Source organism: Ammospiza caudacuta, chromosome 14 (assembly GCF_027887145.1).
Source record: "Ammospiza caudacuta isolate bAmmCau1 chromosome 14, bAmmCau1.pri, whole genome shotgun sequence".
Taxonomy (NCBI): Eukaryota; Metazoa; Chordata; class Aves; order Passeriformes; family Passerellidae; genus Ammospiza; species Ammospiza caudacuta.
The window spans coordinates 13,048,725-13,337,082 of NC_080606.1; the positions used below are offsets into that span (position 1 = coordinate 13,048,725).

Sequence of the window (288,358 nt, forward strand, 5' to 3'; positions counted from 1 at the left end):
CTGTGAAGCCATTTCAGGACAGGCACTGAGCTGTTAAAACAGCTCCTATTAAGAGCTGGATCTTTTCATTCCAGTGCTTTGGGAGATGGCACCTCCCACGCTGCTAAGGACACCACCTTTCTGCTTCATTTTGCATTTGAAGTGCACTTCCCGGCTCCATTAACTTTAATAATTAATTCTATACATGGAAATTTTTCTTTAAATCATGCTCATAATGGCACTGATTATATATGGAAAAAAAAAAAAATCTGCAAGAGGGGAGCACATGCCTTCCCTGAAGTGAGCAGCATGTCTCATCCCTACCCGTATGGTTTAGTTTACAGGCTCATGTCAGAGAGCCAACTTCACACACAAACACAAAATAAAAGCAGGAACACAACTTTTGATCATCCTACATTGATGTTTACTCGTTTCCTGCAGCCCCAGGTGACAAATCTGTCCTTTATATACTGGAAGTCTCTTGTGCTATTAACAAAATCAACTGGACACTTAAAACTGATAGGAGGTCTCTGCATTGGTGGCTTGTACCAAACTAAGGAATAATAATTAGTGAGCAATTAGTTGTAAAATGATAAATATACATTCAGAAGTGTTTTTGTTTTCTGAGCAGAAATGCTCAAAACCAGGAGAATTTACAAGCAACTTTCTTACATATGAACACTTAGGCCAAGAAGGGAGATGCTGGAGCAGGCAGCAGCTCCGAACATAAGGGCTTTTGTTCCACCAATCTCAGAGCTCTGGAGAAGTTTTATTTTTATTTTTTTTTTCTTCATTTAACTCTGCTGGCCTGCCAGCTGGGTATGAGCCAGAAGGGTTATCCAGTCAGACCCTACTGCGATATATTTACAATGGTAGTGCATCTAAGGTTTGTTTATTTCAGGATTAAAATTCAAATGGCTAGAACCATTTAAATAATTAAAGGGCAATCAGAAAATGCCATGAAACCAAACAAATCAGGAAAAGTCATGGAAACCATCAGCAATATTTAATTCAGAAATTCTCTTTGTTAGGGAACTTTGCTGAAAGAAAACAGCTGGATGTAGTTCAACCCTCTAAATTAAAAACAATCTAACAAGGTCTATAGGGATAACTCTTTCAGCTACATATTGGAGACCAGATTCACTTCTACCAAGTAAAAGCAATAGCACTCAAAGCTAGAAAGGAAATTCCTCAGAACTGAGGTAGTTTCTAAGTATCAGCACATTTTCCAATTCCTCGCAAGGCAACTTAGCTATTTACAATCCATTTTTTCCCACACATAAATTTATAATTTTTTCAATTTTATGGTTCCATGATTTATTTTCTAAAGAAAAATAATCTAACCAGCATATCCCTAACTCTACTAACATCATGTTTTAATAAATAACTGGCTACTTCTAGTAAAATTAAGCCTCCAGGATTATTTATACCAGCCAAGAATACTTTGTCTTTATAGCTTTGCAGAAATTTGGTGTGAAAATAAAGTTGAGTATAATGCTGACCCTGAGCTAACAAGTAATTAATGCTTCAATATAAAAATAGAAAATTATCCTTTATGACACAAAGGTGGAATAGAGCAAACCTTTTCTCTCAGAATTGCTTTCCTGCCCAGATCCAGGCATCCAGCCAGACCTAAAGGCTATCCAAAGCAGGAAGAGACGTGCAGAATAACTTTTGAGTCTATCCAAAGACGTTGCTTTTGCTAAACTCTTTTAAAAATTATTTCATCTCTTTTCTTAAAAATATACATTTCTTTTATTCGTGAGTTGCTGTTCACCACAACATTGTTCCAACTCCAACAGCACAAGGAGAGAGAGGAAGGTGTCTCAGGTAGTGCTGAAAAGCCAGAGGTGCTGCGCATCAGATCCCAGGAGACCAAACACACCCAAAATGAGGCATCTTCAGCCCTGCCAGCTCCTGCCTCCATGTACCTGCAACAGTGCCTGCTCCTTCTCTTTTGCCCCCATGAGAGAGGAAACAAAACTCTTGCAAAAACAAACCCAACGCCTCCCCACCTGCCCTCCCACACAGGATTCCTTGGAACCAGAACTGAGAGCGTTAAACAATCAATCCAGCATTCAGCTAACAAACGTGCAGACAAGACACATGTTGGCATTTGGAGCTGTGAGACCACAAGCTGTTTCCAACTGAACAAGTTTAATGCCTCATTCCCTTGGGGATGCACGTTGGGAACTGACCCACAGGAGTTACAGCTGATTGCAAGGATCCCGGGGAGCAAAGGACAGCTCTTCTCAGCGTCTGCAGAATGGGAATTCTCTGTAGTCCCTTCCAATTGAACCAAACCTCCTGCAAAGCAAGCACAACCTGCTCCTGGCATGGATGCCCTAAGCAAACGGGGCCCTTGGCACGATGACCAGTTCTGCCTTCACCTTCCGTTTTACCGCATAATAAAGACAAATGACTTCCACTTCTCTCCAGATAAGGCAACTAACATAATGTGGATAAATGGGAAGTTAACTACATGAAACATTTTCTGCTTGTTGGGCAATTATTTTTTCCTCATAAGATAACATGATAAATAAAACTTGCTTCTGTACAGATATTTCTCATTTCAGAAACACATACTTGTTACAGGCCAAGAGAAGACCCTGGGGTTTTTGTTTTCGTAAGAAATACAGTAAAAGAAAAAAAAAAAAGTGATAAAGACACAAATGCAGAGCTAACTACAGGCTTGTATATACATTTTTGTTATCCACCTCTAACATGGATTCTTGGTGAACAGGATAGACTGGTACTTCCCATTCCTGTTATTCCCAGGATAGCAAGGGAAAAAAAAATAAATCAGTATCTTAAAACCAGTGGCAACATAGTAAAAACTGTACACTGTTGTCCATTAACTTAAAAAGCAAAGTCTCTAGATGGTATAAAAGTGAAAGCAGGTGCCTTCTACCTTTGATAATAAAAGTCTTTTCCCCTCCCCCTGTGCTGCACAATTATCTCCATTGTCTTTGCATGGCCAAGAACAAAAGGCTAAGGAGCAAGGCTGCTTGTGATAGACCACTTCTGGTGGCAGCAGCAGAAGTGTTCACGGTCTTGTCGCTCTTGTTGGAGCTGCCGGTGACCTCGGTGGCGTTGAACTCGAACTCGGGGGAGCACTGCTGGAGCTCGCAGCCGCTGCCGCTCTCCTCGCCGCTGCTCTCCTCACCTGGGGAAACAAACACACCTGCTGAGCTCTTCTGCTGTGCTGCTATGCTGCCTGCACAAGGCAGCAGGGGCAAAAGGAAAGTGTGGCAGTTCTGGTGTTCATGAGAGGTAAGTGTGGGTCGCCTGGTTAATGTGATTTTTGTGTGCAGTCATCTAGGCTGGGCAATGGGTGCAGCCTAGAAAGTCAATCACATCCTGGGCTGCACCCAAAGCACTGTGAGCAGCAGGTCAAGGAGGGGATTCACCCCCTTTACTCCACTCATGAGATCCCACATGGAGTTCTGCATCCAGCTCTGGGAACTCCAGCATAGAAAGGGTCTTCCAGAGGAAGACACAGAAATACTTAGAGGCTGGAACACCTTTTCTATGAGGACAGACTTAGAGGGTTGGGATTGTTGCATTAAGACAAGGGGTAATGGTTTTAAACTAAAATAAAGTAGATTTAGATTTGATATAAGGAAGAAATGCTTTTGTGATGAGGGTGGTGAAATGCTGTGGCACAGGCTGCTCAGAGAGGTGGTAGGTTCCCCATCTCTGGAAAGACTCAAGGTCAGGCTGTGGTTGGATGGGGCTCTGAGCAGCCTGATGTAGTAGATGATGTCCCAGCTCATTGCAGGGTGATGCAGTGATGACCTTTAAAGGCCCTTTCTAACCCAAACCACTCCATGGCATTGTGGGAGTACCCCTCCTCACACAGCCTGTCAGTGAGTCCAGTTTCCACCCTCCTCACTAACACGCTTACCCACAGCTGAAGCTTAACCAGCTACCCGTGCTAGCATGAAATCCAATTAAAAGGGAAGGAAGAAAGCAAAAGGCAAACGAGAGCAAACATACTTATGTCAATGAAGTCGACGTCGTTGCCGCTGTAGGCATTCTTCAGCTTGTTGGTCATCACCCGCAGGGCCATGATCTGCCGGCGAATCACCATGTCTGGCTTGGTAATGTCCACCTCAACCTCTGGGTTATTCACCTGACTTGCTAAACCATTTCCAGTCACTGCAAAGTCGTACCTGAAAAGAAAAGAAACCATTCCTGTTGATACCAGAGGTGCAGCATGGCAAGGTCCCGATGACACCATGGGAACTCTGCAGTGCCACCCCCGCTTTCAGTTGGGGTGACATTCTGAGCCCAACAGCATCCTTGCACATGCTACACCTCACACAGCCCTTCTTGCCCCATCTCCCCTCCCTGCAATCTCGGCAGCATGTGGAATGAAGCACTGTTTTCATTTACACTGTGCCACATGGGCAGGGGAATGACAATTTTCTCCCCAACTTGAAAAGGAAAGGAAGATCTGGGATTTATATTAATAATGGCTTTCAACAGCATAAATCAGCTCCCTGCAGGCTTCAGAGCAATACAAGGTGCTGAGATGCCTTGATGCCAGTGAGATGACACTTTTGGGAACACAACCTTAAAGACCATAGTTATCCCACGGAAACCTAGAGTAACTGTTGGAGGTAAGAGTGTCATTCTGACTTTAAGTAATGGACCTTAACCATCAAGCTCGGATATTAAATGTGTACTTTTCACCATGCAGACATGAGATGCAATTTCCCTAATAACCCCAGCAGGAGAAACATCTGTGATGCTGAAGATTAGATCCTGCAGCCCCATTCATCAGAGAAGGGGAGAGCCAAGATGCTCAGGTCCAGAAGGTGTACATGCTCAGGTCTGAACACTTGTACAAACTCCTGGTTTAAAAGAGAGACTGAGAAACAAAACCCAACAGAATGCATTTCCTGACACAGGTATTTGGAGTCTCATCTTATACAGCAGGGATAGGACATTGCCCTTTCCTCCAATTCCCTGACTTGCTAGAAAGATCAGTTCAACAGAAGAAAACATTACTTAGTTGTGATGTTTTCTCTCTCACAAGAGAGAGAAAAGCCTTTAGCACAGTCTACTGATCCTGGACACCAGGATGTTATCATACTCTGAAAAGCATGCTCAAACCCTGTCCTACGTATGGGAGTGACAATGACAATGATAAGTGGTGGTGACAGTTTTGTTATTATTTGTCATCAATATTATATGTTTCAAAGAAGTCTGAGATCAAAGTGTGGAAGACTACCAAACTTCTGCCTTATTGGAGTCAAGGAGAAAATAGTAAAGCAAATTATCTTGCTCAACCCACATAGGATATCCAGCCTGCCCCGTCTCCTTGCCAAGTCCTGCCAAATCTCCATCTCCCCTCAATACTGGTGCCCCTGCACACACTGGGGATATCTGCTATGAAAAGCCCATAGAGGCTGCTGATAAACAAGATTTCAGGAGGCAGAACCACTTCTTGTCACATACACCCAAAACATTGCCCTAGCAAAGTATGGCAGAGTTTTAGGCACACACAAAACAGTGCAAAAGTTATGAGGCCTGGCTTAGTGCTGTGTCCCAAAACTATCAAGGGCAGAACCTGCTTTTACTTAGAAAAACTGCTGGAAAACCCCAGACAACTGCTTTTTTGCCTTTTTTTTAATGGAACATCTTGGATTGTGCTTATTTCCTCAGTAAGCAAACAGAAAAAAAAGAAGAAACTTTTATTTCCAAAATAAAAATTAAACAGTTACATAAACCATATGACAAAAAAACGCTGGCTTACTCATGTGTTGGCAATTTCTTCCTTACAAGCAAAAAAAAAAAAAAAGAGCTTTGTAACTCTTTTTTCCATAGAAAGTGTGAATGAAACCACTGGCCCCCTTGTGCCACTGACCTCAGCAGTGGAGAAGGTCTCCACCCTCCATCACCCCTGCCCTTGCTCAACAAAGAAACCAGTTCCTGGTGCAAACACCAACTGGGGGCACTGGGGCAACAGCACAGTCAGACAACACAGCACCTCTGCTCTGTGGCTGGGATACAGATTTTGTACAGATCTCCCCAGTTCCATGAACAACTAGTAAGGGGCTTCAGTCCAAGGAGAGATGATCTATTTGGGTATCCACACTCTCCTCTAAAAGAAACCCCCATGTAGAGCTTGTAACTTTGGTGCTACATTCCAACTTTCCCATCTACAAAAACAAAAGGGATAATGGCAGCAGCCTGTCTTGGGCAAGCTGGGATCCCTCCTGTAGGAGAAAAGGGCTCAGGGAGAGGGATCAGGACACAGGGAAAGTCTGGGGTGAGAGGGAAAGGGTTAACCAGGGGCGGCAGCATCACCAAACCTGCTCTTGGCGCTTCCATTCCAGCATTCATTCTCATTGACAGTGCCTACAGACATCTCTTCATCATTGCAAATGTTGCCAGGGAGAGATGACCAAAATTTTTTGGCTTGTTTCAGCTTCTCTTTCACATCAGTAACCTATTAAATAAAATAAAAAAAGGAACACAAGACATAATCCAGAATACCAAACGCTCAGTAAAAGTGAAGTTGAGAAGGTTTTTTTCATCACAACAGACATGTACAGGCCAGATCTTCAGGCTGTGAGTTTTGATGGTTGATTTACTTTTTTAATACAAAATTAAACACTGCTCCTCAAACACATATTATTCATAAGCCAAGCTTTTAACACAGGCACTTCTCTGACATAGAAGCGCTGAGGTAATTAATGTCTAGAGCTATGGGCAGATTACACTCCTCAGAGAGTTTTAAGACAGCCAAGGAATATTAAGAAAGCCTATCAATTAAAAATGGTGAATTACACACTGCGGTACCCGAGAATGGAGCCCCTGTGTGGCACCAGCAGGAGCAGGCACTCACCAGTCGGTCCAGGCTCGTGCCAGCAGCGGTTGTGGGTCGCTCCTCGGGGTTGTAGGGTCGGAAACGAGCAGTGAAACCACCTTCAGAGACAGAGCGAGCAGTCCGGCCTTGGGCAAGTGTCTTTGGCTGGCCACATCCCTGGAAAACCTGTGTGAGAGAAGGAAAGGATTTTATGAACTAAGAGGTCACAAGAGCCTCCCTTTCCCAGGCTCTAAAGCAGCCCCCGCCCAAAATAACACATTAGCTTTATATATACTTGAAAAGGCATCCAAGAAAAAACATATTGACAAGAATAGGGAAATAAAACACATTAAATAAAAAAAATTCCAAGTGTCCTCTTGGCCCATTTACCTTCTGAGACACCTGCATGCTGTTCTCCTGCATGTTCATGATCGCATCTGAAATTTTCACATCAATGGGGTCCATGACAGACTCAATGTTGAAAGGGCCCTCCAGCCTCTCTGCTACCAGCAGCATCGAATCTAACACAGAGAGAGAAAACCAAAGGTTTGTAATGGAGGAGGATCTACCACACAGACAGAAAAACAAAGGTTTTTAATGGAGGAGCTTCAAGAATAAGAGTTAAGAAGGGTAACAGTTGGAGCACATGAACACTGACCACTGCAGTGTCACCTCTGACCAGCGCACATATCCAGGAAACATTCTGCTCAGTTCCCAGAGCCTACACCTTCACCAGGCTCTGAGAGGCTGCCAGCACCAAACCACAGGCTCATGAACATCAAAAGCCATCACAGCCTGCCAACAGCAGCCTATAATCAGCTCCTCCCATCAGAACAAGCATTACTAACACTCTCCTCTCCATGCTGGTTTATTAAAGGTTGCCTTGTGTCATTTGTTTTTCAAGACTTCTTTCAAAGCCATCAGCTTCCTCATGCTGGTCTTGAGCACAAGGCACCAACATGCAAGGGTCCAAGATAATCCTTGATACCATCTTTCCCTTTTGGAGAGCTACAGGCTTTTTCCTGCCTGGGGAAGTCAAGGGATTGCAACTCCTAGCACTACATGGACAATTTGCACAAGGGAGGGAGTCTGTGTGAGCAGGGTGAATGCTGTGCACTCATGATGTATTTGGCACATCTCTAAGCAAGGGGAGATAGAAAGTCTCTGAGCCAACACCAGGTCACTCCTCCTGTGCCGACCTGCACGTCCTCATCAAATGCATCATTAAACACAGCAGTTACTGGACCCTCCACTACTTCCTCTGGGAAATTATTACAGCCATTAAGGCTTTCCCCCTGCACTGCATTTAAGCCCTCTCTCTGGTTCTCCCCTTCAAGGTGTCTCCAGGAGTACACCTGGCACTGAGCTCTTGTCTCTTTTCACCCATCACAACCTTAATTTACTGTTAGCTTTCACTGCAGTCCCTCAAACCCAAAACATTTTCTGGTCTCTTCTCCTGCATCACTTCACGATGCTCTGCCACAAACTCATCTTTTTCCAGTTGCATTAATTCCTCAATTTTTCCTAGCCTGAGTGACAAGGACAGAACAGCCCCTCTGGCCCCAAGGAGCTCCTCCCTGCTCCTAAGATATGCCTGGTTCCTTCCATTAATGAGAAATGGGCGTTCCACACTCAGTCTATTCATCTTGCTCATGACATTCATCCTCCTCCTCAGTGCAGAAGGTACTTTGCACTAACAGAAAACTTCTGTGGGCTCTGGCTATCTGTTAAATCCCTATAAAGAAACTCTACATACTAAACAATTTATTAATAGCTCTGCCTGACTGCCCAAGTCATGTTAAATAAATTACCTTAAAAAAAGATGAAAAATATAAAACAAAGCTATTTGAGTATGTAAAGTTATTATCATTATTATTACAAACTACAACAAAACACAACAATTATAATAATAATAATCCAACACCAGAACACGCAATATGAATTGCAGATGACTTCCTAGCCTGTAAATCCACTTTTTAAAGAAAACACAATATTCCAAAGATTTACTGGGTGTTAGTTAAAGGACTATCATTCAATTAAGCCCCTCTCACTCACACAGCTCCACCAAGGTGTGGGTGTTTAGGGAGTGAGCTCTAGAGGAGCTGGTGGCCCCAGGAAAGGCCCTCACTCTGCAGGCACACACCACCAGCATCAGTGACAGAGCTCTTGCAGGGCATGGCTGGAATTTCACCATCAGGGACTACAAACAGGTCTGAACAAAATGCATTAAAAAAAAAGAAAGAAAAAAAAAAGAAAATAAAAAGGAAAAAAAAAAGGAAAAAAGAAGGAGACGGTAATAACAAATGAAACAAAGAGTCTTAGACTGTATTGTGGTGGGCTCCAATAAAGTGATGCTTCAAATCTCTGAGTAATGACTGCTAGCATGAATATACCATTGTGCCGGAGGAGAGAAAAATGCTTTTGATGTGCTACCAAATGGAGACTTTTGTAAACAAGTGGAGCACAACTTAAATGTGTTCATCATTGTCAAAGCTTTTGGGGTTTTTCACGCGCCTAAAGAACATCCCAGTGCAGTGTGCAGGAAGCCGCTCATTTCAAATAAAAATATTATGAGTAGACAGATAATAAAACCCACAAAATGCATAGTTTAAAAAAAAAAAAAAAAAAAGAAGAAAAAGAAAAATCATTCCATTTTGTAACTACTTAATTCTCTGAGTGGCCAGGAAAGGCCACAGATCAATAAAGTGTTTGTGAAAGACTGAAAGGAAACATAAACCCCAATTCTTCTGGCTGTTTGGCATCTTTGTAAACTTTGAGCCGGGCAGGCCATCCACAAGACCATGGGAATGTAGAGCGAATTGGGCCCTTTGTTAGCAGGGGTGCCATGGCGTTCCATGTATCACAGCCCAGGAATGCAGCCTCTGCTTTGACTGCCCAGAGAGAAAATGCATTCGGCCTCCAGCAGAGCTGCCAAAGCTGGCGAGAAAAGATAAGGAAAGGAGTAATTGGAGTTGGGATTGATACTGGCAAGGAACACTAAACGAAATAAACTTTCATTAGAAAGGGGTGGGGAGGAGCAAGGGCTGAGAGTGGGGGGGCTCTGCCTCATCCACAGTTTTGATTTTGGAGGCATCCTGCAAACTTTTACCTCCCAGCAGGAGCGGGCTGGTGTCCCCAGAGCAGTGGTGGCCAGCAGTGGTTCCCTGTGCAGCCCCCAGTGACGTTGCCAAGGCTGGCTGCGGTTCAGGGCACCGCCAGCACCGCTGCCCGCAGGAGGGGAGCTCCTGCCCCAGCCCCAGGAGCCAACCTTCCGAGCAACCCAGCTCGCAGAAAAAGATTCTCCATTATGGGGAGCAGACAGGGGTTGATTACAAATAACAATTATTTGCCCCAGCTCTCGTGCAAAGTAAATGATATTTATAAGCCATGGTGAGATGGCTCAGCTTTGCTTCACCAAAATCCCCAACTCTGGCAGAGAGAAAAATGTATCCCAGTCGTGTATTACAAAGACACAGCACGAAAAAGATTGTCTCTCCTCCCTGTGATGGGGAGATAGAAGTGGATTTAGGTGAAAAAAAAAACCAACCAAGACACACCATCTAGCACCATCCCTTAAAGACCCTTTTCCTCTTGCATACATTTGTCCTTGCTACTGGCATTGAGACAATCCCTGGCAACAAAGCACCTCGCTCTCATGAAGGAAAGCAATTCTTTCTCATTGTGCCACCAATAATCAGAAACCCACATCTTCAGCCTCACTGTCTGACTTGAAGAACAAAAGGCAGTTTTCAGTCTTAACCCCAAGATCTGATTTAAAAGGGGAAGGAAGGAGGGGGAAGACCTTGACCATTCATTAACAACAATCTTTTTTTTTTAGCAGGGTGGGGGAAAAATTCTTTGCACACAAAGTAGTACTCCAGATATGTATATGGAGCCTGAATTCGACATCTTTGAGCAGAGTAAACCTTTGTGGAGAAAAAAAAAATCATGAAAAGGCACTGGAGATTAACACTGTTCATTCAGGAAGGCTCCAACCCCCCAACAGCCTGTTTGAAACAAAGTATACCCCTGTCTAATTGGTGTACAATTGTGTCAGGAATAGAGGGAGAAATAATTTAGATAGTTAAAGGGGAGAAAAGAGTACAATTCGGTCATTATTTCATACTCCTCAGCTTTAAATGGTACTTTGGAGAAATAAGGAATTACAAAGTCTTCTTGTCTCAAAAAACCTACAAACTTTACATCCCAGCTTTACATAATTGACTTACTTATAGACCCACTTGCACACACAAATGAGCATTTCACATTCATATAGACTTGCAGCACTTGCTACAAGTTCTCTGATTTAACTATTTTTAAATTGATAGGTTCAAAATCTGCTTTTGACTCGTAATAAATCATTACCATAACCTGACACTTAAACCCACAAGGCAAAATCTCATTGAGACCATGGAGGTGGGATTTGGGGATTTTGTGACATGGTTTGGGGGAAATTTTTTTGGGTGTTATTTCTTTAATTACTTAAACCTTTAACCACACACAGAAGATATTTGTGGCATATGCCCTGCCCTAAACATCAGATATATTTAATTTAATTGTCTCAAGTGGCAAACTGAGAGAGAAACCAAAGTCTGGAACATAACCAACACCTGCTCATTTATTAACTTGTCTAAAGAAAGTACAGCTTAAGTTTTCTGTATCTGTACTCCACTGCAACCATCAACGAAGAATGCAGGAATCAAGCAAATGCTGCCAATAAATGTAACAAAGCTTAACACCACACTTAAGTAATGAGTGGGCAAGAAGCCCTTTGGGGAGGAAGCACTGCAAGAAGCAAGCTTTGCTTCCAACCTGGAATCACATGTATTTATTTTGTCTTGTTTAATAATCTTAATTATTGTATGCAGTCCCTGATCAGTCTCGTGTGACAGGGCTCGCCGGCTTCCCCCGAGGCTCGTTTTTAGCTGCATACCACCTACAGCAATTAGCTGCTTGTGCTTTTGTCTGTTTTCTGGCATTATGCCCTTCCCTTTCATGGGATTCTTCTTTTCTACTTGGACTAGATGTTTGCAAGTCTCCTGGCTTTGAGCTATTTCAGCAACAATTGTAGTTGAAATACTTAATATTCTCATGAGAAAGACGGCTGAGAGGACTGGGGGGCTGGGGTGTCAGCCTCCCAGAGAATGACTTGGAAACCCAACTTAGTGTCACATTTAGCTCCCTATATGGAATACACACACACAAAAATGCCCTCTGAAAATAACCCTGCACACATTCAGTTGACATGGGCAGCAAAGTGAAAATCCAGTGCACAAAACAGAGGAAAACAAGTTCTAAGACATAAATAAGACATAAATGGAGTCTGAAATGTCAGCTAGCAGCAATTTCCTTTTTTTTTTTTTTTTTTTAATCTTGCAACTTAGTGAAATATTTTCTTTCTAACTTTCTTTTTTTTCCATGAGTGGAATGGAAGAGCACCATAGCCCTTTCAGTAGCAGCAGATACTTTACATGTGCACTTCATCACACATTAACTAGAGGGAAGCGACTGCTCCCAAAGGATGCTCAATCACAGATAAATCAAACCTCCTAGAAAAGCAGCACAAATGAAAACATTTAACATTATCTATTGCCTGTGCCCCAAAATGTGATGCACTGCCAATTCTGACAAGCCTTGACCCAAGGTAGAATTTAACATTTCAGTCTAAATTTTATGTATTGAATGATAGATACTGTGTGTAAGCACAGAAGAGAAATAACAAACAGGATGAAGAGGATGGCAAAAGCACTAGCACAGTTTCATACAAGACCTGCTGACATTGCAAAAGGATGGTGGCCAAGCACCAAATGAGCTGTTTAAAAACAGATTCAGACATGTCCCATTCAATTTTTTAGTGTAAAATCCCGGCCTACAGCTTTTCCCAAAGCTCTTCATGGCTGGCAAGGAGACTCCCAGGCTGCTGAAGGAGAAAACTGACTTCAGGAAGGCCAGCTGTATGGTGACAACAAGGTGTAAGTAGCATAGAAAAACCAGCTTGCACACACATGCTTGATCCAGCAAGAAAAAACATTCTGAGCCTACAAGCCCACGCCACTTCCATCCTCCTAAAGCTTGCTGCAACAAAAGTCACTGGCACGACATTCTCATTTATTTGGAGGTTAATGTGAATGGCAAAAGTTGTGCTGTGCTCAGAAGTCTGGAAGGAAAAGATACTCATCACAGATATCTGAAAAACCTACAGCTCAGCACAGCCACTCACAATGCTATTCAGGTGAGAGACACACTACCAGTGCAGTTTTAACCCATACTGCCTTACCCATAAAGATATTCCACTCGGCATCCAAGTCCCCTTGGTTGGCCAAGCAGCCTCTCATGACATTGAAGCAGTAGTTGTAGCAGGGCTTCACTGACACCAGGCCCCGGCAGTGTGGGCAGTACATCATTTTCAGCAGCGCCCGCGTTCCCTGTGGTGTGGGGTTCACCTTTACCAGAGAAAAAAGATAAAAGAACAAGAAAATTAGGCCTCAGTCACTAAAGCAAAAAAACCCCACACATTTACCCCAAGGTGCATGGGACAGAGCTGCGCAGAAGAGATGCAGTGGGGTCAGGCATCATTGTCTGGTCCCTGCGTATGTGCTCCAGATGAAGGGGTCCGGGTCACCTCCTCGGGTGTATCTGTCACTCCAGGGGACACAGACAGCCCCCATCTCTGCAAAACATTATTTGCACCATGTAGGACACCCTGTAGGATGTGGGACCCCTCCCAGGGCTGCAAGAACAGGCACTCCAAGGGGATAGGCAGCACTCTGGCTCAGGGAAGGCAGCAAAATGCACCCAAGTCAAAAGATGTCACACAAAGCTGCACTCTCTGAGCCCTGCTGCAAATACATGCTGAAGATGATGATGCTGGGATTTTTCAGGAAAAAGTGGGATGTCAAGATGGGATGTCTGACATGATCCCTGCACCAAACCCACCAGGAGCATGCCCTCCTCCTCAGCGGGGCTGTGGCTCTTCCTGGACAATCGCCCAGCAGGGCTCTGCAGCACAGAGACCAGCTCCTTTATATCACATTCAAGTCCCTCAACACAGCATTTACATGACAGATACCGGGTTCATTTACACTCAGCACTCATCACGCTCACTAACACCATTCCCCACACCCCAAGGAGGTGGCAGCTACAACCCTGCAGCTGAGGACAAGCTGGAAGGACCCTCAAAGCCTCGGTGCAGCTGCTGGGCGTGCGAGTGGAGCTGTCTGCAGCAGGCACGTCACCCCTGAGCCCTCAGCAGGGCTGTTTTCCAAAGTGACTCATGATCATTCATGTTTGATTCACCCTCTGGCCCAGCTTCAAAACATTCATTGAAACCATCTCCATCCAGCCAGTCCAAGGAGCATTAGCTCCATCCCAACCACATGGTGGGTCCATCTAAAGTGTTGAACAGAGAAGCTCCCTCAAGAGCAAGTTTAAGTGTTAACTAGCCACAGATGAAAATAGAAAATTAAGATGGAATCAGAGATTCCCTGACAAAGCAGAAGTGGTGTCTGATGTTTTAAACAATGTACCTGAGACTCCTTGTAAGGCATTTAGGGAAGTGCTCTAAAGAGGCTGTGATCCAAGACTGTGCTGGAGGAGACACAACACCCCTGAGAAAAAGCACAGTCCCTCAACACAAACAGCTGGAGATGTGGATGGCCTTCAGGTGCTGGAGGTCTGGAAACTAACTTCACAGCAGAGGACAATAGGACAAAGTGGAGATGAATGCACATGAGGAAGATCTGGTACCACACATATGCTGAGGACCTTACTATTGCCCACCTCAGTGCGAGGACTATGGAGAAACTAAACCTAATCTTCTGGTGCAAAACCTTGTTGACAGCCCATGAAACTAGGAGGCAACAGATTTTAACAAAAACAAACCAGAAAAAAAAAAAAGCATTACATAATGAAGCTAGCTTTGTTAGTAACATCAGCAAAATTTTAAACCCTCTTTTCTTAGGGAAAGAGATTACAGATAAAGATCTGCTGTGCTTCTGACAACTCAAACCCATGGTTTCTCTTCAGCAGGCAAGTGAACTGGTTAGAGACAGAAGGACAGTTTTCTGCAGTTGGTGTAGCTCAGCACTGGATTTTGGCTGGCCAGCAATGTTCATCAGACAGCACTGCACCCTTCTTTTGTCCACAAAGAGCCTGGATGGCTGAGGAAAAGGAGAACCCATATAGAAAGCTGTTTGTGGTGGCTGTGGAATCTGATTCAGATGCTCCAGAGCATATACACATTCTTTATTTTATACATATATATATCTATATATATATTTGGAAGGCACAGTGGGAGCAGGAGCCCCAGCAGAAGGCTCCCTATTGGGACAGCATGGCTTTAAAGGAGAGCTGGATCAAATACTAAGAGCTTAAGCAACAGAAACCAGCTAAATCAGATGATTTATAGTTGGAAAACTGGAAACAGACAAATGTAAAGGTATCATCTGCTATCCAGATGGTGCAGTCCTTGCACAACAAAAAAGTGGCAGGGGGAACTAAATAACATCTCGCACCCAGAGACAAGAGCTCTGAAGGACGCTCAAGTTTAGTAGTTTAGTTGTTTCTCTGATAAAAATCCCTTCCTGTGTTACTTAGCAGGGAGTGACAGGACCTCCATGATAAGTCCAGAGGCTTATCAGTTGATCCTGGCCATTCTAGCATTGCTATCCCTCAAAGGAGTGCTCTGCATCCTCCTTGGGAAGAAAAATTAGGAAAATGTTGACAGCACGAGCCAGGTGCTAGAGCAGTTTGAACTGGAATGAGGAGCAGGAGGATGCTCCAACCCTATTGTGGAAAGCTGCAGCTTTATGGAAGGGATTGCATGGCAGCATGCTGCACAAAGCCCCCCACAGAGTCATGACCCAGGAGGCCCCTTCCCAACTTAGGTTCCCACCTCATCCCACATGCTGTGCAGCCCCACAGCATCCCCCCTTTGATATTCCATAGGGGTTGATCTTTATGAATCCCAGCAGATGCAGGGGAAACTGAAGCTGCTTTCCTGCATTCCACAGCAGGCAATATGCATTGGTCACTTGGATCAGGTCCTTTGAGCAAAGATACAGGAAGATTTTAAAGCAAGCGAGGTTTCGCTTCCTTCCCCGCATAGGTTTGAGTCCTGCACGGAGCTGAGCAGAGCGTGATCACAAAGGGGTGATGGAAAAGACAAACCCCAGCCTGCACAGACTGCCAAACTGAGCCCTGCCAGTAATGGATGTAACCCACAGGGAAGCTGTTAGTGTGCAATACAGTTGCAGGCAAAGAGGAAGACAATGGGCAAATTCATCAGTCTAGAATTGGTGTTTTATCATGTCAAAAAGCAACAGGAAGGCACAATCAGAGATCACTCACAGAGAGAGTTGTGGGGAAGCCTATGAGCAATTGCATCTCCTTACAACAGTGATAAATGCTTAACTGCTTGAGTATCACTGCAAGAGAACCTTAACCCCTGGCACGGGGCCTGTACCCAGTGCAGACCAGCTCTGGCTCTGTCAGGGGGGTGTGCCATATGTTGCACTGGCAATTCTTCACAAGCTTTTAATGTTGGCCCTGCCACGCCAGGTGCAAGCTCTTAAAACGCCATTGTATGTAACAGTAAACCCAGATATGCTTTGTTCTGTGCTTGTGTTTATCTTGGAAAGCAACTCAAGTTCATTCAAACTGTACTCTAGAATGACCCTCAAAACCAAGTAATCTCCTTTCTAATAAAGCAGAGTACCAAAGAAAGCTTTATTTGCTGGAGGGGATTTACTCTGGTAGATTTGAGCCCAGGTAGTAGTAGCTGCAGTGCACATACCCTGTAAAAGCTTCTGATAGAAGTAAATGCACTCCGGTCCCTTCCCTTTTATCTTGTAAAATTTATTTCCTTTCCATGGCGTTGCACACCAGTGCAGCAATCCATCACCCTGCGGTTTCATCATGTAAATTACAATTTGTCCATATCTATACGCTTTGTCAAATGTGAAGATTAAAAGCTGCTAACAGATGTGTTTTGGCACTAATCTTCCTATCAAACTTGCTCCTTAAAAATACAGATATGCACACAATTCACAAAAATTAAGTGAAAAGCAAACAACTCAGAGCTTAATGCAAACATTTCATATCACATTTGTTGGGGTAACATCCCAACTTACATTGACTGGTAAAGGTAAAATCATGTTCCTGTAAAAATGACATGCTCTTGGCATAATAAAATCTGTTTTTTCTTGGTACCTTGTCATACCCGTCCCAGTTCAGAGTTTCACATGAGGGAAACTGTTACACCCTTAGCCTTTTCCAACTTGCTGGCAATTGCAGCTGCATGCATTCCTCTGGTAGAAACATCACCACTAAAGTACACACCTAAGGAGTGCAATGCCTTATTCACAGGCTACCACAAAACCACCAAAACTCAAGATAAACTGATCTGTGCAAGCAGATAAAGTTCAGAGAAGCAACCAGATTCTTTTTCAACTCCTTCCCAAGGCAAAGAATAGCTGAAGAAGGATGACAGAACTCCAACCATGGACAGTCCTGCAGGGAGCTCCCACAGCTGTCAGACAGCCAGGGCTACATTAATTCTCTCATTCTACCCTCAAGTTAACATTAAGAATGTTAATAATAACATTTAAAATCCTGTCAGCTTTAATAACTATTTATAATAACATTGATAACTCAGGCTTTCTTATTTTCCACATTTGCACAACAACAGTTGCCATGCCAGCAGCACAGCTGCCAGAAAACAAAAATCCAAAAATTTGAAAATAAATGTGATAAAATTACTTTTGTTTCATACCGTGTTTATTTGCCAAAAGAAAAAAAAAAAAAAAAAAAAGAAAAAATGACAGCAATACTGGCTAAAAGACTGAAATAGTAACTTCCCAGTGACATGGAAAGATGATTTCAAAAGCATACTCTGAAGCTGCCTGCGAGATGCTCTAAGGTGAGCAGTCATCAAGTGAGTTGTCATCAATTTTGAGACCAACACAAGCCTACTTGCATCATTTTTTCCTTCTCTCAGTGTTGTGCAAGAACCCACAAGAACATCATCTTGGCACACACTGGTCCTGACGTTCAGCTCACTGTGAAGCAGAACATCACTTGGGAGGCTGCTTTGCTTCCCCACCCCAAATATTCCAATGAAAGTGTTTTGGAATTAACTACACATTTAACCAATTTTGCTGGCCTGGTGTTAGAACATTAATAATTTAGACAGCATCTGGTTCAACCACAGATTAAGGCCCCTGAGGTCTTGCATAAGGGAATACATTTAGGAGTAATCTTGGGAACTGCATGACTCTGTGTCTCAACACTTGCTACCCATGGCAGCGTCTGCTGCGGCGTTATCTCGTGTGAGGAGAAGTTCAAGAGTACATTTCTGCTCAGTTCCCTGCTCACAGTGTGCTCCCCCCACTCCACAAATGACAGTGCCAAGAGGAAAAGCAGAGCTCCTGAGAGCCACAGCACCAGGCACTCGAGCCGCTGTTTAACATCCACATGCTTGTCCTCCCCAGCAGCAGCCCCAGCCCATGAGGGGCATGGGGGACCTCAGGGTGCCAGCCAGGTGGATGCCTCTCCCTCTGAACACTTACAGAGGCTCTGCATCTCCTGTTAATGGTGCCCTTGGGACCAAAGGGCCTTTACATCAAGCTTGTTCTCTGCAGGAACAAGCCTCTCCCTGCCTGGATCATGAGGAGTGTTCCGCTTGCTTTAATAACTACAGCAGCAGGGATATTTATCCCAGCATCTACAACCAAAACCATCCTTAATTATCCTTCACATTGTTTTCAAAAATAGCAGCAGAACCACAGTGCAGGGCAAAGAAAGAAAAAGCGAAAACCATGCCAGTGGACTGGAGTACTCCTGCATGACACCATCTACTCCAAATCCAGAGTCCTACCCAGGCACTCCCAGCCCTAAATCTGAGCTGACTGCTGCTCCAGCATGCTTTGAAGGCCTAGCACAGGCCCTCAGATGGCTGGAACTGAGGCAGATGCAGTCACATTCTTGGCAGGTCTTCTCAGGGTCATCTTTGATGTGGAGAAGTGCTTGGTATTGTTTTTTGCATTGATGCTTGCCCCTGGTATGTGGAAGGAAATGTCCTTGTGCAGGGCAGCCCCTTGGTGTGGCCTCAGAGCTTGCAACCTGCTGCCAGGAGAGCACTGCCCCTCTGGAGGTCCCTCTGCTACACAATAAAGGGCTCCTTAGCTCCTCTGGCTGTTTCTTAGTTACCCACACAGCAGAAGTGCTGCCCTCCTGTCCCTTCCCCATGCATGCAAGCAGCATATTCCATTTCTGTCACTTCCCTGGCAAGGCTGGCTCTTGCCTAAGCAAGATATTGCAGCCCTCGGATATAGGAACATGAAATTCCTTCTGAAAGAGGATTACAGCCACATTCCCCTAAAGTCAAACCAAGGGCAAAAACTGCACAGAGGGAAGTCGGATCTCTGACTAAACTTTTAGATCCTCCAATGGTATTTACTAGGGGTACAACTTTTACCAAAACCAGATCTTGGTGCCCTGCTATTTGTGATGACACAGGCCTTAATTCTTATCTATTCATTGTTTGATTATTTTCATCACTGCTTCTCCTAAGCCAATGGCTGGTCCACATTCACCACCCATGCCAAAAATGACACAAGCCATAGTTCAATTTGCTCATGCAGACCAGCAGGTCAACCAACAGCCCAACTCGTGTTCCACAGGGGCCTCATTCAAGATAAGGGTAAAAAGCCACTGGACTCCCACTCCAGCTTTGGAGTACCTGTGGGAAGGCAATCACCTGTCCCCCTCGGCAATTCTCTTCATTATCAGTTTGAAGAAAATTCCCTCCTTGGCTGCTACCATTACCCTTCATTAGGGCAGAAATGCCAATACAAAGAAAGCTAACCTCCTCCACCCACTGGGACATCTCCAGCAGCCTCCTCCTGGTTGCTAATGTCACCAGAGGAGGAAGTAGGTGCAATCCTCATATGAAACTGCATTATTTCATATGGCTCATAACTGTGCTTCGAAGCTAAACACGATATCTTGCATAGAACATTCAAGGTGCTGCCTTTCCCAGGGCTCACAAGGATAGGCTGGAAGACCCTGCCCAGCAGCCCAGATGCTTTGGTGGCAGTTTTATCTCACGTGGCTTTCAGCACACAAATGCTTGGTTGAGGAGGTGATTTGAGAGCCTCCTGAGCTCCCAGAAGTTCTGCCTCCAATTACAGGACACAGGAGGGAAAAGTAGTAAAAGAATGCCAAAACAACAGTTTATCAGAATAAATTTCCTGGGGAGCTCCAGAAAACTCTCACCACCACTGCAAGCGCAGAATGTCACATCCACACATTCTGCAGAGAAATGGTGACACAGAGGGGTTCAATGCTGGGTGTCTGCATGCTTCAGCCTTTGTGTGCCTCTGCTGCTGACCTCCAGCCAGACCTGCCCTCCCAGCTCCTCCTGACCCTACAAAATGCTCTCAGGGAGCCTAGCCCTTGATTCCACGTCTTCCCTCCAAACAAGGACCCTCACCCCACACCTGTAGCTGACCTGTACCCTACAAGCCCCAGAGCACTTCACCCTCAAAGGTGTCATGACCCTCGACCAGGCTGTGGGTTTAATGACACGAAATTATGGGAACATCTCAGCAGCCTGAGAAGTGCCCAGTTGCAGGTTCTCATCCTTTTTCAGTCACTCATGGCTCGGCCTTGTATTTGCTCCTTTTCTCCAGCCCTGGCCAGGGCAGGAAATGTCACTGCTGGCAGCAATTTAACCTGGCTGACTTCAGTGCTTGCCCAGGGTGAGTAGCAGGAGGGTGATCAGGGGACAGGCAGATTTCCATCTCCCAAAGGCAGGGGCAGGGAGGTCAGGGAGAAAGCACCCAGCACCAGCACAGGACAGAGGGAAGCACTGGAGGCCCCCAGCCCCTTGCAGCCAACCTCAGAGGCAGGGCACATCTCTAACAGGCAGAAACAGCACCCTGTACAGATCTGCTGTTCACAACAGATCTAGAAAATATTGTACTTTTTGGGTCCAAAGAAGGGAATTTGAGCGGTGAACACTTGAGCAGCAAAACTGTGGGGTTTAAACAGTTTGAAAAAAGTCTGTGCTTTCTCTCTCTTGTGTATTTCAGTGCACTGGTACAGGTTTTGATCCATTCAAGGCTGAATTTAAAGTTCTTTTCTAGCATTCTGGCTCAGAAATCAAGCATACTTGCAGCTTTTCAATATTCTTTCTTCTTTTACCCCTTTATTCCCAAACTCACACAAGAACAATATCCTTCTAAATGCAACTCCCTAGTGAAGATGTAAAAATATCTGTGATCATTAAAAAGCCATCAAGTCCAATGCACTGCAGAGTGCTCTTTGCTGTCCTGATAGAATCCCAGGAAAGTACACAGCTGGGCCTTGCAGTAGTTTGTATTTCTCCTGAAGATTTTCAATTAAACATTTTTAACCTACTTGTCACAAAGCACATTAGAAGTAAAAGTAATTTGCATTCCTTTTTTCATGAAGACGAATGAAGATTTATCCCCCAAGTTAATCCGTGGTATAAGCAGTCATTCCACTACAACTCCTGAGTAAAAATAATAAGGAAGAAAAGTCAATGGAGTCATTACATAAAGCTGAGCAAAGCCAGGCTAATCTATATGTAATGTGGAAAGCCCCAAAACACAACCACAGAGCAGCAGGCATAAAAACATCAGCTTTTAAACTCACATCTAGGATTTCCCATTGTGTCTTGCAGAAACACCATGTTAGATTCCCACTGAACGAGATTAAAACACTACAGGAAATATTATTATTCCTTCTACTGCTAAAGATAGGTATTCAAGAGCAGGGACTTTTGTTACTGCTTGGAAAAGTCAATCTGTGGCAGGATTTCCAGTGCAACTTGTGAAATTGAAATGGAAAGTAGAGCAACTGTGATTGTCCACAGCACATGAGCTATGCTTGCAGCTGCGTGGGACTCTGGGTAGCTTTGCACACTCAAGCAATTAATTCTAGGGTTGAAGGCAACTCTACACTCAAGGATCTTCAAAAGGGAAAGAGAAATCACAATGCCACCTCGGGTTCACAACTGATTCGTAACAGATGCAGGGACCGCAGCCCTTGTGGTTCCGTGTCAAGTCTGGAGACGTTTTGATGAATTCTGAGCAGATGGAGCATAAACACAATCCCTCACCCATGCACGTTTACTGCCCATCAGTAATTGCACTGTACAGGGGCTTAATGGCCAGACCTCCCACCCAAATATTTCATCCACAGTCTACAGCAGTGAAAACCCCATGCCCCGACCACAAGAGCTGCCACACAGCCACAAAACAAGGGCCAACAAATCTGAAACCCCAACCAAGAGTCAGTAGCCTTGGCCAGTGGACTGGCACAGAGACTTCATCTGCCACCACCCCTCCCTCCCACCAGGACAGCATCCCTGAGCCTGAAAGGTTTTGTGATCTCCTAAGAGTGACCCCATGTGTCACACACAGAGCTCCACACATCCAGCCTCAACCAGCAGCACATCAGTCTACCTTAAGAGCAATCTCTGCTAGGTGGGTATCAAGGTGTCCAAGAACCTATACCAGTCACTGCTAACTTGCAACTCACTCCTGGAGTCTGGGTATTTTATTTTAGTTAAGCAATTTCTTCCTTGCTAATATTCTCTGCCCTTTCATACATGTTTTGGCCTATTGCCAGCTGTTTGCCTCATTTCTCTTCAAGGAAAATTAACATGGAAGCCAACTTCTTTTTTCCCCTATCCTCACAGACAGTATTTTAATATTATCCCCATAAGTCAAAGAAATTTGAATGATTATCTCATTTAAGGATGCTGTTTGTGCTGCCTACAGAACTGCATTCTGCTTCTAATAGTATCTGAACAGCTATTCTTTTTTGTTTTTTCTGGCACTTGGGGTGATTCAAACTCCTACCCGCTCTTTCAGCCTCACATTTTATTACTCCATAACCAGGTAGAGAGAAAGTAAATGTCTCTCTGCCCAATTAAATGATTACAATAAATCTTCCACAGCCCACAGGAAATGAGCTGAGTTTGTTAAAAGGAAATCACTAATATTTGTTATCTTACATAATCACTTCAAGGGGATTATTGACTGTTCCCTATACGATACAATCCAGACGAAAATTAAAGACAAATCTCATGTCAAAAAAGCAGTCACCCCACTTAAACAACTCCAAAGTGATTTATATGAAGAGGGAGGTAAACATTTAAGTAACCAATACATCACAGCTCTTTTATTCCCCCAAAAAGTGACTTTACAGAAAAAGTCTGAAGTCTAACTTGTGCTGCATGTGTGGCACCAAGTACAAGTGGCTTCTGCCCTGTGCAGATGACTCAAGCTTACTGTTGTTACAAAAGTGCTGTTTGCTCATGTGAACTGCCTCTCCCCATGTCCTGGAGCGAGGAGAAAATCATCAGCTGCTCCATAATAGATGCCTGTAGCATCTCTGACTCACTGTAATTTAAAGGCAATATTAAGAACAACATATGACCATTACACAAGCAAACATGGTTATTTCCACTGCAGAAGGCATTTAATTTCCTGCTGTTGGTGTTCCCTAGACAGGACGAAAGCATCCACCTGGGGAACAGGGCCGTGGTGCCCTCAGAACGTGACTCTACCACTCAACAGAGATGGAGCTGGGTCCATCCCATGCTCAGCTACCACCACCACCTTTAAGTAGAGGACAACAGGGAGAGATGCTGCCCATCATGGCTCCAAGGGACATGGGTGTAGTTTGTTTAGGGGGGGGTCTCTGGGGGGCCTCCTAAGCTGTATGTTCCCTGGTAGCAGCAGGCAGGCAAGGAGACTCCACATGGCTTCTGAGGGTGCTGATTAGATGAGGGTTTATTGGGGGTCCCACCCCCGGGGGCAGCATGGTTTCTGAGGGAGAAAGGGGAAGGGAAAGGGAGGGGGAGAGAGGGAGCCTAGGGAGAAAAAGGGCCAAGAGAAAACTCTGTGGTCTCCCCCCACAGCTTAACAGGGAGATTCAAAGTGGGTGCAGAATAAGACTTGGGCCTATGGGACTACAGATCCATGATACTTCAGGGGAGGATCACAGGCTTGGAATAAACTCGAGGGATAAGACAAAGCATACCATTTAACTAAAATGCAACACCACACACGGGGACAAACACTCAGGGCACAGAGCTCACCACGGACACTTTGCTGACGACGTCCCTGGCGACGGCCAGGCCCTGGGCGAAGGTGCGGGCGGCCACGAAGGCACGCGTCACCTGCAGCTTCAGCTTCCTGGGCACGTCCCCGAAGGGCTTCAGCTGCTCCGTGTACTTGCTGACGCACTCCAGGTACTCGTCCGTGAAGTGGTACTGGGGGTTCACCAGGCGGAACATGCGCTCCAGCAGGCGCGCCCAGAACTCGTTGAGCATCTCCTCCAGGTTGACGTTGCCGCCCACGTAGTAGCGCTTGAGCTCCACGAAGAGGTCCTTGAAGAGCTCCGAGTTCTGCATGTACAGCCGGCCGTACGTCCGCACAAACATGTCGTTCAGGGACTTCTCTGCGTTCTCCAGCAGCTCTTTGAAGAACTCTAGGAAAGAGGGAGAGGGGATATGGTAAACATGGGCAGAGAAAACCCCATGCGCTGACCACAAGAGCTGCCACACAGCCACAAAACAAGGGCCACCAAATCTGAAACCTCACCAAGAGTCAGCAGGCTTGGCCAGTTGCCTGGCACAGAGGCATCACACTCCATCTGCCACCACCCCTCCCTCCCATCAGCATCCCTGAGCCTGAAAGGTTTTGTGATCTCCTAAGAGTGACCCCATGTGTCACACACAGAGCTCCACACACCCAGCCTCAACTAGCAGCACATCAGTCTACCTTAAGAGTCATCTCTGTTATCTCTATCATCAAGGTGTCCAAGGACCTGCACCTGTTGTGTGTTCACACACTCCTACAACTGCTGCTTAACTGGACGATTAGCACAACGAGACCATCATCAAACTGAAATGGAAAATTAAAGGACTCTCCCAGAAATTTGTCATGTCTACACCTCAAAACCATGTCTATATCTCAAAATTTTTGATTACTCTTCATAAGCCAATCCCCAAAAGTCTCAATAGACTGAAAGACTTTTATGAGTGAAATATCTCCTACTAATATCTCCTACAAGAAGTGAAATATCTCCTGATACAGATATGAATATCATGATTAAGAGTCAGCAAAAAAGACAAAAATATTGCAAAAGTTTCTGATGTTTCCATTTAGGCATCTTAAAAGATGTAATTTCAAAGAACAACATATTGGAAAGAATAAGGTGGTTTTGTGAAACAGATGTTTTGCACAAATGAGTCCTTCTTTCTAGTTCTTGACAATTCATTTTCCAAGATAATTATAAACCAGATTAAAAAAATTTAAAAAAAATTAAAAACAAATTTTAAAAATCTACCTGCAGGTTCTTTCTTCTATCCTGCAAGTTCATCATCTCTCAGGGCAAGGCCTGACCACTTACCCAGTTGGCCCTGATCACAGAAGGGGCTTCAGATATTTGTGGCAGTGAGAAAACCCCCATAAATATACCAGAATTTGCTTAAAATCTGAGGGCTAAATACTTAGCACAATACCAAGAGATTTTTCCAATGACGAAGGACAGATAGGGTCTGTGATCTTTATCATTTTCTAAAAGCAAATCTCCACTTTGGTTCACTCTCTGGGATCCCTGGACAGCCCAGAGTGGCTGCTGCCATGTCCTGGCAGTGCCACATGTGTCCCCAACACTGATAACAGGTTGACCCGATGCTGATACCACTGCAGAAGCAGTTTAAAGAACACATCCTCCAAGAATTCATCACCACAACCTTGACACGTGGGCCTAAGGACAAACTACCCTGTCTCAAAGCCTTTGCCCTGGAGATTTGGCATACATGAGATAATAAAATACAATAAAATACAATAAAATATTTTTTTTAAATTTACATAAAATAAAAATTAAAATATAAAAATAAAAAATAAAATAAAATAAAATAAAATAAAATAAAATAAAATAAAATAAAATAAAATAAAATAAAATAAAATAAAATAAAATAAAGGGGAGGGGTCCAGCAGGCCAAAAGCATTTGGGCCATTTTGGAAGAAAACTCCCTGCTCTATGGCTTTGGGGGCAGCTGAGAGCAAGGTGGGTGCCACAGGACCAAGCCTCCCATGCCTGTTTGCTCCAGCCCCACAGGGAGCACCAGCACCCTGGGGAGCAGGAGCAGCAGGGTGAGGAAGCAGATTGTTTTATGCATGCCACCAGCAATTGAGGATTCTGACCTCTGCTCTTCTGTGACTCATATTCAATAAACAAACCATGCCTCTGTGGTTTTCTAAATCCTCAAAGGAGCAATGCTTAGAGCTAGAAGTTGTTATAAGGGGGAAGGGGGGAATATTTTGGCCCAGTGTGAATTTAAACCTTGTTAAAAGACATTATAAGTATGCTGAAGTTCAGATTTTCGTCTTCAAAGTGCTCCAGTACAAACAAAGCCTAACACAGAAAACATTTTCTGGAAAAACTGAAACATTCCATGAGTTCCTGATGAACAAAGTCATGGGGTTCAATGCCTGACATGGCTGTATATAATGCAGCCTCTTAGGAGCACAAGAGAAATGATCCAGGGAAGAGGAGATTGATTTCAAACACCCAACACGTCCTCTGTCCAATATCAGCAGGAACCTCCACTTTCGTTCCCATGACTGGCATTTCCTCTCCAGGAAGATTTTTTTCTGTTGAGTTTATACTATAGAGATTAGCTTGGTGTATATTAATTTCTAATTCACTTAATCATTTTGAAGGCTCACTTCCTTCCTTGGCTCAGACCTTTTAGTAACACCAAATAAGTTGTTTATTTAAATACTTCTGTACCAGGCACAAAACCTGATAGATGCATCAGCAAACTCTTCAAAAATAATTAGATTTTTAAAATTATATTGATGGCAAATCTACCAGATAGCTCCAATCATCAGTCTAAAGAACCCAAAGCAATGTTTTAAGCCAAGAAAGTTATCTTAAGTAATACATCCATATTACCATAACCAATTTATTCTCCTGACCAAACTAATTTTATTGGTTACACTCCAAAGTGGAAGTTGAATAAACTGTAGCCAGGCTTTAGAGCTCTTCATCTCTTAGCAATTTTTCATGTGGGCTAGAACCAGGTATGTTCATTTAATATCACAAAGAAAACTCTGCAATCTAATTAGCAGCAAATACCTGCACACCTGCAGCCTTCCAGCCAGCAGCTTTTCCCTGCCCAAAAGGAAGGTAAATAAAGGAAACAAAAACTTCTCACCACAACCAGGCACTTCCAAAATCCCAACACAGCACTGCTGAAGGAGGCAGCATGCATGCACAGCGCTGCTGTCTCTGGCTCAAGCTTCAACCACCATTTTCATGGACAGAAAACTCCCCTTCTCAAGTGCCACTTCCCAGAGAAGAAGGGAAGGAGGGCAGAGGAGTTGTGTCTGCAGCCTGGAGCCAGCACATGCCTGTATCCCTGAACGTGCCAGACAGGATGCCCCGGTGACCAGTGCCTGTGGCATGGCCACTGGGTGCCACTGCTGGCACCTCCAGGCTCCTGGGTGGAGGTGGGGTTGGATGGAGGGCAGGGGTGATGTCAAGCATGGCACTGGGGATGAAGGGACACTCAACACAGCAAGCAGGGATGTGCATGGCATCTTCCTCCATGCAATGCACATCTCTCGCAACCTGGTCAGCAGGTTACAAGTTTTTTTATTATTATTATTATTATTATTATTATTATTATTATTATTATTATTATTATATAAATAGATAATTATATCTATAGATATAATTAAACTATATCTATAGATGTATTTTAGTGTAGCTATTGGCACATTGTAAGTCTGCATCCCCAGTTTCTATCTCTACATCAAGAAATCAGCTTGGGCGCCACAAGGAACATTCATCTTTTCTCTGTGCAAACTATGGGCATAGATGCCTGCAAGGAAAAGAAAAAAGGCTGAAAGTCCTTTTTATGAGTTAAATGCTAATCTGACTAGTAACTCGCTATATCTAATTAGATACTAATTCTCCCCTTCACAGAAATGAGCTGATTAGCAAACACCAACATAACCCAGCATTAACCTTGCCAGCACAAGAAGAAAAATGGCAGGTTCCTCTCTTACGTCTCAGCTGTTTGCTGGGTAAAATAAATGACCACCTTTCATTTGTATTAGAAGTTGACTTGTTCTCAAACAAAGCAAACACACAAAGGCCTCGGTTGCTTATTTTACAGCACTGTAAAAGCACGTTTTACAGCTGTGTTGCAAGCAATCTGTACTCATTAAATTATCACTCTGACAGGCTTCCTGTGAAAAGCTGTCAAATGCAAACATTTTTCACAGACGACAAATCATACTTTGCCAGTGCTCCCTCAGCCCCTGCTATCTGGAGGGATGGCAGGCTCTCTCTTCCCTCCAGTTATCTTGTTTAAACTCCCTGGACAAGGGCTGGCCCCTCTTGTCGACAAACAGGCACACACAGGGTTGGGAAGGGTTTCACAAACTGACCTGCCAGAGCAGCACGTGGCTCCAAGGTCCCCTGGCTGTCCTGACTGAGAGCAGAGCCTGCAGAGAGGGCTGGCTGGCACAGAGAGGATGAACAAAGGCAAGGATGTGGGATAAGATGGCACAGCCAGCTCTGGTCCAGCCTGACCAGGGAGCAAGGCAAGGCTTCAACACACCTCAGCCAAGTCCTGCTGATGCAAAGTCACCTTCTCACTCAAGGGGATGCTCAGGAGGACGAGCTCCAGGCTGAGGGAACCAGCACTGTGGGACCAGAGCCACAAAACCTTTCTTAATGTCAAGAAACAATTTTAAAATTTGTCTGTATTGCAAAATGAATCCTGTGCATGCTACAGGCTTTGATGCTCAAAGGAAGATCATATTTCCAATGCAATTAACTTTAAGAGGCAGAAGAGGCAGTAATCTGCACTCAGGCAATCTACAACTCCGGGTTCTGTTTATTCTTTTAACATTTTTTCAATTTCAGAGTAGAATTTCAATGCCCACTACTTGGGGAAAGCCTAGAGATGTCAGGAAATTGTAAGAAAGTCAGGATGTGATATATGTGCCACCTCTCCAATAAAAATCCTGGGGGAAAAAGTGTCTGCTTTGGAACAAATCCTTCTTTAAAAGAGCACATTGAGAAACATAACCATAGTTACTTGGCAATTTCCTTTTTTTCAGAAAATAAGATGTATTACCTCTCTGCAGCTTGAGGGCAGACCAGCCCTGCCAGTAACCCAGTGCAGGAGAGCACTGCATCTCCCCAAGGTGCTTCCACATGACATCAGATTCCACTGCCAGAGTAATTCAAAACAATCTTTCTTCCAAATTGCAGATACATGAGCTAATAGAAGAAACACACTCCACCCACTGTGAGACAGAATAAATCCCACCTCCAGACAACACATCTACTTCTTTTGACTTTCAGACCCAATATATTTTTGATCTTGGATTCATAGGTGTCACCTGAAAATATTTCTTGTTTGTTTTGGTTTTTTTAAAAGTAAGAAGGGATGCAGTGTTTTCCTATTCCTTGTGCTAACATTTTCAGATATTTCAAGAGTGGGATTTTCATACAAGAGGGCTTTTGCTGAGGAGAGTCCAGTGCTGCAGGGCACAGTCCTACCTAAATCAAAGGCAGCTCCTGGAAATGAGATGAACACATCAAAGGGGCACATTCCCCTTCACCCACAGACAGGTTTGGCACTTCCGTACATGCACTGGCAACAAAGGAAACAGCAGAAAAACTGCCTGGTCTGAGCTGCCCCCTGCCACCACCTGCCCTGTGTCAGGACCCCAGCCCTGGTGTCCCCAGGGCTGAATCCAGAGCTGACCACAGCCAGAGTGCAAAGCTGTGCTTTCAATTTCTTTATCTTCAGGAGCAAAACACATTTATTTCAGGGAATTCTTTGACTCAGAGAGGCACAGTGCTCCTCAGCACCACACTTACTGCTCTTGTAGCCACTGCAAAGAGTCAAATCATCAGTGACCCAGGGCTCAGCACCTAAAACCCCCACGTTTTACAGAACAAAGGAAACCTTAACTCCAGTGCAAAAAAAGGTCAAGTCTTATCCAAGAGTTCAGCAAGGCTGCTGAGCACACGTGCTTGCTACATACATCCTTCTGTTTGCCATGTTCAGGTGTGCTGGGGCCCTTCCAAAGGACACCAGGGCTGCCTTTCTGCTCCCAAAAGCCACCAGACCATTTCCCAAGCACCAGTTTCCCTTAGTTAAGAGCTGAGTTTTCAATTGGCCTTGTTCTGTTTGAGGTTTGCAAATCAACTACACAAACAGATCCCAGGTAGATGTGCAATTACTCAACCGCCTTAAAAAACAAATAAAACCAGGTTCAAGCACGCATGTGGAACATGCTGAATTTTTATGGGCACAATTAATTAGTTTCAGATAATTTGCCACCCAGCATTTTGAGCATACTCTTAATATATTGTCCAGATTATGATTAATTAAGGACCGTCTGTCTTACCAAAACCTTTAATTTGCTTGTCTGTATAGACAATTAAGCTTTCTAGTGTGTACAAGAGAACACTGCCACAAAGAGATTAATTATATTTTCTCCTTAAAAGGTTTACTCATAAAATGTCCACAACAGCAAGATGGATTCCCAGACAAATGCTCCTGCCCAAGCCACAGCCCCACGGGCTATGCTGTGAACAGGCTGGCTCTGTCCCTGGGTTTTCCAGAGGTGCAGATGCAAACTCCACCCTGCAGCTGCTCCTACTGTCCAAAGCAAAAGTGAATCCAGACATATAAAAGGAATTTGGGAGAAAAGAGACAAATGTTTCTCAGCTCTCTTCACCTGGAGGCTGAAGCCGTCCACAGCCATGCCACCTAGTCCAAAGGGAGAAAAGCAATTCATTTTTTTCTGAATGTGCTTCATTATTTTTAATATGCCTTCACTTCCTTTATTGCATATACAGCATTTGTAATTTCCACCAGGGAAAAACAAATCCTGGCTTAACAACCTTTTTCCGGAAGTGTTGAGAAACCGATGAACACATAGTGTTAACACATTTATTGAATATGAACTCAGAAGGGCAGGGCAGATCCACAAGCTGTTTATCTGTCCTGTTTTCAAACATGTGTTAGCACTTATTGACATGGGAAGAACTCTTTCATAGGGGTTGAAGAAGTACAGGCTTAAATCTTGCCAGTGTCACAGCAACAGCCACAATATGTGAGTGCTGCAGAGCTGGGAGGAACAACATCTCTTTGCTTGATTAGTGAAAGTCAAGACAACATAAACAACTAGGTCACAGTCTCATAGGTTAAAAAAACCCAAAACCACCGAAAAACAAGATATCTAGAAGCTCTGGTTTCTAGAGCACTGTGGGGCTAGTGGAGCCCAGAAAAGCAGAGCAGAAGACAACACTGAGCACTGGGTAGCACCATCACACTGACACTGAGCTTACTGGAGATTAAGGAGCAATGAAGGAGGAGGACAATGTGGAGATGGCTGTCTGTGATCCAAGAAACAAACAGCAGCACATTGCATCCTGCTGTACATACCAGTCATCCCATGAACTAGGAAAACGGTGAGAAATGCCCTTGGGTCCCTTCTTAGCCCATCCTGCTCTGTCACATCCATGCAGGATGAGCCCAGCCTTTGTAGCCTCCTCGTTCCTGGTTTCAGGGACTGTCACTGCTCACACATCCCATTTTTGCTCAGCTATGCTGAGTTTTCTCCCCGTGCTTGCACGTTGCCTCCTCCCCAAGCAGCAGGTCCATCATTCCCAGCACTTACATTCCCCTCCTTTCAACAACTCTTCCTCAAGGCACCTCCCTGCAGCTGTTTCTTCTTTCTCTATTATTTGCTCTTCCCTCTACTCCCCCCACGCCTAATTTTCACTGCACCCATTCCTCAATCTCTTCAGCCACACCTGTGATGTCTCAGGTGCTTCAGCCTTCGCCCCACATCCATTTGGTACCAATACACCAAGTTCCCAGCCCAAACTCCACCTGCAGGTGAGCTCCTTCAGGCTGCCTCCCACACACTCCCAACGCAAAGGAACTTTCTGGGACACTCACTAAGGTATTTCACAGGTACAGGCTTTCCCAAGCCTCCCTTCTTACTGCTGTCAGAGCGTGAGGAGGGCCTGCACTACTGAACACTGGGGATGTCTTTCTTGTTCCCATTACCTCAGTTACCCTCATCTCATTACACTTGCACAGAGAGCTCTTCCAGCTGGGGCTGCCTCTTATTTGTTCAGGCAGCATCTGAGTGGCTGGACACTAAGACATTACAGTACATTAAACACTAATAAAACAGCCCTGCACCAGTGGGATATGATAACCAAGCCAAACCACCACCACCAAAATGGGTATCCAGGCCAGCAGCTACCAGGGCTATGCACATAGGCTTGGTGGCTCCTTTGTGCAGGAAGGAGGAAAAGAGAGTTAATTTTAAACAGACAAACAATAGCTCATTGACTGGTTGACAGCAATTAGTAACCAGAGAGCACCAGGCACATTTCCTGTAGCCATGTACAAAGCCTGCTGCCTGCATCTTTGCTTTTGGGAAAAAAAGCCAAAAGGATAAGAGCAGTTTACTTGTGACCTCAAGATCAGAACTGATTTGACTTGAGATCATATAAGAGTGTTTCATTGCCCCCAAGCTCGTATACTATATCCTTTTGCCTCTTGCTGAAATTTTTGCTTAGTTGCAAGATCTAGGATTTTTTTTTTCCTCTCCTAACCAAGAGGGCAGGAACCCCCTTCACTTCACCCCATGAGATTTCCTACTTCTGTGGCAACTTGAACTTGACCTTAAGATCTCTCCAATCCTCCCAAAAGAGAGGTCTGGTTCTCAGCACTGTCAGACAAGCACCACCCTTCTCAATGAACAAGACTAAAAATCACAGTGATGTATGTACCTCCTTAAAAACCTCCAGATGGAGAGGAGCCAGTTGAACAAAAACAAAATAAACAAACTTCCATCCAAGGCACAGACAGCAGACAATTTGTTTCATTGCTATTGCACTGAGTGGGAAAGCGCAAACAAAAAGCCCACAAGTGGGATTTTCTAAAGGAAGTGTGTTGGTGGTTGCTCCCTCCAGCTTCTCCTCAGTGACTCCCTCTCTATCCTTGGGAAGCAGCAATCTGAAACCAAGTCCAAAGGATTGCCTCTCCACAACAGCTTCTTTGAGGTAAATCTTCCCAGCATTTTCTGCCCTGGTTGGTGTGAGGTTTGGTGGGAAGGGCAGAACAAGGCTGCACCTTCACCTCACTGTGAATGAGTGCAAAAACCAAACCACAATATCATCTGTGCCTTAATGATGCCGTGGCCATCAGTGCACTCACCCGAAGGTGGGCGGCACTGGGAGGGCTCTTCCCCCCACACAGGTTTGTTCGGAAGCTCAAACTCCATGCAGCTGTGGCACAGCAGAGGGCCAGCACCCAGTGCTCCAGCTGTGCCAACACACCTGGAGTTGCCTCCTGCAGATATGAACGTGCTGCAGCCAGCAGTGACCCCATGGGCCTGGCAACCACAGACATGGGGGGACCCTGCCAAAGGAGCAGGACAAAGGCCTAGGTCTCTGCTCTCACAGGCAGTTTCCAGTAAAAGAGTTAATGCGAGATGAAGGTCCCCAAAGGGCAGTTATTTTGGTAAGGCAGAGCACCCCGATGGTCTGCCAAATTCTAACTATAGGAGCAGCAGGCTGGGCACCTGTGGGGCTCATCTTTCACTGTTTGCCTCCACACTGCCTGAAGCAGCAGAAAGGAGACCACCAAAAGCTTTCTCTTGTCCCCTCTGTGTCCTTCCAAGTTATTAATACATCCCAGTCATGCATCCCACTGCACCAGCACACCTCCCTGATAACTCCTGGAGATAACAAACTGGAAGCAAAGGGTTATCTGAACAACAAAAACTAAATTCTGAAATTAATTACAGGCTTTTCCCTCCAGTTTCAGCAGAGCTTGGAAGCTATTTGGCCAATGTTCTTCCGACCAGACTCTTGGATTCAGCCACATGCCAGTTATTGGAGGAAATTCATGTACCCAGGAGTAACACAGGGCTCACACTTTGGTCAGGGGCACTCTAGAATGTTTCAAAGATACTCATCATGATCACACTTTGTACCTGTAGCTACCCTTCCCAATACAAACAGGAGCCCACAAACAGGAATCCCTCTGCCCTCTCCCTCTACAGCAGAGGGGTCGTGTGCACCGTGGACTTGGGGACCCCTGGCCAGCTCTTTCTTCTTGGATTTGGTTTCTTTCCACTTATTGTCCCTAAAGCGTTTCCTTTTACATTTCTGTATTTGTTTTATCTTAAATGCTAATGGAAAATCCAGAGATCAGATCAGAAATTGAACTCTTGGCATTTAATCATTTCCCAGGTGCTGCCGTGGGCTGTACCATTTGACACAACTCCTTCTGTCATCTGGGCATTGGGAACTGCAAACCTACTGCCAGCCCAGCCCAGAGACAGACCCCTCACACACTTCCCCAGAAGTTTGCTGCCTTGCTTAAGTCTGGAATGCACAAAAGAAAAGGGACACACATTGGTTTAAGTGCGACACCAAAAGTGCTTGTGAAATACAGGGGCAGGAGAAACAAGGAGCTTGTGGGACTCAGCAGCCCCTCTATTTTTTGCCCCCAGAAAAGGGCTTAGCACAACAGTTACATCTTCCAAGAGATTCAGGACATGTCTTTAAAAAGTGAAAAGTAAGAACATCTTATCTAGGAAGCAGCGGAACAGCGGAAACACTGCAGAAGAGTTATGGGCTATGTCCTGTCCTGGCTCCAATTCCTCAAAACAGCTGAGCAGCTTCCCCAAAGCAATGTTGGCTAGCACAGACCCTGGCATGGAAAACTTCAGCCTCAAAGGGCAAAAGAGGTGAAAGTTCGAATTTAATACATGGAACTGAGCATTTATGCAGTCTTAATGTCACCATTAATTCCAATAATGTTATTAATCCCCAGGAGAGTGAAGGGGAGGGCAGTAAGTTGTGAAGATAAGAAGACAAGGCACAAGAGATTTTATTTAAAAAAATAAGGAGGGGGTGTTTAAATCCCTGACTGCTATAGCTGATTCTATGGCAGAGTTACAGCTTTCCCATTAATGTCATTGTCACAGAGGGAGACACTTACATGGCCAAAAAATTTTACCCACTAATTTCTTAGCGAAGCTCATAAACATATGCAAGATTAACCAGCAAATCTTCACCTCTAAAATAATTTAGCAATGGTGAATCCAACAACTCACAAAGTATTTTTTATTTTAACAAAAAAGCATTTCCCCTGCTGCTGAAAATACATCTCTTACTGCAATGCTGGCATCAGGCTGGTGGTTTAAATTACAACAGGAGAGACCTCCAGGGGCATACATACCTGTACTGTAAGCAAATATTTAGACAGGATATGTAAGATATGGGACTCCTGAGCTCACAAGTTCTCCCAGTGCCTGCAAACCAAATACACACAGGAGGATCTGATGCTGTCACTTTATGCACTGGGAGCTGAAATGACTCCTGGTCAGCCCTTTGGGGGTGGATAATCAGCAGATTGTTCCATGCTCCTGATTAAAGAGCAGATAATCCATTTCTGAACGGCTTTGGTGTCAGATCAGAGCAATTCTGGCAACAGTTCCAACAGCACACAGTGCTCCAGCAACAGCTGAAGCAAACACTCCAGAAGCCACAGGGCATCCCAGCCTCCATCCAAAGGATGTGCCGCCACTTGGACTGTCCTTCTGCAGCAGCAACTGCTGCAAAGGTCAAGCACATAACGGAGGCAGGGCAGGTTTGCCTCTCCTCCCAGACCTGAATGTCAGGGCTGGGAGATCAGCAGCCAGAGAACCCACAACAAAGATTTCCAAAGGGCTGGAGGACACGGTTTGCTGTCTGGGCTGCACCCTGGAGTGGCCAATGGCAGTCTGGGGATGTGTCACCCTCAAGAGAAGTGTCCAGTCCACTTGAAGTGAATTTGGTCTCTAATAACTCACCCTGCCTACTCAGTCACTCTTCACAGCTGTAGCACAGAGGATTTCATGTAAACTAAGGAAGGTGTACAGCTCATTTTTGCCAGTTTTATTTCCATTTGAATGGATTTCCCTACAAATGATAAAGAAGCCCTGAAGAGCTGCAAATAGTAAAATCAGAGCTTGGGTCCATGCAGAAGAGCAGCTCTGGAAGGGATGATGTCCTTTTCCAGTCTCATCCCTAAGGATCAGGACAAATATACAGGTCTTGATTGCCTCTCCTCCCTGTAGTTTGGGTACATTAGATCAAAAAGTGTGGGATAAATCATGCTGGGCAAGAGGAACTCAAATGTGCAAGACACAACCGACCACAGCTGATCTGATGACCAAGCACCAAGACCGAAGGAAGGAAAAGCCATCCAACAAGCAGCCAAACATTCAACAGCAGGCTCTTAAACAAAACACAGCAGTCTAGGGCATGGAACTCCAACATTTTTACATGAGCCTGAGGATCTCAGTGAGGAGACTCCTCAACCTGCTCCAGCAACCAGGATGAAGGTGTGCCTTCAGCCTCCAGGTGACTGGGCTGGAGGGAGAGAGGCAGTCATGATTAAAAGCCTCCCAAGAGGTAAATGATAGAGGGTGGTAATCAGTTCATCTCTACTTCCACCCCAGGTAAGATTAAAAAAAATCCCTAAATCAGCTTTGTCTGCAGCAAATGAAGATTTAGTTCTGATATTAGCACTCAAAGACAGAGTCATTAGGCTTTGGGACAGGCCGAGGAGGTTGCCAATTCTCCTTCATTAGTTTCAGATGAGGCAGAGACACACCCTTGAGGGACAGGCCAGGCACACTAAACCCAGCTTTCAGGAACAGCTGAACAACACCATCCCCTTCCAGACCTGCCAGTCAAGGACTTCCCAGGCTGAAGTGAGAGTGAGACCAGCACAGAATATGCTCTGAGGGACTGACAGGAGAACCACAGAGCAGACAAAAAAGCTTGTGCAGGCTCCCTTCCAAAGTTCAACTATTTTGAAGACTTGTGCTCTGACAATCATCCATCTCAGCTTGGCTTAATGTCCCCCTGCAGCCATCCCTCCCCCCACAGAGGGGCAGATGCACCTCTCAGGATGTCTGCTCCAGTCAGGGATGCTAATGCAGTGACCTGTGCATGCTCTTTGTTCCCAATGCAGCATTTCAAAAAGCCTCGTCGTTCATTTAAGGTGAAGCAGATGCTGCTCCTCTGGTCTCTTTGAACAGGCTTATCTATGGGCTGGATTTCATTAAGTGTCTTGTTCTGCATTTAATAAGCTTGCAAGTCTAGACACTTTGGTTCTCCCTCTATCACCCCTTTGGTGTACCAGCAGGTAGAGACAACAGAGGTTAAGAGGGAAATATTTAGCCAGCCGATTTAGATGCTATCAAGATGATTGCATAATTCTACTTTGACTCACTGCAATTTCATACCCAGGGATTTTTTTTCTCTCACCCTAGTGCCAACCCTTTTGAAAGCAAGAGGCTGCTACCTGCTGTAGTAGTGCAGAGGAGGTTGCTATGAGGTTCAAGGCACAGACTTTGGGATATTCATAGAAAACTCACATTGAAGCAATGACCAAACAAGGGAACAAATGTCTAGAGGAGCTGCATAGGGGAACTGTCCTTTACCACAGAGTGTGATGGTGATGTAGAAGCAGAACAATGTGAGCAACCCAGTCCACTTGAGTTGTCAGATACTTCCATAGGCAGCTGGCTGTCACCTCACTCCCTCAGCCAACAAGGACAACCCAAGCAGCAGCCTGACATCCTGCTCCCCCTCTCCAGATGCCCAGGCAATGGGGGCTGCACTGTAGGAGAGGGCTCCTTTGTAGGAGCACTGAGGCACCTACAAAGCCCCACAGGAACAAACCAAGAGCTCAGAAGCAAACCAAGAAATGCCCTGGGACCTCAGCCAGGTGCTGTGCCCAGTACATTGACTTTGGCTGTTTGCAGAGGTGCTCTCAAAGGAAAAGCACCTGGCTACAAGGTGGGCAGTGGTGGCTGTGCTACCTCCAAAGGGAGCTTCTTCCTGCAGCTCCCATGAGCCAGGCATGCCTATGGGGAGCCAGTCTGACAGGACACATGTGAACCCAAGGGCAATACCAAGACCAGTCATTTGCTTATCTGTCAGCAGTTAGCATCACTGCAGCGATGGGAACTCAGCCGAGACTTGTTCATTATGGTTCTGACCCCACATCACACTTGAACCCTGGGCCTCCACACAAAACCACTGTGTTTATCTGCTGCTCTGCTTAGCCCCAAAGGCTAAAAGTGACATGGATACAAATCCTGTGGGCTCACAATGTGCTGGGAAAGAGCAGCATTGTTGTGGATCGGGGCTGCAAGACATGCACATTACAATTACGCGCGCTCAGGGACGTACCAACAAAACCAACTGCAATCTTACATTAGAGCAAAATGGCTTTTCAAAAGATTAATCAGAAAGAAAGATCTCTCTCTTTGGGAAACAAGCAGCCATAATCAGCAAATACTTCTCTCTCACAGGATTGCAAAACAAGGCAAGCTCTGCCCTCTGAGCAGAGTCATGAACTTTCCCAGCAAAGGGGGAGACAGAGCATAAAAACTGCACAGAAACAACAGGATGGAGATTTTTCACATTTTTATCCCAAGGAGAGCAAGTCCAAGGTCTCTGCACTTACCATCAAACTTCTTGTACCGGGAACTAAACATGTTTTGTAGGTGATTGCTAAGCTCTACGACGGCGTTTCTGAAGTCGTGTTTACTCTGCTGACTGTACTTCTCCTCCATTTCTTGGGAGCAGCATGTGTAGCCTTGAGAGCAGACTTTCAAGTGGTCACCTGAAAAGCAGAGAAGCAAATATCCCAAGTTAAAAGGACTCTCTGTGCCAGAGAAAAGAGGTCTCATGAGGCAGGGTGTGTGAAGATTTGCAGCACCATTTACTTCATAGGAGATTCGTCTGCTGCAAGCACGGGGCCAAGCACATAAAAACCTGATTACTTAGAGAAACTTTATAGCAACACTTGTAAAAACCTTGCTTTTCTGAGAGAACATTAAAAAGTGTCCTCTTACTTATTCAGCTAATAAACAGAATAAAGAAATACTCATTCTGTACAGTATAATTTGAGGAATCAGAAAATTGACCTGTATATGGATATATTGTGTGTGGTAACTTGCATGAAGTTTTTGCTGAGTATTTTAAATACTTCCACAGTTCATTCAGTTAGTACACAACATCAGTGGCAATGGCCCTTTTTGTCCAGACAAGTGCTTTTTTCTTCACCCCTCCCCAGTCAAATTATCAGAGGAGAAGCAGTCTCTCTCAGAAGCACAGTTGTCACTGACACTAAATTATACTTGCTTTATGCAATGGCTCATGGAAATGCTTCATATTTCCTGGCTCCTAATTCTGCAGTTTTCTGTCATCATCCTGGAGGAAATAGGGGGTTTGTTTTTGGAGACTTCAAACAGATTTTTTTTCCTTAAGATAATTCTTTCCTAAGAGTCATCTGGTCATCACTCATCTGGCTGACTTGGTCAGAGGGATCCTCACCAAGTGTTTCAGTATCTGCAACAGCTCCATTTCAAAATCTCTCAGACAATCTGGACATAGGGTCTGGACCCATGTAATTTGCTTTTTGGTGCCTTGCAGCAGGGTGGGATGAAGCTGTCCCCTTCCAGCACCACCCATAAAATCTCATTATCAACTTTTGTGGGCCAAGATAAACCCTTGGCACAGCAGTCCTCAGCTCCAGCCCTCTGACAGGCCCCACAACACTGCACCAACACAAAGCAGGTGGGCTGATGCTGAAATGGTTCAAACTTGGGCAAATTGTGCAAATCTTTGTCAACACAGAAGATAGGATCAAAACAAGCAGACAGGATGAGAAACTCATGTTTCCAAGTAAGATTTTAAAAGCCACAGCCAACATGTGCTGCTGCCTTCTCTCCCATTTCACACCCTGCTGCCAGACCTTATCCTTCATTCTGAGCAAACAGATGGAGAAGGGAAAGCTCTTCCCTGCCTGCTCCCACCCTGGGAGTCACCAAGGACCTCCAACCACCGTGGAGGTTGTCAGAGCTGCAAAGGACTTGTCAGCCCCCATGCAGAAAATAACATCTTCCTGACAGGCAGTGCACCACACATTTACGGAAGAGCCACCCATCCTACCTGCCAGAGCATCAAAACTGGGTTTAGAGAAACAAAAGCAGGTTTTGGACAGTTCAGAGCCTGCCCATGGTTCACACAACAGGCTGATGCTCTGCCTGCCTTTTGCAAGATTTCTCAACAATGCCTTTTGCCCAGGCAGTGAACCTTTGTGCATGACTTCCCAGCCAGAAAGGTCAGTGTCTCTCCTTACAGACACTTCAAGGCCATCTTAAAAAGCGACACAAATATTTTTATCTCTCTCTATATATATACAGTTCCTAAGAACCTCTCCTCCTAAAATCTATTTCCCTATTGCACTACAGGGTTTGTTTGTTTTTTGTGGCATTTCAGGTAGACCTTGACCAGCAGATAATTTTGACACAGCTAATTTATTGCACAAGACTATCCACTGCTCTTCAATTACGGAAAGCTCAAAATCTGCTATGGGAAGCAGTGCTGCTCAAGCACAGCTTTCGGAAAACACAGGAAAATGCCACTGACTCCTTACAGATCTATCTTTTTTCCCCAGACTATTCTGTCTCAGAGAAGTACCTCCAGCAGCTCCAAGAGAGGCATCTCCAGGTAGCTTCATAAGTCATTTAAAACAGAGGAAGGGGTGCACCCAGATTTTCAGATCCTGCCCACTAAATCCATTCTAGAACATGCCTGGGAACTCCTCTCTGAGCCCACCTTACCAGCAAGCATCAAAATAAGAAAGTGCCCAAGCACCACTGCTTTATTTCATCTTGAATCTCTGCTCCAATTCCAATACAGGACTAAGGACTCTGACACAACATAAACCATGAATAGCAGCAAAGCTAATTCAGACCTACTGATAGTGGGATTTCTTTCCCTAGTCATACTTCACGGACACTTCTGAAGCTGTCCACAGATGCCCTGTGATCCCTAACACAGTGGTTTTAACAACTTCTCCAATTTATTTATTATTAAAAAAGGCCCAGTATTTTACAAATACAGGTATTAATTTCAAATCTATTAACATTATTGAAGTACAGTTACCATCTAACCTAATGTTACAAAGCAAAATAATTTCCTCTAATCCCCTTTGTCCCAGATTTGACAGTGTCTCCCCAGGACACACGTGCAAAGCCAAGCAAGAGCACTACTGACAGTAAATCAAGCTTGCACAGATCCCATTTGGTTGATCATTAAGAAATAATGCTCCAAAATGTAACTCAGACATTCAAAAATGAATGACCAAGCAATCTAATTATGGAAGATATTTCTCAGTCATGTCAGCACTATGTGGTCTTGGCTCATGATCAAGAATTAGCTCTGTCTGGAGCTGAAGAGCTCTGGCTACTCAGTGGTAATCATAGGAGGATGCACTCTGCTACCCAGCATTTAAAACCAGAAAGTTTAGGTCTGTGGGCTGCTTTTCTTGCAGTTTTCTTATGCCACAGTGGGAGATGCCCCTGGAAAGTCACTGGGGGCCCCAGTTTTCCCACACAGAGGTTTGTCCTTAGCACAACCACATCCCTAAAGAACACATCCAAACAACACTGGCACACAGTGTGTGAGAAATCTCATGTCTGGCCTTTTAAATCTGCTAGCAGAGCTGATCCATTCAGGATCCATCCACGGGACTCATCCCATGCAGACAGACCCTGATACAAGACATCACCAAACAGCTTTCAAACACCACAGTGCTACAGCCAGGGGAATGGAAGGGATGAAGGCTGGAGAGCTCCATGTGAGCACAGACCAGTTATGAACACATAAACACCAACCTGGAGCCAAGATCAAAGCCAACACCCTTTGTCAATCTGGCAGTGAACTCCTCTAAGGAAAATGAGTGAAAAGTATGTGTATTTAGGCATGCTTAGCAGAGATCTCATGTTTATGTATATTATGTAGAGAACGCCCATGGTGTGCACTCACTGTCAAGGACACATTCAGCAATAATTATTTCCCAAGTTAAAACTCATCAAATAATGCCCATACAAGGCAACTCTTCATCTACTGTTGAGTGTAAAAACCTCGGCAGCGTTTGTAATTAATCACCATGTGAGCACAGCAAAAACATAACTCTGCCACAGGCTCCTTTCAAGTTAGGTTTTTATTGAATTGTTTGGCAGGGTGTGCAATCACCACATCAGGGGCTGCATGGCAAAAAGAGCTCAAGTAGCAGAGACTGAGTCCAAATATCTACTGCATATGCACACCATCACCACAGCTTGACATGGATTTGCAGCAGATCTTTCTCATAGCCTGTTGCAGCAAGACTTTTCCTTATTTTTCCTTATGATACATATGAGCAGAGAGAGAGAAATGAGGGACTAACAATTATGGAAGATACTTGCTCCTTGGCTGGTTAACAGCACACCTCTGGGGAATGGAGGTCGTTGTTTAAAGACAAATGTGATGGTACATGACATTACCATCTGTACATCCAAGCAAATGCACTCAGAAATGTAATCTTGCAAACTTATGATATAAGCCATTACAGAAACACTGCATTTAGCAGACTCCAGGCACACAGAGTTTCTTCCAAATCAAGTAACTATTTGCAATGTGTTGAAAAACAAGTTTTCATCAAATGAGTAAGTAAGCAGTGCAAACTCAGGGGCTACATGATATTTATAAGCAGCTCTCTTTACCAAACAATTTTCCAAGACCTTTTCAAAATGCTGTTTCTGGGTGTCTAGCATGCTTTCCCAGCCTGCTTCTCCTCACCTCAACCAAGTTCATACTTAAGCTAACTGCAAAACTAGCTAAAGTTTCAGGAGCAGTTTACTGGGAGGTGAGGAGTGGATATTTCTTTAAAAGGCTCCCCACACAGCCCAGCCCCTCACTGGAGCTCAGCAAACAAGCCAGAGGTGGTTTATGGTCTGAGACGTTACTGCTGGACTTTGCTCCCATGTGAGAAATCAGGCTGGGGTAAGGTTGGGTGGTGAAGGAGCAGGAGGCAAACACTGCTGAGGAGCTGAGAGCTGGGCCAGCATTTCAGCCTTGTGCTCTGCCCCTCCCCTCTAGCACACATGGGCCTGTGTCATCTTTAAAGGAGTTTTATGACTTCCTCTGAACCAGCTACCAAAGGAATCCCGGACTGTAATGCCAGACCCTAATCCAATTTCACACTAGACTTGCCTTCTAATTATCACAGAATATTAGGCCTCCACCCATCAGATATAATTGACATGCTACCGAGGCTTTACAAAACCCCCAACAAAGATGACAAGAAACACTAGCATCACCCCTGAGCACAGCTCCACTGCTCCAGCCACATACTAGCAAGGGGCAAGAAGAAGAAAGAAAAGCATGAGCTTGTGATTGACTCTGGTGGAGTCATTGAGACAGACACAGCTACTGAACTGTCCACTCAATCCAATCACCTTCAACTTACCCAAAATACCAAAAATGCCCAGCTTTCCTGGCTACAAAATGATCTGGGGATGCTCAGCACCTCTGGGAATGCACCATGAACTCCTGTCCATCTTCACTGGCACTGCCATAATCCCTACAGGATACCAGCACAGCCCCAGCATAATCGCTGCTCACACTGTTGTTAGATACCTGCTAATGAAGAGCACCATCAAAATACAGTCTTGGCATTTAAATATTTCCAAGTGAAATTACACTCAGCTGTGTGTTTCTCCTTGGTGCTGTGCAGCATTCACATTCTCTGGAAAAATCTCTTTGCCCAGGATTTTTCTCCTGGGAAGCTGAGAAGCCTCAGAGAAAAGGAAAACAATTATTATCTCATTTGCTTCTCCTGTTTTGCTCATGTGGAATCTGTTTAGAGATTGTTTACCCACAGGTGATTGTTTCATTGGATTCTGGTGTGAGTTGTTTTGATTCTTTAGCCAATTAGGGCCAAGCTGTGTTGAGACTCTGAAAAGAGTAACGAATTTTCATTATTATCTTTTTAGCATTGAGGAAGTATTCTGTATTCTTTAGTATAGTATAGTATAGTGTTCTTTAATATAATATAGTATCATAAAATAAAAAATTAGCCTTGTGAGAACATGAAGTCAGATGCATCATTCCTGCCTTCATTGGAACTCCAGCAAATACAATAGAGCAGAGCTCGGGCTCATTTTGCTCCCTCCCTGAGTGGGACCCCTGGGCTCAGTGGGTGCTTTGGTGTGGGTGGCTGGTGGCATGCAGGGCACCAGGAGGAAGGAGATAAGGAGTTGGTGCTCTGCTCCAAAGTCCAGGCTGCCTGTGCTGTAGGGCAGAGGTCCCTGCCATTGGCAGCTGTGTGGGACAAGGAACTCCCATGGCTTTTGCTACCAAAGCAAGGGGAGTAAAAGCAGTCCTCCTGTTCATGCCACTTTGGACTTTTGGGTGGCCCTGGCTGGTCCTGGCTCTTTGCTGAGCCCCTGCATCCAGCTTACTCTTCTCCCTGCCCAAAACTACTCAAGGCAGGGTGAAGGAGCATGTCCTTACAAGTGGAAAACATCGCTCTGCTGCTTCCCAGATACTTGTGTATTTATTCATACACTGCCCTTTAATATAGCTGTTTGCAGTTGGTCTTGTGTTTTTGTTTGGGTTTGTTTGTTTCTTTCTTGTTTTCTTTTTCCCCCTTCTCTTCTGTGTAAAGTTGGGCTCAGAATTGCAGCAGGTTCCACAGTGCCTATTTTTGGATCCTGCAATAGGGAATTAATCTCTCTGGAAGTTAATTAACATGTCTCTTGTGTTCCAATTTATAGATTATGTTATTGTTTGTATAAAGCCTGGGATATTTTTTTTAAATTTTATTTTAAGTCGAAAACAGGAAATTGTGGCTGAATTCCACGAGCTTTGTTTCTTATTTGAGGAATTAAAAACATCTTTAGGTTTTGGGGTTTTTCAAAAAAACTTTTGCTTGGGTCACAGCTGCCAGTTCACATGCCTTTAGTGCTCTTACTGCTGAGGAACTCATGGAAATGGAAGCTCTGCTTTGTGTCCTGGTTTTGCTTGTGCAAGCAGGAAAGATTCACTTCTGTTGAGCCCTGAATAGCTGATAACATTGGAAAGGGGGATGGATGGATGGATGGATGGATGGATGGATGGATGGATGGATGGATGGATGGATGGATGGATGGATGGATGGATGTTCAGCCACACAGCCACAGTCCCAGTGCCTTGGGACAGTGCTGCTTGCCTTGAAATGTGCCACCAGCAGCTCTTGGCAGAGGAGATCTGTCTCACCAAGTGCCTCCACAAAACCATGGATGTCTTACATCCCTCTGAGTTGCTTTTGTAATTTTTAGGGGTATTTTTCCACATAAAAGATGATCCTCAGAATCACCAGGGTCATCCACTGTCAGATCTGGGACTTGCCAGTGGGCTGGCACAAACAGGTGAGCCTGGGTGCATCTCACAAGAGCCTACTGTGTGGCTCTGAAATGTCGTTTTGTGCACTGACACTGGAATCAGCTGTGTTTGAAAAGGAAAAAATGACTGGAAAAGTGGTTGCCAGTGGCATATTCCTGCTTTTTTCCTGCCTGCCCACGTGTGGTGCCACCCAGCACTGGTGTGAACATCCCTGGAGGTGCTTGGTGGAGGGTCTGGGGCATGCAGAGGGAGAGGGGCCAAAAGTAGAGGGAGAAAATGTTTAGAAGGAAAACGATTCCAATTTAAATGACATTGCTTGTGATGGAATCAGTTTTGGTAAGAGGCTGGTTTTTTGGGGTTTTTTTTTGCAAATACCTGAAAGCTTCAGGGGAAAAATAAATACAAACAAGCAGGTTTTTGGCTTTGTTTTGCCTTCTTGGTGGGGGATTTGAGAAAAAAAAAAGTCTCACAAGGAAAGTGACTGTCTCCCAGCCAGATCTCTTCTATTTGCTATTCCTTGTGCCTCAGACTTCAGTAATTCTGTGTACTTGCTGTTCCAAACAGATTCTCTTCTCCTCCACCCCTCTTCCCCCCTCTAATTGCATGACATTATACTTGGTGAGGTTTTTTGGATTACCCCAGTATAATCTGCTGACCAATCTCTGTTGAATTTTGAAGTCTGCTGGCTGTATGCAACTTCTTTTTCCTGTGACTTTTACCCTTAGGAAAAGCTAAGAGTTACTGACTGCAGGTATTGGGCTTTTTACATGTTCTTTGGCAACTGCTAAAGGGGCTCAGTCATCCTCAAGGTGGGTTGATCTATTATCTGTATCCAATCTCCCCACCACAGAAGTGAGAAAGAAAGAACAATAATTTTCACCATACCTTGTCCCTCATATAACACCACTCACTTAGTGTGTGTAGGCAGATATGTTATGAGAACTATTTCATGCCTAAAGAATTTAGTGATAATAAAGAGAATTTGCATTTCCTAAGTTCTCTCTCAGAGATACCATGGAGGGTTTCTTGGTATTGTTTTTTTTAATTAAGTAACAACTCTTGGTTTCCTGTCTTAGCTAGAGCCAGGGAGAATCCTCCAGTTAGCCAGAGTTATTTCCTTTTCAGATTTGCTTAAATAATAAGTTTAATTATGTAATATTTTAATATTCTTTTTCCCCCCCTCACCTTATTTGTATATTCAGGTCTTTGTGTGGTTTCTCTCCCTTTTGATGTTTGCAGAAATGTATTATCTTCATCTGTCTGGTTAGTGTTTGGTATGCCACTAATTGACTCAATATCCTGTTTGTTGGAATGAAAGCAGGCTCTATCATGGCATATTTTTCCGGGGTGTAAAACCTTGCAGTATTGGGCCACCCTGTCAGGTAGGAAATTGTTGGCTGTGCTGTGGAAACGAAGCAGTGATGGTATTTTTCCTCAGGTGAGCTGGGTTTTAGCTTCTAATGAACTCTTTAAACCTCACTGAAGGCAAGATCCTGCATCCTCCTTGCTCAGACATCACCTGCAAAGGGCAGAGTCCCCAGCCCAGGGATGCTGTAGAGTTTTTGGGTTTGGTCCTTGGGGTCTTCCACCTGAACCTCTCCCATGGCCCCAGCCTCAATTTGAGAGCTGGGCAGGAGGGGATCTCAGTTGACCAATGATGCTTCTCTGGGCTGCTGTGGAGAGCAGAGACAGATCTTTGTCCTTTGTCTGGGGCTGAAGAGCTGGGTTAGGAGTGTGGGAACGGCTCTCCTGGTCTATCCCTGCCCAGGAGGGATGTTCCAAAATCACTCTGGTTGACCTCAGCAGACACCATTTACCCAGGCTTGGTCTTTCAGGGACTGCCTCTGTCATCAGGTCCAGGATGAGCTTTGCAGTGGTTATTTGGACTTGGGTGGGTGGATGCAAGAGCCCTCTTTGTGTCCTAAGTTGCTCTTTCCAGTAGAAAATTAAGTTTCTTAATGTGCATTTGGCTTAATGTACACACATGGATATAAATCTCTCTTGTTCTCTGCACTCCCTGACCCTCTTGGCAGTAAATTTGGGAACCCAAAGCTGTCAACAAAGCAAAATGGAAAAATAGAAGCCAGACAGACCTCGGTTGTATACGATATTTTAAGTAACTGTAGGTACGCGCTATGGAAATAATTAGGATTATTTGTTGTGTTGAAGGGAGGTATGTCACTGAGGTATTGTGTGCACTGCCATTCCTGTGCCTGCAAGATGGATTAGCAGCTGAGTTAACAGATGCAGTAAAGCTCAACTGAAAATAGTTCACTGTTGTTAAGCGTAGGTGAAAGGGCTTTGGTTTGGGTATCAAAGAGTGTATTTTGACTGCTTGACAAGTTTGTAAAAAAAAAAATCATTTCACTATTATAAGCTCTCTCTGTGAGTCTGGGGAATTTTTTTGTGCCATTAGAGTAATCAGCAAAAAACTGAAATGCACATTGATTAATAACCTAAGTGGAAGTGCAGGGGAAACAAGTGGCTTTAACATTTAAAAGGCAAATAAATCATTGATATAAAACGGTTGCTAATTGGGTGGGATGTTAAATATGGTGCATGCTGGCACATGGTGCTAAACTGTGGTACTTCCATAACCTACCAGTCAGATTTGGGAGCTGACTACATGAAGACATCTCCTTGCCTAAAAAGTCCTGTGTGGTTGGGTAAAAGGTTCAGGTGGGGATGAGAATCCATGATGGTGGAATCCGGGACCAAGATCTCCTGTGACTCTGAAAGGGATGGAGCCCCATGCCTGAATGGAGAGTGGTGCTGGCTGTTGACCTTCATGGTGAGGAGCTGAGTTAGGGAACATGGGGTGTGCTCACTCTTTTGGTGCTTTTCAGGTGTGAGATCCCAGCAGAGTTACTAATGCTCTGAGGAGGGAACAAAGGAAAGCTGACCCTGGTTACATGAGCCTTTAGAATGGGAAATAATTCACAATGGAAAATGGGGTATGTTATTTTGTATCTGGTGACAGATGTGGGGAGGCTGCTGCACAGAGTGCTCCTCCTGGAAGTGTGTAATTGAATCAAGGATTTGGGATGGTTCTAACACCATGCACTCAGGAGCACTGGGGGAAGTACAGCCCCAGATGCACCAGCCTGGTTTGCCCTGCTCTGATCAGAGGGTGCCAGCAGCTCTGCATCATTTTCAGGATGTGAGCACAGGATTCTAACTCTGCTGCCCGTGGTGGATGTGTCACCATTGTTAGCAGGATCTCAATGCTGTTTTATATCCCTTCCTTCCTGGCACGCGACCATCTCCACAGGAGTATTCTCCCCAGTAAAATAAACACAAGGCCGACAGCAGCACAGCTTTAAAGCAAGCAGAGAACACTGACCACCCAGTGAAAAAGGAGAGCTCTGATAAGAGGCATCAAATAAAAATTCAAGTTTGCTGCTTCTGCCAGGAAGAAGGCATATCTTGAAGCAGCATGTGTGTGTGACAGCCGAGGAGGAGGTGGCAGGGCTGCTTTGAGGGTAGCAGTGTACCCCAGAGACAGATATTTTTTCTCCCTTTGGAGGGAAAACCTATTTTCTCCATTTGCAAGAGTATTGCCTACTTGGGGCTTTTGGAGTCAGGACTTCGGGCTTGTAGTAACTGGAAGCATAAACAAAAAGATGACAAGGTTTAAGGGTTCAGGTGTGGCAAAGTCCAGCTGTAATCTAACAGTTGGGAAATCAGGCACCTCCCCTGTCTCTGCACACCCCCAGCGTCACCAAAGGCACCTCTGTACAGGACAGAACACTGAACTTTGGACTCCTTCAATCAGGAACAGTTAAAACCCCAGGCAGAATGAGTTTGCTTGGGCAACTTGTCCAACCACACCTGCTGAGAATCACAGGCCCCTGGTGCCCCCAGACCCCACTCTGATCCCCTCCCTTGGCACAAGGCAGATAAACAGGGGTTTGCCCAGAGGGTCCTGCAGCATTGAAGGGCATCATCTCTCCATCCTCTGGCTGGGACACATGCAAACTTCACTTTCTTCCAGGCAGGGACAGATCTTCCCTAAAGCACAGAAATACAATGTGAATAACTCCTTTTGGTCTGGCTGCCCTCTAGTACCACTTGATGATGGACGGTTGGCTCCAGACAGCATTTCACACGCTGTGGCTTGCTCAGGACCAAGCCTGAGGGCTTTTGCTTCTTAAATCCCCCCTTATTCAAGCTCGGAGATACCCGTGGCCTTTCTGCAAGACCGGATAACCAGCCTGACCTAGGAGGGGAGGCAGGGTCCTCTAAACACCTTCAACAGCATTCAAAACAAACCCATAGCACACAGAGTCCTTCAGCAGTAGTGTCCTGCCAGCCCCCGGGGGACACTTGGGGGACATCAGCTCCTTGCACAGAGCAAGAGCTGAGCAAAGCCTGCAAAAACAGCGAGGATGCTTCTCACCAACTGCAGAAATACTTTCTCCAACAGCCTTGAAATCTTTAAGGGCAAACTCAACTTTTGTATTTTGCAATTCCTCCACGCAGCAACTTAAACCAACCACAACCCTACCTGAGCCCTCGTAAATCCCAGCCTTCCCCCTCACAGAACAGAGCCGCTCCCCGCACGGCCACATCCTGCCGCCCCTCGCAGGACAATTAGCCTTAATCCTCGTTAGTTCTGTACGTTTCCTTTAAATCCTGTTACCGCATTCCTCCGTGCACTGGAGCGCGGCCCGGGCGGCCTCCCCCGGCCTCCTCCGCGGCGGTGCCGGTGACCCCGCGGTGCCTCCCGGCTCCTGACCCGCCGGGGCTCGGCGGCTCCCGAGGGCCGCTCCGCTCCGGACTAATCTATCTTCGCTGATTAGTTCTTAATCAGGAAGGCAGACGTGAACAAAGGGTGCGGATGAAAAGAGAAGCGGGCATGGAGGGGGTTCAAATAGGAGAAAAAACCAAAGATTTTCTTCAAGGAAAGGTTCCCCTTTGCTGGTTTAGGAAGCAGCTCTGAAAACCCGGTCCAAAAGCGGCGTTTGAAGTCGAGCTACTTTCATATTTATAACGTTTGAGTCACTCCAGAAAAGCTATGCCAAAGCAGACCGAGTTGGACTACTACAGTCATTTATTTTGGAAGTTTATCCAAGCCTTGGTTAAAGATAAGAAATGTGCCTGGATGTGGAAGAACATCAGAGCCAGGCTACCAGAGCAGCGGGGAGCTTCCACCCCTTTTGATAGCACCAAGGCACGAGATGGTATCAGTACAATCCAAAATGTACTTATTCCTTCCTGGAGAGGCAGGGGAAGGCCTGGCAAGTTCTTGTTTGTCCTTGGAAGGCATTCCTGCCATGCTAATGTTATGCAAAGATCCAGCTTAGAAATCTCAGGCACAATCAAGGCATTTAGACCTGACTCATTAATGGCCAACAGTTAATATGCTGGAGCTGTAATTCCTCTGTCTGTGGACTTGAGGGTGTTTAAGCCAAATCCATTATATATATATATATATATATATATATATATATATATATATATATATATATATATATTACAGCTACACTGTTGATCTGTTACTGAAGATAGGACGCACCTCTCTGTCCAAAACACTCTGAAAAACAAAAGTAAACCCAGACTTTTCCAGGTCTTTATTGCTTTCCGAAGCCACTAAGTGCATCAGTCTTCCTAAATCTGGGAAATCAGCAGCATATCTTACCACTAAGTGCCCAAGCAAAATTCTCCATGAAGCATAAGTTCAACAGAATGTAATTACCTCAAAAGCAGCACCTGAATGTCACAATTACAAATCAGTCTTTGGAGCTTGCAACCCTCCTTTCAATTCAAAGTTTAAGGCAACACCAACAGACCAAAAACCAGGGTCTTGTGAAAAACTGATCTGCAAACACATGGTCAACATATTGCCAAATTGGAGAGACACCTCAAAAGAGTGACAACGCGAACTTTTGGGACTTCAAATAAACAAATTTGAACTAATCAATCTGGAAAGTCTGTTTTCTATTTGTGGCTTTGGGTTTGCTGTTTCATGTTTCTTTCTTTGTCTTAGCTGTTTGTTTGCTTTCAATTACACAGGCCCCCCCTTATCCTAACCTCTGAATCTCCCTGTGCCGTGCCAGCCGGGAGGCAAGCAGCAAGGCACCGTGGAATATCAAATCCTGGAATATCAAATGCGAGCTAGAGGATGAGCCAGAAGAGGCTCCTTCTTCAAAGGCTGGTGGTTTTGCTCTCAAATCAGCTTTTTTTGGTGCATCCCCTCCACATAAAGGTATGGCACCAGTAGTTTGGCGACTGTTCCTCTGCAGTATTTGCTGTTTCACAGGTCATCAGGAGGTAGCGAGCAAAGCTTACCAGATGTGGCTTTTATCACCTCAAGTGGATCTATTTTCTTTATGGGAACCCTGGTTTCTAAGGTTTTATCAGATCACTGCGATTAGAAAAGCCTCACTTACACGCTCAAAAGCTCCTATAAAACCTGTAGTTCAAGGTTTATTTGGTCTAGGTGGTTTTCAACTTGGAGGAATGACTTGCAGACACAAGTAATTTGTCCTATAAGCTTTGACTGACCAGTTGCAAAGTACGCTCAAACTGCGCCTGCCTCCTGAGCAAAATTCCATCAACTCACTGACCAAAAGATGTTCTTTTAAGAATATTTTCAAAAAAGAGGGAAAAGAAGGGGGGAAAAGGGCTTGCATTAAAAAGGAAGTTTCAATTACTTTGTGAAATCAAGCAGAAAAATTAAGATCCAAGCAAACTTTATTAGCTCTGACAAGCAAATGCCGATGCCTTTGTTTCCTATGTGTGCAAAAGTTTTACTAAGGAGGGGTGTGTGTGGTTTTGGGTTTGATTTTGCTTCTTTTTAAGCCACAGAAATATGCCTTTTTTTTTTTTTTTTTTTTTTTTTACATGCTTTGCTACAACTGGGTTTCCTAAGTACATTCGAACGAGGGAACTGGCACAGAGCTATCACAAAGCAGCTGATCCTTCTCCACACATCCACCAACATTTCCATGTGTCAATAGTCCTTCATGGCCACATTTATCTATGTAAAAACCCATATTAATAAGCCCTTCTCCTGCAGGCAGAGCATGCCAAGGAGAGTAACAGTGCAGATAATATAAGAACTTAGAGCAGGTTAAGAGACTCCAGAAAGAAAATACACAAAAGGCCAGATTTTTCGAATTAATTTTGCATCCACACATTTTTCAAGGCAGTTTGGCTCCTATTAAGTATTTCATATTCAGTTTGTAGGCTGCAGTCTGGGGGCGACCAGAGGGGTCTGTGGGAGCACAGCAGGACTCTGAAGGCTGCAATATGGGGAGCTGTGGTCCCCTGAAAACCAAGTTTTGGGCTTATAAAGTTTGAGAGAGCTGCGCTGCCTACTGCCCCACTCAGGCCCTGCACTGCTCCTGCTGAACAAACCATCTCCCCTGCCAAACCCCCCCTGGCTCCCAGGCCCAGAGGCAGGGTGGGCTGCAAGTTGGTGGAGCAGTTATTTCCACCGCCTCGAGGACCAGAAAGTCTCATTTGCTTAGAAAATAAAACTCAGTCCAAGAGCAGGTCCTGGGCAGACATAAATGAGACTTCAGTTCTAAGTGGAAAGTTTTCCACAAGACTTTTTCATAGCAACACGGAGACTGTTTTGGCACCAGAGGGAAGGCAGAGCTGCTCCACAATTCCAGCTCCCTGGTTTCTCCCCAGTTTAGCTCAGCACAGGATGACCTTCTCAGCCCAGACATGGGCAATGTCCCTTCCACAATGAGCAGTTTGGGGCCAAATATTCCAGCTGAGCAGCTCCACTGCAGAGCAGCTTTCCAGGAGTCTGGAATAAGCACTGCCATCACCCCAGAAATGCCTCTCCAGAGCATCACAGACACAACTCAATTCTGAGGAACCCTGGCTACATCTCAGAACACAGCTGCACACTATGCACACCCAGAAAAGCAGCAAGCTTCTGGAATGCTGCATTTTCCAGCCTTGCCCACAAAGCCACACAAAGGCCTTTCTTGCTTCATCAGTGACCCCAGGGATTGCTGTCAACCCCTTGATCCAGCCTGCCTTCCTGGGAAGGAAGGTGATGCTGCTCTGCCCCAGGTCTTCACTCTGCTGCTCATGACTGTACGAACAGCTGGACCAGAAAGAGCCACCAACTAAAGGGGTTTCAGAAATAATTAGCTGGCATCAATCTGATGCAAAGCAGGGTTGGGAAAACAAGCTCAGATGAAGGGCTCTGGGAGGGATAGCCAGCAGAACTTGATCTTGCAGCAGCTCTTGCACTGCAGATGCAGGACCAAGGCACAGATCTGTGCCTCCCAGCTCATCCCTTCCCTCAGTCAGAGCTCCCAGGGGCCAACTGGGACATGCAGTAGGCTCTCTGTGGCTATCAGACTATCTTGGCTTGCCAGGCCATCAGAAGAAAGGCATGGGAAATTAATAAGCAATCTGTGAATCTCATATTGCGTTGGCCAAAAAAAAAAAAAATTTAAAAAAAATCATACACTGCTGCCTAGAGCAGGACACCACAATTTAATAGGACTTTCCAATTTAAAGGTTAAAAACCTCACACCACGTGTTACTGCAGAAGGCAGGAAAGAACACGTAGCTCAAAGGGGATGCCAGCACTGAAAACGAGGAGGTGGGTCAGGTTTAAATCTAAACAGGCCCACCACACATCCATCCTAGGGCCACTGTTTATAATCAGAGAAAGGCAACTTTATACACAAAGATCACACACTAGTGGTTCCTGGCTGTTCCCAGGGAAAAAAAAGCTGCTTTTCAGCTGAACTTTCCAAGAACTGTTCATGTCAATAAGACAAACCTCCAGAAATGCACATGGTCAAGGCTAAAGCAACACATGGAGAAAGGCAAATAAGCAGCACAACAGGGAGCAGGGGACATCCAGTGCCAAAAACCAAAGGTGCAACTTGCCCAGGACCTTTGGAACTCCCTAAAACTGGGCCACCAGACAGACAGAGGGTGTCAGTGAAAATCCTTCCTCCAGCTGGAGGCACAGCTCCAGATTCAATCCCCCTGAAGGAAAAAAGAAAGGGATGGTGCCTGGAGAGGCAAGAGGCACCAACCCAAGCACAGGGCAGGACATTCGCCCAGAGATCCCAATAGTGGGGTCACTGCCTCCTCCCCAGGGAGCAGCAGCACTGGGACAGGAGCACAGCCTGTGCCCCAGTGATGTCCAGAACCATCTCCTGCATCTCCCACCTCCCTATTTATCTCCCCTCGGACAAAACACCTCAGAGCTAAGACCACAGCACGGTTTGTAAATGAGATTTTCTAACCTGCAAAACGTGCTTTTAAGCCCTTGACTGCTGCTCCCACCAAGTGTTACTTTTCCAAGAGCCAGGTATCCGTTGCAGAAGCCACCCAGCTCACACAAGCACTGCACTGTGTTCTGCTGGCACAACACGACCTACGTCCAAAAACCCATCCCGCTGCTGAAACAGACTCCCAATGTATTCCCGGGCTGGAGGCAGCAGCCTGCCAGTGTTTGTGGAAAAGGCGAGGCTCAGCAGTTTAACCCACCCCGGCGAGGCGGCAAGGGGGGAGGAAGAGAGGGGAGAAAGGATTAAGATAAGGATATCACAAAATTAGGAATTCCTCCTTCTCCCCCTCTCCACAATGCCCTATCTTGCCTGCTCTCCTTGGGGCAGCTGTGAACACCAGCCTTATCTGCCACAGCTTCACACGGGCACTCCTCCTCCTCACCACAGCACACAGAAATCCCAACATCCCTGCAACAATTCCCAAGCCAATTTCTGTGCTGCCACCTTTGTTTGAGCAAATCCCTCCCAGGAGGGACAGCAGCATCTCAAATGACAACAGGAGAATGCAGGAGGCCACTTCAACCTTCGAAAATTAAAGCTTTTTGAACTCCCTACCCTCCTCCCAAACACATTTCACAGTGTAAACATGTGCCTTCTCATTGCTGCTCCACATGAGACATGGCACAGAGTCACATTTTCTTAGGTAATTTGGAAGAATCAAGTCTGGGGGACAGCTCAGCCCTGGTGTTGCACAGACTGTTCACCTGCAGACCCCAGCTTTGATCTCCTCTCTTGAACAGCAGCTTTGGTGGGATGGGAAAACACACTGAGCTGACAGCACCCAATTGCACCAGGGGACAATTGCACTGAGGTTTTGCTGGCAGGCAGTGAAGGGGTTTCTTCTGTCTCCTTAAGCACAGCCCTGAGCAAGCTGGGGGGAGCAGGGAGTGCAAACAGGACCTTTGCCATCCACCTCCCAGGTGGGACCATTGACATCCACCAGCAGGAAGGTAAACAGCCCTGGCTCTGGGAGCCCCAGGGAGGGATGGCTGATTAGAAGGATGGGATGGATTTACCAGTTGTGTTAGTTTTTACCCTTTTCTGAATCAGGAAGAGGAGCTCCCCTCCCTCCCCACAGCCACTGCTGTGCCCTGGCTCCCTCCATGAGCAGAAATACTCTGAAATAAAGTTTGCAGCTAAAAAAAGCCTGGAGGAGCCATGGGCAGCCCCTGCAATGGGGAGGCTCTGAGCAACCCGCCAGCTACACGGGGAGATCCTGGCAGGGCTGAGACAAGGCTTTGGAATGAGGATTGGCGGCAAATCTGTGGCAAATCCACGTGGGCTGGGTGTCTCCAGTGGGTGACACTGTGCTGTGACCAGAGCAGCTTCCTGGGGATGCACCCAAACCAAGCAGCACCAGCCAGGGGCCTGCAGCAAAGCTCTGCTGGCCATGCTGGTTCAAAGCCGTGTGCCTGGGGCTCAGCCAAGGAGATAAATGCAGGGAGCACAAAGGACACAGAGGGCAGAAAACCAGGAGCCAGAAACTGTCCCATGAGAGACCAAGTGCTGGCCACCACTCCGTCAGTGTTTCTGTCCAAAAGCCAAGACTTACTTTTCTTTCTAAATACTACCCCTCCTGCTTAAAATAGAAAATAAAAAACAATAAAAATAAAGTTCCCTGTCCTCACACCACCAAAGGAAGAGGCAGGAATGGGAAAAGTGTAGCCCTCCAGCCTGGACACCCTTGGACAAAAGTCCAAGCTAACACTTAAGCCTTGAAGCTTCACTTGAGCCCCCCGTAAGAAGAAGATTTCCAAGGCTGCCACAGGCTCAGGGACAGCTCCCCTCCTGCTCCTGTGCTATTTTCAAACAATGACATTTCTTCCAAAACAAAGTGTTTTGCAATCCTTGAGCAATTCTTTCCTTTTCCAATAAAAAGTGAAATTCTCTTCATTCTCAGCCAGTTGGGACTCTCAACCACAGGCACTGCCACCAGCTCCAAATCCATCCACCCTGCAGATGGCTACGTCAGAACTCCAGCCCAGGCTCCTGCACTGCACTGGCTCCAGGCAGGTCTTGCTGCACCACTGCTCACAGAATACTGGGAGAGGTTAAATTTTAACTTGGAACTCCTTCCCTGAACTGCCTGACTTGTCTTCTGAACCTCCCTCCTGTAATTGAGGGATTTCACTTAATCTATTTAACTTCCAAGTGTGCTCCTTCTGCCATAACTTGTTTCCCCAAAAAGAAATTGCTTAATGTCTTGCAATATTAATATATATATATATATAACTGAAAATCCATGGAGTTGAATATGACCTATTTCTCATAGCAATATAAGTATTTCCAGGTCCTAGCAAAGGCACAGTAAAAAGTAGCTCTACAGCAAAATGAGACTGAAGCCAATAAAGAGATTTGCTTTGAAAGAAATTAATATGAATCAAATCCAAGGCAGCAGATTTCATGGCACAATCTGCCTATGTTAACTGCCCAGTAGTCTCCCAAACTGCCTGTCCAAAGGCAACACACAGTAAAATTTACATTCTGTGGTCACTCAGACAGACATCTGGTGCAAAGGCTTGCACTTTAAAATAAAAACCCATTGAAAGCTCTTCTTAAAGAGCTTTGCAGTTTAAAAACAACACCTAGGAACTATGTGGGACTGAGCAATTTAATCCCAAAAGAAACATGGGCAGTACCAGTGCTCATCCCTGGACCCAGCTGGGAGAACACAAGGGGTTAAACATGTGGTGGGCTCTTGCAGCAGGAGCATGAAGGGCCTATTTAAAAAGAAGAACCAGAAATAAGGAATTTTGCCAGTTTTTACCCCTGATAAATCCACATTCCAGTCTGTCAGCTATCTTGTTATCCCCAGAGCTGCTGAAGTGTCTTTGGCTGTAACTATGCATGACTCCAGCTTTGAGTAATGGAAATAAAGTATGTGCATTGCGACTGCAGCGTTCCTTCCCCAACCCCAGAAAAAGAAAGGCAGAGCAGGAGGAGATCCTAGAGAAGCTCAGGAATTTTGTGCAGAGAAGTTGGAAAGCTGTTCACACCCTACATCAGCTGCCCACTGCACCAAACCCGCCTGGGGAGAGATGCCTACAGCTTGTAGAGGAGATGCCAAGTTTTAGCCTAACACAGCAGCTCTTACTGTCTGCAATAACAAACAAATACTCTTCCAGATTCACAAGTCCAGTTTAGCTGGCAATTCATAGTCAGTAAACATTTGGAAGCAGTATTGCAAAATTAAACAAAGCTATCATTTACAGGAAACCCTGCCTCGAGTACAAATTATAGAGTTGTTAAGTTTATCTGGGAATGCCTTGCCCCTGAGTGCTGTATAATTATTCCTAAATCTTTCAGGAAAGAATGCAAATATTTTGAAGCCGTAATTCATTGACAAGGAGGAAGTCTCATTTAACCTTTTGTGCATATTTTGATACCTAGAAATTAACCCTTACTTCCCACAACTATTTTCCAGGATCCTACTGAGCCAGTTGGGCAGCAAGTGGACCCACAGCCCTTGTTTTGGCCAGGCTGGACAGGAGCACCAGGCTCACCCGGCATCCTTGCCCGCTCCCAAACTGCCTCTACAGCAGCTTCAGGGCTGGTTTGGAGCAGCCCTGTGCCAGCCAGGCTGCTCCACTCACAGAGCCTTCCCCAGAAGGAAGGCTGCTGAAAAGACTGGCTGTTCTTACAGGAGTTACAGCAGGGAGAGGTATAAAGGAGCCTTTAGTAATGCAGAGGGCTGAGTTATGTGGAGTTTTCACCAGCAAGGCGCCTGCACCACGATCCCCTTGGTGGGCTGGATTCACCAGGGCTGAGCCTCATCTATTCCAGCCTCCTCTACCCACCAAGCCACAGCTCCTCAACCAGCCCCAATTAACTCATGTTGATTAGCAGAAGCCACATGGCCAAAAGCAGTCACACCTTTCCCTGTCCCCATAAAAGTGTTTTGGTTTGGAAAGAAGAAGGAGGCAAACTCATCCTCTGCTCAGGACCCTCCAGCATCCAGACCCTAATCTACCAGTGGCAACAAACTGACATATATATCTAAAGAAACAGTCACTTACAGCCAAAGAGGAGAGGACATGCATCCCCCAGGACATCTGCAGCGTCATACACACAGAGCCCACACTCCCCATGCACCCCTGGGTGAGCACCCAGTGCTCCATGGGGACCCATTCTGCTCCAGCCCAATGCTGTGCCAGGCTCAGCCACATCTTCCAGCTCTGAGACCCTCCTGCACCCACTACTGTGTTACAAAGGAAAAAAACCCACCCAACCAAACAACAGCCAGCCTTACCTTTCCAAAGGCAGCACTCACGCTATTGTGTTTTCCTCCGAGTGACATTATTAATTCAGAAGAGCTCAGCAGTGGGTGTTATCCCCTGGTACTCACAGCAGCTCCTGGGCACAACAGCTGGGCTGGAGCACCCATTTCCCAGCTGGGCGCTGCAGGAGGCAGGAACCTGCAGCTGGGGGCATCGCCACTGTTCTCAGTTACTCAGACATGGAATGCTAACAAGGTTAGGCTGCAGCAGTGACAGACCAACATCCATGATGCACATCCACTGTCACAGATCAGGGCTTCTGACATGGTGGAACTGGGAGACAAAAAGACCTGGCTTCTTCCTCTGGGTGGAAGCAGGTCACTGAATTCCCTCCCTTGCAAGCAGGTAAGCCCAAGAGTTTTCAGAACGAAGATGAGAGAACCTCACGCAAAATGGATTTAAACCCAACTCTGTTAAGATGCCGGGATGCTCCAAACCACTGTGATGATGCTCCAAACCACCTGGGTCCCAGCAGTACAAAACCTCTTCAGCTCCTCTCCTTTCCCGTGAGCAGCTGTGAGCTTTCTTCCATGCCTGGAGCCGAGGAAGGGAGGCCAGGCAGGTACAGAGCCCTTGCACTCCCTCCTCATCCCACTGCCATGCTCGGGGAGCATGTAAAACCAAACCAGCGAGCATTGCACTGGAAGAAAGCAATCTCATTATGAGAGCTAATGAAAGCGAACCACAATTATTATGTAAACAGCGCTGAATCATTAGCAGACGCTATTAAAGCCATTTTTCCCCCCACCGAGAAGAAAAGCATATTGCCCTATGGCACCCTCAGTTCTGTCTCTAAACTGAGCCAAAACTCAGGGGGAAGCCTGTTTGTTTTCCTCCAGTCCAAACTAAACCAGCAGCACCACTCTGACCCCTGATCTGCACGCCGGGTGTTTGCCAGCTGCTCCCAGTGCCTCTGCCCAGGCAAAGGGGCACTGCTGCCTCTCTGCCTTGGCTCACCAGGCATCCTGTGCTCCCCCAGGACTGCTGGCCACCACACTTTAGAAACCCCAAGGTTGGCAGGTACACAAAAAAAAAAAAAAAAATCCAGCCCACACTATTCAGAGCAAAGGCAAAGCCTGCCTGGGTGCCCATAGCTGGCAAGGGATTGATTTTCCATCAGGCTTGTAACTGTGCCCGTTCCTTTGATCACATAAATGCTCTGTCCCTCCCATGGGAATGGGCCAAGGAGAGTCAAGGATGGTGCAGGAGGTTATTTATCCCCCTTACTCCATGGCTCTCCTTATCACTAATTTCTTTCCAATAGCAGCACTCACCACAACTGGGTGAAGCTGCTTGCCCTTTAATCTTCCATGGGGCAAAGTTACCTTTAAAACAAACAAACAACCCAGCTCCCTTACACAGAGGACACTGCCAGCCAGTTGGCTATAAAGACACTCAAACAAGATCCTCATGTTTGTAGGAGAAGTAAAAAACTGCATTTCAGCCCAGTAAAAATCCTGTCTCCATCTTTATATTCCAAGAATGCTGAATCAAAACAGGCTCAAGTCTTTAAAAAGAGGAGAGTACAAAGAAGCAAAAAGTTTGTATTAAAACCCATGTAATCTTTTTTAAACACCATTATTAGAACCTGTAGTACCAGCCAAGAGTGATTTATCACCCCGTCATCACAGCCTGCAACACAGAGCTTTTTATACCAAACTGTCAATGCTACAAAGCTAAAGCCCCAGCTCATAATTTCTTAAAGCTGGTCCTGTGCTGCCAGCAAATCCCCTAAACCCTGGGATTTGGGGGTCCAGGGCACTGCTGCTCCTCCATCAGTGCCATGCAGAGCGATGTGACCCAACTCAGAGCATCCAGCACAGGTTCTGCACTGTGCTCCCGAGCAGGAGGATGTTTTAAGTCAGTGTAGGTAAACAAATTACCCAGGGCTATTTCAGCTTCTTTCAAAAGGAAAGTCAACGGGCCATAAAGGCTTTAACTGCATTTTCCGATGGACCTTGAGGTGCCTGGTTTTCACAAGGCAAGCGGTCAGAGCTCTCTGAAAACCAGACACCCTGACATTTGGGGTTTTCCTGTGAAGTTGTTACTCTAACACACCCCAAATCACCAGTAATTTCTAGAACAGCAATACAAACCACAAGAGGTTAAACTGACTGCACATTACTTAAACTAACCTAAGGGTGACCCCTGGAAAGGAACAGCTATTGGATGTTGTGGTTCTGTAGAAACTCAATTACCAAAGCAAATTTCCTATGAGCATTTTTAAAAAAGGAAAAAGAAGGGGAAAAAAAAGGCAGCAACAATGCTGACAATGTGTAAGGGCCACATATTTTCACCTCCTGAAAGCTGCAGCCTCGCCTGTATAAGAACTGCTCCTATTCCCACAAAAATGTTCAAACATATTTTAAACATTTCATCATTGTTTGCTCCCATCTGAATTTGCTTAAAATCCAGACAATTCTCAGCTTCTAAATTGGAAACATTAAGAGAAATACTCCTTTAAAATCCTTTGCTTAGGGTAGCCCCTCTCCACCATCCACATACCTTTCCAAAACCAAAGCTTGCAGAGAGAGAAGTGCCTCACAGGGAACTCCCACAAATCCAAGGCCATCAGCCACTGGCTGTGTAAGCCACAGAAAATATGAGTAGAAAGACAGGAAACTAACAGATTTTATTTCTCTGCTTAGAAGATGGACAACAAAAAAAGTATTTCTAAGAATGTTTTCTGGGAGATGGGGAATCTGGCAATGCTTTACATGGGGAAAGAGGTTACTATAGTTCTAATTTCACATTAAAATCAACACTGAGTAGCCCTTAATTGAAATTGATCCCACCAGGTGGTATCCCCACACACACTTCTTGAGCACCATCTCCATCCTTTCAAGCACTTTGCCAGTGAGGTGATGCACTGCTGCGCTTGAGGAACATCACCCCATCCCACCTCCCTCCTCTGCCAGGACCCACAGACACATGAGAGGTGACAGACAGCAAGGCACAAACTAGCAGGGAAGGTGATTGTGCCAACCATGGCCATTTTCAAACAGAAAACACCAGCCTAAGGAAACTACTACAGCTACTACATCCACACGGGGCAAGCCTGCCAACAGCCCACACGGCTGCCACCAGCTCTGCACACAAAGCCTCCAGCACTTTCTCACCAGGTTCCCTCTTCCCAACATGCTATTTTTATCTGAGCACCTTTCCCGGACCAGAAGGATGTAAACAAGAAGAAAATTCTCTGGCACAAACATGGTGCTTTGGCCACAGCCTCTGCAGACTGCACGGGCAAAGAAAAACACAAAAATCTCTCCCAGAAAAGCAAAATAGTTTCATGAAACACTTCTTCAACAAACCAGGAAGCAGGTAAGATGGGCTACAACAAAGCAGTAATCGCTTTTAATTTAAAAACTTGGCAATTAAAAAAAAGAATATACACAGCAGCTTTCTTCCTGAGATGCACCAACCCCAGTGAAGAGCACAAACTGCACCTTTCAGGGCACCAGAGGGGTTTGCCATGGGGCATCCTGGAGCACACAAGGTAATTTAGGGAACAAGAGGGAAACTTACTGGGTCCTCACATTGCTTAGCAATGGGAGAAGGAAGTTATCTTCATAATCTCAAAAGAAAGAGAAAGCAGGAGGAATGTGAGGAATGCAAGGAGGTTATTGCCCGGGAGACTGGGACTGGCAGCTCATTCTCAGCCTGGCCGCCGGCGAGGAGGCACATCCTGACCTCTGTGGCTAGCAAGAATGTCCATCCCCCACAAAAAAAAAAAAAAAAAAAAAAAAAAAAAAAAAAAAAAAAAAAAAAGGCAGAACAAAAGCAAGTAGTAAAGAATTTTGCAGAAGACTGAATAATCCTGATGCTCTATCCTGGCGCTGCCCAAACCTGTGGGAGATGTCAGGGACTGAGCCTCTGCAACTCAACACGCATGCACATCCACAGAAGTCCCTGGTGAGTCCATGGGAATGGCCATGTGTGAAGGGGACAGGAGATGAGAACCACACATCTGACATCTCTTGAGGAGACTGACAGTCTTTCCCAGCCATGCAGCTTCCAGGGTAGGCAACAAATTGCACAGAGCCAGGACAGTGGGGTCTGCACAAGCCACCATCCAACACCAAGAGCACGCTAAGGCATCGCAGACCTCACCACAGACATCACCACCTCAAGGAACTGGGACCTTTCCAGCCTGCTGACAGAGGTCCCAGCCCTACTGCACCTCCAAGACAGAAAATGCTCATCTGGAACCTTCTTCCATCAGAGCCAAACAGAAGTGATGCTCCATCCTGAACTTCCTTGGCTCCACAGGTACCAAGGAAATACTGTGGCAGAGGGGAGATGCAGAGACCCAAAACAGCGCCTTGCTGTCGTGTTGGCCGTGCTCTGCTGCTGTTTCAGTATGAATAAAAAGCCTGTTGACATACGAAAGCCACAGAAAATCTCCCTGAAACTACAAAACAGCACTGAAAACATTGTGCAGCTCAGGCCTTCTGCACAATGTACACACGCCTATTCAGCCTCTTAAAAAACAGCTACATGTCTAAGGAAACATCTGATAATTAAGGCAATTTTAACAATAGATAATAATTTGACTATGAATTGTATGGAATGTAATGACTGCTTATTCTGGCAGAAAAAACAGAACTTTCTATGAAGTGCCTGCCAAGGAAAACGATACTCCCACTCAGCCCGGACCACTGCGAGCAGTTGCTGCTAACCACATGCTTCGCGCTGCCGGCTGCTAGGACACGGAGCGCCGCTGCAGCCGAACAAAACCCCGAGCTGCACATTCGCAGGGAGAGAGAGAGAAAAAGAGAGAGATGGGAGGAAAGCGCGTCCCGGCGAGCGGCGGCCGGAGCCGGGCTCGGAGCCGTGACTCAGCCGGGAGCCGCCGCCAGGCCCGGCCAGGCCCGGCCGCGCCGCCAGCGCTCCTCGGTGGCCTGCGGGCAACTCGCACGCTGCCAGCTCCCCCCTCCCTCCCGCCGCTTCCAGTTGCTAAATGACATTAGAAGCGGCTAAAAATACTTCAAGCGGTTCTCTCGGTTAGTTTTCCGTGCCAGCCAACTTGTGAAGGCCGAGGGCATGTTCTCTCCAGTGGTCATTTTCAGGTAATCAGGAGAAAATCCTCCCCACCAAGGACCACTGCCTTCACTGGACAGGAATCACCGCAAGCAGGTACAGCTGGAGGCCAGGTCACTGCACACCTTCAAACAGAGCTCAAGGATGACCAGGTGTTATCTGGTACTTCTCACAACACAGCAAGTCCAGAGCTGCCTCTGCAAACCGACTGCAACAGTGCCAGACAGGCGAGAAACACCGGCCTGGAGGGGATCCAGAAAGCCTTTCTCAGCTGGAAGAGGCCACATGGAAGAGAAGCATGTGAAAAACTAAAGAAGCATTTGCTGAACTTGACATGTAAAACAATGGGCTGGTTTTGGCTGGAGTAGAGTTAATTTTCTTCGCAGTGGTTAGTATGGGACTGTGTTCTGGATTTGTGCTGAGCATAGGGTTGATAATACAGAAAAGTTTTTGTTATTGTTGAGCTGGGATTACACACAGCCAAAGCATTTTCTGCTGCTTGTACTGATATGCTGGCGACAAAGTTCAAGGAAGAGACACAGCTGGGACAGGTGACCCCAAGTGACCAAAGAGAGATTCCAGACCATATGACATCATGGCCGTATACAAAGTGGGGGAAGAAGGAGAAAGGGGAGGACATTTGGAGTGATGGTGTTTGTCTTCCCAAGTCACTGTTACATGTGATGGGGCCCTGCTTTCCTGGGATGGCTGAACACCTGCCTGCCCAGGGAAACACTGAATTCCTGGCTTTGCTTGCATGCTCAGCTTTTGCTTTCCCTGTTGAACTGGATTCTTCTCAACCCACAAGCTTCCTACCATTTACCCTTTTGGTCCTCTCTCTAATCCTTTTGGTAGGGTAGGGAAGTGAACGAGTGCCTGTGTGAGGCTTGGTTGCTGGCTGGGGTTAAACCCCAACAAACAGCAATGCAAACAAATTCTCACCGACCAAGGGCAGGACACAAGGACACAGTACCTACTGACAGCCATAAATACACTGGGGACAAGTGAGCAGCAGGACATCAGTGCACACCCACACACAGTTACTCTGGGCAAAGTCCAAAAATCAAGGGTCAACCGATTTCCTCTGCCATGGAGAAAGAACTGCTCTCACAAATAAATGCAGCTATTCAATTAATTTGGTTTAAATAGAGATTAATTACACTGAACACTTCACTAAGGCTGAACAGAGTGCTGCTTGCACCCAGCTCCCTGCAAAATCAGACTGCTTCAGGTTTGATCTGTGCTCTCCACCACTGCCAGGAGAGCAGGGATGACACTGCTGAAGGAATTTTGCCAGTTAACTGGCTACATTTTCCACCCAACAGGCAAGACGGTTTGGGGTTTTTTTCTCCTTTTCAATCCAGGAAAAGAAACATCTAGTTCTTCCAATTAGCAGGAAAAGGGAAGGAATTTCCGTCTGTTTAACGCCTGAGGGCAAGAAGCAGCCTTTCGAAAGAAAGGTTGGGTGGGAGTTTTTTTGTTTTTTAAATCACAGCCACCTACTGTGGGTCTCCAGATGCCACCACACCAGCTCACTTTGCATTTCATTCTGCAGCCCCTCCAGACCAACCAAGGTAAGCAGCCCCTTCAGATGGTCGTTTCGGGGTGTTTTGCCCTATCAGGACAGCTTGGAGACATCTGGAATCCATAAGGAACATTCTAGGTAGAGTTTGAACAAAGTCAGTGGCTCCAGGACCCAGAACTTCCCAAGATGTGACGTGTCCTTGGAGAACTGTCAAAGTCATCTTAAAAGCAGTCAGAGCCTGGTGCTCTGCCCACATCACCTACTACCTACAGGCTATCAAGAGTCAGGTTTCACAAACCAACCATGTAGACATCAGGTCTAGAGAGCACTGACCTCTCCAGCAAGAGCAAGATTGCATCTCAGCACTGCCAGGAGCTTTGCCACACACACACACCACAGGGCTGGAGGGGCAGCAGCCACTGAGGAACACTCAGGTACAAAGCAGCACCAAAGGGCCATGGGTTATGAAAAGCTTCCACACAGATTTACAGCAGCAGTCAGTGTTTATACCTCTAACACCAAAGAGACATAAAAGGAAACAAGTTCTCTATGTCCCACACCACAAATAACCCATTTTACACCTCTTATCAAGGAAGCAGTGAGTTGACCAGCTGTGCACTTCTTTCAGAAATGCCTAGGTACTTCAGCAAGATATACCCTGCTATTTATGCATACTCTAATTAGGTCCTAAACCTCGTCTAAATAAGTATTAAAGTGAACTCCTGGGTAATTATGGTGAAGGAGCAGCCTTTTAATGCCACTGAAATAGCAATGATACAGATAAAACGCCTGCTGGAATGGGCATTCCCTTGAAAGAAAAATTTTTGCATATGTGCTGCTCCAGAAGAAAATAATGTGGCCAAAAAATCCATGTGAGATGCTATAAAACCCCAAATGACTCCCATGGCCTTCCAGTGAGGATGAGTTTCACTTGATGTCACATAGCCCAGTGCAGGGACACATTTGCCCGCACAGCTGCTTCACTTTACAATCCAAGGCCAACATTTTGTAGGATCAGTAATCCCCAACAGCAAAGAAATCACTACACTTACAGAAACAAATCTGCCACAGCTTTTAGGACACCTTTTCACAAAGATGCTAGGAAGTTTCTGTCAGCACTGTGATCTAAACTTGCTAAGAGAATGTGAGAATAAAGCATAATCTACCAAATCAGTACAGAAATCTAACAAAGAAGTTTATGCACTTCAGACATGAACAGCCACACACCATTACATCAGTGTTCATGTGTCCACACGTGATGCCATGCAGCCCACTGAGGTCTCCCCAAGCTGTCCTCCACCAGTTTAGTGAGCAGAGAGGTGCCACCAAGCAGAAATCACCAGTTTCCACCATCACCCCGGTGGGATAGTTGGCCAAGCACATGGCTCATTCCCTCACACACATTTATCTTGTTCCCACCGATAGCCAGGCGCCCAGGTAACGGCCTGTCCAAACCACTCACTCTCCCGATGGAAAACACGCCACTTATCACCTGAAACACCATCTGGAATCAAAGCCTTGGCAAGTGCCCTGCTCTGGAGACACAATACACACCACAGACCTCTGACCCTGGTGCCAGACCTCAGCCTCCAGCTTTATCACCCGGCCTGTGGGACTGCAGAGCCCTGTGCTGATGCCACAGGTGAAGTTCCCCACTCTGAGAGCACTCAACACCAGCAGTGGGACTGGACTGGTGGTTCCATCTGCCTGCACCAGCTGAGCAGCAAGGGGGGAGATCTGCAGCCTCCAAACACAACCCACGCCAAAACCACATGAATTCACAGGGGGAACGTGAAACTGCAGCAGGTGTAGCACCCCACTCCATGTTTAATTTTAAATTCAGCCACACTTAAGGTACACCACACTTTAAAGCTGTACACAGCACGCCTCCTTTAAAGACTTCCACCACCCTCTCTGAAATACCCTGCACAGCAGGATTACATTTAAAACACAACTTTGCAGGACCTGTTGCTTTCCAAGCAAGGCCAGACACAGACTCCCTGTGCCCCTGGAACAGCAACATAACCCAGGCAATACTTTCAGCGTGTCACTGCAGAAAGCCCTTCTTTTGTCAAATAATCTTACCTTGCTCATCACTTTTCTCAAACAGACAACAGCTTTGGAGCTTCAAATGGAAGCCCTGTCAGCAGGATCTACTCCTGACATTCTCCAAAGCTCACCAAGTCATCTTAAACAATAACATATAAAATAAGGATTAGGTCAAACCTTCCCAATACTGGACTTAAGGGGAAGTCTGCTCACGTTCTGATCCTGCACTGATGAGGGCTGGACTCAAATGCAAGACTATTTATTAGAGACCATTTTACAAAGCAGGCAGAGTGAAGGGGCGAGAGTATTTTAACTGCAACCAGTCAGACGTTTCTCATTAAAATATTTCTTGGAGAAGTAAACGGGCCTGCAATTTTATTCAAACAGATGTAGGCTAAATGCATATCATTAGTCTGACAATACAAAAGCACAAGCGACTGAAATTATTTTAATTTTGTCAGTGAAAAGGATAATGTATGCATATCTGGAGGGCACACCAATGGTAAAGATTACCCCCAGCTTCTATCTGAGCCGTCTAAAGGTATTTACTTGGGGTCTGTCTGTGTTGTGACAGTGTCCCAGACCGAAATGAATGCCTCCAACACTCCACATTTTTGAGCCATTCAGTCATGCATTTTTGTTATTGTTGAAAGTAGTGCGAAATTGCAGTGCATGAGCTGGAGTCCTTGGTGGTCTCCGAGGATTCCAGCTAAAAAGGCACTTCCTTTGTTCCGCGGAGAATGCGGTCCAGTAGGTCATTCAGAAGGGGAAATAAAAGCAGCGGCCCTGGGAGGGAGATGAAGGATGAAACAAAAAGAATAAAATGTTTTGGGTGTGAGCACATTAGCTACCATTTCCTACTGCTGCCGGCTGCGAGCACTCCTGTCCCCGGGATGCGCAAGTACCTCGGGACGAAGGTTGAGGGAAGGAAGAAAGAAAGAAAAAGGAAGGGGAAAAAAAAAAAAAAAAAAAAAAAAAAAAGAAAAGAAAAAAATAGGAGCCGTGTCTCAGTCCCTCCGCTAGCAGCCGCCGGGCACCGGGGCGGAACGGACCCCCCGCTCCCCGCCGGGGCGAGCGGCGACCCAAGGGCAGGAGCGCCCGCGCCGCCGCCGCCGAGCCGGGAGCGGGGCCGGCAACAGGCGCGGTCCCGCCCGGCACGGCACGGCACGGGGGGCGCGCAGCTGGGACTGCACCGGGACCCTCCGCGCGGGATGGGCGCCGAGCTCCGCGGGGCCGAACCGAGCCGCGCCGAGCCGGGCAGCGCGCCCCGAGCCGAGCCCGGGGGGAGCCGGGCGCGCACCCCGCGCTCCGCGGGGCCGGGCCGAGCGCGCACAAAGGCGGCGGCGACGATCGCGACTCACCGCTGATCTCGTGGCTGGGCGCCTCGCTCTGGCTGAAGCCCTTGGCGGCGTAGAGCCTCCGCACTTCGGAGCAACTTTTGGCGCGGGGCTCGGCGGCCAGCAGCAGCGGCAGGCTGAGGGCGGCCAGCGCGCACAGGAGGGGCGGCAGGCAGCAGCCCCGCCGCGGCATGGTGCGGGCGGGCAGGGGCCGCCGCGGCCGGGCGAGCGCGCCCCGAGGCTGGAGCCGGCGCTCCGCCGAGCCTGCCCCGCCGCGCCCCGCGGCAGCCGCGCCCGCTGCCCTGCGCCCCGCTCCGCTGCGGCTCCGCTCCGCTGGCCCGGCGTGCGGCGGCGCTCCGCGAACTTGGCCCGGCAGGAAGCACATGGGGTGGTGGTGGAGGAGGAGGAGGAGGTGGAGGGAGGCGGGGAGGGCGGCAGCCAAGCAGGATCGCGCAGGGCCGGGACAAGCCTCTGCAGCCCCCGGGAAAATCAGGAGCTGGGATCCGCCCGCCCAGCGAGGCGGAGCGGAGCCCGGGGCTGGCCGGCCCCGCGCGGGCGCTCCCTCCCGCGGAGAGCCCCGGCCCTGCCCCGCACGGGCACCCCCGGCACGGGCACCCCCGGCCCCAGAGATCCCACCTGGCACCCCCGCTCCCGCCCAGGCCAGCTCCGAAGTGCTCCCCGAGGAAAAGGGAGAGATTCCCTCTGCGCTGTGCTCTGCCTCCTGAACTGGAGCTGTAGATGGTGCAGCTCTGCCCCAGGTTTAATAGGTTCACTAGGCTGATGAATTTTGACATCGCTGTGACAGGTCTGAACTATGTGCATGAAAGGCTTGTCAAAACCGACATTTTTCCACCAATCTTCTGTTTCCAAGAGTTTAGCGGGGCAAAGGCCTCAGGAGCACTGGCATCAAGGTGCTCCAGTCACTCTCCTTCATAGCCCAGCCCAGCACACAGACACACGCACAGATGTAAAGAAGCCCTGCTGAACCCTTGGACCAGAGTCCAACAGTTGCTCCTTGCTTCAGTTTACTGAAAAATCACAGAAACAGTATTGCAAGAATGACAGGCATTGTCATCATTTCCCAAGGCTGCAATGTCCCTTAAAGGGTCTGCTCAACCCTTGCTCCCTGTCATGGTGAGGTCTCCATGTCCTTGTCCCCTGGGTGTGGGGGCTGCATGGGGAGCTCTGTCCTGCTGCACTGTCTGTGCTCAGTGCTGTGTCTCAGCACAGATCCGTTTGCCCCAGGACAGTGTAATGGCCTGGTGATAGCATCATTTAATAAAAATAGATGTGCAGCATTAACAATAGTGCTGCTCTGTGAGCTTCATTTCTCTCATTGCCACAGTGGGGAAGGAAAGGCTGAAACAACAACAAAGGAAGTTGCCAGCTTCACCCTCTTGCTCCCAAGCTTTTGCTACCAAAAGTCCGGGTGGATCAGGGGGAAAAGTTCCTGTCTTTATTTCCCCTGTGAGAGCAAAGCACAGCCATGCTGTCCTGCCAGGCACTTCTCCTAGGAACGAGATGCTCATCCAGCTCTGAGCTTTCCAGCGGCGTCGCTGGCAGCTCACCACAGCCTTGGGGCAGCACAGGCTGCTGCAGTCACAAATCACACCAAAAGCAGGGGAAAACCACATTACCACAGCCCAGCCTGCACCAGCCACAATGGAGAGCCTCGTGCTGCAGCAGGGCTTCCCTCTGTCTGGGTGCAGGCAGTGTCCCCTGGCTGCACAGAAAATGGGCCCCACCATCCCCAGGGCAAATTTAAAAAAGGAATTTGCTTTATCATGGTTTAAAAAGTCTCCACCAGCCATCCTGATGGAAGGGGGTGCAGGGATCTCAGTCATCCTGCCATGCACTGGGGCCACTCTCACTAAGCTAGTGAGACAAGCCAGGCCAGAAGTTCTCATGAAGTTATAAAGTGTCCTGAGAGAGAATAATCCTCTAGGATCTGGCCCTGCAATGTATGACTGAGTTCTGGTTTTCAAAGCACTACCTCACCCTCCCAGCCTTTATTTGAAGAGACAATGTGAATTTTAAAGAGAACTCAGCAGGGAGCACTGCATTTTTTATTCCAAAGTGAGAGAGAAAACGAGAGTGAGAAAGTCTGTGGGGTTAGAGACAGCTTGCCATTTGTTGTTTCTCATAATCCCATACCTCGGTGGGATTTAAGAAACCTCCTGAAAAACACGGAGGGTTTTGTCAAATACTTGCTCAAGTAGTTAAATCAAAGGCTGAAGCAAAACAATGGAACTGCCTGAAAATTTTCATGAAAAACTCTTTTTCCTTTTTAAGGAATGGAAAAGTAGCCTCTCTCAAAAGAAATTTTTTTCTCTGAGTTTTTTGCTTTCTCCAGCATTTTTGCACATCTGGCAGACCTTCCCCAGCCCCCTCACCCCAAACTGCTCGAGCAATTTCCCTTTCCCAGGAGAAAAAAGATGGAGAAAAGCAGAGGAAAAAACTTGTGGTTTAATTTTAAAAAGACTGAAAACTCCTGACTTTGTACATCCCCCAAAACTGTTTTCTCTCCATTGGGATTCCTGTCCCCAGACTCTGTGTTTCTTTTCCAGCCCTATCTCAAGGCTTAGATGAAGGATGCTCCTCCATCCTGGGTTCACGTCCCCATCTCCCCTACCTGGCAGAGTGCTGCCTGCTAAACTTCCAAAGCTGTTTCATCTCCACCTGCTCACATTCAGGTGCAAATCTCCTCTTATTTGGGGGATCCCAAAAATTGCAGCCCTGCCAGCTTTTCAGAGAGAAGGAAGGGCAGGGAAGGAAAGCCAGAGAAGTTATGTTTCTTCACAGTTTCTTTTTACCTTCCTCCCACGTGCTGCCTCTCCTGCCCAGCTCAGACCTCCAGCCACACTGCTCCTGCCCAAGCCTTCATCCACACAGCAAAGTTAGGTAGGTTTAATTAAAGGAACTCTAAAGGAATCAGCACAAACCCTCTATGGGGGTGTGGTTAAATCACAATAAATCTTATTGGTATCAGCTGAGCCCACTGGCTTACACTAAAAACTGGTACAAATAATTGCCAACTGCACAGGATTCCCAGGATCAGTTGTAACTTCAGTTTGGCAGGAGTGGAGCAGTTCTCTAGCACTGGCAAATCTTGGCAGCAGAGAGGAACACCAAGCCTGGCTACAGCACCAGTTACATTCAAAAATCCCTCTGGAGTTATATGAGGGCTTAAGCTTTTGGTCTGATTTAATTCTGGTCCTGGCCATAGGTCTGCCACAACCCTGCAGTGTTCCCAGTCATTTGTCAGGGAATTTACTGGGATAAAGATTTCAGATGTAGCTGTTTAGGAAAACCTGGCTGAATGCTATCCTTGGCCTGGCTATCATTAAGGATGATTAAATCTTACACTCTGGAAAGTCTGGGCCACAAGGAGGTCAGAAAGTGTTGAAAGGGAACTGGACAAACATGTCCTCCCAGCTCCAGCTCATCAGCAGGAGATGGCTCGGGGTAAACCCGAACCAGGCGAGCTCCTGGGGCAGAGCAGCCAGGCTGGAATGAGGGATGCTCAAGTGGAAACATTCTCCTTTGATAAAACCCCAAATACCACAAATTTAGGGGTGTTTAATCCAGGGCATCTGTCATGAGGATAGGGGATCCTGCTAGTTGCAAAATGATGGTCTGAATCTGGTTTCTGAATGTCAACAGCCTGGTATTTTAGGGCAAGCAGATCTGGTGTTTTGTCATGGGCTGATGTCTCTATTTATTTGTATCACTTATTTTTATCCAAGGGCCACTTCATCCCATAGAGAAGAGCAGAAACCTCCTGCAGTAGCTGCTCCACTCTGGGGCGAGGGCTGGCTTGGTGGGTTTGCTCCTTGCTGCCTTCTGTAGGTGGGCTGATGCCAGCTGGGTGTGAGGGGCTGTGCACACTGAATAAAGATGGGAAGATGCTGAAAGGACAGGGGGATCAGGCTGGCTGTGCATGAGGCTGCTGTTAGTGTCACTCAGCTCCCCATGCCTGAAACAGCTTGCAGGGCACCAGGCTTCCTCTGCAGAGCTCAGGACCATCTCCATTTTAGGGAATGCAAGAGTTTGTCTCTTTCCCCAGAAGGACAAGAAGTCATCCCAGCTCTGTCCCCAGGCACCACAGGGAGGAGACCTGGGGACACCCAGCTTTGAAGGGCACAGGAATGCACTCACTTTCACAGATTTTCATGCCTGCACTCCCTAGCTCTCCCGAAAGTGACTGTGTGGCAGATGGCTCTGACGTGTAGCACACTCACACCCAGAGGATAAAAATATTCCCCAACAGATTCCTGGCAAGTGAACATCAGTCACCATTGCTCCAGAGCTGGTCATGGCCTCCTCTCCTCCTCAATCCCCCCATCTGGGGGTGCAGAGAGGGTCCCCAGGCTGCATGTCCCCAGTGGCATCACACAGATTGGTGCTGGCAGCTGGGCTGGCATCCCAGATCCATGGACTCACCTGCACATCTTCCACAGCACAGCACTCCTGGGGACATGTCCCATCCTCCCTGCCCCAGGTGGCCTCAACCTGGCTGCCACTGAGGAGGGGTGAGAGGTGAGATGGGACCCTGTGCCTGCCTCACCCAGGCCCTTCTCAGTGCGATGACAGCCACGGTGTTTAATTCTCCATCCACACTCACATAATCTTCCTATGGCCATGAAGTGAGGCTGGAATGGGGATTGCTCGAGGCAGGGGGATTGAGAGGAAGCAGTGGTTGCAGGGCGAAGAAGATGGGTGGCACAATTCAAGGATGACAGAGGAAACAAGCCCCCAACTCATTCTTGCATTTCCATCCCTTCCCAGCAGCAATCCCCTGCTCAGCCCTCCCTTGGACATCCTGAGCTATATTTACAGCAGGTATTGCTGGCTGGACTGGTTTATTTTGCCTTTACTGCACTCCTAGGAGTTGGTTCAATGCTGGTGCCAGCCTGGGACAGGCACTGGCAGGGTAGGGGCAGAGTGGGGTTTGTGGGTGCTGTGAGCAGTGGCACTGCCAGCCCACACACTCCAGAACGTGCAGCCTCCTGGCCCACAGATAAGCTCATCACCCATCTGGAGGGGTCACAAAACTCTGGAGCTGCAGAGATTAGGACTGGAAAAAGCATCAGACACCTGATGCCTTCCTCCCTGGCCCAGAAAAAGCGACCTCAAGCTGTCCTCGCCCTGTCTGCTCTCAAAATCCCTCCTCAGTCAAGACTGTGCAGTCTGTCCCAGTTACTGACTTGGTATTTCATTGCACAAAAGCATTTCTTAATGGCTAACCTAAACCTCCCTGGCCACAGTTCAAGCTGGCTATCTTTTTCCTCCTATCTCCTGTACATGGAGAAAACATACCCTGCTATCAGCAGAGCCCAAAGCTCTTGGCACATGTGGCTGGAATGGCCCCTGTTGCTGTTGGTGGTCCCACCAGCTCTGGGACTTGGCCCCTGCAGACCTGGGGCACAGGAAACAACCCCAAGCACTATTCAGAGCAGCAGGAAATACTCTTCAGCATGGAAAGGGGAGACAGAGAGGGAGAGGCATGTTCAGAGCAGCAGATAACCCAGCCAGCTGGCACTACTTAAAAATGAGTAATAGCTGCATATCACCTGAACTGCCTGGTGCCAGCTAAACACTGTGGAGCAGAGCCAGGACAAGAGGGAGCCTGTTGCCCCACAGTTGTCAGCAAGGCCATCCCAGTCCCCTCTGATGCTGGGCATCACCTCTCATGGCATTTTCTACCTGTGGGCAGGCAGCTGGTTCCCACAGCAGCGCTGGTTTCCGTGCTCCAGCCCATGGAGCTGCTCTGTGATGGGCAGCACAGAGGCCAGAGCTGGTTTTTGACAACTTGGGAAAGATCAGTGTGAGCTTACCAGGGGGAGCTCCAGAGGTCTTAATTACTGCAACCAGCACTTCATCTGGGGCCTTTCATTGCCCTCAAAGCACTTCCACCTGGGCACCAGTCCAGCAGGCATTTGGTTTGTAGACATCTGCCTCGTCCCAGCAGGGATGCGCGGCACTGCCTTTGAGGATTCTGTCAGCAGAGGGGAGCACAAGCGGCCAACTCCTTTAATATCACCTGAGATGCAGAAAGCAAAACAGGTCAAAGGAGAGCAGAGGGAGCACCAGCTCTGAGCAGGAATGACCCAGTTCTGTTCTGTACCAGGCTTCGGTATCAATAAAATAATTATATATAAAAAAAATAATTATGAGACTTTTTGTTTTACCCTCAGGCACTCTTTTAATTCTGATTATAGGCTATTTCAAAAGAATTTGTAAACACAGAGTGGAAAATGTTTGTGCTGCACAGGTGGAAGTAAACAAAACCCGCTTAAAACACCCACTGCTGCAGGCAGAAGGTCCTGGCAGCACACACTGGACAGGCTGATGTGGCTCCTCTTCCCAACACTGCACTGCTGGAAATCCATGAAGGAGCAAGCTGGGAGAATGGGATGCAGGATGAGTGTTGGCTTAAGCCCTGCTGCTTGAGAGGACTCACCAGACTTTGCCTTGGACCAAAGTGATCACAGCTCCTGTCCCCTCCCAAGTTCAATGCCCATCAGAGGATATAATGTGGGTCCCAGAGGGTTCAACCCTCCTCACCATCCCAGCCCCTGAATGGATTAAGCACCATCCATTCCACAGCAGGGATGTACATCCCTTGCCTTTAGCTCCATTCCCCTTGTCCAGCAGGGCTGGGGAAGCACAGTGGCTGCTGGACACTCATGGCTATATCATTGCTGCTTGAAATCCTTTTTTTATTTTAATCTTCTTTTTTCATTCTCCTCCATTCTTGCCCCTCACCCCCCATGGTTTAAAGTTTTCAAATGAAAATATGCAAGTTGTGACTTGCGGGCAGTGAGTCGGGGCTTGCAAGGAAAGCGGGAGGGAGGAGAGAGGAAAAGAAAGAGTGATCGGCTCAGAATGCCAGCAATTGTTTTTATCCTTTCCAGATGAAGGAAAAAGATCATGTTATTTGTTCAGCATACAGTTCCAGATTTTCAGGAATGAAATCTGAGAGCAACATGTCAACGGTCTGCCCTGAGAGCTGGGGTGGATGGCGGCCTTTGTGCTCCCAAACACCAGCAGGGCCAGCACGCTCAGCTGAGGAAAAAAAAAGGCTCCATTCTCACACTCTGAAGTGGTGGCATTAGATATCAGCAAGATAATGGGCCCAAGGCCTAGCCCTATTTCTTCTCCCAACCCAAAGGCCCCAAGCTGCTGGCTTTGATGTACTCATTTATTTGCCTTTTCCTCTCACAGATGATATTTTTAACCGATATTGCGGTTTGGGCATGGACTGGGGAGAAAGGAGGGGGGAAAAAATGAAAGTCATTTTATTTCAACAGCTGATCAGGAGAGAAGAAAGGAAAAAAAAAGATAAAAAAAAACCCCAGCCATTGGTTAGCCTGCAGGTCGATGTTTCCTGCTGTAAATCAGGCAGGACACGGTGGTCTCGCAGCTGGAGGGAGATCCCGCATCAGCCCAGCACACATCAGGGCTGAGGCCGGTGCAGGACAGCCCAGGCCCAGGGCATTTGCACTTGAATCCCCAGGGAGCAGCAGGGAGATGGTGGGGTCAGCGAGGTGGCCAGTGGCGAGATTGAGCCGGGGCTGATTGATGTGCGGGGCCGGGTGGGTGGTCCTGCCCGGGATGGGGACAGCGGGAGCGCCACTGTCCCCCTGATGTGTCTGTCCAAGGGTTAGGAACTCCAGCAGGCAGGCTGGGAGCACCCATGGCCTTCAGACATATCCAGGCAGGGTGGGTGAAGAATTAATAGAGGGAGAAAGCAAAAAATAAAAGACTTTTCTTGATACCTTATGTGACTTCCCACAGCCTGTGTGGGAGCAATGCTCAGCATCCCCAGGCTGGGAACCTCCCAGGGTGACCAGTGCAGGGCTGGGCACAGCCCCACATCTCCTTCCTCTGGAAAAAGTGTTGTGGAGGAGAAGACTGCAAAACACCCTCTGCAGAGCCCATCACTGGAGGACCTGGCATCCTGTTGGCTGTTGTGTCCACAATTTCCACTCCTGGTTCCATCTTGGTCTAAAAGAGCAGCTCCAGGGATGTCCCCTCTGTGCCGTGCTCAAACCTCATTTCCAACACTGCCTCTGCGCAAAATCACCATCTCTCCTCCTTGCAGCACCCTCCCCTGCCTGCCCCAAAACACCCAGCTCTCGTGGATCCCATGGTGCAGATGCTCACCATGGATTCTTGTACAAGAGGGAAAAAAACACCCAGCACTTTTTGCTATTAATGGGCAAAAAAATGTTCCCTGGGGAGAATTTCCTTGTGACTCACATCTCTGTGTTGGTTCAGAAGGCAAAGCATCAGGTAGCTGTGTGCCTGCTCTTCTCCTGTGACACTGGCCTTTACTTTCTGCCTGAAAGTAACCATGAGCAGTGCTGAGATCCTGCAATTTAGGTTTCACAATACTTCATGTAAGTGCCCACTTGAAATTGTTGTCTCAGCTCTTTAAAGAAGTTTTTTTTTTTCCCCAAGTCCCACAGCTGCAGTGGGAAAACTGAAAACTCACACCCAAATCATGCAAAAAAACAGATAGCAGGAACAGACATCCTAATTCATTAATTTCTTAATTTAAAAATTCGTTAAAATTTAATTTTTTTTCTAAGGCTCCGCCAGCCAGCTCTGCCACTGCTGGGATAATACTGTGACATTTACAGTGACACCAGCTCCTATGGGTGTTTTTTTCCCAGAGCCTGTTAACTGGCACTCATGTCCCAGAGACACAGATTTGCTCCTAAGTCACCTAAGCCACATCTCAGCTGCAGGACCTGGTGCAGAAGGGGGTCCTCCTTTGCTGGGACATGGTGCAGCCTCAGACTGTGTCTTGCCAGAGGTGAGTTGTGCAGAAAGCTGTGCCCCTGTGACAGCAGTGCTGGGGTAGGGGATGCTCTCAGCCCCCAGCAGAGCTATGCTTCAAAAGCAGGAGCATCTGGCCCCTCTCTGAGGGACACTTTCAAGTGGAATAAATATAAAAACAAAGGGTTTCATTAACCTGGACATCACCATTGATATGTACCTGCCCAGGATCCCATGGAAGAGAGGAGGCTGAGGGGAAAACCAGCATGGGAACATGACAGGAGCTGAAGCATCAGCACCTTCCTTCCCACTTTGTGATAATCTCAGGGCTCATCACACTCAGCAACACTGAGCCAATTATGTTTTAACACTTTGTCTAACCATGACTATTTTGGGATGGAGCACCACAAACTGCAGGTACAGGGACAAGTAACATCAGTGGAGACCCCTTAAAAGAGGCAGAGCAGGTTTGGCTGGGCTGACATGCAGAGCATTCCCTCGTCCCTCCTGCACGCTCCAGACACCCTCTGGAAACCCCTCTGGCCATGGCTTGCTCTGACCTTCCCCTGCACCTCCGGCAGCAGAGATTTCACTGCCCTGCTCCTGCAGCCAGCTCCTCCCTTGGGCTTCCCAGTGATAACAGCACAAACAGGGAAATCCCTGTGCAGCAGCACAGAGCCCGTCCAGGCACTCCACAGCCCTGCAAACCATCCACACCCCATCCCATGCTGTCAGCAACCAGATCAAGAGCAGAACCTTAACCAAAATGCCATGTGAGGCTGTGTAAAAGAGGTGGTAAAAGGGGAATCCACTTATCCCACAGTCAGCAGACAGGAATATCAGGATCTTGAGTTATTCCTTTAGAGATTGGATTAGCAGGTCAAGACCACAATAACCAGGAGCTTCTGCCAGACAGTCACCAGGGATGGAGTCTGGCAGCCCATCAGGCAGTGGGATCAATCAGTCTCCTTAGAAATAATTAAATGATCTGTCTATATCATGCTTAAAATGATCACTCTTCAAAGGCCGTAAAAACAGATTTCAGGCAAGAAGCACGGAAGCTGCACAGAGGTTTGAGTGAGTGTGCAGGATGAGCCTGACCTGACCCTCTCTGCAATTAACCAGGCCAATTAGTGGTCAAGACAGCATCTCCCTGCCCCACCCTGCCAGCCTGGCCCTCTGAGTCCCAGCATGTGCTGGCAGCCCTGGCAGGGGCTCCCAGGGCCACTCAGGTGGCAGTGCCCAGCCTGGGCTGCAGAACCAGCAAGGTGGTGAGTACATCCTTTGCAGGGGCTTCCACACCACCAAGGCTGGTGACACCAATGGAAAAAATCCCCTTCCCTGCCCTCCTGCTCTGTCATCCTTGTCATGAGCAGAACAGTCATGAATCTGGAGCAAGGGCCCTGCTAGAATGATTCAAGAAAGCAAGATGTTGGTACTTTGGTGGGCTGGAAATGGTATTCCCTTCCTCTGACAGGAGGTCACAGGAGGCTGAGCACAGCAAAGCCAGCCCTGATGGCTCTGTGGCAGTGCCATGGCCAAGTGTCCATGTTGGTTACCACTTTCAGGAGATGTTTATTCAGGAAATGTTTATCCCACACACGGTGTCAGGCAATAGCAGGAGCTTACACCACGGGTCTGGGACCCTGGGCCAAATCCTGGATTGTTCCACAAGTTTCAGCTCAACATCATGAGTCACAAATGCCACCAATTCTCCCTTTACTTTTTTTTTTTTTTTTCCCATAAAACTTTGTTTTCCCATCAAATGGGAACAAATACACCCAATACCCGGAATTTTGCTAGATGGAGTCCAGATGACAAGTTCTCAGAAAATGCTGTCAGCTGCTGAGATTCATATTCAAGAGACATCATCCAATGTTAACCATAAACAACAGGGGCAACAAAATGTCTGGCAGATCTTGAAATGACACGAGATGCCTGCACTCCACAACAAACCCGTTTCACACCACAGGAAAGGTCACCACTCTAATCCACTTCTGGGTGGAATGTACACAAACGTCATTCTTCTTCACATTTGTAATTAAACAGCCTCTTGCTTTGCTATCCAGCTCATGTTTATTTTCCCATTTGCTAACATGGTGGATGGTAATATAATATGACACTGAAGGGACACAGGCTGCTACAGGCAGGCTTTCCACTTCTTTCTAGTGATTAGCCTACAGAGAGCTGGAGCTGATGCTTGTGCTGCTTGGATCCAGCAGTGATTTCCTTTCTGGACGTGCAGCATCTTTGCACATTGAAATAATAACAGCAGAGACGGCAGTGAAAGCAAACAAAAACAAATGGCAGAGATCCCTAAATGTGTTGACTCGTTGCAAGAAGTTGCTGAGGTCTCTGAAGGGCTCCTACAAGGGAGAAGACAGCGAGTAAACTGGGAGGTTGAGGCTAAATCTGTACTTCTGCTATGAAAAATCTGGTTTTCAACACGGGTAATGGGCTGGATCACTTGGGAGAAGTGTTCCATCTCCCTGGAGCATTTGAAACAATGCTGGATAATCTCTAGTGGGGCCCTTCCTTCCTCACAAAGTGCTCTTGGGTACCCACCACACCACACAGCACCCAGGAGGAAAAGCCCCACACCAGCAGGAAGGATTTTCCCTCTCCAAACCTTCTGGGCTGCAGGGCTGGCACATGGCTCATGGTTCAGGAGCTGGACACGAGGGCTTTGCAGGGAGTGGTTTTGTCTGTCAGGAGGGACTGTGGGATGCATCACTCTGCAGCCCCAAGCGTGGCCGTGCGCTTCGGACCCTGCACGCTCTCAGCAAAACAACACCAAGATGTTTATTTTCAAAAGGATACAATGTTTGACAAAATAAATGATATTTGATTAACACCCACTGCTTTTCTAGGGTTTCTTTTTGAAGGCAGTAAATTTGCTGACTGTATAAACATGCCACAGTGCTTCATCTTCCTATGCCAAAATTTCAGTTACCTCATCTCCAGGGAATGCCCTTAGTAACATTTTGACAAGACTATTTAGGGGGTTGTTTGTGGGTTTGGGTTGCTCTTTCCCCCCACTTTTACTTCTTAGGGAGGTTTCCTATGAGTAAGCCAAGCAAGGCTGGAGCTGAACAAAATCCACCTTTTCTCTTCATATAGGGACCTTCACCACATCCCTAAGAAAAAACCCAAATTCCAACACTAAGGACCAGCAAACATCCTCCAATGTCATAGTTTTTCATCCCATTCCCTTCTGGCTGCTGATTTCATTCCCCCAGTACCTGCAAACCTAACTACTTATAACATACTGGGAGAATTTGTGATTTTCCTGGTGCCCAGCTGAGTCACCCCCCAGCCGTGGAGCTCAAACTATAAAATCTCTGGGTTTCCGGGAATGGCCACCTGCTTCCAGGGGGTGTGGTGTGTGATCTGGTAAAGCTTTAGCAGCACTTGTCAATCATTAAGCTGCAGTGCTGCTGGAAAGGTCAAGGAAATTCCCACCAAGGCGCCCAAGTGTTTGGGAACCAAAGGATATTCCTGGGCTGCTTTAGCCTAGGGCAGCTGGAGAGGCTGCAGGGCAGGACAGGTCTGGTGGGCTTGGCCAGTCCCACCCCTGAGCTGTGTGCTCCAGCATGGCAAGGAGATGTCTCAGCAGCACACCTGGCTGTTTGGAGCACTCTGAGTGTTTGGGTGGTTTCATTTATTTCACTTTAGAGACTTCTGCACCATCCCCTGCTGCAGCCTGCTTGTCTCCCTGCTCCCTTGGTGCCTCTTGCCCACCATCACCACCTCCCACCCACCTCACCATGGACCAGCAGCTGCCAACAAGGCAGGACAGTCCCCTTGTCCCTCCCAGCACAGCAGTGCCCAGCCTGCCACTCCAGCAGGACCCTGAGCTGTGCCCAGCACCCTCCAGGGCTGGAAAATGCCCTTCTGGTTGGTGGCACCTCCCTTGCTGTGCCCATAGCTCAGCAGTTTGAACTGAAAAGCAAATCAAAGTACCTGAGAGCACAGGACTGCATGTGCAAATCAAATACCTGAGAGCACAGGATTGCAGGTGCAAATCAAATACCTGAGAGCACAGGATCCCATGTGTCCCCCTCCTGCAGACCCACAGGAACATGTCCAGCTGCCAGGTCTCTGATGGGGCTCTCTGCATCTTCCGTGCAAAGGGCATTTTCTTTCACTTGGAAGCTCCAGTGAATCCAGCCCTGGATCCTTGTTGGGCCCATGCTCCAGAGGGTTTGAGGGCTTTGCTCATGGAGACGAATGAGGAATTCTGAAAATCTCCCTGAAAAACGAAACTGAGACACTTTAGATTTCACTTTCCCAAACAGCATGAGCCGTGAGCACCAGCTGTTTCCAGCAGCTGTTCAGTGTGTTAGATTTTACCATTCCAGCACTAAACTATTAGTCAATTGATTAATGAACTGGAACTTCCCATCCAACAAAAATATTTTGGTTTTAAATTATAATTTGATGCGTGGTTAGCGCAGAAATACATTCCACATGCTAAGCACATGTTTGCATCTCATCACCACCCTCAGACACAGGGAAAGGTGTTGGCTTCATCACCTTTTTAAGGCTGCTTGCAAACCCCTCCAGGGATGCAGTTTTAGCTCTAGTGCAGTTTTTTATTTTGCAGAGTGCACGAGGGGTGATGCTGCTCACATGGGATGGGGCCAGCAGGCTCCTGGCACCCCACTGCTGTGAGTGGAGCTCAAAGGAGCTGCAGAAGTGGCCACAAAGCACTAAGGTTAACTGGCAGGAGTGAGGGCTCAGCGAGAGAGACTGGAAACATTCCCAAGGCTGCTGGGCCTTTATCAGGTGCCAGCACAAGGTCCCAAGCCCACGAGGCAGCACTGGGACACTGCTGGCAGCTGCACCAAGGAGCCACAGCCCTGCACAGGGAGACCTGGGGACTGCAGTCAGTGACAGATCAGCACTGGCCCTGGGTTTCATCACAAAGCTAAAAATTATCTGAAAGGAGTTGTTCCATTGTTTGTTTTTCCATCTCAGAAGCACCTTCATGCCATGAACTCCTCTATTCAGCTAAAACCCCAGGTATTTACCCTGGTGACACTTTGCAGGTCAGAAGTGGCCACCACTGGTGCTGAATTGACATCACTGTGTTATCATGGTGCTACGTGCACAGCTGAGCTCCAGCCTTGGCACCTGCCAGCAGCTCGAGCCCTCCTCCACCCTGACACAAATAAACATGATAAATATGAGGTATGTATACTCATTCATAATATATAATACTATCAATAATGATAAAAATTGAAATAACCGTGTATTAACTGTTAAACCTGCCTGCCCTGGGACAAGGTTTGGAGCTGTAGGTACACATGCAGAGGGGAGGTGACAGTGCCCATCTCCTGATGGAGGGGCCCCATCCCATGGCAAGGCAGGGCAGAGTACACAGAAATGGTGTAGGGAAACAAACAGGGAAAATCTATTCCTTATTTCTCATGATGGGAATGAAACACTGCCCAAAATTGAACACCAACCAGCTCTATTCCACCTTGGTGGCCAGGGCATTCCTTGCAAACCCCCTGTTAAAACATGTGCACAAACCAGGGCAGGGAAAACTCAACAGCTGCTTTCTCAGGCTATAATCTGTTATTATATAAACTTGGCAGGTAGTGGGCTCAAAGGCTGCTTTTGTGATCTCTGATCATAACAAAGTCTCCAGCAAGCACAGCTTTGCTAAACAGCAGAGGGAAACCAGGCTCAGCATGCCTCAGAGGGGTCTTCTGCTGAGAAGCACCAGCATCACACGGTGGTGATGCACGTGGGAGAGCCCACCAGGCTTTGTGAGACACAGCAAGGCACAGCCCACACCAGCTCCTCAGAGGGAAAACACACTGGACTCGTACTGAAAAACTGCTGCCCCCCTCCCATCCTGCTGCTCATCTAAGGAGGCAGCAGCACACAGAATATTCCTGCCTAATATTGGAGGAGATGATGTCCCTGCACTGGTAGCAGCGATACCTGGCGAGGCAGAGGCAGCACATTATCTGTGAACAAACCCAGCAGCCCACTCCCACCCCCAGCACTCCCAGGGGATGAAAGGAAAATGATCAGAAGGGAAGAAGTGATTCAAATTCAAGTGGCGCTAATAAAATATTCCCTTTGGTGGAGCAGAGGCTCAGGGGCTCAGCCAGCTGCAGCACAGAGAGCTGGGATGGTGTGAGGAGCTGAGCAGCAGGAAGGTGAAGAAAAGCCTCTGCCAGCACCACCACGGGCTCCCCCTTGCACCGCCCCATGCACCAGGACCCCTCTGAGCAGGGGTCAAAGCACAGTCCCAAGAGACAGAGAGGATCGCAGTTTGGTTTGTGAACATGGAAAACAGAAAATACAAAAACATGTAAAATACAAAACCACATCACCGTGCATGGATGCAAAAAATCAGCCCTTACAGGAATACTACATGTCACCAGCACTGCCCAAACACCCCCAGCACTCACCCTGGTGTGGATGGGACATGAGATTCTGAAACCCCGGGGACAGCTCTCCAACAATTAACCATCAGGTCATGCCATGGGTTAGCCCAGATCTGCTCCTTTGCATCAGGAGTGATGAACAGTGAGTTAACAATTTTTGCTGTTATTTTTTTACAATCATCTCTCCTTCTGCCACAGACCCAAAGCACTTCACACAATCCCAAGGCTGCAAATCAGAGTCAGACAGGTCAGCCCCACCACTCAGACTGGGTAAAGTTTCCACTCTCCATCTGACTGCATGGTTTAGAATTATCTACTCTTTCCTAAACATAAAGCTGCTGTAAAAGAGGCCTGATGCACACAAATATTCGAAGCATGCACATGTGTGTGAGGGGGTGCATGCACAGTACATGCACACGCTGCAGCTTAAGATACTACAGACAGAAACACTCTAGTAAAGGCAGATCTTAAACAGAAATATGCAACCATCTTGGCCAGAAACCAAACCAAGCCCAGCCCATTCACTGAATCGGACCAAGCCAAGTCCTGGTGTCCCTGAGCTGGGCACAGTTGGTGTCCCCAGGCTGCCCACTCTGGTACAACACAGGCTGCTGTCTCACACACTATGGGAGGCCACTGCCAGGGCACCACTTAGAGAGCAACCAATCTTTATTTTAGAGATAGCTTACGTAAAGGAACATGCAAAGAAACACATGAGTAAGAGTCTCATCTGCCTCAGGCTCCTGTAAAAGGCTGTAAATCCTTTTCTTTTCCCCTTTCACAGCAGGTTGGCCAGTCATTGTTCACCCTCAGAGCACAGAGTGTACATCCCTCCTTTGGCTGGGGCTGTGCTCACAGGTTTCCCGTGGGAAAGGAGGTGCTTCACTGCTGAAGAATGAAGCCAGGCTGTTGCATGTGCCACAAGGATGCTGGTGGGGATCAGCCAGTTGCACTGAAGGGCTTCAGGACCTGGCTGGGGGCTGAGCAGCAAAATCACCTCCAACCTGCCATGGTGCAGGTGGGCTTTGTGCCCAGAGGAGCAGATCTTCACCACAGTCCCAGGGCAGGACAGCTCGTCTTCCACAGCATCTTTCCTGCTCCCAAGTGTCTGATCTTCTCTCTCCCCTGTCTTCACATGCTCTCTGTTATGTCCTGACCAGATTCCCAGGGGTGAGACTTGAATTTGGAGTAAGTACAAAAACCAGTTGAACTACAGAAAAAATCTGTATTAAGTCAACTTAGGAATCAGGGGTATGATATGTGCTGAGAGTATTTCATGAACCACAGGTGTTCTGTACCCCATGCATGTTTGAACAACTCAAAATGAAACATGGTCTTCAGCAAGGGAGACCTCAGTTTTCAAAAACTGTGAAGAACACAATTTAATATGAACCTGCTTATATTTAACAGGATTATCTTTAAAAAGCACTGTTAGATATTTACTAGTTTGCCATGAACCAACACTTTTTTAAATCTGGGGTTTTTTTCTCTGAAGAGTCTTGAAAAACTGACTCAGGGCATTTGTCCTGTTTTTGGAAATGTGCATATATTTCAGAAGAGGTTCCAAATATCTTCCTCACTGAAAGAAGGCATGGAGAGACACGGAGTGATGCCAGCAGCAGTGCTCATGGCTGGTGGCACAGCAGCAGCAGGAGGAGCAGGCCAATGCCAGCAGCAGGACTGGGGTGGGTGGCTGCACTCCCTGGGTCGCTGCTGGGGACTGCAGCTCCATCCTTGCTTTGCTGATTCAGGAGCTGCTTATTTGCAGAGATGTCATCCATGTCCAGGTCATAGGCCAGCTCTGAAAGCAGAAGGAGAGAGGTGTCAGTAACTCATGGTGTGTGTCAGCATTCTGTCACACAGCACATCCAGCCCCCACAAAAACCGGGGCTCTGGGGCAGCCCTGCCACAGCTGAGGGCACCTGGGGCTGGGTGCAGCCAAAGGCATCACAGATGGGCCAGAAGAGCTTAGCAAACATCTTGTCATCCTGCACCCACCAGTCTCAGCACCCTACACCAGATCTTATTCTTAGGGAGACCAAAAAATCCCAACTGTGAGGTGCTCCAGTAAGAAAACAAAAGAGATAAGGGATGTGCCTCACTGGAGAGAAAACTAAAGAAATAAGGGATGTGCCTTACTGGAGAGCTACTCCCAAGGAAAACCAGCTGAGCTTGGAGGGGGTGTTTAGCAATGCAAATTGTGTCTGCTCCCCAGGCACAACAAGGATGCGTGCAGGAGTGAGGAAATCCTGGCGAGCACCAACACTTCCCAAACCCAGAGTCAGCAGCAGGCCTTGCTCACCAAAGCCTCCTGGCTCCTGCAGGACCTGGGGAGCTCTGCATTCCTGCAATCTTACATAAGAGTGTGCAAAATATGCTCCTTATAGCACTGAGAACACATCCCATCCCTGGTCCACCTCATCAAAGGAAGGAATGTGAATGGATCAGGCACTCTGGGCATGCTGGTGTTGCAACAGGGAGACTTTGAGATGAAGCACATGTGGGTTCCAATCCAAGAAAGCATCCAGTGTAAAAGTTTCGATAGCACTGGCAGAGGAGCATGACATGAACAGAGGGGAAAGCTTGTGGGAACATCACTGGCTGCAAGGGACCTGCTGGGCAGTAACTCACAGCTGCCCTTCTCTTGCTGGGTCAGGGAAGAATAAAGAATTCCAAATTGGCAATGTGCAAAGGCAAGACACCAGAAAATCTCAGGGCCAAGAAAAAAAGATGCCATTAGCCAGATCTACCTGAGTGGGTGCACTCATGCATGTTCTCAAGGCAGTGGGGCCCTTGCTTGTGCTGCTGTCATCTCCTTTGGGATCCCAAATGGGAATCAGGTAAGCCTGGTTTGTCTCATCCTCAGAGCCTGGCCTTTGGGGTTGGAGGAAACTGGTGGTTTCCATCAGAAGAGACCCTTTTTCCAAGACTTTTACAAGCCTCCTGGATCACTAGCATGTTGGAAATGTTTGGATCGTCCCACCCCACCCCTGAGAAAGAATCCAAGAGACTGAATAAGCCCTCTATCTAAAAAAATGCCACATCAATCCAATGAACACCACTGCCAAGGCAAACAGGCAGTATTTCTTAATCAAAAAATACCCAAACATTGCAAAACAAAAGCAGAAGGATGTTAGCATGACAAGTGAGTCAGCCCAGGCCATCAAAGGAGGTCAGAAAGGGCTCAAAGGGAGCAGTTATCCAAGCACAGAGAGGGCCAGGTGCAAGCAGAACCCGCCTGGTAAACAGAATTCTCTAGTAGATCCCCACAAACACTGCAATTCCTCTTTTCCACAGCTTTCCTGCTTTTCCTCTAAGCAGCACAGATATGCTGCTGTCCTCTGGCACTGCACGCCCACGGGAAGAACAGGGAGAAAGGTGCCACCTTGAAAGGGATGTGCTGGGACACTTTCCAAGCACAGAGTGAACAAATCCCTCTGGCACAAGGCATGCTCAGGCTTCAGGGCACTTTGGGAACAGCCTGCCTGCACCACCTTCTTTTCCCAAGCTCATTTCTGGAGAATAAGTGGAGGGATTTGGAGTTAATACAATCAGAGCAGATTATTTCACAGTTGGTTGTTTGACACAAGACTCCTCAGCTGGCACAGTGTTGGATCATAACCTGCCCTAGTGTGTTTTGGAAGGTATTTCCACACATTACAAAGGCTCCTGAAACCTAAAAGATGCTCCATGGGGTCACAGCACTGTCAGGCACCCACAGGCTCCCAGACCTGTGACCATAAGAGCTTTTGGGGCAGGATATTCTCTTACTGGACATCCTAGCAAACCTAAAAAACTCTCCAGGAACTGAGTAACTACTCTTGCCTTCCCTTTAGAAAAGAAATTTGAAACAAAAGAGTGTTTCAGCAAGGTCCTTAACAGCACAAAGGGTTTTGACGGCCCCATTTACAGTCTTGTTCTGGGATGTAATTTATGAGATTCGAGTTCCTGCACGGGTCTCAATGCAGCAGCTGAATCCCGTTGTAAATGTTCAGCCAGTACCAAAATGAGTGTTCCAAACATATTCTCTGCGTGGGAAATTTTCCAATTCTGGGATTTCACCTCAACTTGAGTAAGGGTGAGTTTTTAAATCACAGCATTTCACCCAAATGGGGATGGTGATTCTCTCACTATTCCCTTCTGGCCAAATTAAAGAGAAGGGAACAGAAACCCTCTTGTCATCAGAGATTAGAATGCTATTTTCCTCCCCTTAACTGCTTCAGAAGTTTAGTGCTTGGGTGTGCCATTTGTTTTCACTGTTCCTTCCATTGTATCCTATTCCTTATTTGTGCCCAACTGTATTTTTAGGCGTGATGGATTTAGCCAATCATCTTTTATTTTGTATTAATAATGGATCTGTAACCCTTGCAAATCCCTTTCACTTAACTCCTAATGACCTTTGCTACATCAGAGGAAAGGAAAATAAAAGGTATGAGCCCCTAACAAACCTCAGGCAGCCAATCCAGGCAATAACAGCATTAAAAACACACATCACAGAATCACAGAGTTGGTAAGGTTGGAAGGGATCACAGTGACTCATCTGGTCCAAGCTCCCTCTCAAGCCCAAAGCACAGGGTTGAGTCTATCTCCAGTGAGGGACACTCCACACCCCTTCTGGGCAACCTGCTCCAGTGCTCAGTCACTGCACAGTAAAAAAGTTCTTCCTCATATTCAGATGGAGCCTCCTGTGCATCAGTTTCTGCCCACTGCCTCTGATCTTACTGCTTATATTATTGATAATAAACTTATTTCAAATCCAGGAACACAAATTAGCAAATGTTCCTAACCAGGTAGTTCTTGAGAGGGCTCCATCATAATTTCCAGCCTTTTTTAGGATCCCTGGTTAGACCTGGTCACCCCCACATCCCTGCCCCCCACAGCCTCTAGGAGTGAAAGAGCCTCAGCATCAGGGATAGAGCTGCAGGATGGCTGCTGGGGTAACTGAAACGAACATTCCACATACTCCATTTTGGCCACGTCCACCAAAACTTTGCCTTTATGCTGCAAAATAACCTGAAAGAAGGTGTTTCTCTGCCTCCCCTCTACCCAGCATTAAACATCTCCACTCCCCCAGCTCTGATCACCCAATTCACTGACATCAGCTTCCCAGTACAAAGTGGCCCTTTGGCCTGCAAAGCCTTTCGGGGGGAGGGCGGGAAACCAGAAAAATCTGTTTCTGTTTATAATCAGAGTCCAGGGGGTATTACCAACAATCTGCACCAATTACAAATTCAATCTTCACTCATTCTGGTCCCTCTTGTCCTCTGGGCTGCAGATTAGATAATCCCTTTAAAATAATAGTCCATCATTAGCTGTGCTTTTCCCTGCCCCTCCTCACGCAAGCGAGCCGGGCGCTTTCCCGGCATCCTCCCACAGCTGCTGAAAGGTCTCCAGCCGCACACAAGCCGGACCCTCCGGAAACTTCCTTTGTCACCAAAGCCCCTCTAACACAAAGCTGCTGTGCTGTGCTCCCAGGACAGCCTCAGCTTCAATGGCCTCGCAGCGTGGAGGACAAAACGCGGCGCCAGCCCCGCAGCCCGCGCTCTCCACAGCCATGAAATAAAGCACAGGCGTTTTCCCATGGATTCGGGGAAATGCCTCCTGACTCTGCCACACTGACTCTGCACAAGCTTGTTGGGCAGGGATCATTAGAAAGCTGTTCTTGCTGAACCACGCCAGCTTTGGAGGTGGCTATAAAATAGGGCTGGACTGGGAGGAAGTTGGGTTGGAGTTGGGATGGAATGTCCCATGGCAGCTGGCACAGCAGGAATGAGGAGGAGGAGTACTGGCACACAGGCTTTGCTCTGCCAAATCCAACACTGCCTACCAAAACACCCCTTTTCACCCCCAAAATGGACAACACAGGCTTGAGCAAAGAGCTGCTAGCAAATGTCTGGCCAATGACCTCCAAGAGCCCTGCTGCTGCAGGCTGGCTCGGCGGCTGCCCAGAGCCAGAGCCAGGGAATGTCATCCCCAGCCAGGCATCTGGGCTGCCTGCCTGCCAAGCCTGCCCCAGCAGATGGTTCCAGCCATGGACCCAATATAGCAACAGAGCCAGAATGGATGGCCAGGCATGAAATCTGCCTCCCCTGTCACTGGACAGCTCTGCCAGTGCCTCGTGCAGCCGTGACGGGATCCCGACACAGGTGAAACCACGAAGCCTAACACAGCATGTTCAGCCAACAGGGCTGCTGTGGTGATGTCCCTGGTTTGCACATGGTGGAAACACTGCAGTGTGAAGGGAATGGATTGTGTTTCCAGTGAATGCAAAACACATCAAGTAGAAATGTCACGGACAGGAAGGGCATCTGCCAGCATCTGCCTGCATCTTTCCTTCAGGACTGTTTTTTCCCAGGAAAGCATCTGCTACCATTGCCACTGAAAATGACAAACTCCAGAGTGCGTTGCTTTGTGTAATTTTTTAAAGCAGCGAGCATCTCCAGTGTGAGGAAGAAGACGCCAATAGATGCAGCAGACTGGCTGTCTCCAAAACAGGACAGGATTTCTTAAAGGCAGAGATGCTTGAGTCAAGCCCAAACTGTTGACTCATTAAAAAGTGAAGCATAAGAGCCTGTGATTCCACACACCAGTCTGCCTCACCTTGGCTCCCAAATCTCTCCTTCTCTACAGCACCAACCATTTCACTCTCACAGGTGTTTGCACCTGAAATGTAGAAGAACAGTCCAATTTCATCCCAAACACTTCCTGGAACAGCAAAAGCTCTGCTGGCTTCAGCCTGCAGTTATCTGTTTTATTCATGCAAACAGCTCCTATTACAAACACACCCCTGCCTCCCCAAAGGCAACACCTGAAACCATCCATGGGGTTACATGGCACAAACAGCCACAACTGCACGGACACAGCCGAGATTCCCAACATGCTGCTTCTCCAAAACACCTTAAACTCTTCCAAACACCTAGCCAAGCATGGTTTCATCTCATCAGGGAGGTTTTGCCCTCTAGCTTATTACCATTAAAATCCTGGAGCACCAACAGGTTTGCCAGTTGTCTTCTTGCACAACGAGCTGCAACAGCCCAGCCGTAGGTGCGGCCGTGCCGCTGTGTAATTAAAGCATGAGCCAGGGCTGGCTGTGGTGCTTGTGTTGGCACAGATCACTGAGATGGATGTGCAGCATGTGCATGGTCTTGTGCCTCTCCTTTTCCACCTCCGCCACAGCAATTTAGGAGGTGCGGCTCTTGGCAATATGGATTTGGAAAAAAAAAAGAAGAAAAACTCCTTCTCAACATCACCCTGCTGCCATCGGCAACATGGCCCAGAGAGCCTGGCACGGCTCAGCAGCAAGGGGTAAAACCAACTTCCTGGGCACAGACCCAAAGGAATCAGGTTTGGGATTGCTGGTTTGCAAACTAAGACTTTTCCCCCGCCTGCCTGTTTGCCACCTCTGGGCTGCTGGTGTGCCACGGATAGCCTGTGGCCTGCAGCACGTGTTCACCATCAGCCCAGACACCACAGGTACCACAGATACCACCACAAACCCAGCTCCAACGGGGGAGGAAGCTCCCCAGGATCAATGCTCTCTGGAAGGCAGCAGTAAATTGATTTGGTGGGACCCTGATGTGAGGAAGGCCCATCTCAGTCCCAGCCATGGGTGTAACCAGGTGCTATTTGGGGTACACGAGGCACTGAGGCAGCCAGTATGCACACCCTGGCTCCCCAGCCTCCAGTACTACCAGAAAAGTCTCTCCACACACATCCACAAGCTTTTGAAAGGACAAAACACCCTGAAAACCCAAGACAGTGTACAGGCAGAGGGGCTGCACCATGACCCCAATTCCATCAACTGCTCCTTCCCCCCACCTTGGCCAGAGGCTGGTGGCAAGGAAGGGCCATCATTTATGACCTGGGCCTATGTTTACTTTGAGAATGTACTCGTTACATTCTTTGCTCCTTGGTTTGTTCTAGATCTACCCTGAAGAGAATCTGGCATCTGCAATTGCATTCCTCGCTTTCCCCTTGGCAGAGTGTGAAAGAGTTTCTGAACTGCACTCGCGGAGCGGAGCCACAAAAACGTGTTTAGCAAAATGCACTCATGTAATCTATTAAAAATTAACAAATCTCATTAGCATTATTAATTGGAAGGGCTGGAGTCCTTGTACTTTGCTGATGAAGCAACATTACCCTGGTCTGATATCCAGATGTAGAGTCCAGAACAAGAGCTGCTACCTAAAAGAGCTTAGAAGAAAAGCACTGAAGAAGAGGGAGCTAAACACATACAGCCAAAAACATCTGCAAAGACAGGAGTCAAGAAATAAAAAGAGGAATAGCTGTAAACAGGAGAGTATGAATAGAAGTGAAATTATTTAAGTGGCAGCAATACAAGACTGGGTCAAGCAATGATCCTGCAGATCCCTCAGTATCTCAGCCCACCCAGATGTAATTTCTTCCTGCTTGGAGACCTTCAAGATCTAAATCACAAAGAGATCCTTTCTGACCACTCTGCTTTCACCTGAGACATTTCCGTACATTCTTGATTTTGGGAAGTAAGGTTCTCAATGATAGCAGAGCAAAATTAAATGCTTCATATTCCCTCTAATGACTGAAAACAACATACTCCCAATCTAAGTGAATTTTTTTCCTTCGTGTTTTCTTCCCCAAAAGCTCCTGGATATGACCAGGAGAGGAAGCTCTTTCTTGCTATGTGCTGGCCTTCAACTCTCTAAGCTCAGGACATTCAGTGACATTCAGGTATTAGCGGGAGCTGACAAAATGCAGTCCTAAGGGGAATGCAATGGTCGCTGCCTTCCAGATGTTAGCCACTAAAAGCAGCCCTCAAGGCAGAAGGATGTTTCTCAATGCTTGATTGGAAAGCTCATGGTGGTGTTATGGCACCCAGGAACATGTGAACCTCCCTTTGTGACTCACTGTGTGAGGAAACCAGCCCTGGAAGTGCCCAGGCCACAGACACCAGGGGTTTGTGCATTCCTGCTTCAAGTAGGCAACCAGGAATGTGCCTATTCAGTCAGAGGGGACAAGGACTTTGTGCAATGTCTACACTCAGTGAAAAATCCCTGCACATCCACCAGGCTACAACTCACAATACCAAGGGAAATATCTCGAGTGAGATTTCAGGTCAAAACCCAAGAGTTTGGGTTGTGCATGGACACCCCAGCTCAGCCCACAGCAGAACTGGCAGGCAGGCTCAGGCATGGTGATGCTCCACGCTCCTCTGCTCAGCCTGCCTCTGCTCCTGGAGAAACTTCCTGAGGTTTGGTGCTCTGGCACTGCCCAGGGTCCCCAGCATGGAGGGACAGCCAGCTCCCCCTTCCATGCCAGGGGAATGTTTTGCATGGAGCAGGAGCTGAGGTGAGAGAGCTGCCAAGGCAAGGGAGCCACGTGGCAACAGTATCACCTGGCTTTTCTCATTGTGTTAACCTGCATAATTAAACCAATTTTTAAAAATCCTGGACCTGCATTAAAACAACATTAAAGTGACTGTAAAAATGGAGTAATGCAGAAGGTCCTGGGAAACATCACCACACCCAACTTTTCCACTTCATATAGAAGAAGGTTTGGGTTCATAGGCTGAATGTTTTAACAGCTTCAGGAATCTTCCCTGCACTGGAAGCAGCCCCAGGAACAGCCTCTGTAGTCTGACACCAGGACCTGGCTTTGCACTGCATGGCAGTGAAGAAAGACCCAAATTAAGCCCAGCTGCTCACTGGGTGCCTGTAACCTCTGACACAAACCCTGGCTGATTTCTGCTCCCTGCCCCTCCCAGGCCAGAGCAAACCCTGACCCCAAAGCACTGGAATGAGGGTGCTAAAAGCTGGATTGAATGGTGGTGGCAGCTCCAATGGGAATCCCAGTGTCATCCCTGCTGAGCACCAGGACAGCGTGGCTGCAGTGCTTGGGCTGTGCTGGACCTCTGCCATCACACTGGCACCTTCCTGGGGTCCAAGGGCATCCCTGTCATGCTTGGGACCATGCTGGAGCTCAAGGAGATCACCTGGACTGCTCCCAGTGCAGAGAGAGGGAGCAAGGGATGGAGGGGACTGGCCCTGAGCTCCTGCTGGCATCTCCCCAGGACAGCTGGTACTGCCACAGGAAGGTGCCAGGGATGAGGACACACCGGTCATGTGGGAGAATCCAAATTGTTCTGGGGACACCTCCACTGACCCAGCAAGGAGGTGACAACTCAATAGGGCTCCAAGGCCCAAGCCCACAGATGCCTCCTTCTCCATCCTATCTGAAGCACTCATGGCTCTCTCTCAGGGACATCACAATCACAGTGGAAAATCAAAATAAAAAGGCTATGTAATCCAGTTTGTAAATCCCTTCAAAATCACAAAATCCTCTCTAAAATGGATTACAGAGATTAGAGATAAGAGTTTCCTGGAAATCAAGAATTGCATTTCTGCCTCCCCCATCTCTTCACTGCCTCAGAAAAAGAGCCTTGCTTGTGCCCCCCATCCCACCTCACTCCTTCCCACCATCATCCCAGCCTTGGAGAGCAAAAGCAGCACCCTAAAAACAGCAGAACTGTTTCTACCTGACTTTGCCATAAGCAGTATTTGGGGGCACAATCTGCTGCATGTACCTGAGCCTGTGGACAAGGTGGGATGACTGCCAGGTTCTGCAAGCATCCATCCCTACTCCAAACAGGCTCCACGTGGTTGTGCAATGTGCTGCCATGGTTTGTGAGCTGCAGGACTTGCACCCAAATCCTGGGGGTGCCCAGCAGAAAAACATCCTCTTAAATCAGGAAAATCACCAATGTGCCAGTGGTGACAGTGCTACCAAGAAGAGAAAGGTCAAACACCCATGTGGGGATGATATAAAATTATTTAGCAGCCATGCCATTATTAGTCTGATAGATTAAAATCATCATTTTGTTTAATATTATTGACACAAGTATCCACAGTTGATGCTGGTAGGACAATTTTCTGTTGGGAAGTTTTATTTCGTGAGAGTTTTTGCCCTTTCCTTCTTATTGGGAACAACAACAACAACAACAAGAGATTGCAATATTAGCATTCCTGGCAGAGCACACATTCAAGTTCCTGACCTGTTATTGCTCAAGGACTTCTGCAGCTGCAGATGCCTGTTTGGAGCCACAGTTAGGTCACTTTGAATGATGCTCACAGAATAAGGATCAAAACACTCACAGCTTGATCAAAAGGACATTTTATGAACATTGCAGCCCGAGTTAAGTGCTGATGTGAATACTTAGGTTTGCGCTTATATTACCTCAGCTCGGCTCTAATAAAATTAACACCCTTTTAAATAATGCACTCAATTTTATTTGTTTCATGTTTTTGTGCCTTATGGCTTTGAAAACACATTCTCAAAACCCTCCCATCACACTGGGAATGTTTAGCTGTGTTGGGATCTGCAAATCAACATCTTTGTACAGAGGAATAATAAGGGTTGCACCTTTGTATCATTGTTGCACCTGCTCTAACCTGGATTTATCCACCAAAGGTTGGGGTTTTTTTTTTCTGCCCACAAAAGAGGGTAACCAGTCACACTCTTTCTTTTCCCAGGAAGAATTACCACCTGTAAATAAACAACTAAAAACTGAACTACAAGCACCAGCAGCATGAATTCTCCTTTGTAAAGAGACAACAGAAAAAACAAAGCAGGGGAAAATCCAGTCTCTCCCCTGCATTTCTCTTGCACATTAAAGGCAAAATGAACTTACCAGTCCAGGACAGGGGATGTCTTATTGGTGCAATACAGCTGCTTAACTGTTCTTTACAGATATTCATCTCAAAAGCCAGAACAGAAAGAGCATTTTCCCCCTTTTTATTTATTTATCTTTTTTTTTTGTGCCAACTCACCTTAGCTGAAAAGCACATTGAGATTGTAATTATGGGAAGGCCTCATCTAGTAGATTTGTAAACTCAGCTATCGGCTTGAATTACTGGAATTAGCAAGGCTAATTTAATGTCACTGTTCAAAATAGCTCAGATTTGGAATTTCTTAATGGCCTTAGGAAAAGGAGTCTTTATGCATACTGCAATCTAGGCTTCATTCTTAGACTAAATTCCTTCTCATAGATTTTGTGAATGCCCTGTTTTGTAGCCAACACAAACTCTGTCCAGTAAAATAATGTAAGGACTCAGAATGAAAAGAGATTAGCTGTTCCCTGCTCCTGTTATTTTAAAGCAGAAATAACTTTGGCTTCTACTGATTCATAGACAAAGCTTGAAATGCAAAGCATGCTCAACTCCAGAGTCAGCATGAAAAGGACCTTAAAATATTCCCGAGTGCAAGTAATGGACTTATTAGAGGGATGAAAAGAGGCACTTTTCACAGAATCCCAAGCTCTTTAGTCCTGTCATATCAATAATCTTGCTTAAGAATTTCATTCCATTTACATTTCTTTCCCTTCCAAATATCCTGCCTGACTCCTATGAAATACAACACTTAAGCTTTTAAAGTGTTAATTTATTTCTGTTAATGCTTGGTGGTGTAAAATGTCTGTGGATCACCCAGAGTGTGAGTGATGGTGCCACGAGGGGGTGGGACAGGGAACAATTCTGTGCACTTATACACCTGAAAATTGATAACTGAGGAGGGAATTTTAAAGACTTGGTTAAAAGCATCTTCTTTAAATAATGGCAGTTGATTGTGCTGGAACTCAACATACCTGCAATCTGTTGCATTCTCCTTTATGTTCATGTTTAACACTCACAAAAACAATACTGACAGCAAGAAAAAAAAAAAGCTTTGTAGATATCAGGAAGGAAATTTGCCTAAGTTCTCCTAAGCTTCCAAAATATATCAGTTTTTAACCCTGTTTGCCTGGACTTTGAAAGATAGTTTACTCTAATGCCAGCACAAAGCAACTTGTGACAATTTTCCCTTTTGAAGAAATTGCTGAAAAACAAAGGGAATTCAGGAACAAATCACCAAGATTTGTGTGGCATAGCAGGGAAGGAGACAGAGATGCCCCCTTTTTAAGGAATTAGGGGACTTTTTTTTTTTTTTCATTTGGCTCCAGAGGACGATTTGCACTGGTTGGGGACTGTCAGCATGGAGAGGAAAGATGTTTTGGGCTACATCTGCCCATGGCCTCCACAAGACAGCACCAGCAGAGAGCAGGAGACCCCAAACCCTGTGACAGGATGAGTGGCCACGCTGAGATGCCCATGCCTGGTGTGTGGGGCTGGCCAGAGATGATTTTCATAGACCAAAGCAGATTTCACACTGCCCAAGAGACTCCAGGATCTCAAAGTACACCCCAGGCATTAATTACACCCTTCACTTTGAAGAAATTAAGCACTGAAACCTTCTGGTCCCTGAGAGCCAAGCACAAGCCTCCATTCACTGATGGCTAAAACTGAGCTGGGCTGGGGCAAGGGTTCAGGAACACTGAAACAACCGGAGAGCTGAAAAAAGCACCTCTGAGTGCCCTGAAGCAGCAGAATCCTCCCCCCAGGATACTTCTAATTCCTCTGGACATGTCCCAGCAGGTCCCCATGGGAAGGCAGCACTCCAGGTCTGGCTGTGGATCACTCCCCATGGCAAGGCAGGGAAAGCTGACACACCAGGGGCAGTCTCATCCCACAGCCACCCTCCAGGGCATCCACCCAGCCCTGCTTCTCCTCAAGAGCCCCTGACATGAGCAGTCATTTTTCCTAATGACAAACTGGACATCCCTGATGAGACACCCACGAGAAGTAACAGGAGCTGCTCACACCATCCTGGTGGTTTCCTTGTGTGCCCCTGGCTGCTCTGTGACCATTCCTGGGTGAGACACCCTCCAGCCCATCCTCCAGCTTCTCCAGCTGCAAGAGGCACCCCCACAGTCCCATGGGAAGCAGAACAATGGGCAGGCACCCCAAGATGCTGCAGGAACCACCCTCACTGGAGCATTTGCTGAGCTGACTCTGCACTGGAACAAATCCACACAGTGACACGGCCTCGGTCACTCTCCTGCAGTGCTCTAGGAAAGAAACAAAACCCTCTCTGCTCCTGATTCTCCTGTTCTGCTCCATTCAGGCTTGCTGGATGCCTCCCCATCTTTCCATCTGCCTGCATGACTTTGTGTCCTCTCAGAAGCTGGACCAGCCATTTGCCCAGGACACTCACAATGGATTGAGAGGAGCAGCCTGCCAACCCACAAACATCTGCTGGCCCTGCTTCTTTTGCAATAAATGCCTGGATAAAATAGGTGACAAGTGCATTAAAAACATATGCTACCTGTGCTGCAGAGAGCTGGAAGGCAAAGGGGATTGCCAGCCCCTGCAGCTAACAGAGAGTGGTGGCTGTGCTGGAGCTGCAGCCTGGGAAACCCATTAGGGCCACATGGGGTGTCAGAGTGAAACAGGAGCGCTGGGCTTGCAGGGCAGGAGTGCTGGGCTTGCTGGAACAGCTGGAGCTTCTCAGGGCATGCCTGCATTACTCTCCCAAAAGCTGGAGGAGTAGTGAGCAGGCACACCTGAGCTGCAGGTGAGGCAGAGGCACAGAACCCCCTGAGCATCCCCTCCTGCTGTGGGGAGATGATGCCCAGGGAGGGGTTCCTCAGAGCAGGGCTTGCTCCAGGGGCTGTTCCTGTTAGCTCTGCTTTAGGGTTAGTGCCATCCTGCAGCCATCCAGTCCCCCAGTGCAGGTTTCAGTGGGATGGAGGGGATTTAGGAGCCCCCAGGCAATCCCATATAGTTACCCTCTATCCTACATAACAGAAGCTGGTTAAGTATTTTTACAAACAGGTTTCTGCTCCTGAGTGTGTGCAACTGGTCAGGGTGAACCTTAGTTATCAGCAAGCAAAGTCATGCTCTAACCTCTTGCTTCCCAACCCAAGCACAGCAGTAACTTTTGTTCAGTGTGAAGCAATACTGCCCTGCTATGTCCTTATTTTGGGATTTTTTTGGGTACACAGAACTGTTTTTCTTTTTTCCACATTTTCTAATGAGTTCTGGCGGTAGGAAGTTGTTTGTAAATCACACAAGTATTTGTTTTACTGGAAACATCTGCTTTAACACATTTGTCTTTTTAAAAAGGCAATTTTTTTTAAACAAAGGTATTAAGCTGCAATGTAAATTGGGCACATCTGTTTATGAGTCACTGCAATAGCAGTGCCTCTAGTGCACAGATCACATGGATCTCCAGGGGCCTGATCCAGACAATTACAAACTCAAGCTTGCTCTGCTCCCTATTCCAGCTCTCCTCTTCCCACAGCACTTCTGCCTGATTTAATAAATTAAGGCCACTAAATAAGAGAGACCTATTTAGTGTCTGCTAATAACATTTGGTGTCTGGCCCAGCAGACCAGAGAGTATCAACAAGAGCCTGAGGCTGGTGCTGCAGCCCAGAGGCACCTGAGGGCCAAGTTCAGAGGAATTATTTATAGAGGGAACCCCAGGCTGCACCAGAGCCACTCTGCCCATGGTGCTGCACCACCTCTGCTGCTCAGGGCTGCCACAAAAAACATCTGGAGAAGCCAAAGAGAGGGAAAGACATCAGCTGAACCTCCAAGATCCAAACCTGACCCACCAGCTGGTATTTATCCACTGCAAACAAGGTCAGCAGGGCTGGGGGACTGGTCTGAGGCCCAGGAAAACCATTCAGCTCTGGTACTGCAGTGCTGGGGAGCATCCCTGATGGTTCTGGGGTAAATAAAGCAATGAGGGGTGGGAAGGGAAATCCAAGCCAGCAATCCAAACCTGCCTGGAGAGGGCAGATTCAGGATCTCCATCCCCACAAGAGCTGCCAGACTCCAGGGCAAAGCTTTCTGACTGGCACCAAAGCCCAAATAAAGCTACAGGAGTCAGGAAGGGACACAGGAGGGAATGGTGCTCAGATGCTCCCTGAGAACAGGCACTGGAGCACAAGTGGAAGTTTGCTTCCACAGGGAGGGGGAGAGGGGAACGGTTTGGGTATAAATGCATTCCTTCACATTCCCTGCACATGCTTTAGCAGTGATTTATGTGGACAAGGGAAGAGATACTGCAGGCTGTGTTCTGTGATGACTTTGGGGAGCACACAACATTTTTTTTTATTTACTTTTTACTGGAATGATCTACAGAGAAGCAGAAGAGGACAAGCAAACATACCAAAGCTGCAGAGCAGCCGGCAGAGAGATATCAAGGAGACAGAGGATATTACTCAGATTCTGATAATAACCACTGGCTCCCACCTGACAACTGCAGGCTGTCTGACACAAAAAACTCCAAAAACAGGCTGGAGCAGATGTCTGCCTCCCTGTGCAGGAAGTGTCTCCAGTATCCATGAGACACAAGCAAAAGAGCTTAGAGTCCAGCAATTTTTCAGACTCGAGATACTGAATTCAAACAGGAAGGAGGGAGGAAAAAAACAGCAAAGCAAAAGGATGTGTCTCGCATTGCAGTTGTAATTTACATTTTAAAAATCCTGCTGGGACTCCTGCACTGGACTGAGGCAGTGACAGATGCCCTGGCAATCTGTCCAGCTGCCAAACCTGATGCTCAGCAGCCACTGCAAACCATCCATCCTTGCACATCACAGAACCTCCAAGGGATGCAGCAGCAGCACCGTGGGCACTCAGTGCTGCACAGGGCCCCTCTCACCCAGCAAAGAGCCAGCCCAAGGCAACAGCTCCCACCTGCCTGGAGATGGGACGCACAGAAACAGGGATTCACCTTCCAAGAAGGAAGGTGTGGGAAGGGAAGGGAAGGTGCTGCTGGGTTTGCATTCCAGCTCCGTGCTGGGCACAGCCCCAGCTCCTGCAGGAGGGGAGGGCAGAGCATCCCCCCAGGTCCCACGGGAAGCAAAGAGCAAATGAAAAGCAGGGACAGACAGCAAGATGTCACTGAGAGCCCCAAATACCATTGAAGATGCTTTCTGAAACAACAGAAGCTGGTCAACATGCCAGATTTCCATTCCCATAAAAGAGGGGGAATGTGCTACTGCTCCAAAGCAGAACAAAAGCAAAACGTGTCCAAATTTTTTGTTGTTTAAATTTACAAAATTTTAAAAAGGCCAACTGACATACCATTCCAACAAAGTCCAATCAATTCATTTGGTTTTGGGGTTTTTCCCCCCTATGGTATAATAAAAATGTAATTTCAAGCAGACTTTGAGACAAGAAGCTGCTGTGGAGTGAAAGCAGACAGCATTACCTTGTGCTTCAGGCTGCTGCTGCTTCACTTCCCTGCTGCAAGGGCACAGAAAGATGTTTCAGTTCATTCCAGAACAAGAAAATCCCATCCAAAGCTCCAGCAAGCTTCACTGCCTCCCAGTTCCAGCAGAGGCAGTTTGCAACACAAAGTCTCCCATCAGAAAGTTTCTGGCTTGCCCTAAAAGCAACATGAGGGGAGGTTAAATTGTGAAGCCAGGGCACTTCTGGCCTAAGGGAGATGCCCCAGAGAAGCTGGCACAGCCAGCAGACTCCAGCACCACTTGTTTGCCTGGAATTTGTTCCTGGGGCAGAAACCCAGGTGGGCCCTGCTGGAGCTGTGAGAGCCCCAGGGCAGGATGCAGGGGAAGGCAGAGCACAGGGGGTGGCAGGTCCTGGGAAGGGGGACACCCCTCCTGCAGCTCACAGCTCATCCATCCCAGCACCGGGGGTCAGGATCTGCTGCACGTCCACCTGGGAACCAGGGGAGCCCTGCTCAGGCAAACGCACCTGGTTCAGTTCATGTTACTGCTGGTGTCAGCCCCACAGATGTGTGTGCACAGCTCAGGATAATGCACACCAGCCCGGGAGAGCTCCTGCCTGACACATGATGGATCCCCTGCTCCTGGAGCACACGGAGCAGTGTTGACTCAGTAATTGATCCTGTCCTGCTAATGCACCCACTGATGAGTGATTTGCAGGCCAGACCCAAATTCATGCTATTTTCACTTGCAAAGCCAGGGGTGAGAAGAGAGACAGAAATGAGGACTCAAAGTCCAGTATCCTAGGAGGTTTCTCTGGAGAAGCATCCTTCTTCCCCTTCCCCATACCTTTTTGGCAAGGACTAAAAAAGAGGCTGCCTTCTGGGCAGGTCTGTGTGTGTTTCTTCTGGGGAACAACAGCAACCAGCAACAGGCTCTGTGGCCAGGTCTGTGCACAAGTCCAGCATGGGCTGTCCACTGATTTAATTTTAAAAACCTCATCTCAAGCAATGCCTCTTGCTCCATCCAGGTTCCATCCAGATGCCAACATCTTCCAGATACTGAACTCAGAGCTTCATTTAATCAGGCCTGATTATTTCACAGACACATACATTTTTATTTATGGAAAGATGTAAAAACTAATTTTCAAAGTGCAGTGCTGCTGCCTGCAGCATGCAGGGACCTGTTGGATGCAGGCAGGGAGATGCTGCCATGCAGACTCTCACCCAACCACATCTAAGCCAAGCCCAGCTCCCCAGAGCTTCTGGCTGCTGCCACAATGCTGCAACCCACACTGCCAGGTCATGGCCACAATACCACCTGCACAAAAACAAACACATTTGTTCCAATTTGAAGGGGGGAACCAAGAGGTCAGGCTTTTTAAGGCAGCCTGGACAATTTGAGCATTCCCCATCTTGTTCTACATAGGGCTCAAAAACTGCTCTGAAAGTTGTACCCAAAACGTTTCCAGTGAAGGTTTCCATGATCCACCTGACACAGCATCTGCTCTCCTGGACATCTTCAGAGCAAGAGGATGGACAGCAGAGCAGCAGCCACAGCTGAGAGACCAGGCCCTCCTCCTGTGCACTTTCAGTGAGACAGGGACACCAGGCCCAACATTCATGGACACAGCTGAATTTGCCCATGACACTTTCTGGGCAGACCTGTTTTATGGTCCTTGATGGACCTTGGTTCTATGAACTTGTTTTCTTTTGTCATTGAAAGGGACCTTAAGGATGATCTAGTTCCACCACACTTGCCATGGACAGTGATCTCCCACTGCAGCAGGCTGCTCAGACCCCATCCAGGCTGGCCTTGAGCACATTTTCTGGGAACAGGAGCTGCAGCACAGGGATGGCCCAGCCCTGGACATCCTGTGATGTGTGACAGCTGAGGGCTGGCACACTGACACGAGTGCTGGGCACACACATCAGCCAGGCCCAGAGCCTCTCCCACAGCACTCAGCAGGGCTGTGCCCAGCAGCCTCATTTATTACATCCCATAATCTCTCTTATCAGCTTACCTGCAGTGAGGCATTAGCAAAAGCCAAGCCACTCATGAAAGGGACACCCTCTTCTATGTGAAAAGTCAATCAACATGTTATATTGTTATCAGGCTCACAGACAAACCTCTCTTTGTACAACAAAATGTGCAGATCCAGTGCCCTGACTATCAGTGTAAGGTTATCTTGTTGAGCCTTTAGCAAGCAGCACCTGATCTGCTTCTGTCTGAAATATACCTTCATTGTTGTCCCTTAAAAAGAAAACCAGCTAAATTATTTTGCCTATCCACAAGGAAAAACAGCAAAAAGGAAAAAAAAAGCCCAAAACCACCAAACCAAAAAGCAAGGCTGTATCCAAGTCAGGAATTGTGTTTCTCAACTTCATCAGAATTCATATCTTTTTCAGCCACAAAAAACAGATTCATCACCCTTTAAGGATAAATATGGCCATCACTATTGCAACTGGGCACATTTTTGCATACTTGAAATTGTTTTGAGGTGTTCAGTCATGTAAGATGCTGCACTCAGTAACAATTTAAAGAAACATTAGCTCCCAAATTACACTGTTGAAAAGCATCTCCTCAGACACCCTGGCACAGTACAAGCTGTTATTCAGACTTGCAGCCTAACTAGAGGGTGAGCCCTTTGCCAGCAGACTGGCATTACAAACATCTGGGAGTGATGAGCAGTCCCAGACTCCCAGAGACCTTGGCACATTTTTGTGTTATAGCAGAGGCACCATCTCATCTGACCTTTAGTGAGTTTCCAGCCCTTCAGCCTCACCCAGCCAGCCCACACTGAGCCCACAGAGCTTCCCAAAGAAGGATTCAGACCAGCTCACACTGGGAATGTGATGCATCATGTGATTTATGAATATCCCCTCCTCTGATTCAGCTCTTTAAAACATGGTGCATCATTCTTTGCTTTGGTTCAGAATGGACCAAGGCAGAGAAGTCCTAAAAATACCAGATACAAATTGCTCAGATGGACTTGGGTCTGTAAGCACAACACTGAAAAACTTAAAAAACATTTAAAAAATGGGGTGAAATTGAAACAAACAAAAAAGATAGACCCATGGGATAATATGCCCAGGGGATTTACTTGCTGCTTCCATGGATGGCTTTTGCATATATGTAGCTTTTCTCAAAGCACAAATCCTGATAATGACTTTCTACTTCTTCAGTCATGGAATCAGTGTTTCTTTGGAGGAAATCCGGGCACAGAGGTCACAAGAACCCTTCCAAATGCACACACAGTGTACAGTGTGAGGCCTGCAAGAGTCACAGCAGCACAGCCAGCTGAAGGATGCTATGAACAAGTCCTCCTCCAAACTCCACCAATAATTTTCTCAGTCTGTCAATAAAAAAAAAAATCATTTTTTGCTGGCGTCAGAGGTAAATTAATGAACTTGCCACTCAATTAGAGGGTCAGTCAACTGCTGCATGTGACTCCCTCTCCATCTTTTAGGTTTTATTTAGACAATGATGATGAATTCTTGACTTTCAACCAGACCTTCATTAAAAGAAAAGCTCAATAAACACAAACATTTGAAATAGGACAATAATCAGACTATTGCACTGTTTCAGTCTGTACAATTCCAGCTCTTCCATCAGGATAATCTAGCTGACATTTGGCCTTGTCATTTTTTCACCCTGGGACAGGATGAATGCCTTGTAAAACAGCATGTTTCTGCTATCCTTGCTTCAGTCAAGCATTCAACAGCATTCTCTTTGGAGAGAAAAAAAAAAAAAGTAAAAAAAAAGTAATTTTCTGCTACTAAAATGGTAGTTAGAAGCCCTAAAGCTTTTAGCAGATAGAAATGCCCATGGGAAGGATGCTGTGTCAATCCACCCCATCTCAGGCAGTGCCTGAGCCAAGGCCAGGCCAGCCCTGCTGAGGCACAGTAAATATTGGTCCTGCACACAGGATATTTGTCAGCAGGGCCAGCCAAGGCTGCAGGCTGTTCATCAGCATGGGACAAGAGCCACGTGGCCCTGCACTGTCAGCAACAGCCACAGAGATGGGGATGTCTCCCACCTGTGGCAGGAGCATTTCAGAAGCCATTTGGGGGTTGGAGAATGCCTGGCTCAGCAGAGGGATGAACAGCCAATGGAGCAGAGCAGCAGCCACAGGTGCTGGGATAGAGGCACCCTGGAGGCTCTGCCAGAGCAGGGATCACTGCTCTTTATTCCCATAAAGGATGGGAATGCATCAGCTTGTAAATATTTTAACTGGTGTTCATCTGTCTCCCAGCACACACATGGCGTGAGCCTGGGCAGACTCTGATTGCTGTTCCCAGGTTGGGAGCATCCCTTTTCCAGCACAAATGCTCATTCCTAAGGAACCTTTCCCACAGAAATGAGCAGCAGAAACCAGGAGGGCAGCACCCAAAGTGACCCTGTCTGTCTGGCCTCCCCCTCTGCCATTCACAGCCTCCACCTGGACAGGGAAATCCCCTGGTACAGGTGTGACCCCAAAATGAGGGAGGGAGCCTGGATGGATGGCACCCTCCTGAAATCAAAAGGGGGAGCTTGGATTGGTGTCACCTTCCTGAAATAAACCCAGGAGAGGACAGGGGGAAGGGAGGAAGGTCACCAAAGGCTGAGCTGTAGGAGCATCTCAGCACTGAGACCTCTCAGACATGGAATGCTTTCCTGAGCATTGGGAGCTGTTTGAGAGCAGAACATGATGGAAGTTGCAGCTCACAGGGTTTCAGAGCAGCTCCAAAAACGTGGTGCAAGACAGAAACACAGGGGTCCCACCCTGTGCCACACAGGGCACACCCAGAGACCTCCTCTGCCCTGTGATGTGCATCCCAAATTCCCATTTGGAAGCAACTCCACCTTTGTAACATGGAAAAAAGGACCAACAAACAGCCTTTCCACCTGGGAACACACCCCACCTGGCCAGCTCAGAGGCAATATTCAAATCTGCAATTTGATGATGAGAGCACTCAGAAAAAAGAGCCCTGCCAAGAGGACAAATCAGTGGCAAAGCAAGCTAGGAGTCACCGAAGAGTTACAGATCTGGGTAGGTCAAGGGGGAGCCTGTGCTGATTCTTCAGAAAGCACCTTGGTATGGCATGAAGTGCTGGAAACCACAAAGGGTCTGGCAGCAAATGGGCAGGGCACAGGAAAACTGGGGGCTTCCTTGGGGGCTCAGAAATGGCCAAGGGACAGCTGAGAGCAAAACTCAATAACTGCAGGTCATTGCAGCAGGAGCAGCCAGGCAGGGGAGCTGTTTTACACACACAAACTTCCAGAGCCATCTTTATATATTTTTATTGCACACATCTATCCTTACATATCTCATGGGATGAGGCCAACTTCCCTTCCCAGGACAAACTATTTCTACTTCATTCTGCCAAATCCATCTGTTCCCAAGACAACTTTTGTTGCTGCCTAACACAGATATTTTGGAAGAGTAAATCTTCCCCTCAGACTCCCAACCCCTTCCCCAAGTTGCTGGATTGTTCAGAACGTTCTCTGGGTGCTTCAGCTACTAAAACAGATATTTTCCTCCCAGCAAAGCTTGTGAGAAGCCCAGGATACAGCTGAGCTGGACCAAACCACCTTTGCAAAGCCCCTGGAACGCCTGCACCTCCTCTTCCCCAGCATTTAATAAAGCCCACACCTGGCACAGGAGCCTGTCCAGCATCCATATTTTAATTTCAGGCTCACTGGGGACAGCCTCTTTGGTTCCAAGTGGCATCTGGAGTGAGCACAGCCCAGGTGAGCTCATTAGTGGCTGGCTGGAGCATCAGCAAAGCCCCAACCACCCTGGGCTCCTTTTCCTTTGGGTGCCTGTTGGTGCAGGATGGCTGAAACCAGCAGGCTGGGAGCACATGTCTGCATCTCACAGCCTGGAAGACATTTGCACTGACTCATAATTTGGGGGGAAATGCTATAATTCATTTGCAGACATGCCTTGCCATTGGAGTGGCATAAATATAAGTACAGAGCTCTATTTTTAGAGCTGCATGGCCAGGGTGCTGGCTCCATGGGTACTCCACTGACAAACAGGATGCACTCCTTCTCTGAGCTGGGAAGTTTTCAGCCCTCCCCCTTATTGTAAACATCATCTGCCTTCAAAACCCTTAATGTGTTGCAGATGTGACAAACAATAAAAGACCTATCATGAAAAAAAGCCTGCCATCTCCGTGTTTCCCACTGGGGCAACATAATAATGAATTTATTAGCATATAGGGCTCACCAACATATGTTTATAGTCACTCACAAACTTCTGACTTGACAGTTTACAAGTATGTTTAAATCATTAAAGTTTAGGTTGACTGTCCAGTTACTGCAGGCTCATTATAAATAGGAAACAAAGGTTACATTTTATACAACAGGCGATAAATCAAAACTAGTCTGTATTTTAGAATGACATTTTTTTTTCCCCCTCTTTTTTTATCTCTTTATTTTCAAGACCTTCTGAGGGGACATCTTGGTGAGGCCAGTGCCTAGCAGATGTTTGCAGTTCGCTGGCAGGAGCCACAGTGGGGAGCAGGAGAAAATCCCATGAGAGATGCAAAACCTCAGAGGTGGCAGAATCTGACAAAGTTTTCACCCATCCAACAGCCAAAATCGGTGCCAGGTCAGGACATTCACCTCTCCTCCTCCTCAAGGCATCACCAAGTCCATCTGCAAGGCTTGGGAAACCCTTTGAAGGGAGGAGTTCTCCACTGTTCTCCAATTTGCTCAAGCAGAACAAAGCACCTGAGGAAAGGAGGGGAAAGCCCCAAACCTGGAGGGCCAGCAGGAGGACTCAAACCTGCTCAGAGGGGTTTGGTTTGAGCACTGCAGCACAGCCTGCCATCCATGTCCCTGCCCTGACACTGCAGAGCATCCTGATGAAACCCCTGCTCAGCAACACAACCCAGCCACTCCCATCCCTCTGCCTCTATTACAGGGTAACCACCTTGGGAAGGAGAGAGATAAAGCCACATTAAATGTAAAAGTTCATTTTGTAAACGTTTCCAGATTTCAAAGCCTGGCATTGTTTCAAATGGGCATGCTACCCTAAAATTTAGAATTTGTGGAAGTTTGTAGGGGGAATGTGGAATGGTTTCTGGTCCCTTTTATTTCTTGCTATGTACATGTGATACGATGGGAAAAAAATTAATTGAAAAATACCCTTTCAAAGTAAAAAGAAATATCATTCTCAAAAATGTTGAAAATGAGTATTTCCACACCATCAGCAACTTTTCCTGGGCTGGTTTCCAACATAAAACTTGAACAGAGTCACAGTTTATATCCAATACCAAGCAAATAGGATTCTGTCACTGTCATATCAGCTTCACCTCTCTGCTCTAAAGCAAAACACAAAAAGAGAGCACATGGCAGGGGCCAGCAAGGAGAAAGCCTCCCTGACAGCACAGCTCACACTCTCCTCAAAGCCCTGCTGGACAAACCTCACACTCTCAGCACCTGAAAGATTTTACCTGCCAGGAGCCCCATGCCCCAGAGACACAACTGCTTTAGAGTTAATATTTACCCATCCCACAGCACAGGCAGCACAAACAGGACAAGTCCTCCTCTCCTGCTGCATGTTCTGTGCCACAGTGACAAGAGGGGCAAGTTACAGGGAGATCAATGCAGGGATTAAACCAGAGAGGCAGAAAGGATCACATACCCAACTTCAGAGATCACTGATGATAGTGTGGGGAAGGCTTTAAGAGGAAATTAGAAACACATTAAAAATAACATCAAGGTGTGACACAAAGATCATGGAAAATGAAACACGTATCTCTGCTCTCAGCACAGGACACTGTGAATCACCTGTGTTTCCTTAACATAAACTTTGTTATTTAGCTCTTGGATGAAATTAAGTTGTTTTAGCCCTCTCAAAATTCTGTGTTTCTTTTTCAGACTTGGAGTGGAGGACTTTAAAAGTCTTTTCTTTCCCTTACTTAATATCTGAATATATGTATTTTATGCATTTTACATAACGTGTCAATAATCTTTGATATGAGACTGGCATTTAATATTTCAGCTCTCACTTCATTAAGGATATTTTAATTATCCCAGACCAATGGGAGGGAATTTATAAACATCTGTGCTTCGTTTAGGAGCCCAAATTTGCCTTTTAAACTTCAAAGCTGCAGAGCTGATTTTATCCAGGTTCAGTTGTCTGGTCTCTCAAAGAGCACCGTGCAGCACTGGAACCAGCACCAAGTGGGCCAAGCCTCCAGCAGCACCCAGCACTGCTCATCCCTGCTGGACACAGCCTCCAGCAGCCTGGGCTTGCTCACAGGAACAAGCCAGGAGATGCTGCTGAGCCCCACAGAGTGCTCATGGGCCTGGGAGAGGGCTCACACCAGCAGCACAAGTGAGTGCCCTAACCACAACTGGTCCTTTGCTTTCTCCTCCCCATGGGTGACCAGGGGCTGCCTCATTAATAACCCCAGCAGGGCCTCAGGGCTGTTTTCAGAGGAACCAAGGACATGACTCACACTGGCGAGCAAAGCAATTTTTAGGCTTCCAAGTACCTAAATCACTTCTGCAAAATGAGCCTGAGGTATGTGCAGAAAGTTATTGGGGGTTTCTAAATGCTACATCGTAAATAACCATCATTTGCTGCAGTCAAACAAACCTTCCTGACTCTCTGGTGCCCTCCAGGAAGATGAGCAGCTCATCTCCAATCTCAGGATTGCAGAAGTGAAGAGGGTGACCCTGGGACCTGGATCAGATTTTCACCTTGCCTCAAATCCTCTCCAATGGGTTGCACTCAATGCCCCCCTACAGAACCAGCCTGGAAAAGCAGAGGCATTTCTTCTCCAGCTGCTGCCTGGACCAGCACCACGGCCAACCAGGACAATTCGGGGTGTCTGCAGCTCTGGGCTGGGGCACTGGGGGTGCCTGCAGTGAGTCCACCTGAGCAGGCCTCAGGGGCAGCTCCCCACATCATCACCAAAACCTCCGCCCCACAGAGGGACAGTGCCACATCCCCATCACTGCACCCCACAGAGCTGCAGTGCCACATCCCCATCACTGCACCCCACAGAGGGACAGTGCCACATCCCCATCACTGCACCCCACAGAGGGGCAGTGCCACATCCCCATCACCTGCTAGGAAGCGGAGCTGGTTCCTCACTCTCAGCTCTCCATCCCCAGAGCCTCTGCCACACTCATCTTCATCGTCGCAGTCCCCGCTCTCCTCCTCCTCCTCTGCGGCTTTTCCTGGAGCTTTTCGGCGGGGCAAAGTCATCCCTCTGAGCAGCTGGAAGACAAGAGGGGCACAGTCAGTCACTGCTTCTCCCACCCTCCTGCTCCCTCATCCTCACCTGCTGGGGGAGCAGGTGACACAGGGGGACAGGATTCAGTGGAGCCAGGACAGTGGGACAGGACCCCAACACTCCCTGTGCCAAAGCACTGAGGAGCTCAGGCTCATTCATGGACAAATCTGCACAAAAAACTGCAGTGCAAGAAACGAAAGGAGGAGGCAAAACCACCTTGAGTCATTCTGGGCTTCTGCCCAGCGACAATCACAAGAGCCCTGCCAGACCCCAATGTCACCAAAGCTCTGGGGTCAGCTACAAAACACATGCCCAAAGCTAGGCCAGACAGGCAATAAAACAGTAGCAAGAGGAGCCTCTGTTCAGGGAATCTCACTGCTTTCAGGAATTGTCTCTCCCATTTTAGATGTAACACATGAAAGGAAATGACAGATCTCTCAGGTCTGTGTGGACCCCACAAACATAACCTAAAAATCTCATTTCTCACTCTTGAAGCACAGAGGATGCTACTGAAAGTTTTTGGGGTAGCCAAGCGACACAATGAAAGCATGTTTTAAAGGATGTTTTAAAGCTGGGTCCTGAGTAACAGTGAGAGTTTGCAGATCCCTGAGACAGGACTTGAATGCCTCCCCTGAGCACGGGGTCAGGACCATTTTCCAAACATGGGTGGGAGCTCCCCACACTCCCATCACAGCACACACAGGGATTAGACACATTATAAACTATCAGCTTCCTCTCTTCACTGACTTCCCTGATTCTGCTGTTGCTGAAAGCAGCCAGCTACTCCATCATAAACCCAGATCCCCTTTGAAAAAGTGTGAGTCAGCTAGTTAATATATGCTGAAAATTTCTATCACTGCCACTCTGCTGTTAAAAGCTTCTTGAATTTAATCTCAGTGCTAAGGGAAAAAAAGGGAAAAGGATAAAGTAACAGAGAAGATATTGCAAAATGGGAGCTTTCCACATGCTTCAGGGGTTTGGTTAGTTCCATCTCTTGCAGCAATATGCATGCCTTGCAAGGCATTTTTTAATATCTGGAATCTAGGTTATATTTTTAAACTATTATGCTAGCCTTAGAAAACAGTTTCTAAAATATTTATCTCCTGAAGTTTATACAGCCTTGGAGGAATGCCTTTGGCATCTGGCTCGCCCTGTCCACAGCAATGTCCACATACCTCAGTGTTTATATTAGAGGAGCATAACGTAATGAAAAACAAATGGCTCCATGTGAGACCCCTCTGGGTTCCCCAGCTGAGGCAAGGCTCTCCTGCCATGTGCCTGCTGTGAGAACCATGCTGGCCACATCCATGGCAGGCAGCAAAATGCTGCTCATCTCCTCAAAACTCAGGGGATGTGCTCTCATGGCCTCCAACAGGCGTTGGCCGAGGCTGGTTAAGTTCACTTTTCAGGAATTTGACTTTGTTTAGACATTTACAAGCTTCTCCCGGAATATGGTGCAACCACAAAAAATAACAAACAAAAAAGGCAAGTGCAATGCTGGGGGTAGCACAGGGAGGATCTCACCCAGGCACCAAACATGCCAACCAGCCAAGCCTTGACACCATCACTTGCACTTTGCTCCTCCAAACAAAGCCCCCAGCAACAGCAGTCCTCAGCTGAGCTGGAATGAGGATCTGTCATGCACAGCAGCTAATTAATTAATTAATTAGCACACACACCAGTTCAAACCCAGTACACCACTGTCAAAATCCAAGTGCATTGTGCTAGAAGGGGCCACAACTGCTCAGCAGCAGGATCCTCATTCCCCTGTGGGATCTTCATTCCCCTGTGGGATCCTCACTCCCCTACATCCCAGGAACAGAACAAGCCAGACAGAACCCCACTAAGCAGCCCAACTTTCATGCCTTACCCAAAAGAGCAGAGGAACTTTCTGGCAGAGAGAATTAAGCTTTGGGATATTTTCAGATTTAATAAGCTCAGTGGGGGGCAAGGCAAAAAATCAGGATTTTTCAATTGTGTGTTTTCAAACATGAAAATAACTGAGCATTTCTCGTAGTACTACTTTTTTCCTTGGCATGCCATGAATTAGCAGCTTAATTTCTATGCCTTTGTAGCCACAATAAAACAGGAACTTTCTGAGAAACATCACGTGGGCCTCAACTTTGGATCAAGTGAACGTGACATCCCTTTGCCACACTGCTCTTTCCTTTGCCAGGAGAAAAGTTCCATCCTCAGGCACACCCTCCCCAGCTGCTGATAACTATAGAGAGGTTCAATTAAATTTTGCTGCTGCCTGTGGGAGAAATGGAGCCCATGACACAAAACCTATTGGAGGAGTTAGCAGGAGACCAGGCATGGGGTGGAAGTCCCACTCCACTCCAATGGTATATCCAGACACAGGAATGCTCTTGGATGTCTCATCTTCATCAGAGCAGCAGCCCTAGGCCCACTCATCAACCACTCCACAAGCTCCCTGATGGTTTGCATGCTTTATGTAATTATATTTGGTGTACTGAACATAGATTCCCCATCCTTAAAAAGCAAGCAGAGCAGACTGCACCCTAACATTACAGTTTATTCATGTCCTGTGGTTTAAAGCCCATGGTAAGAGGCAGGAAAATATAGAGTCTGGTGATCACTAAAGTGGTATGTAACAGTGAGATAGCTTTAACTTAAACACAACTCACCCAGCTGTAAGAGTTTACTGTCATATCTGCTCCTCTCTGTTAAACCATGATGGCAAAAATACACTGTAATGTAACTGATGGAAAGGGAGCACTCTGTGGGAGGCCAGGCACACATCCCCACACCTCCGAGGGGGCTGTGGGCCTTTCCCCGCCCATCCACACAGCCACCATGGCAACAAACTGCCCCTGCTCCTCACTACCGGTCCTAATGGATCAGGTGTCCACCAGTTTTACTTCCAACCTCATCCCTTTCACAGAACCACAGAATGACCAGGTTGGGAGAGACCTTCAAGATCAGAGAGTCCAACCCAGCCCAAACACCTCACCCAAACCCTGGCACCCAGTGCCACATCCAGGCTTTGTTAAACACACTCAGGGATGAGGACTCCACCACCTCCCCAGGCAGCCATTCCAGAACTTTATCACCCTTTGAGTGAAAAACTTTTTCCTGCTATCCAACCTGTATTTCCCTTGATGCAGCTTGAGACTGTGACCTCTGGTTGTGTCAGTGCTGCTGGAGAAAGAGCCCAGCCCCAGCTGAGCACAGGCACCCTTCAGGGAGCTGTAGAGTGATGAGGGCACCCCTGAGTCTCCTTTTCTCCAGGCTGAGCACCCCCAGCTCCCTCAGTTGTTCCTCACAGGGTTTGTGTTCCCAGCCCCTCTCCAGCCTCGCTGCCCCCTCTGGACCTGCTCCAGCCCCTCAACATCCTCCCCAAACTGAGGGCCCAGACCTGGACACAGCTCAAACCATCACCCTCTGGGTGGGTAGGATGAGCAGGAGGGACTCCAGGGACACTGGGCAGTCCCATCTGTTTCCAAGGCCATCTTGGCTCTTTGGCTTGTCTTGTGGTCTCCCTGCAGCTTAAAACACGAGACAGATGGGAACGGTGTGCTGAGCCTGCCTGCTAAGAAAGCTCCCCAGGGCATCCCACGTGATTTACACAATTATTCATAACTGCACAGTGACCAGACAAAAACAGATGCAGTGATGTGGGGTAATGACTCAGCTTGTCTTGGACAGGCCACTGTATGCTGAAATCTTTTTAACTCCTCATTCTTTACAACCACTTTACTCAGGGCTCCCCATCCCACCAGCCCACTGAGCCCACCTGGTCCTATTTTTCCAATTTTAACATAAACAGTTGGAGCTGCAACATACTTTTTTATCATTAATCTCCCATCTCTGAAAAGAGCTCAGCATCGTGTTTCTTGGACTGCAGTTTAATAGCTGTTTTCTCCTTTTGGAAATAAGCCCGCAGTATTGCAAATATCAATTTGAGCAATACCCAAAATTGTGCCCACAAATTCAGATTAAATACTGTCAGCAAGCTACAAGCACTGTGCTCCTTTAGGGCAGAAATCATCCCTTTCAACACACTTCAAAAATATGTAAAGTAAAGAGAACAGCCAAAGAGATTATTAAGGGGAATAGAAGACTTTTAGAAAAACATTTAATTCCTTCATGAGTTTATGGGAGAAGTCTGATTGATATTTGTAATCTTTTGGTGGACAGAGCTGTCATTTAATTTAGCTTGCATGACTGAAAGAATTTAACAAAAAGTGTTCCAGAGAGTTTCGCTGAAATTCTTTGCATGTTTTTAGTAAGCCTCTGGAATATGATCAAACCTAAAAAGCTGGAGAGGATGGAGACTAAACTTACAGCTAAAATAATATTCAGAATTGTAATATATGCTTAATAATCAAGTATTCACATCCAGCAGAAAAAGTGCCTCAGTGCAGAAATTACTCTGGAGCCCCAGCCATGTGTCTGTGTGCTGCTTGGCACCAGGAAGGGAACCCTGGGAACTCATCCTAGCAGGGAAAACCAGCTCTGGCTCTGTTAGAAACCTCTCAAAACTCAGTGAATTTCACCAGCTCACAACTGCTTGCAAAGCTCAGGATGCCTTCTTTCAGGAGCCTCGTAAGGAGGAGTTTTGGAGGAGCAAAAATGTTATTTTCCCTTTCATCACTCCCACTCCAGCCACACACTTTCAAGCACCTGACACAGGTACCAAGGCACTTCTCACAACTCCCGAGATTCCAAACAGATCAGCTTTTTCCATTTTAAATTCCAGCCTGCTAAAAACATTGTTTTTTGGGGATGAAAAACTAGATCTTATGTGGCCAATCCTGACCTTGAAATCTACAATACCAAGTAATTTATGTGTGGCTTTTGAATCAGGGCAGCATCATGGGAAACGTGCAGATTTTCACACGATACTGTTCCCTGTTAACAGCTCATTACAATGTACAGAAGTATATTCCCATTATAAAATACAGCTGGGCTTGTTTTGCTTACCAAGGTCATTATCTGATCACAGGCAGGAATCAGGGAAAGGAACCCATTTTATAAGGCTGAAGTTGTGGACTTTTTCAAAACTCATGTGTTTTGAATTTGGTGGCCTGATCATGCACAAGCATGCAACAGCAGAATCTATTCTCTCCACTTCCTCTGCTTATTAGCCCTGGAAATAGCATGGAAAAAATTTTCTTTTATTAGCAAATTCTTTATTATTTAACCAACCCTCATGAGATTGCTGGTGCCCTCCACACCACATTTCTATTTCCCAGCTCCCTTAGGTTTATCCACTCTGTGGAGAGGCACAGGAGCGTGCACCAACACAAACTCAGTGCAACATCAACAGCATCATTCTTTTCATTGCTTCTTTCCAAGCTCCAGAGAGCCTTTCCCCTCTTGGGCAGCAGCAAAATGCAACACATATTACAGAAAAACTCAATGCTCCCTGGTGCCAAGCACCAGACTCTATTTCAAAATAAGGATATTTAAAATTTTTAAAATATCTGCAAAAACCAAGATCCATACTTCTGTCTAGTAAGAGTGAACACATAAGTGTGTGCACACCAGCAGGCTCTTCTGATCACAGTGCTGGCCCAGAAGACAGAAGAACCCATTTTGGGAGGAGAACATCTGAATTGCGGTTTCCTTATGATCCTTCCAGTTGGCTGCACCTTGGCAGCACAGACAGGGCAGAGAAGAAACCTGTTCCTCATTCAACTCCTACTTCAGGCTCAGAAGAACAAAGAATGATCACTAATCAAAAGTTAATAAAGTGAAAGCAGAGTTTGAAGATGGAAAAGTCATTTTCAGTACTTGGAAAAATGGTGAGTTGGGCATGGCCATTTTCTCAGCGGCTCTAAAGGCCAATCCTGCACTTCCCTGTGCTGCCTCCTTTGAGAGATCACAGGGTTTGTGCTACTGGAGCTGAACTCAGCAGAACAAGCCCCAGACAGCACCTCCTGCCTGCTCTGAGCAGCATGAGCAAGGGATGGCCCTGAATTCCCTCCCCACACACTGATCTTGAGTCACTCCTGCTCTGTGGCTCTGTACCAGCCCATGGTGGTGGCTGACTAAAGTTGTGAACCATAGCTCTGAGTTTATATTGTGGCTCCTTAGCCATAAAAATGTTTTAGTCTTTAATTCTAGCACTCAAAATACCTGGAACAGGAAAAATCCCTTCCATGCATCACTCAGGGTTTACCAGCACAGCAGGACCCACTTTACTGTCTCCACAGCTCCAGAGGAGATGCTCTGGGCTGCCAGTAAATCAGCTTTCCTGGTCACTCTCCTGATAGCACAAAGAAGCTGGTGACAGCAGTGAATTATTGACCAAAGGGTGGCCCTGCTTTATGGATCATCAGCTTAATTCCAGATTAGCTATCCAAACTGCCAACATCCCTATGGGGAAAGGAAGACAGATAAAGACTCCTAAGTGCTGGCAGTAATTAACACGAGTCTGCACTGGACAGTAAATCTCTTCTGGAAGCAGAAGGGCTTCCAGGGCATTAAGGATTGCTCTGGTTTGGTGAGGGCAGGCTGATGCCCAGCACTGGATGCTCCTGTGGAGGTCAAGCCCTGGCTGGCACGGTGGCAGGCACAGGGACCAGCTCCTGTCTGCAGTCCCCAGGCAGGGGAGGTGTCATTTCCCTGGCCTGAACAACTGCTCATTCATCACCGGGCACATGTGAAAAAGAGATTACTCAGGCTTTACAATCAGCTCACCTTATATCCAGTTCCTTCCCCTTCCACCCCAGCTATTTACAGCTTGTTTTTGTGCAGCTGTAGGAAGGAACAGGACAGTGTGGGTGCCGAGCAGGGCAGAGGGGTGCAGCCAAGCCTGGTGGGGTCCTGGGCAGTCCCTGTCTGCTTGTGCCTCATCCCCTGAGCCTACATCAATGCCAGTGCTGGAGAAATGCTGCTTTCCTCTTTGGGCTACTACAGCCCCTTCTCCTGTTTTGCCTTTCCAAGCCTTAACTATTGCTGGCCCTTCAGGATCCCTTCCTACATCTGAGTCACTAGAAATGAGCAATTTCTCCACCTCTCAAGCAGCCACCCCTCAGGGCATTGGCAGCTGAGTGAAGGAGGGGTGTGGGAGCCTACATGGGCCAGGACCCATCACTGCCATTACCCATATTTTCCATATTTTGTTTAGTTTTGTTGGAGCAGAACCCTGCTCTTCTATCCAAACACCACTCAGGAAGGCCCAAAGTGCACGTCACCAGAAGATGAAACATGAGACAACAAGCAAAGCAGGAACACAAGAAACAAGACAAAATAGGCAGAGGTGGAACCATCAACCACCTCCTTCAGATTTCTGAGCAGGGATGGCCTGGGTGGAAGGTGCCCTGGATGCAAGAGCACCTGGAAGGACATGCAGGTCTCACATCACCTTTAACAGCCCCATGGCTCTGCAGAGGGGATCAGGGTCTGTACAGGTGACCCAGGCAGGGGGTGCAGCAGCCAGGGGTTCCCACAGCCTCCTCCTGCCCAGGCCAGCTGTTGGAGCAGCTGGGAGGTTCCTCTTGGCTCAGGCTCTGGCACGCTGGCGGCTCTCTGGCCATTGGCGATGTCCACAGGGCAGCCTGTGAGACAAACATCTCATCCTTGGCACCAGGTAGGAAACAGCAATTGAGAGCTGGGCAAGAAGGGTTTTTTAAATTCCTCTTCTCCTCCTGCAACACAAACCCCTGTCCCAGCCTCTTTCATTTTCCCCTAAAAGCTCCCAGTGGATAGGCACTCCTCAAATCGTGTATTTTTGTGCAGTGTTGTGCTGCACAGAGGTTTCTGCCAGAATATCAGCTTGAGTCACCCTGGCTGCATCCTGCCCACCTGGGCAGCTCTCTCCAAGTTTCACTTTTGCATTCACTTCCCTTCAAGGCTTTGGAAGCCCAAAAAGCAACTACAAGCAGTTCTGATAGATGTGCCCTGGTCCACAGAGCTTTCCAGGGAACTGAACAGCTGCCTTATAATCCAGTTATCTCCCAGCAGACAAGACAACCCTAACGTGGGGTTAATTATCAAGCTGTTGATTTCAGCAGAGACTTAAATCAGGCAGGGGGAGAAGGACTCCATGGCAAACACCCCCAAACCTGTTGGCTGGGCAGGATGAGGCAGCTGTCTCTAATTAACAGCTGATGGCTGCACTGCTCCTGGGTGAGCTCTCAGCTCTCCTCTGCGTTCAGAGCACAGATGCTGCTTGCAAAAACCAAAAAAAAAAAACTCCAGGGACTCAACTTGTCCAGTGTCAATACTGGCACCTAGGATGGATCTACCAACAGGATAGAGAAACAACCATCCCAACAGGATAAGGACACAACCATCCAGGCTCCAGCATGGGCACTGCTGACACACTGGGTGCAACTCATCACTGATGCTGAATGTTCCCAGAGCAAGGCTCAGGCCTCTGGAGCTGCAGGCAGGGGCAGCCCTGCCTGGTGTGGCTCTCCCACACACAGATGCAGACACCAAGTGAACAGCTGAAGCAACTCAGGATTTAAATTAAGGTCAAAGCTGGTGACTTTATACCCTCCCTCAGTGAGACACAACACTCCCAAAGGAAGCCCTGAAATGCACCTCTGTGATTCTCACCCTCAGCTTTTAGATTATGTGCTGCAGGAAAAGGTCAGTAAACTGCTTTCCCACCCATAGGCAGGAGGTATTCAAGGGGTCCTGCCAAAAATAAAAGGTAACTTCCTGCCCTTCAGGGTGTTTGCTGATGGCTCAAACACCCACCTGCTGCCAGCTGCTGCCACTTCCTCACTGACCCTGCTGCATCAGCAGCATCCCCTTACACATGTCCCCAGCCAGCCAAGCACATTTCCTTCTCTTAAATATCACTCCTGGCAATACAGCTGAGCAACAGGCAACAACAAACCTTGCTGCAACCCAAACTTCTCTCTTTGCCCACAGTTTGAAGGGCTGCAAGGGCAATCTCTCATTGCATGGGTCTGGCAGCACCAGCATGAAAATACAACCCAGTCTCTGCAGCCAGTCACAGGTCAAAGCCAAGCTAAGAAGTTTAATGAGGAACAGCTTGATGTTAAGTCAAATTTTGGAGAAAACCATGAGAAAACTACCTAACATCACACTAACACCGGAGATCTGTGTCCTTTGTTACTGGGCCCATCAGGGAGGACACCTCCACTGATTAAATTACAGCCTGAGTCACAGTACAGGGTGACGCTTGATACAATTAACCAGGCCCAGAATGACTGTAATTAACTGTTAATCTGCTATCAATAGCTCCACTTCGCTGTACAAGGATTCCTGCAGGTTTGTTTCCTCCACAACAGGATAAACTTCTGCTCTGGTGCAGGATATCTGGTGTTTGTTTTAAGGCACCACTGGGCATCAGCTGCATGCTCTGGACACAAAAGCAAATTCATCTCCTTTAAAGGTGTGGATCTGTTTTTTAGCACAGCTGATTTCCACAGCATTGTTGGAGGATGGTCCCTGCAGGACACACCTGAAGCACCTGTGTCCCTGCTGGAGCTGAAGTTGAAACCCTTCACACATATAAGGCACTCCAGGATACACCTCTGTTTGAAAACAGGCATCAAACACCAGGAACAAACAACCCCTGGCTGTTTAAAAAGCCTCAGTGTGGGTGACCTGTGGGTACAGCATCCCCCCAACAATCCCAATACACCTGGGGGTTTGCCAGAGGGTCCAGGCAGGTGCTGCTCCTCCTGAAGAGGGAAAGAAAGGATTTGGGTTTGAAAAGTCAGCTGACAGTCAGATACCTTCAGATTTAATTACATTCTCTTTACCAAGGGTCACACTTCCCCTGATTTAACTGCCCTGGCAAAATCCTGTCAGTACCAGCCCCATACAGAGTGGGAGAGCATTTACCCAGCATTAATGGGAGCCAAGGCACAGCTAAAAGGACAATGGAATTAGTACTTAAATACCAGGCCTAGACTCGGTGGAGCTATAGATCATTTTGTGTACTAAAGAAGAATTAACTGATCCATTCTAAAATGCATTTATTATTAAAATAAAAATCTTCTGTGATTTTATTTAATAGCCTTAGTAAGAAATAATTGCAATGTCTGGTTGCTTTTCAACAACATGTGGTTTTAATATTTTAATTGTTACAAACTGTTTAATAATGATGAACAAAAGGCATGTCCAAGTAATTATTTTATTTATTAACATTTCTTCTGAGGACTTGATAGATTATATTGCATATATACAGCACTTCAGACACTGTACTACTAACTTATTAAAGGTGGAAAATGAGTCAAAAGTGACTTGCTTTGGTGCAATTTAAATATTGTATTTTCAAGTGATTAGTGTTGTTCCTTGCATTATTTAACAATCTGGCACTCTGCACATTTTTCTAATTATTATGCAGCTTCATCTGATCAGGGAATTAAAATACAGTGGGAATAATAAACCTCAGAGAGCCTAGCAGGCACAGGGAAAACTTTCACCAAATCCATCAAAAGTAATGGATTTTTCTGAAGGGGAGATATATTCCTGCAAAGTGCCCAGCTCCCAAAGCTCTCCCATAATAAACTCTGAATTTCCCTGTGTGCCCTGAGCGGGGTCTGGGTCCCTTTGCCACCCTGAGGTCAGACCCTCCTCACTGGTCCCAGTGCTCCACACTCTGTATTTGCAGCCAGGAGGTTGCAGGGGCTCAGGCACAAGGGCATCACACCATTCCCAGGCCTATTTTGTTTACATTTGATTCAATCAAGTTGTGGCCTTTTGGCCTCCTTCCAAATTAACTTCTGGGTGACCTCCACCATGCCCTCTCCCAGCAGCCAGGCCTGGAAACAGCCCATTAAACCTACAAACAAATATGGGACATATTGGTTGATCAAACCAGCTTCAAACACGGCCCTGGAAATGCCAGGACGTGCTTTTTTTGTGAACTTCAGCTCTGCGCTTTTTTTGTGAACTTCAGCTCTATTTTGTCTCTGGTCATTCACACCTCTGGGCCCCCAGGCTTTTTTATTTTTTTTCCCCCCTTTCCAGGTATAGCTGTGTGTTTTACTGCCTCGTAAAACTTCTAAATTTTGTTCTCATCCTCCTGCAAACCCCTCCAGAGCAACGTGAGGCTCTTCCACATAGGGCTCACTGCAGGACTGGGGCTTTACACTGAGCATATGAAGAAAGGCTTGGGGGAACAGCTGTAATGCTCCAAGAAATTGTGTCTTCCCCTTATTTGCAAGGAAATAAATCAAAGGGAGTTTCTCAGGGTCTGTGAAAGCACATTGCCTGGATTCCCATCCCCAAAGGGTTTATTTTTTCAAGAGGTTATATGGTAGTTAGATTTCTGGCTAGAAAATATGCAATATGATAAAAACACAGCCCCTATATGGGGCAATAAATTACAGATTGTTTGATGTGGAAACCAAAGAACTGTCAAACTCCAGTATATCTGAAATATTCTAAATGAGCCCTTAACTCAAGTGTCTGGAAATGTACAATATGTTTCCAGGCCATTCAATTTTGTAAAGACACATCTTCCCCAGCTAAGTTTCCTTTTATGGATTTCACTATTAATTTTTGGTGTGTTTTTTCCCCTCCTTTTCTTAAAAAATTATGCTCTTCCTCCTTGAGACAGTACTATGATAAACACCAGGATTTACCTAAACATAAAAAAAGAGATTGCAACTGGGCACAACCTTAAAGAGGTAATGGCATTAAGGATGAGGTAAAGCATCTGCTGCAACACTGTCAGAGCCCCATGGGCACTGCAAAGGACATAAAAATTATTTCAGGACAGGAGGGAGGACCAGGAGTGGCACATCAGTTTGGTACCACAGGTCCCTGCTGCATCCTTTCACCAGCATCACTCAGGGCCTCTCTCCAGAGCCTTTGTGGAGGAGGATGACCAAGAGGAAATCACCAGGGCTGCCAGGACAGGGACAGGTGACACCACAGCTCCCACCTCCATGCAGGCTGTTAGAACCTGGAGCTCACCCCATGTGTCAGCCACTCAAACGTGGAGGAAAATGGAGTGCCCAGAGGAAAAGGCTCACCCTGCACACAGCTTTCTGCCTGGGGACGTCACCCAGGCACAGAAAATCTGAGCCAGACCCTGTGCTGACACTGAATAACCTTTCAGTTTCTATATAGCTTCACTCAAGGGATGAGTGAAACCCTTCCAGCTAGAAACAGACCCCGTCCACTCTGGGAAATAAAAGTTAGGAACCAATTCTAACTCATTTTCCTGAAGGTGACCCTTAGCCTCCCAGCTGAGATAACAATGCTAATATTTATGGATGGGCTGTTCATGCCTCTGGGCACACAACAAAAATAAATCAAAACTCAGCAGACATCTAACAGAACTGGGGGGGGGGGGGGGGAAATTCCAATATGGCAATAATAAAGCATCTCACCCACCAATGCACAAAAAATAGCATCGGCCACAATCACACATTTGGGTGAAACAAAAATGGTCTGAGGTGATGAATAGGCAGCACTGAGGGGGACTCATCCAGAAAGGGCTGCCTTGAGACAGCACACAGCTCAGGCACTGTGTTTAATTCATTTATTTATTTAAAAATAAATGCTCAAAGGTGCTCAAAGCACAAAAATATAGTCTGGGGCACTTCCCCTTTTCTCTGAGTTAGGTTTTCTCTGCTTCTTTCAATCCCCATGTGTTTAATGCACAAACCTCATTTTCATTTCAAACTGCAAAGGTTTCATGAGAATTTCTCATGTGAATGTGTGTACATTTACCCGAATAAGGTTTGAGAAGACATGAACTAAGGAGCAAGCACAATTTGTACACACAACACTGAAAAAACAGACACTTCCAGCAGCAGGAGCATCCTGCAATAAAGGTGAAGCCATCAGCAAATTACAGTTATTTAGCAAAAATCTCCAAGTAAAAATAAAAGCTGTGGACCTCTATGAAAGCTGAACCAAACAGCATGGTTCCTGAGTCTGCCCACAGCCACAAAATCCAGGCTGTATCTCCAACACAACACACTGGGAGGAAGCCACATCGTTGTACAAGATTTGTAATTTAAAGGTAGCCACATGGGAATCCAGTTTACAGCTCTGAGCACCACAAAGATGGTCCTTTCTCCAAAAGATCCTGCATGTCTGAAAATCCTTAAAAGCCACTGTTGCCTTGAGCTTGGTGGATGAGGAGATTTTCAACCCTCTGCAGCTCAGGAGTTCCCACTGCTTCCCAAATCTGAAGCCAACACCTGAGAGACAGAACTGTAATTCATCCAGAGCTGCTGCTCCTTCCACATTTAATACTCTTTGGCAATCAAGATGCATTCCAGATGTGAAAGAGAGCTCAAAGCTTCCTTCAGCCAAGAAAATAAGTGTGATGGTAAGCTCTGACACCCCAAATCCCAAATTTAAGTAACGTCCACAGTTGCTTTCCTAGTGTATAAGCTACTGACCATTGACTAGAGACCCTCCACAGGAACAGAATCATTTAATAGATTTACAGACTGGTTTGGGTGGGAAGGGATCTTACAGATCATGCAGTTCCAATCCCCTGCCATGGGCAGGGACACCTTCCTTAGCCCAGTTTCCTCCAGCCCCATCCAGCCTGGCCATGAGCACTTGCAGGAATGGGGCAGCTGCAGCTTATCTGAGCAAACTTTGTAATTAATTTGCACAAATCACTTCCCATTTTCTCCTGGTTTTATTCTCCTCTTTCTCAGACACAGCTTTACAAGAGAGTTTGACATTTTTCAGGCTCTTACATTTATGCTGCTCAAACCAAAACAGCTTACTTACCCCCCATAACACATTCCAACCTGAATTCCAACCTGACACTGCAAGCCAGTGGGGGAAGCACTGTAAGAGATTGTGACTGAGCTGAGCATATTCACCAAATTCACTCCTCACCACAATTCTTCTCTGGGCAGCAGCTGACAGAGATTGCTGCAAACAGCTGAGCTGAGCACAGCAGTGTTTACCCAGGGTCTCCCACCCCACAGACCTCCACTCCTCAGAAGCCCAAGCTGTTCAGCAAAGACCTAACTTGACCCAGTCTGGCAGCCAGCATTTCACAACCACTTTATGTCAGCAGTTTCAAGTACATAATAACCATGTTTTGTTCACTGCAACTTTCTCACTGTGAACGGCAAAATATCATTATCACCTGCAGGTTGAAGCCTGCCCTCTACCCCATTTAATAGGGAGCTGATTATGCTATTCCCCCCACTTTTCCCCTTCTAATAATGATGGGCTGTTGGCAGATGGCACAGGGATTGTGTGGGAAGGCAGAGCAGGCTGTAGGGCCACTGCCCATGGCAGCTCCTGCTTTGTGGGGTGCTCCCGGGACCCCAAATCCCCTGCTGCATCCTGCTCCCAGACAGCACCTAATGAGGCATGCCTGCCTTGGAGGTTAAACAGGAATGCCTGTGAAAACAGTCCCTGGCAGTCCCCTGGCAGGAAAGCAGAGCTTAGCAGAAAAGTTGCACAGCCAGCAGCTCCAAAGAGAGCCGCCCTCACAGCCCACCCGGCTGGGCAGCAAAGCTGGGCTTAACCCCAGGAACCCACTCAGAGCTTCGTGGGCAAGGTCCCCTCTGGGGAGAGCTCCCTCAGGAGAGCTGGCTCAGCTCAGCTGTGGTAACAGCATTAGCACCCGAGGATTTGCCCTGTGAGGTGCCAGTGCTGTGTCCTGGCAAAGCAGCAGGCCCAGCCTGTCCCTGTCAGCCTGTGCGAAACACCCCTGAGCTCCTGTGACATCCACACTCAGTGACACACAGACTAGAGCAGAGCCTGTGAGAAACACCCCTGAGCTCCTGTGACATCCACACTCAGTGACACACAGAGCCAGACCCCAGCCCTGCTGGCCTAAGGCACTGCCAGGGAGGCTCAGCCACAGGCTGAACACTCTGCAGAGCTGCCACCTAATCCTGCTGCCACCTATACCCCTGGCAGAGCTGCCACCTCATCCTGCTGCCACCCAATGCCCTGGCAGCAGCAGGACTGGTTCACAGGCCTAACCTGGCGTGGCATAATGGGCAGAGACAAGACACTGCTTGTCCCAGGAAGGATGCCAGGTCTGAGGCAGTGGCAAGGAAGCTTCCTCCCCAGCAGAAAGAATCTCATCCAGCTCTGCCATTTCCCCGTTACTGACTGGGAGAGAATGCCCAGGGAGACACAGCAAAGTGACCCTTCTTGCCAGCCGTGGGCAATGCCAAAAGGAACTCCTCCAACCAGAGGGGACATCAGGTATGTCCCCCATGGCCCCCAGCCAGCACATCATGCTCAAGGGCACCCTATCAGCTCCATCTTTCCTGGACCTGCACTGCCAAGGGCATGGATGATGCCCAGCAGAAGCATTCTTGTACTGAGCCATGCACCCAGACATGAGGCAGGCACAGGCTGAGTCCTGGGAGGCTGCACCATGCACAACCACAGCAGCAGCATCCAACAGGACAGGACTGGCCATGTGTGCCCTGAGGGCCTGGTGTGTGCAGGGCTGGGGTGGGACCAGCTCTGCACACAGGGCTGCTGCAGATGCAGACACCCAGGATCTCTGTTTGAGGGGGCAGGGGAGGCTGAGCTGATTTGGACACCGCCCACTGAGACAGCCCTGCTGCCTGCCACAAACCTGGTTGATGTGTTTCAGCTTGTCAATAATCTGGCTGATCACTGGCTCCAGACCTTTCACCTTCACCTCATGGTTGCCAGCCTGGGCTTTTGCTCCATTCCTTGTGATCTGGGGATTGTACCTGTGGGAATGAGAACACAGAAGATCACTGTGTGATGGGCTAATAGAGAAGAGAGCTTTAAAGTTCAGTACAAACTAAGAAATCCCAAGACAGGCACCAGCCCATTCCAAAACAGAGAGCACAAGACAGTTAATAATGACAAAGAAAGGACAGAAGATTCCCATAAACATTTTTGCTCTGACTTTGCAAGATGATGTAGTTGTATCACTTGAGGACAATGAAGTCCTTTCCGGTCCATTAGTAACCAAGGAAGATGTTAAACAGTATACAATAGAGATAAATATTTTCACATAACTTGCACCCAAGAGTCCTACAAAAGCTGGCTCAGAAATTCTGGCTTGCTCATGTTTGTTTAAAATAAATCTTGGCAGACCACAGAGACTCCAGTACAAGAGCAGTAGTGTTGTGCCCACAGCCAAAAAAATGAGTGGGATGACCCAGTTAACTGCAAGCTGATTAGCATAACATCAACCCCCTTGCAAAATAATGACTATCACTGATGTGTGATTTCAGTAATAAAGAATTAAAGCATCAGAATATAATTAATGCTGTCAACATTGCTAATGGAAAATAGGTGTTGTCAAACAATCCTGATTTCAGCCTTTGATGAGATCCAGCCTTAGGGATCAAAGTAACTGCTCAGACAGAACGTACCCTGACTTTGGTACAGAGCTGGGCTCTGCACCACAGGCTATCCTGATTTACACAGGTACCAGGAGAGCCCCCACAGACCAGATTAAACTGCCAGGGCAGCTCTGCAGAGGAGAGCAGCCAAGCTGCACTCAGCTTTTTCATCAGCACTTAGGAAAGAAATATGCATTCACTTGCTGCAAGATTTATGAAATGACAAAGTTTACCAGAGTGATTAAAGGGATGGGATGAGGTACAGAACTGCTGCACACTTGTCTTTGGAATTACACATCCCTGCACTCAGGACCTGGGTAACAGCTGATGATGCTCCAGCACAAGACAAGCACCAAACTCAAACTCAGGTTTGGGCCAGAGCCATTGGCTGCCCCCACGGCCTGCAGGCAGCCCCAGCAGGGGCACAGAGCACACCAGGGCCTCCTGGAGCTCTGCTGCCATTCATCAGAGCCCAGAGATGGGCTGTGCTGCTCTGCAGGCACTGAACAACTCCTCAACTCCCAGAGCTGCCAGCACAGGCACTACCAAAGCCAGGCACAGCCTCCAAAGTGAGATCACTGAGATAACACCAGCACCACTCTGCTTCACTGTACATCTGCTTTTCCAGTGCCATGGGTAAACAGCATCAATTTTCCTTCCTGCATTCATCATGTTTTCACCCAGCTCCCAGCACCAGCCCCAGTGGCTGCCTCCCTGTCTGTCAGCTCCCTGCTCCCTGCCCAGCTCATCTTCCATCCTCAGCTGCCAGGCAAGCTCAGGCAATCACAGCCAGCCCATTTCAGAAGGGTTTGGGGAGAAAGTGGGACTTTAGCAGGCTTTTAAAGGAGGGGAGGGAGACAGGAGGGATGGTGGGGCCAGCTCAGGGAGGATGCTTTGCTAGGGTGGAAAGCAAGAGGCATGAGGACATTTGACCACAAGAGCTATCAGGGCACACTGAGAGACTTGAGGATACCCAGGGACTTGGATTAAACTCTGCTTAAACTCTAGAGGATGAGATCTACTCAGACATGTGAGGATGCAAAGGCAACCCCAGATCTATACTGGTGCAGCAGCAATCTGCCCTGACCTGAAATACATAATTTAATTACAGAACTGAGGCAGATTTTCACTGCAAGGCCATCTCAGAGCAGGAGTTCCATGTACAGGAGCTCTCTGCACCTCCAGCTGGTCCCCAACACCAGGCACTCCCTAATGCATCCCCATTAATGGCTGGAAACCCTGCCAGATGTGGCACTGAAGAGATGGCACAGGAGCAAGGACAGGAACAGGGAGGTGTTTGTGCCTACAGCGCAGGACACATGCCTGTGTAAATTCCTCTTCCAGGCAATAGCAGCATTTCCATGTACAGGCATCACAGATTCATCAGCCTGGCTCTGCCAAGCCCCAGCTGCCTGCAGAGCCATCCCAGCCCTGCACTTCAGCACCAGCACAGCTCCAGCTCTGACCCCACTCCCTGTCCCTGGGGCTCAGGACTCAACATTTTGCAAAAAACACCTTTTTTTAATAGTTACCTTTTCCTGGGAAGCACAAAACACAGCTATACCTGAGAAACACTGGCTCCCAGGGCAGAAAAGCCCTCTCAGTGCAGCTGGAGGGTGGGTGCAGGGTGAGTGATGGGGAGAAGGGGCCAGGCTGGGGCCAGGCTGCAGCTGCCCCTGTGGCACAGCCCTGCAGGCTCCAGCACCATCTCGTGGGAAGAGGCTGCAGGCACAGACCTGCCCGGTGCTGGAACTCGGGCTGAGCTTTTTTACGTTAACCCTGCTGCTCCTTTGTCACACAGCCACTCAATGCCACCGTGCCAGCCTGGCAAATACATCTGGAGACTGGGTGGAAACATCCACAGCACGCCTGAGTGTAAAGATGACAAAGAAATTCCTGTCTTTGGTGTCACTGCAAATTTAATTCAAAACACTCAGAAGTGCATTGCTGAAAGGTCTCCTGTGGTTTCAGAGATTTAATCAGGAAACTCACACAGGTTTTAGCAAGAGCAGAACCAAGCCCCCTTGGTGCATCCCTAAATTAATACAATCTCTCTCCTAAACAGTTTTATACAAACAAACCCAATAGCTTTGGTTTGAGTGGGCGAAATCCCTTCTGAAATCCACGCAGCAGCTGCCAGAGAGGATTTCTGTAGCCTACACAAAGTAGTACAGGAGGGAGGAACACAGTACTACAGCAATACTATACTATAACTCCATGTCCAGAGACTGAACCTGCTCTGCAGAAGGTTCTGCTGGGGTTGTGAGGACCTCAGATCAGCCTTCTCAGGGGAAAAAGTCTGCTAGAGACAGAAGCAAACCTGAAAGCATTAGCAGAGGGAATTCTCCCTAAAACACTGATGTTGGAGAAATGGAATGTCAGTGTCACCTCCTGGTGCTTCCCACCCGGCCACATACAAGAGAATGTACCCAACCCAAAATAAACAATTTTCAGCATTACACACACCATTTGGAGCAGCAAGGCAATGGGCCCAGAGCTGCACATTTTTGAGCATGAACTGCAAAAAAGGAGATGCATGGGGACCTGCTACATCCCACCAGGCAGAGCCATGGTCTGTGTGACTGGGGTGCTTTGGGGGACACTTTGTCCAAGCTGAGACCTCTTGGTGTGCTCAGGCACAGGGGGGACACCAGATCCCCTCAGCTGTGCCACTCTCTGCCCAGCGCCAGCCTGGAGTGGCCACATGCAGCCAACCAAAGGGTTAAAAGCTTTGAGATGCAGCTTCAGTGAGAGACCTGCATTCCTGAAATGCCAGAGAAGCTGGAAAAGGCAGCTGGCACCCCTCCCTGCAGGCCAGGCCCAGCAGCCTGGCCTTAATATGGCAGAGAGATGCCTTTGCAGACCCCAGCAAGCTGGGGGTCCCAGGACAGCACCCTCACAGGCTCCTCTGCATCCCCCCCAAGCTGGAGGGTTGATGGGCTCAGAGACAAAAAAGCCAAGGCACCCCCTTCCTCCCATGTTCTCCAATCAGTGCAGAAAAAGAGAAATCTCTCAGCCGTCTGGAGCTGTTTGCAGCTCATGCCAATAAACCAGCCCCTTCTTAGGGACACTTGTGCCACTCCGTGAAACCCATCTGGTGCCTCTGCCACGGGGATTGATACCAGCATGGAACAGCAAATATGCACAGAGGATACAGCCCCCACCCCAGTCCCTGGGGGTCTGTGCTGAAGGGGTATCAGTGTTGCAACATGAGCATGGTCTGGCTCACACTTCATAGGCAAAGCCCAAAATACTTTTCTCTTTGACGTGTCTCAACATCAGCCAGCAGCATCTCCTTTCCTGGGCTCCCTGGGCATGGGCTGCTGCTGGGTATGTGGTATTTTCCAAACACAAATGCCACATTGTTAAATGTGCTGATAAGCAGCCCTCATTAAAAATTACTTTAAAGACAACTAGCTTATGAAAACACCAATAATCTGAAGTTTTCTGTGGGGAGAGTACAACTGCAGACCCTTCCTGCTTCTTCTCACACACCAGACATACATGCCCAAGTATGCTGTCAAATTGAGGGATTTCCCTCTCCTTTCCTCTCCACCATCCACAAAGGTCTCCTGTGAATGTTTGGCCTTTCCAGCCCAAATGCATCTCATTCCAAGCTTTCATTTCAGAGCAAAGAAGCCAAGATGACAAATGTTATTTAAATACATGGCAATGAGTGTAAGATGTGTGTTCATCCTACTGAGCCCTGCTAGGCTTTGAGGTGAGTTACTGCAATGCCTGACAAGTGATTTAAAGAAAGTAATCCTGAAAGTCAAACATAAAGAATTACACCTTTTAGAAAAAGGAAAGTATGTCATTCAAATAACAATTAATTCATGCCTGCCTTCCAGCTGCAAATTATTTATTCAAATGTATCTCCAGTTTAAATAGTACAGTATCCCTCCCAGGCTCTCCCTCTACTATCTGTGTTCACTGAATTACACGTGTCAGAGAGAGAGGGTGGGGGACAAACACAACACAGACACGACACAACACAACACAGAGGTTTCAGTGCACAAGAATTAATAACTGAGTTTGAGAGAGCAACATTCCCCCAGACCCCCAAAGCTGCTCTGCATTTCAAGGTGTGACTTACTACAGATCATGTGGACTGCTGACATCGAGTCCTTACCACAGAGGAGGCAAAAGAAAAATGGAGAAAGGGAAGAAAAGTTCTGTCGTCACTCACCCCCCCTTTTTACATGAACCCAGCCCTTACCTCTGGCTCGTTTTCATGGGTCAGTAAAGGTGGTACAAGTGGTGAAGCCACTGAACATTTTACTCTCTGACCCTGCTAATTTCTGTTTTAGTGAGACAACCTCAGTGCCACATCAGCAGTGGGGGCCAAAAGATTTGAAAATCTGTTTCCAACCCACTCATGCTGCCCTGCAGTGAGGGTGCAACTCCTGGATGTGCCCACAAGCCTCCAAGAAGAGGTGACAATTCTTTCCCTGACAGTTTTCTCTGTAATAACAGATGGTCCAGAGACATCTGGTCAGTCCCACGCCATCCCAGACACGGCTGGTGTGGGGTGCAGGTCCCCCCCAGCTCTTCTCTCCCATATGGGCTGTGTGTCCCCTCTATCCCATGGCCATATACAGGCCATATCTGTTTCATGAGAGTGCAAGAAGAGGGGAGAGGTGGGTGTATGGCTTCCAGGTGCCTTCCTGGCTTTGTTTGCTGCTTGCAAAGAGTCCAGGCAGTCCCTGCAGAGCTCGAAATGCCGCAGCCAATTTACACCAGCAGCAGCTCCAAACAAGCTGCTTCAAAAGCAGCCAGGAGGATCCAACACTCTCAGTGGGGAGTGTTCTCACCTAACTAAAAAGGAACCATTTTCTGCTGGATTTCCAAATATCAACACCTGGAAGGCTCAGAAAGCCCCCTCAGATCCTGCTGTGTCAGTTCCCTGCCCAGAGAAGGGCTGCTCCTTCCCAGCTGCCCACAAAAAGCTCTGCAGCAGTGAGGGTGCTGCAGAGGATGCCTTGGTCATAAACCTGAGGTCTCAGGTAATCACCTGGTTCTGGAGATGGGACTTCAGAAGGAGCAACAAAAACTGTAATGTTCATAACAAAACAATGGGAATTGATAGCCTGAAGTCTCCCTCTATTCTTATTTCAGTTCAAGACAAATAGATTATGGAAAAACGGGCTAAACCTGAGACCAAGCAGCAGGATAGAGAAGATTCATTATCTTCTTTTCTGAAATACTCTGGAAACTATCATGGCCACTCAATAACCCACTGAATTTGCCTACTATCCCTTCATTATAGCTTATACTTGCTACAAAGCTGTGTTTTATGGGCTTGAAAAGTTACACAACCCTCTCTTTGGGGATTCCATTGGATCAGATATTTTGCAGCACTGCCAGAAATAACCAAACCCTTCATGAACTAAAGGGTTATTGCTGGCATGGAATTTCCTTTGTTCCAATTACAGAATCTCATTTTTCTGTCTTGCTTCCAATTGTGCTTTCATTGTTTATGATTTGTATGATTAAAACAAACCACAGCACGCTGGCAACAGCAGGGAAATATGAGACTTCTAGCTTGAAGAAGAGAATCTGGCAAGGTGCTAAAAATATATTAATTTTGAATTGGTACAAAGAAAACAAGAGTTATGCTGGTGATTTAGATTAATGTACATGTTTGTCTTGAGAAATTTGGAAATGGCATATCTAACAGCAAGGCTCAATGTGCTTACAAGTTTTGCAGTGGGCAGATGTTTCTGTCAGTCTATTCAGAACAGCTTCAAAAGAATATACTCATGTAAGCAGATTACTAAACTCTGAGAATCTAGATTTAATAGGCTTTTAGTATTAAATGCTGCAAAACCCTGATACTATATATAAAGTTCGAATCACCTTTCAGATTCCAGCGCTGAGCTCCCATAGAAACTGAGGTGAGTTTGGTATCTCAACACCTACTTGACTTAAGCTGAAGGCTTTAAATGAGCTAATTACTCAGTCACGACTTGGTGATAAGAATCAACCTCTGTTTTTTTCCTGCTTGGGATGGAGATAAGGATAAGAGAGGTGGGACAACATTTCACCACTAACAGCACCAGCAGCAAGTCTGTGAGAGGATGGGGATGAAGACAGAGGAAAGGAAGAGCATCACAGGGTTAAGCTGTTGCAAACCCACCATGCCTACATGTCTGTCTCAGGAAATGCCTGGAACTGAGCCCAGGAAAGCTGCAAAGAGGTGCACAGGGATGCACAGAGAGAGATCCAGCAGGTCTGGTCTCCAGCTACCACAAACACCAAGCACTGTGACCCTCAACAAGCTCTTTGCAAGTGGTGAAATGTGCCACTTGTGGTTTTTGCTATAAACCTTTGTGGTGTCCCATAAAAGCACAGTGTGTTTTTACACACTCTGAAAAGTGTGAAAAGCAGGAATGTGTTGCCTTTTATTTTTTCTTCCCACTTTGGCTTATGTTCTTCAACCATGCAAAAGCACAGCAAAAGGCACAAGGCACTGTTCTGCATTACAGAAAAATCAACCTTTCCTGTGTGGTTACCACTGTTTGCAAGCAGTCATTTTAAGGCACCATGTTCCTAAATCCACAATAGGGATGGCAATAAAACTATCAGCCCACAGATCAAACCTTGGGAAGGAGATGAATTCTTGCCATTAGATGGTCCAATGGAGAGAAGCAAATGATCACAAAGTAAGATTCAGTTTAAAAAAACCAAGGGATTCAAAGCAGGATAAAATACTCCAGCCTGCTGCATTGCACTGGAGCCCCAAACTGACAGAGGCTTAAGGGCAAGGAGGAAACAGAGGATGGTTCAAGGCTCAGACTGGGAAGTGAGACCCAGTGGAAATACACTGAGCACATCCAATCCATGAGGAGGAGAGAAACTCTCATTGCCTGTGGGTAACAAAGCACTGGGATAAACAGGACAGAGTAAATACCAAGTCAAAAAACCACAGGAGGAGGAGGACTGCAGAGTGCAGAAGGGACTGGTTCCATCAAATAACAGGACACACATTGCTGTATTATCCTGTCCTTGGGTGCACTGGCAAGGACTGTGAAGTTGCTGTTCCAGGCTTGATTTAACATGTTATAGGAAAAGGGCTTAGAATAACTAACAGATTTTGTCATGAGAGGGAGGTCTAGAAATGGATAATTCAGTAGGGCTCTATTCTAACTTAATGAACACTCAGGTACCACATTAAAAATGCAAGAGGTAAATAGCCACAATCCCTACAAGAACACAATCAAATCCTAGACATGCTCATACAGATGCTCATACTGACCTTACAGACCCAACAATGGTCAAACAGCTTTATCCACTGCCCACACAGCACCAGACATGGAAACACATGGAAGCACAGGATCCAGCCAACCACTGCTCTGCCCTGGTCTCCATCTGAGCAGCAGTTTCAGCAGGAGCTTTCTAGTTTATCCAGGAACCCAGGGATTGCTCATGCCCTTCTGTGCTGTCCCTCCAACAGAGACCAAGGCTGAATCTCTCATGAGGGCCAGGGCTTGTGAAGGTGAGGCTGCTCCTGTCTGTCTGTAAAGGGTCTCATCCACCCAGTCTGCCAGGTGGGGTGGCCTGAAGCAGAGCTGGACTATAACATCACCTGTCTCTGCCCTCCCTTTAATCCTGACCCCAAAGCCCTCAGTCAGCTCCTCATCCACCCCCAGGTGGAACCCCAGGCACTCCAGCTGGACATGGACACCCCATCCTTGGCTCCCCTGAGCTGGTCACTGACATAAACACCCCATCCTTGGCTCCCCTGAGCTGGTCACTGACATAAACACCCCATCCTTGGCTCCCCTGAGCTGGTCACTGACATAAACACCCCATCCTTGGCTCCCCTGAGCTGGTCACTGACATAAACACCCCATCCTTGGCTCTCCTGCATGTCCTTTCACAGAGCCTGTGCCCCTCCATGCCAACACTCCAGCCACAGGAACAGGAACCATCCCTCCATGGCTCCTCCATCCTTCCTCCTGGCAGCCACCACACACGTCGGACAAGCACCAGGACAGCACCCTGGAATTAATACCAGGTATTGAAACCACACCAAACTTCTTGCAAAAAGTGACAAGATGGAGTCTGATCAGCAACAGACACACACCAGTCCAGCAGGAGAAGAGAATTCCTCCAGTACATAAAACACATTCTCAGAATAGCTCGAGTAAGAGCTGCTACACCACGAACAGATGCTTGGCTCCCTCTTGGGGAAAACACTGAAATAAAGGAACTGGCAGCTTGGGGTACTCCAGCACTGTTACCTCACATGCTCCTGATTTTCAGGAATCCTCCCAGACACTCTGAGAGAGACGCCAAGCTGGGAAATCAAAGCACACAAAGCAGCCAGCAGAGATCATTTTAACTACATTTTAACTACATCTTTCTATTTGAAACATTCTGCAAGTGGCTCCTGGGAGAAGAGCACCCTTGACCATTATCTTAGCTCAGCTTTATTTAGCTGAAGTCTCCCTGCTCACAGCAAAAATCTCTAATATCTGTAAGAGAACTGTTTCTAGTATTTCATAGGAGCTAGCAGAGGTGGTGATATCTGTGCTACAGATCAGAGGGGGCAAGCAGAGGAGTGGAAAGGCACAGTAGAGGATTTATTCCTTAACTCAGCAGCCAGGGGCTGAAATCTTGGTGCCCCCTCCATGCACACAGACTTGATCCTCTCCCTGCCTTGCCCCCTGCCTGCCATGGCTCCTACAGGATGTGCCATGCTGTACCCAGGATGGTCCCCTGGTATTCTCAGCAGAAAGCTGAAGGCCATCTGTCACCTGAAGTCAGGCTGGATCAGCAAATAGCTCTGAACTTACATTTGCAGGAGGATCTGGACTCAACACCCTTCCACTGCCACCACCTCCCCCAGCTGTGACATCAGCAGCATCCAGACCACAGGATCCACACCAAGGCTGTGACCCCAGTGAATTGTTGTTAGCCAAGGCCTCACCCCAGCTCCCCCTCTCCAGAGCTGCAGTGTTTACAGCCCTGCTTTAGAAGTTTTAATTAACAATCAGTGAGATAATACTGAAATAATCTTTCTCTTTCTAATTGAATGTCTCAGGCATGGAAACACAAGATTTTCCAGAAATAAGTACCAATAGAGGACACATTTCTCCTTAAGCAACCTAAGTACATTTTACTAAGCCTGTGATCTTAGATGTTGAGTCTTTTTTTTTTTTTTTAATAGAGTTTGATGCTATTTTGGTCTATTCAGTGTTTCAGGTCAGTATTGCAAGTACAGGCTAATTACCACCTGAAGCTACTGATCAAGAAGTCATAATTAATATCTCAACATTTCACCACTTCCTGATCTTATTTCTATTTCTTCCCTTATGCAAACTACTTAATAGCAAAGGATGCTTTGCAAAGTAGACTGATTAGAGGAGATTTATGTATAATTATAAAAAAACATTTCCAAGTCCTATTTCCACATTATTTAACATTCCCAAGGGGCGTTTTTTATGAGAAAAATCTCCATTTCTATTAACACTTCCTTCCTCTTTATGGTATGAATCCTGCATGCCTGCCCCTGTTAACCTCAATTATCATCAGTATGAAATGGTGAGTGGGGCAGGGCCAAGCAGCCACAAGCTAGACCTTGGTGGGAATGGCTCCATGCAGAGAGGGCAGCCAGGACTCGGTGGTGGGAAGATGGTCACAGGGCAGCAGTGGCACCACCAGAGCTCAGTGGTTCTCACCTCCTCCAGCTGAGAGCCACAGCAAGGAGAAATCCAACAAGGGAGCCTTCCTTAGCCCTCCCTAGGTGGGGCAGGGGATGCCAACCACACTGTCCTGCTATCAGGGCACCAAGCCTGGCTGGAGACATGCCCAGCAGTGCATGGGGACAATGCCCTTGCTGCTGCTCCAGAGCAGTGTGGGGCACTCTCCCATGGGAGCAGGGTCCAACTGCTGCTGCTGCTCTCCTGCTCCGGCTCACCCTGACCAAATCCCACCATGGATGCAGAATTTTCACTATGCAGAAATTTCAGTGGAGGGCAGCACACAACCACTTGTGTCTGTGCAGACCTCACACATCCCTGTGAGCTGCAGCACTGCTGGACTCTTGCTCTGCACAAGGACCCTGAGGGAGCAAATCATGCCCTGTTCAGACTGCTCCTGTGCCTGGTTAACACAAAATGAGCAGGATGGAGGAGAAGGAGGGCAAGGGAGATGAGATTCACCTCTCCACGACTTCTTGTCCGTTCCAGCAAAGGGTGTCATTGTGAACAGCAGAGCTGTGGCTGCAGATGTACTCTGGCAAGCTGCTGTAAAAACTGCTGTGGGACTTCAGCTTTGCAATCAGCTCCCTGGAAGAAAGGGACAGAAAAGGGTGCTCAGTTAAAAGAAGAAAAGAGTAGGTTGGTGCATTTAAACCAGTGAAGGTACCCACACAAACACAAACATTAAAGCAGCTAGGTGCAAACAAACCACAAAGCATCAGTAGCTCTTTCTGGTTTTCTTTGATGTTATTCAATCAAAGGCTGAACCCATGTTTCCCAGCCAAAACTGCTGGCGATGGGGAGGGATATGGGGGCAGCACAAGCTCAGGCCAACTTTGCACCAGGCAAAAGTCGGGCACAGTCTCTGCACTCTCACAGCACCCAAGGAAAGGTGCCACTGGCTCAGGCCACACATCCATGGGGTACCTCTGAGCAGCAAGGGCTCAGTGTCCCCTCTGCTTTGCAGAAGACAACAGAAGCCCTTCAGGGGCTTTTTCTGGCTGACATTGGCCATCCAGCACTGCTGCAAGGGCAGGTGGCATTTTTGGTGGCAGACCAGAGCTGACATTCTCAGCACAGACCTGCACACATGGCTAGGGCTGTGTTTCATGCTGCACCATCAAAGGGACACAATTTCAAGGGATGCACTGGGTTGGCCGAGGGGTCACAGTCTGCATTCAAAGGGGCAGGTTACACCATCAAAATGGCTCTGCTGCAGGAAGGCAGCAGGAGCTGCAGGAGCAGAGCTTGCACCAACAGAGGGGATGTGAATCAGGCTGCATCCCAAGCCTTCCCAGCAACAAGGATCTCCAGCTGGTCACCTGCAGTGGGCCAGAGTACCACAGACTGACCATGGGATCCCTGATGTTTCCAGAGAGGTGATAGAGGCTCTGGAGTGGGATATGACATCCCCCCGGCCCAGGTCTGATCGCTCAGGAACGCTCAGCAGCTGTCACCAGGGAATAGTAGCACATTTAATTAGATAAATAGCACCAAAAGTAAGATAACATGCATAGCAGGGACTGGAGGCAGTAAGGCTTGACCTCACAGTCATCTTGTTTGGTTTCAGACATTTCCCCCTTTGGCAAGGGGTTTTGCTCACCTCCTTGCTCGCTGGGAGGAATGATGAGGAATTAGCACCTGGAGCAGGGAGCACTCTGGGGCATCCCCTGGGTGCTGTCCAGGGGTTATCCCTGCCCTGCCAGCTGTGGGGAGCTGCCCTGCAGCCTTGGGCACTGTGGTGTGCAGGGGGTGTCCAGCTCCCTCATCCCTCCTTGCTTGGGATGCCGTGGGGTTCCCTCTCCAGGCACAGCCCGCGACAGCCAGCTGGGGGCAGGCGACACCAGCACAAGGAAGGCTCTGGGCTGTGCTCTGCGCTGCTTTTCCCTGCCTCGGAGCCCGTTGCTGCCGTGAGGGGCTGGCACAGCCCGCAGGGACAGCCGGGCAGCAAGGGGGTCCCTGCCTCTGACCACCCACCATCCCGTCTGTCACTGCCCAGGCTAATGAACAGGTCTGTCTGATGAGCCAAAGCCCCTGCACAGGGTGGCAATTCAGCCCACAAGCCCCTGCACAATCCAAGGGATGCTTCAGGCAGTCACCTCCTGTGTGAACCACCTCCTACCTCCATCTCCTGCACTAACAGCGGGGGGAGATCCAACCAACACTTGGAAAGCCAAAATGAGGTGAGACCTGGATCATCAGCTGTGGCAAACCCCAAGCAGAAGCCTCACTGCCCTTGGCACTGAGCTCTCACATCCCAGGCCCTGCCTTGTGCCACAAAGCCCAGCAGAGCTGGAGAGCAGCAGAAGGAAATGTTCCTGGGGAGCAGAGCTCCTGCAGGGCAGGGAGGAACCCTCCATATCTGCAGCTATGAACCCATGTCATTCATCTCAGCAGATTTCATGAGCCTTCAGAGCCTTCAAAGGACATCTCTGTCAGAGCCTGGGCTGTGTAACCTCGACGTGTTGAGACAAGGGAGGAATGCAAGCCCTGGTGCTGTATCTCATGGGAACAGTGTCAAGAATGTGGCCCTGTTAATCTTCAGAGAGAAATCCACCCAAATTAGTCTATTGCCAGCTTCAAAAATTGCCCAGCTTGCTTGTTTCACTTCCACAGGGATTTTTCTTTTATTCAAGACAGAAGTAAAGGCACTGTGTATCCCTGGGTGTGTTTTCAGATCCAGAGGGGAGATGCTGCTCCCTGACACATCACTGTGAGCCCACTTAATTACAGCTTTTACTTACACAGGGAAGGAAGCAAAAGGTGCAGTGCCAGCAGTGGAGGCACCTGCTTCCTTTGAAAATATTCAGTGAAAGGCTGTTAACATCTCTGAACTACCACAAAACACTACACAAAAAGCATGAAACAGATTCCCCCTACCTACACATGGTGTAACATAACAATTCAATCTGGAGTGACCATTTCTATCTGTAACTACACCTGTGAGTATTTCAGACACTATAACAGAGCCCAAGAAACCCAAACAAGGCATTTGGTGTATTAACCTGGGTGCAGTAGGTGAGAAAACCCATGTGGACACCCCATTGCACTTCAGAGCCTGTCACACAGCAGCTCTGATGCTCAGAGCCAGATTTATGGGTAGGGGAAATAAGGAGCTTTTCCATCTGCTTCCACAGGGCCATTCCATCTGGTGGCTGCTCCTGCAGCCCATGCAGCAGGCACCAGCTCAGCCTCAGCATTCTCACCTCCTCCTGCTCGACAAGGTTTCTTCTTGCTCCACGTGAGTCACTCTCAGGACTTTCCTGTCAATGAAAAGGTCCTCTGGATAAGGAGCTGATCGAGTCTGCCTCTGCTGGGCATGGCCACACATCCTGCTGATCTGGAAGCACAAACACAGCAGTGAGAGAAGTGCTGGGACTGCAGGCAAACAGCTGAGATGCACACTGGCACCAGCACATGAGCTGTTGTCCTCCTTTCATCCCCATCTTGCTCAGAGCTCAGCAAGCACCTGAAAGCAAAATTCTGTCCTAAGGTTACAACCTGGCTGTTGTATAAAAGGGGAAGGAATGCAGCAAAGTTCAGGTAAAATGTCACTGAACTGTTCCTGTGGCTACCAAAACCCCCAAGCTGCAGGTGGGACAGGCAAATCTTCCTGTGTCAAGTTAAACTTAGGCTGGCAGGGGGAGGCTTGAGATGTTCCCTGCTCCTTCCTTCCTGAGCACCACAGCATCTCAGGACTCTGCACTCTCTATTCAGACTTTTAGGAAACATCTCACCTCTGAAGGAAAATCCCTGGTTCTGCACCTTGAGGTAGCTCAGCATCTGCACAGACTGCACTGCAGGTGCCCAGGGATGAGCCCCATACACATCACTACTAAATTAAAAACCCAGGCCCTAAAATACAGCAAGCACTGGGGCCACAGCCCAGCCATGTTGTGGGAGGCCCTGATTAACAGGGCTCTGCTAATGGCACAAATTAGCTCATTAGCATACAGATTATTTGGGAACTGCCTGCAGCATCAAGGGAAGGAATCCAAAGTGCCTCATTCAAGCTCCCTTGCATGGCCACTGTCCCGAGACTCACCCAGCAGTACCCACTGCTGCAGACCCTGCTGTGGGTGGGTTTGCCACCATTTCCTTCTCTGGGACACTGCCAAGGCACATCTGTCCCCCTGTGCCACCACTGCCACTGTCAAAGTCTCCTTTTGATCCACCCTGTGCTGCTCTTGCAGGACTCACCCATGCTGGCCTGTGAAAGGAGCTTGGCTGATGGCTGGGACCATGAAAACACCACAGCCAACACCACCCTCTCTTCCTCTGAGCCTCCTCCCACCACCCACATCAGGCTTGGGACCAGCCACCCACCCATGAAATGCCCATTCCTTGCAGCACCTCATTTATCTCCACACCACATTGAATCAAGGCAATCCCAGGGAGCTGCACACCAGAGGTTAAAAGCATGCCTGGCACCCAAAGCTACAAGCATCTGATGTGTAAAGAGAGGAGATTAATTCTGTTCTATTACATCCTACATTTGGGTGGGCAAATAAATTAGTAATGTCACCTCTTTCATTATCAAGAGCAGCAGAGTTTGTTTGCTCAGGCTGCCGTACAACAAAGAGTAAAACAGAAACCTCCTGGGAGCTGGGCTCTGCAGTTTCTTTTCTCATCATGGTGGGAAGAGATGCTGCCACCAGTCCCTCTGCACCTGCAGTTTCCTCTGCCAAAGCAGTTGCTCCTGCAGCTGCCAGGGGGGCAGTTTCTGCAGCATCTTACCTGGCTTTTCCTCTTGTGCCCTCCCTTGGCTGTGCCTCCTCTCTGCCTTGCCAAAACCAAGTTTTGCATAAGAAGGTATCAGCCCTACTGCCCTTCCTAAATCACTTGGCAGGCTTCATAAACAGAAGGAGGAAGGCATTCAGAAAATGGATCACATTTTGGGCTATTTTCTTTGCCTTTTGGGCTTTCTGTTAGCACTCATAACATTTACAGGTAGTCCCCTGATGCAAGCAGACAGGAATAGGAGGAAATCACAGGACAACAGGAGAGCTGGAGAAGGGCATTTGGGATCTGAGACCCCCCACACTGTGGAATGGGGGATGTGCCTGCCCTTTCCATCCTGGCTGGTGCCAAGTCCCTGCAAAGGGCAGAGCAGCAGGAGTGTCAGGATGCTCAGGGGTCTCTGTGGGCTTTTCCTCTGCCCAAGGCAGAGATGAGACCTGCCATGAAACCTCCTCCAGGGAAACACAAGATACACAAAAGCTCCAGGACAGGGGGTACAGAGGAAGCAGTGCCACAAAGCAGCATCACTGCACCCAGGCTCTGAATGGACACATGAAGTGGAGGAGAAGGAAAAGGTTGGACACTTGAAGCTGCCATTTGTGATGACTCCCTTTGATTCTCCCCAGCTCTGTGAAAATTCCAATCCATTTCCAAAGCCCAGTTTTCAGCTGGCAAAACCTCCCAAACTCTGAGAGAAGAGCAAGTCCAGGATCAAGGCTTTTTCCCAAGGATGCAGAGAGTCACTGAATGGGAGGGGAGGGTCAGCGACAGTGTGAACAATGGCAGCACCTGAGAGCCTGCTTCAAACAGCAAGGGGACCCAGCAAGGTGGGGATGGGGGACCCAGCAAAGTGGGGATGCTTCATCTGCCACCAGCACTGCAGGGAGCTCAGCCCCTCTGCTCCCAAGTCCTGCTCAGGAGCTGCAGCTCAGCTGCATCCTCACAACCCCACACAGCACCTGGGTACCAAAGCTCCAAGATTCATTGAGTAAGGCAGGAAAAGACCTCTACAATCATCAAGTTCAATGGTTGATCATCAAGTCAAATCACTGATCACCCAGTCCAGCCATCCCTCCTATGAGATGAAACCACAAACAGGATTGTATTAGCTGTGACACGGGACAGCAGATGAAATCTTTGCAGATAGAAGGATGCACTGCTCAAACTTTCCACCAAGTTTTTACTTATTCATCTATTCAAGCACTAACTAACTTTCTCAGGAAAAAACCCCAACCCTGGAGCCCATCTTGTGAAGCCACAGTGAAATAGTTGTCACCCTTTAGTCAAACAAAAACCCGGCTGAGATTTGAACTTTAAAATAAAGTGAGTGAAAGTAGAAGTAACAGATTGCCTGCTCATTTGCAGGGGCAGCATCGTGTGTGCTTTTTGGGGGAGGGAAGGATTTCACAAACCATCTGCCAAAGTCTACTGGGCCACAAGCAGTCCGAGGACGACAGCTCAGAAATGCTGTTTCAATCTTACCCTGTTTTTGTGTCCACACTGCAGGCTCAGGAACACATGAACACAGCTCCCCCATCTCTTCCTAACCATTGCCATTTTAAAGCAGGCTCCAAAAAGAAAAGAAAAATGCAGTCAGAGAAGGGATAGATACAAGCTCAGACCTTGAGGAGAAACAAGTGTGATGATTCAGCTCTCCAAGTATTGGAGAGCAAGGACAGTCAGCTCCTCAGCACTGTGGTGTGTCTGCAAGAGGGAGAGCAAAAGGAAGGGAGCATCTCTAATCCAATTGCCACACTTGTATCAAGCAAGAGCGTTTAACAAGTGGTTTCCTTCCAACACAGAAATATAAATGTGAAATTCAAAGCAAGTTGACAGAACAGAACCGCTGGCTCTTCTCCTCCCCACGCTACCAGGGGGATGGTAAATATACACCAGCCCTTATCTAAAGTACAGTCAGTGCAAGAGCTCTGCCTTAGTGCAGAATAGGCTGAAGTTTGACACATTAAGCCACAAAAAAATGACTAAGTAAATCAAATGCCAGAGTGTTTTTTTAGACAACAGGAGTTGGATTTTATCTGCCAAGGACACCAGGCAAGAAAAACCTTCCCAAAGCCTGGAGCTTTTACAAACCCCCAAAGCCACCAACACTTTAACAGCCCAAGCAAAACTATCCTGCCCCAGCTCATTAACAAACTCACTAATTACCTGATTTAATTAGCCTCCTCCATGAGGAGTGTGACCCAGGCCACGAGGGGAACACTTTGCCTTCTGAGGAGACCACAACCCCTGCTCCAGCTCTTTACTGCAGCCCCAGGAGGTGCCAGAGCCAGGCTGGGCAGTGCCCGGGGGCAGCAGCTGCTCCCAACACCCGGGGCTGCAGCTGTGATGGCTCAGCTTTAGGGGGAACACTGATCTGAGGGGAGCACAGGGGCAAGGCTAATGGAGCAGCACCAGCAGCAGCCCACTGTAAGGCTTCCCCATTAATTTAAGATAAGAGGTGTCTGAGGACTGCAGGGATCAGATTTGCTACAGCTGAGCTGATGGATGGGTGTAAAGCACAGTGCTGATCTCTGTGGGTACCTGCCAGCCCAGGAAACTGGGATGATTTGGGTTAATTATCAAAGAAAGACTGACCACAGCAGCAGGTTCTGTGCAAAGCATCACAGCCCCCGTGCAGCTGATGGAGGGCAGCTCCAGCCTGGCTATGGCAGGATGGCATCCCTGACACCACTGAGACTCCTGATGAACCTGCTCTGCTGGTGGAACCCAGGATATTCTCCTGACTGCCCTGGAGGACTCAAGACCCTGGCAGGGGCTCAGAGACCTTGGCACAGAGTCAACGACACCTGTGCCTTCAATTTTAACCCATGGTAACAATCACCAACTTTGTGTGAAGCGTTACAAGCCACAAGGGTTTGAATAGAATGATGGTGAATTTACCACAGTGTGGAAAAGTAGAATTTTGGGGTTTTTAGAACGGGGGTTCAAGAGGCAAGATGGAGGAATCTGGGCGTGTGCTGTCTTTCTCCTTCTCCTTCCTGTCCTCCATCTTCTGCTGTGATGGTGACACTTCTGGATTGGTTTAGAGTAGAGACAGACTGTCTAACATTGGTGATAGGTATTGGAAAATTATTGTAAATAAACTACATATAGTTTTTAGTATAAAAAGGTCACACCACCCCAAGGGCAGGGACTGTGCCATAGCCCAACCTGCTGGACAGATCTCATTGGGTCAGAAAGACAATGTATTGGATAAGAGCAAATAAACAACCTTGAAAAACAGAGCCGAGGAATCTCAACTACTTCGAGTGTGGGGCTGGGAAAAAGAGACTTTTTAATACCTCAGGAGCCATTCCAACAACTCAGAACCCAAGATTCTGCTGCCAAGGCACGAGGCAGCGTGGCCACATGGGGAAAAAACATCTTATCCTGCACATCAGCAGGAAATTCAGGGGTGAAAGGATTGGAAAGCAGCACACTGGGATCCTCAGTGCCAATCTGAGCTCTGCTTTTAAAAGTAAGAACATTTTAAAGGTAATTTTTTAGATGATTTAGAAGAGGAAAAAAAACAACCAAAAAAAAGTAGCTAATCAGCTTCTCCTTGGAGAAAAAGGGATTGCATTAGACACTGCTGGATACCTGCTGCTGCCACTTCTCATTCAGCCCAGGAGCTCCACTCTGCTCTAAAGGAGAGTTTGCTGTGTTCGACCTTTGCTTAAACTTTACATGGAGTTTCCATTTGCCTTTTCTATGAATTCTTCTGCTTATAGATTCATTCTCCAGGAAGACACAGTATTTTTTCCCCTCAAGGGGATGCCCTCATTTTTGAAGATTTCCTCCCACAATCTCTTTTGCTCTCTGGAGTTCACATAAGTCATTTTATACTTACTCGTGGGTTTCCTTTGGGAGAAGCCACACATCAAACTGAACAGAGATTAACTATTATAATTGATTTGAACACAGCTTCTGAAAGGGTGATTTGCTGCAGAATGCACAGAACATCAAGAGACCACAGATTTGCTGTCTTTGGAGGAACCAAGTGATGCCGACTAAACCCTGAGCATCCTTCAGTGATGGAGCCCAGTTTGACCAGTGAGGCTGAAAGCCACAGGAAGACAGCAGCTTGAATTGGTGCCTCTTCCCCAATTCTTTTTAACAACCTGCTCCACTACACATCACAAGTCTTATTAGCATTATAAAGATCGCATCTGTGCCCCGTTTATCTTCAAAGTCACCATAAAAGTGAACCTGAAGTCTATTACTCAAGTGCTGCTACAGAATTCCGCTTAATTAAATTCTAAAGGGCTTAAACCAAAAATATACATTGCGATGATGTGGGATAGAACATAAACTTTTTAATAGTAGTAACCAAGCACATTTACCATTTCTACAGGTGTAATAAAAATGCTAATATATGTTAATGTTTAGTCTGTGGTTAATGTTTTGTCTTGTTAATTTCCCCAGGGCTTTTATTACAGATTTAAATCTGCCACACTGCCCCAGTGATTGCATCGCCTTCCACAAACGGCGCCACGCTCTCAAACCAAGGCTGATTAACAGGAGTGCAGAAACATTTGGCTAGGACAAACACTCTTATTATATGCTTCTAATCATTAGATACATTTTGTCAGGAAGATAGGAAAGAGACAATTCCCAGCTCCCCCACTCTTCTCACAGCAGAAAAATGTGATTATGGGCATAAAAATGAATTTACAAGCCTTTATCTTAGGAAGCACATCATTATTAACTAAGTAATGATTGTTCTTCTGGTTCCAGGCACTCAAGCAGAAAGAACAAACTGAGTATGGTAACACAGATGTCTTCAATGAACACTCCAACAAAATTCCTCATTAATGAAGTACTAAATGTTATTAATCAGCTCTATAGTATTACGAACGCCATTATTCAGACTGCAAGGATTACATAAGAGACAGCATCCTAACTCACTCATGCAGAGACAGGAATCAGAGGAAGTGACCTACTCTCCGTGCTGAGGAGAACGTTTAATAATGCATCACCCTTAAATAATGCAACGCTATAATGTGTAAAATGCACACAAACACTAATGCTTAAAATAACAGAGTGCCTGTCACACCAGTGCCCACGGTGACACCCAACACATGCTGCAGACATGGGCTACAAACACCCAGGGACCCTGCAGCCACCAGACCAGGTTGTGCTGAAGGCCATCACCACCTGGCTTGAAGACCAGCTCCTTCAAGCTGCTGCAGAACCACAAAATGCCTCCTTAATGCCATACAGAGGCATTAAGGAGGCATTTTTCAAAGTAAATATAACTTGATTTTTCCTAGAATGGCTTGGATTGGAAGGGACCTTAAAGATCATCTAGTTCTAAATCCCAACTGCCATCCTGCACATAGAGGATCACAAAATGCTTTGCAGAAGGTCATTGTCACAGCAGAAACACAAGGCCCTAGAGGAGTGGTGGGACTGGTTCTCAGGGCAAGGAGCAGGATGGGCACCACACACAGCCACCTGTGTCAGCGTGACAGAGGTGACACAGCAGCTGGCAGGTCTGACACACAGCATGGTCACACCATCACTCTGCCCCAGAGACTGCACAAGGGTGAGGGTGCACCAGCCCAGCACAGCAGTGGGGAGCACAAGAGACTTTTTATGGGTTCAGTCCTTGCTGCCAACTGCTGAAGCTGCAGGATTTCCACCTGCACATCCCCGTGCTGCATCTGAGTTCACATGCCTTAAATTGGAAAGAAACAACCACTGCAGCTCCAGTCGGTGCTGCTGGTGGGCCACCAGCCTGTCCCCAGGAGGATGTGATGGCCAATGCACCACACAAGGCACCTCCACAGTGTCCCACCACATCCCAACCCTTGGACTGCCCCAGCTTCCCCCAGCACAGGATGCCCTTTCTCTCAAAGGAACTGTGACCTCAGCTTGAGTCGAGCCCTTTCAAACCTACATAAAATAATGCAAACAAGATGTTTCTTCTCTCTGGTGTCCCCAGCATGGAGTGTTTAATCCACCAAAGAAAGCAGCTTTGTGTTTCAGCAAAAGCCTGTTTATTGTTATTTATAGGTGGAGAGGAAGTAGGACTAAATGATCACAGTTGTTCCTTCTGTCTTTATAATCCATGACGTATAATTAAGGCACAACTTCTCAAGTCAGTCTTTCTCTCCAGCATTTTGTTAATTCCATATTTAACACAGAATTTGGTATTTCAGTTTGGATGGCTGGACCTCAGCAGCAAACCACAGGGCAGGCAGCTGTAGCACCAGCCAGGGCTCAGACCCAACGCAGCCAACCAACTGGGAGAGTCAAGAAAAAAGCATTTGCTTAATTTTTGGCACACATTTAAGCAGTTTTCCTATGTGCAGACATTTCCTGGAACAGGGCCCTGCAGCATACTAATGCACCACTATGGTTTTAACTTAAATCTGCACAATCTGATATTTCTTAGACAACCAAACTAAGACTTTATTCTTGGAAGGAGAAGCCAGCCTTGCCTGGAGGGTTACAGCAGAGCAAAAGGGAAAACGGAGCAAAATCCAGAGAAACCCAGAACACGTTAGACTGGCTAAAGCCAGGTTCAGGACCAGAAGGTGGCAGTAGCCAGAGTCCATCTCTTGGTGGAACCCCAAGTCCCCAAGGTGCTCCATGGCTGAGGAGGCAGCACAGAAAAGGGGGGGACCCTCTGAGAGCTGCTCCTGACCCCAGGCTGCTGCTCTGCCCCTGGGACTGACTCCCCAAGGAAGCTGAAGATGCTCCAAATTCAAACAGCTGATTTCAGCATTAGCACTGACTCATCTCACCTGACAGAAAATCAGGACTAGAGGCAGCAGAGCCCACTTCGGCTAAGGATGCTAAATACAGTTTAATTATACAACTGCACTCCATGCATGCTCTAACACACAATTGCTGCTATGGGTCCCTAGAAGACCCTCCTATTGCAGGCAATTAAATCTACCCCATCACAACAGGCTGGGAAATAAGGAATGGGCTTGAGGGATCACCAGTTTTTACCAAGATCTTATAAAAAACCCTCACTAGGCAAAGCCAGGCAGCAGGACAGCTCCAGGCAATCACCACGTGCTTGTTATTTTCCTTCCATGGGTTAATCGGTTTCCTTGGCAGATTTCTGTGGGTTTTAATGTTGCACTGTGTTTGTGCCTACGGCACTACAGAAAGGAACAATCCCAGAGAAATAAATTCCTAGCAGCCTAATTTAGAGAGGAAAAACAGATACCTGCCATCAGTCTGGAACACAAGCCAGAGTCAGAGCCTGTAACAGGGTATTTAACAGCAGCCGTGTCAGCTGGGTTGCAAATGTGGTCAATACCTACCAGCCTCTCTTCCCCCCTGCAGCCATGAGCCCAGATTCAATTATTCTTTGAGAAATACTTTGTTAAATAATTAAAAAGTTACTGCATTACTTTTCCCTTTTTTTTTCCCTTAAACCAGACCAATTCAATTTTGAAAGTATAAAGCCATTATAATGTGTCAGCTAGCAATTAGCTACTGTACACTGTTTATTCTTTAATATAATCTTTGAGTAGAAGGGCAATATTCTCAGAAACGCAGCATTAACTTGTTCCTGAATGACTTTAATATGGCTCTTTTCAAATTACTGCTCATAAAATCTCAGGGAAGAAAAATTTACAGATGATATCCCATCTCCTTAATTAGTTCTCTCTCTCTCTCTCGGCAATCCAATAGGAAGTGTAATATTTATTTAAAATAGAACACACGGGGCTTACCACTAAATCTGCTGTAACTGGTGATCTCAAAACAAGCAGGTAAAAGGCAATGCTTGTTTTGCAGCCTGCACAGACCACGCTCACAGGTACACACAGCTTTTCAGATTTATATTTCAATAAATGCTCGTACTGAAACCATCCCAAAGGTTTTTTACACCTCTAAGTACTTTTTGCTATAAAATGCCCTTCTCCCTTCCTATGGTGCATGGAAATCCCTCCTACCCCAAAGGGTTAGGGACTCCCCATTCCTCCCCACTCACCATCCCTCACCATCATCCTACTTATTTTAACCTTCAGGTAGAAATAATCCTCCCAGCAGCAACTATTTTCTCCCTCCATCCACCTTTCTCTTTCCAAACACCAGTCTCTGCTAAGACAAGGTTGGAGCCACCAAAACTCTCCAAATAATTTCAACAGTGAAGTTGCTGAATCTCTTCAGCAGAAAAATTACAGGCATTTGTTTTCCAGCAAAGCTCAGAACAACCTCACACTTTATGCAGCTCCTGGCAATGGGGCATGAGGCTTTCCCCATGGCCATGCCACGGACCTCTCCAGTGAAAGTCTAAAAGAGAAACATAATAATTATCATTAAGGGAAAATAGTAAAAATAGCTCCATGCAGCAGAGATTAGCTGCTGGTAAAATTAATCCATTCAAGGCCAACAAAAGGAGAGGGCCCTGTTTTCTTTTTTCTTTCTTCTTTTCTAACTTCATCTGTAGATTTTTTTCTTAGTTTTGAAGCTACCAGATCCACAGCAATTTTTTCTCCCTGACAGTCAGGCCTAACCTAATCCAATTACAGGTCAGCACCAAGATAATATACCCAAAACATGGCAAACAAGGTAAAAAGGCTCCCATTAGATTTTTGCTCGATAAAGGAATTAGGTTTTTTCCTAAAGACAAATAAGGCTTATTGAAAATGTAAATCATTCCTTTCTATAAAGATATAAATATCTGCAGGGCCTTTTTGAGACTTTATTGGAAAACATCTTGTTTTTACATGTACTGTGGTTAGAACAATTGAATTACAAAATGACTTACAACATTAGATTAGTTTCTGCCTGATTGAGAATATCTTTATAATGGAAATCGGTGTGCACTTTTAACCTTGTTACAATGCTGTATGTCTGATTAATGTATTAAAGGGACTCATTCAACAATAGCCTTTTGCAGACAGAAATTAAATTAATCCAACTTTATCACAACACCTTTATTAACAGCATCAAACAGAGGACTAGTATTTGACTATCAGAAGTGAATTCCAATACACTGATACACAACAATTCCAAAATTAGGTAGGAGAATCATTAGATGGGGGAAAAAAATTGACTAAACACTTGTAATGCATTTTTGTTTATCGTCATTACTTTCCACTCACCTTGCAAGTTGCAAGCTGGGAATTTCCCCAACTGATGGAAAAAATAAACATTTTGCACCAAAATCTACAGGTGAAGAGTTACTACATTTCCTTCTGGCTCCAAACAAAGGGAACTGCATGAAGCAAAGCTCAGAGCTGACCTTCCTAGGTGTTTTTTTAGCCTCTGCTGGGCAAACCCTTTTGGGCCCATCTGCACTGAGCTCATGGTGACATTTTGCCCATCAGAGCCACTCCAGCATCACCTCCCACAGCCCCACTGCCCTCTGCTCCATGGCTTTTGGGCCATCCCTCAGGGAGCACACAGAGAATGGATGACTGAGGTGTCAGCACAGGCACAGGAATGCCTGCACTCTGCTCTCTGGAGAGCAGCAGCACGAGGTTTATTTTACAGTGATACAGATCAATATGTGCAATCCAGGAGTTAATAAGCTTCAGAAAGACATAACTTAGAGCACATCAGTCACCCCCAAGTTTTCCTCAGTAACCACCCAGCTCTCCAGCTGGTTCTCTCCAGGTCACTGCCTCAGAGCATCATCTCAACCTTTGCCACTAGCACGGAAGAGAATTGGGTGTGAAAATTGATTAGGTTACAAAGATACACCTGCATAAAGAAATGCAAAATTTGCCAACAGCTGCCTTGCTTTTTATTTTCTTTTTATTTTTAAACAGAAATAGCTCTGCCCAAGTAGCTGTAGGCTATCAGCACAGCTTTCTGCAGCCAGCCTGCTCTTGCTTAAACAAATCTTTGCAAGAATAATGCAGTTAGCAGCAAACTTCACCTACTGAAAGCAGGCTCGGTGCCCTCGGGGGCTCATTAGAGGGGTAAGACAACAGGTAGGGATGTAAAAGGCCACCAGTTCTTTTTGCAGTGGCCTGACAGGGCAGTGAGGATCCAGCAATGAGGGGTGCGCTGCTGCAGCAGATGGATGAAAAATCTGCGGCAATTGTTTGTTGAAATTTTTTTTCCCTAGCAAAATGTATTTAGCATCTTTCATGCTTGGTACCTCAAAGCCACTTTACAATAAGATGCAAAAATGATACAATTCACAGCACCACACACAGGCAGAGAATTCAAAATGAACCAAAACCACTCATTGCAACCCAGCCCCTCATCCTCTGCAGCGCAAAACAAAACACTGCCGCTCCGCCCGGGCAGCTCTGGGCACCACTCCTGCTTTGCAGAGGGTCCCTTTTAACTTTCTGGTTTGTTCTTGGCTCATTCATCAGCATTGCTAATGGCAGAGATAGCTCTGGTTTGAAGGCAGCAGCACTCACGGGGGTTTCTGTCACTGGAAGTAAACTCAGGCCGTTCAGATGAAGGATGCCCGGTGGATGACCCCGGGCGGAGGCCTGAGTGCAAACGGCAGCCACGGATAATGAGGCCAAAAGAGGGTTTAGCGTAAAAAGCACAGCGAGATGGATATTGGTGAGCACAACTCTGGGCTGGCAAAGCTGCGGCTCTGAGCAAGGACAGAAATCTTCAGGAAAGGAAATGGGCCAGAATATATTTTGCTAATAAAGCATCTCTGTTAATAGGGGTTGCAGGAGGCTGCAGCAAGCAGGGAGCCATGTCTGCAGGGCTGATGCTCAGGGGTTTGATCTCTCTGGTAAAAGAAAGATGTGTGGGCAGTTTGAACAGAGAATTCCACAGTAAATGCACAGGGCAAAGGCATGTCTGGAGGGACTGAGTCAAGGATAAAGGCAGGTCATGCCATGGGTATCACTCCTCTGCAGTCCCCTCAGGATCAGCCCACACTAACAGTCTCCTGCTTCTGTCATGCACCAGCTTGCAGCATCCCTCAGATAAACCAAATCTCAATCTCAGCAAGGACCCAGAGCATGAGGCTGGTTTAACTCTGAAGGAATTTCAGCTGCAAAGCTCATTTGCAAACACAGCCCCAGTGAAAGGGCTGTGCCCCAACCCTCCCCTTTCAGAGGGGCAGCTCCTCCCTGGCCAGAACCTCTCCCACAGTTTCTGATGCAGACAAAGCCTCAAATCACATGGAGGGAAGTTTCTGATGCTGTGATCTTTGGCTCAGAATGAAACTCGGTTTTTTCCTGCTTAAATCCAATCTATTTAGAGACCTCCCATTATGTTCTTAACCATTACAAATTATTTTAAAAAATCAGACAGCCTGAAATTTCAAAGCTTGAAGGCACCCCATATATCCCCTCCCTCGTGACCAGCAGCTCCCTCCTCTCCTACATCCAAAGCATCCCAGGTCCAGCTTCCAACCCAGCTGTGATGGGAGCCAGGAAAAAGAAGAGATAAGAAAAAAAAGAAGCTGTTCTGTGCAGTGCAGAAATCTGCAAAACATTGCAAAGCTGTGTACCCTCATTTCCAGCTGTTAAGACTGCATCCTGCCCCACTAACTCTGGGAGCTCTTTGTACTGATGCCAGGGCATCTCAGAACCAAATATCTTTTTAAACACTCGGGAGCCAGTTGCAAAACAACAAATTAGCTCCTCCACTCAAACAAGGAACACGCCAAGGCACAGTGCATGCAGACAGCTACACATAACCAGTAATTAAACTGCATGAGGTCTTGAGGCTTGTTCTGACTTCAGCTTGGAAAAGATGCAAGACAACCCATCACACACAAACCTGTGTGCATCTCACTTGCAATGCAGCCAACATGATCTGAAGGGAGACCAGCCAGGCTCAGTGGGTTCTCTATGATATTCCCATCCATAAAATGCAGCAGCCTTAAAAAGCTCTTTTTGAGCTGCAGAGTAGTGGGGACGAAGTTGCCACCAGCCAAGTGATCTGTCTCAAGACTGAAGTCAACAAACAGATTCCTGTGGTCGTCAGTGCAAAGTTGGGTTGGACATCAAACACTCTGTCAAAGGATGCTCCCTGTGCTGCTGTGTGAGGAAGGGGCACTGTCAGCAGGTGCCTTCTACTTTTTATTTAAAATAAAGGCCTCACTGCAAATCCCTTCAAATGGCACATCTCAGAGGCCAGAACACATCCAGTTAAAAGGACAAAAGGAGAACAAAAAAGAGTATAATATAACAATTTCCAAATAGAAGCAAAATCAAATGCTATTTTTAAATTAAACCTCTGCTGATAGGTTTGAGCATCACTGGCCACTGCTTGCACCCAGCAGCTCTGCAGAGCCCCACACACTCAGTTTGCTTCATGCAGATCCAGTTCAGTGACAAACTGACTCAAAGCCTTGCCATGCCACCAGGGCAAGCAGGAGGGCACACCAGCGTGCCACTCTCCCACACTGGAAAAGGACAACCCTGACCAAAGGCCACCTGCATCCTCACAGGCAAAATTCTTGCTACAAGTGAATTAATTAATTAATTGTGATAGCAATGTCTCCCTCCCCAGGCCAGACAAGAGGAAAAGCTTTCACTAGTTTGAGAATAACCTGAGTCTCACTCCCCTGGAGAGGCAAGTGATGGTCAAGAGCATTCATGCCAAAGTCCCTTCCAAGAATGAGATGGAGGCTCCTAATTTGCTACTGCATATTTGCATACCAAACCAGAGATTCCAGTCCTGCAGCAGTGTGCCAAAATAGCTGGATCAAAATTGTTGATACTGGGTTACAAAAGTGCAGGCATTAATAACTTTTGCCCCTATTCTCTGAGCACCAACCAGCCAAGCCACCAAGCTGGAGCTTTCTAGCTCAAAATCAACACCTTGCAATTCAGTGCTTTGCCATATGCTACCCCAAGTGTCAGAAAATCTTTACTACCTGAAACCTCTTCAGACAACTAATCATAGTACTCCCAAGGTGTTTTCACAGGAATGGGAATGCTGCTGATACTGGCCTCCAAATAAGCTTTATTTTCATCCTGCAGGGGGAACAGGTGCTTGCTTTAACACGCTTATCAGGCACCTTACACTGCCTATCACAAAATGGATAACAAAATACACAATTCACACACCTTGGGATAGTTCTGAGGGGGTCTGAGATCACTGCAAACCAAAACTTCTCCTGTATTTCCAGCTCTAAGTGAAAAATGGAGCTAGCTACCAGAGAGTATTAGAGAATAGCCTGAGGATTAAAGTTTGCCAATAAAGAACTTGAAAATACAGAGTCTGTACATCCAGCTGACTCTCCCAGGAGAGATGCCAACAAAAAGCAACCCACATTAAAAGTACAAAGAAACCGATCTCGGCGTCTCAGAGGGAAGGACTTCGCAAACAGCGCCATAATTTCAAAGCTTTCCCCACAAAGCTCTTGCCAGCTCTAGTACAGACAGAAAAATCCATTTGCAGATGGGAAAACTCACCAGAGCTCCCTGCCAGTGCAACCTGCTGAGCAAAGCAGCTCCCAGCAAGGCACCAGGTGAGACGGCCCCAAAAGCTGCTCCTCGGCAGTATTTGGGGGAAAGCAGCCTGGCATCACTGTGCTGACAAATGAACTAAACCTGTGTATGCCAATGGGTGATATTTTCATTCCTGGGTGCCAAAAGTCCCTTTACTTGCATATTCTTGATTTTCAGCCCTGTGTATCTGCTGGAACTGCTGTTTTGAGCACACACTGCAGCAATGTTACCATGGTGCTACAATCAACCAAAGCACGTCGTTATCTTTACAACATACTCAGGAACTCCCTGCCAGGATTCCCTAAAATCTAGGGAAGCAAGGGGCCAGTTTTCCTGCCTCTGAGGCTTCCCAAGGCCATCAGAGCTGGGTTCACACCAAGCACTCCCCCTGAGCCAGGTGAGATGAGCACTTCAGCTTTGGGATAACACCAAACCCAGCCTGCACAATGGCATCACCACAACAGCACCCCAGCAGCACAGCTGTATAACCTAGTTAACCCAGACCTAAACAGTCTTTTAAAGGTGTTTGCAGGAAGGTAAAGCAGCAGGGATCTGCTCACAGGACAAGCACACTGGGAATTGCATGCTGCTCCCATACAGCACTGGCACCTTTCTGCTTCCCTCCTTCTGATGAGTACAAGTGGTTGAACAAAGCTCTGGTTAATTTTGCAATTTATTAGGATTTTCTAAAACAGTATTCAGTTCTGAGTGGAAAAAAAAAAAAGACTTTGCTGAGCTCCCTGCTGTTCCCTTTCTAGGCAATGCTCTGCAGGTGGAGCTGCACAAACGACTGCAAGGGGAGCAGCAGGGGCTGGACAGCTGGGGTGCATCAAAAATGGGGCAGGCAGCAGGGGGAGGGAGGGGATTCTGTCCCTCCACTCCAGCGAGACCCCACCTGGATCATCTCCAGCTCCAAGGGCCCCAAGATAAGAAGGACATGGACCTGTTGGAGCGAGGGTGACAAAGCTGACTGGAGAATCTCTGCTATGGGGACAGGCTGAGAGAGGCAGGGCTGCTCAGCCTGGAGAGGAGAAAGCTGCCAGGAGACCTCACTGCACCTTCCAGGGCCTGATGGGGCTCCAGGAGAGCTGGACTGGGACTTACTACAAAGGCATGGAGGGATAGGACAAGGAGGAAGGGCTTTCACTGACAGGTTCAGACTGGATATTAGCAAGAAGTTCTCGACTGTGGTGGTGGTGGCGAGGCACAGGCACAGAGAAGCTGTGGCTGCCCCATCCCTGGTAATGTCCAAGGCCAGGTTGGACAGGGCTTGGAGCCACCTGGGATAGTGGAAGGGGGGCTCAGGACTGATGATCTTCAAGGTCCCTTCCAAACGAAACCATTCCATCATTCTAACCTCAGAGGAGATCAACTTTTACCCAAGTAAGATCCCCCAACTGTCTCCCTTGTAATTCCATAACAGAGAAAGCATTAACTTTTGGAGGTGCTGGGTTGAATATTTTATTAAGCTTATTTGTACTGCATCTCTCCCAGTTGTCTTGGTTTGTGGTAAAATGCACAAAGAGACTGACTAAAATCATTCTTCCCTACATTCATGATTAAGATGTCTACCAGAGGTGGACATACTAGGCAGATTTTCAACCAGGGAAAAGGTAGGAGATTAGAAAATTAATACAGATATTGGCCTAGCCAGCAATTTTTTTCCCAGTGTGCCCTGAGAGTCAGCCTCCTTGATAAAGTATTTTAATAGCAGGTTTTAGGGGTGAAGTTTTTAAGCAGACAAATTGTAGAAATAATAAAGCCCTAACACACACCACGACTGACAAATTAGCTACTAAAGCAAGGCTTGGGATGGGAACTGTTTACTGCCACATTACTGAATTCACTGTTCTGCACTGCTGTTTACAGACCTGCAACAACACACAGGCTCCCATTTAAATGCATGCCTGGAGACACCAAAAGCAGATTTACAGCAGCATGACTTGCTGTCCTGGGGACTGCAGAGCTCCTCAGAAACCCACCTGGAGGCTCTGTAGCACCTCCGGAGCTCAAACTCAGGAGCCCTTGGGGTCCAGGTCTGTGTGGGAATGCCCACACCCAGCCTGGGGGTGGCAAAGGGGAAAAAGGAACAACCACATGGAGAAAGATGCTCAGCCAGGTAACAGGCCTGAGGATCTGAAATACCAGGAGGGAAAACCACTGCTGCAGAAATGTCACCAATGCTGGGAAAAAGAAAAGAAGCCCAAAGGACAGGCAAGGGCCGTAGTGGTTTTATTCATATATAATCACTATGGGCATGGAAAATAAGTTTTCCATAATTCCAGAGGATTTTAATGACAATTAAATAACCTGTCATTATTCTTAATACCATGCAGGTGAACTGGACTTTGCCTACAGAACCAGTGGTGGCCAAGGTCAGTAATAAAGGAGGTCAATATGAGAAGCCAGGGTGAGTGTAAAAACCACATTTTGAAAGAAAACCCCTGAGGCATTTCATACTTTGGTATGGCTACAGTGTCTAAAAACAATCATATTTACAGAATTACAGTAAATATAACTGTTGGCTTCCAGGTATATTCTTTGAAACTCAATATGTGCTGATAAGTTTAACAGAGAAACTTTCATCATAGCACAGCTAAATAAAAAAGTTGTATTCTATCATTTACAAAGTGATATCTTACAAAGAGATTTACCCCAGATTACCCCAGGTCCTGATGCAGCTCAGCTCTTAGACCCTCTGCAATACTGTATGCTTCCATTATTGCCTTATTTCTCCACTGAACAGCTCATATCCTCACTTGTAAAAAGTAAGTTGCTCTGGGCTCAGGTCTGACATAAAACCCTTAGCTGAGTAACATCAGTGATTTAAAAACAAACTTCAAAAACCCAGTGGCTATTCTTTTTTGGCGACAATTGCCAGGCAACTGGCTTGTTTGGCTTGGATTTTTTTCTCCTTCACTCCAGTAGTGCAGAAATGTCTCTAGAGCAAAGAAACTAATCACTGAAGTATTAAATAATCAAGAGGAGTTATGGTTAAGTAAGTACCTAGCTACATATGGCACTAATGAATTCCAACAGCTTCACCAAGTACAAAAGCACTGAATGGTTTTGCAATGCCCAGTAATTTTTACTGTAAAGGAAGTTAATTTATTAACTTAAAGGAAGTTAAGTTCTGGTCTAGCAGAGGATGGGCAGATTGTAGCTCTCCTGCTTTGTGTTGATGACTTTAGTGGTGCTCCAGCTGCTTGTCCTGCCACAAACTCACTCTCTGTAGACAGATCAAGGTGTCAATATTCAGTAATATAAGGGACAGTCATGTTTGCTCACTGCATACATGGACATCTCCAAGAAAAAGTGCATTTTTGTTGTTGTGTCAATAAAAGAAAGACATGGGAGAACAAACACTGATCCTTTCAGAGCCTACAGCAGTGCTCAGGTCTGTGCTCACAAAACCTGGCACACAGCCCACAAGGACAGTGCTTCTGCTCTGCCTTAGCCCCCACACACATGGGGGCTTACTGATGGAAAACATGCTGGATGCTTTTGCTCACAGCTGAATATGTCAATAAATCTTTTGAGAGGCTCACTCTACATACAGAAGTAAATTTTGTTTCTTCCTACCCTGGAAATGCCAACTGGGCTCAAAGCTGAGCTGGGTTTTCTCTCATTGTCAACTGCAACATGAATTCTCCACCTCACCTGAACTCAAGGTAAACCTACAGTTACATCTCTGCTCCTTTGCTGCTCCAGAGAGGGCTGACTGATGGTTCTGGCTGATGGGAGAACTTCCCCTGGCTCTGTAGCAGCAGAGCTGCTGCTCCTGACTCTCAGCTGGAGCCTCCCTGCCCAAGCAGTGATTCCAGACTGCTGTAAAACAGTGTCACTGTAAAACAGTGATTTTCTGCAGAAAGGGACTCAGGCAGGTTAAAACCAATGTCCTGCACTGTGCCCTGGAGCTTAACATGCTGCCCACAAGTCCTGCTTAGGGCCAGCTGCCCAACACCCAGCCCAGCCACAGCCTCCTCCTGGTCACCACAACCCAACAGCAATCCAACCCAGTGTAATTTGGCCCCTAAACCCCTTCCAAGCAGTGGGGAAAGCTTGCTCCATGTGAGCCAAACTTCCTGGGCTGGGAAACCACCCTGAGTGCCACCACGATGTTCCACAGCCTGCACAAGTGTGGTGGCAGGGCAAAGCCAGCAAAAGAACAGCACGGAGTGCTCTGGCTCAGTGCCACACAGCTCAAAGCCCATAAGCTGATCCATTTCCATGGTACCCCCAAAAAAGATAAGAGTTACTTACAGTGCAAGTAGTACAGCGACCTACATAAACACAGCTCTTTTGTAAACAGGAGTCAAGAATGGCAGGAACAAGCAGATAACAGGGGAACAGTGTCAGATTTTAATCATCTTTGGTTTTAAGCAAACTATTACAACACTCCTAACACCTTTGCCCCATCTCTAACTCTTCCCTACCTACACAGAGTAGCTCAGTTGTGTCTCAAGAAAAATCTCTGCAGAACAAGCACCACAGTATCACAGTACATTTGTCCTTGGTGTTCAAATGGAGCAGCAGGATTTTCAGTGCAAGACAGCCTCAGCTTCTCAGCAGGCTGAGAAATTCCTGAAATGTGTTTTTAAAGAGTCAAGTAAAAATAAGAAGTAATCTCATTAAATGCAGCCCAAAACTGGAATGAGTTACTAAAAGATGGAGAATCAGCTCTTCTTTGGTAAATCAGGGGATGCTACAGCACATGCCTCTGCCTGGCGTCTATTTGGAGGAACATTTTTGTGATGTTAAAGGAGGCAGAGGACACTTGCAGAGCAGGACCAGCCTTTCAGAGCTACCCAGGGCAAGCACAGCACTCAGGGAAAACGGAGGATGCTGGGACATCTCAGCTCCCAATCTCACACCCTAGGCTAAGTCCAGACCCTTCTGCTCTGACAAACCTGAAAAGAGGCAAAGCCCTGATGCAAACCCAGGCCATGCAAACACCAGCTTCAAACGCTACCAAAAGTTTTTCTGGAAGATCAGAAGGGGGTGGGAAGGGGTTGGTAATTGGAGCCACTTGGGGTTTGCTGGCAGGAGGAAAGGAACAGCTTGGTTTCAACACAGTTTGTGTACAAGAGAGCCTGGGGACCTGCAGAGAGCTACTCACAGCTGTCGAGAGCTTCCCTTCGTTCTTCTGCGCGTGGACGACGGCGTCGCGCACCACGGAGAACAGGCTCAGCAGGACGTGCTCCATGTCATAGATGCCATGCATGCCTCTGGTCAGCCCCTCCAGAGCCTGGATGTACTCCTTCCAGAGGTTCTGGATCTCCAGCACACCTGCCAGGCATCCCTGCATCACGGCCCCGCAGTAGCCGGCACAGGGCTTGGCCAGGAGCAGCCCCTGGCAGTGGGAGCAGTACCACATCCTCAGCAGCGCCCGCCCGCACTCCTTGCTGAACTTGAGGTGGTCAGTGGTGTTTATCACCTCGATGCCCAGGTTCAGAGCCTGCAGAAAGACTCGTGTGGCCTGCAGGGACTTGGACACCTGCGTCATCATCGTCTTGGGGTGGTTCCCAAAGACTTTGAGGTCTCTCCTGGCCGCCCGCAGACACTCGGTCATTTCCTCAGAGGGATCGGGGAAGTCGGGGTTAATCAAGTGAGAGTAAACCAAAGGGAACAAACTGTCAAAAAATTCATTTATCATGTCATTGACACTGATGTCAGAGCCCAGTATGTACAGCGAGATGTCAGTAAAAAGTTCTCCAACAAATTTAAGAGCCCTGGGCCCCATGCTCTGGTAGTAGGTCCTGAACATGCTGTTGGTGAAGTTTCTTGCATGGCGCACTACAATTTCGAAGGCTTCTGCAAAACAGAACAACAACAAAAAAATGTTACTAAGAGATGGTGAGCCCACAAACAGGGAGGATAATGTTCCACCACATCACTGCTGCCAGGGCTGGCCCCATCCTGCCTGCCTTGGGTCAAACACCTGCTGGCAGCCGTGCCTGCTGCAAAACACCAGCATCAGCAACTTCCAGGGGAAATGCATAAATTCTTTAAGCAGAAACTACATTTCAAAATGGCAAAAAAACCCCTATGATCTAGTTAACATTTCAGCTTTTAAAGAAAATATTGATTCAAGAAAAAGGCTAGACTGCAATTTCTTTCTCTCCCCCCTTTCATATTGATTTGAAATTAACAGGAATTCTATCTCCAGACTTAATTTAAGGCAGAGATAAATGTTTGACAAACTGTACAGTGCTTAAAATTAGGAAACAGTAAATGCTGACATTCCATTATGAAAAGGAAAATATTTATACGAGTTTAATCACAGACAATATCCTGACTCTACCCCCAGCAGGTACCCTGCACCAAGTGTCCTCAAAGCAACTGGAAAAGCCCCCACAGTGCTGCAGTTTTCCCAAATGCACCAGGCTCACTTCAGCTGCAGATCCAATGTTTCATCTGCCCTGGATGGGAGCTGCTCCATTGACCAAAGGATGATGAGAGCCAGTGGTGCCACATCCACCTGTGGCTGCCCAGCCAGGAGCACTCTCATACACATCAGACTGTCCCATGAAATTCAACTTTTAGACAGACACCATCATTTTGCTAGGAAAACCGCAACGCATTTTCTCATCTCTACCTTCAAAAACTTTAGGACTTTCAGTCCACATCTCCTCAACAAGGTGAACAGGGAAGGCCCCACAGTTATTCCTTTAATTATAGCCCTCATCATCAGGAGGCTTCCCACATATCCATACCCCACTAAATAAGGACTACATACCTACACACACACATCAGTTTGCATCTTAAAGCATCAGAAGGCGAGGCTATCAGTGCAAACAAAAGCCTTTTCCTTTGGCCAGCTTGCTCCACCAGCCCATGTCCCACCCTCCAGGGTGCTATTCATAAAATGCTAAAATTAATGAACAGCCTTTCAGTTCACAGGTCACTGACACCCCACCATGTAACTGCTCTCAACTCTGTCATTCTGGAAACACACATCCTGGCTCTATTTGCATGAAAATTATTCATGCTCAATAATTAAAGGGAATGTTTAATTTTTAAAGCCATAAGAGTTCTCTCCCCCATTTGTTAAGGCCGGAACGCAGCTGAGCATGGCCTGACACATCTCCTCAGGGGTTCAGTATCAGCACTGGCACAAGCAATGCTGGGCCTTGCTGCTCACCCTGCATAACCTCTGGCTTACCCAAGAGCTTTCAAGACCATCACATCTCCAGAACTTCGAGCTCTTTCCTCCTGGGTGCACCCTATTCAGGGATACCTGGAAGGACAGGGTGCTGCTGCTACACCCCAGCATGCAGAAAGCTCTGGTGTGAGCAGTGATCAGAGCAGAAATTACCGATATACTTCTGCAAACAGTGTCTCCACCCATGTGGTGCCTGCACACCTCCCAGGCATGGTGCTGAAGCATTTTGTCCACAGCTCCAGACACTCACACCAGGACTGTCCCAGCAAGCCAAGATCTGTGCTCCCAGGGGACAGCAATCCTTCCTTCCTCACAGCAGAGATTTGTCCCTGCACAGTGGTGCAGGGACACAGGGCCCCTCTCTCCCTGCCATGACAGCCAGCATCCTGCTCCTGAACCACAGACAGAGGATGGCAAAGCTCTCCAGGCAACACAGCAGCAGTGTGACACAGACTGCTCGCACTATTGCGCTATATGAAATGCTGGTTGTACTATTAAAAGTTTTTAAACAACAAAAAAAAAAAGTTTCTTTAAAGAGGACATGTGGATTACAAAACTTTTCCCCTCCCTCTTTATTCTCAAGGACACCAGAATAGCTTTTGCCTCAAAAAGCACAAAGAACATTTTGGACCAGTGTGGTTTTTTTTGACAACAGTGGAGACAGTGCCAGGATTTTCATGCTGTGCCTCACCATTCGCCTTTACCCTCTTCTCTGTTAGTTCCCTTTAGAAAAAGTCACCACTTTTCCATTTTCTCGCTCCTCTGTGCTTTGCCAGTTATCATCAGAGCAAAAAGACTCTTCACTGATTAGAAAAATATTCCAAGCTCCTATGCAAACCTCCTAGGGCGAGAAGGGCTTCAGAAAGGAATGGAGAACAGTGGTGCATCAGAAGAGCATGCACACACAGTCCCAGTGCTTTAAAGGTCATGACATGCACATAATTTTTATCGTAATAACTGGCTGAGAGTGTCTGTTTTATGCGCCTGGGAGCTTTTGCATATATCCATTAGAAAGCGCAACAGGGACTATAAAGGCATATGGAGACTCCTGCTGCCCTATTAATAGATGCAAGAAATAATAAAACTTTGTAAAAAAGAAGTCTTACACATCCAAAATCTCTCCCACCCAACTCCCACAGTAGTTGCTTATTCTGAAATATTCCTCAGAAAGCGCTGGCTGCAGGAATTCTAAATCCCCAGCTGCCAGCAGCTGCAGTGACCCTCAGCCAGGCTCTGAGCACTTCAAACGGGAGGAAACTTTGAGGGTCAGTCCCCTGTGCTCCCACAAGGGAACCTCACAGGGACACAGGGGGGGACACTGCATTATAGATGTGACACAGGCGTCTGATCCCCCATAAAAATCCCACAGCCTGCATTTGCTGCTGGTAAAATCCGCCCCACTCACAACACGGCATTATTGAAACTCATTGCTGGAGCATAGTTCAATCTTTTCTCTCTTCTATTTTTTTTTTTTTCAAGGATATTTTCAAAAGCTGCCATTTAAGGCAGCTGTTTTGCAGGTCTGGCTGAAGCAGTGTGAATACAAAGCAAAGCATCAGACTTGCCCCCAACTTCAGCAGGCAAAAGCACTGCACAGCTGAGCAGGGCTCACATTTTACAGTCTCCATCCCTGTGTAGAGTACACACACTGATGCACACACAGCAGAGTATAAGACATGTTCCTTTAAACACATTAGCCATAAAAGAAAGGCTCAGAATAATTTCCATCCTTTAGTGGATGCAGGGAGAAACACAGGGACAAAGGATGAGGAAAAGGCAGATGTATTTAACACCTTCTGGGCCTCAGTCTTTAGTAAAACCAGTTCTTCTCCAGGTACCCAGCACCCTGAGCTGGAAGGCAGTGATGGGGAGTAGAACAAAGTCCCCATAATCCATGAGAAAATGGTCAGGGCTCTGCTACACCACTTAGATACCCACAAACAGGGCTGGATGTGATCCACCCAAGGGTACTGAGGGAGCAGGCAGAAGAACTCACAAGGTCGTTTTCTATTATTTACCAGCAGTCCTGGATACCCAGGGAGGTCTCAAGTGACTGGAGGCTGGCAAATGTGACAGGACCTGGGAGGGTGAGATCACCTTGAGTGCCATTACATGGCATGTACAAGACAGCCAGGGCATCAGGCCCAGCCCACATGGGGCCATGGTCCTGCTTGACCAACCTCATCTCCTTCAGTGATAAGGTGAGCAGCTTGGTGGATCAAAGGCTGGGGATGTTGTCTACCTGGACTTTAGGAAAGACTTTGGCACAGTTTCCCACAGAACTTCTCTTGGAGAAACTGTCTGCTTGTGGCTTAGACACCAGGAAAGAGAAACCAAGGGAGCACTTACAGAATGGGAGCCAGAGCATCATCACCAGCCCAGCACTGGTGCCCTGGTGCTGCACATCCTGACTGCCTCAGTCAAGGGCAGTTCATCAGGACTCCCAAAGGATGAATGAAACAGCTGAACCTACTCTAGACCACACATATCAGTCACTAGATGAAAAGCACAGGTTATTACTTATTTTTCAAGCTGGACTCTTGCTGAAATACCTGATTCCAGCAGCCAGAAGGAAGGACTAAGCTCCTTTCAAAGTGCAAAAATTCCCCAGAACACAGCCCAGGGAGAGCTGCGTGGCCACTGCAAACCGGCAATTAGAGAAAATAAATTGTAAAAGAGCATAACAGTGCCCTGAGTGGAGATTACTGGCAGGAGAAGGAAATCACTGTGTTCTCAGCCCAGATAATAAGAGTCTGCTGCTTAGTAAAAATGCCAGCTTGCCTGAGAAAGCACGTTGGCTCTTAAACTGCAGCAAACTTCAAAGGGGTCGGCGGCGGGGCCGGAGGAGCTCTGGATTAACCTGCTGGCTGCCCCAGGCTGCAGGAGCTCAGCCCAGCCTGCCACTTGATGGGTTTATTTAGGAGATTACGTGATGCAGTCGTCTGAGCCACAAGGAGCTGGTACAGGTGACCCCAGCAAGCCATTCCCACCCAGCATCCCACTGGAGAGGGGAGAGCCAAAACCTGATGGCAGCTGCAGAGCTGGGGCAGCTACAGCAAAGCACCTCCAATCCCAAGCTCAGCAAGTGCTGCTTCACAAGCGGCTGAAGGTGTTTAGAAAGGCGAGACAAGGTCTGTCCTCCTTCTGACTCCCATGCCAGCTCACCAAAGAGCAGCAGAGCCACCTCCTCACAGCACTGTGACCTCTGGGAGGAGGGACAGCAGGGTCCACCATGACACCAGGACATGCCACAGGCTTCATGCTGCCCCTCCAGTGATGTCCTGCTCTGGTTCTGCTGTAAAGACAAGCTTCCAACAGGGACAGCTGTCCTTCTCTGGGTGTCACTCAGCACAGCAATCAAGTCCTCTTTGGCAAAGGCTCAGCAGAGGTGAAGGGGCTGCACAGCAAAACCTGCTGCACCAGCAGCTCATCGTCCATGGGCAGCAGGGAAGGGAGCAAAGGTGGAGTACAGGACTCTGTGACCCATGCACCCCACAGCACAGCACATGAGTACCAAGGCATTAGAACTGCACCTACAACACTGATTTTCCTGTTCCTTGACACACAAATCCTGCAATCATGAACTCTCTCTCTCCTGCTGGCCCAAGGTTCCCAAACCTCTAAACACCCCTTACCTCTAAAAGCCAAAACTGCTCAGCTCCTCAAAACCACTACCAACCTCCATGGACTGGAATTCAAATGTTCATCAAGGAAATGCTAAAAGTTTGGGTGTTTGTAAGCTGAACCAAGTATTTTCTGACTTGGCTCTTGCTGTGACACTGCTCAGAAGTGGCAAAAGAAGCCAGAGGAATCCTCATGTGAGTGAGCTCTAAAAAGAGGAAATGCTTTTTAATATCTCCAATGAATCAGACAACTTCAGCCCCATCACAACAGCCTGTGTTCCCAAAACACAGCAGAGCTCACCAAGAGAGGAACAACTGTTTGCAATAATGGTCTGGCAGCCACAGGCACTACTGGTGAGATGAACCCCAAGTCATTTTTCAAACAGCAGGTAATATTTATTTACCAACTTGGAAAAGGTTTGCAATATATCGAGCAGAAAGGAAACAAAATCTAAGAGAATTTCCCCTGGCAGCAATAAGAGCAGCCTCCAGATTTGTTCTGTTATGATTTACACTACACTGCAAGTTTTTAACAACATTATCTGGAGACAAAAGCTCTTCTAAGCAGTATAATTACTTTTGTCTATGGCATTACAGAACCCTTCAGATGGTGCCACTGCTGCTCTTACAGGGTTTGTTTCACTGAGCACATTTGGGTATAAAGCTTAGGAAATGCTTTTTTTTCCAACTATGACGCAGCTTTTTTGATTACTTTTACAATATTGTCACCATAAAAATTATGGTCTCGAGCTCCCAAGCTTATGAGATTAGCTTCAAAGCATTAGTAATAAAAAATAGAACAATCCTGTTATTCTGTCCTAATTTTAAGCCATCAAGGTTTGCACTTTCTACCTTTGCTCCATCACCACCAGCCCAAGAGAGCAAAGGTCCCATCTTTAAATAAGACAGAGCTTTTTCCATCTCCATGCCCACTGCCTTCACTACCACAGAAGCCAAAGTTTCCAAGCCAGTGTTGCTCACCAGCCAATGCTAAATCCTCATGCTTTTATCAGAAAAGCATCTTCTCCTAATTATCTGTTTCTATCAAAACACCAAGCTCCAAAGCCATTTATGTTTAATTGTTCAGCTTATATAGTGCCCCGGCAGTTTGAAATACACTCCCTGAAGTTTCTAATAAAAATACTGTATGATCCATCTCATTATACCCTCTCAAACTGCCCTGAAAACGCTCCTGTTCCAGTCCAGGTAACAGTCCAGCTGTTACACAATTAGTCACACTGTGCTTCTCCCATTTAATATTTATATCCTGCACACAAAAACTTTGTTAATGCAAACTGCAGAGCTCACCAACACAAGCTGCTACCAGCCCAGAGGCAAGGAAATGAGAAATTCTGGTGCCCACAGCTCCTCATTTCCAGCCAGGCCCTCACCTGGACCAGACTCTGCCTGGAGAAGCTCTGTACCCCACTGTGCCATCCACAAACGCATGACAGCACGGTCAGGGTACTGGAATGGAACCACAGACAAGCAATATTTTATTGAGGGGCACCAGGATGCCTTGGGAGATCCCTTGGGAGTACCCAAGTCAACACAGGGAACCCACATTCTGACTGAAAGTTTAAAAAACCCCCAAAAAATCTCACAGCAAACACCTCACAGGAATGACTTGGCAGTAAAATCTTTTCTGGGGCATCACGTTTGCTGGTGTTTTTCATTAAATATTGGTTGCACATCCATTGTGTAATTTGTTTTCCCCAGCATCAAGAAAGATAACACTTCGTGCCGTGACAGATGTGTGAATGCTTAACAGATTCCTGAAAATTTAATACAGACAAAGTTAAAAATGCAAACAGTCGAGGCTGGTGCAAGCGGTGGGTGAACATGATTCTTTATCAAAATCAAAGGGCAAGAGGAATAAGCAGGAGAAGCAGGCTTAAATCAAGCCCTGGGAGCACAAGCTGGAAAATTTGAGGGAGAGGATGCAAGAGGCTTCTGCAGCTGAAAGGTCGCTGTGGTGGAGGTAAAGGTTGTGCTGTAACCTGGCAGATGAGAGAAAGATAAACTTCTCTCCATGCCCCCATCCTGATGCTGAAACCAACAGAAGGCTCAGGGTTCAAGTTCACCTTCCCAGGTTTTTTAATTCCAAATACTTCATTTCTTTGCTCCTAGTCTCTCTTACCTCTCCAATTTGCTGCAGAGACAACAGACTCCATCTACAACACTTATTTCAAGCCAGGTGCTCAGCCAGGGAGCACAGCCTAGTGCAGCAGGAATAGCTACAAAAACCTTGGGAAAAAGACCTCTCTTCCCTGGGTAACTGAGCAGGTATCACAAACCCAAGCATTTTACCACAGCAAAATCACATCTAGGATTGTTTTGGTTTTATTTTTAAACACAAAGCACATTCCCTCCCCCCAAAACCAAAATAAAAACACACAAAACCAAACAAAAATACCCCAACAAAACAAACCAAACAAAACAACAGCAACCACAAAAAGACCAATAAAACCCCATCACTTGGTCACCCACACAGCCTTATTTTACTAATTGGAGGCTGCAACATCCACCTAACGGGGTTATCAGGATATTAAAAAAGCAGCACACCTCTTCAAAGATGAATGACAAGCCACACATATCAAGTAGAGGGCAAATGATTTCATGCACTCCCACCCAAATTTATAAGCCAAGCATTTCTAAAGACCAGGACACCAGTTTGCACAGTTTTTCTACTTATTTTAAACTAAAAGTTATAAGCAACTTCTGAAAAAAAAATGCAAGCCTAGCAAATTCCTTTATTCATCAGAATAAATGAAGATAAAGGAAGCCACCGGCTCAAACTGAGCTTGTACTCAAAAAGTCAAAAAAAAGTCTTTGGAAGTGCATTGGTCTCAGTAACTTTAGAGCAAGGCAGATCTGAGACTGGCTTTCCAGGTTCCCTTTCATTCCAGAGGGCTTTTATCAGCCTGTTAAGTCTCCAACAATGGAGAGCAGACTATTTATTTAAGCAGCAAATTCCTTCCTTAATAATCTCTCCTGGCCAAATTCTCTTTAAAGTTATCTCAACAGTGTGAGGAAAAGCAAATGGCAGAAGATCAGTTCTTGATCCCTACAGTCACACGTAGGACTTGCACTTATATCAGGGCACCTGTTGACCATTCTTTAGTCACTCCAGCCCCTTTATTTCTGTTATCAGTTTCCCACCTGTGCTGGCAGATCTTGGGAAAGCCATTTACCCAGTAACATACAGCAACCAACATTGGTTTAACTCTTCCCCCTAAGGAGTTTTCAAGACACAGAACAATGTCCAGGTTCTGAAAAGCAATTCAGTGATTTCCAAGCTAGTTTTGTCTCAAGACATCTCAGAGAAAGACAGGTTTCCATCATGGTCATAAGACTGTGGATCACCTCAGGAGCACAGGCACAACCAGGCACTCCAATGCTCCCTGGTAGCACCTGACCCACTGAGCAAATGCAGAATATTTTAGCAGCATCTGTTCGAGAGGGAGCAGGGTACCCACCCCTCCCCTCCTGTCTGAAACACCACAGGGGCTGACACAGGACACCACAGCCACAGCAGCACCCCAGTAACAGGACCCAGGGCATGCCAGGCACACAAACCCCAGGCACCATTTCCATCCTTTAAAAAACAAAAAAAAAAAAAAGGGAGACCTCACGACGGCCCCAGGTTCCAGCTTTAGCACTTTCCAAACACCAGACTCACTTCTTCTCTTCCTTCCTCTTTGGTACCTTGAGTGAAGCCCCCCAAATCACTGGTGGTTTTGCTGGGGGGAGGTTGTTTTGATGAAAACTGTTTTGTGTGTTTGATGGTTTTTTGGGTTGGGTTTTTGTGGGTTGCCTTTGTTTGTTTGAGCAGGGCTTGTTTGTTTGGCTCTTTCAGGGGGTTGTTGGTTTGGGGTGGTTTTTTTGTGTGTTCTCTTTGTTTGATTGGTTTTGATTTTGTTTCCTAAGCTGGTGCATGGGCAGGTCCCAGCCCAGGGAGGAAGCAGAGAAGGGACATCACATCCTGGTGGCACCAGCTGAGCCCATGGCTGGTCCACACCCAGCATCCCACGTGGCTCCTGCATCCTGCTAGTCCTGGCTCAAAGCCCTGGTTTGATTAACACTCATTTTACAAGGGAGATGTTTTATCATCTCCTTATTCCCCCTTGTGAGAGCAAGGCAACCATTGTAACAGGAGCACGAGATGATAATTTGGCTCTCCAGAGCAAGACTCACAACCACAGCTGCCAGGAATCGATCGGAGGCTCCACTGCCTGCTCCAGAGAGGCTTTTCTTCAAGAACATGAATAATCCCCTGCAAAGTAATGGCACTATTCATCTCTGGAAAGTTCCTCACAGGCTTAAATCCCTTGCCCCACGGGGGCCACGTGTTCAGCTGTGTTCCCAGTAAATTAAAATTCAGCTTGCTCTTTTTCTGCAGAGGAACATGGAGAGTATCAATCGATAAATTTACCAAAAGTTTTATGGCAGCTGCTTTTCTCAGTAATAGAGCAACCACTGCTCAGACATGGTTTAACACATAATCTCCAGATCAATACAACTTCTGATTTATAAATAATGATAACAAAAGGAGCAAGGACAAATAAGCCTGGGAAAAGAATAAACAGCTTCTCCAAAGGATACTTTCATCGTAGTCCTCTCAAAATAAGATCAGGTATTTCAAAGGCTGCATGTGGAAACCAGCACAGAATATACTGCCTCCAAAGCTGAAGGTTCATCTTCATCACTACACTGTTCTGACTTGTCTGTTCTGCAACTCTTGGCATATGGGGTCCTCTTGGTGGCATTTGTTAAGCATCACCTGCTCATTATTCCAAAATCCCCCTTTTCCCAAGGAGAAGTTACCACACAGAGAGACTTCCTTGTGAACACTTCCACACAAGGTCTATGTCCATACTCCAAATGTTATGTCTATTATGGAGTCTTTCCTAGGTATGATAAACACAGGTCAGAAAAGACTGTAAATCCTGACAATTTTTTCAATTACCATGAGTGTTAAAATGATGCCACCACAAATAGGTTGCAAGAGACGGGCTGGAAGAACTATGAACTCACTGTAAATCTATTTAAGTTGGGAATTCATGCCTTGCAGAATTTTACCATTAGTCCTGAAAATTAGTTTATTGCTGGACAGGGAAGGCAGAGCCCATGAGGGTCATTTCAAAGACATACTGCAGCATGGCCTGCCTGAAATGACCCCTCTGCAGGTGTTTAATGTGTTAGGGAGCCTTTGAGTAACTGCTTGCACACTTCCCTCTACAGATATCCTCCACTGAATAAGAAAAGGCTTATTCCTTTTTCTAAACCTTCACATTGCTTCCCCTCTCATCCATAATCTCCTCTTCCAGTGGAAGCACTGACCTATTTGAGAGGTTACAACAATTTAGGTACAATTACTGAGTTGCTTTGGGAATCAACACCTGGGAGTTTTTTAATATCCATGGAGAAAAACCAAGGGGGAGAAGAGCTCAGGTTCAAATACAGAGAATTCTGATCCAAAGACAACCACCTTCTCCTACCCCAAGCCTACCATTGTTCCTGCCAGAAGAACACTTCCCTTTGAAAAGCCATTTTCTCTTTCACTTCTTGTCAAGAACCAAGAATTTAATTTCCTGTGATGTTTGCACTTAACTGACTGGCTCAGGCATGTCAGAGATGGATCCTTTTGATAACAAAACAGTGGGAGTTTTAACAACCTCTAGAAATGAAAAAGCAGAGCAAACCCATTTTCCACTCTCTGAATTGAGCATTTGCTGCTTGTGGGAAGTGGTGGAGCCATCATCCCTGAAGTGTTCAAAAGATGCATGGACATTTCACCTGGGACATGGCTTAGTGATGGACACAGAGGTGTTGGCTTCACAGCTGAACTCAATGATCCTCAAGTCTTTTCAGACCTAAATGATTCTGTGATCTGAGTGCAAATCTCCCTTGCCCAAGATAAGCTGAGCTCCAGCACCATGCAGCACCATGGAATGGAAAAGATCCTTGGGAAAAGAGCAGGGGAGTCCTGTATGCTTGTCTCTGGCATCAGGAAAGAAATGTACTTCTCAACATGGGCAAAGAAGGGTGAACATCCTCTTTGCAGACAGTATCCAGCATTTATATAATTTTCCTGTTTGAAGTAAATGGCATTCTACAAACATTCTTGTACTTCTCCAAGGTTTTTAGCTTTTCACCAAAGACCTGGGAAGGTCCCTTAGGACAGCTTTACCCTGAGCCAGGACAAAAAGAGCAAAGCCCAGGGCAGTTTGGCCACAGCTGATGGGCAGCCACACTTCCATCCAAGAATACCCTGAGCCCTCAACAGAGGGACCTTTGGAGGCAGGGAAGGAGCTGGAGGCAGCAGAAGGGCAACAGCTCCCTACAGCATCCCCGCATCCCCAAAAGCATTTCTGGAAAAACCTTAACCACAGTCACGTTGCAACACTGTGGATACCCTCCCCATGTGCTTTTCCATTGCAAACACTTCACAGATTCCCTGGAACTCCAAGGCAGCTGAGAGCAGGTGAACAGAGCTGAGACAGGCTCTCAGCAGGCTCAGTCCATGGCTCAGTGAAAAGCTGCCTGCGATCAGATGGGACAGACTCGCTCCACTGCTGACACTTCTCTTGAAACTCAGTCCATTCACTGTGACAGATTTTGGAAAAGCTCCTCCTGATGTCCAGGAGCAGCAGCTCAGAGCAGACACGGACCAGCCTTTCTCTAAAGGCTCCAGAGAGGGGCAGGAAACACTCCTTTGATTTCCCTGCTATTGCTGAGCCCGAGGCTGAACTGCAAACCTCCCTCCTCCTCCTCCTCCTGGTACCAATTTGACAGCATTTTACATGCTCAAGAAACCCAGAGTGCAATGAAACCACAGTGGCAAAGCTCAAACTGGCAATGGAAAAAGCAGCTCCTGCCTAGGGTGGCTGTGTAGGGAGTGTGTTAAAAACCTTTAAAATCTGCAAACATGCAGCTCTCTGCTGAAGTGCCCCAGACACCAACCCCCAATCTCTGCCCAGACAAAGAGCCCATGGACGCCAGGGCTGCAGAATCCCCCCATAAACACTTTCATTTTAAGCCTGTTTAACTGGGAAAAGGTCAACACCAGTAACAGCACAACATGTGTTATCAGTTAAACAAAGTTAGCAGCTATCAGTTAAACAAAGACCACTTAGACAAGCCAAAGCAAAGATCCTCTGTATTCCAGGCACCCAGATGAATCTCTAATACCCTGCTAAGCCTCTGTGCTTTATGTGCAGTCTCCATGAAGTCTGCATTGGGTGTTTTTAATTGCACATGGATGAATTAACCACCATTAACTATGAATTAAACAGGATACAACTTTTTTTAAAAAAAGTAACAATATAAAATGCTGGAAGTGTCATCTACCCCTCTGGTGAACTCCTGATTTGCCATCAAGCACTACCTAAATTATCATCCAATTTGTATATGCAGTCAATAGTGTATTTTTCTTCCCCCAAAGGCTCAAATAGAGATAGCTATTAAGCCAACCTTTAATAAGAACAACTGCTTTTTGCAAGGTGAATATTTTCATACCTTATCACTTAACGGATATAAACACTGTGTGGGTTTCAACTGGCACACTCCCCACTTCAAATAAGTGACATTTGTAGAAAGTTTCACTTTTGACAAAGGCTGACTCTATTCCCAACAACTGGAATTGCTCTCAGAGCTTGCACAATCTGTTGTTTTCTGCCAGCCCCAGCTTTGGACAGAGCAGATTAAATAAAGACCTCAGTTTACAATTAAAAATGAAAACAATCCAGCCCTTGCTGTTATGGGAAAAGCTTGAAACTGTGACCTGTAGTGCTGGCAGACAAGAAAAAGAAATTAAGGAAAACCTCACAGTGTATCATTTTTCAAACTTACCAATTTTAATGCTGATCACATTGTTCTGAGGGCTTTAATCATGATTTGGTAAAGCCTTGAGGTTATGGGAACTGAAAACCACATGCTTCCACTCAAGTGAGACAGCAAAACATTTTGCAAATTCATCTTTCCTATGAAGATGCTCATGTTCCATCCTCATCTTTACTTCCCTGCTAATACAAAATATACCCAAATCTCCCAAAGACTGACTGGCTTAAGATACAGTGCCATAAAACCCCTGAGCATTTTTACTCTTTCTTTACAAAGCATCAGTGCAACCCTACCCTGACTTCAGGGAGTTACAGCCTTTACCTTTATATATTAAGAAAGCCAACCAGTTTTAAAGCACGGGCATCTTACCCTTCCCCATTTCCCAGGCTGACATGCCATTTATCCCCAGACCTAATGAGCAGAATATAAGCACAAGATGCCATTCCAAACAGCCACAAACCACAAATGATTCCTCCCAGATGCAGCCCTGGAAATTCAGACGTGTTTTCCCTGCAGGCTGAGTGGCACCAGAGCCAGGACCCTGCAGGGCTGGGGCTCCCACCCTCGCCAGCACCGGGATGTGATGGCACCCCCAGAGCCAAACACATTCCAGAGTTTGCCTCCAGAGCTGGGAAAGGAAAATTAGGGAGAAAATTCTAATTTCCTTTGCTCCTGAATGAATTATTAGCTACAGTTCCTGTCCTACAACAAAGCATTTCTGTTGGCTTAAGCAGCATGAAAGCAACACAAACTGAACAGAGGAAAACAAAGAGTTTGCAAGTGGCAGGTTTGTGTTTAGCAATGCCAGTACATCGACCCTCACACAGGAGAGGAAAAAAAAAGAAGAAAAAGTATTTAACAGGAAATGTTGAGGGTTTGTCTCTGAGCTTTGCCACCCTCACTTAAAAAACAGAACATTTTGATTCCTCACTGGTTTTTGTGAAAGGGGACTGGGAATACCCATAGCTGGTTTCTCAGCACACACATGTCAAAGTTTTTCCCTCTATCAAGAAAGTGAAGTAGACAGCAATATCAACTAGATGGTAAGAAAAAAAAGTAAAGAAGCAGAAGCTGAATTGCTTCTTGTCCTTTGTGCTCCTGTGCAAGCTCATTCCTGCATCAGTCCTTTCAGCCCAGGCCTGAAAGCCTTAAACTCTGCTTCCAGCCCAGGTCTGAAGTCTTTAAACCCTGTCTGCAGAGAGAATTAGGCTGGATTTATTGCAAACACCTCATCTGGACACTTGTAAAGCAATCTGAGAGTACCTAATGGATTTAGGATTTAGCTAAATTGGTGAAACACAATAAAGAGATTAAGAACACAGTCCATCACAAGCAATTGAATTAGCACATCCTTTAAAAGCTACAGCATCAGCAAGGTCCAGGAGAAACCACCAAGCAGGGGAAAAGTGGAGCAGAAATGCAGGGCAGGGAATGGGGTTTCCTGCAGCAGATTGTGGGGAAAGTCTGAAGGAGCTGCCCAGGGCAGCCAGCCCTGCAGGGACACAGAGCTCCCATCTCTAACACAGCAAACCCCTGGAACCAGGCAGCAGCTGGTCCAAGCTCATCGGTAGAAATGAAAGCTCACATTACTACTGGCCATTTAACTTGGGAAAATGCATCCAAAAAGAATGAACAAGTTTAAAATAGCACATTGCTGGATGCAGACCCATTCCCATGGGTGACCATCTACATGGATACCCTCAGGATCCAGCCAAGATCATCTCACAGCCTCATCTGGTCTCACTACATCTCACCAAATGGGGTCACAAAAAAAACCTACTACATGAGGCTGTGTCCAAGAGGTTTCATGTGCAAGGTCTTTCTGGAAAGGCACATTTTTTTCTTAGATTTCACTATATGTTTCCATGTGTTTCCCTGAACCCTCTTCCCCTCCACCTCCACTCCAGCACGCTGTAGTGGGGGGATGCAGGGGAGCAGATTGCAGCCTCTCTCCCTGCTGGAGCTTCTTCTCCAGCTGGGCTGAGACAGGGCACAGGGAGGTCTTTGGGCAGCAGAAATTGAATCAACTCAGCGAAGTCACAGCAGCAACTCCATCAGCTCTCATATGGCTCGGGACCACCTTGCACTGCCTGCAGCACCTTCCAGCCCAACTCCCAAGAAAAGGTTCCTGAACAGATTTATCATAAACCAGTGTTCTCTGCAGTCCAGAAAAATAAAACATGAACCATATTCTGGCTTCATGTTCACAGAGACTCCACACAGGAGCAGAGCTGGTTTCTTCTTACCATCCTATCAATCACATTCCTTCCTGCAAGATTTGTTTCCAAGCAAACAGAAACACTGATAACCTTCCTGCTAATGACCTGACCCTGCTCATCTTCACTTCAAACAAGTCCTACACTATTTCTCTTAGCCCTCACCAACATACCTTCATTTCAGAAGAAGCCATCCATATTCCCCAGTCTCAGAATAACTCTCCTTCAAACAAGTTTCAATAAAAGGTTTCCTCCCAGCTCCACTATCATGTGAGAACACAAGTATCCAAATATTTTGGCTGTTGGAATTATATAATGATAGCCTAGCTCATTGCTTCATCTTGTATCAAACTTAGTGAGGCTTCCAGGCATTTACATCGCCAGCAGAACTTCCTTTACTGTAAAATCCTTTTTATTGACAATTCAATCATGTCGGGTTTGGAACAGCAGACGCACTGATTTGATCAGCTATCATTGGATTTACAATATATAAATGACAGCATCATATCTGCCCCACGTTGCAAGCAGCTGCCTTTTATCGATTTATATTCTACTAGCAAGGAAGAAAAATTGCAGCACAATGTAGTGGTATAGTCTCAGATCAATACCAATTTTTTTCTTAATGACACGAAGGCCAAGATAAGGACAGCATAAGTCAAAGGCAGACAGATCAAATTTGCCCGATATCCCTTTCAATTACTGTGGAAGACAGGCAGGGATGTGTAACATTAAAGCTGAGGGGAACATTATCAAAACGTTTTAAAATTACAAGAGCCTTACAAGGCTGCCTGAAGTCCCCACAGTCCCTGGGAACCACGATGGAGAACCTTGGGCTGCCCAGCTCCATCAGCCCCACGTGGAGCCTGAAGGCTGAGGCTTCTCTGGAGAATGAGAGCAGCTCTGGCTCTGCAAGGAAAGGAACTCTGCTCTGGTACTGAGAGTCAGTAACAGTTGTGGTTCCTGATATCTGCTCCATGGGCACAGCTCTGGCAGTGCCCAGAGCACCAGGGTGCTGCCATGGGGGCCCTGGTGTGCTGGGTGCCACTAACACATCACCAAAGAACAGGGCGAAAAAGGCAGAAAATGGCATTGGTGTACTCTCCTGGCCCCTCTCCTCTGGGTATCCCAGTGATGGTCCTCAGTGCCACCTCCCCACCCCTCAGCAAGTGCTGCCCCTGGCATCACTCCCGGGTGACTGAGGAGGAGGGAGTGCAGGATTAGATCCCGTCCCACACTCTGTCCCAGCCAGCCTGGTCCCACCACCCCTGCTGGGTCACAGCCTGGCAGCAGCAGGACCCAGCTGAGCATGTGCTCCTCTTCCCAGCACCCAGCACAGCCCAGGCAGGCTCCACATGGTCCAGGCACACTTCCAGCTGCTGCTGGAGCACCAGCACAGGCTTCAGGGTTGGCGCTCTTTGAGATAATGCATCCTTCTCTAAGAGTCCAACTCATCAATAATAGAAAGCTCCTAATTATTCTTCTAGTGCCAGTATTTCATAAATCCAGTTGTTGCTTAATGAGAAGTTATGAGCAAGCACTTTCTTCATTAACTCTTCTTCAAGACACAGAAACTTCCCAACCTAAACCCTCCACGCTCAGGCAGCTTAAATTCCCATTTTTAATTGGCAGCTGGAAAGCAGCGCTGTCATGATTTATACCTCTTCTGTACTCCAAGTTTTAATAATTACAAGTTCTGCATGGCTTGTGATTAATGTATTTACACTGTATGAATTACAAACCCAAACACGTTTGGAAATGAAAATTCATGTGCTGGCTCAAACACAGGCAATGTGACAGTGACGAAGTCAAATGGGCCCAAGGCTGTGGCTGAAACAGCAGAGCCCAGGATCAGCCCTGACAACTAGTTTGGGAGATTTTTAAAGGAAAAAAAAAAGGCAGTTAAAAGTTTTTTCCCTCCTCACCTCCTTTCTGGAGGCAGAAAAGGGCAGAAGCACTTAGATAATTATTAATTTATATGACCTTGCTGTGTGTGCATTCCTCAGCTCTTTAAAATGCATTTAGAGCAGTCGGTGTAAGAAGCCATTGAGCCAAGGCACAGGCACACTGTTTGAGAGGTGACACAAATGTAAAAGGTGGGAGGAAATCAAACTCTTCCCTCTGATTATCCCCACAAAATGAAACCACCCTCACCCAAGTACAGCATTTTTTGGTCACAGTGACCTCACACACAGGGCTGACTATTGATGCCCGATGGGTGGGAAGAATGATGCCCACAACTCCATGATATCAGAAGGCTAATTAATTATTTTATTATACTATAACTATATTACACTAACAAGAACTATCACTAACTAACTAGAAAAACCTGTGACTCTGCCGGAGAGTCCCAACAAACACACGTGGATCCAACTGGTCAATGAATCCAAAACACCATCACCAGAACCCAATCAAGAAATCACCTCAGGTAAACAATCTCCAGAACACATTCCACATGGGAAACAAACACAGAAGCAGCAAATGAGATAAGAATTGTTATGATCATTCTCTTCTCTGCTTCTCTCACAGCCTTTCTCAGGAGAGAGCTGAATCTCTCTCTGTTCACAGGCCATGTGAATACCTCAGCTGACCAGTCCAGGAAGGCAGCACCAGCTGCTGGCCACAGTGACCACCTGGGTGACATGGCCAGGATGCCCTGAGGGGTCAGGGCCACTCAAGCAGCAGAGTCCCCTCGGGCACAAAGGATCTGGTGTTCCCACCACACCAAATCCCCACCAAGCACAGCAGCTCAGAGCCAGCATTTCACAGCTCAGCGTGGTGATCACTGCTCTCTGCCCCTTGTGCTGTCTCAATGCCACTGCCTGCACCACCAAGGCTTCCAAAGACACACAGGAAACAGGCTCAGGAGGCACCAACATTCCTCCCCAAAATCCCAGAATCAGGTCCCTAAGTTCTTGTGGCAGGTGTACCTAAGCCACTCAAGTAGTGACCAACTGTACTCGAGATATTAAATATGTATTCACATCTTTTTCAGAGCTTTAATCTGCTTATCTGGTCTATAAAATAAGGCTCATTGGAATATATTATTTGTCTCAATTTAATAAATCTCCACGGCCATTTCACACCTTGAGTAGATGTGACCCAGCCTCAGCACTCACCATCTGCCCACCTGGAGACCACAGAGCCCCATTTCCAACTTCTTTTTCAGACAACAATTTCACATTTGGGAGTTTTCACTCATTCTGGGAGGTTTTTCCTCCCCTGCATTTCAAGATCATTTCAATCCATCCTATAAATCAGCCTGTCCTTTTAGTGCAGTTATTCTGAAAAAAATGTCATGTAGCTGTGAAACTTTTCACTCAACAGTGGCCATGCTCCAAAAGCAACCGAAAAAATGTTACTTCCACTCTGAAAAACAAACATTGATTTTTAATTGCCTAAAAGGATGAGACAATTTCCAATTCTGTTGAGAGATTACTTCTTTGGAATAAATATTTATTGATACCTACATCTCACCTACTTAGTCATTTACTTTCTTAAAAATATGCACATTTTAAAATGGGTTTACTTTTTCTGCCATCATAAAAAATGCAGGCTGCATTTCTCATTCATGAGGGTTTCATTTTTAATCTGCCACCTCAGACAGGTTCAGGCTGCATTTGTGGCGAGGACAGGCATGAGAAAAATAAAATTTTACTTTTAGAAGAAAGAACTGAAAAAAGCTGAAATAAACTCTCAATCTCCCCACTGTGTTTGCCTCAGAGAATCCCACAAGTCCTTGTGGCAGCAGATGCAATTTGATGCTCATACAGGGTCCTTGAGTCACATTGTTCCCAGAGCACATTAACTTGACATTTAGAGATACTGGTTTTTAGAGCCATTTGAACATTAAGTTCCTGACTATTTCTGGTCTTCAGGGCAGTAAGAGTAGCAAGGGTGGTAATTAATTTCTCCCCCATTAGAGGCAAAAAAAAAAAAAAAATCAACCTCAAATAAAAGCTTTCCTGGAAAATGACAAAACACGTCCCACATCAGCAGTGGAGACACAGAGCAAGGGCCACCACAGTGCCAGCTGCATCAAACAGGCTGGAGGGAGCCTGCCCCAGGTTTTTGGGGGCACCTTTCATGCAGAGCATACTGGTTTGGGCTCCACTGCTTGCAAACTCAATGCAGCTTGTGGTTAAAGCTCTGCTGAGCAGCACAAGAACCAGAAACACAACACCAGGCATCTCATCAGGGCTCTGTCATCACTGCCTGGACAAGGAAGGAACCAGTCCAGCACCATGGAAGGCTTTAGTGACATGCTTGAGCCCATTATTCTTAAAGGGTTTGTCCATTTTCCAGAACTGCTGTCCCCTAACACCAAGAAAACAAGTTCTGCCCCATTTACTACACTCAAGAGGGCAGTCAAGCATGTGCTGTGCCAGCTGAGGGCAAAGTGATGCCGCCCATGGAAGGCTGGGAGAGAATTCACTCGTGCACAGAGCAGTTAATTCCCACAGGACTGCACTGCAGGAAGGGCTGATGCCTTATTAAAAGCTTTCACAGGATTTCTGGATTCTTGCTTTCCTCCCCAGGCACCCCATACCAAAGCATTACAGATTAAAGTTACAGCTAAAAGAATTTATTAAAGAATAAAATAGCATTAAAACAACTAAGAGCATATTGCAAGAGTGCTGGCTGCCTGATGGTGATATAAAAATCCCTTGGTGTGGAAGGCACAAAGTGCAGGTTGGGACAGCTGCCTAGGGCTGAGCCGAGTCTCAGACACATCCTCAATATCACTGCCAGAGTTCAGCCCATTAAACCCAGAGCTGAGTTCCAACCCAGGCAGCCACCACGTCCATCACAGGGCACCTGTGACTGCCAGCATCAGCCCAGGAGAGGCCACAAATCCTCCTCACTGACTCATGCAGGAAGATCTGCTTGGTGCTGCCCAGCTGCATCCTCATCCTCTCCACATCCTGCTACCCCCATGCTGGTAAAACAAAGTCCACCTGCCCAAGATCACCCACCTTTCTGCCCATCTCTGTTTCTGTACCTCTCACAAAAGCTCAATTCCGAAGCAATGCAGAAGACTCTGCCATGAGGAATAAGAAGAGTGTCTTTTATGCTCTAGCAAAAAAAAAAAAAAGAGGAAAAGAAGTCTGGCTCCTGTGTGGACACACGTTTCAGGCAGCACTTGTCCAGTTGGTTTTCACTGCTTCAGTGTCAGGACTCTGAACAGGACAGTGACCCCACAGTACAGGTGGCAATTGCAGATCTATTGCATTGGAAAATAAATGTTTTGCAGTCTTGCAGGAGAGATGCCAGGGTGATTTTATCCAAGAGTGCTCAGGGCTAATGAGCTGCTAAGAGGAATGCTGGAAACCTGCCTCGGTAAGAATCTCTTCCTGAGCTCTCCACAAGGAGTTCATGGATCAGAGGGATCCTCAGTGTTGCTGTACCAAGAGGTCTTTAATGCCCTTCTGGCTGCAAAAGGGACCTTCAAGCAGATAAGGCAACACCTCACATCCAGCATTTAACTGCTGTGGGGATGTGTCAGCCATCCCAGCTGTGTCCCAAACCCTCCATCCTGCAGCTGGTAAGAGCAAGAGAAATGGGGCACAGCATCAGAGCAGCCCCCACAAGGGATTGAACAGACAGACGTAAAGCCACAGGCCAGCAATTACTAGCCAGTTCTTTCTAACACTGAGACAATTCAAAAAAGTATTTTAATTTCTGAACTGTTGTGCTGTAGAGCACATCTGTTCCTCTGCAGTACCCACATTCTGTCCCCTGGGACCCCCTCAGGCTAGCAAAGCACCAGAACAAGAACCACCAAGGTGCCTTCAACAAAGAGGTGAGGACAAGAGAAGAGCAAGAGAGCAATGGGTGGGTACAGGGCAGAGGAGAGCAAGGGGAAGGACCAGCAGCAGGAACTCTGACCAGTGACTGCAACTCATAATTCTTTCCTCTGCTTTGAGAAAGACCTGTACTTTTAAAGAGAAACCTTTACATGAGGGTTACTAATTTCTGGCTTGTAGTCCCAACTGACAACAGAGCCCAAAAACCCAACACAGCAACAGGCACATGCTCTAATGAGTCACCTGGCCCTGCATGGGGAGAGGAAATGTCCTCCCTTTGCATCCTTTGCAGAATGAGGTATGAGCAGCCTTCGCTCCTATCTGCACACACCACTCTGCTCACAGCTAATTTAATAGCACAATTCCTAATTCAGCAACACACATGAAGAGTGAAACAGATCCTGTGTGCAGAAAAGTGGTATTTACTGATGGAGATCATTTTTGCAGCTGATGGACTAGAACTGTTCCCACTGTGTGCTCTAATGCTGTACTACTGACAGAGCAGGCATTTTCCTGCTTTTCCTGTATTTCCTCTAAATCCCAAGCAGATGGGTTTGTTGGACAGTTAGTCACCCAAATCTGCCACACTGGAAGCAACAAGAATTTCAATCCAACCCAGCAATCCACCTTGTCCTTTACAAGGCTCCTTTCAACAGACCCCCAGGATCCACCCCTAACGCTGACAGGAGAGGAAGGCAAGACAGAAGAGCTGTCATAGCTATCCATGGGGAAGAGTTATGCAGAAAGACAACATGCCTTCTTCACTTAAAAAAAAAAAAAAAAAATGCACAAACCAGCAGTAAGCTCATTCACTCCAATAAACCCCACGTGCTGAGTTTTCATCAGTACCTGTGAGTTCCCATGGACAGGAAAATACCTCTCCAAGGTATTTTCACACTTCAGATTTGTTTTCCTTTTAGGAAACAAGTGATTTAGGGCTAAAGCAGACATTTGGCTGCCAGCACTGCTTCTGTGTTCTCCTTTATCAGATTCAGACACGTTTTTTTCTCGCTGAGCTAAACGATAAACAGAATATCTGTGATTGCCAATATCCCATCAACTGGTACAAACACCCAGCAGCACCTTCCAAAGGAATATGCTAATATCTGTCACTCAGCTGAGAAGGAAAAGGATCTAAAATGTTATTAAGGAAGAAGAGCCCTGGCTCTTTGGAGGGGGGCTGAAGCTGATGACTGACAAACAGCCGGCCACAGAAACACGTCCAACTTATCAAGACTAAATGTGTAATTGCACACACATGATGCCACATATGGGGCATCCCAGCACAGCAAGCCATCTGCAGGAAGGGAATATTTTAAAGTCACTCAGGAAAGAAAAAAAAAGCAGGGAGAAGCATTTTATAATCTCCTCTCTCTAATTTTGATCTCTTGCATCAATTTTTACCAACGGTCCCAAGAGGGATGACATGTGCTCTCTGGTTTGAAAAGCTTTAAAGCTTTCTTCATCTTATCTTACTGAAATAAGGGGTTTGGTTTTTTTAAATGGGAACTGTGATTTTGGACCAACACAGCCTCATAGCCACTGAGCAGCACAGGGCACAAGACAGAAGATGCCAAGCAAAGTATAAGCAACAACTTTGAGACAAATATTCTATTTTAAGCTCATGATTAGTGGGTCAAGTTCTCCCTTCTCAATAGCTATTATTCAAACAAGTCCCATACACATAATTCTGTAATGCAAAAAAAAAAAAGGGAGGAAGAGGATGCTGCTGATTTAGCTGGCATCTGGCTTCATCTGGTTCAGTGTGCTGCCTGGTCTGTGAATAGCTGCAGCCCAAATTACAGGCTACACTCTGCTGTCTTACACCAGCCACATGAACATCAGCATAAGTGGTATTTTGGGTATAAAACCAGGCAAAGCTCGATGCAAGATTCTCAAGAATACCACTTTAAAGTAACTTTCCCTTCTTACTCTTTCTGCTCTGACCAATCTCAATGCTCCAGAGAGATCCAATTCCATTTCATACCCGCTAGTCAAAAAAAAAAATTTCAAACAGACTTGAGCTAAACCACTGTAATTAAGGAGCCTGCTCAGGAAGCACGAATTCAGCAGCAGAAGCAGCAAAGCGAGTGCCTGCAGACCCTGTTAAAATTAGAAATGGCTATCCAGAGAGAAAATGCTGCCCAGAACTGCTGATTCCTTCCCCCACCTCACCAGCCCCACCAACCCTGGCAGGCTGTGCTATTGGGATTTGCCTATTATTTTTTACTTTTTTTTTTATGTGATACCTCAGTCAAAATGTAACTACAGTGAGTCCATTCAGCCTGTGAAGTGCAAACATCTGTCAAAGTGACAGCAGAAGCAGCACAATCCTCTTCAGCCTGGATAAACCGAGTTAGAAAGCACGTGGCTCCCTGGCTCTGCTGAGGCAGAGCTCCTGCACAGCAAGGCTGGAGCCAGAGGGCAGGAGGAGAGGCTGCAGTGTCCCCAGGAGCTGCCACAGCACTGGGAAGGGCACACAGTGACACACATCGCGCCATCCCTCCGCTCTCCAGGTGCCATCACATCCCATGCACACAGGGGAATTTGGCAGCAGGCTCAGGAAGCTGCAAGGGAGAGTCTGGGGTCCTCCTCAGAGCCCCCCACCGGCACTCCTGGAGCCCCTGGCCAGCAGCACACACTGGGGATGATGCTCCTCCAGGCAGGCTGGAATCCTGCTCAGCAGGGATGAGATGAAGGTCAATGGAGCAGCAGGGAAAGCAGAGCCAGGTTTGGGACAGGCACACTGCTCTGCAGCAGAGGGTTTGCGGTCACCAAAGCCTGTGCTCACTCTGGGCCCACCCAAAGCAATAAAAAGAAGTCATTAGGCTAAAAATCGAGGGCATTTAATACAAACAAGGCAGATTCATTTAATTTATCTCCTGACAGACTCTAAAGCAAGACCAGGCTGGGTTTTCAAGCCTCTTCCTGCAGTTACCCAGGCTCAGCTTTGTTTGGGGGGAAAAAAATTTAAAAAGCAAACTCTCATCCTTGGCTAATTGTATAAAACCAGGAGCAGCAAACTTTCCCTTAACAGCATAATAAGTGCTGTAGGAAAGCTATCACTCCTGTTAACCAATAAACTCTTAAGTGTCCAAATGGAATTAAACAATCTCTCCAAAAACTAAATTCACAACAGCATGTGACTTCATGAATGGTTCACTAATTTCAGGAGAAATGCTCAAATTTCTGTGCAACTGCAGGTGGAAAGAGCTCCTGCACTGTTAGGAGGCCTTTGGGACTTGGTGTGCAATCTGCATTTTAAGGCATGGGAATGACAAGCTTTGTTAAACCCTGACCTTGACAGCCGTTGTGTGTTCATAGGGGATTTTATCTCAAATGTCATTTAATGCTCTGTAATTACCACAGCATTCAACAGCACCTAACTACTTGGTGTGTTTATTTGCAGCCTTTGTGTTAGAGATCATAAATTTTTGGGGTCTTAATCCTTCAATATGGATAAAGAACAACCAGACCTTCATCTACCTGCAAACCAAGATAAAAGAGGCGGGGACAGAAATACCAGCAACCAAACTCTCAGACCACTAAGAATAGGCATTACATTATTAATAGAATTTCATTCATATACTGGTCTATATCCCTTAACTTAATGCTTTTCTTTTCATTGCAGGAAATAATAATGAAAACTCACAACGGTGTGTAACCAACTCACTGGAGTGCCAAACTGCCCCTGAACACACAGTGCCTGGATCTGTGGGTGGGGATGATAAATGTTACCTTCCTGTGCCTCCAGGAATTCTGTCCAGCTCCTCCTCTCCCCACACCAACACTCAGGAACGTGGATGGATGTGCTGATGGCAGCTGCAATGGAGACACTGAACACACAGATTCTGGGAGCTGGGAGCCAGGGCCCCGGGCAGCCTCGCCTGCCTCCACCCAGCAGCAGCAATTGTTTCCCAGAATTGGGTTTCAGGGATATTTATGGGTGGAGTCACCTCCCCAGCCCACTGGAGGCTGTGGGACAGCCTTGGGGACAATGGGATCACACAGGGCTGGGTGCCAGCTTTGCTGCTCCATGCTGGGGCAGCACATGGACAGGTGTGGGACACCTGCCTGAGCAAGAGGACAGAATCACAGTGTAATTTTAGTTGGAAAATAACTTTAGGTTGAGTTTATCTGCTAACCCAACAAAAGAGACATCTCTTAACATAAATCCTGCAGCACAACTGAAAGAGACAAATGGAGTTGGTGTTGACTGCTATGTCAGTTTTCCCCAGCAAAGCACAGCTATGCATGAAATACATGAAATACAATTCATTACACGGATTCTGAGCTATGCCAGGAGGCAAGCACGAGTCCAGGTTTTACTCCTGGCTGTCACTGAATTCCCTACAGTGACAAGCCAAGCCAGAGCCACAGTCCTGACACAGCAGCAGCCTTGGGCTGGGAGCAGACAGGATCTCAGACCAAGCCTGAGACCAAGACAAGCACTGGGAGGCTCAGGGGTTTTGTCACTGTTATGTATCCTGGGCTAAAAAGGGAGACAAATATGAACACCAATATATTTTCATCATGAATTAAACAGAGGAGATGTGTGCTCTTCAGAAGGGAGTGCTACAGGAAAGTAAATAATGAGGCATGGAGCCAGAAACAGGCTCAGATCAAAGAGAGGTTTACAGACAAAGCAGACAGGTCTGTGCAGATAAGTGCAGAGTAATGACGACTTTGATGAGTCTTTATCACACAGGCCTCTGTGTCAATGACTGCAAGGAGCAACAAACACGAGAAGAAGGCTCTGCTGACACTTGTGTACATCATTCATGAAGAATGAGGAACTGAAAACACAAACATCCCAGTGCTGAGAACAAACACAAGGAGGCTGGGTTTGAGGGAACTCCAGGCAGTCCTGAGGTAGAAGACACACTCCACAAAGCAGACAACATTCAAAATGTTCACACCTCACCTCAAATATCAAACACTTCTGCATTAGAACCATGCCTGTTGGAGGCATTGCTCACTGGAGGATGGTGTCAGAGACAGAGATTCATCATATTTAACGATGCCAGGACCGAGCTTAATATTTCACAGTTATGTGCAGGTGGACATTACTATACCCCATGAGCTCTGTGAGGCCTAAATAATTTTTGTTAACTCGTGTATTCTGCATGTGCCATCAGGTGATCATTTCAAGCTGGTTCTATTGGTTTAACTGGTGCCCCCTGTAAACTTAGTGACCCAAGCTAATTCAATATGCTGAAGAGAAAAATACATGCCCATGAACAGCACCAGGTAAATCAACAGCAAATCACCTCTTCATATCAACCCTGCAACTCCTGTGTGTGAATCAGAATTTAGGGACAAGGCATCTTTGAAAACAGCAACACACCAAGGCAGAGAAACAGCAGGACTAATAAACAGAGAGACCATGAGCAGGGAAAGGGAGCCAAATGCAGGCAAAGCTCACTGGGCTGGGAGATGGCAGCCCCTGGGCTGGGGCAGTGCCCCGAGCTGCAGAGGAACTTAGAAACTGCAACCCCTGCCCAGATGAGCTCCAGACATCCTTAACAGCTTAAATTATTCAGGGAACAGACTGCAGAGGTCAGGCCTAGCCAGCAGGTTCCCAATGGGCAGATTTTTTTTCCTTCTACACCTCTGTTAAAAGCCCAGCGAGGCCCAGAGCACTCAGTAACTCTGTACTCCTGCAGCGACTCAGCAAACTGAATTTCTTGCACTGAGTCCCACATTTGACATTGTATATTCACCACATGAACGTTTCAGTCTCTCCCACCACTGACTCATAAAGCCCAGTCCGAGTTGGGCCACTTTGAATCACAGGTTTCATTTGTATGTGCAAACATGAAAGAGAGGCCTGCCAAGGCACAGTCACCCCTGAGACCAAGCACAGCCCTTCCCAGCATCCCACAGCATTCCCTTTTCTTCACACTAAAAATCCCAAAAAATAACACACACACAGCACCTGGGCAGCAAATCTATGCCAAGTGACAATGCAGTGGTTTTAGTTTCACAGCTCCTTCAGAAGCACACCCAGGATGGGGGCTGCATATTAAAATGGCTTTAGACAGAACAAACCCAGGGACATTTCTGCAGCCTGGCCATTATTTACAGATAAACAGAGGCAGCAAGGCTGACCCATTCCCATGGGAGGGGACCCCAGAGCAGGGTCTGGTGAAGGACACAGGGCTGGCACAGCATCCCCAGTGCCACTGGGCTGGCAGGGATGGGGGACAGCACAAAAGCTGAGGGTCACTACCCTCTGCATTGAAAAGGCCATCCTTAGTTAACAGCATTAAAGGAAGGAAAGAAAGCAGACTGGGCATAAATCAGGGTTTTTGCAAATCATCTTTCTGGTCCTATTGCTTAATGCATAACAGACACCCAAACTATGTGTGGTTTTAAGGGACACTCTACTTTGGGGAGGGGCACAGCACCCCAGGCTGGCTGGGAGCACGCCTGCTGCCCTTTGAAGGAAAAGGGAATTCTTAATAGGACCCCATTGCAGAGGAGATTAAAAAAAATCCAACCAAAAAAAACCCCTCAAATTTCTGGGGAACAAGACTACAGTTCAACATCTTCTGATAAACTGGGGAGATGATTCAGTCAGCTCAACCAAGAGCCCAGAGATGTCCACCACCAGGAGCACATGGACAAACACTGGCATGGGCAGGAGTACAGCAGTAGAAGCAGCCAAGGCTGCTCAAGTGGCAAGAACAGGAAGGCAGGAGGGGTGATGCCAAGTGCCATATATAAAACAGGAGAAATTTCTGCTGTGTCATCAAATGGTGAAATATTAACTGGATGTCAAATCCACTCTGCTGGGCCAGATGTTAAGAAAGATGCAAGACAACTACAAGAAGTCCAGAGGAAAGCAACAATAATAGGGGCTGGTGTTGGAAGAAAACTCCTCATCCTAGATTTCAGTTTGACTAAAGCAAAGGTAGTTTGAACTCTATTGATAGGGTTCATCCTATCCTTTGCATGGCTTTTCACTGAGATGCAGTTCTAAACAAGGTTAAATAGATGCCTCTTTACCCCAGATCAGCAAAACATCTCTAAAACAAACTTCTCCAACCAACTCACCTGGAGCAGCCTTGTTTTTAATAGTCATTAGGGAGGGAAAAAATGAAAAACATAAGGGGTGAGGAATACAGAGCCTAAAAACTCCAAAATATCCCTTCTGAGACCAGACTATCCCATCAGTCAAAAAAAATTCCAAAAATAGACCAGCCTATGAACAAGTCATCCACGAGTAGAGACCTACAAGAAATAATTCTGCCACGTAGCTTACACCACACAAGATGCAAAGGCAAAAGATGATTTAAGTGAAAAAGGTGATTCGTGCATCTCTTCATTCCTCTCCTCACTGGATGATCATAGCAAGGAGCAGGTTGAAGCACACAGATTTCCATCTCCTGGGACTGCCAGCACAATGCCCAAGTGCTGTGTTTGCTGAGCAGAGTGGCAGTGAGGGACTCCTGGGATGAGATGCTCATCTGTCAGCCCAGCTGCTGCCTGGCAGCCCCCAGGGAACACATCACTCAGGGCAGGGAAGTCCCTGGAGCATCCTGCTGTGTGCCTGCATATCATTGTGCTCTTGCAAAACAAAGCAGAAAGGTCAGGATGTGAAACCCACCCCAACACAGCCAATACCTTGGGGTCTGAGAAATAAAAACTTATCAGAAAGCTGTCATGTGAGCCATGAGAACTCAATGTTTGCACTGCCTTTACACACTGATTGTTGCTCCCGGGCAGAACAAAACAACAACCACCACACTTTGGAGCTGAGCTCTACAGAGCCTCTCCGAACACTGTGGTGCTCCCACCCTGCTGGGGGATCTGAGCCACAGCACCAGCCCTGGAGCTTGTGCTGAGTGTTATTAATAGAATTTCATCCATATACTGGTCTGCATACTGGTGCAGAGTGGCTGACAAACCCCTGACCAAGAGCCACCCCTGCTCCAGGAACTCTGACCCACCCCACCCCTGGAACAAATGAAGGCACTGCAAAAGCAATACAGGCAGGAGTTAAAAAATAAAGTATCAGCATAGGAGCCCCCAGAGCTGCACCCAGAGTTTCACAGGATGGTAACCCACAGAAGAGCACTACAGGGCACAGCCAAAAGCCCTAACTCAGCTACAGAGCTCACATTTAGACATATTAGGCCATTTATGACATTGCAACAACTCTCCCATAGCCACAAGGAGGAGGCCAGGCAGGCTCTGCCTCATTGGTTTTACTGTCTTCATGTGGAAAATGTTGTTACAATAAAATCTGGGGGTGGTTTTGAGTGCAGTGCCAGTAGTTGTCCAAAGTAATTGTTACTTGTCACACAAATTTCCCCTGGGCAGCAGCAGAGTGGCATTAACAGCAGCAGACACCCCTGGAGATGCACACACAGGTACAGCCAAGGGGACCTGGATCTGAGCTGCTTTGGGCTCTCACTTTTACAACATTAACGTCTTGGAAACAACTAATTTATCTTCCTTACTGCCCAGCTATACTGGACTAACAGAAAAGAGACTTCATGTTATGCTAATGCAATCAATACTTCATGCAAGGCAGATAAAAGTTTAGATGGTCCGTCCAAATGCAAATTTGAAATAAAAAGCAAAGTTCCCCTTGGAGCCTGGCATTAGAGAGCCATTTCAAAAGGAAGGGAATTTTCAGTAAATTGCACATTTAATTTCCATGTTATGGGAAGTGGCTTCCCTTAGCTCTTCCAACAGTCACCTCCTGCTATTAATGACCACAAGCAAAGCAGTGACCCTTATAACATCTGATTTCACAGCAAATATTTTAATTTCCAGAGGTGAAATGTGAGACGTACTCTCCTATAACACTTATCTTTATGGCTCTCTTAATTCTTTAGGATTTATCGTCTCCACTAAAAGCACACAGAACATAATTGAAATAGATTTTCCAAGATATATCTGAAGTATTTTAACCTACCCGTTAGCCTTTTATATAATCTTATTCTAACACAGGGGAAAAAAAAAAAGTATTTTCACACTATGAGCTCACCAGAAGGTTTTAAACTTTAAAAACAAGAATCTTTTTTAAAAAAAACACATTGGTCCTGACAGCAAAGATTTTCAGAAACCAGAACTCAAGGGAAGGCTTTACTCTCCTATTTCATACAAATGGATGAAATAAAGGCATTAACACTACTTGAAATTATGCCTGAAAACCAAGAGTTCAATTTCAAGGATTCTAGAAAGATATGGAAATGACATCGCAATGAGTCTCCAGCACATGGAGAACAACTGTGGTCTGAGCCATCCCTGAGGATAGGAAAACAGCATTTTCCAGAAATTCTTCCCACTTACAGGAGTCCCACTGAGCTCTGGGAGAGGCTGTCACACCTCCAAGTCTGAGAACATCAAGACCAGCTTTGTAGCCCACGGAACTTCTGTTTTTCATTGTTGTTTCATGTGAGTTTTTTCCTCCAGAAAAACAACACTGAGACAAAAAGCACAGTTTGAAGAATGAATGCCTTTTCCAGTGTTATCACTGCAGCAATAGGCACATATGGGAACTCAAAGCAAGCTCCATTCTGATTTATGTTTGATATTTCATTTAATTGAATTTTTGCAAGAAAACTGGATTCATTATTGAGAAATGGACCTCCCATCATGCAAAGAGGGGGGAATCAAATGCTTAAACTCCGTCTCATTTAGCAGTGACACTTCAGGAATGAACAATAGCTTTGTACATAAATTTGCTTGTTTGGCTGCCACAGATATGAATTGTCAGGGCATTTTAGAACAAAAGAAATGACATGTCAAAGCAAATCCATAGTTTAGCTAATCAAAATGCCATGTTTTAAATATTCAAGCTGTTTTACACCAAAAGGTGGCATTTATCAGAAAGCACATAAATTGACAGGAAACATAAGATGAAAGTGGAATGCAGACAAAATAAGGATTTTCAGATATAGACAAGAAATTTATTTCTCTGTGCACTTTATCAACCAACACCTTCCTCCTCAAAAAAAAAAAAAAAAACAAAAACCTCTAAAACCAGCACATCAAAAAGCATATCTTCTGCCTCTTTTAAGCAATAAAAACATTAAAGCCAGCTAAAGCAATTTAGGTATCAAAGCTGGTTCAGCATTTGGTATTGCTCAGATAGCCCTTGCTGGACCAGGGGCTGAGCTTCTTCACAGAATTTTCACAATGTTTTATATCCAGGCATGTTGGGTACATCTGCAAAGCATCAACTTGTCTTCTGCAGGCAGCCTGGGGAGCAGAGTGAGGGGATGCTCTTGGTGCCTCTCACACGCACACACTCCTCACCTGTAAGCAGGTAAAGGCACGCAGACACCTCTGAGAGTACTGCAGCAACAGCTTACCCGGCTATCAAAAAAACCCTGAAGGAATGAGGCACAAATTGCTCATTTTGTAAGTGCCCTGCAGGACTGTGCTGCTCACAGGCAGCCCCCTGGCACCCCCTCGGCACAGATTTCATCGAGCCTCCCCCTGGATGCCTCTGCTCCTGCCAGCCTGCTCTGAAGTTACAGGAAAACTTGTCAGATCAAAAACCTTATTATGTAGGCACGACAGCTCGCTGTGCTGAGCTGCTCCCAGCACAATGCCCAGTTCTGGAAGCTTAACATTATCTCTTAAAAGTTAAGCCCCGTTCGTTTATCATCTATTGCCAGAACAGTTACTGGGTTGCTAAGAAAACACTCCAAAGGGAGATTTGTACAGCAGTTGGTCTGTTCCCTGCTTCTCTGTTCTCTGCTTGGGAGGTGAAGTCCATTGCCAGAGTTTTGCCTTTGCAACACAAACATGTTCCAGGGAGTGTAAAATCCCCCTAAGCCCACCAAAGGTGTGGGTCCTGTCGTGAATCTCCCCACTGCCCGTGTTCCAGAGCTACAAACCTGCAAATAACCTTCATGGAAAAACACTGGCTCTCTCCTGGTCTGCCACAGCACAGAGCTGCTACGTGCTAGAGGCACACAGTAAAAGCCACAAAAGGTCACATCCAGGCTTGAGAAGAATTTCAGGAGCTGAGCTTTGCAGTCCATTAATGAGCTGGGAGCCCAACAGATTAAGGAGAGTTCAGGGAAACGCAGCTGGGGCCCTTCTCCAGGAGGATGGAGCAGCATTAACTCACTGCAGCACTGCCTGCCATAAGGAGAGCACACCATGCCATCTGAGAGCACCACTCCATCATCAGATAGAATGACAGTGCTCTTCTGCATCTGTCACTTCTAACCCATCCTCCAGCAGGTCCCAAATCATCCCCCCACCAGCTTCAAACTGACTCTTCATCACACATGGAAAAATGTATGAAAATAATTCCATTTACCCAAATCCCTGCATAAGACAGGTTTTGCATACCTGCGTGAGATTTCTGATCCACTGATTCTGGAAGGAGGGATTTGCACAGACCACAGCCCCCAGCCCAGCACATGTACAAGAACAGCAGAATGAAGCTTCAGAAAAGGCAGCACCTGCTACAGAAGGGACACTTTTTTTTTGCCTGGTCTTTTAGCCCAGGGTGTTTTCTACAAGAGGCTTTATTTAGGGTCAGTGCACTCTTGATTCAGCAACAATAATTTATGGCAGCCTGAAGTCACAGACAGCAAAGTGACTTCATCAAAGAAAGGTCTTGCTGAATGTGCAGAAGAGTGCTGTGGAGCAGCCTCACCCTGCTAATGCCAGCTCCAGCAGCAGCACTGAGAGCTCCTGCTCACTTCCTGAGAGGCTGAGCTCCTGAGGCATTTCTAGTATGTGGCTGGACTGGTAAACATTTAAGCTCTACACAAACACCACCCCCTAAAGAAATCCAAAAATATCGCTGTATTTAGTGCTCCTGGGCAATGATGCCAACTGGAGTAGAAAACAAATGGCACCCAGAGCTGTGTGCTCAAGTGTCTAATTTCTCTGACTCCCCAGGAAGCTATCCCTTAGCAATCTGACAAACTTGGCGATTCCAAATGACTAAACACTTGCTGATCCCTTCAAGTGACAGCTAAAAAGCACCATCTAACACTTGGGGGCTTTACTTCAGCTATAGCTGCAAGAAAAGCCATTCATAAAATCTTAAGCTGCAGTTAAGAACCCTTTAAATGTTTCTTCTCACCAATTTGAATAACCAACATTTCCAGAACAAAAGCACCTCTCCAGCAAGGGCTCAGGCAGATGACATCCCTGCTCAGAAGAATATTCTATTTTCTACTTTGAAGAATGGCACAAGACTGACAAAATCTCCATTCCCTGCATGCCCAGGGCTCCACAGCCCTAAAGCCACCCTGCCCAAGCTCCCACCATCCAAACCAGTGCCTCTGCCTGCAGCACCATCCACCCAAACAGAGCAATGAGTGGGGAAACTTCTGTGGTGGTGGTGCAAAACAGAGCTTCAGACATAATGTAAAACCACAGACTTCAAAGATCTGCCATTAATATATTGCCGCATTTCGTTATTTGTACTGGACACATGGCAAGAAGGGCACCACCCCCAGATGCAATTCACTAGGGTTCTTGATCTCCCATTTCAAATTACTAAAAGCCCTCTGTTACTGGTAACTACATCACTTTTTAAACTCTGAACCTGTCCCCCACAGAAGGAGTTTAGTAACAAAGACATTGCTGCAAATCACTGTGAAGCTGAGACACAGTCACACCCCCCAGGCTGGACTGGGGTTTGGACAAAAGATTGCACTCACCTAAAACACTGAAGCCATGCTACATTTAGAAACATTATTAGACTATTTAGCTCTTTATTAGTAAAGCCATTGAGATTTATAGCATACAGAAAAGGGCTGTTCAATCAACAAGGAGCAAGTGAAGTGAAAAAAACATTAATGTTACCACTGAGGCAATTATTGCAACATGATCACAATTCCTATGCATCTTTAATTTTTTTGCCAACACAATAGATTCTCTAATACATGGATCCCTGTTCCCTTAAAACAATATGATTTGTGGCAATAATATGAGGTGGGTGAAACAGAATCCAGTCTCTTAACACTTGAGCATTGCTTTCCCATGGGGAATATCAGTACACAAAACAGGGTTCCAGTAAAGTGCTTGTAACCCCAGAAGCTGGTGCACCTCTTAAACACTTAGCAGGGCTCCAGCAGAAAGACAATCCCAGAGAAAACAGCCCCAACTGAGACAAAAATCCCAGTCCTGGCTCTCAGGAGCAGAATGCTTGTTTAGTTCTATTTGACATCTTATCTCTCTGGAAATCCAAACAGGCAAGAAAAATGTCATCACCCTCCCAGAGCAGAGATTCTCTGATCCCACACAGCTCCAGCAACACAGGTCTGAGCAGGTGACCAGTCTGTCCAATTCCTGGAGCCAGGTCTCCTGCCACATCTCTCCTGCTCAAGGGTGATGCTTTCCTTTGGTAGTCTTGAAATGCAAGGAAATTCCCATCCAAAGGGATGGGAACGCCTTGATACAAGAAACAAATCTAAACTACTGCTTCAAAATTTTGTGGGGTATTTTCCCCCTTCTTTCTGGGGAAAGAGAGGGAAAGACAGAAGCAGGCAACAAGAAAAGACTGTTCTAACTAGAACATGAAAAAAAAGGAAGATGAAGATTTCTACTAAAGGAAAAGTCCATTGCACTGTAATGATCGCTTTACCAAAGGATCAGATCCTATCAGGTTATCTCCATTCATCTCCCAATGCAAGTTTATCTGAGGACTGTGGAAAATCTGGTCATGGACCCTTCTCTCAGCACAGCATAGAGTTCAACACAAACTTTAGAACTCCTAAGATTCTTCATTTAATATTTCACCAGGTTGTAGAAAGGACCCAGTCTTGTCAGGAAGAGATAGAAGAAAGAGAAATGTTTGTGTTGTGTAGAGTCAGAGGTGTGCAAGCCACAGGGCAAGTTTCAGAGCAATGTAAAAGAGAAGAGAATAATGAAGGCCCTTTCAGGGCCAGTGCTGAGCTCTGCATGGAGGCAAAGAGGGGAGAAAGCGTGATTTAAAAAATAGAGAGGAGAAAAAAACTTCAAAATTCAAATTGCTCATTATGGTTTAGAGTGAACATGTCCATTTTTGTGCATCAGGGCAGCTGCTGACCCTGAGCATGCCAACAGACCCCTGGCCGCAGCACCACAACAAATGAACACGCTCCTGCCCATCCCTCTTCAGGTCTCCTCTTTGACAGCCAGATTTTTGCCACATGCACACCTCTGACATGCTGCTGGTCTTGTACAAAGCCACAAACCCCTTTAAAAGTCACACCAGTGTCCTGGCACCTGTTTTTGCCCCCCAAAGGCAACAGCAATCAGAGGGCACCACTGCCTTGCCACTGCCTGTGGAGGGATTTTCCCCTTCACACCCTTCCAAGGGTACCCTGCAATAAAGCAAGAAGGGAAAACAATAAATGTGCACAAGGCTCAGCCATTCCCATGGAAACCCTCCACTGGATACCCTGTGCAAAACTGTTCATGAGTCAGGTACCCATCCCCAGACCTCCTTGGGCCATGGTAGCTGAAAGGCAGCAGCTTGGGCTGATGGAAAATGGAAGCTGTGACATTTGGGGTATTTTCTGAAACCAATGTTTTTACCTAGCAGGCATTTTCCTGTCCAGCTCTCAAATTGATTTTTTTTTCCCTGAATTCTCTACACAGTGCCACTGTTGCTGCATTATGCACTGAAAATATTTACAAAGACATCAAAATTAACTCTGGGTAAGACTTTGGCAAGCAGGGGAGGGAGGTCAAAAGAAAGTAATTCTGTATGTGGAGAAGCTGCTGCTTCATTTCACTGCAAAAGAAACAGAGCAACTGGAAAACCAGCTCTGAAGTCAAATAAGATGAATGGCAACCACAGCAAGGGCCATAAAAACACCAATAAAAAGTGAGTTGCCATAAGGGAAATACCCGGCTCAACACCTCTCCAACAAGGTAAGCATAATAAACTTACTCCTAACATGGACACCAGTTTATTTTTTCAGGTGCAGCCTAAATACAAAACCAGGGAGAGATGCAGCACTTAAATTCCCTCTGCTATGTAAATAGTCTTGCTTGTTGATGGAATGAGTTGCACGATTTAGATCAACATAATCTGACCTTAAACAATGAAATTAACATCCAAAAGCCAATGTTGCTCCTTCCCTGGGGGCTGCAGCAGTTCCTCTGCAAATCCCCTTCTCAGATCCTCAGAGGAGAGATTCCTCCCATGCTTGTTTTGGCACCTGTCAGAGACCATGTTTTATTTTACTTTGCACCAAGGCAAAGAGGTTCTAAACATTCTGGAATTAAAACGATCACAAAACATCAAAGTGCTTATAAGGCATTTCCACATTCTCATCTGGCAAGTGAGTGGCTGATTTACAAGCCAGCTGTCAATACAGAACAATTGCTCACCTCATTTTACAGGAAAGCAAGAAAGTACTTTTAAAAAAATACTTGTAGTGTAGAATACTATAAAAAATTGCTTTTTTCCAGCATGGCAATCAGCAGTGTGTGTTCATCAGTGACTGGTCAAGGAGAGATGCTTGTTTAGCTTTCAGATGAGCCCCAAAAAGCTGGGACCTAGCAAATAAGCAGAGGCCACCCCAAGGTTTCCCTCCCTGCAAAGAGCATCCAGCCCATCCCCAGAGCTGAAGACCAACCTCTCCTCCAACCATCTGCACCTTGTGTCAACACAAAGCAGGATCCCACAGGCTCCACACACCCTAAATCACAGAATCACAGAAATTCTAGGTTGGAAGAGACCTTTAAGATCATCGAGTCCAACCCATGTTCTAACACCTCAACTAGATCATGGCACCAAGTGCCACATCCAGTCTTTTTTTAAACTCTTCGAGGGATGGTGACTCTACCACCTCCCTGGGTAGATGATTCCAGTATTTGACCACTCTTTCTGTAAATAAACCTCAGAGGGAAGACAATCCTCACAGTTATTGTTTATCTAGGCCAGCACAGCTCTCAAAGGAAGACTCCAGCTGGGAAGTGTGAAATGTTGAGGTCTGCAGAGGGTGAGTGGCAAATGCTTTGCTCTCACTGAAATGGAAAAGGAATACAAAAAGCTGCCCCATGCATCCAGTGACACCTCTGCAGTTTTCCTGAAAGAAGGAACCAAATGAAAACAAAAGAAGTGACCTTCCATCTCCCATTTGTATCTGCACAAAACTGATTACGATGCAACAGCAGATGGTATTGCTCTTTCCTTAAAGAAAACATGCATGCTTTAGGGACCTGTGTGCAACATCACTGCTTCAAGAAGGGCAAATCAAGCCTTGTGGGAGACAGGGAGCCGACTTTCAAGTCAGTAGCTTCAAGTTTGAGGCATCTGGCACATTTCTGTACAAGGAGACCTCAGGACTGCCTCCTCACCACTGGTTATGCTGCTACTCACCCCTGGTCCTGGGTGACCTGCAGCCACCTCAGTGCCAGCCTGGCAGTGCCCTAGGGCAGCCACAAATGCCCATGAAATGTCCTGATGCAGTGCCATGCCAGCTGCAGGACATGGATGACCAAGGTTCACCACAGTGCTCACAGAAACAAACCGCTCCAGTTACAGTTCCAGCCCATTCCCCATCCACATCCACATTCACTGCAGGAACCTGTGCAGGGTAGGGAATACCCTTCCAGCTGGCCCATGGGGACAACAGAACAGCCCACGGGGACACCAGAACAGCCCCATCCTCAGCTCTGACCAAGCACCAGCCTCACAGCTGCTCGTGCTGGTACCAAAGTTCCCCTTTTTGGAGACCCCAGTCTCCAGTGAAGTGCTCTGCTCTTTATTTCTGAACTCTGTCTGCAGAAAGAGTCCAACTCAACTCTACACCTCCACCACTTGTTCTTATTAAAATCCTGACATAAAACTCTGTAAGACAGTAACACAGTGCATTAAAACTAGAATTATCTAGTATGGACGAGGCAACTGCATTTTGAAGGAGCAAGTACGACTTTAGCCTAGAATGGCATTCATTACTACCAGGAAAATACACAAACCAAGGACACTTCATTCTATACCATAAAGCATTTCAAAGTGACACCACTGTACTAAGTAACAGACTACTCACTTTCCCATGTAATTTGTTTAATAGGCAGATGAAAATGTTAGGAAGACAAAAGGGAGTTTTTATATTCTGATCATTTACATTTTAGCTACATTAACAATCAAAAGCATCATAAGCAGTGAAGAGACTGTTGTCAGATACCATTTTGATGACATGCATCCTTTTAAGTGTATCCAGTGTTCCTCATATCATTAGAAGCAGGGGGAAAATTAATAGAATACTAATGGCCAAGCAAGCTCTGAGTACAATAACTACTCCTTTTTTCTGTTCATGTTATCAGCCCATATTTTATCTCCATTTCTTCTTGATGACCACTTGAAGAAATAAAATGGAATACTGTCTGACAATTTTTTCTCCCATGCTCCACTACACCTGAAGGGCTACCAGAACCATGGGCAAAGCTACTAATTTCTACACCTTCAGGTTCTTCCTTCCCACCTTTCTTTTGTTTTTGCTGTGATGCCGAGACCACAGATCTCTGCATGCTCATCAATACACACATGTTTATTTACATCCCCTCTTTTGTCCATGCTCAACTCTGTCACCTGTTTGCACCTGGACTGCAAACCCCAGAGAGAAGCAAGACCAGACAGCACCACCACTGTCCCATACAGGGGCTGGGTAGAAACACTTGTGTGTGTATTTACAAGCCAGTGCTACCTCATGGCAATTCATGTGGACAAGCTGTCCCTAATCCCAGATTTCAGCAGGAACTTGAATTATCCTTTCCTTAGTCCTACTGCAAAGCTCCCTGATGATCCCTTCCTTTCAAAGGACAAAAGGAAAACCAACACTGAAAAGGTCACAAAGGATTAACAGCACAGCCCTTTGGTATTTTGCCTCCTCTTGTGCCTTTTTACTGGGTCTCTAACTCTTAAGAAGTGCATGCAAGCACCAAACCCAGCTGGTTTTCCCCATTTTACTCCCACATGCTCCCCAGGGCAGCACACAAGGAGCTGTACATGGTGTAACTCTGCATGGAGGGGTACAGAGACAGAGTATCACAGAAGAGCAGAGAAAGCCATAGTCTGTTAACTGTAATTAGAGAAAAAACAAATTTATGAAGCCAATAAACTTGGATGTGTGTTAGCTCTATACCATAAGTGCACAGAAGGTAATGCCTTCTGAAGAGTTTCCATCACTCCCTGATAATCCATGCTTAATCAGATCTTTGTACCTTAATGCAGATTTCCTCTCCCTGATGTTCCTGCTGTCCTTCCACACCTCACCCTTGCCCCTCATATCTTCTGACAGAAGCCCACCACAACGGGCAAAGAGCCAACATAATTAATTTTTCAGTAAAAGCCAAGTTGTTGTTTTCTCAGAAACGTTTTACACTTCAGAAAACGTCAGAAATGTCAGAGTCCATAAGCAGAAACAAAATCAGAGATCTGCTTCCCTATTAATACTGCATGACCTCCTCAGGCACCTCGCTCTGGGAGGGGAAGGCAGCGGGAGGGGGCCAGGGAGCCAAGCAGTGTCAGCCACTGGCTGCTTAGAAAAGCAAACACAAATTAAATATATGAGCACCAAACCAAACGGCTCTGCCTTGAGAGCAGGCTGAAAAGCTGCATGCTGCTCAGGAGAAGGGGCATGCAAAGCCCAGAGGAGAGCAGAGTGGCAAGGCTTGATCCTCAGGGCTCAATCAGCCTCCAGTTCCTTCTTTGACACTTGTGCATGCAGAGGTGGCAACCCAAAATTACAGCTGTCTGTAGAGAGGGTGAAGGAAAGGGCTGTGTTGACTCTGCTTGTCTCAGAGGGATCCCTGAAGCCTCCCCTCAGTGCCCACCCAAGCCAAGGCAGGGGGTCATCCTCAGAGAAAACACATGGGAGTGCTGATTTCTGTGCCCTGTCACCCCTGAGCTCAGCTGCTGCTGTTTTACTGTGCCCCCAGCTCCAGCCCGAGCACAAACACCCTGCCTGGAGCCTGCACACACATCACAGTGAGTTATGTGCCCTCTCACACCTCTGCAGAAGCACAAAAGGAGATTTTATATATACATATATATATATATCTGCTTCCCCAGAAGAGCCTCTGCAGGAAGGCTGGGACACAATGGGCATTGAAGGTGCAGGACACCAACCCCATTTCCACTGGAGTTTTACAGCCCTAAAGATCCAAGGGCTTAGTCACCACCCAATTTCATCACTTGTTGCAGCTGATGGCAAGAAATACCAAAAATGTGTATAAACAGGGCAGACTGCCTCTTACCCAGAGCAACTCAACATTTTGGTGTTGCTTAAAAATCACAGAACCCTTCAGGCTGGAAAATCCCTCTTAAAATCGAGTCCAACTGCTGAGCCAGCAATGACAAGTCACCACTAAACCATGTCCCAAGTACCAGACCTACATGATTTTTAAATCCCTCATGGGACAGTGATTCAAACACTCCCCTGGGCCACCTGTTCCAAATGAAGCTTTGCTCCAGCCTGCTGGGAGTCCTTACACTTTTTATTGTTCCAAGAACCACAAGCATCAACACTACTGACAGAACTGAGCAGTGCTTTCTCCACAAAAGGGTGACATGAGCCTCAACTTGGGCTACTGCAGCATCTTCTCTGCAGCTCCTCTCACAGATAAAATCACATCTTTTCTTTCTTTTCTTCCTCCGTTTCTCCTCTCCTCTAAGCACACTAAGGGATTTTAAACATTTTCTGGCACATTCATAGTGTTTAGAGTCAAGTCCTTGAACAGGTGATCATTTTTCAGCCCATAAACTAAGTTCCCTTGCTGGGTTAGTCCCCAAAGGGTTTAGAAAATGGCATTGAGTGGAAAAGTACCCACACATGCCTTTATTTGCTTACACTGACTCCAGCAGCATCACAAGCACAAATGAAAAAAGAGGCAGAACCATTTACAAGATTGGGGCAAAATTTTTTTTACAACTGCACCAGCAAATAAGTAATAAACTCAAAGTTATGAAAGGTTTGCTTGTGATCAAGGTTCGTTTTGTTCATCTATTACACATCTGATTATAGGATGAATAAAACAACATCACAGGCACCTGACAGGTCTACATGGCCACAGCAGATCCAGCTGAGAGGAGGTGACATATCCAGAGGATAAAAATCCCTCTCACATTCCACAAGCAAACTCACTTTAACTGCAGCTTTGAGTCCCTTCCAATTCCCTGAATGAATGATCACACTTCAGAGCAGCATAAGAGCTTTCTGCAAGAGACATTTAGATTAGATATCATAACTGATTACAGGAAGAGCTGGTAGCCCTGCTTATTACAGTTACCTGATGCTTCTGATCTTTAGACCCTATTCCTACTTACCTATAATTTTGCCAAACTCCAGCCATCTGGACTGCAACTTCATGTGCCTTTTGTCTGCCTCAGGCAAATTTTAATTTCAGCCAAAACAGTTCAACTGCTTCTAAGAACACGGCAGAGAAGAAAGATTTATCTTTCCTTTTTTGCCTACAGTAAGAAATCCTGCTGACCTTTTCTTTAATTAGCTAAAGCATTTCCCAGACTTTGAAACAGAGCTCAGCTTTTGACAGGATTTTGTTCAAGTCTGTATAAACATGAACTTTTTGGTCACAATTTGGAGGTGTGGTCAAGTTTCGTGTGTTTTTGCTGTACCTTCAGGAACACATCCAGATGCAAATCATTTTTGTCATAAGAGTGGGAGATAGAATAAGAGTTGAATTTTTTTGGTTTTTGTATTAACAACCTTGAAATCTCCCACTTTTTAAAAGAGAGCCCAGGGCCTGGTGCATTAAAGCTTCTTTTTATTAACTTGAAGACCAAGTGGAAGTACCCAAAACTGGACACTGCCCCTCAGCTCTTTGCCTTGCCAGTTTCAGAGGACCAAAGGACAGTGGTGTAAAAGCCAGCTTTAGCCAAAGAAGCTGAACCCAAGACCTAAAACTTGAATATCTATTGTTACACTGCATGAGCACAAAAGGTCTTCATTAGGGTCCTTCTGAATTCTAGTTTTTCTACCTGTGAAAGAAATGTGCTTCTGCTCAGTGGTGAGCATATGAAGCAGCATGAAAATAAAGTTTTGAAAATTCTGAAGAATTCTATCTTTAAGTATCAGTTAAAAGTATTCAAAAATAGACATCAAACAACAAGGAGAAAGAAAACTACTCATTAAGGGACATTCATCCAGTGCCTTTACAGAAGGGAAGAAGCTTATGGGAAAACACATGAAGCTATAATTAAAGGCTGTATTCCAGTGCACAAGAAACCAAACTGAGGTTGCAGAGATTGCCTGGTTTGTTCATAATCTTTATAAACTTTTCCCCCTCGAGGCCCTGATGCAGTTTTCTGGACACAATTTTGTGATCTAGCTGTTGGTGTGAGATGAATCCAGGAGGATCAACATGCATCTGGAGATGTTACTTGCTTCCAGCTCTGCATCTTCAAGATGCATTTTAGTACCAAATATTTACTTTCTAGTGAGTCTAATTATTTTTTATTGTTATATCACAGTGAAGCATCACAAGCTAGACAAAGAAATGGGTTTGAGCCTCTCTCCAATTCAAACACTGCCTTCTCATTTGATGTGAAGCATTTGCTTTTATTTAACACTGGTAATGCAGTGCACTTTATAGAGCATCTTCAAGGTAAAAATCTATGCAACCTAGTAAAAAAACAGCATTATACTGTCCATTAGTTCAAGAAGCAGATTCTGAATCACATTTCTTAGAAAATGAACCATTTCTTCAAATGTCAAACATTGTTTACTCCTCACTGGTAGCAAAACGTGATGTACAAGGTTACCAATATAATTTCCAGGCCATTCTCTAAACAAACAATCTATGAACAAAGCAAGAAAGGGAAAAAAGTAACTTATCACCTCCAGCTTTACAGCTGCTACAAATACCAACACATGTGCCATCTCTCAACACACACAGAAGAGCTGCTCAGTATGGAAACATACCTTTAGTCCTTCTTCAGAAACCACAAAGCTCATTCCCAAGGACAATGAAGGCTCTGTCAGTGCTTCTCAAGGCAGATCCTTCCCCCTTTTCAAGGCTACCCCTCTGGACGCAGGCACTCCATTTATCCCAGCCCTGCAGCAGCAGTGTGACCCCATGGTCCCTGCTGTGGGTGGCTGTCCCTCTGTGCCAGCAGCACCTCAGCCCCATCCTGGGGGCCACCTCCCGAGGAACCCAGCACAGCTGGGCAGATGTGAGCCCAGAGCAAGCCAGGAGGTGCTGGGCTGTTCCTGCAGAGCCTGCCAGCCTTCAGGCCATGCCCCAGCTGCACACCACCATCCCCCTGTTGGGGAAGATGAAACAAATATGATAAACATATAAACATATAAATATGATTGCCTGGCAAAAGATTTTGAGAATATAAAAACTATAAGTGAGATTGAAATGAAAGCAAGCTTTGAGATCCTTAGTTAATGAACAACTGGAAAACAATGGCACAGCCAGCTGAAGTTAATCCTCTTTTGATGGAACAACACCCTCTGCTTGCAGTCAGGTCCAAGGGTCAGAGCAGACCCTGCCAGCCTGGCAGAAGGGGCCCAAAGAGGAGTTTTTAGGGTTTAAAATGTAACACAGTATGGTAATGTAATGACCAGTGTGGTCGCAGAGGTGGCAATTTCATCCTCCAGTCCATGGTCACTTTGGAATTCTGTAAATATCAAGGTCAGGAAATAAACGTGCCTTTTTTGCCTTGGACACCTCAGCGTGTGAGCGTTGTTCATTTCATGTCATACTGCAACAGTCCAACACCATCCTGCCACCACACACAGCTCTTTGCACAGACAGAAAGGTTACCAACCATCCCCCTGCTCCACAAGAAGCTGAGCAGCACTATCCACTGTCCTGTGTTTCCTCAGCCAAACAAGGTCCAAGTTTTCAATGTGTCTCACTGACATAAGAACAGAGGCCAGCTCCCTGTGACTGAAGTGTTTGCTGGAAGCAGAAATGCTGTGCAAGAGATTCAGCACTCTTCTCGTTTTTCTCTTTAGACAACACTCTGTTTTATTTTTTTTTTAATGCCTTATCTGCACAAGAGGAGGCTCAGCTGCAGAGCCCCCCCAGCTGCTCACCACAGCCCCACTGAGGGGGACAGTGCTGACACAGTCACAGGTGACAATGCCTCCAGGCCACCACCCAGCTCTCAGTGAGCACACCACCATTCCCACAGGTCCCATAGGGAGCTGGATCATGGCTGTGCAGCTGGACACTGCAGACCAAGCACCCCCCTGACAGCATAAAAAACAACCTTAAAAGCCTCATCCAGAGGGAAGCTGTGCACCTAAATCAACCAGCACAGATTTCCACAGGACAAATGGGAGCTCTGACCCTGTCATGATCTGGGCTGGCATTCTCAGCTGAAGGACCAGGGATGCTATTTGCTCCCATTTAAAGAACTACTTTGAATTTACGAGCCAATATTTAAGAACAGTTGATAGCCCACTTACACAGCAGACTCAAGCAGATTGAAATAATTTCATAATTAAAAGGCAGTAAAAGCATGTGTGTCATTTCAATATAATTTCTCAGAAATTCAGTAGCAATCTGATTTTATTTTTTTAATGAGATAGATTAGAGAGCATGCATTGATCTGATCAGTCTTCACATTCTTTCCTCCTTTTAATGTAAACCAATCTCCTTACATGGATTAGTAGGCCTATTTAATTTCCTTTCCCTGGAAAAAGGAACATCATTTTTCACTGTGATCATAATAGGAATTTGACCAATATAAATACACTGCATTACTGCAATCTGTTACTCACCAATATCCTTCAAAAGGAGTGAATGCCAAAGCTGTGAGCTGTAATCCTAGAGACACAGCCTTACTGTTCTCTACTGCTTTTAAAATTGCTTCTTTATGGCACTTCATCATAGATTTTTTTACTTGAAGATGACAAATTTGGGAAGAGCTAATCAGCAAAAGAATTCATTTGCAATTGATCTGCACTGCTCCTTGGTTTGCCTTATCTCAGAGGGTTGGTTTTTTTAATCTTCACTTGCAAACCAACAGGTTTGTGATTTTTTTTTTTTCTCCCAAGAACACATTCAGAGGATTTTTTTCCAATTAAGTTTCGGGGGTTTTTTAAATAGTAGCAGATTAAACATGCAGTGCTTCCCACATTTAATCTGTCATAGAAGATGCATTAATTCCTAAATGCAATACTTCATGGAAATGGCTTCACTTTGACACATCAGAACTTTCCCTCATCTCCTGTGCATCCCTGGCTGCCACACACAAACCCTGATGTGCTTCTCTGAGCAGCCAGTGTGACACAGGACACAATCCAGCACCCATCAAAAACACCTAAATAAGCCCAGGCACTGTGCACACCCCAGCAGTCACAGATTCCATCTAACACTCCTTCTGGAAGTGTTCAAAAACCACGTGGATGTGGCACTTGGGGACAAGGGTTACTGGTGGGCTTGGCAGTGCTGGCTTAAGGGTTGGATTCAATGAGCTTAAAGGTCTTTTCCAATCTAAATGATTCCATGACTCTCTGACAGCTGCACTCTGAGGGCTGCAAGTACACACAGCACCAGGTACTGCATATTCCAGTGTATGTGGATGAAAAGGACTCATGCAGGTATTCTGCTTTCCACAGTCCAGCCTGCACCCTCTTCACAGCTGCAGGAGAAAAACCTAAGCTCAACAAACAAACACAGAAGATCCCACATCCCTCAGCATCTCTCCACCATCCATGCCAGACACATCTGCTTTACTTTCTAGTGAGCAGTAATAAATCTGCCACAAGCACTTATTTGATACCAAAAGCAATGTGGAGAGCTCTGCCTCTTCTGGGCTGAGGGAATAAGCCGATTTCAAACTACTCAATTTCACATGAGTAGTGGCAAGTTTGACCAAGGCACTGCTATGATTTTTTGAACATTTTAAGTATAAAACCTCACGCTTGAAAACTGGATTGTCAGTGCCTCCAGAGTGTCCAAAAGTTACACTTTTGCATGCACCAGATAATCCACGAGGCACTGCCAGGCACACACACACTCCTGAGGAAAGCTGTCATCTGTCCTCACTGACTGAGTGGTGTTTTTCACAGATTAATATACTTTCACAGTAGAATGAAAGATTATAAATTGCTAAAATTGATTTCACATCAGTGGTGAAGTCAGAGTGAGTAACACACCTGAGGTGACCCAGTCTGCTCAGGGAACGTGAAACCACAGTGTATTGACAGTTTAATTGGCTCAGCAAGAGTTCATTTCCCTCAGATGAAATGCACCATTGGCCATTTTATCACTGTATCTTATTGCTGCTTTAAAAGTGAAGCAGATGACAATCTAGCAAAATGTTTTCGTTACAGAGACAGCCCCTGTCTTTATTGCTGGGTGCTGGCATCCTTCCTCCTCTCCTCCCCAGCAAATGCAAACTAGCTCTTGTTTGCATTTTAAGCACTTTGCAGGATGAGAATGCCTCTATATATCCTTTCAGGACAAGTGATGGAAGATGCTGCTGTGCCCATTTCTGTACTGAAACTACAAAGGATAAAACACAAATATTCAACAGCACCAAGCAGTTCTATAAATACCACATTCAAGGGTAACATGACATTTATATCACCTTACTGCAAGCTAAAGAGATGTCTTTTGACTGCTTTATAGCGTTGGGAGGCATTTAAAGAACGTTAGTACTTGAACTATCAAAAGATGATAACTTGGAGCTCAGAAGGTAATTACAGCAAACAGCCACTTGTGGAAGCTGAGATGTGGAGGAACAGGGAGCCCTCACTCCCTGCTGTCTCACAGCTCAGACAGGGAGTGCAGGCAGAGCACTGTGCTCTGCCAGCATGGTTCAGGGATGGGACAGGGGCAGCACCACCACACGGACATGGAGAAGCTGCAGGAGGTGCCAAAGGTACCCCAGCAAGGCTGAGATCTTCCTGCAGGGCCAGACATCCCTGTGGAGCTGCAGCATTAATACCATGAAGCAGGCCCAGGTGCACACAGCCAATTCCTCCCTCACCCCCAGAAGGAAGAAAGCATCATCTCCTTCCATATCCCTTTCACCACCCCCTTCCCCAGCAGAAAAGCAGCAGCAGAGCTGGCAGGGGACAGCCCCCAGCAGCAGGAGCCACAAACATCCAGGAGCTCCTCCACACACCCTGAACTGAGGGTCCTGGGCTCAGACACCAAGTACCATGCTTAAAAATTGCTGAAGCAGCACACAGGCAGTCACAAAAAGCCCCTTATTAACCTCCAAGGCTCATTTCACCCAAGAGGGGAAGGACGTCAGCAGTGTTTAATTGCAGGGCAGAAACAGAGTCTCAACACAGGGAGGGAACCACACACAGCTCCCCACTGCTGCACCCCTCAAGCCATGGAGGCCCCAAAAGCAAGGGCTGGGGGGCCAGGGATGTCTCCTACCGCACAATTTGCTGCTCTGTGGACATGCCAGAGGGTTCCTGCAGCAGTCAACAAACACATGCATGGAAATGCAGGTGGGAGCATGGGAGGCCATGGGTGAGGGGATGCAGGGAAACAGCAGCCAAAGCCAACCAGGTCCCTCCTGCAAGGAGACACCCTAGAGACATGCCAAGCTCTCCACAGCAAGGCTGTCCAAGATGCAAATCCCAGGATTTTGGGAAATTATGGGAAATGGGAGCACTGTAGTACTGGCTGAGCCAGGAGGGAAGCCCCACACCTCAGGTCCAGCATCATGAGAGGCTCCTCTGAGGGAGGATCCGTCCAGCACCCCCAGAGCCCCATGAGCTGCATGCCAGTGCTGTGCTGGCAGAGAAACTTCAGGCAATGAGAGGAAGAAACAAAAGCAAAACCAAACATCTTTCAAAATATCCCTTCCCGGTAGCATGCACTGTCATGCAGTTCTTCCAAAGCCATGGTTTATGTGGCTCAGGAGGGTAGTTTCATGCCCTAACTCCTGCATGATGGATTTTACAATTTGTTAAAGAAACTCATCAATCCTCAGCAGTCATTTTTAATGCCCAGAGCCTCCACAAACTCCCGCATTTTGCTGATCCCCCAATTTCAAATCATTTGAAATTGCTGTTACTATTACAGCTCTGCTCCTAAAGCTAAGCATTATGGCACACTCCAGACTTCCAGCATCGTGTGCTGGTGTAATAAACAGATTAACTGTGATTTATGAACAATAAGTTCTGGTTATTTGAAAGGAAACATTACCTCCCTAGACCAATTCTGACAACCAGAGATCTCTCATTATGCAGACATTATTTCCACCTACCCATAATCATTGGGTTAGAGCATCCTTTTCAACCTGGTAAATGTATCACCACAGTTTTCCACTACAAACTTTGGGCATCCAAAGCATCTGCCAGGAAGCCCCACCAAAGGCAGAACACCAGCCTGAATTGACCCAGTGAGACAATTCCTATTTTAAATTCAAATTATTAAAAAGAGATAATATTAAAGCAACAACAAATTAAAAAGCTTTTCCAGAGAAGGGCCACAGTGGAGGCAGGTGCATCACAGAAGGGTCCAGCAATACTCCAGTTAGCAGAGGATTGATAAGATAATACAGAGATCTGTTTCTTGACCTTATTTACTTGTAAAGTCTAATAAGAGTTTTAATATTCTCTTCCATGAATTGGATTAATTCTTTGAGTCCACTCTGAAATGTCAGCTTAGTATTTTACAAGCCCACAAGCAGGAGTTGACATTTTCACATGCACTTCTCACCTGAAGCCACTAAACTAACCACCCCACTCAGGACACTTTCAAGTCCTGCTAAGCATCACTTTATACATTTATTCAGTTAATTGCAATCACTTTCCTCCTTTTTAGAAAAGCTGAGAAGCCCTGCACACTGGCTAGACAGCCAAGCCCATCCTCACAGCACAGCTGTAACCTGCAGGTCCCATCTCCCCTCTGCAGGGCTGGTTCAGCCCCAAAACCTCCCCAGTCCCAGCACCTCTCACCTCCACATCCACAAATAGTTTTTGACTTTCCAAGCCAGAGATTTCTCCCACATGCCCCATATCACTTCCTCCCTCCCCAACACACCACGGGCAACAATGCAGTGCTAAAGTCCACCCAAGGCTCTTCCTACTGCCAACACCTGAAAGACCTCCTTGAATTATCAAAACTTAATTGGCTTAAAGACCCTGGAGTATTAGACTATTCCAAATGATGAGACAAGCTCTGCTGGGCAATGCTGGTATCAATGGTGCTTAATGTGCAAAAGCTCCCACCACACAGCCCAATCTCTTCTCACCTAATTGCTACGTGTATCTTGGACTTACCTGTGCAAGGCATAATTAGTAAAGATAAAATACTTTATATAGTTAAACCTCTTTAATGGAATAAAAGAAATCTCAGCTCCCTCACCTTGACTCTAACATAGTAACACAGGCTCTTGAAAAATGAAAAGCCTTGAAGGATTTGGAATAAGAAACTTGGAGAGACAATCGCTAATCTTTTATCTTCCAGACTTCAAGCAGAATCAAGTTCTTCAAAGAAAACCCAATAAAGCCCAGACATTTTCATCATAACAAAATAAATAATTCAGTCATACTTTAGAGGACTCCAACATTACGATTGGCTATTTGATATATTTGTGGCTTAGGTGCCTCTAAACTGATTAAGGATAACCTGATAGAAGCTTGCAATGTCAGAACTGCCTGCATTCCTGACAGATATGAATGGACAGTGGAAATAACTATAAATAACCAAAATGGCTGCATTTATGCCTAATGGAGAATTTACAGCCTTCAGAGCTGCCTGGTAGGACTAAGAGTTACAGCTCTGCCTTTATCCTGCCACAGCGCACAAGGAGAGATGAATCGACATCCTCCCCACAGCAGCTGCTCTGCCAGAGCCACCAAGGGCCCTATCCAGAGGAGAAAAGGAACAGGATTCTCCCAAGAATAAGAAAATAATCATGTACAGGCAGGTTTGTTGGTGTTGATTTATTATGGCCTTCCTAGAAACCACTGTGAAGCACACATCCCCTCAAATCCCTGTAGCCCCTGCAAGTTTCCCCCAACACAGGTTTTATTATTTTCCAGCTGCTATCTGCAGAAGGGAAGATGCCACTGGCTTTGAGGGAATAGACCAGGACTTCATTTACCCCTCCAGGTCTTCACCAAGGGGGCCTCAACTGCAGCATCCCAGGCAATTTTTCACTTTGGGTTACCACACTCCTAACCTTCCCACATCCACCACATTCCCAAAGCTCCAGCAGCAGTGCAGCCCCACAGGAGCTCTTTGGGAAGTGGACAGAAGCAAATTCTGCCCCCACACCAGCACTGGGGCAGCTCGGTTCAGGGTCAGGAGCAGCCCCCTTTTGTGTCTCATGATTTACACCACTGCTAGGGGATCACAGAGCCACTGACACACTCCCAGCTCCGTGTTGGCACCACATGGGAAAAGCCCTCCAGCATGAGACTGGCACCAAGAGAAGGAGCTGCAGAGAGGCAGCACCAGATTCTGCTGTTCACTTATTTGAGCAATCACTTAAAATACTGAAAGCAGCTCTCCCCAGGAGCTCTGTGCAGAAGCAGTCCCTCACAGCCAGCTCTCCTGTTCCTGCTCTCCTCACTCGATGGAAGGGGAGATTACCAGGAAAGCTGACACCAAGAATGGGTGCAGATGTTCCCCCTTCTCTCAGAGGTCCTTCTGTGCTTAATTGTGTCACCATCTTTCCCCTTTTTCAAGTACCTTTTCCCTTGAACAGAGAACTGGTAGGAATGTACCACAAAAGCTGCAAGTGAGCAGCTGCTAAAGCTTTAAGTCTGTTATCCACAAAGCAATGTGGCCAATATGCAGGGTAAGAAATTCAGTGACCATTCAAAAGCAAATTCCCAAGCTTGGGAAGCAGGAGGAATCAGGCTGATAAACATGCACACAAGACAACCCCAGGGAACAGCGTTCTTTAGTGAGGGAAGGGGAGATAAAGAAGAGCCACACTGGTATTTTCCTGCTCAAGTTTACCTTTCACAAAGTTGAGCCATTCAGATTTAATGTTTAGGAAATCAACAGAATTCATTGAGGGATTTTTTTGTTATTGTCATTGTTTCAGTAGGAAGAGACTCGATGGTGGTAGGGCCAGAAATTCCCTCAATTCCCTCATTGAAAAAAAGCAAAGATCTAATATCAGAAGAAAAAGAGGGGGAAAGCAAACCAAAGGCAAGGTTGTCACCAGTCCCTCCAGCAGCTGAGTTGCACAAACTACTGCTTAGTTTGGATGAGAACATTTAGCAATACACATAACAAGACATGAGCAGTTCTGAGGTGATGGGGTTCATCCCAGCTTCAGAGCTGAGAAGCCCAACCAGGAGGCACCAGCAGGGATACACCAAGGGAAAGTGAAAAAACTGCCCACAAAAAAAATCCTGGAGTAAGATTTAACTGCAGTCGAGGCAGCCACAATCCATTTTAACACTGTCAAACACAGCAAGTTTCCAAAAGATTAAATCACTACTTAAATCATCTTCATAATTTTAAAAAATGCCTCTGAGATAAGACCAGGAGCTAATTGTACCATTTAAATTTAGTGAAGGGAAGATTTTTTTGCTTGGGATTTTTCCTTCATAACTGCAATAAAGAAAATGCCCAAGGGTCTAAAACTAATAATCTAATAAACTTTGCTAAGTGAACATTGTAACAGATAGGCCTGGATGAGATTTCCTGTAAATGCCAGACAATTTCCCTTGATCTTTATCAACAGAGATGCTGCTCTACCTTCAGCAGGAAGAAATTAAATTTGGTGCAAAATAATAACATCTGGGTGAGATTCTGCTTGTCAGACTAGCAGTCCCTTTAGATGCCAGGGTAAAAATATTAAAATTAACTCTGAAGGATTTCACATTTGTGTTTTTAATATGAGTGGCTGAGCTGTGTTTCCATACCAACACATTTCCCCTCTCTGGAGAGAGATGCAATTATCCATCCTCTGCACTGGGTCCCCAGACTGGGGGTCTGACCCAAGGACACACTGGGAGCTCTGTTCCCTGCCAGAGCACATCTCAGAGCTGGCACAGCTTCCAGCTCTTCCATCCAGCACTCCCAGCTCCCAAAGCCACAGGGAATCTGTCCCCAGGACCTGCAGGAGATGCTCAGGGGACACTGGGGCTCCTCCTCCCTGCCCACTCCAGCATCCCCCCAATAGTGCCCTGCACAATTCCTACAGCTGGAGCAGCCTCTGGCATTGCAACCATCAAAATAGTCTTCAACAACCAGCAATCAAAAGATCAACCTATTTCAAAAAGTGTTCTTCTACAAACTTCCAGATTAATTGTAAAGATAACAAAAGTAAATGGTGTTCAAAGTCTAATGAATCGTCCTTCCAAGCCCAAAACACTTTATACAAGGTAATTAAAGTGAGCTCCTCAATGGTTCCAGCTAGGAATTCCTCCTTGCAACGGGACTGCAAACGATTTTTAGTCACTTTAGAGCTTTTTTAATAAGCAGAAGTGGTCAGAAACTGTTCCAATTAAATGCTTTTCTTCCCCACCACCAAGAATGGCAATTGCACATACCAGAGCTGCGCAGAAAAACTTCAGCTTCAAAACCCTGCACGGGTCCCTGGGCCAGGGTGGAAATAACAGTTTTGAAAAAAAAATGGGGGGATAATAAAATCAAAGCAAAGGATTCAACTGTCTCCTGAAGTGGCAGAAAGTTCAGAGCCAGAGCACCCAACTGCTGTGCACAACCTGCAGTTCCACAGGTGTCATTCCCACCCACAATAAAAACCAATGCTGCAGCTTCTGTCAAATGGGAAGGAGGGAGGCACACACTTTGTATTCCACCCAGATTATTCACCATTTCTGAAGCTGGTCCACATTTCCAATGCCTAGGAAACCAATCTTTCATTACTTTTACTCCATTCTGGTTATTAATGCATTTGGATCTTAATGCATTAAGAATTACTGGGGGGAAAAAATGTGCTGTTATCTCCTCAGCAGTTCATTTGATCTTACATTGAGAAAAACAACATATTAAACTTCATCAGTCAGTTGTGGCCCACAACAGAGCTCTGACCTGATCTCACAGGCTTCAGCAGGTCTTGGGTCTTGCTATTAGTGAGGCATAAACAAAAATAAATCAATTATTCTGCAAAAATATAATCATGAAGGAAAAAACGCTTGGTTGCCCATGACTTCTTTTTTAAATACAGGCAAAAACACCATTAATACAGAATGATGGAACCTCAATAGGACAGCACTCAACAAATAAGCAATCATTTCACTGCACATTAACCATGAGGCCCTAAAAAAATTATTGCAGATTTAAGTGGCATAAACTAGTGTGTATCAACACTAAAAAAAATATCTAAAGATACATTTTGCAAAAAAATCCAAGCAAACAAACAACACCATCATATTATCATTTTAAAAAAAGCTGCCCCAGACAGCAGAGCACAGGGCCACCAATACTCAAATACCCCATGGGGCACCAGGGAGCACATCTGGGGACCAGCAGCCTCTGCCACCTTTCCCACAGAAAAAACAACTTTGTTGTGCAGTGAATAACAATAACAATACACACAGCTGAGGCAGAGCTCACCAAGCATTACACTGAGGTGACAACCAGACCACCTCACTGCAGCCCCTATTTTGGGACTGCCAGAGTCAGACCAGACAGTACTTGCATAGAGATTTTAATTCTTAGAAAGGTGCAGTTTTTTAGTTTTTAGTTTTTTGGGGGTTTTTTGGGGTTTTTGTTTTTGTTTTTTTTTTTTTTTATTTGCAGCTCAAGAAGTTCAGCCTCTAAATTTCCATTCATTCTTACAGCTGCAGGAATATTTAGGCCAAGCCCTGCAGAGCAACCATACAGCAAGCCAGGTATATTCCATCCCTAATCATAAACAAGCATCCATAATATCTTCAAACACATGAAAACAAGCAAACAGAAAGCTTCCAGCCACTTGCACTTCCAATTGCCCAGTGCTGAGGAAGAGGAGCAGAAATGCTGCCTCCTCCTGCAGGGGACTGGAGCACCCCCAGTGCTCACTGTCACACTTTCTGAAGAGTCCCTTTGCCAGGATTTCTTCTCCTGGGAAGCTGAGAAGCCTCAGAGAAAAATGAAAACAATAATTATCTGATTTGCTCCTCCTGTGTTTTGCTGCTTTGGAATGTGGAATGGAGATTGTTTACCAACAGGTGCATGTTTGATTGGTTTCATGTGAATTGTTTTTACTACAGGTGCATGTTTGATTAGTTTCATGTGAATTGCTTTTACTACAGGTGCATGTTTGATTAGTTTCATGGGAATTGCTTTTACTACAGGTGCGTGTTTGATTGCTTTCACATGAATTATTTTTACTCAATGACCAATCACTGTTCAGCTGTGTCAGACTGAGAAGCTGGTCATGAGTTTTTTTATTAATATCTTCTTAAGCCTTCTGATGCATCCTTTCTCTATTCTTTAGTATAGTTTTAGTACAGCATTCTTTAATATTATATAGTAACATATAATAATAAATTAGCCTTCTAAGAACATGGAATCAGATTCATCAATTCCCCCTTCATCCTGGGCACCCCAAAAATATCACAGCTCACCTTGGAAGACAGCAGCATTCTGGATGACCAGGAATTTGAGCTCCATGCTGGCAGACTGCAGCAGCTGCTCCATGTTCAGCCTGGCAGCTGCCTGGTACTTCTCCTCCATCTTCCTCGTGCAGCACGTGGAGCCCTTGGGGACACAGACCTGCAGATCAGTCCCTGGAGAGGCACAGGAGAAGTAAACAATTCACATTAAGAGAGGAAGCCAACTCCAAGCATCACCGTGGCCAGCAATTACTGTTCAGGCAAATTGATGGCATTTCTGGAATTTGTCCTGAGCAAGCAGCTTGGCCAAAGGGAAGGGTGGCTAAGGCAGAGCCCAGATTGCTGAGCAGTGGCTCCTGAGAGCTGTGCCTGCCCCAGCTCCCACACACCCCACTATGCCAGTGCTGAGCAGTGATCCCAGCCTCACCCTGCTGTCCCCTGTCTGCCCACAGCAGTGAGGAGTCAGTGAGGGCAGGAAAGTTGTAAAACAGAGACAGGATTTGAGGCTGTGGATTTACAGGGAATAGAGCAATGGATGGAGTTCCATCAAGGAGGATAGGCTCGTGATTTGCATAAAGACTTGAAGTAATTTGGAAGAAACAGTGCTATTTGCCTGCAATTTCTACCCTATTGTATCCCCAGCAACAGCAGTAATAGCAGAAGGACACAACTACAATGATTTACTTGGCTTTTTAGCTGACTTTTAAATTGTACAACCAAATGTCCCCAGTCCATCCTTCCTTTGCAACAGGCAAAGCAGAAATTGCTTCATTTGTGGCTGTCCCAATGCAGAGGGACAGATCCTGAGGGATGTTCTGAGCACTGCACAAGGCAAGAAACTCTTCAGCAGCACCTTCACACATTCACCAGGATGGGACAAGAGCCAGGGGACAAAGGCAGAGGGACACCACTTGCTCTGGCACCTCCAGCACTGCTCAGTGATACTAAACTTCATTTTTGACATTCCCAAAGCATTTATTTATGGAGAAAGTAGACAACTTCAAGAGAAGTGTTGTTAACTATAAATAAATAAAATCTGGGGAAGAAAATATAAATCTTTCTAGGCTCAGACAAGAGAAGATGAAGCAGAAGAGTTGGAATTAGCAGCAATAAAAGGCCCCATCTTCCATCAACTTTTAAGAGCAAACTGAGGCTCCAAACACACAAGCAGAGCAACAAGCTCGTATCAAAGCAAATAGCTCTCCTTATGCAAAACACATCCAATCTGATGCTGCTCTTAGAAACTCAAACCAGCTCCATTACAAATGGCTGCCCAGGGTCAGAGAACAGCCAGCACCCACATTTTTCTGTCTGCCACCCAAAGCAAAAGCAGTTTCCTGCTAGGTTCAGCTCTGCCAAGAACCTGGATTGGGAAGCAGTCCCAGGCCAGTGACCAACAGCACTGACAGAGGGAAGGCTCCTCACACCTCTCACTCTGCCTTCCTGCTGGTTATAGAGAGTTTTTCCTCAGCAAAAGCTACTTTGGTAATTTACATCTTTGCTCTGGAAGGATTACGCTTCCTTTCAGGTTCCCGTCTTTTCTCCTTCACAAGAATCTTTTACCGCATCCACTCCCTCCCTAATTACTAGAAAGTGTCAAAAGTCACTTTTGCAAGTGTAGTCTAGAAGAACAGGATTAATATTAATGTCAGTTCAATCGTGTGCTTCCTGAAGAAGAGTCGTGCACGGTGCCAAGGGAAAACCAGCTGTCAGGGCTCAGGAGCAGCGACAGCAAAATCCTCCTCCCTCCAGCCCCATCCCTTCCCTGGCACAGCATGGGAAAAGGAACATGAAACACTTCATCTACAACATGCATTGCATGTGGGGAAAGGAGATTTAACTAGTGCAGGCCCTGCTGTTGCTGCAAAAAAACCTTGTACAAAGAGGGTCCACACCTCCATCCTGACTCCATCACTCCCCACTGCCTCAGTTTCCCCTTCTGCAAAGCAGGATGCCCAACAAATCCCTTCCTCAAGCCCTCTGGCACAGAACCAGCACCACCAATGTCTCAAGCTCAAGCCTCAGTGATTTGTGAACTCACCCACTCCAGAGGAGCACAGCGACAGGTATTTCATGCACTGAAAAAATAAAAGGGACCATAAAACCACGTAACAGCAAGATACTGCATTAATGAGAGAAGCAGTTGTATAACAGCAAGTTAAAGAGGTTTTTTAAAGTCAAACCCAACTCAATTTACACCACGAAAAGGCTTAGCATGGTCTCTTTAACACTACAGTATGCCCATAAATTTCTTTTTAATACAAAGCTTATTTCCTCCTACATTTATTATATTCGGACACATTTCAAATTATAAAATAAAAATCCTTCCATGATTAATGGAAATACCAATATAGAAAATCTGAGAGTTGGCAATTAAGAGGTCTCTGCAAGTTAAAGCCAAGGATAGGAAGCAGCAAGGTCACCTACTCACATCCCATCCTTCTTTTTAGCAATTAAGCCAACTTCTCCCCTTAAATGGATCTTTATTTTTCTGCAGTAAAAAGACAGACACATGCTGTATCAGAGCAGTCACAGAGGAGGAGGAAAAAGCCTGGGAATTAACTCAGCTTAAAATGTTTTACAGAGACAGCCAACTAAGAAACGTCATGGTAAACACAACAGGACAACACAGGCAGGGCAGGCTCTTGGAAGGTAGCAGGGAAAAGCTCCTTCTTGGCACAGTGCTGCTACAGAGGGACAGGGAATGGGGGCCTGACTCCCATCTGCCAGCTCTTTTCTGTGTATGGCTCTCCCAGATGGCGAGCTGGCTCCAACACTCCATCCCCAAATCCCCCAGGAGCAGCAGGGACGGGAGGTTTCAATGCCCGTCCCCCAGAAGCCACCAAGCCACCCTGCTGACCCCAGCCCCACAGACACAGATGGAACAGAGACAAAGCTTTTGACCGGCCAATGTATTTGGGGCTTACTCATGCCATTGCTGGAGGAGCCTTTTCTGCAGCCCCCAGGAGCCCCAAGGACTCACAGACCACGCTCTGGAAGCGTGAAGGATGCGCTGAGCCTGGGAACGCTCAGCAAGCCCACGGAGCAGACACCAGCAGTAAATGAATTAGGGTGCCACACGTTTCTGCCTCCAAAAAAATGCACGGGAAAAGGTCCTGTGAGTCATCAAATCCTACCTCAGCCTCCCCATCCACCCCCTCTGAGCATTTTATCTAACACAAACACCTCCAGCCATACTCCGGCTTGTGAGATAGCAAAGCCCATTCCGCTGCCTAATGGCCCTTCACTGTTAAGACCGTTTTTATCTCCCAACCTACACAACCCCTTTTTCTTAAAGTTTCAAGTCATTACACCTTGTAATGCCAGTCTCAGCCCTTGCAAACAACCTTCTCCTTTTGCTATAAATCACTACAAACTCATTTTCAGAAAGAAAGTGTCCCTCACATTACTGCAACCGTTTTATTAAATTGCATTTGGATGCTCACAATACCAATCTTGGCAAGATTAGTGAGATGATGAGATGCCAAGCGCAGCAGCCTGACCCTCTGACACCCAACTCCCACGGCTGAGAAGGCACTGCCTGCAGCCCCTTCCTTCCATGGGTGCAGGAGCACCAGGCTCCATCAGAACTGTGCCATTTATGCCATCTTGGGGAACAGCAGTGTAAATGCTCCAGCAATTTTGCATAGGCTCCCAGCTGACAGAAATAAACTCTAAAGCAGCACTAATTTCAGTAGCACCCTGCCTCTTCCTCCTCCCGACAGGGAATTTTTACTGGCAGTGAATTTAAACCATTACATTTGACTTTGATGTACAATTATTCCCGCAGATAGGTGGTGAGTACAGCAGAAGTGAAAATCATTTCAGTGGATTAAATGTCAAAAATAAAAACCCTCAAGATCATCTAGGGGGAGTTGTGGACTCCTTCACAAGGCTGAAGGATTTTCCTTTGATTTTAAGCATCCCAGGATAGCTTCAACCCTGTCATCAGATACAGGCAGGCAAGCTGTGCACGCTGAGGCACACGAGCCTTCCCACCCAGATCCAATGGCAGCTAAAATCAGATTAACATTCCCCCCAGACTTACCCCAGGCACTGCCAAAATAAGAACCTGTCCCTGCTTCACGCCACATTCCTGCGGCCTCCTCCCCACGTGAGGGGCTCTGCTACTCCGTGCAGTGGCACCTTCACCTTCTGCAGTCTGCAAGTGTCAGAGGAGTTCCTCCCACCCTCCTAACTCACCAATTTGTACTATTACCCACGAGAAATATGCTGTTTTGGGTCAATTTGCCTCCTCCAGTTGTTTTACAACCAGCATCATGCTTTAAATAGATAAAAGCAGTGAGTCAACATTTAAATATAGTGGATTTTCCCCCAGCTTTTTCAATACTTTTTTATTAAGAACCTTTTAAATGATGTGATTAGGGGGTTGTGCATCTGTCAGTGCCTTTTAATGCTCAGCATCTAGGGGGAGGAAAAGGAAATGCAACTGTTTAGAACCCAGATTTAATGCTGATCTTTATAAACCTAATTAAAGAGATATAAATTATAAACCAACTCTTTCAATAGGTGATTTAAGTTGGAACAGTATGCATAGTACATGGGATATTTATTACTGCTTAATTATCCTTTATTTTCTATTCCATCTTGTGTTTCACAAGACCATCTGACTCTGGATTCCTCCCCTGCTCTTACAATGTTGGCCAGATGATTCTCATGCAAATCAAACACCCTATAAAAACACATCTTTTAAAAGAAGACATTACAGTGAAAAATAGGTTTTACAGAGTAAAAGTTTCCTCCTAAGAAATGCACAAACACTGTCATCAATGGAGTTAACTTTGGGCACTCACTCCCCCACACAGATTTGTTACAGTCACATGCACACATCCCACAGCCATTCCAAAGAGCAGGAAGAACACTGTTCAGGATGTTGTTAAAGTTAACCCCTGGGAAAAAAAAATAAAATTAATGATCTCACTATAAAACCACTGCCTGGGGAGGTTACTAAATTTTAGGGTTCTGCTCCTGCTCTCAACTATCAAGAGAGCAACTTGCAGGCCTGAAATAATTAAGAACAGAAAACTCAATTATCTAGTAAACTAAGCTTTTAAACCACCGTGCTAAGCTAAATGGAAAGGCTGCACAGGGAGGAGCATCATTAGTCCCACTCAGGAAAAACAGAATAAAAGAGCAGGAGTACAAAGGGAACCAGCTCATGAGCAAAGGCACGTCGAGTTCAGCAGGAAGAGTTGGGATTTTTAATTTTTAAACTGCACATTGGCACACACCAGCTGCCAAAAATAAAAAATAGAGAAGAAAGCTTGACATGCTCAGCCAGCCACTTGTAAAGCATTACACCTCAACTCCAAAAGGTTAATCTCCTATTTTCTTAGGGTGAATCCATATTTGCTTCCATCAAAGAAAATGAACAAAAAGCTGGAAATAACACTTTGCTGCAGGAGAAGGAAAACAGATCTGCCAACAGATATTTCTGTCAAGATAAATATTCCTCAGTTTTCCACTGTTCCAGAGCAGAGGCACCCATCCCCTGTCCCCATCCTGCCAAGGCACCAGCTCACCCCTTCCCCTCCACCCACAGGAACCAGCCCAATTACCTGTCACCACCAATACAGAGAAACACAAATGGCAGACAGGAGAGAAAAACAGAGCAGCAGAAATGGAAATTCAAGCTGCTGTTTATAGATAGGAGAAATTATGCAGAGAAAAGACAAATGGAGGAAGAAAATCAAGACAGGCAACATAGCAAAAAGAGAATTTAGTTATTACTGAGCATGAAGCCCCAGCACAGAACCACAGGCTGGCATTCAGTCTCATCTTCATCAAAACCCAGAAAAGCACTCTCCCATCACCCTGCCTTCACTCTCCCCAGCACAAGATCTCTGATCCAGGTCCAGTCAAGGTGTTGCCATGAATTACACCCTCCCAGCCCTCAGAACAGCCAGCCACAGCTGACAGCACTTAGGCTTTGCTGTTCCCCACCTCTGAGCCAGCCAAAGCAACTCCAGAGGGACAAAATCCTGGTCCCCACACTGCAGGACCAGAGGAGCCTCTCAGTGCCTGGTGCACGCCTGCAGCTACTCCCAGAACACCAACACTGCTCACGAAACAGCATGGCACTTCCCTCACATTTAACAGAATTGCCTTTTTTAGGGTTTTTGTAAAATTAGAAGTGTGGTCTGTCTATTTCCGAGCTCTCCTACGGAGCTTGCTGTGCCCATGTCCCTCCAGCCCACACATGCTGATGCGGTAAAATTGAGCTGTGGGACATTTCTCCTGAGTGTGCTGCAACTCAGCAGCATTTCCACTACTTACTCCTTCAGCAGCAACTGCTCATAATGCAAAATAGGCTTCCAGAAACAATTATGTCAAAAAAAAAAATCCACATTTTAAATAAGTTGTTTAACTTCAGTTTCTCCAGGGTGGAGTGATCCACTGGGAAAGGTTCTCAGAATTGATTCCATGGTGATTTGTGGCTGGGAACTCCAAAACTTTTTTTAATTGACAGATGTAGGAAAGGAAAAAAAGTAATAAACAGATGCCTGGAAAACAGTCCTTGAGTGATGTTCCCCTATTACAGAGATTTATGCAGCTGCTAGTAGGAGAAGCAAGTGCTCTGAAGTGTAATTACCACACAGAGTCATGCAAGATGGGCCAGATCCAAGGTATAAGCAAGCAGTCATTGCTTTAATTATGATCAAGTTTATGTACTTAGGCAAATGTAAAATCCACTTTCGATTTGATATGTGGGAACTTTATCATTGTAACAAGCTGGAAGCATTCACTTGAAACACCAGCCCTGTTAGGAGCTATTGATCCAGCTGCCCACAGGCTCTGCAGAGAGCACGGGGCTCCTTTCTCCTCCTGGCTGCCAGGGATGCACCTGGGGCTCACAGGGCAGGGAGAACCCAACTGAGGAACCCCAGCAACCTGAACCCTGCTTTCTGGGGAAGACACCAGGGCAAAAACACCCTCTGCAATCACAGCCAGGCCAGGCTGGGGGATGCTGCTGCTTTCTGGGGAAGGACTGATCCCATTGCAGCCCCTCAATACAATGGGAGCCATTCTCCAGGAACCTGCCCACCCCTCCATCACCTCCCTGGAGTGTGTAAAAACACACTCAGCAAAGTTACCTAGGAATCAAAGCAAGAATCTCACTGGCTTTCAAAGAAACAACTTCCTTCTGACAAACAGAATTTGTCCACTCAGTGGTGATAAGAGCAGTTCTTTCCTGCAACTCTCCATGCAAACATTTCACTGGAAAGCATTCCAGTGCCCCTTCCTTACTGACCAGGAGACTGAGGCTGTGTGGGACAGAGAGAGAAGAGATGCTGCTCCTGCAGCTGGTCTGAAAGGAGCATTAAGTGTTGAAATTTACATGAGAAGAGAATGTAAGGGCAGGTAGGGATAGGAAGGGTACACTCTCACCGGGACTTACAGCTAAACTCCTCTCATATCTCTCACAGCTCTTGATAAGCTGAGGCATTGCTACAGTCCAAAAGACTTGGGATTTACAGCAGCCACAGCACCTCACGGTCCCAGCTTCGGACACCCCATTCCCCCCTCCCTCTCCTGTGCTGCAGCAGCTCACAGCTGAAGGAACCCCTGTGTTTGTGGCCTGTGCGACACCGAATGCAAGAAACCCAACTCAACACATCGTTATTAAGAGCAGCCACCGCTGGCGATGATCTCATTGCACCTCCCCTGCCTGTCACGTTTGCCCGTTATCTCTTGCTTTTCATACTTTGATCTGAAGGTTTTCAGGGCAGGCGTTCTCGGCTGCGTGTTGAGCCAGGCACAGCAGCACCGAGCTCTCAGGCAGCTCCGAACGCAGCCCTGAACCCGATCCGTCTGTGTGCACACACTGCCAGCACACAGCCACCACCTGCAGCACCGGCACTCCCTAGCCCCCAAAAAGCCTTTAAAAGGCAAAGAATTCAAATATTCCGCTTACATTTTAAAAGAGGAATGAGGCATATATACAGAAAGCAGCCTCGCACTGGGTAGGTGGTGAGGTTTGGTGCGGTACCAGCCCGGCAGCCACCTGTACTGGGAACTGCAGAGCCCAATAACACCTATCGCCTCTCCCAGACCCGCCAGGCTCGCACCCCGCACGGTTCCCGCACAGCCCGGGGAGCGCCGGCTGCCTCCTTCCAGCCCCATCCTCCGGAGCTGCGCAGCCCAGGGTTCAGGCTGGGATGAGGCTTGGGATGCTGTCGGAGCAGTCCCACAGGGCGGGATTGCCTCGGACCCCGGCACACCCCGGGCAGAGGGAAGCGGCTGTGGCGGAGCCGGGACCTGCAGAGACGTGACGGGCGCACGGAGCGTCCGCTGCCCGGCGGGGACACCGCGAGCTCCCGGGGACCGCGCACCGGACCCCGACAGCGGCAAGCGAGGACGGGGCGGGCTGGTCCCTCCGGCAGCGCCGGGCTCTGCCCGACAGCCCGAGCTCACCTCGGCCACCCGGGGTGCAAAACGCTCCCGAACAAACCGAGCGCAATAAAGACCCGCTCTCCAGCGGGCTCCCATTGCCGCGACGTAATCACCGGCTCCGTGAGATCCCCACATCCGAGACGCGCCAGCACCGAGCGGCCGTCAGCTCCTGCAGCCGGGGGAGGGCAGCTCCCCGCGGGAGAGCGGGCAGCCCGCACCCGGCTCCGCAGCGTCCCGCAGCCGCACGGCGACCCCGGCCCACGGCCCCGGCTCCAGGCACTGCAGCCGCTTCGCCCCGTACCCGAACGGCCCCGGTGACCCCCGGCGAGACAACGACGGCCGGCCACACACCTTGGGGAGAGCGCTCTCACCTGGCACGGGGCTCTCGGGCACCCACTTGGCTCCGGGCTGCAGCACCTGGAAGGCGGCGCGTACCGGGCGGCAGGCGGCTTCCCCCGCCAGCTGCGCGGCCGCCGGGGCACCGAGCAGCGCGGCCGCCAGCAGCAGCAGCACTCCGCCGGTCCGCGACATCCTCCCGGGCCAGCGGGGCGCTCCTCTAGGCGCTGCCAGCGGGCATGGCCGTCGTGCCGGGACGCGCCGGGACCGGGAGCAGCGCAGCGGAGCTCGGCCCGCGCCTCGCGCGGCGCTCCCGGGGCGCCGGTCCCGGCCCCGCGCGCTGCCCCGCCCCGGCCCTGATTGGCGCCCGCCCCCCGCCCGCGGGAAACTCGCCCCGCGTGGGCACCGCCCCGGCGCTCATTGGGCCCCGCGGGGCGGCCCCGCCCCCCCGCGCCACGCCCGACCCGCCCCGCGCCGCACCTGTGCGCGCCATCCCGCCCGGTACCGGCACCGGCACCCACACCGGCCCTGATCTCGGCACCGACCCCGACACTGATCCTGATCCCGGCACCGACCCCGACACTGATCCCGGCTCCGACACCGACCCTGATCCCGATACCTGATCCCGGCACCGACCCCGGCACCGGCACCGACCCCGACCCTGGCACGGATACTGATCCCGGCACGGCACCGGCACAGCCGCGGGCTCACCCCGCTCGCAGCGCCGCTCCCGGTGCCGCCTCGCTCAGTGCCCGTGCGGTGCGGACCCTGCGTAGCCCCACGCGCGCACTGCCGTGGGAGGTGGGGTGCGCGGTGCCCGGTTTGCACCTGGGTGCGCGGTGCCCGGTTTGCACGGGTTCACAGGGCTGCACCGAGAGTGAACAGAGCGTCCCTTGAGCCCTTGCCAGCCGGGGCTGCAAGGGAAGGCGAGGTTCCACGCACTGCACTGGACCCTTCCCGTGAGGGTGAGGGACGGAGTGGGACTCACCTGGAAACTCCACCATGAGGGGGGAGTGGTGCTGAGTGTGGGGCTGTGAGCATCAATGAGCACCCCCGGGGCAGCACTGAAATCTGGATAGCTCAGTCTCCAGAACGCCCAGGAGAGCCACGGGTCTGTTGGGTGTGCACAGGACAAATCACCAGAGGAGCTACCTGGAAACAGCCAGCTCTACATGAGCAGCTCGTGTTCCTCCATTTCTGCACCAGTTTCCAGATGCAGTCTTTGGGAATGCCTCACTCACTGTGCTGAAGTCCCCCAGGGTCTCAGAGTCCTGGTCAGATCCTGTGTCCCCCAGCTGCAAGGACATTCCAGCTCCATCTCACCAGCAAAAGACCCTAAATACCAGCATTGCACCCTCAGCTGGAGGGGGCCCACGCTGCTCATCACTTAGCAAGCAGCTGTACAAAGTGGGAAGCAAGAAGGTGGGGTGAGGAAAGGCTCTATTTAAAACAGCAAGGGTCGTGTATGAAAAACTGCCAAAATAGTGATTGCCCAGGCAGTCTCCTCACTGCTCGCCCCCAGCCTGCACCATGCACAGAAAAACAATGACAGAGCAAGTACAAGCAGAAGAACAGAAGAAAAATCTATTTAAAATTTCCAGCACAAATGTAGGATCAAATTATTGCTAATGGCTCGCTACCAGCTCTTTTTCACTCTGAAATTTTGAACAGGGGTGAAAAATGGAAGTCCAAACTGTGTATTTGTTCTAGGAAAATGCCTGCCAGGGAGAGATTGTTAAAATATATTATGGATATGCGTCTAATAAGCTGGAATGTGCAACTCGTCTCGTTGGGTAATGGATTGTCGGAGCCTGTTGCTGTCCACAGACTGCACTATTTATTATCCCTTTATTGTTTCTTGTAAGCATGACTGACAAAATTCCCATTAACCGGGCAGCAAAAAGTCCTGCTTTGCAGGAATTCAGAGAAATCCAGAAATTTCATTTTGCTCAGAGGTGCAGGTGCTCCTCAATGCAAATTGTGCCTGGTCTCAGCAGAGCAGAGGGCAGGCGTGGGCTCAGTGATACAGGTGAGGAGCATCCTTTTCCCATTTTCATTTCTCCGGTGCCCTCCATGGAACACCAGCACACAGGCTGAGGCTGACGGGAGCCATCACCCCAGAGAGCTGCCACACCTCTTCTGCACCTCCTTCATTGATTTGGTGATGGATTTGTTATGTTTATGCAACACTTTCGGGTACAGCGCTGTGTTAGGTCAGGAATCAATTGGGCTGAATTGCAGAGCACAAAGGCTGGTGTTTGAAGCACTCCTTTATACACAATATTGCAATCTATATTATGTTTATGGCCTGAATTAGAGTTGTCTAAAAGGCATTCAAGCATCTCCTGTGTTCATCTTCAGACGTGCTGTGTGTATTTCATTTAGGTACAGGAGGCTTGTGCTGCTCCAGGTAAGTACACAGATACTGTCAAGCATGCCATTAGAGCAAAGAATTATACCCAGTGCCAAATAGGTGCCATTTAGGTATCTCTGCTCAGATGAGGGAGTGCTTTAGGATTTCAGACAAATTAGAAAACAACATTACTGCTCTTTACTGGATCTAGCTGCACAGTGGGATTTGACATTATCTTGACAACGACTCCCTGTGAAAATAAAGTGTATTTATCAACAAGGAGATGTGTCAAAAGCAAGTTAAAGCTTCCAGAAACATGTAACAAAACCAAGTGGCAACCCTTTCTTTCAGTCATTTTTCTGAGTTGTACCCAAAATCTGCTGGCAGGAAGAAAAAGAACTCACATTTTAACTGGAAACTTTCCCTAATGGAAAACTCATTTCCCCCAGTTTTCACTCTAGCATTACTGACTTTTCTTGGGGTAATAAAGTCTGGGATGCACCTAAATGGAAATAATGGGTGAACCCCATCCTATCCATGGACCAACAATAATGTCATGCTCTGTGGCACCTCCAGCCCCAAGCCCAAAGGATGCTCTCCCCCCTGAGTGTCTGCAGAAACATTCCCAAGGTGACAATTTCAGACCCTCTGACTTCCATCAGAACTGCAACATCAGCCCCATGAACATCTGAAGCTATTTTCCTGAGCACAGGCACATCCATATGGCCTGTCCTTTTAATGGGGGGTAGCAAATGCAGGTTTGTCCTGGAGGAGAGAGCAGAAGGCTTGCTCCAAGATCAGAGGCAAAGTCACTGGGTTAGTTGTCTGCCAGCAGATGTAGTAAGAGCCAAGTCATTGTCTCATATCCAGGATGATAATTTCCCTTGTTACAACTGCTCACACCGTAAAAAATTCACTTAATCATCTACCTGCCTCAAGCCTGTGAGTAATGAGAGGCAGGATCGTGTGTAGCTGATTTTATCAAATGCTCTTATGAAGTTCTCCACTGGGAAAACCCTGAATCAATTAAAACACCAAGGAGAGATGTAGGAGAGGGATTCATACTCCCCAGTAGATGCTCTCCAGGTTATAAACACATTTCACTTGCTCTGTGGATGGGATGGATGAGCTCCATGGGGACAAGGTCAGCTGAGCCATGCCTGTAACAGAGGAAATCACTGTGGGGCAAGGGAGAAGAGAAAATCCTGCAGCATCTGCTGACACATCTGTGTGGGTTTGGCACATACCTGGCAGTCTACATGGGCATGTTTGGCCTGGGTTTCTCCTCCCTGCTGTGCTCCTGCTGTGCTGTCTGTGGCACAGCTGCATTGCCTGAGATCTCTTAGGTCCTGCTGGAACCAGGAGCTGCAGGCAGTGACGTCTTCTCCCAGCCAAAATGACCCTTCCCATCTTGTTCTGCACCCTGCAGAAGCTGCACTTTCAGGTTTTCATAACCATTTGTGGAGGAGGAGAAGGGAGAAGCTTTTCACTATATAACAGTACTTGTACATAGCCTGATGGAAAAAAGAAAAGTGCATTTGCCATGGGGCACTGGGAGAGATGATGGATTGCCAGGTAGCAGACATCCCTCCCCACTTTGGCAGGATATTGTATTCTGTGTGCCATACAGGAATGCTGATAGATCCATAAAGCATTAGCCTTTTCCTCACCCTCAAAAGCAGTGGCTGATAAATCACTCGCTCTCTGGAGTTTGTTGGGAGCAGATCACACAGCAGAAGCAGTGAAGCCTTCAGAGAGATACATCACTTAAAGACACTGCAGATGCCAATAGGGCTGTACATCAAGAATGCACAGACAAATCACTTTCCCTGTCCAAAGTGAGATACTTCAGACCTAGAACTTTTTTCCAAGTATGTACTGGTTTCAGTCACACATCAGAAATATCTCCCAGAGCCTTGGAAAATCTCTGAGCTCCAGTCCTAGAGATCTCTTTTTTACAGAGGATTTGATAAGTCTTCTCTCCTGTTAAAGGCCAAAAAATTGCAGAATATTTCATAATAATGAATAAAATCCCATTCAGACCCAAACTTTTCCAAATGAGCTCTTAACTGTGGATGAGGCACAAGTTTTGCAGGGGCAGCTGGCTGTATAGCTAACCATGCAGTCACCTGAAGGATTTTGCATCTTTTGTAAAATCAAAAGTGCACAGACACAGCTGGTGTGGCTCAAAAGCTCCTCCACACACCCTCCATCTCTGGAGAACCCAAACTGAGCATAAAAGGACGAGACCCACAGTGTGCTGCAGTTAGGGGCACACTGGGGGTGGGATGCAGCCCTCAGGGAGGAAGGCTCTGATAGCACTCCTCACCAGCGCCCAAGTGAGGGGGGCTGAGCACTGGCAAAGCTCCTGAGTACACGAGGATCACTGAGAGGCAGCTCTGCAGAGGGAATCAAACAGAAGGGATGGGAGAAAACTGCTCACCATGCGCTGCTGCCTCTGCTGGGAGCACAGGGCAGGCATTTCTCAAGCTGATATTTTCATTTATCATCTCCTGGTGATTAATCAACAGAGGAGACATTGCCAGGAGCCAGCCCAGAAGGGACCAGCCCAGAGCATTCACCTATGGAAATAAAGTGCTGCCAACAATGAGCAGCCCAGGGCTGCCCCACTCACGCAGAGAGCTGGGATGTGCAATCACAGAGCTGGGGATCAGCTCCACACAGTGGGAGCAGCCTGGCAGCTTCAGAGCAGGCACAGGGGCACTCTGGATATCACCCCAGGGAGATGCAGCACTCCCTGTCTCCTGAAAGGCTGCACAGCCCAGCACCAGCTCGGGAGCTGCTGGAGCAGAGGTGATGGGTGCACAGAGCAGGGGCAGAGCCACACTGCACCTCTGCAGCCCAGGCAGCCCCAAGTGAGAGCTGTGGGGCTGCAAAACTGACAAAATCCCACTGTACAAAGAGGAGAGCACACAGCTCTGAGATGGGATTTACAGCAGAAGCAAGGGAAGTTATATTGAATATATAAATTGTTCCCACTCCAGAGGAGGCCACGACGCATTCAGGTGCAGTTCCTGGAGTGCTTTTATCCTGCGCAGTGGCACCGTAGTAAAACTTGATTTATGCCTTATTAAATTATTTTAATGTTTAATATTATATGCAAAAACTCTGTGAAGAGACGTAATAGAGGACTATAGCTGCTGGGCTCGTGCAGAAGCTGTCTCCAGTCGCAGGGTAATGAGGCATTCCAAAGGTATCACAAGTGTGGGACTGCTCCTCAAACACCATTTTGTGGGTAAAAGAGCAAATGGGTGACCAAGTGTCAGCTTTTATACCCAAAAATTCAATAAATTGTAGAGACAGAGAGTTCCACTCGCTCACCAATACAGATCAGGAATCCTTGCTGGAGCCAGAGGATTTGGAGCAACCCCAGCAAGCACCAAGTGCTGACAAGGGAGCAGACCCTGGAACAGAGGAATGTGAAGAGTTTCCATCCCAGGCAGGGTGGCTCTGGGGCTGGAGCAGGCTGCTGAGGGGCTCAGCCACTGTGCAGCAGGACAGGCACCACCTCTGCTGCTGACATTTCCTCCACAGCATCTTCTTCCTCCCCCTCCCTCCTTCTCAGGCTTCTTCTGTCTCATTAAGGAAAGGTCACTGCACTCCATGGCAAGGAGAAAAAATTGCAAACCAAAGGATTTTCTGTCTTTACAGGCACTTTCTCCAGGTACTCACCAGGCCCCTGGGGTTTTTTGAGCCTCAGCCTGCAAAAGAGAAGTGCCTGATGTTCCCCGGGTGCACGTTCTGCTCACCATGGGGCACAGCCCTGTTCTGCCCCTCTGCTGCAGACACCTCCTGCTCCCAGAGGCTCTCTGGGCCTATTGGGGATTCTCCTGCTCCAGTCTCCCATCACAGATGTGGTGTCTGTGCTGAGCATGGCTGTGTCCCAGAACCCTGCTCTGCCTGGGAGGTGAGGGCTCCCCAAGGCGTGCAGGGCTGTCCCTTCCCATCAGCAGCTCCCTCATCCTTTGTCCCTGCTCCAGCCCATCCCCTGGGAAACCACAGCCTTCCACTGACCCCTCCAGAGGTGATGCCAGCAGCAGCTGCCCCAGAAGCCACCCAAGTACTGCAGGATGGCTCAGGGCTCAGGGCTCAGCACACCCTGGGCTTTTCAGAACCAGCATCCTCACCTGCCTCTGTCAGGATGTTCATAGATCTCACAGGGCTGGCTATTAAGATTGCATCCTTCTTGCACAAGGCAAATATTAATAAAAGAACCCAGAAAGATTTAACACTGGTGCATTTGAAGGCATTTCCCAAGGAATAACTAATTATCCTGCTGGATGCTCAGGCAGGTTTCACTGCTCTGTGGAGGAGGACAGTTCATCGACAGAAGGGAAGTTTTGTTTTAAAAGGAGCCTCACTAAACATTCACATTTGTCTCATTTCCAATCAGTTAGAATAATGAACCACCTAACACAGAGAGATTTATTTTGTTTTTAAATGCTAAATCATTCCTGCATACAATGCATAAATGTCAGGCTCTCCAACAGTTCTTGGGGGATTTGGTTTATATTATTACCATTAAACATGAAGCAGAAGTTGAGAAGCAGGTCAGTGTGATGCAGAGGTATTTTCTTCTGACTCCCCCTGTCTTTTAAATAAGACTGTAAAACCCACCTGAACTATGGGTGTCTCAAGTAGAAATTCTCTCCGAACACAGAAATCACTGTGTGAGCATGTCACAGGAACAGGATGAGAACAAGTTACTGGGCTCCATCCACTGCTCCATGTTCTGACTGTGTAGGGCACTTCAGAGGTTTTCCATAAACTCAGGGATTAGTGCAATTAGGTCAAAACTTCTCATTAATGAAGAAGGAACAAAGCAGTTGACAAATGACCCCAGAGAGCTTGGCCAGCAATGGAAAAAGCAAATAGAAACAAGGCCAAGGTTGTTATTTTCAGTGCTTTGGGGTTGTTTAAAGCAGTCTCCTGGTACTGGAGGTGCCTGGGCAGGACTTGGAGCTGACTCTGCCCAACTCAGGACCCAGAGCCATGAAACACAGGTGAGCAGAGCAGGGACCAAGGCCCTGCCTGGGGGCATTTCCAGAGGAACCCGAGTGCAAGTGGCATTTTAGGACATCATTTTAACCTCAGCCTAAGGGCAAGAATTTAAAAATAAAAGTGACCACAATGTATTATTCAATGGTCTGTTTTAGAAGAGAGTGAATAATTTAAACAATACATGCTTGAGCTGAGTGACTTTACCTCCCCTTGCCCCCCTTTCTCTGGCAGCACCTTCCCTGAGGCCAGCAGTAAATGTCCAGCTGATTTTGGCAGTGTGGAGCAAGCAGCATTCAGGCCTTCCCCATGGCCTTCAGGGATTTTTCACCATTAGTGAACTGGGAAAGTGTAAGAAGGAAGATCTTGGGGAGAAGAGGTCTGGCTCTATGAGAAGCTGCTCTCACAAGTGAGAATTGTGTCAGTCAGCAGTATTTAGTACTCACAAAGTGAGTGTGGGTGGCTTTGGTTTCGCTTCCCCTGGAAAGCCAGACTCTGATTCAGCAGGAAAGTATATTCAGTGTAAGAGCAAAATCCTTCATTTTTGTGTGATACAAAGCAGTGAGCCAATACAAACACACCCTGCCAGTCCAAGCACCTTGAGAATGCATGAAGGGTTCCCTCTGTTCTGCAGAGTGTCTGCCAGGCCAGGCATTGCCCAGGGAACAGAGACCTGTCCCCACTCACAGGACAGGAATCCGGCCACAGAGAGAGCTCCAACACCCTGCACATGGGCCAGCAGCCCCCAGCCCTTTGGGACCCCCAGCCACTTGATGACAACTCCAAACTGCAAAGCAATGCCATTAACAGCAGCCCTGCCTAAAAGCCCTGGCTGAACCCAGCAGATGAAAACTTGAGTGTGAAAGGAGTCACTGATAGTCTGTGCCAGCCTCTTGAGCATCCACAGGAGGGCAGACCAAGCAGAGGTGAGCTTTGAAGTGTTGGGATTTAGAGTGTGGAAGCTCCACTCAGATGCCTCCAGACCAGACAACCCTGGGAGCCCCCTGGCTCCCACAGCTCCCCATTTCCAACAGGGGGTGATGGTTTCCCTCTGCTCTGCTGGGACAGCAAGGAGATAAATCCATGAGTGCTCTGAGGAGGATCAGCAGTGGCCACACTGAGGTCACCCTCACACCTTCCTGGTGACAGCCCAAAGGGACAGGGCTGTCCTTGGGATCAGCATCAATTAAATACCCTGGAGAAACTGCGTCCTTCAGTGTCACAGACATCTTTTATAAAAAATCCTTTCCTTAGGATTTTTCCTCCTGAGAAGCTGGGAGGCCTCAGGAACAACATGTAAACATTGATTATCTGCTGCTGTGGAATGGAACAGGTGCATCTATGATTGGTCTCATGTTGGTTGTTTCTAATTAATGGCCAATCACAGTGAGCTGGCTCAGACAGAGAGTCCAAGCCACAAACCTTTGTTATCATTCCTTCTTTTTCTATTCTTAGATAGCCTTCTGATGAAATCCTTTCTTCTATTTTTTTAGTAGTTTTAATATAATATATATCATAAAATAATAAATCAACCCTTCTGAAACATGGAGTCAGATCCTCATCTCTTCCCTCATCCTCAGACCCCTGTGAACATCCTCACACTTCAGCAGCTTGTGAGGATCATGAATGTGGTCAGGTTCCTACCCTGGAACAAGGCTCTGGCAAAGCAGCTCATTCCCCCTGGCTCTGCTCAGGCTGCAACTGCAACACCAGAAATCTCCAAGGCTCCAAGATGAAGATGCCATCTTCATTTCCAAATGGATTCCCACATTTATTAGAGATTCCTGATAGAAATGTACAAGTAAGACAGATCCAATTAGTTCATCTAATGGTCTTGCATGATGAGATTGGCCTAACTATCTGAGCACAGGATTTTGCACAAATGAAAGAGCATTCCCATAAAATAGAGAATTTAATTTAGCGATTTAGAAAGAAAATTGACAATCTTTTGAGAAAACTAAAAGCTTTTTACTATGTAATATAAGCTCACCTATCTAGTGTGGAAAAGGCATATCGAGCATTAAAAAAACAACCCTACACTAAATGTAATAATAATAAAAACTCCTCAAATAATTTTTATTACCCTTTGTTCATTTTCAGACTATCCAGAAACAGGGACTCTCTGAGCTTCTGGCTGATAACCTCAACAATCCCTCAGAGAGCTGAAAATGGCACACATGCTGCAAGCTGCCACCCAAAAAACACAGGGACATTTAGGTTTTGTCACCTAAAAGGTGGCCCTGAGGCCCAGATCATGGCTGGTGTGAGCTGCAATTTCATGGCACAGTTGGCTGAGACCAGGTGGTTTGTCTCTTTTCTGGAAATACTTGCAATCACCTGAGGCCTTTGTTTGAGGAGACATTAACCCATAATCTATCAGATCAGAAGTATTGGGTGGATTAGCTGCCCTCCTGTCACCACAGTTTCAAAACTGCCTCTTATTGTACCTACCCCTCACCCATTTATGGTGGTCTGGAGGCATCTGGATTCAATCTGAAAATGGTACAAGAGAGAGACCCTGAGGGTTTCTTTCCCTTCCTTTCCTTTTTCCTTTTTCCTTTTTCCTTTTTCCTTTTTCCTTTTTCCTTTCCTTCTTCCTTTCCTTTCCTTTCCTTTCCTTTCCTTTCCTTTCCTTTCCTTTCCTTTCCTTTCCTTTCCTTTCCTTTCCTTTCCTTTCCTTTCCTTTCCTTTCCTTTCCTTTCCTTTCCTTTCCTTTCCTTTCCTTTCCTTTCCTTTCCTTTCCGTGCCAGGAGCTGAGCAGATCAGGGGCTGCCCAAGGGAATCCTCCTCCATCCCTGCTGTCTCCCCAAATCCCTCAGTGCACTTTCCCCTGAGCCAGGCAGCAGGGCAGGGTGCTCAGACAGCATTGCACAGCTGAGCAAAGCAGAGTTTGCCTCTGATGAGGAGGTTTGGGGCACTCAGCACCAGCAGAGCATGTGGCACCTGTATCGGCTCTGTGGTGCACAGAGATATTTACCTGACCCCTCAAATGAAGGCAAAGTGCTTCAACAGCTGCCAAGGGCACAGAAAGTGCTTCAGAGGCATAGCTAGAGATTTCTCATAAGCAGTGAGAAGTGCAAAATTAAAAGCTGTGCCAGTGTTTCTGGACTGGATTTTGGGTTATGAATTGTTACAAGTTAATCATGTATCTGTCGTGTTTGCAGCATTCACTTCCACCTTCATTCTTGATTGCTGCTTCTGTTTTCCAGGTTGCAACAGCAGCAGAAATCCAAAAGTTGGTCCCACAATGTGCAAAATTACTGATTTCTTCAAAGAAAACCTCCCCCTCCAGCTGCTCTGCTTCTTTAGGTTATAATGTGTGGAAAGGGAATTAATTAACCCAGGCAGCTCTCGGGTACACACGTGAACTCACCACAGCCCATGTAAAACCTGCTTGGAAATGCTGCCTGAGCAGGCAGGCTCTGAATACAGCTGCAGATGGAATCCCTGAGCATTACAGGGGTAGCTCTGAGCAGGAATAACTTGACATTTAATTCTGGAACAATAGTGAAATGTCAACATCTGTTGTGGAAATACAGTATAATTATTAAATTGACACCACTTGCATCTTTTAATGTGATGGTGTTTAAACCACACTGGGATCCACCTGGACAAAGCCACGTTGAGCTTTTGTGGTGTAAGTTAAAGAGAGCAACTGTCCAGACTGGAGCAGAGCAGGACCAGGCTCTGCTCTGGGCAGGTGCATTTCAGGATGGAGAGCCACCACTCCAGCCTGCCAGCTCTGAGAGTGCCATATCCTCATCTTGGGGTTGCTCCAGTCCCTAAATGCATCCCCCACAGCCTTAGAGAGAGTCTGTAACCACCATGGAGACCTCAGACCATCCCTTGTGACTTGCAAGAGCCTCTCTGGGGCACAGCAGAACACACCAAGGCTTGCTCAGTATTTAATTACAAATCCCAAGTGTTTTACAAATGTTTATTCAAGGATTTCACCTTTTGCTCCCTGTGATTATGGAGCAGGCTGATGTCCAAGCCTCAGAACTGTCGTGATCTTGGTTTGGTGTCTCCCACATCTCCCCACCTCACAGGGGTGTGATGCTGGAGGCAGTGTGAGACCCCACAGAAGCTGAGAGAGCAGAAAGCAGGAGCCTGCAAGGCTCAGCACACCGCTGGGGATCCCAGCAGGAGCTCTGCCATCGCTGCTTCTCTGCACCCCACAGCAGCCCCAGGCAGAAACAGCCTGGGAAAAAAGCAAATAATGGTGCATTTTGGGCAAAACACCCAAACCCTGTGCATCACTCAGTCCCAGCAGGAGCAGAGCTGGGCAGCTCACCCTGATTGCAGGATTGTGTCCAAAAGGAACCTGTGGCTCCCTGTGCCCCCACAACCCTGAGGGGCAGCAGCTCATCCGAGTGGCATTGCAGGAATTTGTCACATCCCTTCTGCCCATTGTGGCTAAAACAGAACCCCAGGGCAAGTGAAGCACCACAGACTTGGCACTGAGTCAGCTTAGGAACTGGCCTGAACACAGGCAAATCCCTAAAAGAAGTACTCAAGGACACCAGAGCCATGGATTGTTGGATCTAAAGGGAATGGTTAAATCTGTGTTTAACCATCATGGGGTGATGTTAAAGATTGGTCACTAAGGGCACTCAGCAATGGGGCAGCATGTCAGCAATCCTGGTCTGTTTGGAAAGCAATAAATACAAAAACTGGCCTTGTTTCCCCTCCCAATGGTCGTGCATCTACAGATTTAAAATAAAAAGAATGCCTAGGTCAAGTGGTTTGTCTCCTTGGACATCTTACACCACTCTGGAGCAGCCTTTTGTTTTCCCAGGGTCAGATCCAGAGAAGTGCTGAGTCTCAAAATGTAATTGTGGGTGTTTTAAGGGTGAGCTGAATGCAGGAGAGCATTGCATGAGCACAGCAGATCCTGGTTCTTGGCATCAGGCTGAGCATCCCGAGCCCACAGCCAGGCTGCTGCCAGAGCCACTGAGAAAAGCCCAGAGAGGTCAGCAGTGACCCCAAGCTGGGAAAATGAAATGCAGGTTGTGGGGTATGGGGTGGGAAATCCAGCTTGGTACCTGTTGGTTACCAGCCAAGGGAAGGGGCTGTGAGCAGGGACAGCCTGTGCCAGAGGGGCTCAAACCCTGCTTGAGCACTCCAGCTCCTCAGAAACCACAGCAGAGCTGAGCAGCAGCAAATCCAGAATGCTGAACTCTGCCAAAACAGAGGTCAGTGCTCAGATTGCAGTGCTGGAAAGGGGGCAATGGAGCTGGGCTCAGCAACAGCACTTTGAGCCTTTAATGCCAACCCAAATCCTGCCCAGCTGAAGTCAGGGGGAATTTTCTTGTTGACTTTCAGCCCCTGGATTTTGCAGAGGGCTGGATTTCCCTGCAGAGCAGCTGGAAAGCTTTCCTTCACTTCTACCAACAGCACACAGCTCTGCAGAGAGATTTGCTCTGGATTTCCTTGGATTTGAGCTTGGCACCAGGTCAGAGACCCTGACACAGGGGCATAAAAGAACTGCAGGAGCTCAGCCCACGGGCCAGTGCCAGGAAATGGTGGAAATGTTGCTGTTATCCCAAAACTCTGGGACCAGCACAACACCAGCTGCAAGCCAGGGGCTAACACCCACAATCCTGGGTTTTGTTTATCCAACTAACTCATTCCTGTGCCTGCTGCTACCTGATTACATATTTAGCAGAGAAGTCTATTCACTGTGAAAATAGTTTTCCAATTCAGTGCTCCATGTTTTCTGGGTGGTGGGGTGTACAGGACTTGGGGACAGAGGGAAAACTTTTCCTCTGAAAAGTTATTTTAACCCATTCTACCATTGGCAGCCAGAAAGGTCAGCAATTTCCCCAGCCAGCTCCATCCTGGCAGCAAACCAGCCACACCATCACACACCCCTGGGCAGGTCCTGCTCCTGCTGGGAGCACCAGGGAACACTCTGGGAGGTGACTGGGATGGAGCCAAGGCTTTATCTCATCAGCTGATAACACCCACGGGGCACTGACTTTTCTTCCCCCCTCATTATAAACAGATTAACAAAACTCATGGAGGGGATAATTCTCCAAATTCAATCCTTAAACTCCACCATGACCTGTTTGCTGTTTACTCCTGTAAATCCACAGGAGAGTGATGGCAGAGGAGAACCAAAGATAAATAACATTTCTGTCCCCACTGGGGCTGAGGGGCTACATCCTGGAGGCAGAAATTTCCCACCTGCCCACTTCCCTCCCCTGATGCTGTTTTGATGCTTTTGAACTGCTGTTGGATGCTGCTTTGAACTTCAACTCATCACACCACAGTGAGGAAAAAAACAACGGACAAAACCACCTCTTTCCACCCTGGAAAAAGCCCAACAGTTCAGTACCAATTATTTATGCCCTTCTCAATGGAAAAAAAAATCCAATTTTAAAAAATGCAGAAAGAGAGAATAAATTTGTCAGTGGTCAGGGCAAGGGCCCAGCACATGCTCTGGCTCTGGCAGCCCCAAGGCCAGGATTTACTTGCCTTGCCTCAGCAGTCACAGTGCCATGGAAGGGTGAGGATGAGGCAGAGCAGGGCTGCCACAAGTGCAGGTTGTGTTTTCCTGGCCCATTCTCTCCCCAGGATACATCTGTGGCACAGGACAGAGCTGCAGCAGCTCCATCAGATTGAAGACACTAATAAAAACTTTAAATGGATCCAAGGTGTCCTCCCAAACGCTTCACACAGGCGGACATGAAAAATGATTTGAGAGAGCAAGCAAAGCAGAAGCATTTCTAGGAGGAGTTGACTGGAACAATCTACATTGATTTAAATCCACTGGTGCCTGCAGGCACAGCCCTGAGGGCAGGCAGGGCTCGGGCAGAAATCAGGTTTTGAGCAGCAGGAGGGCACAAATTCACTCACAGGGCTCCAAACACCAACATTGGACCCTTCCCCCAGCAGCCACCTCTGGGGTTTGGGGGTTTGCTGCTTTCTTTGCTCCACTGTGGGGTTTTGGTTTCTGTGTTTCCCAAGTGAAGCTTTGACAAACCTGGAGAGAGCAGCAGAGCAGGGCAGAGCCACACTGAGAGGGTTCCCCAGCACAGCTCCCACCCACACCATTCCCAAGGTAACTGAGAGGGACTCGGGGTGTGTTGCAGTCACTGGGATGTGTCTGACTCCCAGAGACTGATAACATCCAGTGGGATTTTGCTTTTTCCCAGCAGGAATCACATCCTTTCAGCGAGGGGCTTGGGCTTCCTGCCCATCCCAGGCTGTTGTGTCACCTCCAGTGTCCCCTCCAGTGATGTGGTGACAGCAGCTCTGCCAGCAGGACTGGGAGCACCAGGATTCCCTCAGACACAGGAACTGCAGCTGGTGCTGCCAGTGGGGGCACAGCATTTTGTCAGTGCAGGGGAAGAGGGACTGTTCCTTTGGAGAGGAACATCCTTGGAGCCACCTCAGGGCTGCCCCTGTGCCACTGTCACCCCTGTGCTCCTGCCCAGGGCACAAAGCCTTCAGCATCCTCCTCTGACACCCCAAGTGTCCTTGCCCTGCCTTAAACTCCACAGGTCATAAACCCACACTGACAAATTTTATTATTTGCCACAACTGACAAATCCACATTGCTTTGTTCTTCAAGTCATACCTTCCCACTGGGCTGCTACATGTCCATAAAAAAATTTAAAAATCAAGGAGAGGCATAAACTCAAGTCAGAGGCAGCACTAACAGCTACCCAACAAACTCCAGCTAACTCTGAACACTTTTTAAACCTCTTGAAGCTGTGTTAACTTGCACAGCAGCCAGCAGGCAGAAGCAGTAAAGCCAGTGGGGACCATGGTGGTAAATCCCCAGGGAGCTGATGCTGAGAGCATCCCTGCCCTCGGGGGGATGTGGGTACCAGGGCAGGGAAACGCCACAAACCTGCAGCTGCAGGAGCAGCAGCACGATGGGAAAAGACATTTATTATGCAGAGCTAATAATGCCATTAGAGTAAATGGAGTTTTCCCAGAGGAATAACAACGCAGTGAGATGGCTCCAGGAGGGGTCTCCTGGGCGAGGGGGATGATGGAGCTCGGGGGGACTCTGCACATCCAGGCCCTGGGCTCCTCATTCACCTCATCACATCCCCCTTGGCTTTTGGGGAACAAAACCTGGAGGGGCTGCAGCACTCAGCCCTCCCGAGCCTGGAGCTGGAGCATTTATCCACCGAGCTGAAGATTTCTCGCTGTATTTTCCTTAGAAACAGCCTGCCCTCATGTGGTGAATGAAAAACCAGGAGGCTGAAGATTTTGGACTAAAGCTGTCCAGCAATGTGTCAGGGCAGGGGCCAGGAGCCAGGCAGGGAGAAAATCCCTCCCAGCAAAGTCACACACAGCTTTTCCTCAGCCCTTTTTGTGCCTACTCCCCTTCCCATCTGCACAGCACCCACTTCTGCTGGATGGGTGACTCCCAGCACAGCACTGTAGCCTCCATGGGGCTACAGTGAGCAGCTGAAATGAGGAGAAGCCCCATTTGCTGTCAGTTTGGGCAGAACAGTGAGTAGATTTTCTCAAACAGCTCCAGTGACACTTTCCATGAGGGTGCAGCCTTGGCTCAGAAAGGAAATTGCACTCAATTCACATCAGGTGGTTTCTGGGCAGCCTCTTGGGGCAGGCACAGCGTATTGTGACAGGGAATAAAAGCTTTACCCAGAATCAACATTAACCAGAATAAATAAAACCAAGCTGAGTAAGAGCTGAGAAAGCTACATTTTCCCCACCCAATCAACTTTTTTTTTTTTTTACATTAGTGATATGCACAGATCTCCCAAACCAGCCCCGATGCAAGACCAGGCTCACCAAGAAGCAGCTGGGACAGTAACTCAGGGGTGATGCTGGGGGCCAAGAGTGCCCAGCTGCCAGCCCCAGTGAGAGCTCTGCTATGGGGCTGCAGCTCATGGCTCACACAGGACATGCAAACAGGACACAGGAACTGCTGCTTGGGGCTTGCAGGATCCCAAAACCAGCAAGAAAACAAGAGAATGGACCTGCACATCACCCTGAGAGCCAGCACACCCACAGTGCAGCCCCAGCCCCTGATGGGACACAGGCACAGCTGAGCTGATTCTCACTGCCAGTGGCTTCTGAACACATGGGAAAAGCAGAACAGAATCTCACAGCAGGAAGGAAGTGGAAGCAAAGCAAATCCTGCCCAACACAGATGCAGTTTCTAAGCCTAGGATCAGGAGAGTCCCTGAGGTCTTGTGCCACCACTCCAGGACATGGTGGGGGACAGTGGGTGCCCAGCTGAACTCCACAAGCTGGTGTGGATCCACAGGGAAGGCATCTTCCCACTTCTTCCAAACTTCATTTAATGCTCCTGCTTGCAAAACTCCTTGGGTGCAGTCCAAGCACCAAGGACCTGTCCTGTCCCCATCTCACCTGTGCAGCTTCAAGGCCTCCCTGAAGGCACTGACTTATGACAGCCAATAGAAAAAAGGGATAAATGCAAGGAAAGGATCAGCCTGGATGGTGGCCATGGATTTTTACAGCCTAGACAAGCAGCAGCTGCAGCTTCACCTCCCCATGCACACTTTCCGTGAGTCTCTCACAGCAGCAGGTCCGACAGGCACCGCTTTGAGGCACCTCGGGCACAGCAGCTGCACAAGGGGCTCTGAACCCACAGGGCAGGGCACTCACACAGATCCACATCCCAGGGGTTCTGAGAGCTGCTAATCCCCGTGCTCTGCCAGCAGGCTCCCAGCAGCTGGAGCGCCAGCACTGCGACACAAACTGCCCAAGAGCGAGGAGCCATGAAAGGCAGCAGTGCAGCCCTGCCCGCAGCAGCACAGGCTCTAATTCCATTTTATCTGCTTGTCAGCACCTCCTAAAACAAGCCAGGCCCGTGTTTTAGTTGGAGAGTGAGGCGTAACTGGGTAAAAGAGATTTTTGGTACATAAAAATAATTCTGAGCAGGTCTGTTTACGACAAGGCTGCCTTGGGAATGGCCTGTGAGCAGAGCCAAGGCGAGGCAGCAATCAGGGTTAACACCAGGGTATTTTGCTGTATTTACTGCCCTAATAGAATTGCACAGGAAGGAGCAATGAATGACAAGCAATGGTCCCTCCATCCCCACTGCTCACACGTGGGATTGGTGGTGGAAGAGCCACACTCTGCTGATGCAGCCCTAATTCTGTTCATTTTAAATTTTTCTTCAAAGCTAACCACTGCTTTTACTACAGATGAAGCACTTACCATGAAGCCTCCCCACAACAGAGGGTGAGCAGCCATCTCATTCTTCTTTCTTATCTCATGATAAAGAGAACTAAAACATTTTTAGCCAGTCAAGCTCTGTCATATGCTACTCTTGGTTGAAGGATAAGGCTTAACATTTTTTGGCTATAGGGTCGATTTATAAGGTTTTCATCATCATCATCACCATTTTGTTTCAGCAGAAATTGGTCCTTTGAGGAAAGAAGTATTTGGAGGTTTGCATAAACTCAGAATGAAAGCAAAGACTAAATTCTTTTCCCATCTTTTTACATCCTTTTTACTCCGTATCAATGAAAATCCGCATTTTTCACCAGTGAAACCAGTACACTTCTGTACACAAGGGAATGTACACAGAGGAGTGGTCTGGCCTTGGAGGAAGGAAGGGGGCTGTGGGTTCAGGGCAGGAAGATCTTAATTTTCTTTTCATTGCTGCAATGACTCTCTGGACAGGCAGGCAGGCTGACAAAGAGTGGCCTTTGAAGTCCCAAGAGATTTGTTCTTTGAAGCTTTCTATCTGTCCTGCCAGCCATTTGCTGTTGTTGCAGGGTACCTACCCAGGAAACAACCTGGGTGCTTCCTCCAGCAGAGAACAGCACAAGGATGGTACTTAGCACCAAAGAAACCATTTCCTTTAAAAAAACAACAAAAAAAAAGTTTAAAAAAAATCACCTCAGCTCTGTATCACCAGAATAACAAAATGGTATTTTCCAATTTCCTCTTCTGTATCATTTTATATACGTATATATATAAGTGTAAAAAAGCATTGATGGTTTCCCCTTTGATTCAGTAGAGCAATTCTCTACATTTTATAAAATCCTTTGGCAAGTGAAACTTAACCTTTACAAAGCAACACTTTGAGTGGGAAAGGTAATTAACCACAGAACTGGTGACTTAAGACCTGGCTGCAGCCAGCACAGCAACTGCAGAGGTACAGCAACTCAAATCCCTGGGTAGGTGTAAAAAGGCAAAAAGAATGAGGAATGTTATTGTGGTGCATTATCACAGGGATTGGATACAAAAGGCAGGTGCAGCACACAATCACTTCCTCAGCCAGCAGGTCCTGGTCAAGAGCTGGTTTGGATCTGGTCAATGGTTGGTCCAGTGACCAATATCAGCAAATCAGAAACACTTACTCTTCTCTGTCAGCTATGATTTAAACCTAATTAACATGTGGAAAAAAAATTTGAAAATACTCAGATATTTTGGACATGACTGTGATTACTTTGAAAAAAAAGTAACTTGGGAGCAACCAAAGATGATGGACAGTGAGTACACAGACCATGTGAAAAACTCAAAAACTCACCAGTTAGAAATGCTTACCTGGCTGTACTGCACCGATTTAGATATGAACATGCTATTTAAAAACCACTCTGAAGACCATCAACAGCAGAAGATACTTTTTTAAAAACAAGATAATTCAGAAGTATTAAGAATTATCTTAACAAGCTCCCCTTAAGAGAAAAACAAAGCACCCACGGGGTGCTCGGCAGGATAACCACTGATTACAGCTGGGAATAACCACACACAGATTAAACAACAAAGTGTTGTGTGACAGGAAGGAGACTGAAATAATATGAAATATTCCCACTCTACAAAAATAGCCCAGGCACTGTGATGTTAGAAGCCCTCTGGAGTTTCCAGAACAAGAGTTGTCTCTTTCCACGACCAGCCCTCACGTCCCAGTGTACCTATTTATATATTTGCAGTGAAAAATCACCAGTGCTGACTCCTGACATCCCAGGGACAGCCCCAGCCCTCAGCATCAATGTCCAACAACTTCTCATGGGTTAAACTCCTTGTTTAAGAAGCAGAACAGCCATCCCTGCCATGGCACAGCAGCACTGCACACACAGCCAGGGGGATTCCATCCTTTCCCTCCTCTGCTGGAGCACTGCACCCCCCAGTGCTTCCCATGGGAGAAGGGGCTGCACAGAGCATCCCAAAGCAGATGGGAGAACCCCTGGCTTCAGCTTTCCCAAAGGCAGGGTCAGGGCAAACCAAAAGGTACACCAGAAAAGCCCAAGATGCTGTGGATTCCCTCCTGGCAGGGAGCTGGAGATAAAACTCCACAGCTCCAAAAACAGAGTGGATGCCCCCACACTGCACAGCTCTGCACATCCCTCAGAGTTCAGACATCCAAAATACCCAAACCCACCATTCTCAGGCCACTTTGCTGTAGAGTAGAGCTTGTTTGTGGGGTTTTTCTGAGCTTTTTCTGCCCTTCTGGGGTTCCACTGATCATTCAGAGCACCCAAACCCTCAGAATCAAGGACATCTCCTGAAAAAGCCCCCAGAGCAATGCTCTGGGCTTAAGACAAGGCAATTCTGCTCAGTGCTGCTAGTATAAAAACGGGTCATTTGTTGCTTCATGACAGCAGCTTCAGCATTTTTAAACCTTTGGAAACCTGTTTTGACCCTGGGGCAGTGTAAAACGGGCTGTGGGCTGGGCACAGCTGTGAGCAAGGCTGGGAGACCTCAGAAAGGGGCTCTGCAAAGTGTGAAAGCCAATAGTTTATCCTTAGGTAAGAGTTCATCCTCAGCAAGAGGAAAGGACACAGGAGCTCACAGATATCACAGCTGCCTCCATGGGATTGCAATGATGAGTTAATTCAGAACCAGACTCTGCTATCACATGGAGCTTCTTTTCACACCATTTCACTCCTCATCAGCCTTAGAGATTTGCTCAGGTGCTAATAAGGAGCATTTTTGACTTCCAAATGCTGCAATTCCCATACCCTGTGGGTTAACCCCTCCTCACCATTCCACCCTCAGCCCTGGAGAGGCTCCACCTACCCTGCTGTGCTCTCAAGGACCAGACCTGACAATAAAATCAACTTACTACCAAGCATAAGCACACACAGGGCACAAGTTTGCAGAAGCTGCTCCCAGGGAGCAGATCTCACTCCCCCCAGTGCCTGAGCTGGTTTACAACTGCAGGAACACTCAGCTGCCTTCCATATTTCAGCACTCTGAGCAGAGTCAGTGAAATCCACGCAAAGCGCCCAAAGTGCACAGCAGGCTTGTCACCCAGAACAGATTGTGGAGACACTCAGCAGCACAGCACCACACCTACGCTGCTGATGGAGCTCTCGCTCACAGGGACACGCAGCAACCCCTCCCTCAGCAGCTCCAGCACCACCCTGCTCCCTGCTGAAGCCATGGGGGATCTGCCCACAGCTCAGCCTGCCCGGGGGGGCTTCAGGTGCCCTCTGAGACTCTGGCCCACACACACTGTACACAGGGCTCAAAGCCCTGACCAGGGACACAGCCTGGGATGGCCCCACCAGCCCCTCACACTGAACACTGGCTGTGCTGAGTGCTGGTGGCACAGAATTCTCTCCAGCACCACCCCACCAACACAGGCCTGCATCACCCCAAAACCACCAGTGAGACCCCATAAAGAGCTGGGTGCAGCTCAGTTTTAACTCTACAAAGCCAGGCTTGGGGCATCTCCCAAGAGTGCACTAACACCACAGCAAACTTGAGCCTCATTCCCAGCACAGACACATGCCAGTGCCTTCCTGGTACACTGCAGTAAATCACAATTATCATACATTCCGACCCATTGTTCCTCACTGTCACTACGTGGGGCAGCCAGAAGGGCTCTGTACTCAGGGAACATCTTCTCCTCCTGTTTGCAGAGGGATTTGAAGCCCAGATTACAGCTTTCCAGGCACAAGGAAGATTACAACTCAGGCTCAGATTAAATGCTGGGGTAGAAAATCATCCAGAGCCACCAGCTGCAGGGACACCCTCAATAAGAGTTTCAAACAATAAAGTATTGCTGTGATTGGCATGTTGCCTTCCCTGCTGCTCCCAGCCAGCCCCAGACCACATCTGGGCACGGGACACTGGGGACAGGCTTCCAGCAGGGACCCACAGTGCTATCAGCCCAGCTGGCCACAGTAAGCCAGACCAGCACTAAGAGTCTTTGGATCCCACAGTGTTTTAGCTGAGGAAAAAAAAGGGCATTGAAAACTCGCTGGTGCTGCCCACCCACTTCACAGACCACATCTGCTTGTGCCAAGGCAACTGCAGCAGCCCCACGCTGCAGTGCTGGGGCACATCCACAAATTTGGCTACACAATGCACATGTAACCAGTTTTATGGGGGCAGGCTAGAAAAAACACCCAGAAATTCAAGAATACAACCAACCCCCTCAAGAGGTTGCTCATAATAAACAAACCACTCAAAAAAGGCCAAAGCCCAACATTTAGCACAGGACAGCAATGCAGGAGCAGTCTCAACACCACCATGTCCATCAACCCTTGCACACCCACAGTTCAGCCCCCTCCCTTTCCAAAGCCCCCAGGTCCCATCACTCAATCAGCATAGAGGCTCTCTCAGCTCTTATAATCAGCTTCTACAGCAGCTTCAGCTCCAGCCCCACAGTTCTGCCAGTCACAAACCACAGGGTCCCCACTCCCACGGCAGCAATTCCAGATAGTATGCAGCTCCACTCCCAACTTCAAGGCTGAGAGAGTCAAAGAGCTAATAAAAAAATGAGCGTGACCATGGCTTAACGGTGAGCACAGAGTGGACATCCTTCTGGCCTGGAGAGCAACATCCCCTTCCTAGCAAAGATTCTCCCTGAATTAGCAGCAGCAAGATGCATCTTCTTTAAAATCAAAGTAGAAGAGGTTGTGATCCACAATCAGCAAAAAACTCCTGTAATTCTTACTTGTCTACTGCAACCACACTTAATGAAATCCATTAAACACGAGTTTTATTTTTAAATCTTTTTATTGGTAAGTCCACCATAGTCACTGACACATTACAGGAACAAACCCCCAAAATGTGCTTCCCTGGACCACCACAAGTGTTCATGGAGTTTCCCTGCCACGTCGTATTTTGGGCTTTTTTGGTCTTTTTAAATGGTGGACAAACCTTAGTGTGGAAGTTTTCTTTCTTGGTGTCCCTTGAAGCTGTGGAGCCAGCACAGGACTGTGAGAGCTCACAGTCCTGTGAGCAGGAGCAGTGACACAAGGCACGCTGTCAGCGATGAAGGTCTTGCGGTTTACAGATGGATACCGTGCAATTTTTCTCCTACTAAACTAATCAAAATTGCATCGTGATCCACCCGACAACAGCAAAACAAAGAGCTTGACTAACCTGGCAAACCTGGGGCAGCTCAGCCTGATGACAAGTCCTCCTTTCCTCCACAGGCCGGGACAAGTGCAATACTCTACACACAGCTACAAGTAATGCAACAAATCCCCACCCATGGAGAAATCAGTGCAAGGCATCTTCACATCTTCCATTTGAAATTAAAAAAAAAAAAGGAGGGGCAGGGAGGTGAGGGCAGAAGAAAAATAAAAAAGCTTGAAAACCCATTATTCACCACAGATGCACCACCACCACAGTCAGTTTTGCATGGATTTGCACAGCAATTTTAGTAAGCTGGGATGCAAACCTGCAAAACTGACTGTAATCAGCACCATCTTCTCCAGCAATTGGCACTGGCTAGGATGCACTTTATCTAGCAGTACTGTAAGTGCCCACATTACAGTAGGTCCAATTCCAAGCTACCTGCACTATGAGCACTTTGATACTGCTAGGACAAAACTACTTCCTGAGCAATTGCCTTCAATGGAAAAAAAAAAAAAAAACAACCTTTAACTAAACAGTAATTGCTGAGCCAAAGGCAGATGGATGCAGTTTCTCTGGATGTGCAGGCAGCAGCTTGTGCCAGAAGGAGCATTTAGGGCAGTAGATTCTACGCTACATCACTAACTGCACTAGATGCACCTTAACACAAGGACCATTTGCAGCGTGGCTCTAACACAGCACAACAATCCTGGTTCCATCCGTGCCCTGCCACCATCATGGAATTGCCACAGTGATGCCAGAAGTGCTTAAACTGCAGTAGATCCTAAACTCTACCTGCACTGTAAGCACTTTTGCACAACTCGAGGCCCATCACCAGACACAAACTCTTCAATTTCAAGGTCTTGTTTCAGCACAGCTAAAGCATCACAGTAGCATCTTGACTGAAGCACAATACCTGCCAAGAGAGAAGACCAATATTAATGTTGCATAACACAGATATGGATTTGCTTCTCAATTTAGAAGAGATTATTCTTATTAAAGCATAGAGAAGAAATAGGTCCAAGAGTTTTCAGAAGGCAATTAACTGAGGGCACACCACATGAGGAAAGGTTTGCATCTTGTTTTGCCATGAATTAAGGTAAAAATGGCTTCTTCCAGATTTTAGTGGCAGTTAAAATGCAAAGTATCAAAACATCCCAGTTTCCTGCTCTCATGTGTTACTGCAGCACGAGAGACATTTTAGTTGACCTTTCTCCTAGAGCTTTACCGAGGGTCTTGCATCACCAATCACCAAACATTACCCCCCCAGTAGTGCAGGATAAGTTCTGACACATGATCCGAACCTCCGCACCGGATAATGGACTATCTGTCCCGCAGTTGATGCGAGAGCTGCGGTGCGGCACAAAAGCGACGGACCCACCGCAAAGGAGGGGGGAAAGTTTCCTTATAATAAATTTCCATTTCCCTCCGGAGCCGCGCTGTCAGGACCCGGCCTTACAAACCTGCGGGGGTGGGAAGGCTCCGGTCGGGGATGCCCCGGGGCAGCGGGGCCGCCCCCCGAGGGGCTCTCCCCGAAGCGGAGCCGCTCCGGGTGCCGGTGGCCGTGCCCGGGAGGGCCCCCAGCCCCGCGGGGCTTTATCTGCCCCGGGGCGCCGTTATCTCCCAGCACGGACCATCTGCTCGGGGGGGCGGGCACCGGCACTGCTCGGCCCTGCTCGCCACGTGCACGGCGTCCCCCTCGCCAGCTGCCACCGAGCATCCCCGGGGGGTGCCACTCGGCGCTGGCACCAGCACTTGCAGACGGGAGCGGCGGCCCCGTCCCGGGAGGGGTCCCGGGGCGCCCCGCCACGTGCTGCCCGCCCCGTCCGGGGCCGCGCGCGGCGGCGCGGCGGAACAAAGCACGGTGGGAAATGCAGTCCTCCATTCAAAGCCCCAAAAACGCGCCAAGCCGCCCGCCCGCCCCCCCTCCGTGCCCGCCGCCACCGCCAGGGACCCCAACCCGCCCCGCGGCCCCGGGACACCGGGGAGCCGCGAGCGCAGCGCCGAGTTGCACCGAGGGCGGCTCCGCAAGGCAGCGGGCGGCCCCTTTGTCCCGGCCCGACGGGGCAGCGCGGCCGCCTCCCGCCGCCGTGCCCGCGCCCGCTCCGGCTCCCCGCGGCCCCCGCCCCGCCCGGTGCCGCCGTCCCGGCCCCCGCCCGGTCCTGCCTGCGCGGGGCCGCCGTGGGAGCGCGCGCGGGGATCTCGCGGAGCCCCGACGGCGGCAGCGGCGGCTCCGCCGAGCGCGTGGTGCGGCTCGCGCCCGACCGCCCCCTCCGCGCGCGCGCGCCGCCGGCCCGCCCCCCTCCGCACTACAACCCCCAGCGCGCCCCGCGCTCGCCGCGCATGCGCACCGCCGATCCACCACCCCCCCCGCCGCCGCCATGTGCTCGCCGCGCGCGCGCCCCCTCCCCCCCGCCCCACGCGCACCAGCCACGCGGGGGCGGCGCGAGACACCCTCACCCCCCCACAACACAGACACACATACCCCTCACGGCACGGGGAAACACCCGGGGACCCCCAAAAAACAGCCCCGAGCCCCCCAGCCCCCGACCCACCACCCCGCACCGCCCCGAGTTTCGGCCTCTCCCGCCGCCGCCTCCCCGGTCCATTGTTGGTGCCGCGGAAGCCGCCGGCCGTGGACGGGGCGGGCGCGGGGGGCCCCGCGGTGCGGAGGAGCCGCGGGCCCGCGCGGGGCGCGGGGCGAGCCCGGCGCACTCCTACAGGTGGGTGGCGGCCGCCCGAGCCCCGCACAGCGCTGCCGCCCCCGCGCTCCCCGCACCGAGCCCCGGCTCAGGGGTGCCCGTCCCGGTGCCCGTCCCCCAGCCCCGGGCAGCCCGCGCCGGCCGGCACTGATTGCGGCGGGGCTAGGAAGGGTGCGGGGCAGAGAGAGAAAGAGAGAGGGAAAAAAAAGAGAAAAGTGATAAAATAAATAAAATAATAGAAGAGGCGCAAAGCGGGGAGTACCCTTGGGCTCGCGCCGGTTTTGGGAAGGCGAAACAAAAAAAGGAGCGCGAAGGAGAGAGCAGGGAAAGGGGAAGATAAACACGGTACCTTAGAGCCGAGCTGAGCCCTGGAATAAAAAGGGTTTTACGAAAGTGGCGCGAAGACAATATCATGTGATCGGGCCAGGGCGGCTCCTCCCGCCCGGCCAGCCAAAAACGGGGAGAGGGATCGGGGGGAAGAGAGCACATCCGCTCCCCGCGCCATTAGCATAATTAATTGTGTCCTGCAGCTGCGGCCGCCGCTGCCCGGCCAATGGCAGCCGCCGCCCCCGGCCGCCCCTTCCTCCCGCGGGGGGACGGCGATGGAGGAGACCCCGGGCAGGGCCGGCACGGGGCGGGCCGGCCGCGGGGTTCGGCGGGGATGGGAGTGAGGGATCGGGAGCGAGGGATTTTGAGACCTTGGGGTGTGGGGGCTGCGCCCGTCCCTCGTGGAACCAGAGCCACCGCAGCCGCCACGGCCACGCGTGGCCGCAGTCGCTCAGGGCCATCAGCGCAGCGATGGGAGGAAACCTGGGCCGTTTTGGGGTGAAAAGCCCCGAAATGACGTGGTGGGTCCTGTTCCGGCCGAGCTGGGCTCTCACGGTGCTGCTGGCGGCTCTCGCCGTCCAGCCGCCATGGCCTCCCAGCACCTGAGCAGCCCAGAGGTGCATCCCGAGGCGTCCTGCGGCACCTGGAGCCCCCCGAGGGGTCTCCCCGCTCCCGGGCTGCTTGGGGACCCCAGCGCGGGGTGTTTGTCCTGCCCTGGCGGGCGGCCCTCGCAGGAATGCTAAAAATGTGCTAATTGTGCCCAGCCAGCGGCCACGGTTCCTCAGGGATTAGGAGTAATCATCTTTTTAAAAAGAATAAATTACCTAAAATCGATTGATAACAAATAGTGTTGCCCCACTTCCCCGGGCAGCTCTGCTCGGTTCGGCCAAAGAGCCCCAAAAGTGCCTCAGCTCACCCCGATCATCGGGATCTGAAGTCAGAACAAAATATCCCCATGGAAACCGGGCAGTATCTATCGGGACTGCGTTCGCACACAGCGAGAAAAGGGCTTTTGTGTCGTCGTCGTTCCCCCGCCGTATTTATTAGTGTTTAATTTCTTTATTCGGGCTCCGCGGCCCCGTTCCCGCAGGTCCGAGGGCGAGGCCGGCGAGGTGCAGCGCGTGTGAGGCCTCAGACAAAGCGGCCGAGCCCGGGCGCGGCCGGGGCAGGACGGGCGGGCTCCGCGCAGGCACTGCCGGCCACGGGCTCCTGCTGCTTTTCTTCCAGAAACTGCAATTTGTTTCTAAATCATCAGGGGAAAACCTCAGCCGGGTTGCTCTCTGCAAACTTTGGTGTTGTAGTGCCCGGGATTGATACGGAATTTACTGGTTGGGAGCTGCAGGGAGATCACGTGTAATGGAGGACGCAGTCAAATTCGAAATTTGAATTTTCTGCGGATTAGGCAAAGTGCCTTTCTGAGGTCCCGACCCACAAATGCTAAAAGAGAGCAAAATGCTCAACACTGAAGTCAGCAATTTAGCATGAGTGTGTGAATTTGTTATCAACACCCCTGGAGAAACAGAATAGTGAATTGACACAGCAATGGAAAATGCAAGTGTCCCAGTAACTCATATGTGCGTAACAGGGAAAACATTCTCAAAGAAAAGATACTTCATGTCTAACTCTGTAAAGCAAAACTTTTTTAAACTGGCAGCAAATAAACATGACACAGTACTAGAAAACTTTATATAAAAAATGTTTTGTATGCTGTGCATTGATTTTTAATTCTTTAATATAAAAGTTTGTATCATAAGCATATTCAAATCTTATATATGAACAAAGTTACATGTAAGGGTAGGAGCTTTTACTCAATTCATGCTGCAAATTGATTATCTCTTTTTGTCAGTTCAGAAATAAATTAGTCTTTCAACAAAGAGAGCCTGAAAATGGTGAAATAAGTCTACATGAAGTGTTGCACAGATAAGATTAAATGGTATTTTTACATCCTCCTGCTGACCTTTGACTTGTGTTTTTGTGTATCTTGGAAGGGAGTCCTGGGGTCTGCAAATACATCAGTTGCTAAAAAAAGGAATAGCCAAAGAAAAAAGTGCCAGAAGTTTTCTTAATATTTTCAAGGGTATTGTGTAGTGAAAGCAGTTCTCTGCCATGTCAGCTGGGCAGAGAGTTTTTGACAGCCTTTTCAAGCACACAGTGATTTATAGGTTGCAAGGTGGTGCTTGTAAAACACGTTGCTGTGGGAAGGGCTTGGAGGTCTGTTAGCAAAACTAGGTGAGGTGCAATCCATACACAGAGACAGGAGGAAAAAAATTGTAAAAATTACTGAAAATCACTTTCAGAGTTTATTCTGAAAAATTTATACCTCACCCTTACAACAAATACACAGAATTTTTTTTTCTTTTATTGTAATGGATCCACATGTATGCATGTGTGCTGAGAAGATATTTCTGTTTCCTTCACTGCACTTTTCACTTTTTTTCTGCTGCAGATAATTCTGTTCTCTCTCTTCTTGGTTACTGATTCATTCATACTCTAACAATTATGATCAAGGCTTGCCTTGGACTCTGTGCTCTGCTTCTGCTCCCCTACCAAAATCAGAATTATTATCTGAACTTTTTCATACTGGAAAAGGCACAGTGAATTGTGCTGAACTATCCAAATGCATAAAAGAAATCAAAAACAACTAGGAGGGATGAATCTTCATGAAACAACAAATTTATTTTCAAAACAAACTATCCAGAGATTAATTTCTGTATGGAAAGATTTCTGACAGATTAATAAAATTAACTTATTTCTCAAAACTTTGGGAATAGTTGAAAGCCTGAAGATCTTCTAAACTTGCAGAACACCAGTATAAAATCAGTGTCCAAACCCCTATTTTATAGCCAGGTCTGGAGTCTTTCAGACACCATACTTTGTACTTTTGGAAGAAAATGTGTGGAGAGATCAGGTCATCTTAAAAAGAAACAAAAACTCAAAGGAATATTTAAGAGAATCCACTTTAATCATTAGCTACAGAGTTATTCTTCTGATAAGAAGGAGGCTGCAAACTTTTCCTGTGAATTCTCACACAGTCACAACTCTGGTAAATCTTTGCAGCAGTGAAATTCTTTAAAGGTTGTCTTCATTTGTCTTCTGTACACTTTGGGTTTTTTGTGTAACTGTGGATTACCTGTCATGTGCTGCTGAACTGTCTATTTTAAAGCATTCAGCTGAAAAAGATGTAGAATGAAGTTTTTCCTCTTGTGAGGACAGACTAAAAAAAGATACCTTGAGAATTTCCTCAATGTCAATGAAAAATTTAATTCAGTATTAGTTTTCTGAGTTGTTTCTATGTGCTTGCACTTGTCATGAAAAATTACTGATAATAGAGGTTTTATTAAAAAATATTTCACACTTTTGTCATTGTATTCATAAGACATTGGAAACTGGCATTCACCTTTTAATTTCTGTTTGCTTCATTTGTAAAACTATTTAAAAGGGAAAATGGGCTACAAATAAGCTGTGTTACCTTGCATTTTAGCTAAGTGAAATATACTTAAAAACACTAAGCCCTGTCCCAAATAAGACAAATCTACATATAAAATAAGAAACAAGAGTACAGTAATGCCATAGACTTCATGTCTAATTTAATTTTTTTAACTGTATTGATTGCTCTAATAAATAATGTAACATTTGCTGTATCTCTGACATGCTGTAAAGGACTGCTGCATGCTAATGTCTCAAACCTGTCCTTTTAGGAGCTCTTTGACAATTTATTATAAACATGTTTATTATAACAAAATTTAAATGTATAGAGTGAACTCTGCCTCATTTATCTTCACAATTTGGTAGCTAAGTATATTAAAGTCTGCATTTAGCTTTCTAATCCTTTTCATTTAGTATGTATTACTTTGTTGCAGGCTGAAATTACATTTCTGTAAAGCTCTTTCATGCAATTTCTCAGGGGTTTGATTCTGTGAGTTGCCTCCACCTTCATAACATCATGGGAAGTTAAATGAACTCATCCTTTCACTCAGTTCTTCATCTATTTCCTTCCCATTTCAGGTGGGTTACATCCTGAAAACTGGTTATAAGTTGTCAAATTGAAAGGCAGCTACTTGCATAACTAAATGAGTCTTTATGTGGTGCAGGATAGGGCCATGTGTAATGCTGAAATTAGAAATGTTTCCCACATTAACTTGCTGAGGAACAGAGTTTATTTTTTTTTCGTGTCAAAATCAATTCTTGAAGGCAGAGTTTTGAATGCTGGCCATCTATTCCCTGGTTCACATTCTCTGGATAATCTGTCTTGTTAAACACCTTTTCAGTCACCCCACACATCCTCCTGCCCTTTTGATAATCATGGATTTTACCTGCCCACAGCACTGCATTAAAGCCTCTGTGGTTTGAGATTTGCCTTTCTCATCAGAAGGTTTTTGTTGTGTAACAACTTCCCTGCTTCATCTCACGCCAGATGGGTGAATTCCTCTCATGCACAGGTTTCCAGTTTTGACAAATATTGCTGGTATTTTGATGAGTTTTCTAATTTGTGTATGTAACACAGCATTTTAATTCATGCATATGTCCCTGCATATTAATTCTGAAGTATAGTTTCTATTTTGTAACAGTGCACAACTTCCCCTATTGTAAAATTGCTGAATAGATTTTATTTCTCCACAGCTGGCAATCTGAATATGTTGTGAACTCTCTAGATTTTGTGTAAATCTTAATATTTGGATTATGTGGCTCAATCTTAAAATTGAGCCGCATAATCCAAATATGTGCTTAAGCCCTTAAAACTGTGTAAATAGCTTAAATGAGGAGTATGTAAATTTGCAAACCATGAAAGCTGTGTCTTGAGGAGGGATGTTCTTTCCATCAAAACAAGCTACAAAGGCAGGCTGCACCATGAATCTGCTCCTGCACATTTTATACACACGGTGGGCAATTTGGACATGAATGCTCCTGCTTCAGCCCATCCATGGGTTCAGCACAGGAAGAATTTGCCCCACTCACCTCTGTGCACTCTCTGAACTCCTCCTTCAGGGCAGGGGAACTAAACAGGACTGGTTTAACCTTTTTTTTTTTTTTCTATGCCTAAACTTAAAAATATACTCAAGTCATTTCTAGATGAGACATCTCCTTCCAAAATATACTTCCCTTACCCCATGTGGCATTTTAGAAATGAGTCAGTATATTACTGTTTGACTCCAGGTTACACATAAGACTGTTATTTTGTTGGGCTCATTAACTGTTACTGCAGGATGATGTACAGCATTGCCTGCATTTTTCTCTGAAATCCAAATACATTACCAATATTTGATGTAAGGACCGGATGAGAAGACCTAAGGACCAGACCTTGTCTTCATGTTTCCATTGTGTCCTGTGGTTTGTGTGTTGATCCCAGAGAAGACGTGTACCTCTCCCCTGTTGAGCAGCTTGTGTGCACTCAGGGGAGTCAAGCAGGTATTAGATTTTGGGAGCTCTTTCTGTCAGGCAGCCTCTAAGAAGAGGCAGATGTTTGGGTATTGTACATGTAGGAAATGTGGGAGTTTACACACACACCTGATCTTCGTGCATAGCAAAAAATCAGCTGGAACTTTATTCCACTCTTAATTCCAACAGTTACATGCAGTAGGAAATGCAAGGATTCCTCTGTTTTTTCAGCAGAAACTTGAGCAGGTTACAGACAGTTAAATGTACAGAACCTGAGCAGGTGCAGGGCAGGCTCTGTAAACCACCTGCAAGTGGCAGGATGCTCGTCCTTCAGCCAGCATCCAGAGCATCCCTCAGGCCCTTTTCTCTGTGCAACATCAGATTGTGCTTCAAGAGTACTGACAGAAATCTCTGTCTGTGTTCATTAAATTCAAAATCCTGCCAGAGAGGATGAGCTCCTTGGAGCAGGACAGTGTGAAGTAGTTTTTACATCCGTTTGGGGGAGGTATTTCATTATGTAGCTTGTCAAAGTTCCCCTCCAGTGGTTTCCCTTCCCAGCACTTGTGCAGGAGCTGGGCACTGGAAGGTGCATTTTAGAGATTGTTGCCTCTCACAGGAGCATTTTGTAAATTCAAGGAACAGCTGAATTCACAGGTTAGTTAAAATACATTGAGATTCAGGCTGACTAAGCACTAGGATGTCTACCCCAGCCTGCAGAGCAGCTCAGGATTAGAAGGGCAGAAAACCATCTTAAACTTGCTATATACTCCCACTTCTTTGGCTACAGGCATAACACAGGAGGATCTCACCTCTCATCCCAAGGCAACGCTTTTCTCCAGTGCCTGTGTCGTGCTCCAGATCCCTACTAAGAAGATAAAATACATTAACAGTAGTTTAACACATTTTGGGATGTGCATACTAAAAGGATGATCCTGTTATCCCGAGCTCGAAATGTTCTGTGGGAAAAGAACAGCATGACAGGAGGTAAACAAACCTTACCACGAGGAAAAATGTGTAATTGACCTCAGCGTAGTGGGAAAATGAGCTTGCTCGGAGAAATAAAGTCCACAGATCCAGCCCAGACGGGAAATGAGGCTGAGGATGGGTACAGGCTGGAGCTCACATAAAAACATGTAAAGATGGAGTTAAAAAAAAAAAAAAAAAAAAAAAAAAAAAAGTCATTTTAGGAGGGAAGCTCCTCTCTGCCTCAGAATGAGGTGACTGAATGTCTGTCAGAGGGAAGGAGGTGTTATCTATCCCCCATCCCTGTCCCAGCTCCACAACCCTCCGGGAGGCGGCATCTCCCGGCTGCCGGCACAGCCGGTGTGGCTCTGCCCCCAGGCTGCAAACAGGCTGAAGTACAGTCCTGGGAGAGAAAAGTGTTCCAAAGACGGAAAAAGATCCGCTGGCTGTAATAGCAGGGAGGGACAGGGACATGTGGAGCGCAGCAGAGGCAGCACCGCTGCAGCCGGGACGCGCAGCAGGGGGCAGCCGGGGGTGCGACGGCATCCAGGATGTGATGGAGCCCCGGATCCGATGGCAGCCCAGGACCCGGCACCGCGGCAAAAGCTGCTCTGCACAGCTGAGAGCTTGGCTGGCAGCCGCGAGGATCTGCAGCGGACACACAGCCTTCCCTCTGTCCGTCCGTCCGTCCGTCCGTCCGTCCTGCCGCTGCCGCCCTCCAGCCCGGAGACACCTCCTGCCTCCAATGATGCGCAAAAATCGCCCGTGCTGGCACAGCCTTTCCCTAGAAATTAGGGCTGTGAGGTCGGGAACGACATCCCTCTCCCTTTTTGCATAAATTTACTCCTGCTCTGTAGCCTATTACGAAACAACTTCTGTGCTGTGATTTCATGAACCCACAAAGAACACAAAACTGATGTGGACAAAAGGTATTTCTCCATGTAAATCATGCTTCTCAAGACACCAGGTCCTGTCAGTGTTTAAGAACTGTTTACTGTGCAGCTCCTTACATGGAATTATTTTCTGGTTAAACATGAGCCATATGCAACCAGCTATGGCAGATTTGCAGTTTACATCACAGAGTTGTCAGCTTTGCAAAAATTGGTGAAAACACACAGATTATTGTTATTCAGCCCTTGAAATTCACCATATTCTACCTTTAAGAATGCTCCCCACAAGTTTTTTTTTAGGAATAAAAAGTTAAAATTAAAGCCAAAGTGTAGAAATTCTGGGAGGCAGTAACACTTACTTGTATTAATTTTTTTTATTAAACTGATTTGTATTAAATTGATTTGTATTAAACTGAGTGAATAAATAAATCATCTAGTTCTCACATCCTCCCATTATAGATGCCCTTTTATTAACTCTTTGAGAAAAATCAGACATGGTTTTATTTAGATTTTTATGGAAATTATGGGTCAATTCTGCAAACACCTAAACATGCAAGTAATTTTGTATATGTGAGCAGATTTACTGAAGTATCTAAATATTTGCAGAATGAGCCTTTCAAAAGTATAAATCAAGTAAAAATATTGATATGAATAACTTCGCTTGTTCAATTAATTCTTGCTAGTGCTGACTAGCAAAACCATGGCATTCGATAGCAAAAATGCCTTTGAACAGCAAAAAATGATGAAAGATTTGTTGGCTTCTGCCTCCTTCAGGATTTGGGTAGAATTAAATTAGTTTAGTGCTACAGGCAGGACTCAACCTAAAGCCAGATGTTCTGCGAACGACTTTGTCACCATAGCCACACTCATTTGTCACAAAATATTGCATTCTGAGATTTGAATCTATCACAAATATTTTATTCTCTCATGAAATCATTAACAGAAACTGAAAATAATCAAATAAAAAAAAAAAAAGTAATTGAAAGTTTAAGAGTCTTAATACCAAATTATAAAGCAAAATGCAAAAATGTATAGCAAATTTAATTTACTATTGATTATTTTAAGTCTCCAAATGGATTTATTGAAAAATTTGGGGATTATACCCCAAAAATGCACAAAATTTAAGGGCAGAAAACAAGAAAGCAACTAACGTGCTGGGGTTTCTTTCAGATCAGTGTGTGTTCACATGGAAACTGAAATCCTTAAAAGATAACAACAGCAATCCTTGTTAACCCTGAAATTACACCTATGAGCAAGGAGACAGCTGTAGGAGTTTATGAGCTCTGCAAGGAGTGAAACTCTGACTGAAATATATGTTATGCAAAACAAATTCCCTGCAATTGCAGCTCAGAAATGCTTTTGAGGTACCTTGTGACGAGGCACTGGGTCATGACCCAGGGCTGGAGAAGCCTGAGTTAGGAGATGTTAGTTTTCCTTGGGGCTTTGTTTACCATGGACTTAGACATTTTGTATTATTAAGAATCTGTGGCTTATGAGGACATTCTATTTATCTTACCAGTCTTTTTTGATGGAAATGCCTGAATTTTCTTGGAAACAGGGATTTTATTGTGGATTCCTGGTGCCCCTTGGAGAGGCTTATTTTTGTGGACAATAGTTTTCCTTAGTGTCACTACCCTTTTGATTTCCCAATGGTCACAGGCTCTCAAGGTCGTGCAGAGTGCATCCTTTTGTTATAATGGATCCAGAATTTTGTATTAAAAGGCAGAAAAAAATAAATCTGTTTAATGATTTAAAGTATATTTTCTGCCACGTACCTCTGTGTTAGATTTTGGGTGTTCTGCTTTAAAAAACTCTGTGCAATTTGTTAAGAACATAGAAGATTGTAAGGCAAAATACAAGAGTACACTCAGTATATATAATTTTTTAAAATTTATATGTAAAACCAAAATGCAGATTCTGCAGCAGGATTTTCCACATGGACCTTTGTACAATTTAAGCATTCAGTGCATCAGAGATTTTGTACCTTACACAGATTGTAATGTAAAGTATTAAGAAAATACGCCTTTCTGTTTTGTTTATTTTGATTTAGCTTGACTTTTCCTTTCTACATTACTCATTTAGACAGATCCTCTTCTCTTAAATTCCTCCTGATGAGTGTTGCATTTAAAAATGCTGATGACTGCCATGGCTTGTGGCATCACTGTAGTTTGTAACAGTACTTTGCTTTGCCCAGAAGGGAAATAGTTCCTCTTTTTACTAACCAGAAAGCACAAAACTTTATGAAGACTGAAAATCCAGTGAGAATAATATGAATTCTAACACATGAGAGATTTGCCTGTTTGCAATCTCTTTCCAACCTTTGTAACAGCAAGTTTTGATTGAATGTGAAAAAACCACATCAACCTTTTAAGAGAGATGAAATTCTTTATTTTCTGTGACACGATTGCACAGGATTCCAGGTAAATTTGTTCTTTTCAGGGCAGGAGATGTGGCAGCTCGGTTCCCAAAGCTCTGCAGAGTGCAGTTTGTGGAGGTGCCCCAGGGCTGCAGAGGTCACTGCAGCCTTTGGGCTCCTCGGGGCTTTGTCCCGCGGCTCCTCCCGCCCTGAGCTCAGCCAGTTCCAGCAGGATCCCGTCCCCTGCTCTCCGGCCAAACCCACACCCCAAAATCATTGTTAAAAACCCGTTAGCAGCTTAAAAGTTACTGCCTTCAACGCAGTTTGTCTTTTCCAAAAGTGATTTCTTTTATATTTCTTTAGAGATGGCCAGCAGCTGCAACATAAAATGTGTCTGTTTTTAGCATCACTCCCCATTAATGAATTCCCACAATCGGTTTAATTGTAAAAATATACAATTTTAAAACAATCCTTCTTTAAAAAAAACCTTCTTCACTTTCCTGATATAAAAGCAAACTGTTAAAGCTGCAGCTTTTAAAACTGTGGTTTTGTTTGTTTGTCTTTTTCTCCAAATCTGCAGTTGCTTACTTTTTTGGAAAGTCTCTAAGGAGAAATGAGAAAAATCTGTTGATTTCATTTTTGCTTACAAGTAGTATCTGACCATTTTCATTGCTTAAACTTGTTCCACTCACACAGCTTTCACTTTGCTCTGCAAATACCCCAGTAACATTTAACTCCCCCCCCAAAAAAAAAAGTGTAGTAACTGCAAATTTTACACATTTTTATTGAACATTTTTATGAGAAGAAAATTTAATTATAATGTTCTGAATAAATTACCAGGCAGTTCCCTGACAAAGCTTACAAAAGTCAATGGAATTTTTTCTCTTCACTGATTTCAAGTTGAATTAGAAAAAGTCTTTGAATAAGACTTAAACAACAAAAACTTTAAAAAAAATTTTCTGACAAAACATGACATGATAAATTACTTTCAGAGAGTGTAACATGAGATTCACACATTTTTCTATATTTTTTATTTGCTGTTTTTCTATATTTTTCAGCCTTCTGGGGGAAAGAAAAAGCTACGAAGTTAAATTGCAGCTTTGCTTAATTAAGAATTTAAGACCAGTCCTTTTTTTATTTTTTTCTTTTGCGTTTTTACTTGAAATGTTTTCAGGTCGAAGTAGAGCTCATTCTCTGATTAAGCTCTTGCATGCTGCTACATTCTACATTCTAGCCAAAATAAGGCAACAAATTCACTAAATCCTCCAGTTCTGACAAATCAGGTTATTTTCCCATCTGCTTCTACTTGCTGGAATCACTTTTTAAATCTTCCTCTCCAATTCCCACAGAGAGGACAGGAGGATTTCCATTACCTCAGACTTACATATTTTATTTGTAAAGAAATTATGAATTCTTAAAAGATTTTTTTTCACAAAGTTTTTGGGTTTTTTTTAAAGAACATAGATTTTTCTTAGAAACCTGAATTCCTTTTTAGTTTAGATCTTTTCTTGAGCTCTGGATGATGCAAGCCATAGGCATAAACAGCTACACAAAGGAAACTGGGATTTTATTGTGCATTCCTGGTGCCCCTTGAAGAGCTTATTTTTGTGGACAATAGTTTTCCTTCGTGTCACCACCCTTTTGATTTCCCAGTGGTCACAGGGTTCCAGGGTCGTGAAAAGTGCATCCTTTTGTTCCTCCTAGCCTAAAATTCTGCATAAAAAGGCTGCTAAAGGACCTTAAATTTGGTCAAGACATAGAGGATATTTCATGTAGCAGAACTCTAGTTGAAGGATTTGTTAAGTTGTAGTTAAGATTGCAGTTTAAGAGAAAAGGTTTCATCAAACTCAGAGTTCAATAGCCAAACTTTTATAAATATCTATTCATAAAGTCACATAATTAATCCTAGAGTAGTTTTTAGCATTCAAATAATGATTGCCAAGCAGCACAACTTTAATATCTAGAGGTAATTAAATTGGTTAATTAATTTTGTACTGTCTTTTTAAAAGGACTTCACTATTTGTGACTTCATTGTGAAGCACTAACGAATTATTTTCTTTATTATCTAAATATTTTCTTATTATTTCTTCCAGTTAAATCATGGTCCTTAAGGACCCCTTATGCTTTTTAAAACACTAATGAAAACTAAATTTCAGACAGGAAATTTACAGCTCACCTTTGAAATAAGCACATTTCTTAAACATATATATTTCATCCTTAAAGTAAGATTAATCATACTAAATAAATGTTGTTATTTGTGATAGTGCATCTCTTTTAACATCCTCACAGCACACCCCATCCTTGTTTCAGCTTTTGTGTTTCTGATACAAGGTGGCTCTTTAAGGGGAGGCGCAGTTTCCATTTAATTCCATTTAATTGTTGGAATTTGGTGCCCTGGGTGAGGTCAGCTCTGAAGGAGAAGAGCCCTGGTGGTCACTCCCCTCCTTTGGGCACATCCACGTCCCCTGGAGCAGCTCCCAACATCCAGCAAGAGCAGCACAGGAAAAGCAGAGAAAAGGCAGAAAAGCTGGGTAAGGGCTGGGAAAGGGCTGCAGGGGATGGGGAATGGCCAAACACGAGGGTGGGTCCTGGGGAGAGAGGGGCTGGGAGAGAGGAGAATCATCCCCTGCTACTGGGGCTGGGATATTGATTCATTGACTCCCGATTTATTCACTGACTCCAAGTGCTGGAGCCTGCGGTGCCGTGCCAGGCTCCTCTGTGCTTCAGCACTCAGGCTGATCCCATCCCTTAAAGATGGAAAATGTGAGTTATTTCCCAAGTGTTCCATGGGAAGTGTGTTACCTCTGAGCAAGGGTTGGTCTGTTTAGTTTCCTAATAAATAAATAAATTGGTTTAAAAAAAAAAAAGTTTGCAAAACCTGAAACAGTTAATTCTGAAAAATTTCATGGCACTTGTCTGTGGATTGCCGCATGTTCCCATCTTCCCTTTTCGGCCAGGCAGAAGCTTCTGTGATCCATTCACTTTTTTCTTTCTTTCTTTTTTTTTCAGAAAGTAATCCATCATGATAAGGACGTTTTGTTTTGCTCACAGAAGAGCAGGATGCATTTCCCAACATAAACACTGCAGTTTGTAAATTAATGGGTTTGTTACTGAAATGTATACCAAAGCTTTCCAAATCTTCCCTGAAAAACAAGATAAGAGAATCTATTTAAAGCTATTTTCTGGATCCCCTGTAGTCTCTCCTCTTGCTGGTAGTCTCAAGGTACAATGCTGATTTTCCTAAGAGCAGATAGAGTGCACCTGGAAATTGGAGGAAAAGACCAAGTACCCACATCCAGAAGACTTTCTCTTTTGTGTTGTTCAGATCCCTTGTTTCTTTGGAAATTGAAAGTATTTCTAATTCACCAGAATTACATAACACCAGTTTGTCTGTCAGCCACTGGAATGCTCAAATATTGGCTCTATCTAATCCAGACTGCAGAGTCACTTCCAGATTAGCAGCCTTGAATCGCTGATATTTAACACTGGATATTTTGTCTGGTTGAATGTATAGATCACACTCATCTGTGCCATAGGAAGGTGATTTTCCTGGCAACTGGTGGCTCTGACATTTACTGAGTGAAGGTTTAACTTCTAATGAAGCAGCAGTTCCTGGCTGCTCCAAACTGTCCTGTCTTGTTTGATGACCCAATTTTCCTAAACTCAGTTTGCCATTTCCATGTGCTCATCTCAGCCTGAAGGGTAATTTAAAATAGGATTTCCTAAAACAAAAAGAAAATAATATCAGACAAAAGTATAGGTTTTGGGGCTAGGAATGGTTTGTTTCTGTTTTGTTCAGTGCTTCCATTTAAGACAAGGACAGAAGCTGAGAAAACTTGAGAGGAAGGCTTATTCCAATAAATGTTCATATATTGAGGTCTTACTCAATGTAGACCAAACACTCACTACTTATACAAATAGGATGTATTTATTTATACAAATAGGATGTACTTCATTCTATCAAGGTGTTAATTACACCCTTGGCTAAGTAAATGCTGAGGCTGAAGCACATAATAATATATGTCACACATTTCCATGACATTTTATATAGATGAACCTGCACCATGTACAAGAAAGCCACATAGAGAATACACTTCAAGCCATATAATTGCATTTTAAATATCATTTTTATAATTTCATGTTGGAAGTTACACGCTACAAAAATTGTCATCCTTTATTAGAAGCCTCAGGAACATATTTTGTGTTTATTGTTTTGATGAAAAGCAAAATACCTTTAAGGGAGTATGAGGAGCTGTAATTGCTCTCCTGTGCCCTTTTAGCTCCCTCACCTCCATTAACCTGTCAGGGGTTCACACGGGGCTCTTCTGCACGAGGATGGAGTGCAGGATGGGAAACAGTTTTTTCCAACACTCCCTGGACTTCTGTCCAACAACCAGTACAACCCACAGGAATCATGGATGTCAGGTAGAGACATCTCCAAACCCTCCCACTACCCTTAGGGGGCACAGAGCTGCCCACAGGAGGTGAAATTTTATATATAAAGTGCTGAACCTCCAGGAAAACCTGGGAACCTACAGAGCAATGCAGCTCTTCACAAGTCAGATGTTAGAGGGTCAGACAAGGGATACTTTCCAAACCAAAGCTGCTTCTCCAACTGACTTGCACTGAAAACAAAAAATAAAAGAGAGAGAGAGAGTGCAGTATCAGTCACTCTGTCCTTAGACCTACAGGCTCAGCAATTTTTGGCAGAGGACTGAGGTCACAAGTTGCAGGCAGCAATCCCTTCCACAATGTCCTTGTCACTCACAAATACAGGGCTTGGCTGTGGATGCACCATGTTCCTATAACATAATGGTGGGGTTATCTATCCTCAGAGCATAAGATCTGGTGTCTTCTGGTTTTTTTTAGGCAGGACTGTCCATTTCCATGGGATAGGGGCTGGAATTAGTTGATCATTAAGGTCCCTTGCAGCCCAGTTCATTCTGTGATTCTGTGACTGGTGGTGTTCTTTCCAGCCTTGTTTGGCACTTCTCTCTGATTGTTCCTGCCCAGCTTTTGACTTACCTAAGTAGATATTTCTTTAAAGAATCTCCATCTGGCTTGTAGGGAGCCAAGGCTACCCAAGCTGCAGGAAGCAACAACTTCCTCTGAGATCCGGCTGCAGCAGGAAATTTGATGAATTTCTCTTTCTCTCCTCTCCTGTGCCCCTTAGCTATCAGTTTAGCTTAGAGGTCTAACACATACTGTAAGGAAGCCCATTTTTAGGGCAAAACTGAGAGTATAAGATTGCAGTCCCAGAGATTTTGAACCAAAATCGTTGCATTTCCAGAGCTTTTCATCAGCACAAGGCTGGAGAGCTGCTGCTTGAATGTGGGAAGCTCCAAAGGCAGGTATAACTCATGTCAGTTGTTTTGAGCTTGTATAATTTACCTCTGCAGTAGGAGTAAGCTGCCCAGAGTACCTGTATCCATTTAGGAATAATTTTGGTAACTCCTTCTGTTCCTATTTAATTTTTAATTGATTTACCAGGCAATTACACCAGCACAAATTATTTTTGTAGGTCACATTGTACATTGCCTCACATAGATGCATAAAATCAATTTATGTGATGGGTATCCAAAGATTTGAGATCCAGAGTTACTGTGCTGCTGAGGTTTCTGTGGCAAACCAGCTTGGCAGAGCTGGGTGGGTGCTTGGGGCAGCTCCCTGTGTGCCCAGGTTGGTGTTGGAGCAGGACAGAGGCACAAAGGAGGCTCTCCTTCAGTCTCTCTTCACTGAGCTGAATTGGCTGATTGCAGCATGAAGCAAAGGCTGGAGTCTGAACAGGGATGCAGAAAAGTTCAGTTGAGGATGGTGGGAGGAAATTAGAAGTGCTTCTTTTGCTTACACAATACGATGTCCTTTGGGGTGTTTGAAAATTCAAACTTCCAGTGTCTGACTATATGAGCATTTGTCGTATTTGTATTTGTTGCTCCACTGGAACTCAGTCTTCCCTTTATTATGAAGCAGATGTGTCATGGCTAATTGTGTTCATTGGTAAGCTGGTCAGAAATCCTATTTCCAAAGTTTAGAGTTGAGTTTTGGGATGTGCAGTTGGAATGAGTCAAAGTTTGGCACTATAGAGGATAAATAAATAATAGTATTTTCCTTCCTTCCTTCCTTCCTTCCTTCCTTCCTTCCTTCCTTCCTTCCTTCCTTCCTTCCTTCCTTCCTTCCTTCCTTCCTTCCTTCCTTCCTTCCTTCCTTCCTTCCTTCCTTCCTTCCTTCCTTCCTTCCTTCCTTCCTTCCTTCCTTCCTTCCTTCCTTCCTTCCTTCCTTCCTTCCTTCCTTCCTTCCTTCCTTCCTTCCTTCCTTCCTTCCTTCCTTCCTTCCTTCCTTCCTTCCTTCCTTCCTTCCTTCCTTCCTTCCTTCCTTCCTTCCTTCCTTCCTTCCTTCCCTCCTTCCCTCCTTCCCTCCTTCCCTCCTTCCCTCCTTCCCTCCTTCCCTCCTTCCTTCCTTCCTCTTTTCCCTCTGTTCTTTATCCAGCTGTGGGTTTGTTCCTGACCAGTTCCATGAAAGCACCACTGGCAAATTGCCCTGCAGAAGCTGCTCCCTGCAGAACAGGCTGCACTCAGTGCACATCACAGCGTTGTGGGATGACTTCAGGGGAAGTTTCCATTCTCTTATGATCAATAAGACTCTTCCTGTGTGACTTCAGACTCCTCTCCAGATTAATTTAGTCTCAGATCCCAGCATGGTGCTGACCTCTGAGACAGAGGTACCTGCTTGTTTGAATCTGGGCTGAAACAACTGAGCTACTGTCTGATCACTGCTGGATCGGGAGGTTCAAAATCCCCCAGAGGAGGAAGACAGATTCTGTGATTATTAATCCTCAGTCAACTGAGACAGAAATTCGGGACTTCAGACTGCCTCCACTTTACACTGAACCTCCTCTAAGGTCAGTGAGAAGTACCAATGGAAACTGAAGTAGAAGACATCCTTTCTGCAGCATTTGTATTTCAATTTACCCATACACATACCACACAGGGGAACCTCAACACCCAGTAAAGCATCTCTGAACTCACTGCTACCCAATTATTTAATTTTGATTAAGTGAAATATTACTGCTGTTATTTTCCTCATCCACAAATATAAAGTCTGTGTCAAAAATCTTGCTTGTGTCTCATTTATATTCCTTATAATTCTTACATATATATATATGTATATATATATTTTTTTAGATTATCCAATTCTGAGAACAAGCAAACATTTACCATAATCCTTCTGCAATTTATTTCACTTAATAGTTTTTCTTATGGGATTTTGATGTAAATCCAGATAAAATGTTACTTTTCTCTTTTTAGCAATAACTTTTTTTCATTTCTTAAGTTCAGCAACTATGGTGCAATAAAAAATACCTGAACAGATAAATCTGGGTAAACATGACAATAACATATTCCAAATTTTTCACTCCTGGAAGTTTTGATTCATGTTCTAATTTAGTTTAAATTGTCAGGGATTTGGAGATACCCTTGAAGATCCTCCAGAAATGTGTTTCTGTATAAAAATGTGTTTCTGTGTCTCTGCTCAGTTTGTGCACAAAGAATGGGCTGTGGCTGGAATATCAGGAATCCTGCAGGTCAGGATTAAAGGGCAATTGTCAGGGTTACCAGAGGCAGCCTCTGCTGCCTGTCCTTACTCTGCAGAGCTTTCTAGTAACTCGGTGTAATGAGGTCTGACACCTCCACAGTTCTTAAATAACACTCAGCGCCCAAACCGCAGCCGTGTTTCAAATATTCAGATCCCAATGCAAATATTAAAACAAAGTAAGAACCTCGGAGGAGTTTGAGTGGTGATGGGATTGAATTAAGTAAGTTTACAACAAATATGGTTTGTAATACATAAATGTAAACATTTCAAACATAGGTCCAAGAAAATTGACTGAATTTTTAAGATGTTTTGTTTAATGCATGAACTGTAGTATTTATTTGGTTTTTAAAAGTGTATATTTCCTCCAACAAATTAATATAATACTTTATAAAGCTTTATCAAGCTTTAATACCACACCAACAGTTAAAACACTGCTGAGCTCCTGTGTGTTTAATTGGTGTGTTGTCAGACCCCTTCTCACACTGACTAAAACCATCTTGGTATGTGAGTTTCTTTATATAAGGACTGCCAAGGAAAAGTATTAAAACTTTTAAACCTTTCTAGAATAAAACCAGTCAGCATTCACATCAAAGTGAAATTATATTGTTCAAACTTTTTTTTTTTTTTTGCCCTGTGATAGCAAACAAACTTTAAGAATGGAGAGAAAACTCTGGGAGGAGATATCATATCCTAATTTCAGTGCTCAGGACTTTTTTGTCAAGTTAATCCATCTGAATCGGTGATGTTTGAAAAATTGGATTGAAAGGGAGAAAAAAGAGTGAAAGCAAACAATCAAACAAACAAAAAAACTTCTGCAATGCGGCAATTACAAAAATTCTAGAGGAAAAGGAGTTCAAAAGGAAAAGAAGGGGTTCCCAAATTCCTTGTTGGAGCATTTGAACCTGAGTTAGGAGGTGCAAAGATAAACATTTCAAAGAAGGAAGGAGCAGGGGATTCTGCCTGCTGCGGGGCTGGTGATTTAGATGTTGGAGCCGAAGAAAGCTTGCAGGGAACAGAGGGTCATTGTGCCTGGAATGCAAAGGCATCCGCAGCTCCGCGCCGAGAAATGCCCGGGAGCCGCCGGAGCTCGCAGGGAGCGCGCGTGGAGCTGCGGGGAGGGGAGAGGGAAAATGGGAAAACGGGAAAACGGGAAAATGGGAAAATGGGGCTCAGTGCGGACACCCCTGCCCGCACCCGCTTCCAGAGACAACGGGCATCACCCGGGAAAGGTCTTGAAACCGAGGGATTAAAACAAAGCTTAAGGGAAAAAGCAGCAAACTTCAGGGGATGAACTGAAGAGTCGCTTCGGGCGAGAAAAGCAGCGCTTAGCTAAGGACTGAAATTTGAACAGCCAAGGTCGCGTCCGAGCAAAGTTAAAGCAGCAGCCGGGACTCGGGAATGGGGCTTGCACAGAGCGGTGCGAATGCAGCATCGCTCGGGAAATTAAGGAGCTGGCAGCTGTTAAATGGAGAAAAGCGGAGTGAATAAATGTAGTAAAATCTTGCCAGCCTGGTATATTACAGCTTTATAAATAAACAACCCCCCATGTTTTGTCCCAGCCATGAAGTGCCGCACGTGGTGACTTCGGGGTGAGCGTTTCCTAAAGCACACGAGTGGGAGGAAATCCGGGAGTTCGGGGGGAGGAAAGAGGCGGGGGGAGAGGAGCGGGATCCGCACCCGCACCGGCGGCTCCGGTTGTGCTGTGTGTGCAGGAACCCGCCGGTCCGAGGGGCCGGGATGGGGATGGGGATGGGATGGGATGGGATGGGATGGGATGGGATGGGATGGGATGGGATGGGATGGGATGGGATGGGATGGGATGGGATGGAGATGGGGATGGGGATGGGGATGGGATGGGGATGGGATGGGATGGGGATGGGATGGGATGGGATGGGATGGGATGGGGATGGGGATGGGATGGGATGGGATGGGATGGGATGGGATGGGATGGGATGGGATGGGATGGGATGGGATGGGATGGGATGGGATGGGATGGGATGGGATGGGATGGAGGTGATTCCCGTTGCGAAGGGAACAGGGACGCGCTGGCACAGGACCGGGACCGTGCTGGCGGCAGCACACCGAGCTCCCGGCGGCTTCTGCCGTGTTACCATCGGGAACCGCCCCCGGCCGGGCCCGCCGCGATGCGGGGAGAGTTCGGTGTACAACGCACACACCCGGCAATGACACGGGCATGGGGCGGGCGCTCACACCGGGCCAGACGACCGGGGCCGCCGGGACCGGCTCTGCCCGCAGGATCCCGCGAACAGGGATCCCTGCGGGAACAGCAGCAGAGAGATTTGGGGCTCATTCATGGAGCCACCCCAAGTTTAGCCGTCACAGAGTCATGTGCTTGCCTTTCCTTCCCCTCCTGCCCGCGCTCTGTGCGTGGTTTAAAGTCGTCTGCCAGGGCGCTCTGAGCCTCAGCAATTCATATTTACATGGGGGGCAAAGAGGGGTGGGATGCATTTAAGAATTACTCAGTTCAAAGGTAGTGGCTGGTCTTTGGCTGTCTGTCAGATCTAAGAGGAGTGAGTGGATTTTCATGGAGGAATTTCATGGAAATTAAATCTCTACTGGAGTGATCCATTCAACTCCTAAAGCTTCAGCCCAGTTTTGTATCCTGGATGAATGCCCTGATGAATAGCTTGGTGGGGATGCAAAAAGCCACCTTAAACTAGGGATTTTTCTTCTGCTAAATTGACTTCAAAGTAGTAATTAAACAATAGCTAGCTTAAAAAAAATCAAGTTATAAGAAGCTATAGGACAAAATTACCCTATAAGTAGAAGCTGCATTTTATGGGAGGGGGGCAGGGGATGGGGTGTTCAAAATGGAAAAGTAACGGGGTAGAGGCAATTTGAGAGAAACAAAAACGGATGCAAGAAAGTAAAATAAATTGCACTGATTCAAACTTGTTGGTTTGTTGATTTCTTTTATTACAGCTGTACCATGGTCAAGTCTGAAGCTCAGTAAGTGGAGGAAGGGGAGAGACTGCAGAATTGTTTGGGAAATTTTAAGCAGAAGCATCCAGTTCAGGGGTGACAGGCTGAAGCAGCTTTCTGTGGCCTTTGTCCTGTCCTGCATTTGAGGCTTCTCTTTTCCAGGCTGCCCTACACAGGGCTGAGCCTGCACAGCTCAGTATTCATCTCTGCTTTTGTAAAGCAAAAACGGCATTTGTGGCCAAAGGAAATCTTGCTGCCAATCTTCTCCCTCTTCCTCTGTCTCCCAAATCCACAATCTCAACTGCATTCATCTCTCTCTGCAATGATTTAGAAGCACATTTGACTTGAAGCTAAACCAAATGAAAACTAATCTCCTGCCTGACTCCCTTGGTGAACTCTCCCTAATTCTCTCCTCTCCTGTGGTAAAACTCCCTCACTTGCCATTTGCTGATTTTAGTTCTTGGAGTCCTTGCTCTGACATGCAGAATGTTACCCAGCACTGCTCCTTCTTCATCATGCCTGTCCTGGAAGGAGGAACCTGAAAGTTTATTACATATTTAATTTAAAATCTCTTTTGAGTGATTGGTCTGGTGCCTTTCCTGGGTGCAAATACTTTTGGGGCTTTACTCCAATTTTGTTTCATAGACAATGTCACCAAATGAGCTACAGGAAGAAGGGGAGATGAACACAAATTCAGCACTATAGCAGTGCCTAGATTTTCCATGTGTTTAAGCTAAGGCTTACTATTTTAAAGTGAAAAGTCCAACACTGCACTTAATCTGATTAGCACATTTTTTCCATACTCCCGGGATATTTCTGAGAATTAATGCTCAGGTTCAGACTATGGAAGCATGGCAGTGTACACTGGCAGAATCTGAGCCATGGGTCTTTAAAATACTGTCCATCTCTTGACTTCTGACAAGTGAAACCATGGTAAACGGTGCTCCAGGTAATGACTTTACAGTCTTATTAAAGCTTACTGCAGTCCTTGGGCGAGACTATCAAGTTTAAGTATTCCCAGTGTCCCAATGTTGTACTGTTAGTGTGATAGTTACTGTTAGAAGAAAGCTCTTAAAATATAATTTGCCATTGTTATCTTGCTTTTCAAATACATTTCACAGTCTATTTGCACTGAGAATTGCTTTTTGTTTTTTAATCTTAAATGTAATAGGTTGCTGATAACTGCAGTGCATTTCCATGAAGTGATGAGCTGAAAATTGGCAAGAACTGTTTGATGGGATATGTAAAATCCTGGTGAGTTTTAGCCCACACACAGACACGTTAATTGTTACAAGCCTTTGCATACCTGTCAGAAGGCTGGTTTCCTGCCAGGCAGTAGTTCTTGTGATAACTAAATTTTATCCTCTCCGGGATGATACAAGAGCATGAAGGCAACACACATTGCCAAAAGTACTGGAAACAGGAAAGAACTTTGGACAACACTGAGATGCCTCTGTGCTGCTGGCCAGGTAACAAATAGCAATACACAAAGCCTTTGCAGCAGCACTAATGTAATTTGCTGGAAAGTCCACACTTTCAGTTCAGAAAACCATGGAAGTTGCCATAAAACACAAAGGCAGTGTGTGTTTTGTTTACAGCTTTTCTGCCCGGCTGTTCCACACCATTCAGACAGACAATGTTGCTGGAGTGTAAAGCAATGAGAGCTCTGCAGGGTGGTTTGTGTCAGCTGAGCTCAAAGCCAGCAGCTCTGGGACAAGAGCTGGCAACAAGTCACTCTGTGTGGGTGTGAGAGGTAGTGACGTGCTGATTGCTGATATTTAATGAATAATCATCATCTCTCCTTTCTCACAGGGAGAGCTTGGGGCTCTCAGAAAGTTCCCTTGTCAGGCCAGGTGGGTTTCCAGACAACAGACTGTCCTGGGCCATACACCAAAATTGTCATCTTGTGCTTTGAAAAACAGCCTGAAGAAAATGCCTTCCCGAAATTGTGTCAGTCCCAGCTGGGACTGCGGGTTCCCTCCCCAGCCACACGTTGTCACTGCCAGGCTCAGGCAGAGCTGCTGGCCTAAAATCACTCAGAAAAGGTTGGTGAGCTGGTTGTAAAAATAAAGGTACAGGTGATCACTCACATCTCCTCTGGGAGTCAAAAGGATATAAAAAGGATTTCTTTAGGGTAAAGGATATAAACTCCACATAAGCAAGAGTCAAGTCCCAAATCACATACAGAGATTATCCACCTCTTTCGAGGGAGCCTGACCAAAATTATGGACTGTTCCCAGAATGTTTCACTCTGAATGTCATTCTAACACCCATGTCTTACCCACTCTTTGCAGCTTTGCTTGTCTCATGCAGGTATTCCCAGAGGACAGTCTGCAATGCTCTGCCAGTACTCACAAGCCAATGTTTTCAGATAGATCTGACAGTGATCCCTAAATCATAAAGAAGTTAACAGCATTTGTTCATTAAGAAAGTTTAGGAACTGCGGGCCTAGGATATCTTTATTGTCTGACTATAAAGAAGATATTCTGTATCAGAAAACACAGGAATATGTTAAACCCATAACTGTGAACTCCTCTCTTAGATGGAAAACTGAGGTGTACAACTGAAATTGGTTTCTTTTTAAGGAAGTGCTGATGGTTTTAAAAATATATTGAATTCAAATGAGGAGAAGATGTTTGCCATAATCCACAGATGGCTTGAAACAATAGCTCTGACAATGGCTCCCAGAACCATCCAGTGCCCTTGACTTGTTTAATTCAGAAACTTAAAGATGGTTATTTAAATTAGAGTAGCATTAGCTATTTCTATTTTAGCAGAAAAAAAATACTTAAAAATACTAGAACCCAAATGGTTATAATGTCTTTCACTGATATTTAAATTCATCTTCTTTATACCTCTAGCCTCAATGGTTTGCATGTTCCAGTTACTGACTACAACCACAAACATCTGTTGTACATTTAAAACAAGGGCAGAATATATATTAATTACATATTAAATCAAAACAAGTACAACTTGTATTAATCCTTTTCAGATTTGTTTGGTATTGTTCTATTATTTTTGGAAATGAAAAAATACAAAATTGGTATTAGCAGTGAAGTCCACCTGGTTAAGCCTATACCCAGCATTCATATTTTTCTCAGTTCTCTCCTTTTCCAAAAGAAGAATCTGAACAATGATTTATACTTCCCACCTCATAAATGGTGGGAAATTCTTACTTCTTGTTGCCATTTTATCTTTGTACTTACAATATCCTGATGCTATGTAATGCTCATCTCATTTTAAGGATTATTTTGTGAATTGTACAGGAGCAGGACCGAGTTGGTTGCTTGTGTCATGCTGAACTCTGCAAGATACCAAAGTACAGGTAAGGCATGAAGTAACTGAGACCTAGACCTCTGTCCATACATATGAAATATAATCTCTTAAATATCTGTATAACACAGCATTAGAGGTCTAGGAAATAGCAGATGCTGGCTGCAGTATAAACCTGTAGATAGAAACTCCTGCTTGTAAATTTTGTGACCTATATGGATAAGACAGAGAGAAAAAAGCAGTGAGATGGAGTGACACGAGACTCTAATGGCACAACATATACCATGTGAAATAACAAGAAACTGAGAGACAAACCTTGGGCTTGGGTTGGGAAAGGCATCTGTTCATGCTTTAACAGAGTGTTTATCCCAGAACCACAGGGAGCAGCCTGTGGCACACAGAAGATGCAGCTATTGAGGTACAGAACACTAAACCAGTGTCCTTATGGATACAGCACAGTGTGATACTCATCCAGCCAATGTGCTGCTGTACTCCTGTGTTTTGAGCTCAATTAATGTGAATTTGAGTGAGTGAGTGAGTGAAGAACCTCTGTATTTTGTAATTGTGGAAGATGAAAGAGCTGCTTCAGGACTGGGAACGCCGTACCTTGTACACATCTTTATGCTAAAATAATCAGTAGTAGTAATTAGGGTTTCAGTCACCATTGGCAACATTTGTTCTTCTGAAGGGGATTTATAGGGACTTGTTTTTCTTCACTTTAGATTTAACATCTGGACATTTTGTAGCTCCTTTGAGAATGAAAGAAAATAAGAAGAGTCTTGTACAAAAACAAGCAAATGCAATTAAGTATCTAATACCTATTGGCTTAGACTTATTCCAGAGTTTAAAACCAAGCTGCTGTTGTACAGTGCAATCAGAGAAGAGACTTGTTTGCCTGCAGTGTTTTGGGGTGGTGCTCAAAGCTTTCTGACACAAATTCCCTTGGCACAGGACTTTGATGTCCATATTTGACTCCAGCCAGGACACACAGTCAACTTTCCTCATTATCATTTTTAAACTACATTTGAATGACCATTAATAAAATTACAAGAAGTTTTACTGGTTTGTTTGGGTTTTTGTTTTTCCTTCTGATAAGATATAAATGGGAGTACCTGCAGAATGGCTGAGCCATTCAGTATTCTGTTTTCCCAGAACATTTCACACCCATTATCCATTTTCTTATTATTTTCATTCGTCTCCTTGCAATCAGTTTTTTGTGAATGTCCTTAAAGCCAAGCTGGCAGAGCTTGCTTTGCAATCTTATCCTGTACAGAGGTTGCCTTTGTTCATAAGGTGTAAAGCACTGTCCATAGAGAGAATGTGAGGGATGTTTGAGTGAGTAGCTGGGTTTTGGTTGGGCTGTTTGTTCTTGGCAGCTGCAGAGGTCTCACCCTGCTTAACCTCAGCTACAGCTTGTACCTAAACCAAGGCTGCAGAAAGGACAAGATTTGTCTGACTGCTCCATTTTGGATGGTGCTTGAATCCTTCACAGAAATACAGCAGCTAAAGAAAATTTTTTAGAGGATTTAACCTGTTCTAAAAATGATTTTCCTTAAATAATTACCCTCCAGATTGTTCTTACAGACCTTATATAATGTTTGGGGTTTGTTTTAATCAGGTACTGCTTCATGGGAAAAAAAAAAAGAGATTTTATTCTCCAGCATTTAAACTAAAATAATTAACTGCACACACTGAAGTCACTGTAAACTGGACTGCATTACAGCTGGCCTACAGAAAATCAACAGAGCTGATCATGTCTCTGATGAGAGATAAATGATTTCTGTATAAGTCTGAGGTCTACAGAGTAACTGGGTTAATGCTGAGTCTGTGACTAAATGACAACCTCCACTTTGTAATTTGTCTTTTTAGACTCTTTATTGCAACATTTCTTGTTCTCTTGAGATGGATGAAAGTAAATAATGGAGTTTGTGAGTTTGTGGGTAATGAGCTTACCAAAACCAAGGCACTGAGAAGTTCTGAAAGCTCCTGCAGTTGTTAATGCCTGTGGGTTCCTTGCCAACATAGTCAAAACAGTTTAACATAAAGTTTGGATCTCCTTGTGTTGTAATTTTCTCCCATGAAACCAATTGGCTCATCATAACCTGGTATTAGGAGTTCACATTAAATCTGGGATGTTGCTGCACATGGCCATTATTCCTGGGATAATGTGTTATTAATAATTAGCTGTAAAACACCACGATGACAAAACATGAAGTCAGCTGGATGTGCTGTTTCTAAAACTCATTCATTCTTCTGCCTTGCTGAGCCTCTCATTGAAAGTGAGTGTGCAAGAGCTCAGCATTCCTGCGAGGTGCAGCATCCCTAGAGAGCTCTTAGATGCTGTGCTGGAAGGAGTAAAGCTGCTGGCTATGTTCATTTTAAGTTCCTTTAGAAAGAAAGGAAAATACACTCGTGCTTGGAATATCAGGATTAAAATACGACTAAATATCACTTTCTGATAAAGTACTCAAATTGTAGCCTCCACATCTAGCCTGTGCTCCACACTTTTGGTTTTCAGCCTTGTTCTTGAACATGAAATCTGGAGGATTCTCCCCAGAAAGTTTAACCTGCCACCTCCACAGGTGCTGGGGCTGTACAGCAGCACTGGCTCTGCACTGACTTCCAAAATCAAACAACCATCACCACCATCTTTACTGTTGTATTTTCAAATGCTGCCCTTTAAAGCTCCTCCTTAAAGTACCAAAGGAGGACAAAAATATTGCCAGAGGAGAACAAAAATAATTGTCTTCACAAGGAAGCACAACCACTGGAAAAGGTTTTTCAGGCAAAACCCAAAGCAATTGTTTTATGGCTTTATTTCCCTTCCCAACAGCTGATATTCAATAAACATTCACTGGTAAATAAACACTAAAGAACCCCAAAGAGAAAGGAGAGGTTTTCCTCAAGACATGTAGTGGATTCTGAAACTAAATGAAGAAAACTTTTATTAATAAAATTAATTTATGAAATATAACAAACAAAATAACAAGATGGCAGAATAATTTCTGCAGGGATACATACGTGTGTAAAACATCCATGTATGTGGCGTAAAATGGTAGCAGCTTGAAAATTCAAATGTGTATCGGCATTTGGGTGTCTCACTATATTGTAATTCGATCAACATGTGCAATGTGACAACTTTGTAAAAAAGAAGTGTAATTTTTTTACTTATTGTGATGCCACACCTCAAGCACTGCGTTCAGTTTTGGACCTCTTACTTTTACAAGGACATGGAAGTGCTGGAGCTAAGGGCAGCAGAGCTCCTGTAACGCCTGGGGAACCTCCTGCAAGGACTGGGGAACCTCCTGCAAGGACTGGGGAACCTCCTGCAAGGACTGGGGAACTGGGAGAGACCGAAACTGGGGAACTGGAAGGACTGGGAGTCTGATGGGCAGCGGCTGAGGGAGCCGGGGCTCCGGGAGGCTCAGGGGGGAGCTCATCACCCGTAATGGGACCGTGGAGTGAGCTGGGGCCGGTCTGCTCTGCCGTGTCTGTACGGAGAGGAAACGGCCTCAAACGGCGACAGCAGAGATTCAGATTTGGTATTAGAAAAAAAAAAATCAGTGTTCAGGTGTTAGGGTGGTCAGGTGTTGGAATAGGCTGCACAAGGAGGAGATGGAGTCACAATCCCTGGAGGTGTTTAAGGGGTGTCTGGATCTGGCGCTGAGCGATGTGGTTTAGGACCACAGAACCGTCAAGGGTGGAAGAGACCTTCAAGAACATCAAATCCAGCCATCCCCTCAGCGTTGGCACCGCAACCCCAAAACCACTAAACCACATCAGCCAGCACTGCCACTGCACCTCCTGAACCAAAGGTGTGCTTGAGAGGCACCGAGATCTGGCGCTGAGTGATGTGGTTTAGGGGTTGTGGTGGCAGTGGTGGATGGGGGGCTAGACTTGATGATCTCGAAGGTCTTCCGCCAACCTCGATCATTCCATTCCATTCCATTCCGTTCCGTTCCGTTCCGTGCCGCCGGGCCGTGAGGGTGGTCGGGGCTCGGGGGGGGGGGGGGGGGGGGGAGGGGCACACCGTGAGGGAGCGCGCGCGGCCCCGCTCCCCCCTCCCCTCGGGGCGCGCGCGCGGTGCCGCAGCGCCGCCCGCCCCTGGCCGCCCGCTCTGCGCACGCGCGCGGCACTGCGGCTGCGCGGCCGCAGCAGTGCGAGTGCCGCGCGCACCCCCCACAACGGCTGCGGGTGAGCGCTGCGCATGCGCACCGCTCCCTGTGTGTCCGTGCCTCCCGCCAACCGCGCTCGCTCGCGCCGGGACCTCGCGGGGGAAGTGGCGGCGGCGGGTGCGCATGCGCAGAGCCGCCGTTCCCCACACAGCCCCATCTTCCGTTTCCCGGCCTCGCGGAGAAGCGCCGCGGGGGCAGCGGGAACCGGGAGCGGGAAAGGCGCGCGCGTCGTCGCGCGTGCGCAGAGGACGCCACGAGCGGCGGCCGCCGGGCTCCCGCCAATCGGGCACCGCCCCGCAGCGCCGCCGCGGCCCAGGCGCGCCGTGCGTGCGTGCGTGCGTCCGCTCGTGCGTGCGTGCGTGCGCTCGGCGGCGGCGGCGGCGCGTCCCGAGCCCCGAATGAACGCGCCGGTCCCGGCGGGCGAGCGGCCCTGAGCGACCCGCGAGCGGGGACGGGCCGTGCCGAGCGGCTCCTCCGCCCGCACCCCGCCCGCCGCACGGGTGAGTGACCGACACCGACCCGCCGAGCGCCCGCTGCCCGCCCCGCCGCCGCCGCGCCGCGCTTCAGGGGCAGGCGCGGCGCCCCCGGCCCGCCCGCAGCCCCCGGCCCGGGGCTCGCCCGCCCGCAGCCGCCGCCGCTCCCGGGGCTTCAGCCGGCCCCTGCAGCCCCGCGAGGGTCGCGGCGCCCCGCAGTGTCCTCTCAGGGTGCCCCGGGTGCCGGTACCGCCCCCCTGCCCCCTCCCCGGGCCGGCGGTGCCGCTCGCTCCGCCCGCCCCGGCCCGCGCCCTCCTTGCAGCGAGGATCCGCCCCCCCTTGTCTCCCGGTCCCGTTTTCCCCAAATTCCCACGGAATCGGGAGGGGGTCGCCCTTGCCGCGTCCCCCCGCGCTCCCCCCGGAGCCCCGCGTTCGGGGAGGGGTCGGGCCCGGCGGTGCCGGCCGGGGAGCTCGGGCGGATCCTGCCCGGGAGATGCCGCCCGGCCCGGCCATCCCCGGGGAGGCGGCGGCGGAGGTGCCGCTATCGGCCCCGCTCCCGGGGGAGGATGGAAACTTTCCTGGAGATCCCTCAGCGCCGGCTGCCAGATCTCCGTGACCGCGGGCTCTGTCTGTGTCAGCCGTACTCACCTGCTCTGCTCTCATTGTTCAGGCGTTCGAGGGTTTGCCCTTCTCCCCTCGAATCTACCCCCTCTTCGGTGTCTTTTTGGGTTTTTTTAAGGAAGTTGCGTGGATAAATTCCCATCCTACTTTTTATAGTGGCTGTAGGATGCTGTGTGAATGTAACTCTGGGATAAAAATTTCTGTAGGACCTGTGATTTGGGTTCTCAGCCACAGCACCCTCAGGATACTTCCCCTCTCCCCTTCTTCACTCCCCCTTTCCCCAAAATAAACCTCCCAACAATGGGTGTCTGAGCCGGGAAACTGCAGTGCACTTCTCAGCTTGTGACTCTGGTATCTCCAGTGGGCATCTTGGAAAAATCAGCACAAATATTTTCTGTAGCTCTTCCTGAGAGACCAAACCACTTCAGCATCTGCAGTGGCGTTTTCTGAAGCTTGTTTACTTCCCACAGGTTCTCTCCAGGTGTCTGGAGACATTCTAGTTTTTTGAAATTTAGTTTGGGAATCGTACAGGTCACACAGCAAAACAAACTTTACATGGGCAGCTTGTAGATGACTGTCCTTTGTAGGAAATACAGGTGAGGTTTTAACTCCTATAATCAGGCTCCTGAAACAGGTTTGGGCAATAAATAGAAATTAGAGTGCAGGTTACTTTCCATTCTTTGGTGCTGAGCAATGTCTCATGCACTGAGGGCATCCCGTGCCTGAGAGTTATTGAACTTGCACTTTTACATCAGGAAATCTGTTGCCTAGAGCTCAATAAAGCAGCACAGAAACTACAGGAGGGTGTAAAACCTGCTGCTTTAAAGATAAAATAAAGATGCTGGGAGGGAAAGCACCACATTTAATACTTTGGTGCCCATAAGAAATGTGAATGCAAATGAACCCAAATTTTTTGGTGGAGAATGGTTGAGTGAATTTCTGTTTTTGTGATTCTGGGGTACATGTAACTTCTCATTTCTTAGATCAAGCTCATGGAAAATTGATTTGTATGGAATAATCTCTGTGTCTGTAGTATCTGTGTTCTATTTTGGTGGAGACAGTGATAATCTCCCAGCCAGTGATTCCACAGTGCATCACTCCTTGTGAGCCAGTCTGTGAGACTGACAAAGTTGACAAACAAAATTCTATCAACAGGAGATGTAATCACTGTTTTTTGTAATTCCTGCTCATTTGTTAGCCTTTTAAAACATGAAAAACCAAAATATCGAGCTGTTTTTAAGTTGCATTTTTTCTCATTCCAATGAAATGTAGCTTGATACTTGGCAAACTAGATTAGTTGTTCTGGGTGATTTAACTTGAGAGAAGAAAACAGAATTTTGAGTGCTTGGATTCAGCATTGTGGGGCTGTAGCTGCATTACTTGGGTCATCTTTCTCAGAAAATGTGGGTTTTTTTCTTTTTTAATGGACAGGTTAAGTGCATTTTGACACAAAGAGAAGTGATCTGAGAGTAGTGTCTTCTCACATTTATGAGAAAGCAAATGTAATTTATGGAGAGGTCTGTAGATGTTTCTCATGCTAATTTTTTTTAACACTCTTTAAAAATGTATAAATAGGGTAAATGCCCAGTGAAACAAACAAACAAAAAAGCCCCACAACAAATGTGGGGTTGGAGAGAAAACTTTTAGATACCCTTGTAAAATGCTTTCAGAGTAATTTAATCTGATGGTGAAAAGACCGTGAATTTCCTTTTTGGCTCGTTTGAGTTTTGAATAATTTTTCAAGTTTTAATTATTTCTAATTGTGAAGTATTTCAAAACATATACTTGATTTTTTAAAAAACATCAACATCTGTGTATTGAGTAAAGATAGACATTATTTTTAACTTCACTGTGAGCCTTAAAAAATCTAATTCTGCAGAAGCACTTGAGGAAGTGAGGCTGTGTCAGGTCCTGGTGCTGCTGCAGTGACGTCCCTGTCGTGCGCTGGGAGTGCAGAGCAGCGAGCTGTGAGCAGCTTCTTTACAATCTTGTGTCTTGGAAAGTTGTTTTTCCTATAAATTAAATATGATGAGAGTCACTTCAAATTTTTTTATGTGTGCTATAAATTACTTGCATTTTCTAAAATACAAACTTGCTGCTTAAATTGAAGAGTAGTATTATTAGTAATTCCTGTTGCTGAGAGTCAGCAGGACCTGTGCACGTGTACAGGGAAATTCCTGATCTTCCTTTTAATAACTGCTATCATTGGTGTCAATATTTTAATAATATAATCTGAATAGAAAATGAAACTGATAGACTCAAGTGATTGTATGTTTATATACCACACTGTTTATACTAAACCAGAACTTTTGCATTTACATCACTTTGTTAGTATATTTGTAAACATCCCTGTGTGATTTATGTTGATCTGTTGAATGTGAGATGTAAATAAGTAATCTTCGTGATACTACTTCCTACTTGTCTTTTGTAGGTATTTTTCTGCTCCTGAATATTATTTAAATTTTAAAAATTGCCCAGATTTTTGTTTTTTAATATACATACATACATTCATATCTGTCTGTCTGTCTCTTCAGGAACCATTCTTTCTGCTCAGAAGGGATTACAGAATACTCTTACTTTATTTTTTTCTTTAGAAGAATACAGTATAATAATTCTTTTGTGTTTTAACACTTAAGGACTCCCTATTGCCACTGCAAAGGGTGTGACTGGTTTATCCAGATTGGCACATTTACATTTTTTGTGCAAATCAGCCAGATCCGAAATCTTTGCATTCTTGTTCCGAGTGTGCGGCCGCGCTCGGACTGCTCGTGGTTAGAGCAGAAAGCAAATGGAGCTGTTGGGAGGGCACAGCCTGGGGGGCAGCACAGGCACCTCTAGAGCAGGAGGAGTTTTGCAGTAAAAGGTGCAGGGCCAGCAGTTCCAAGGTCTGTGAAAATCCCTTGAAGCAGGAGGGTCTGAGAGCAGGAGCCGATGGAAACTTGAGGACGTTGCTTTGAGAGGAGTGAGTGATACCAGCATTATGAGCTCCTGACAGCACCGGCTCTGCCCATGCCGATTCCAGAGAGCAGCCGTGTATTTTCATGCAGATCTGTGCCATTGTAGCCCAGTCCAGATGTTTTGCAACTCTGCTCTCTTATTTAGGGCTGGATTTTACACTTTTTTCCAACACAAATATCAGACCCTACGGTTGCTTTTCTTACAGCCGACTCAAATGAAGAGAAAGGCTGAGGAGGATTTTATTGCAGTTGTGGCAAATTCTGATAGTAAGGCTCAAATTTCCAAAGTAAAAAGCTCTAAGAAAGTCTATTTGAAGAAGATGATTTTTTTTTAATTACTTGGTAGATGTAGAAGCAAATGATATGCATGCCCTCATTGAGTATTCTCAATGAATACTCAATGCACGAGCTGTGTCTGCCCGAGTTGAGCGCTGTGACCTCGGTGTTACATTTTGAAACATGTTGCTGGTAGCACTTTGAAAGTTTGTGATTCATACTGGATTTAATTTTAAGTTACTTTTCTGAGCTGAGAACAGCAGCTCTCGTGCACTCACTGAAAACTGGTGTAGTGCTGCCAAAGGAACTGTTGCTCGTGGGGAGGTTTCCACTGCAGCACCTCAGAGAGGTGTCTGAAGTTTTGTTCCTAAAGCTGTTTGAGTAGCCACAAGATACCTCTGATACCAAAAGTGGTAACATTTTATCATCTCATCTCTACTCTTCACTCATCTGCCCTGAGACTTTACAGCCAGAACCTGTGCAGGAGGCTGTGCTGGACTCTGGTTTTCTTTGCTTCTGTTTATGAAGAAGTTCAATAGCATGAATTTCATTGCATGTACTTATATATATATATTTTCCACAAATTCCTTTCCTGTAATAAATAACTATAAAAATGAGTTGCAGTAACTTTTTTTCCCCGATGATTCTCTTGTTGTATTTCCTACTTTCTTCTTTTCAGTTTTCTGCTTTTGTATTAGCATCCAATGTTTTATTTTAATTCTCAAACTTATTTTTGTAAAGAAACTGCTTTTTCTTGCTGAAATAATTTCATTAAAATTTGGCCAAATAGTGCCTCTGTCAGTCATTTGTTTATTTGGCTGTATTGAAGCAGCATAAAGAAAAGGTACAAATCACTTCCAAGCATCCAATACTTTATTTATGAAGCTATGTTAATTTGCCTTTTGTTGATATTAACATGCTGATTGCAGTTCTTTCTCCCTGTAGCATTGAGAAGATTGCAGTGGCATTCTAAGGTCATTTAAAACCATGACAAGCTCAGTCGGACAGAAGAAAGTCTCCTCCAGACAAAGGAAGTGTGGCTTCTGTCGCTCGAATAAAGATAACGAATGTGGGCAGTTGCTGATGTCGGAGAACCAGAAGGTGGCGGCACATCACAAGTGTATGGTGAGTGACCGGGAGTGGGATGGAGCCGGGAAAACGCTGCCAACACGTGGAATTGGCACACGTGATTAACCACTGCAATTTGGTGGGTTTCAGATCTATAAATTTCTCTGTCACTTATACCCTTAAAAATTAAAATACAGATTTTGTCTTTGCAATTTTAGCTGTTCTCGTCCGCACTGGTTTCTTCACACACTGATAATGAGAGTCTTGGTGGATTCTCTATTGAAGATATTCAGAAAGAAATAAAGAGAGGCACAAAACTGGTAAGTCCATATTTTGGCTCTTGAAAATGAAAGACAGTATTTTCACACCCTCCATAAAGTTTGCAAGGAAGTTGTTCAGTGTATTTCATCTATTTAATATTTTCTGTTAGATTTCTGAAAGAACTCCATGCTTTAGGCTCCTGGGAAGGGTGTTATTGTGCCTTTACCAGTACATGGGTTTACTGCCAAAATCTAGTTTTAACTACCAAATACACCTTTTGCTCCTTTTATATTGATTTTAAAAAATAATGTGTTAGTGCAGAGGGTTTATGAGATATGTGGGTACAGTAGTCATTGCAGCTCTAAAAAATTAAAGAGATTGCACAGCAGTGGCTTTTTTGAATTCCTGGAATTAAAAAATTCATAAGGAATTATTTTATTATTATTTATTTAGAACTAGTTGTTTTCCAATTTGGGGAAATGAATGAGGCTCTTCTTAAAATAATTTTACAAGATGATCAGTTCACTCCTCACATTAAAACCTTTCAGCTTCGTTATTTAAAGCACTCTATGTATTTACCAGTTCTTGCACCACTAAAGGAAGTCCAAAGTATTTTGTAGAACTGCAATTTTATAATAATAGTCTACTCTTTCATCCACTGCTTCATTTGAATCTTTTCCCATCTAGGAAACTTCATTTGCTCTAATTAGCTGAAAGAAATAACTGTTCACAAGTCATTCATGTTGTGATCAGGGCTTTCCAAAGACCATGGTAGTAAATGAAACTAATGATCATAAAGAGACTTCTTGATTCTTGTGTGTCTTAAAGGGTTTTAATTTTTTTTTTCTTTTGTCTTTGGTGGTTTCTGCTTCTGAATCTCTTTATGTTCCTTCTATTGCAATGGCTCCATTCTTGGAGCTCACAGCTGTGTGTACCAGGAACTTTGTTCAGGTTTTTGTAGAAAACCTGGATCTGGTCAGTGTAATGGATTCACAGTCCTGAGTTGGTTCCTCTTTGAGAAATTCTACAAGATAATTTTAGATTTTAACTTAGGTGCCTGTCTCTGTAGCTGGCAGAGAGCTGCAGCTCTGAATCACTCTCTGGAGGAATTTGTCTTTCTCCACTGGCATGTGGGAAGTTTAAAGGTAAAGGTTTATCATTAGCACAAATCCCTTCTCTCAGGTCTGCTTGCCTGGTCCATTCTAGGGGAGCACATTCAGCAAAAACCCCCAGAGCACTGGCTTAGGTGAATTTCTTGATGGCTTGGGCTCAGTTTGTGCTCCCTTAGGAGGTGCTGCTGGCCAGGAGGGCTCTCACAGTGGGGACCTCATTTCCAGAGGGACAGTGACAGAATGCAGAGACTTTCTGATGGCAGTAGATCTGTCTGAGAAAAGGTGCTGGGTTCAGACCTTGGTAGGCCAGACACAGCAGCTTATGAAGTCTAAATATTTGGAAGTACAACTCACTGATATCTTAATTATTTAAATTTTCTGTGTTATTTCTAGTATCTCTGAATGGAAAAGTTGGTTTTTTGGTTTTTTTTTGAAGAACATACCTAATTTGCAGCTTATCAAACTTCTAATATACCCAATATAACTTAAGCTAGTGACCATTTGGATAGCAGACATGCACCAATGGAATAAGTATTTTATTACTTACTAGGAACATGGATGAAATGTGTGTGCTTTGTTTTACAGACATATTATGGTGTTCATAAAAAGAAAGTTTTCTTTTAGTCATTTCTGGCTTTAGAAAAACTGAGGTTCTGACTACACTTGATTGGCCAGATATATAAGCCTAGGCTTTGCTAAAGAACTTTGATCAGCAATTATTATATATAAAACCATAATGGATAACAGATTTATGAGATAAAATGCCCATAAAAAATGAGATAACAACTAGGCAACAGTATTTAACTGTACCATTTCAGAGCTTGCAGAGGAGTAAATGGAGATGATCCAAGGCTTTGACATTTTTACTGTTCAGTTGACTTCGTTAAAATGGAAAAACAGCCTGGTGGTATATTTGGTAACTTTGGTGGTATATTTTTTTGGCATATTTGAGAGTGCAAGGAGAACTTGACTAAATGAGTGCAGGGGAGAAAAAAGGTTTTCACAGAGATAGGGAGATATATAGATATATATGTAGGGAATATCCTACATTGCATACTTAGATTTGGAATTGACTGGAACCTTTTGGGGCTGTTGACAGTATGCAGGATACAAAGAAAAAGCTCCAGTTGTCTTGGGAGGTCAGTTTAATGGGAAATCCTGAGATTTTGGGGAGTATTAAGTCAGTTGAGAACAATAAAGAAAAAAAAAATTGTGATACTGTCAATTAGTTCCTTTTCTACCACACTATAAGAAGGACCATGAGCAATTTAGAAGCTAATTTAGATAGCTGCTGTTATCTGTGTGTCTGATACAAGAAGAATTAATTAATGGGAAAGAAGAGTAAAGCAACAGCCTCACTTTTAATCTTTTTTGCAATATAAGTACAAAGAGCAAAATTTAGTTTAGTTGGAATAAATTAATTGTACTTACCAAATATTTCACTAAATTCAGTGTTTTGGAAAGGACTTTAGAAAAAAAAGAAAAGTCAGTTGATGATCCTGAGGTAAATTTGCAGGTTGGCAGTATTTCTGACTGCAGGATTCATTCTCAAATGGGTGTAATTTTTTTCCCTCTTGCCTTTATAATATAATTCAGAATTAAAGAGGTAAAATTATGATTTTAACTTTTCTGAAATGGTCGGTACAAACAGACTGTCCTTGTGAGAGGGATATTCAGGTGAATAGCTGTGTCACTTTCATTAGATACATTCCACAGAAATAAATTACTTATTTTCTTCATTGAGTTGGTGATGGTGGTTGAGTTGGTAATGCATCTGATGGTTATTGCACTGTTGCACACTTGTAACAAATTTCTAATTTTTAAAATAAATTATGCAAAACACCTGAGATAGGAAGAGTAATACCAAGTGCAGAAATCCATATTTTTTGTCACCAGGAGTGGTAAATATATTATTTTTGAACCCAGCATAATTCATGCTACTTTTTGCTTAGTATTTCTTTCTTCTCCTTTCCAGATGTGCTCTTTGTGCCACTGTCCTGGAGCAACCATTGGCTGTGATGTGAAAACATGTCACAAGACATATCACTACTACTGTGCTTTGCATGATAAAGCTCAGATAAGAGAGAAACCCTCACAAGGCATTTACATGTAACTATTCATTTGTTATGTTTGTTTTTAATTTGTATTTTACGTTCTTTGTTTAAAAAAACAAGCAACAAAGCAAAACAAAACCCCACTTTGGAATCTAAACAAAACTGTTGCAAAAAATTCTGATTATGATTGTGGCATTCAAAATAGTGATGTGCTAGAAAAGCATATTTTCACTGCAAGATTTGTGTATCAGTGAGTCTTATAAGTGGGAGAAAAATGTACTGGCATTTAAATTTAAAAGATGAGTAAATAATCTGTGATTCGTGACTGACTTGACAGTTTTCAACTACTTTGTTTATAGGATTTTATGTCGAAAACACAAGAAAACTACGCATAACTCTGAAGGTAAAATTATTCAATATAAATTTTTCCCATTGTAGAAAGATACTTGGTTAAATTGAATTTTTCTGGAGAATAGAAATGTTTTCAGTAAAAATTAGAACTACATATTTTCGAAAAACAATGAGTTTGGAAGTCCATCTGATTTCTGTATTTTCTCTAAAAATTATTGATTGAGGTGGAAAAAAACCCCAACCATAAATTTTAGGATGTTCAAAAGATATGCTGCTCCATAAAACCAAAGTTTGGGTAGAAGTTATACATTCCCTGGAAGAAGCTGGCTAATATTTGTAGTTAAATATTCACATTATTAACATCTGAGATATTTTATCAGATAACAGCTGATTTTTGCTGATGTTCCTAAATATTCATTATTTTTTGTACTAGTAAATAGAGTTTAACTCTTGAAAAAAGAAACACCCAATAGTAAATTAAAAGGGTTGTGATGAGTTCACTTACAGATAAGTTTCTGAATCATAATGTTTAAAAAAAAAAAGTTTTATGGATCCATTCACTAAAGCTTTGCAGAAAAGAATAGTGAAATGCCACAAATGCAGATATATTGTGTGGTCTGTTAAAATTCCAAACTACTTGTACTGTTGTGTTTTTATTAAGTATTTTTCTTCTTTTCTGCTGTATCTGAAATTGGGTTAAGCTAACAGTTGGTAGTTTACTTCTTGCATTGTTTGCAGCTGAAATGTCCTCAGATTTAATTAATGAGGTGTATGCAACTGTTTAGGGAAAATTAAACTTCATTAATTACTTCAGTCTCTATGCCAAATGTATTTTTAAGATAATGTATTGCTTTTTATGCTACAGGTAGTGAACTTATTAATGGTAAAGGTTTGGATGTTATTTCAGTGTTCAGAAAGATCCTGAAGGCAGCAAAAACTACCAAAGAAAATGGATTTCTTTTTTTTTAGTCTATTTAAATCATTATTGTTGTGTGCCTATATATAAAACTCTAATTTTACTGGGTTTAAACAATAAAAACACTATCTATGTTGTAATTGGTTCTCCAAAGAGAAGAGGCCACGTTATCTTGTGTTTGTTTTGGGGTCACTTTGTGTGTTAGCAGACACAGAATGTTAAAGACATTTTGAGTCAGAGAGATTAATCTTTTTAACTGATATTTTAAAATAATCTTTTATACTTGCTCACAAATGTCTCAGTGTTTGATATGTGTTTAAAAATGCCTCTAATTCTGCATGGAGCTCAAAGCCAATGAATTACTTTTTCTGTTTGGGATTCCTTGCAGGATCTGAACTTGTGCTTTTCTTTAAGAGTTTTCAGGAGCAATTATCTCCAATTTTACAGTGCCATTTTCTAGCAGCAAAGGCTTTTAAATTTTGTATAGATATATTGGGAAAAAAGAGGTTTTTTTACTAAATGTTAATGATGGTAGTTTATTAAAACATTAATCTAGACTCATCAAGAGCCTCTTAGATTGTGTATTTCTTCTCTCCTGCCCTCAATGTCACTCAGAACAGCTGAGACCAAAGAACCTGATAGTACTTTATTTAGCACTTTGCACACTTTTTTTTTTTTGTTGGAAATATTTACTTCTGTCATGCTTTACACTTCTCGAAATAGCTTTGCACTTCTAGAACTATATGTAGCTAAACTTTATATTCCTGTTTTCAGTTCTTTATTTAATATTTCACTGAAATTCCACCCAGTGCTCTTTCCCAAAGATTGTTTTCTTTTTAGTCCATACAGTTTTGGAAACTTTGTTTTCATTTTAGTCCATACAGTTTTGGAAACTTTACCCATAAAATAATTATTATTTATTTTTGTGGGTTTAATAACACCAGGAGCTGGGGCTCATTTGTGATAGACCTCCTTTAAATCAAATAAAGTAGAAATATATCTTGCATATGCCTGATACAATGCTATAAGTAATTTCCATAGCAATGGTATTTTGGTACATTGAACACTGATTAACTTTAGCAGACAGAAATTACAGGGTGGTTTTCAGAGTTTCAGAATGGTCTTGGGAGGTTTTTTTCCTTAATACTTAAATGCTGAAGTTTGCTAAGTGAAATGACAACTGGAAGGTGTTGGATGGTGAGATTAAGCTTTATATTTGTATTTTGTTTGTTTCTTGATGAGAATGTGAATGTGAAGGAGGCATTTAAATGTGAAAGAATGGTGGTGTGTGAAACCAGATAAGGGACTTGGCAGAGGAGAGTGACTAGACCAGGCAGGGAAGCTAGACGTTAACACAGTGGCTTTCTTTCTTTTTAATCTTGTTTTAGTTTCATTTTCATTAATCTTTGCTTAGCAGTGTTTTCCTAACAGAACACTTAAAGCTTATCTGTGGTTCTGTCACCCAGTGTGAGGTGCTGGAACCATCAGTTCTTTTTAATGGAAACCTAACTGCTCCTTCTCTGGGTTGCATTTTGGTTGGGGATTTTTTTATTATTATTCATTTGTTGCAGTTTTTTTTTCTTGGTCAGTTTAGAACATCTGTGGGTTCCTTGTGTCCAGATTTAATCATTCCAGTCCAAGTATTTTTATTCTGTCACTGATGTCAGTAGATGTTCAAAGAGTTTTTAGGAGTGTTTGGTTTGTCCAGAACAGTTTATTTTCTGTAGGCAGCACTGCTGCATAATAGTGAGAGTTTTCCTTTCCTTCCCTAGAAAATGGATGCTTCTGGGGGCAGACTTGCCCAAGTCTGAGGTCTGGCTCTTGCACTTCTAGTTTAAAAAGACTGACTGTTAAACACTTAATAACAATTAAAGAAAATCTCTTGAGGCTGCATGGAAATAATTTTGAAGGACCTATGTTCGGGTTAAGTTACCTGCTAAGACTTAATAAAAAGGATCTCATAGATGTATTTTTTGCTGTTATGAAATTCAGGT

At 46.5% G+C, this 288,358-nt stretch overlaps 3 protein-coding genes across 4 annotated transcripts in view; 1 reads left to right on the forward strand and 2 right to left on the reverse strand.

Annotated features, from left to right (window-relative positions):
• Positions 1–953: 953 nt before the first annotated feature.
• On the reverse strand, positions 954–68,923 carry GPC4 (glypican 4). The gene is made up of 9 exons (XM_058813831.1): positions 68,724–68,923; positions 38,439–38,597; positions 23,934–24,325; positions 13,077–13,242; positions 7,190–7,320; positions 6,839–6,985; positions 6,303–6,439; positions 3,979–4,154; positions 954–3,145 (listed from the first exon to the last, which is right to left on the reverse strand). The coding sequence occupies exons 1-9, from the start codon at positions 68,890–68,892 to the stop codon at positions 2,934–2,936; spliced, it is 1,689 nt and encodes a 562-aa protein (XP_058669814.1). The 5' UTR covers positions 68,893–68,923; the 3' UTR covers positions 954–2,933.
• Positions 68,924–85,090: 16,167 nt separating this feature from the next.
• On the reverse strand, positions 85,091–223,224 carry GPC3 (glypican 3). The gene is made up of 8 exons (XM_058814203.1): positions 223,065–223,224; positions 214,291–214,452; positions 159,338–160,032; positions 139,327–139,460; positions 136,583–136,708; positions 125,669–125,789; positions 110,006–110,159; positions 85,091–85,694 (listed from the first exon to the last, which is right to left on the reverse strand). The coding sequence occupies exons 1-8, from the start codon at positions 223,222–223,224 to the stop codon at positions 85,519–85,521; spliced, it is 1,728 nt and encodes a 575-aa protein (XP_058670186.1). The 3' UTR covers positions 85,091–85,518.
• Positions 223,225–276,604: 53,380 nt separating this feature from the next.
• Positions 276,605–288,358, forward strand: part of PHF6 (PHD finger protein 6) — a 23,504-nt gene continuing 11,750 nt past the window's right edge. For both annotated transcript variants that reach the window (XM_058813918.1, XM_058813919.1), the window contains exons 1-5: positions 276,605–276,775; positions 281,548–281,727; positions 281,889–281,990; positions 285,019–285,152; positions 285,457–285,500. In XM_058813918.1, the coding sequence (XP_058669901.1) occupies positions 281,590–281,727; positions 281,889–281,990; positions 285,019–285,152; positions 285,457–285,500 (418 nt within the window). In that variant the 5' untranslated portion in view covers positions 276,605–276,775; positions 281,548–281,589. The remainder of the gene's footprint in view (positions 276,776–281,547; positions 281,728–281,888; positions 281,991–285,018; positions 285,153–285,456; positions 285,501–288,358) is intronic.

Coding starts and splice junctions, on each gene's coding strand:
- GPC4 (XM_058813831.1), bottom strand. CDS start 68,892: ATGCCGCGGCGGGGCTGCTGCCTGCCGCCCCTCCTGTGCGCGCTGGCC. Junction 7,321..13,076: donor CGAGTGGAATATCTTTATGG/GTAAGGCAGTAT, acceptor TCTCTGTGTTAG/ATTCGATGCTGCTGGTAGCA. Junction 4,155..6,302: donor AATGGAAGCGCCAAGAGCAG/GTTTGGTGATGC, acceptor TTTTCTTTTCAG/GTACGACTTTGCAGTGACTG.
- GPC3 (XM_058814203.1), bottom strand. CDS start 223,224: ATGTCGCGGACCGGCGGAGTGCTGCTGCTGCTGGCGGCCGCGCTGCTC. Junction 139,461..159,337: donor AAGGGAAGCTCTCGACAGCT/GTGAGTAGCTCT, acceptor TTGTGCTTCCAG/ATCAGCAGGATGTGTGGCCA. Junction 125,790..136,582: donor GGACAAGAAGTCGTGGAGAG/GTGAATCTCATC, acceptor TCATTCCCACAG/GTACAATCCCCAGATCACAA.